The 286192-nt window shown below is 34.1% G+C and overlaps 30 protein-coding genes, 1 long non-coding RNA gene, 5 other non-coding genes and 5 pseudogenes across 42 annotated transcripts; 26 read left to right on the top strand and 15 right to left on the bottom strand.

Annotated features, from left to right (window-relative positions):
- Positions 1–35362: 35362 nt before the first annotated feature.
- On the top strand, positions 35363–36522 carry LOC120163920 (E3 ubiquitin-protein ligase ATL6-like). The gene has a single exon (XM_039173722.1). The coding sequence runs from the start codon at positions 35396–35398 to the stop codon at positions 36470–36472; it is 1077 nt and encodes a 358-aa protein (XP_039029653.1). The 5' UTR covers positions 35363–35395; the 3' UTR covers positions 36473–36522.
- Positions 36523–43181: 6659 nt separating this feature from the next.
- LOC120163919 (probable glucan endo-1,3-beta-glucosidase BG3) lies at positions 43182–44888 on the bottom strand. The gene is made up of 2 exons (XM_039173721.1): positions 44807–44888; positions 43182–44164 (listed from the first exon to the last, which is right to left on the bottom strand). Exons 1-2 carry the CDS (start codon positions 44880–44882, stop codon positions 43212–43214), a joined length of 1029 nt encoding a protein of 342 aa, XP_039029652.1. The 5' UTR covers positions 44883–44888; the 3' UTR covers positions 43182–43211.
- Positions 44889–48238: 3350 nt separating this feature from the next.
- LOC120163944 (receptor-like serine/threonine-protein kinase ALE2) lies at positions 48239–49611 on the bottom strand (the record flags this gene model as incomplete). Its single annotated transcript, XM_039173742.1, has 4 exons — positions 48239–48490; positions 48578–48710; positions 48784–49414; positions 49536–49611. Coding segments are annotated over 4 exons (1092 nt in total), but the record flags the coding sequence as incomplete, so codon positions are not given.
- A 13448-nt stretch (positions 49612–63059) lies between these two features.
- Positions 63060–64817, top strand: LOC120163931 (heavy metal-associated isoprenylated plant protein 34-like). Its single transcript, XM_039173736.1, has 3 exons — positions 63060–63257; positions 63358–63439; positions 63654–64817. Exons 1-3 carry the CDS (start codon positions 63228–63230, stop codon positions 64625–64627), a joined length of 1086 nt encoding a protein of 361 aa, XP_039029667.1. The 5' UTR covers positions 63060–63227; the 3' UTR covers positions 64628–64817.
- Positions 64626–65384, top strand: LOC120163932 (heavy metal-associated isoprenylated plant protein 34-like). Its single transcript, XM_039173737.1, has one exon. It carries the CDS (start codon positions 64761–64763, stop codon positions 65094–65096), a length of 336 nt encoding a protein of 111 aa, XP_039029668.1. The 5' UTR covers positions 64626–64760; the 3' UTR covers positions 65097–65384.
- Positions 65116–66517, top strand: LOC120163943 (annotated as a pseudogene).
- Positions 66518–67757: 1240 nt separating this feature from the next.
- LOC120163958 (cation/calcium exchanger 5-like) lies at positions 67758–70647 on the top strand. Its single transcript, XM_039173753.1, has 2 exons — positions 67758–68748; positions 69571–70647. The coding sequence occupies exons 1-2, from the start codon at positions 67921–67923 to the stop codon at positions 70333–70335; spliced, it is 1593 nt and encodes a 530-aa protein (XP_039029684.1). The 5' UTR covers positions 67758–67920; the 3' UTR covers positions 70336–70647.
- A 3131-nt stretch (positions 70648–73778) lies between these two features.
- LOC120163959 (nuclear transcription factor Y subunit C-9-like) lies at positions 73779–75646 on the top strand. Of its 2 annotated transcripts, XM_039173754.1 has the most exons (3): positions 73779–73809; positions 74030–74051; positions 74602–75646. In XM_039173754.1, exon 3 carries the CDS (start codon positions 74610–74612, stop codon positions 75324–75326), a length of 717 nt encoding a protein of 238 aa, XP_039029685.1. In that variant the 5' UTR covers positions 73779–73809; positions 74030–74051; positions 74602–74609; the 3' UTR covers positions 75327–75646. The 2 variants fall into 2 exon arrangements, with proteins under 2 accessions (XP_039029685.1, XP_039029686.1); XM_039173755.1 differs by lacking the exon at positions 73779–73809 and having other exon boundaries at positions 74030–74076; positions 74604–75646.
- A 3165-nt stretch (positions 75647–78811) lies between these two features.
- LOC120163962 lies at positions 78812–82818 on the top strand. The gene is made up of 9 exons (XM_039173757.1): positions 78812–78953; positions 79167–79452; positions 79538–79606; positions 79860–80351; positions 80445–80513; positions 80833–80994; positions 81427–81643; positions 81736–82077; positions 82571–82818. The coding sequence occupies exons 2-9, from the start codon at positions 79234–79236 to the stop codon at positions 82678–82680; spliced, it is 1680 nt and encodes a 559-aa protein (XP_039029688.1). The 5' UTR covers positions 78812–78953; positions 79167–79233; the 3' UTR covers positions 82681–82818.
- Positions 82819–89246: 6428 nt separating this feature from the next.
- LOC120163952 (peroxisomal adenine nucleotide carrier 1-like) lies at positions 89247–91798 on the bottom strand. Its single transcript, XM_039173747.1, has 5 exons — positions 91582–91798; positions 90447–90678; positions 89965–90111; positions 89710–89867; positions 89247–89618 (listed from the first exon to the last, which is right to left on the bottom strand). The coding sequence occupies exons 1-5, from the start codon at positions 91722–91724 to the stop codon at positions 89330–89332; spliced, it is 969 nt and encodes a 322-aa protein (XP_039029678.1). The 5' UTR covers positions 91725–91798; the 3' UTR covers positions 89247–89329.
- A 3792-nt stretch (positions 91799–95590) lies between these two features.
- On the top strand, positions 95591–98125 carry LOC120163938 (annotated as a pseudogene).
- A 579-nt stretch (positions 98126–98704) lies between these two features.
- Positions 98705–103071, top strand: LOC120163956 (mitogen-activated protein kinase kinase kinase ANP1-like). The gene is made up of 17 exons (XM_039173750.1): positions 98705–99180; positions 99393–99434; positions 99631–99696; positions 99798–99908; positions 99983–100063; positions 100177–100254; positions 100369–100451; positions 100799–100880; positions 100965–101065; positions 101165–101204; positions 101301–101360; positions 101432–101475; positions 101571–101775; positions 101863–102024; positions 102113–102450; positions 102543–102610; positions 102809–103071. The coding sequence occupies exons 1-17, from the start codon at positions 98890–98892 to the stop codon at positions 102910–102912; spliced, it is 1956 nt and encodes a 651-aa protein (XP_039029681.1). The 5' UTR covers positions 98705–98889; the 3' UTR covers positions 102913–103071.
- Positions 103072–143348: 40277 nt separating this feature from the next.
- Positions 143349–147537, top strand: LOC120163936 (kinesin-like protein KIN-14S). The gene is made up of 12 exons (XM_039173739.1): positions 143349–143521; positions 143617–143658; positions 144066–144196; positions 144288–144372; positions 144460–144723; positions 144820–145099; positions 145307–145468; positions 145602–145817; positions 145914–145951; positions 146061–146224; positions 146300–146413; positions 146518–147537. Exons 1-12 carry the CDS (start codon positions 143482–143484, stop codon positions 147460–147462), a joined length of 2481 nt encoding a protein of 826 aa, XP_039029670.1. The 5' UTR covers positions 143349–143481; the 3' UTR covers positions 147463–147537.
- A 3196-nt stretch (positions 147538–150733) lies between these two features.
- LOC120163941 lies at positions 150734–156112 on the bottom strand (annotated as a pseudogene).
- Positions 156113–158950: 2838 nt separating this feature from the next.
- LOC120163961 lies at positions 158951–160003 on the bottom strand. The gene is made up of 4 exons (XR_005519693.1): positions 159755–160003; positions 159448–159498; positions 159150–159222; positions 158951–159061 (listed from the first exon to the last, which is right to left on the bottom strand). It is a non-coding gene; the product is annotated as an uncharacterized LOC120163961 (long non-coding RNA).
- A 1432-nt stretch (positions 160004–161435) lies between these two features.
- Positions 161436–165299, top strand: LOC120163960. Its single transcript, XM_039173756.1, has 3 exons — positions 161436–161573; positions 162572–163414; positions 164045–165299. The coding sequence occupies exons 2-3, from the start codon at positions 162572–162574 to the stop codon at positions 165239–165241; spliced, it is 2040 nt and encodes a 679-aa protein (XP_039029687.1). The 5' UTR covers positions 161436–161573; the 3' UTR covers positions 165242–165299.
- Positions 165300–174220: 8921 nt separating this feature from the next.
- Positions 174221–177252, top strand: LOC120163957 (protein indeterminate-domain 4, chloroplastic-like). The gene is made up of 3 exons (XM_039173752.1): positions 174221–174698; positions 175508–175904; positions 176479–177252. Exons 1-3 carry the CDS (start codon positions 174530–174532, stop codon positions 177227–177229), a joined length of 1317 nt encoding a protein of 438 aa, XP_039029683.1. The 5' UTR covers positions 174221–174529; the 3' UTR covers positions 177230–177252.
- Positions 177253–179383: 2131 nt separating this feature from the next.
- Positions 179384–182130, bottom strand: LOC120163921 (formin-like protein 11). The gene is made up of 4 exons (XM_039173723.1): positions 180800–182130; positions 180535–180725; positions 180223–180458; positions 179384–180143 (listed from the first exon to the last, which is right to left on the bottom strand). The coding sequence occupies exons 1-4, from the start codon at positions 182113–182115 to the stop codon at positions 179412–179414; spliced, it is 2475 nt and encodes an 824-aa protein (XP_039029654.1). The 5' UTR covers positions 182116–182130; the 3' UTR covers positions 179384–179411.
- A 4988-nt stretch (positions 182131–187118) lies between these two features.
- On the top strand, positions 187119–190825 carry LOC120163940 (REF/SRPP-like protein At3g05500; the record flags this gene model as incomplete). Its single annotated transcript, XM_039173740.1, has 3 exons — positions 187119–187229; positions 187473–187954; positions 190792–190825. Coding segments are annotated over 2 exons (570 nt in total), but the record flags the coding sequence as incomplete, so codon positions are not given.
- LOC120163924 (REF/SRPP-like protein At3g05500) lies at positions 188946–190473 on the top strand. Its single transcript, XM_039173727.1, has 3 exons — positions 188946–189050; positions 189161–189388; positions 189966–190473. Exons 1-3 carry the CDS (start codon positions 189015–189017, stop codon positions 190425–190427), a joined length of 726 nt encoding a protein of 241 aa, XP_039029658.1. The 5' UTR covers positions 188946–189014; the 3' UTR covers positions 190428–190473.
- Positions 190826–191385: 560 nt separating the features above from the next.
- LOC120163923 (ATP-dependent Clp protease proteolytic subunit-related protein 3, chloroplastic-like) lies at positions 191386–193923 on the top strand. 2 transcript variants are annotated; one of them, XM_039173726.1, is made up of 10 exons: positions 191386–191676; positions 191814–191915; positions 192113–192235; positions 192570–192629; positions 192807–192903; positions 192974–193047; positions 193156–193209; positions 193302–193385; positions 193462–193583; positions 193716–193923. In XM_039173726.1, the coding sequence occupies exons 1-9, from the start codon at positions 191386–191388 to the stop codon at positions 193555–193557; spliced, it is 981 nt and encodes a 326-aa protein (XP_039029657.1). In that variant the 3' UTR covers positions 193558–193583; positions 193716–193923. The 2 variants fall into 2 exon arrangements, with proteins under 2 accessions (XP_039029657.1, XP_039029656.1); XM_039173725.1 differs by lacking the exon at positions 193716–193923 and having other exon boundaries at positions 193462–193670.
- Positions 193924–194903: 980 nt separating this feature from the next.
- Positions 194904–198577, top strand: LOC120163927 (F-actin-capping protein subunit alpha-like). The gene is made up of 10 exons (XM_039173730.1): positions 194904–195126; positions 195336–195451; positions 196073–196162; positions 196364–196428; positions 197103–197264; positions 197410–197488; positions 197694–197771; positions 198106–198183; positions 198261–198293; positions 198432–198577. The coding sequence occupies exons 1-10, from the start codon at positions 195024–195026 to the stop codon at positions 198537–198539; spliced, it is 912 nt and encodes a 303-aa protein (XP_039029661.1). The 5' UTR covers positions 194904–195023; the 3' UTR covers positions 198540–198577.
- Positions 198578–199861: 1284 nt separating this feature from the next.
- TRNAE-UUC lies at positions 199862–199933 on the bottom strand. The gene has a single exon. It is a non-coding gene; the product is annotated as a tRNA-Glu (tRNA).
- A 2599-nt stretch (positions 199934–202532) lies between these two features.
- On the top strand, positions 202533–202678 carry LOC120163970. Its single transcript, XR_005519696.1, has one exon. It is a non-coding gene; the product is annotated as a small nucleolar RNA snoR127 (small nucleolar RNA).
- Positions 202679–203374: 696 nt separating this feature from the next.
- Positions 203375–203446, bottom strand: TRNAE-UUC. Its single transcript has one exon. It is a non-coding gene; the product is annotated as a tRNA-Glu (tRNA).
- Positions 203447–204015: 569 nt separating this feature from the next.
- On the top strand, positions 204016–204161 carry LOC120163969. The gene has a single exon (XR_005519695.1). It is a non-coding gene; the product is annotated as a small nucleolar RNA snoR127 (small nucleolar RNA).
- Positions 204162–204871: 710 nt separating this feature from the next.
- Positions 204872–204943, bottom strand: TRNAE-UUC. The gene has a single exon. It is a non-coding gene; the product is annotated as a tRNA-Glu (tRNA).
- A 1497-nt stretch (positions 204944–206440) lies between these two features.
- On the top strand, positions 206441–209281 carry LOC120163922 (heparan-alpha-glucosaminide N-acetyltransferase-like). The gene is given in 13 exon segments (XM_039173724.1): positions 206441–206640; positions 206730–206867; positions 206979–207060; positions 207492–207568; positions 207640–207682; positions 207685–207754; positions 207839–207956; positions 208043–208159; positions 208243–208334; positions 208412–208478; positions 208560–208730; positions 208796–208939; positions 209033–209281. Coding segments are annotated over 13 exon segments (1398 nt in total). The 5' UTR covers positions 206441–206508; the 3' UTR covers positions 209180–209281.
- A 133-nt stretch (positions 209282–209414) lies between these two features.
- LOC120163926 (translationally-controlled tumor protein homolog) lies at positions 209415–210660 on the bottom strand. Of its 2 annotated transcripts, none has more exons than XM_039173728.1 (5): positions 210587–210660; positions 210276–210349; positions 210023–210151; positions 209785–209942; positions 209415–209691 (listed from the first exon to the last, which is right to left on the bottom strand). In XM_039173728.1, exons 1-5 carry the CDS (start codon positions 210612–210614, stop codon positions 209574–209576), a joined length of 507 nt encoding a protein of 168 aa, XP_039029659.1. In that variant the 5' UTR covers positions 210615–210660; the 3' UTR covers positions 209415–209573. The 2 variants fall into 2 exon arrangements, with proteins under 2 accessions (XP_039029659.1, XP_039029660.1); XM_039173729.1 differs by having other exon boundaries at positions 210276–210355; positions 210593–210649.
- Positions 210661–214105: 3445 nt separating this feature from the next.
- LOC120163930 (E3 ubiquitin-protein ligase RFI2-like) lies at positions 214106–217458 on the top strand. The gene is made up of 6 exons (XM_039173735.1): positions 214106–214507; positions 214948–215117; positions 215539–215594; positions 216208–216233; positions 216322–216706; positions 216786–217458. The coding sequence occupies exons 1-6, from the start codon at positions 214321–214323 to the stop codon at positions 217243–217245; spliced, it is 1284 nt and encodes a 427-aa protein (XP_039029666.1). The 5' UTR covers positions 214106–214320; the 3' UTR covers positions 217246–217458.
- Positions 217459–218730: 1272 nt separating this feature from the next.
- LOC120163929 lies at positions 218731–226606 on the top strand. Of its 2 annotated transcripts, XM_039173734.1 has the most exons (4): positions 218731–218950; positions 219057–219147; positions 220158–220308; positions 226593–226606. In XM_039173734.1, exons 1-3 carry the CDS (start codon positions 218881–218883, stop codon positions 220291–220293), a joined length of 297 nt encoding a protein of 98 aa, XP_039029665.1. In that variant the 5' UTR covers positions 218731–218880; the 3' UTR covers positions 220294–220308; positions 226593–226606. The 2 variants fall into 2 exon arrangements, with proteins under 2 accessions (XP_039029665.1, XP_039029664.1); XM_039173733.1 differs by lacking the exon at positions 226593–226606 and having other exon boundaries at positions 218732–218950; positions 220158–220367.
- Positions 222007–223269, top strand: LOC120163928 (60S ribosomal protein L22-2-like). The gene is made up of 3 exons (XM_039173732.1): positions 222007–222035; positions 222435–222676; positions 222991–223269. The coding sequence occupies exons 2-3, from the start codon at positions 222462–222464 to the stop codon at positions 223133–223135; spliced, it is 360 nt and encodes a 119-aa protein (XP_039029663.1). The 5' UTR covers positions 222007–222035; positions 222435–222461; the 3' UTR covers positions 223136–223269.
- Positions 226607–229479: 2873 nt separating the features above from the next.
- On the top strand, positions 229480–230921 carry LOC120163916 (dormancy-associated protein homolog 3-like). Of its 2 annotated transcripts, none has more exons than XM_039173717.1 (3): positions 229480–229700; positions 229951–230109; positions 230794–230921. In XM_039173717.1, the coding sequence occupies exons 1-3, from the start codon at positions 229586–229588 to the stop codon at positions 230895–230897; spliced, it is 378 nt and encodes a 125-aa protein (XP_039029648.1). In that variant the 5' UTR covers positions 229480–229585; the 3' UTR covers positions 230898–230921. The 2 variants fall into 2 exon arrangements, with proteins under 2 accessions (XP_039029648.1, XP_039029647.1); XM_039173716.1 differs by having other exon boundaries at positions 229482–229700; positions 230787–230921.
- Positions 230922–234059: 3138 nt separating this feature from the next.
- Positions 234060–251734, top strand: LOC120163913 (60S ribosomal protein L18-2-like). 2 transcript variants are annotated; one of them, XM_039173714.1, is made up of 6 exons: positions 234060–234064; positions 235567–235570; positions 250362–250451; positions 250539–250667; positions 250762–250944; positions 251441–251734. In XM_039173714.1, the coding sequence occupies exons 2-6, from the start codon at positions 235568–235570 to the stop codon at positions 251597–251599; spliced, it is 564 nt and encodes a 187-aa protein (XP_039029645.1). In that variant the 5' UTR covers positions 234060–234064; position 235567; the 3' UTR covers positions 251600–251734. The 2 variants fall into 2 exon arrangements, with proteins under 2 accessions (XP_039029645.1, XP_039029644.1); XM_039173713.1 differs by lacking the exons at positions 234060–234064; positions 235567–235570 and adding an exon at positions 250134–250217.
- Positions 239140–242376, bottom strand: LOC120163912 (bidirectional sugar transporter SWEET16-like). Its single transcript, XM_039173712.1, has 6 exons — positions 242254–242376; positions 242133–242169; positions 240598–240808; positions 240354–240515; positions 239843–239962; positions 239140–239635 (listed from the first exon to the last, which is right to left on the bottom strand). Exons 1-6 carry the CDS (start codon positions 242294–242296, stop codon positions 239306–239308), a joined length of 903 nt encoding a protein of 300 aa, XP_039029643.1. The 5' UTR covers positions 242297–242376; the 3' UTR covers positions 239140–239305.
- Positions 246909–249280, top strand: LOC120163914 (malignant T-cell-amplified sequence 1 homolog). Its single transcript, XM_039173715.1, has 8 exons — positions 246909–247046; positions 247594–247675; positions 247786–247853; positions 247927–248024; positions 248250–248386; positions 248468–248535; positions 248816–248879; positions 249052–249280. The coding sequence occupies exons 1-8, from the start codon at positions 247036–247038 to the stop codon at positions 249067–249069; spliced, it is 546 nt and encodes a 181-aa protein (XP_039029646.1). The 5' UTR covers positions 246909–247035; the 3' UTR covers positions 249070–249280.
- Positions 251735–252260: 526 nt separating the features above from the next.
- On the bottom strand, positions 252261–253503 carry LOC120163954 (epoxide hydrolase A-like). Its single transcript, XM_039173748.1, has 3 exons — positions 252961–253503; positions 252642–252883; positions 252261–252557 (listed from the first exon to the last, which is right to left on the bottom strand). The coding sequence occupies exons 1-3, from the start codon at positions 253420–253422 to the stop codon at positions 252311–252313; spliced, it is 951 nt and encodes a 316-aa protein (XP_039029679.1). The 5' UTR covers positions 253423–253503; the 3' UTR covers positions 252261–252310.
- A 1573-nt stretch (positions 253504–255076) lies between these two features.
- Positions 255077–257531, bottom strand: LOC120163917 (NF-kappa-B-activating protein-like). Its single transcript, XM_039173718.1, has 6 exons — positions 257249–257531; positions 256489–256564; positions 256341–256403; positions 255548–255592; positions 255406–255462; positions 255077–255278 (listed from the first exon to the last, which is right to left on the bottom strand). Exons 1-6 carry the CDS (start codon positions 257473–257475, stop codon positions 255186–255188), a joined length of 561 nt encoding a protein of 186 aa, XP_039029649.1. The 5' UTR covers positions 257476–257531; the 3' UTR covers positions 255077–255185.
- Positions 257532–258677: 1146 nt separating this feature from the next.
- Positions 258678–260732, bottom strand: LOC120163950 (putative pectinesterase/pectinesterase inhibitor 28). The gene is made up of 2 exons (XM_039173745.1): positions 259541–260732; positions 258678–259459 (listed from the first exon to the last, which is right to left on the bottom strand). Exons 1-2 carry the CDS (start codon positions 260559–260561, stop codon positions 258720–258722), a joined length of 1761 nt encoding a protein of 586 aa, XP_039029676.1. The 5' UTR covers positions 260562–260732; the 3' UTR covers positions 258678–258719.
- Positions 260733–262764: 2032 nt separating this feature from the next.
- LOC120163939 lies at positions 262765–275150 on the bottom strand (annotated as a pseudogene).
- Positions 275151–277166: 2016 nt separating this feature from the next.
- Positions 277167–285110, top strand: LOC120163963 (annotated as a pseudogene).
- Positions 285111–286192: the final 1082 nt, after the last annotated feature.

Genomic DNA, 286192 nt, shown 5'->3' with positions numbered 1-286192 from the left:
GCTGCTCGACCACAAACTATTAGAGATTATTTAGCTCCCACCTTAGATGACCTACAACCTGCTATTATACATCCCAAGATTCAGGCAACCCAATTCGAGCTCAAACCAGTTATGTTCGACATGTTGGACTTGATTGGAAAGTTTGGTGGTGCTCCTCATGAGGAAGCAAGGCAACATGTTCGAGAATTTTTGGAGGTCTGTGACTCCTTTTGACAAGAAGGTGTGCATGAAGATGTGCTGAAATTGAAGTTATTTCCATATTCTTTGAAAGATGATGCCAGGGCATAGTTCAATGGATTACCTTCCGGCTCTATAAGGTCTTGGACTGAATTGTGCAAAAAATTTTTGCTACGGCATAATCCTCCGAATATGAACAACCATCTTAGGAATGCCATAGCATCTTTTCACCAAGCTGATGACGAGTCAATGTATGAGTGTTGGGATCGCTACAAATAATTGCTTCGCAAATGTACCAACCATGGATTCCACGACTGGACTCAAGTCGTGATGTTCTACAATGGAGCCAATGCACCCACGAGGATGATGCTAGATGCCTGGACAAATGGCACTTTGCTTGACAAATCACCTGACGAGGCTTTTGGCATTCTTGATCGAATTGCTAACCATGATTACCAATTTCCCTCTTCAAGGTTTGAAACTCGAAGAAAGGCATCTGGGACATTCAAGTTGGAAGCTAAAGATTCAGTGTCGGCCCAACTCTCTACCATCACCAATATGTTGAAGAATTTGCAACATTCTAATGAGGTGAAAGAAGTGAAGGTTGATAGTTTGGCATGTCTGTTATGCCAAGGCAATCACCATGAATGTGAATTTCCGAACAATCAAAAGTCCATCAACTATGTGGGAAGCTTCAATGGATGGAGTCAGCATCCCAATTTCTCATGGGAAAATCAAGGAGATTTTAATGTCAGTCATCTCGCTCAGCAGCAGTATATGGATGAGCCCCCAGCCTTGCGAAGGAATATGCCATGGCATAATAAGGGGACAACATCTTCTCTTAATACAAGTTCTCTAGAGGCCACTATGAAAGACTTTATGGCAACTACAAAGGCTCTATTACAATATCACGATGCATCTATTAAGAGTCAAGAAGAATTATTACAAAGCCAAGGGGCAATGTTGCAAAGTCATAATTTGTCTTTGAGAGCTTTGGAAATGCAAGTGGGTCATATTTCCACGGCATTACAAGAATACCAACCAGACAGATTGCCTAGTAATACTGAAGTCACTAAGGCTAAAGGCAGTGAGCAATTTAGTACATTCACCTTAGGGAGTGGCACCCATATCTACAAAGATGCTAAGTTTGGGGGGGGAAACACTCGAAGAACCTAGCTATGAGATTATGCATGAAGAATCTCATTTGCAAGAGGACTTACATTCGTTGGAGAACAAAGCTGGAGGTTCAATAAGTAAACCCAATGATGACAGACAAAATAATGCCATGGCAAAAGAAAAACCCCCACTAGCAGGAGTTGATGACCAAAGGGAAGCTGCAGAATTTTACCAAGGCAATTTTTCAGGCACTGGTGATTACTTGAAGCTCGATAAAGAAGACAAAGATGAGCTTAAGGATATTTCAAAAGAGACGGGTCAGTCTAGCTTACTCATAGCTAGACCAGGTACGAAATCTAAACCTTTGGATTTCATTGAATTTCCTCATCCTAAACTCCAAGTAGCTGTCCATTTTTCTAGGCTAGAAAGTGTGAAAGAACTAAGGAATGAAATGGAGATTAAATTCCCTGATGAGAAATTATTATTTGCCACGGCATTGTCGTGGTATGCTGACATTATCAATTTTCTCGTTAGTGGTATTTTGCTTCCGTACTTGAATAGCCAGGGCAAGAACAAGTGGATGCAGGATGATGACCCCTACTTCTTCAAAGACTTTGCTGCCCAAGCAATTAAAATATGCCACGGCAACGGGGAGCGAAAAGAGATCCTATTTCACCACAAATTAGCTTTATGTGGAGAACACTCAAGAGGAGAGAGGACTACTGCAAAGGTCCTACAGATCGGGTTCTATCGACTTACACTGAAGGTGGCGCTGTTATATATATGGAGCATTTTAGTCTATACTGGTGCTCCAATCGAACGCGACAAAAATGCCATAGCAATTCATGATGTTTTGGAGTTTGCATCCCTTCAACTCTCTTTAATTTATGTTTTAGAAGTTTTGTTTTGTTTTTTTTTCATGAGTGTTTGTTTGTTTTTCTTTGTTTTATTTCTTTATTTTTATTTTTAATATTAGTTCTTTTTAGGACGAAGGGTGTTTTGGAGGAGGAATATGATGAAATCTCACGAGGGAACTTCACAAACCAATATGCCACGACAAATCTAGATGTAATTGAGGCTCTAACAAGACGCAGTCGTGGCACCTGTTCACAAGGAGATGCTCCCACGTTTGGCTTATAATCTTCTCGTCATCCTGGACGTGATCTTGCCATCATTTGAGGATGCCACGACATTTGCAAATGTCACTCAGCAAGACAGTACACCCAAGCCAGAGGATGCTAACCCAGGCAACATGGACTAGATGACGTCTGAAGTCATCTGTTGGACGTATGGAGACCTTAACATCTAAAGAGCACTAAAGGCCCTAGCACACCAGCTGCTGAACCCAGTTCTGATCCTGACAAAAGCCCTACATCACTGAGGAAGTGCACCAGACGCAATACTACTAGCACTACCAGCGCGACTCCACCACCATCTTAGGAAGACAAGGTACCTTATATTGCATCGCATCACATAGCATGTAGTCTAGTTTTAACTTAGTTTTTATTCAGCATTGAGGATAATGTTTCTCTCAAGTTTGGGGGATGTAGTGTTCTTTGTAGAACATGTGCATGATAATATTAGCATAATGTTATGCCATGGCATCAGTAAATGGTAGGACAGTTAGATGAAATGTTTTGATGATACCTGATGATGATGAACTTTTTAGGCTAGAAATTGAATGTAAATGACTGTTGAGAATGATAGAACTGACTCTAGGGCTTGATGCTTTGTGAATTATTCTTACACGATTTGTATGTTTTCTATACTTAAAGAACTTAGGAAGTTTTTATGAAAGAACTCTGGTTAGCCTTGGCATTAAAATATGGTATTATGCTTAAATGATAAATCACTGTTTAAGAACTCCCTTATCTCTGAATTTTGTTTAATCGTGAATAAATGTTTCGGCATAGCTGTAGAGGGACACTTCTCTTTGACGTGGCATTTCCTGGAACTCTCTTTAATAAATGGCAGCCACGCACATACGAGTGAATGAAAGTAGTCACGGGATGACTCTACCTGACTAGCTTGGGGGTGGAAGGTATGCTCCCTTTCGCCTAGAGTGTGGGATGGTAGGTGTGATGAGCTGACTCCCTTCGTAGTAGTGTAAAAAAAAGTGAAAAAAAAATAATAAGAAAAAAAAATGTGTAGTAAGTGAAAAGGGAGTCTAAATGTGCTTAATGAATGAGTTAATGCCGTGGAAAAACTAGGGAACTCAATTAGAAATTGCCTTGACCTAGGGAAAAGTACTTGAATTCTTGATATGTCTAGCATGTTGAAGCCAATTTTTCTGAGGGTTGAAATTCAAATTTTGTCTTGTTGTCCTACTGTTGAAAATTATCATGACATTTTGATTATGTTAATTGTTATCCATTGCTTGAGGACAAGCAATAGCTTAAGTTTGGGGGTGTGATAACTCCGTAAAAAGACTATTTTTAAGGCCCTTTTCACTTAAGTTATTGTTTGTTTAAGGGTACATATAGGCCATTTTAGATATATGTAGCTGCATATAATTGCATTTGTGGTGGTTGTGTTATTTTATTTTATTAAGGTGCTATATGAGGAGGAAGGTGTGGTTTTTAGTGATGTGCAGAAAATAACAAGCAAAATAGGCGAGCTGGGAAGTAATGTCGCGGCATCACACGTTGTTGAAGCAGATTGAAATGCCTTGGAATTTCTGGCACAGAAAACGACAAAAATATACAGCTGTACATGGACAGTTGGCTCTGCACGTGAAATGATGGCTGTAACAGCCTGCTAGGGGACCACTGACACCTGGAGGATAAGGTTCATGCACAACATGTGATTCTAGGGGTATGAGGGGTATTTTGCACCCAACAATATCCCAACAACATCATCATTACCCCTAGATATTTTTATTATATATTACACCTCACAAGAAAGAGTGTGTGTGGAAGAAATGATACGCATACTAGAGCAGAAAAATCAGATTTTTATTTTCCCTTTTCCTTTCTTTTTCCTTGGGTTTTCCTCCATTGATAAAGCTTCAAGGAGTGGCAAGCTAGGCGCCGAGAGGAGCTAGCGAGCTAAGGCGGTTCGTGGTGGCCGAGGAGACCTCCGGTGGCGCGCGTCGAAGGCTTTTTCCTCCATCCCTTTGCTGTTTTATTTTATTTATTTTAGTTGGGTTGTTTGGCAAGAATGATTTTCATGTTTTATTTCATGGAATATTCGAGCCCCACCATGAACTAACTTATTTGGTGGTGGTTGGTTTAATATATGTTTTAACTTTATTTTAATGATATATTTAAGTTTATTTTGGTTCTTTATTTGCTTTGCTTATGAATGTTTCACCATCTAGGCTTGTAAGAGGCATGGAAATGTCCATTTCTTAGATGAAGGTTAGGTGTTCGGAAGAATCCTAAGCTAAAAATACTTGTAATTATTCGGAAGAAACGCAAGACAAGATCCTCATAAGCAATGGGTTATAGTATTTTCAAGGGTCTTTGATCCGGCCTAGGAATATTATAACCTAATCCCTTAGATCTCGGAAGAGACTAGGATAGGATTTCAACGACTAAAAAGGGTGTCTTTATCAATAGGGTAGGCTGTCCAACATCGTTGAGTGAGAGCAGATGCCTTGGCATCCTATTCTGTTAGGTTCCTGTAGGAACGTTTTAGGAAAGCCCTGTCGAGTAAGTAAAGACCATATAGCTTAAATCTTCCTGAGAGATAAGTTTAGCATCCTTAGAGCAATCCCTACCATTCATTCCATTGGAAGCTTGTCACGTGAGGATTATCTTCTTTTTATTTTATTTTCTTTTTATTTATAGTTTTTACCATTTTTCATTGCCTTGACATTTCACCATTTTCAATATTAAACATCTGTTCTTGCCACTACATTTCCATTTACTACACCATCAGACCATTCGTTCATATCCACCATCATACATTTTGCATTTTGCCGTGACATTTGTATATATCAAGACTAACTATACTTAGATAGAATAGTGCATGAACTTTACTCAATATCCTTTCAATCCCTGTGGAGACGATACTCACTTACCACTTTATTACTTGAGCGATTGTGTATACTTGCACAACATTTGCGTATAATTTTATAGTACTCACAAAACGCGAACAATGCGCAGCTCCTCCCAAATCCTCCTCGTGTTGAGGTCATTGACTGTGCCAGCAAGCAGCTGTGAAACCTCAGGCCTCATTTTCAAAATTCTTTTAAAACACCAACTGGCATTTGTAGGAATGCTCATCTGCCAGAAATCAAAATCTTTAATCATATACAATCGAGTCCATGCCACCCAAAGGGAGCCATCATTAGCCAGAAGTTTCTTGATCAAAAGGCATATACAAGCCTTATTCCAGCCCCTAATGTCAATAATACCCAGTCCACCCTCAGATTTCAGAAGGCAAACTTGCCTCTAGCTTACTCGAGCACCACTAGTAGACAATTCAGTTCCTTTCCAGAAGAACCGAGAGCAAAGCTGCTCAATTTTCTTTATTATCGATTGAGGGAGAATTATCTACCTGCACCAATAGTTGGCTATACTAAAAAGGACAAAGCAGATAAGCTGCAATCTGCCAACAAAACTTAAATGTCTGTTAGCCCAAGCGTTCAGTTTAGCTCCAATCTTTTCAATCATACATTGACAGTCTTTTATTGCAATCTTTCTGGACACCAAAGGGACTCCAAGGTACCTTATTGGGAGAGTACCTGTTATGTGTCCCTTTTTTAAGAAAACTTATTAGCATTATTGTGTAGGGATAAATATAAAAAAAATATATAAAATTTTTGGTAGAACGTAGAACATAATATATAAAAACTTTGACTTTGATTTCATATATATATATATATATATATATATATATATATATTATATATATAATTTAGATTTAGATTAATTCTCACAAACTATTAATTTATTAACGAAATATCATTTTATATTTAATATATATATATATATATATATATATATATATATATATATAACTAAATATATTATATATTTAATAATTATATCATATCATATCATATCATAATATTATATATATATATATATATATCATTTTATATTTATTTCTATTATGTCTTAATCGAGTACCTCATTAATTAAAGGGATGATTGTTATCCCTTGAGATCTTATGTTTGAGCATAAAAATGGATCAGGGGTGGGGCAAGTTGGTTCTCCCTGAAAATTTAAAATTACTATGTGTTTTAGATTTGTTTCTATATATATTTTTATTTAAAATATATTTTCGTCTCCTAAAATTTTATAAATTTAAGTTCACCCCTAACATAAAATATTACTTCCATCCTTATTCGAGCGCCAACGATTCTAAGATTTTTTAACATTAATTATCTAATAATTGAAAATCTCTATAACATACTACAACCTAGAATCACCCTAAATTAATTTAAAAAAGTATTCCTATTATAGTATTCTGGACTAATACTTCCAAATGGGTCATCAAACTTGCGGGTTTACAACAACAGCGAAGAAGAGCCACAAAGTGGCCAAATTAGGTGGCGCGTGATATACACGTACGTAGAGAGATGCATGGAATTACAACGAAACGACCGGTTCCTCGTCATTTGGTAATAATACGGTCGGACGTACGAAATTACATCGAAACAGGTGAATAAATTAAAAAAGGCTGACATTTGCAGAGATTTTTGCTTTGCTATGAAAAAAAGAGGGTTAGGAAAACAACAAACAATGGCTCAGTTTTAGAAGAGTTTTTTTTCCCCCGAAATAATTTTTTATTTTATTTTTTTGGTTAAAGAGATGGAAAGTTAGACGACAGTGTATGTCAGGGATGACATGTGAATTTAATAAGTAAAAAATGATTTTTTTTTGTTAATTATTTCTCATAATACTTTGATTGGAATATCTTTTCTTAGGGTGATTTTAACGTTTATAGCTTATAGGTGATGCCTGTTTATTTTTTTAGAAAATGAATTGATAACCAAATAAATAAATTGACAACATAATGTATCCAACTGAGAAATGTAGAAAATGAGGTCTTTGTATTGATATTAGACCTTCAATTACGTGTAGCGGGCTTTGGTTGATAATGTGTTGCTTTATTTATATTATATGATTTATATTTCATTAAAAAGAAAATGAAATTGCTTTTGTCTTAAGCTTCCCCGTAGAATTTGCAACCCAAAAACTGACCATTTCATTTCATCATCTTCATCAATCTCCTAACTGAGAGAATGAGTTACATTACTGCTTATATTGCTAAAGAGTTGAGGTAATGTTCCTAAAACCCTAAGTTGCCGTGAATGTTTTTTATTATAATTTGGCAAAGGGTATGAGAATTGTGAATCCCTGTACTTAAAAAAAATTAATGTAGTCATCGTACTATTTTTTTCTTTCGATGTGGTCTCCCAACTTAAAAAAAGAATCTAATGTGATCATTTGATCAACATTTTTCATTGTTGACCAACAATAGTGTAAGTCCTTCGGCATTTGGATACTCTTAGTCAACCATAAGTTTCTACAAAAATCATCTCTATGATTATTTTCCTTCCCCTTCAACAATTTCCCATGCAACCGAAAGTTGACTATTTTCATCTCTACAATAACCACAAGCGTGTTCATTTCGTAATAATTGACAAAGCATCCACGCCAGCAAGAATTAACATAACCATTTGTCAATGACGAAAACATTGGTCAAAGTGTCAAATTGTATTTTTTTGAGTTGGAGGGTCATATTGAAAGAAAAAATAATACGAGAACCACATTAATTTTTTTAAAAGTATAACTACTTTGCGTACCGCTTATCAAAAAATAATTTTGAAAGAAAAGTGTACATTTTACGATTTGAATGTGTTTATATGTGTTTTTGAAGCTCAATATATTGTTGGACTTCAAATAAAATTAGCTAACCCTTATTTCCATATGTAATGGGGTAAGGGCAAGGTAGGATAGTAGGTTGCCCCCAACGCCAAGTTAAGAGCAGCTTCCGGAGGAGACCTCCGAATTATGAAATACCCTCCGTGGGACTCGAACCCACAACCTCAAAGTTTAGAGCCTTGTGCTCTACCAACCGAGCTGGATGGTCATTTCACTGTTGGGACTTCAATGCTAGAGGCAAAATCTAAAATGTTTAATAAGCTCGGATTTAATTGAGTATAATTGTAGTTGTTTCCGTATGTGTATATGCTTATTATGACATTGTGTGGGTACTTATCAACTTAAATGTGCTAAATATGATATTTGGATGTGTATCAAACTCATGGCTATCATATGATTCATATAAATTTTATTTTGTTGGTTTCCGTGGTGATTTAGTTTTGTATTATATATAAGGGTAAAGTATACAAATGGTCCCTGATTATAGGTGATTTTGTTAAGTCCATCGACTATTAAAATTACAAAATGGTCATTAAACTATTCATATATTTAAACTCATTATTTTTGTTAAAAAAATTATGGTCTTCTGAGCTTGATGTTAACCTGCTGACTGAGATATGATAAAATCAATCATATTTTAATGATGTATACTAGCATTTTCATTGCTTTCAAGCATTAACTCGACGTCATAATGTTTCAAGTACTAACTCGACATCAATAGCAAGAGTCGGTCCATAAAATAACTCAAACATTTATGAGATTATATTTGATCATATCTCAGTCAACATGTTAGCGTCTCGCTTACTTCGTCAATTTCTTTAATAGAAAATGATGAGTTGGAAACATATGAATAGTTGACTAATCATTTTATAATTTTTAATAGTCGAGAGACTCAATAAAACAACGCTCTATAGTCAAAAGACAATTTTATAATTTTTAAAAAGTTAGGGGAGTCAATAAAGCATGACACTATAGTCAGAGGACTATTTGTGTATTTTACCCTAGATAAAATTAGCGCGTCATGGTGTCTTTAACACTTCTTTATTTTGGTGAAGATGAATGTACATTCTATTGTGTATCTTGGTGAGGAGGTATTTTATGTACTAGGTTATTATAGGCTAAATTGTTTAACTTTAATTTCTATCATCTAATTTTAATTTAGATGTAATTCGATAAAATTAAAAAAAAAGTGTTGAACTTTTTAACACTAATTTTATAAGTACTAATGAATTTATATTAGAAAATTATTTAGTAAATTAACTACATTAAGTGTTTTATATAATTATTTTGTTTGATAGAAGTATTTTAAAAATGATTTATTTATTAATTTTAATATTATCAGTGTAATATTTAATGTTATTTTTGAATAGTTTAAGATAAAAATAAATATAATAAATTAATTAAAAAAGAATTATTCAAAAAATATATTTTTTTAAAAATAAACCTTACTTTTTTATATTAGACATGCCTAATTGTTTATACCAATAAACTTTTAATTTTGTCAATATAGCACTAAACTTTTATGTTGTTTCAATTATATCACTGAACCGTAAATCATTAAGTAACGATGATGTGGCTGACGGCTGCTGCTGAGTATACACCTCACAAAACGATGTTGTTTTGATCGGATATGACGATTTAACGGTTTATTGAATGCAAATCAAAGTTCAGTTCTATAATTTGGCAAAATTGAAAGTTTAGTGGTATATACAACCCTAAAATTCGGTGATATTTAATGTAGTTTAACCTAAAATCTAATATTTAAACCATTTTGTCGTGAATGCTAATGAATAATTAAAGCAAAATAAGTGATTAGATGCTAACTAGAAACCAAATTGTTTTAAATAACAACATATTGTGCCTTCGTGTATCCACTACAATGGACAATAAAGTATTACATTAAATTAATATTTTAATTAATGGACACCACTAGTTGATGCCTACCACCTCTCTCACTTGTATTGGATCTTTCCATAAAACAACCTAGATTCCTCCTCTTTATTTTTTCATTAATTCAATGTCTAATAATGATCATCTAACTAATTTACAATTCAAAAACCGCGTAATCTATTTATAAAAAGTAATCTATTTATAAAAAGTAATTATATACAATTTGATATTTGGGTTTGATTTGAGATTTTTTTCAAAAAAAATTATTAAAATAATTTAATATTGAGTTCGATTTAGTATATTAAAAAAATATATTTTTTTAATTAGAGTGAAATGAATAAGGTAGGAGGAAGATGCATGAAAGATATAATGTCTTTCTTTGACTTAATATTGTACGTCTCTCGTTGCTCTATATAATTTAATTCAGATGCCTTGCAACTCGATCAACTTCGTGAAGAATTATTTTAACTATAAAATATTATGTAAATTAAGATAATATCATTGCAATGCAATGACTACACTAACACGATTATTTTAACTGTGGATAAGAATAACTTTTTTATTTATTAAAATTAGGAGGTATTTTTATATATATTATGTAAGTTCTAGTTTAATGATCATGTTATTTTTGATGTCATGTCTTATTTAAAGTTTAAATTTTAAATTATAAGATTTAATTAGAAAACTATGTAAATTTTAGTTTATACACTCATGTATTAAAAAAAATGTACTGTTATTATTACTCTTTGGTTATAAAGATTAAAATAACTAAATAAATAAATTGCAACATGTTAATCTTTATTCTTCAACTCACGAAATTCTCCATTAAAGAGCCAATTGTATGGAACTTAATTTTAATTGTTTTTGTTATAATTATAGAACATATGTTTTTTCTAAATATGTAAAGGAAAAGATGAGAAGTGTAACCCACAGACCGATGCGGGTGACCCGATCCGATTCGATGTCACATTATAGCCACCGGAGCGACCCACAGTAAAAATCCCAAAAAAATTAAATTTTTTCTTAAAACGCCTAAAATCATAAAATAATTTATAAATACAAAAGTAAAATGTAACAATATTCAGAAATAAAATTGATCTCTTTAAAACATGAACAATTTAAAACATTTTTTAAAACCATAGTAGAACCCCCCCAATCGAACACCTTTATGCAGTTTCCCAGAACTGCATCCATAAGGTCTTACCCTAAGCACACAACAAATGAGTCACCCTAAAGAAATGCGTTGGGGCCTATGGGCCTACCCAAAGGTCACCTTAGGTCAGTAAGGATTTATCAGCTTGATCAGAGCTAAACCTCCATACTCCAGAATCCTACCCATACGGTGTCCAGTATAAATCAGATTTACATTAAACTGTAATATCAGGATCGTGATCTAGAAAAATCTTGTAAAAGTGACAATGAAATAAATCGCATAACCGCTCTCCACCTATACACCATATGTAATCCCATAATTAACCCAATGGAGTGCCTTGGGGCCTGAGAGCCTACCTAAGAAAATTTCTCGGGGCCTCGGAGCCTACCCAAGGGTCACCTAAGTCTGTAGGATTTATATCTTGATCAGAGCTGAACTTCCATACTCCAGACTACCCAGATAATGTCCATTAAGACAATTCAAGTAGTAACCAGTAAATTCCATGATCCATAAATCAGAATGATCATATTTTTTCAATGAAAACATGTAACCATATAACACATTTTAGGTAACCATAATTCATTAACCAGTAGATTCAATGATTCATAAATCATGAACGATCATATTTTATAGTGAAAACAGTAACCAGAGAACATATTTCAAGTAACCATAGTTCATAAATCAGTAAATAAGTGATTTCGTAAAATCATGTTTTAAAACAAGTAAAACATTTACATGTCACATAAGGAACACACTAGAGGATCCAGATATTATTTGGAGATACTTGGTATTTATCAGGTAGAGAACCATGAAACTTTAGTAATTTAATAGGATTTCAAAATCAATATCCCTATACAAGGGGGAGTTTGATAGCTAACTGATTCATCATTCATTTGGGAAGTGATTATCAAGATCATACAATATTCATATTTTTTAGAGGCAATTGAGTATCAGAGAGGCATTCAGAATCTTTTACATCAGAGTTATGGAAGATTTAGACATAATATAAGTGTTCCCATTATTCAGGCAAATATGAGTATTCCGAACATTTCAATTTCTGATGGATTCTTAGTAACTTAATTCAATAAGGGTAAAATGGTAGTTTGCAATATTTCGAATTTATATTGAATTATCATGATTTTGAGTCAAATCGCACTAACCGATCTCCACCCTGTAAACTTGTCAATATTCTGGACTGATATACTTCACGAATAATCACTTCTTTATATTGATTACACTTCTTGATCTTGTCACTTTCAGAATTACCACTGAACGGAACTAGAGGAGACGATCATGTATTTGATGGTATTATATATTTCTGGGATGTATCAGTATCAAGAATACTCAGCACACTTAATTTATGCTCTATAACCTTTAGGGTTGATACAACATAAGTTTGTTGGTGTTTCTAGAATTTATCCAAAGACATTCACTTATTTCAAGCCATTAGGATATTCAGGTCACTTCAACACTCGAGGTTACTTCAGTCATCTTGAAGTTCAAGGTATTTTAATCCTTTTAGGGTTTAGGGGTATTTAGTCATTTGAGTATCAGAGTTATTTTAATATTCCACAGCTCGATGATATTTCGATAAATTCATTTCAATCCAAACCATATGTAACTTTTGGGCAATTTGTCATATATATCCGTTCAGAGTTATTTAAGATTTCAGATTATATAAATATTGAATTATCAGGATTCCGAGTCCGATTGAACTACATATCCCAACTCTATTATACTTGTTGATCATTCATACTATGATACTTCACTATTATTCATTTCTTAACACTGACTACACTAGTTGAACAGATCAAATCAAGATCGTCATTGAATGGATCTTAAGGAGACGAGCATGTATTCCAATGATATTTATTTCATTTATGTGTTGCAACGGTATCACGAAATGTCGACGTGATGATTCGTAGTTCAAAACCCTTATGGACAGTACAACATATAAGTTCATCATCATTTCCAGACTTATCCAAGTTATTCACTTAATTCTAGGTCTTTGAGGGTACTTAGGTAATTGGTATTCAAGTTTACCCCGGTCACTTCGGAGTTCCCATAATTTAAATACATACGATATTTCCATTCAGTTCAACTTGGTCATTTTTACCTCATAAAGGGATTTTTGTAATTTCATAGTCACATATTCCCCGCATTTAACCTTTAAAATAAATAAATCATAATTTTGGGTTATGAGATCAATATATTATTACATAATTCATGGACTTAAAATTATTTCTGATCGGTCTACCAATTTCTTTTGCGAGCAGTCTGAGTCTTCTACAGTGTTTTACTGTTATTCCATATTCAGTTTAAGTCCAATGATAATTAAATACACCTCATGGACCAATTATTTCTATTCATGCATTTACCAATTATCAATGTGTTCCGAAAAACATACAAAAAGTAGTAAAGTATAACTCGATTTTCGTGCTCCACCGATCAAACATTTAAACTCTATTCGATCACCTTCGAACTTTAATTTCACGTCCCATAATGTCTCGGATACATAGCAAACGAATTTAGGTCAGAAACTGAACTTAATCGAAAAACCAACTTGAATCTGAAGATAAAACACTGAAAAACGGCTTACCATGTGTGAATTTGGCAAAACGAACTTCGGATTCAAACTTAGGACGTCGAAAAACATAAATATGACTTTTCAAAAATTTGACTTTTTCAATCAACGTTAAAGTCAACAATCAAAGTCAACGGGTCAAAGTTAATGGGTTGAATCAGATGAGTTGACTCAGACGAGTTAGCTCGGTCGGGTCAAATAGACCCGTTCAGATCAGGTTGACCGGTTCGGGCATGTCCAGACTGACTGGACCAGTTCTAGAATGTTTCCAAGGTAGAGGAGAAAGCCCACGCGCATGCGGAGGTGCATGGTGGCGGCGACGAGCTCGAGCTTTTCGGTTGATTACTCCACTAGAAATACACATCATTTCAGACCAAAATCAAACCAAAAACATCAACCAAACAGAGCCAAATTAACCAGAAACATTCGGGAGTTACCCACGCCGACGATGGAGGGAAATCGACGGCGATAGCCTCACCCACTGGTCAAGTTTTGATTACACGGGGCTAGGGAGTCTTCCTAGGGTGACAGTGAGGTGAGACGGCGATTGAGGCAGCCTAAAAACTCGAACAAAATTGAGACGACGATGGGGTATCTGACGCAGCTTCAATCTCTCACGCACGAGGAACGGCGGCCGATCTGGAGCCTTTGACGGTTGGGTTTTGGTCGGGGTGGATCGCCGGTTTTGTTGGGACGGGCGATGACCTGCACCACCGGTTGGAGGAGGAAGAATCGAGGGGGGGGGGGAGGGGCGCGACCTGCTAGGAGTTTAGGGGGAATTTGGGAATTAGGGATTTCACTGGGGTTATTTTTCACTAACAAATAAATGGTAAAATTCAAGGTTAAGTTTCTAAACTTTCCACATGTTCCAAAATTGATCTAAAAACTTTTAAAAATTTACAATTTGGTCCTCATGTTTTCCCTTGTTACGACTTTAATTTGATACTTTATATCAATAAAATCTAGCCCCTAAATCAGGGTGTGACAAGAAGAATATGATTGAAATAAAATGAAAGGAATATTAGTTATATGTTACGCATAATCTCATACAGAGACTTCTGTATACGTAAGATTTTATGTTAGGGATAAACTTTTAAAATTTTAAGAATGAATAAATTTATAAAATTTTAAGGGAACAAAAATATTTTTTTAATAAAAATATATAAATATATAATAATTTTAAATATTTAAGAGACAACAATCTTCATCTACTATCCCTTCGATCCATTCCTGGCCTTTATACACTATATAATATTAGTCCAGGCTGCAAAAACATGTCAAATATATACGTTTTTAACTTCATGAAAGGTATAAATTAAACTTAACTTGACAAGATGGATCTATTACGTTTAAGAAATATTTTAAGAGTTTATATTCATGTATTAATTTTTTAGTATTTATTTTATAAATTTGTTTCGGTGTTTATGATTTTCTTTCAAATATATCGTCATTTTGAAATTGAAATATTTATTTTTCTTTAAAGAATACTTAAGAATAAAATAGAAAAACTAAATTCATCTGATTTAATTTAACTTTATAAATTATAGAGATTGATATTTTTTTTACTATTAGATTTAAGTTAGGGCACACAAGTTTCATTTAAAATTTTCAGATTCTGGTTGGATGAACTCTAGATCAAATTTATTCCATCTTGCCCTAAACAAGTTAGCAAAGTTTCTTTTATTTTATTTTTTGATATAATAATTAAACCTTCTTAACTTAATTTTTTTGATTCATAATGTTACGATTTAAACTCCTGACTTGTTTGAGGGATCTAACACCTCATGACCTTAGATCAAATGTTATTTGGCATACCCTCCTTTAACTTTATGACTATTTTATATATTTTAATAGTTCTGATTTTTTGAGACAAATCTAGTTTGAGTCAATAATTTTTTTCATTTATCATAGTCAATTGCATATATCAAAATTTTAAACAAAAACAAATTTCGTACGTGAAATCAAGTCGAATCAATTGTCCAAGTTTGTTATCAACCCTAAATTGATCCTATATCATTAAAATTTTGATTCAATAGTAATCTATAGATTTACATCAAATTTTAAACCATGCATCAAATGCTAAAACTAATTAATTTGAGGGACAACTTTGATAAAAAGAATCCAGGATGGCAACAAAGACCCCCCCCCCCCACAAAACAATGTGGTACGTATATGACTCGGTCAGCCATGGAACAATATTATGACCCCTATCATATCCTAAATTTTTTTCCAAAGTCAAAATCACTTATCTGCGTCATCTACAACCTATATAGGCATATAGAAACTAAACGAGTTAGAACATCACACGACTACTCAAATTTCTTTTTTTTATTAGTATGAAATAACTGTGATGTAATATTTATTCGAAAGACTATCAACCATTTGATAACAAATAGTCAAAACATCACTGCAGACGATATTCTCAAACCCGAGATTTATAAGGATAACAATCATCCTTTTAACCACTAAGGTAACTTGATTCGTTTACTACTTATGTACTTTCCTTTATATATATATGTACATATTCATTTATGGTGTTAACAGTTTCCTTTTGAGTTAGGGTTTTGTGTGAGAGAGAGGGAAAGCTACAACATCAGATGCCACTCCATTGATTTGGTTCCATGAATACTTACAATATTTTATATATAATATATAGATGGTGATGAAGATACCGGCGGCGACTTTGTCAGTATCCGGTCAAAGTAAAGATTTTTCAAAGAGGGTAGATTTTACTGTTACCGACGTGCTGGAAACACTGAGCCCATCCCCCCTCCAACTCATCGGCTCTGGTTTTAGAGTTTGTCCCCTAATGAACTTGTTGCTGCGAGGGTTCCTTCTGTTTAACAGCTCATATCATTCTTTAATTAACCAAAACTATAATGTCAATCGCGTATACACGGTTTTACCTATTATATACATACAAAAATGGTTCCAACTATAAGGTATTGCTTTATTAAATTCATCGACTATTAAAAAGTTACAAAATAGTCTTCTGACTATAGAATGTTACTTTGTTAAGTCCTTTGACTATTAAAAGTTGCAAAATGGTCAACGGACTATTCATTATGTTCCAAACTCATCATTTTTCGTTAAAAATTTGACGGTTGTTTGAGCATGACGTTAACATGATGAGTGAAATATGATAGTAATTTGATATTCTGATATCAACTTTTATTATATTACTGTTAGCAGGTTAATATTCAACTTATAATACCGTCAATTTTTTAATGGAAAATGACGAGTTTGAAACATAATGAATTGTCGGATGATCATTTTGTAACTTTTAATAGTCAATGGACTTAATAAATCATCCTACAAGTCGGGGATCATTTGTGTATTTTACCTATGTATATATATTACATATATATATATATATATGGGGTAAATTACACTCGTGACCACTTAACAATGGGAATGACCTCAATGATTAAAGGGAGTGTTGCTCTCCCTTGAGGTCATAGGTTTGAGCAACTACGTCTTCAGGGGTATGTGTTGTCAATAGTTAAGAATGATTTTTATGAAAGGTGGGTTTGTGCAATTTTATTGAAGGTTAAGAAAGATTACGAACATATACTACCCTTGTAATCACTCCAGACCATTTCATTGTTTAATTAATGTCAATTAATAAAATTAGTACAATTATATATTTGGTCATCATTACTTACATATTTATCTATTTGGTACCATGTCACTAGTGACACATGACACCATTTGATTAAAATATTAAATTTATTGAAATAAATTAAAATTATGATCAAATTGATAAAATGTATAAGTAATGAAAATCAAACATATAATTAAATTAGTTTTATTAAATATCGTATCAGTTATCTGGTCAAATATTAATGACATACAATCATTTAATTAATATTATTTAAATAATTAAATGATCTAATTGATAAAATAAAATATCAATAATATGATTAAAATACTCTTATAATTAATTTATCCATATATACGTATAATACTAGGATGATTCTATAAAAAGCTGTCTACATTATTTAATTCCATGACCTCAAATTTTGCAATTTCTATAACAATATCAGTAACATGCATGTCATATGAATTATTAATATTTGCATGTATGAATGGTAGGTGAGATTTTAGAAAACAATGTATAGATAGGGGAGAACTTTTTAATGGTATGATCCCTATAAAGATGGGTCACTTTTTGCATTATTAGCAGTGACCGACACCACTGCACTTTATGTCAAATGAAATTTTGATTAAGGTGACCCCTTGAGAGGACTTCATATGGCATATATATAAAGAAAAAAAACCTATTATATATTCTTTACTTTTAAATCCTAGAGGTGGTCAATTTATGGTTTTGGTCCCTCTAGTATGTTTAAATATGTGATTTAGCCCACAAATAATTAACATGCTATCATTCTAACTTGAATTTTAACACAAGACCCAAGTCATTAAATTCAGGGATAGACTAAAAGGGGTATTGGTGGGAACAATTACCTCTTTAATATTTTAAATTATTATATATTTTACATATTTTTATATTTTTATTGATAATTAATTTTCATAATCGTATCTAATTAAATTTGTTCGTCTCCTCGGCATATCAAAATGGTGAGTTTTCCAATACAATGTTTCTTCCCCTAATCACAGTGTGTTTTTTTTTTCTTACAAGAACTTGTGGGAGCAGACCTAACTCAATGAAATGGCGAAACTTACAATTTTCAAACATGAAAAGGTTGTCTGATTAAATTCCAAAAGCAAACACATGGAGAGCTTTCATTGCGGTGGCTGCTCAATGTCCCCCTCACTTTCTCTCTCTTTATCCTTTATGGAACACCAATTTTTACACTTAAAATACTATGGCAAAACACAAGTTTCCAACAACAGATAATCATTACACAATGCATTACCCCCCAGCTGTCTTGTAATATTATTATATTTTGTGTGTGTTTTGTGGGGGAAGGCTAGGAGTATGAAGATATTGCTTTATCATGTGAAAAACAAAAGGATATCTAGAAGATGGGAGAGTGATGAAGACTCATTACTCTTAATCATTTCTTCATGTTGAAAAGCACCACTTCTACTTTGTGGGGTCTATGTGATTTGTAATTTATTCTCTCACTATTATTTAATTTCTTTCTTAAAATAATAATGTAATATAATATATATTACATCATTAATTGGATAAATATAAAATATTACGTTAATTATATGTTTTAATCATTAAAATATAAACAGTTTGACTAACTGATAAATATACTAACCAATAAATACTTAAAATAAAACAAAGAAAAGGAGTATATATCCCAAGAAAAGGTCCAAAAGAGCATTGTCGACTAAAAGCAAAAATCAAATCTATATAGGCATATTGCCCACAATCCTCACCCACCTACCCTGCGAAGATGTACTATTGCATTGATTCATTATTATCATGAAATTATCATATACCAAAAAAAGTTTCATTCACTTCCAATCAAATTCTTCTCGACGCTCTTTGGGTATTTTATATCTCAATTACACGAGGACCAATAACCTTTTTCTATGACATAATAATTAGTCTCTATAGTTTTCTCGATGCCTTTCAACCTTCAATTGCATCAAGTGCTTTTGCTATTGGAATGTGAGGACATGAGCCCACCATAAAAAGAATATTAAAGTAATTAACTATAGAGATTCATATCATTAAGGTGATCAAAATAACTTTCAACCACTCTTATAATCAAAACGTATGTATACAAAGTTAGATCCATTTATTCAAGTGTAATTTTTTTTTTAATTTTATATAGATTTGAGATCATTAGATGAACAACAATAGACGACTGAGATCAATTTCTTAGTCTTTTTAGTGAATATATTATTATTTTCTACTGTTAAACTCATCTATTTATTTTCACTCGTTCAACTATCTTAAATCTATGTAAAACTAAAAAGTTTGTACTTTTTTAGGATTATTGTTGAAGAAATTCAAACGATAAGAATAACAATAGGGAATGAGAATATATTCATTGGGGGAAACAAAGAGTTAATCTCAACATTTGATTTTCCCTCATCCAACGATCTTAAAAGGGTGTAAAACATTTAGTTTCACATTAGGTATAAGTGGATCTTAACCCTATGTGATATATATATATATATAATGTCGACCAACTATATATATATAATGTTGATCAAGACAGTTTGGTCAAGGAAAAGTAAAGAACAATACCAGTTGGATATGGCTTAATATTCAAGTCGTATAGGAGATGCAAATGAGGAATCAGAGGATGAATCAAGAATTCTATTTTCACATGTTTGGTTTTGATGTGACAAAAAGTAGGAAGTTTGGGAAATTTTATATTATTTTTCCCTTTTTTCCCCAAATGAATGTGAAGAAAAAATGATAGAATTTTTCAATTTTCGAGTTTAATTTAATTAATAATGATTGAGATTAAAAATAATGATAACAGTAAAAGTAGTTATCATAACAATTAAAATAAAATCAATAGTAAGATATGCATCTGAATTTAAATGTAAATGTAGTAATGTGATGAGAATAGTGAGTTTGTGATTTAAGATTTTTTTAATCTTATTTATGAGGGTATATATGTACTTAAAATAAGACAATAAAATGATCGATGTTAATCTATAATTAGATGATGATGTCAGATAATAAATTTAATCGATAATGAAATTGAGAAAAACTATTTTCTAATAGAAAAAATAATTGGACTGTCTCCAAGTGAGCTCTGAGATATCTTAGAAAAATTTAAAAGGTCTCAGGTTTTTTATACGATGGAGTGATAGCTAAAATATGCGAAAACACGAAAGATGTAATTTACGGAAGAGATAGAATAAATATATATTATCAAAGAATGTTAAGTGTAATAATAAGATAAATTATATTAGTAATTAAAAATTTTAAATTTTGAAAATACATTATTATGAACATGTATTTTAAATATAATATATAAAAAATATGGAAAATAAAAGTAATTATGCTCATGAGATTTCCTTCTCATCATGGAGAAAGAAATTCAAAGAAAATCCAAATTAGGTTTAACAAGTAAAATGGTATTTCTCTTCTTATAGGTTATCACAGCTCCCAATCATTCACGACAAATTAAGTTCATAAAAAAATAGGATAAATTGTCCATTTAGTGCCTAAACTATCAGTTTTGGTTTGTTTTGTTACTTAAACTTTTAGTTTTTTAAAAAACATATCTAATGTTTAATTTTTGTTTCATTTTAATACCCGTCGTTAAAAAAATTAACATGTTTAGTACCTAAATTATTAGTTTTATATGTTTTAGTATCTAAACTTTCAATTATTTCAAATCTTAACGGGATAATAAAATCAAGCAAAAACTAAACTTTAAGCATAATTTTAAAAAACTTACTAATTTATGTACTAAAACAGACTAATAGTTTAAATATTCCACGCGCAGTTTACCGTGAAAAAATCATCGACTTGAAGTTGCAGTGTTAAAGCTTCCACGCCCTTCGATTAATATACTATATACATATAGTCTTCCATAACATTCCAAACACAGTACTTTACGAATAATCTAATACAGCTTGTAAAAACCTTTGAACAAAGAACATAAACATCGCCATTTGCATGCATGCAGAATCTATAGTATCTGTCATTCACAAATCTTCAGATCTCACACTCTGTATAGCAACAAAAGATAGAAAAAAAGATGACACTAGTGATGGATTGATAAATATTTTTAAGAATAAATACATGTATGTTAATTATGTAAAATTTTTGAATGAGTTGAGTACAAATAAAACTTTATGGAAGACATTAAAAATAAAATAAATAATAAATCGAAGAAAATTCGGATTTCAAAGTGAGTACGTACCCGTACAGTGGATCCGCTATTGAGCACAATCTTTGCCCCGATTGCATAACTCATTTCCTCCCTATTGGATAGAAATGACATAAACATGACTTAGTTTGCCATCATGCATTTGGAAAGGGCACCTTCATGGACGATCCATAGCCATACAACATGGCATCCAAAGATTGTACCCCACCTATTATTTTGAAGAAACAACGGCGCATGATCTAAAAACCAGAGCGGTTTCAATCGACAAATATTGGCCTTTGTGTTTGGGGTTACCTTTAGTTTTTGGCTTTATATTTTGAAGGCGATGGACGTAGACGTACGTTGGGGCAGTAGTAGTGTAGTAGCCTAGGCAAACAAGGGCGCCTTTGGTCGTAACTCGTAGTAATGCAATTATAGCAGTTAAAACTGTTGTTCTTAGGCTCGTGTTCGGTCCTTTTGGTGCAGATGGAGCTTTTGTTTTAGGTACCTCTTGGCCATATCACTAGGGTCCCATGTCATTCTAAATGTGGCCAATCATGCATGCATGGGGGTCTTCATCATTCTCCAAGTTTTTTCATGCTATCAAACTGTGATTCGAGAAAGCAGCATTGCTTATTAATTTCTTGTTCTAATGATGGTTTAGAAATTATATGTTAAAATTTAAGCTAAAATCTTTTTGCTTTCTTTTAGATGTTAAGTATAGTTGTTGAAGGAGCCTATTGAGCGACGTTTTCTCTAGAAGCTTCGAGTTCGAACAACTACGTACGTAGGTGCGTGTGTATTGTCAATTTCAAGCAAGGACTTTGATCGTAGTAATGTTTATAATAGTTGAAATAGTTCTTCTTATGCTCGTGTCCGGTCCCTTATTTTTTTAATTGGTGCAGTTGGAGCTTTTGTGTTAGGCTCCATGACGATTTATATACATGTTTTAGAAGGGGCATACGTAAAATTTTGTGTTAAATGATAAATTTATAAAAATATTTGAAGGGGTGAAAAATATATTATAAATAAAAATAAAAAATCATATAAAATATACGAAAATTTAAAATTTTGAGAGAGACTACCCCACATGCTCCCCTGGGGTCCATCATGTGCTTTAGTGCTTTAGTGTTAGATTGACAGAGTAATCGTCATGATGATGATTTGTGTGATAATAATGGTTGCTTTGAACCTTGACAAAATTCCAAAATTAACAAAGGGCTAGATAGAGAGAGGCCTAGAGAGATCAAAATGGACCTCTAAATCAAGTTGACTCATTAATTGCAAAAGGGAAAAAAACTAAATTAAATGTTATAAATTTAACTTAACATGTTTGGTATTTAAAAATTTAATTCAGTTAAATATAAAACAAATGTCCAATTTATAGTGTTTTTTACGAATACGTGTCTAAATTATTTTTTGAATAATCTAGATGTTTACGTTACAAGTGTTATCACTTTAGGTGTTTGGACTGTCAATGACATTAATTTCCTCCATTAAGTGACATATGTCACAATCTGATGATTTTGAAATTTATTTTTGTAAAAAGTTAAAAATATTATTATATTTATAAAAACTTTAATTTCTTTTAAATTATAAAAAGCCACAAAATATTTAAAATTCTCAAATCCTAACCTTAACCCGTTGTCGCCATCCTTTTTCGGTCACGACCACTTTCGCCGACGTAGTCCATGCCATCTTCCTACTCATACGTCGTCGTAGTTACTGTCAATTGGTCGTCTGAATCATGTGGGATCGCGACTTTTATTATAGTGTTCGCTGGGTACAAAACGCTGATTCTCTGTCGATCGGTCATTATTTTATAGGGTTTTGGTCTCGGGAGAGGTGAGGTCAAGTGGAACTTCGTCGATGACAATGGGCGGCTGTCAGCGTGGGTTTAGGGGTTGAAATGAAGGTTTTCAAAGTTTTGAGGTGATTTCAAAATTTGTGTTTTTTTAAAATATATATAATTTTTATTTTTTTAAAATTTAAATAAAAAATTTTAAAATTATTAAATTGTGACACGTGTCACTTAATAGAGGAAATTAACAATGTTGACGGCTCGGGCACCTAAAGTAGTAACATTAGGCACAAGAATCATTCAAAAAATAATTTAGGCTCATATTCTTGAAAAACGCTATAATTTGAACACTTATTTTATATTTACGCCAATATATTTTTATATATTAAAATTTAAGATGTGTTACTTTTAATATAATCTAATTTATGAACTTATTAAACTATCTTAGTGATAAAAGAAAGTGATGTTCTCTCTGCATGTCCCAAGTTCGAGTAGCTGCATATGCGAGGTGTGTATACATTTATTATGAATTGACTAAGGAAATTATGAACAAATATTACCTTATAATTATATTTTAAAATTATTTAAAGACATTGACTTCATATCATCAATAATGAAATACATATGGACTGTGGTGCATGTTATTACATTAGTTTTATAGAAAAAGATTAACGATTTAATCATTTTTTATTAAAATCACATCAATCTAATAAATAAAATAAAATGATATTTACTTTAAAAATCATTTGATAAAAATTTTGAAAAAATAAATTTATTATTATACCATAACTGTATCATGCAATTCGTTTCATCTTGGGAGTTTTGTAAGAAGTTGCAAAATTTGACTATGATAATAGGAAAATTGCATAATTTATATTTCCTAAAGGCCCAAGCTTCTATGGGTATATGTTTTTGGGCTCTCCCACTTGCTTGCAATTCTCCTAACTCTAAAATCTTTATTCGTTTGAATTAAATTTAATTATCATGTTTTTCAAAAAAAAAACTAATCTTTCTTTTTATCGAAAATTCTTACTTAAATATTAAATTTTTAATGTTATGATATTATACATGATAATCTATATGTATTTTATCCTATTATTTTTAATAATTTGTTTAATTTTAAAATTTTTATTAACATCATACAAAAATAATATCATATTAGGATAAAATACACGTGAACTATTATGTAAATTCCTATGTAAAAACCATTAAATAGTATTTAATCAATATTTTCACCATTTAACTCTTTTTAAAAGCGTGAATGTTGATTTTAATTAAATTTAAGAATTAAATTAACAAAAATAATATCAACGTTGAAAACTGAATATATTATTATGCCTATGACACATTATTAAAAACTATTTCATTGTTAATATAATTTACTTTATAATTAAGGGTTAACTACATGATTAATCACTTTTGTTTATGTTTTATCTACTTTTCCTCACTGATTTCAAAAAGTATAATATATGATCACTTTTGTTTTTATTTAATTAAGATGTAGTCACTTAGATTTAGTTGTTAGATGGATTGTTGATGTGGCATATTAAATATATAAAATTAAAAAGAATAAATTACACAAATGATCATTAATATTTTAGTAAAAAAAATTTCTACAAAAGTTTTTAAATAAAAAATTGGTCAATGCCATTTTACGATATAATTCTAGGGATGAGCACAGGACCCGAACCCGATGGGTTCGACCCAACTCGACCCGTTCAAGTTAGATTTTTTTTAAAAAAATTAGGTTCAAGTCAGACTTTTTTAGAAAATATGTTTGGGTCGGGTTGGGTTCAGATTTAGGGTGAAAAATACCCTACCCAACCCAAAAAATAATGTAAATTTACTTTATATTTAAGGATAATTGCGATAATAACCCTCTATATATTATTTTTTTCAATTAGATCCCTATTTTTATTGAATAAAAATAATATCTTTATAAATATATTTATTTCGGGTCCAATCGAGTTTGGGTTTTATCTCAAAAATCGGGTAGGATTCGGGTCGGGTGAAGTCATCCCTAAACTTGAGTCGAGTCGGGTGGAGAGTGGAGTCCACAGGGTATATACTTTCGGGTCGGGTCGAGTTTTCGTTCCCTATATATGTCCCCCTAAACGGTTTCTTCATCCCCTTATTCGAAACCGTCCATTAATAGAAGATTCATAAGGGACTATTTGAAGTTTTAGTGACTAATTTGTTACTTTTAAAATTTCAGTGGGGAAAACAAAATTTTACTCAAACATTAGTGACCATTTGTGTAGTTTACCATTTTTAATTTTATATGTTTATTCTCACACATCAACAATCCATTAAAAATCAGACGGCAGTTAACCTTCAGTGCCCACATCTTAATTAAACAAAAACAAAAGTGACCAAATATTATATTTTTAAAATCAGTAAGGAAAAATGGACAAAAAATAAAAAAAATGATCAATCATGTAATTAACCCTATAATTAATCGTAAATAGACACTTTCTTTATAGTTATGTTTTCTTAAATTGCTGAGTGACTGAATTGGTCAACTTTTTCAAATCAGATTCCAAAGAATCCCAAGTTCTCTATATATAAAAAATGGCATAACTCCAGCAATTTCTCGCAGCCTTATTTAAAATCCAAGGGGAGACCAATTCGAAGATGCATTTCAAGCAACTGAAAACATTGAAAATGATTAACAGGTGAAAGGTGCAGTAGTAATTTTAAACACAGAATGAGCAACTTTTAGTGATAGAATTATGGGTACATTATGTATTTAGTCATCCATCTATTTCTGTGGTTCTATTTTGGCCATCCAACTACTTTTTTCTTTCAAAATCATATCGAACGTTACATAATGGCCACCTAACGTTTAAAAATTAACAGAACTGCTAATGTGGTAAAAATATTGTTCAATAATGATGTAGCATCATCTTATGCTGACAGGTCAACATTACCGTTCATTTTTTAACAGCGGATGATCAAAACAAAACTAAAACATAACATTAGGTATGGTTCTGGAAAAAAAAATTAAATGACTAAAATATAACCACAAAAATAAATAGATGACTAAATACATCGTTTACCCTAAAATTATTAAAGGAAACAATCACAAACTTTAAATATAAATCATAAAATATTCATAAAAGTGTTAATAAATATTAAAGATAAAAATATATTAATTGTCGAGATTATAAAATATAAAGCAAAACATAATCAAAATAATAATTAAAATATATTCAGAGAAGACCCACCATATAATAGGATTTAAATTTAAATAAAATATAAAGTAATTATCGCCATCGATGGTTGCTATGAATTGAAAAATGACACAAAGCTATCATCAAATAATATAAATACAATAAGAAGTCGAACAAGAATGTAGACTTTAGACCAAAGTAAATATCGTCATCGATGGTTGCTATGAATTGAAAAATGACACAAAGCTATCATCAATTGGTTCGAATTAATTTAAAAACAACATAAATTCAGCTTCTAGACAATTTGACTGGCCACGAAATAAATAATAATGGGAGAATATTTCGATGCTTGAATTGAACATTTTATTGAGTAAACTATGTATTTAGTACTTAAACTATCAGATTTGATCCGTTTTAATATCTAAATTTTTTATTTTTTTCAAAATCATACCTAGCGTTTAGTTTTTATTTCAGTTTAGTAACTCGTCGTTAAATTTTGAACGGGTGTACTAAAATGAAACAAAAACTAAACTTAAATATGGTTTTGATAGGACATTAAGGAAGCTATTCGGATTCGTCTGACCGGGAAGCCTATTAATAAAACTGATTTGAGGAATGCCACTCTCTGTGCCAGTTGGGGCATTTCTTAATCCGAGTCTTTTTCCCTTTGTTCACTGTTGCGTTTTTGTTTAGCTTGTTGGTTATTCTTATGACTTGCTGTCTTATGTACATTGTAATTTGTAGCAGGATTCCTGTTTTCTTGGACAATGAATTGGAATTATCCAAAAAAAATGGTATTGAGAAAATGAAAGTTTAGATATTAAAACATACAAAATTTGATAGTTTAGGTATTAAACACGTAATTTACCTTATTTTATTTTGTTTGGTATCTTCCGTTATAAAACCTATGCTCCCTTATCAACGTATATAAAGCTGGACTTAACCAGCCATATCCAGAGTGACCTTTCTTTTCATTGGGCTTTGTTTATAATAAACAAATAGATATATCATCTTGTTGATTTAAAGCTAAAATCATTGTATATTAAACTTTTTTATTATAAAATTTTGAGTTAATTATATCAAGTATTCCTAAATTATTATTTAGATTTTAATTTGGTCTCTAAACTTCAAAACATTCTGATTGAATCCTTAATCTATCAATATCATTTAAATCAAGTCTTCTCTTTTCTATAGTCGTCGGCCTAGGAGTTACATGGGAATTTATATTTGTTAATGTTCAAAGTGTGAAGTGATAGTTTAAGACAATCATGTTGAATGAGGACGATGGTGGGTTTGCAGGTCGGTCATGGTTCACCCTTTTTATGTGGGTGGAGGGATGTGTTCTAGGGGACGAGAGTATGGGATACGACGGGGAGAATCGAGTGTCTAAAGCCTAGTTATATACTCTAAGTTCTAGGTGTCACGCAATGGAGTGGTGTGAACGAGGATTGGTGCCTAATGACAGACGAAATTGGGTCATGAAAGGTTTATCTTCTTAGCTTATTAGTTGTCTATTCGAGAAATGGTTGCCTTTGTAACACATGGTTCAAATTTTAAAACCTTTCAAAGATCGAGTTTCATATGATTAACTCTATTTAAAACATTCACACTAAGTAGTATTAACAACATAGCTTAAATAGTTGTACAAAAATCATAGCTCTAAGTATGACATAGTATAAAATAAGATCAAAACATTAATAAAATTTACAGACCGACAAACTAGTAAGGTTCTATAAATACATAAGTCCGCTAAAGTAAATCAAAAAATGTACTTTGAAGAGCGGTGTTGGAAGTTCTTCGACGATAATGTTCCTCTAAAACGAACACAATACACAAACATGTTAATATAAACATTTGAAGGCTGAGCTTTACAAACTTAGTAACATTCTTCTACTCTATTATACTTCATACAATTCATAAATATAAACACATCAAGTAAGAATAAGCAAAGATGAAAGATCATAAACTTGTTATCTCTTTATGAGTATAACATACAAGGGTAACATCAATCACAAGTCTATAGAACCTTGATTGATAGCTTGCTTGATAATACTTAAATAATTAAATGGTCTGATTGATAAAATTAAAATATTGATGATCAAAACGAAAGATGCTCATAGTTAAGTGGCCATGATGTAATTTACCCAATTATTTAATATGCCACCTCATCAAAGTCTGATTTTGGTTGGTCTTTCCTTTTTCTTTGGGATAATTTCAACACTCAGCAGCCTTTGGGTGATTAATTTAATTTCAATTTCCGAAAATTAATAAATTAGATCCAAATATTCCAAACCCAAATACCTACCACCAACCACGTTTTTAATGTGTACTCAACAACTGTTTGTTATCCTTCTTTAAATTTATAATATCTAGATTGGATTCACATACATGGTATAAATTTAAAAAAATATATTGATTTTAAATTATTTAATAAAAGTAAATTAATAGTTGAAATTAATATTTTTTCTATAAATTTTTTTGGGTAAAGTAATGGTCCCCAACTATAGAGAATTGCTTTGTTGAGTTCCTCAACTATTAGAAGTTACAAAATGATCATCTGACTATTCATTATGGTCCAAATTCATCTTTTTCTGTTAAAAGATTAACGTAAATCTTATATGGATGCTAACCTACTGATTGAGATATAATAAAATATGATATCATAATCTCAAACGACTATTATAACTTAGTCCTCTTGTTAACGTTAAGCTCAGACGACCGTAAATTTTCAAACATAATGAATAATCAGGTGATAATTTTGTAACTTTTAATAGTGAAAGAACTCAACAAAGAAACTCTCTATAGTTGAGGGACCATTTTATAATAATATCATATAGTTAGGGACCATATGTGTACTTTACCTCAAAAAAATTCTATTTTTAATCTTAATTATCTATCTACATTCATCCAACTATCTTAAAATACAATAATTCTTTTTTATTTTATATAATTTGATCATTAATCAACCTATGATTAAGAATAAACTCAACAACCTCAGAGAACGAGTGTCATTAAGAAGATCCATAAGATGAGAGAAATACTATTATGCTTCTACAAAAAATAAAGATGACAATAGAATGATGAAAGATGATCTAATCAACTTTTGTCATGTCATAAAAGTTATAACTCTCAAAAGTGGATTAATGTCATGTAAAAAGAGTATAAGTTCTATACAATATAATAAAGTTTGTGGACTTATCTCATTGCCTTAAGGTGCAAAGTTGATTGGTTATAAATGGATATTTATAATCAAAATGGATACAAATGGTGATGTTGACAAGCATAGAGCATGTCTTGTATACAAAGGGTATACTGAGAAAGAAGACATTAATTTTGTAAAAAACTTTCTCTTTGGTTTCTTTGAAAGATTCTTTTAGGATAATCATTGTAACACCCCAACCCGTATCCGACCCGGATATGAGTTCGAGATGTCACATTGACTTTTTAAAATAATTTCCTTATAAAATAACTTAACTTTTGAACTTATATTAAGAAAATACAATAAATACTATTAAATTATGCTTCATTATAAAAATTTGAAAAAATACGTATAAATTCATAAAAAATTTAAATTTTCATTCATATAAAATTACCATTTACATATACACATTTAAAACATTACAAAACTCTATCATATGATTTTACAAACCGATTAGAACATATCAGATTTAAACCTTTATTTATATGCCAACCACTATCCTTATTACAAAATACATTCTATACATTTCTTTTCTGATCTGATCTTTGTAAAGGAGGAACTGACCTGTCTTGCATAACTTTTATCAATCTTCCTCTTCTCGGAACCTATGCGTGAAACAATCACATGCTAAGTCGTTGACTTAGTGAGGTATATAAAACATATAATAGAAATCATAGAACATTTCACATAACAGAATGCATACCTGTACATATACCATCATTATCATAATCTCTATTTATCATATGATTTTGTACTTATCATTTTTTGTATATCATATAATACACCTAACATCATGTAATTCCTATAATACATTTCATATCACCACAAGCATATACGTTACATATATGATATTTGTTATTGTCTCTTTATTAATCCATTTTCACATGTCCCTAATTATTTTTATCATATAAACATATACTAAACATTTCTATACACATCATGGATCACATATATCCTTTCACAACAGAACACACATAGTGTCATACCAATTAATTTTTTTACTCTCTTTAAAGCCCTTGTATTAGCCCATGTATACTTTTGAGAACTTAAGGTATGTGAGTACATTGAGGTTGTGCACCACTATGCTGTCACCACAGCTCGTATAAATGTCCTGAATGACCTATCCAGAGGTCATACAGAACCTCGAAACTGTCCATAGGTCCAGAAAAACCTAGGTAAACTGTCAATATGTTCCTTAGAAGAAATGATACTGTCCATATGTCCCGAAAGACATAGGTAATTATGTCCATATGTTCTGTAGAATATAGGTAAACCCTCGACTCTTGGCATGCCAACTATACCACTAGCTCTCATATCACATAATATGGGCATTATCATTTATAACATTTCATATCATTTGTTCTTTCTCTTCTGTCACATACTACATGTATGTGTAACCATATATTTCATAGCATATCACATGTATCACGTATTACATATTCATATGTCACATAGTTCATATCAATTTGCATAGAATCACGTAGGTTGTTTCATATGGCTTATATCATTTCTCTTTTGTTCATATACATATGTCATATCTTATTCACACATGCTCATATATACATCATATAACACATAGAATAACATATAAAGTAATACATAAATCATTTTCGTGTGATTCACATGTCACCCATCTCATTTCTTATATCTCTTATGCACTTAATCACTTGTCTCATAATTTCATATAATCACATATCACTTATCACATGGTTTATATCTTATGATCACGTAATCATACCAAACATATTCACACATACATGTATTCACATAAATCACATATAGAAATGCACTTACTCTATAGACATATGCATGTATTCATTTTATTGCTCTTATGATCGCATACAATAACATATACCTATTTTCATGTACTCATGCACATATAAGAATTCTATCAAGTATATAACATTTTAGGAGTCACTTATTACCATAGTAACTCCATCACTGGCTCATCGCAAGCCAATGTATGTTCAATAACATACATACAATTAAATTACACTCACCTTAGCCTTGCTTTGATTCGATCATAATTCTTTGATTGTTCCAGAACTTGTTTATGCTCAATATCTACATAAACATAATTTTCGAGACGATTATCAGAAGCCTAAACCTTATAACTTGATGTTAATAACTCATGCTAATTTAATAAACCAAATTTAAACTTTTCCTTTAGGAGTGTACCGATGCACTATGGGTGCATCGGTACCCAAAATAACTTCGAAATTTCCATGCATCGATGCACCCCTTAATGTATCGATACACCTTCAAAATTGTCTTAGTGCATCGGTACACACTCATAGTGCATCGATGCACCTGCCCAATATAGGTTATTTTATCCGAAAATCATCAACACTTCATCCAAATTTTCATGTATAAAATCCTGATTATGCTACTAAATTCATCTATAACAACTTTAACAATTTCTTATCATTCCAACACCTTATAATCTTCCATATTTCATCAAAATTCTTAAGGCTAAGAATCATACCAAATTTTCCATGTTAATCAATATTTGATTTAACACTTATAACTTCTTATTCACACCTATGACAAGTAAAATTTAGTTTCAAATTCAACTTATCAACTCTTTTCCACAAATTCACTTAAAACCCCATTTTCTTTAATCTTTCATAACTTCTTCATCTTTTGATTTTAAGATAACTTAAGCTTTCCTTAAGCTTATTTATCATCTAATGATCAAAACTCAAACTTTAAATCAACAAATAATCAACAAAATAGAAAACTCACCTTTGCAAGCTTGGATCTCTCTTTCTCTCGTACATGAAGAAGAAGAAGATGAAGTGGAGAAAATATCTCCTCATCCTTATCCCTACCTACATATATATCATTTTTTATCATTTCTAAGTCAAATGACCATTTTGCCCTTTCATTCTTTTAATAATTACTAACAACTTTCAGGAAATATCTCCACATAAATCATTAAACTATTCAACTTTTCTACTTTTGTCCCCAAATTCTAAAATTTTACAATTTGGTCACTCACCCGGTATTGAGGATGTTACAATCATGATACTTGTTTCTCATATTTGATTTTGAGTTACATAAATTGGATTTCAAAATTATGTTTCTCAATGGTAACATTGATGTAATATTTTATATAGTGCAATTAAAAATTGTGTCTTATGATACAAAACTAATGATATGCAACTCATTTATAAGTTCAAGTATTACTCCCGTTAATTGTATAAAAAAATTCACCAAGTGATTATATCATTTGGTTTTTAGATGAATTTGGTTGATAATTGTATATAATATAAGTTCAGTGGGAGTAAACAAAATAATACCATGTATTACTAAAGGAACCAAGTTTAGTCTTGATCAGTGCCCTAAGGATGATTTTGAAACTAAGGAAATGTAAAAGGTTCCTTATGCTTCAAAATAAATAAAGAATTTAATGAATACCCAAGTTTATACGCATTCAGGCATAGCGTACAATTTTAGGATATTAAGTAGATATTTAAGCAATTTGGGTATGGATCGTTGGATAGCAGCCAAATTGATTCATACAATATATTTAAGAGCAAAAATGTTACATGCTCACATATCAGAGGTCTAGTAAGTAAAAGATCATCAGGTTTATAGACTCCAACTTATTAGAATATGGATGCAAAATTTTGTCACGTGAACTGTTAATTATGGATTAATAAGAAATACCACTTGAGTTATTCTGTGACAACTAAGTTGTAGTCATTTATTCCATTTATAACAGAAACACCTTAAGTCTAAGCACATAGACATTATGTTTCTATTTGTTAAAGAAAATTTAGAGTGATAATGTGTTTATAGAACATGTTGGTACAAACTCATAACTCAACGCTTACTAAAGAACTGTCACCCAAGGTCTTATATAAGCATACTACTCATATGGGTGTAATATCATTTAAGGATATTTGGTTTTAGTGGGAGTTTGTAATTTTAATGATCGTTTTTTATAGACAAAATTTCAGTTAATTCAATTTTAAGGATATTTATGTTAAAGTTATTTTCTGCAAAAATAAAGTTTGTTTTGGTTTATCTACACTCTGTTTTTTGGTAAAATTTGATCTCATTAATGTTTAAAGAGAACCAGTTGGAAATAGACATGTGTGATTCATATTGCATGTAATTTTCATGCTACACTTCATGATTGATTTATGTCATTTGACTATGTTTGTATACGTGACCATTGACGGATCTAGTCATAATAGATATGGCAAAGGCCGCTTTGATCCTATATGGATTTAGTTGATAGATGATATTGTTATATAATATTTATTATATGATAGCAAATTTTAAGCTGTTAAGGTTGTACATTTGTCAGAAATATATATTGTCATAGTGGGAGATTAATGGATTAAAATCCATATTTATGGGCACATATGTATAATGTACAATGTTATCATAAAGTATGACACAAAATTAAGTGACTAGTTATGTTACATGTGTTATATGTATTAAAGTGTCATGAAATCAAATTATAGATACCATAAGTTGTATTTATAACTTGATGAGGGGCAGAATTATAAATACTTAAAAGATTGACCTAATATTCAATCTATATAAAAAGGTAGTGGTTCCCAAGAAATAGGTTAACTTGTATTACTCTTATTCTCGTCAGAGAGTTTTCACGGCAATAGTACACCTATTATCTAAGAAGATCACATTCAAATAAAAACTCAAAGATCTCAACCTATCAATTAATTCAAGTACGCTTTCGCAAATTTAGTATTATATTCTTTATGATTTGTCATGATTAGATCCTGATCTTGTATCATATTTATTTATGATTTAATTCTAATATAATATTTTCAATCCGAATATGATGAGCATCTAATTCCAATGTCATATAAACACCCTATAGAATTGCTTTAGCCTCTACCAAACTGATTTATATAAAGAGTTTAAACCATTTAACAATGAACGCTCAAATATCATGTAATAGTTAGTGTTCGAACCCATAATCCTTAAGAATAACAATTATCTTTTTAACCACTGAGGTAATTTAATTCGTGCAATAAAGTTCAGGATAAATTACACACTTAGTGCCTAAACTAACAGCTTTGGTCCATTTTAATACCTAAATTTTTAATTTTTTCAAGATCATACATAAAGTTTAGTTTTTGTTCAATTTTAGTTTCCCTGCTCAAAATTTAATGTTAATTTTTTTTAAAAAAAAATAAAAATTTAGGTACTAAAATGGATCAAAATGATAGTTTATGTACTAAATGCGTTAAGTTAGTTTATGTACTAAACGCGTTAAATTTTTAACGGTGAGATACTAAAATAAAATAAAAATTAAACTTTATGTATGATTTTGAAAAAAGATAAAAGATTTAGGTTTTAAACGGATGAAAATTTATAGTTTAAATATTAAATAAGTAGTTTATCTTAAATTTGAAATAATAAGAATAAAATATAAAATATGATATTTAAAGAACATATGATAAAATAAAATAATTTATAAAAAATAGAAAACCAGCTCATCAAAAATAATTATCCGTTTCATAATATAAATATGATTAAAATGTCACGCAAAACATAGAGTCAAACTTGATTAAAAAAATTGATAAATAAAAATTAAAAATAAAGAATGAAAATGATATACAAAGACTAAAATGTAAATTATGCAAATTTAGTCCTTTCCTTCTTCATATTTAAAACCCAACACCCTTCTTTCCACTCACAGATGCTCCTCCTCTCACCATGTTGTACACCGTCCGCCATGGAATCTTTTCTCTTTCCTTCTCACTCTTCTTCCTGCTCCTCCTCCTCTCTCCGCCGCGTTCCTCTGCCCAGGACTTGAACCAAAACGACGACCGTTACTCTTATGGCAGTTTAAACCCTTCCCTGGCCATAATAATCGTCGTTCTCGTTGCGGCCTTCTTCTTCGTCGGCCTTTTCGTGATTTACATCCGGAACTGTTCCGAAGCCGGAGGATCCCGTCGCGGCGTCCACCCCGTCAACGGAGGACCAGGGCATTCGATGCGTGGTCGCGGACTCGAAGCGTCGGTGATCGAGACTTTCCCGATCATGGTTTACTCCGAGGTCAAGGATCATAAGATCGGTAAAGGAGCTTTGGAGTGTGCTGTTTGTTTGAATGAATTCGAAGACGACGAAACGCTGCGTTTGATACCCAAATGCGATCACGTTTTCCACCCCGAATGTATCGACTCTTGGTTGGCTTCTCACACTACTTGCCCCGTCTGTAGAGCTAATCTCGTCCCTCAACCCGGTGATCCCGTGAGTCAAATCACGGCGCAGAGTAACACCGTCGCCGAGTCAGACCTCGAGGCTCAAAACGACGGCGGTAACTCGGAACCGGAAGAGGAAAGACAGATAAATAACAACGTGGTTAACAGTGAGTTAGAGGGACAAGTTAACTCGGAGGTTGAATTAAATAATTCAAACGCAACTTTAAATCGAAACCGTACACGTGGCTCAGGATCTGGCCGTCCACGTAAACTCTTCTTCGTACGATCTCAGTCTTTGGTCCAACCGGGAGAGAACACGGAACGGTTCACTCTACGATTACCTGTCGATGTTCGAAAGCAACTGATGAACCGAAAGTTGAACCGGACAACAAGCTTGGTGTTGCCAAGGGAAAGGAGTTCGCGTCGAGGGAAGCTGGACTGCGGAGCTAAGTCGGACCGGTGGGTGTTTAGTAACAAGCCACCATTTTTCGGTCGGGCCTCCTCCATAAAATCACCGAAGGTGGCAGGCGAAGGAACCTCAACTTTGCCGGTTGGAGCCGAGTCTGACCCCAGCCGTCCACCGGTTTAAGGGTTTAATATTCAAGTCAACTTAAAAGCCACGAGGTTTGTGTAGAAATGTACATTATGCTTAATTCACTTTTAAACAATTTTGGTTTATTTATTTATCTGCACAATGTACGACAAGTAGAGTAGTGGTAGACCATGTCAATAGGAGAATTAATGATATTTTATTTCTTTTTTTTTCTAATTTTATTAATAAGTATTGATTTTATTTTGAATGTAATCAGAAAATAATATTGACTGCCACCTTGTATTTTTAAGATAATTATTTATAACAAAAAAATGTTCAACATTTCTGGGTAGCCAAGCTTGAATGATTTGGTTGACTAGAATAAATATTGCAATATAATGGGTTTTGAGCTTGAAACATGGGAGCTAACGAGTTCTTTTATGCTTGATACCTTGCAAGTTGGTGAACTTGAAACGATAACTCCAACTTCCAGATCGATAGAGTAATATATTGCAATATTATCATACTTGAAAGCTTACAAGCTTAAAATTATCAAACTTGACTCAAACTTAAAATAAATAAATAAATTAAAGTTCGACTCGAGCTTAAAAAAACTTGAACTTGAAGACTTAGTTCGATTGAAACTCAAACTCGAGCTTAACAAAACTTGAACTCAAAATGTTCTCAGACTTAGTTCGATTAATACTCAAGCTCGAATTCAATTTAAACTTGAATATCTTAATCTGTCTCGTCTCATTTACAGCTTACTCTTGGATTTGCTTCACTACAACTAGCTAGTTAGGGTTTTTTATGTGGTTTAAGATGTGAAAAGAAACAACATTTAATTCTTAATTGCATTGTTCAACTTCCAGCAAATCTAAATCATGAACCTCGGAGGTTAGACTTTTAGATTGTTTGATCCTCGTTCAACATGCACTGAGTTCTGTCTTGTAGCCGACCAAGCCATTGCTGACGTTTGAACCAAGGAATTTCGTGGACCACGAGGAATCAAATATGATCTACGTTTCGTTGAATCGAAATTATGAAATTGCAAGAAATAAAAGCTTGACATGTTCCACTTATACATGTACGAATACTTCCAATTAGGTTTGACTAAGGCATTCGACAAAATACAAAATCGATTAGAAGTTTAATATTAAAATAATTTATAAGTTATATGTGATCTATATGTGGTGTATTCTCATAGTTGGTAAAGATGCAGTAGGTAATGCGTATAAGGTGTGGTGTTTTACATGTTAGAGACATAGTTTTGATATATATATATATATATATATATATATCCTAATGTAAAACTTTATAATTTTATATAGATTTAAGACCGTTGAATGAGTAAAAATATATTATTAAGATTGATTCATTTATTTTCAGTAAATATATTTTCATTTCTTACTGCTAATCTTAGTCATATATTTTCCTGATCTATTGGTCTTAAATTTGTGTAAAACTAAAAGATTTGTATATTGTATAACAAGATCCCTTAATGAGTGGTGTAGCTCGTGAGTTGTTTGAACTCGGCTCAATTAATGTTCAATTCGAATTTGAGTTAGACTCGAGACCTTAACGAGTTGAGTCGAGTAAAGATTAACTTGACTCGATAGGTTTGCGAGCATTTTATTAACTTTTTAATTTTTTTAGTAGTTATCATTAACACTATTGCATTGAAAGGTCTAACTAATAATTACTAATTAGCTAATAGATAATAAAAAATATGTTAAATTAACAATTAATAATTACTAATAATTTATTAATTTTCTAATAAACAACCAAAAAGATACTAAATTGTTAATTATGTTAACGATTATTAATTTGCTAATAGACTATTGTATTTCAAGGTTTTAGCTAAAGCTTGGCATAGAAGAGATCATGACAGTATGCTATAGGTTAGTATGTCCTTAAATTTCTCTCACTAGTTCTTGGAAGGATTCAACAATGGTTTAAGGTCATTGGAATAAGATGAAGAATTGGGAGGTTTCTCTTTTTCAATCGATTTTAAGCGAGAATTGAAGGGAAAATGATGTTTTCACTCTAAATTCTTATTTAGCTAATTTCCTAAGTATAAATTTTTTTTACACTAATCACCTAATTCATAATTGCTATAATATAAAAGTTTGACAACTAGAATATAATGTGGATCAAAATCCATTTTATGTTTATTTTGGAATATTTTCCAAGCAATTCTTCAACCTTTACTTCCTTTACAAGTTGATCCTTAAATTTTTAATTATTGTCTTTGAATTTTTAATTAATATCAGATTGAATCATCATTTAATTCAATAAACTCAATTGAATCTAACTGATAAAAATAAATACTTGATCCTCGAAGAGATTTTCCAATCACTTAAAAAAATAATCTAGTTCGAAATTGAAGATGTTACATATTTGTATTTAAATTTTAATAACACTTATGTTTAGAGTTTAATATCTAACATTTATTTTTATTCATTTATAAATAGAAAAATAAAATTATGATTTTTTTATTAGAAAATATGTAAAGTTTACTGTCTGTTAATCTCATTAGTGAATGACGGACTATGAGAGGATGGTGCCACCCTTATATAATTGTTCGAGTCATTGGTATATCCCAATTAAACATCATGGGTCATACAATTTAGACGGTGTCAGACCATTTCACTATTTAATTATGTTCAATCAGATTAATTGTCGTTAAAAATCAAACGGCGCATCTGATGTATATTTTTTACTATTTTCGTTATTCCATGTTGGATAAACTTTTTAACACATCAGAATGCCACGTAAAAAAATTGGTAAACCATAAAGCCACATTTTTTTTATATAAAGGAATATAAACTCATTTGGGAAAGGGTCTTCTTCTTCTTCTAAACCCCAAGCAAGCTACTACAAAAGAGAAAATATAAACAATCAAGTGAAGGAAGAAGAAGAGAAAGCTGAAATCAAAGAATGGATGCAGAAAACGCAAACCGATTGTGCTTCTGTGGAGTTCGTTCAACGATGACAACTGACTGGACTAACGAAATCCGAGAAGAAGATTTTTGGGATTGTGAAAATTATGGAAAAGACATTAGGGTTTGCAAGTTTTTTTGTTGTTGATATGATCCACCAGTAAGTTCGCGCTCAAAGGTTGCTATTTCTGGTTTTCTTAAAAGGATTGGAGCCATGGAGCAAGAAAGAAATAAACAAAAATTTGTTTGGATTTTTTTTTGTTCTTAGTGGGAGTGATATTAGAAATTTCCATCTCTTAATTTGAGAAAGAAAATGGTTGTGTTCTTAGTGGGACTGAAGATTGAGAAAGAAAATGGTTGTGTTCTTAGTGAAACTGAAAATTTAGGGTAATGTTTGTATTTTACTGTTTGTGTTTATCATTGTAATGTTTTGTGGTTGCTATGTTGTAATTGAAATATCAATGTATTATAATGTTTATTAATGTAATGCAGTGTTTATCATTACTAAATAAAATGTGTTATGAACAAAGAAGACATATGATTTGTAACATATTTGAGAAATATATGAGTAATGTTTGAAAGTATATATCAGCAATATATTCCATGCATAATATATCTAACACCATTCATTCATTTCATAATTTCAAATAAGTTTTCTTTGTATTTTATACATAACATGTTTAACCAATATACATAAGTAAAATAATACATTGCATGTCACATGTCTTAACAATGTTTGATCAAAAGATGTGAACCACTTAACTAAAGCTGACAAAAGGTTGTGCTATTTGTAACCATAGTGGATAACAAGTTCACAAGACGATTCACATTTGGTTAAATGTCATTACACAAAACATAAACAAAATATTTTTGGTGGAAACATAATCAAGTAGCACCTTTATGCATATTTAGAGATGATTAACTGCCAGAACTACCCTGACGTAAGGGTACTGTAACATCCTAATCCAATTCGAACCGAAGGTCATCAAATTTCGATTTTACATGCAACCACGTGAGTGACTAACCACTTTTAAAAAAAAAGTTTCATGAAGGTATCTTCCATAAAATTTAATTACCACAAAAATACAAAATATAAGTGTTTAATACGGGGAGCTCCCGACATAAGTCTCCAAAATATATCATTAATTTAAAATACATAATTTATGACTCAATATACAAATAAGGGTCTATGACAGTACATGCCCTCTAAAATTCTCGAAGCGTACTCTGAAGAAGTCGAGTCTGGAATCCAAGTTTGGCGAAGAGCTCCTCAGTTGGCACCTACTAACCTACGCACGGAAACACATACCTTTACCCTAAGCTCACAAGCTCTATGCCACCAAAAATAACCAAGCTATACTACATGCATCCAATATATAAGCATGATACAATATAGTCATGAGCAATGCAAAACTCAAGGAAACGGTAAGTATCATAGTGTAGTTCGAGGTCACATAGGATCACAGAACTCACAACACTCTTTACTTACAACACTTAAGGAAGACATGGGTCACGCAAAATCAGTGTCTCCTTAAAACTTGGGTCAAGTCCGGATCACGAAGCATCGACACTTGCCCGACTAGCCTACTCCTCAAGAGTACTTGGGATGTCCATATTGTACACACATAACGTTCATGTTGTTAAGTGACTCGAGTGTCCTCGTCGTCTCGTCGAGTATCAAACAATGCCAGTTTTATGTCACTTTATTTCGTAACTTTGTTAGTTGAGCTTGATCATTATCATTAGTTTTTGGATTTAGGGTTTAAGTAATTAGGTAAAACAATCAACGGACCAAACTGGACTCATTCAAACATGTTGAGGCCAAGACAACATTTCATAACACTTTATAGCTCTATTGAATGAAATTCTACCCTTTTCCGTCGGCAAAACAATGAAGGGATCAATCCTTTAATTAGAGGGATCGATCCTTTTCTCCGAGTGATCGATCCTTTTGAAAAGGGATCAATCCTAGGCAGAACAGAAAGTTTAGGAATGATCCTTTTGGTTGAGGGATCGATCATTCGATCCTTTTTCCTGAGGGATCGATCCATTGCTGGACATAAACTTTGGGATTGATCCCTTTGGTCGAGGGACCAATCCTTTTTTCTGAGAATGTTTTATTTAAGCTCATAAAACACCAAAAAATCAACTCAATAATTTCCTCTAAGGCTAGCAAACATGCTTAACATCTTATTTAGAGTCTTAGAGGTCAAAATGTACTTTCATGCTTGCAACACACAAATACTAATCTTGCCATGGAAATTACTCTAGCATGTTTCATGAATTAAACCATACTATTTATGCACATTTAATGAACTACACGTGGTATGGACAAGTTAGAATTGTGTTACCTTGAAGCTAGGTGACTGAAAAACGTCCTCAAATCACCCAAGGACTAGCTTTTCCTTGCCTTTAGCTTTTGACTCTCCTCTTGCTCTTGCACTAATCAAATCAAGCATAATGAGTTGTTAACTCATTTTGAACCTTAGGAAGAATCTAGAAATGTTTTCTTACAATTTAAACCTCATAAAACGAACCAGAACTTAGTATTCTATAAACCCCACTAAAATCCTTTTTGGTTAACTTACCCAAACCTTGCAAAAAGAGAGCTTAATTTGAAGCTTAAGAGGTGTAGTTCATGATTCTTACCTTATAATTCACAAGGGATGGTTGGTTTTCCTAAAGGTTCAACCTTTCTTTATTTTTTGAAGGAGAAGAAGGTGGCAAGGAAGAGAGGAAGAATACAAGGAAATGTGAGGAAAAAAAGAAGGGCTAACAGACGTGATATCATCCCAATTAAATGGGATTCGACCTTTGTTTGAAAATTTATGATAATTGTTCACCTAGTCCTTCCTCCCTTGGTCCATGATTAAAAGCATCCCCTTTAATAGCTAGCTAGGCTCATCCCAAGCCCAAATCAAATCCACTTGGATCCAAATGTTCATATACTAAGGTAAAATCATTCATAAGCTCAAACGAATAAATCCGAAACTCCTAATTCGTATTTTGGGCCGTTACAGGTACAGTAGGGTTGGACACCCATCTCACATTATAGACTCCTAAAACATGGTTGGGCATCCATCTAACAGTATGGACTAGTTTTGGACGTTGTGAGGGTGTTAATCCTTCCCCACGCGTAGCAGACTCTAAAACTCTTAAAAAAAAATCTGGTAACACACAGACCCATCTTATCTTTTTTAAAATGATTTTTCTTAAAAAAAATTAAAAGTCGTTTTTAGGTATTTGACCTACATCAAAGGTCGATGGCGACACTAATTTTTATTTTGTTAAAAAAATGGTGTTGACAAGTTAAAAAATATGTGTCTAACGTTTCCGACGTTATACTTTAAGGTGTTTGTCGTTAAATTTAGCCGTTAAGTGACATGTGTCAGACTTATTAAAATTTTAAAAAATATATTTTAAAAAATTTGAAATTTTAAAATTTGAAATTTTATATGCATGATGTGCATCACTTAACGATCGAATTTAATAGTGGTATCGGTCTAGACATCTAAAAGCGTAACATTAGAAACGTTAGACACTCATTTTTTTAAAAAAAAATCTTTTAACTACGTAAAGTTAACTTTAAATATAATTTAGATACTTATTTTTAAATTAATCCTTAACAAAACCTTTGCAAATTTCATGTTGACAATGTTGCCATAAAGGCCGAGTCCTTCAACCATTCAAAGCTAATTTGAAGACAAAGATGACTTCCAAGAAGACTTCGTATTCTTCTAGCTTTCATCATTTTATTTTCAATATTACTATGTAACAGACACATGCGTTTACAGGGAGAAGCGAAACGCTCTTATTATCCAAATACCTTGGTCTAATGATTTTCCGGCAGCTGTTTAGTTAAAATTGATAGCGTATTTAGGCTGCCGATTGGGAAGAAAAAGTCCCCAGTGCCTTTCGATCTCTTCCCCAGGTTTACCATTCTCATCAAACATGGCGAAAATGTAAGTTTCTATAGCCCTTCCAGGCTTCTTCGGCGTCCCATTTCTCACATGCTGTATCAAATTCTGATTATAAGTTCTCGCATTATCGATATTCGTTGCTCCCCTTTTCCGACCTCCAGCCGACGGCCATCCGCTCTCCGATACAACTATCTCCAAAGAACCGCCACCGGATTTTTCCAGGGCGGAGTAAACGGCGTCCAATATGGCGTCGAAAAGGTTACGGTACTGCAACGGAGGATCCGAGACGACTGGGTTTTGTGATCTGAAGAGAGCGTAATCTAAACTGATGACGGGGTTGTCGTCGTAGCTGAAAAACGGGTACAAGTTGACGAGCAACGGAGCTCGGTTGTTCACCAGGAAGCGGATGATGGGGTCCAGAATCTGTCTTGATTCGGGCTTGAAAGACCCTCTCGATGGAGGGGAAGACTCCGAGAGTGTGATGGTGTCGATGGCGGTGGAAACTTTGATTTTATTATCAAGTCCGGCGGAGACTATGGCGTTGTGAATGTTTTGCATCGCGGGGAGTAGAGAACGTGCAGCGGGATCCGAAGGTTGGACTTCGTTTCCGACGGCGATGTAGCGGAAGTTGACGTCGGCGTAGTTCCTGACGTTGTTCAGTACCCAGGTGTTGGCTTCGGCTTGGCTGCCGGCGATCCGCTGAAGGTTGTCGTTGGGAAGGCCTAACATTACCTCGATGTTGGAGCCTTTGAGAGCACGGAGAGCATCTTGGTCGGGATCATAGAGTCGCATTCTCCTTATGTTTCTCTGGTTGAAGAGGGCTACAACGTCGGCCTTTGACGGTAAGTTGTTGCCCATCATGCCGTAGCAAACACCTACTTGGCCACCTACGTTGAAATAATAATATTTTTTAGTTGAACTGAATTTTACTTGCCTCTCTATACACTATTTTACGCTAAATTATCTTCTATTTTAACATAAAACATCTATTTGATCATCTATTTATTATTTAGTTTTTATTTTGATGATTTAATTATTTTTTTAAATCATATCTAATGTTATATTTTTGTTGTCATTTGGTTATCTGTCGTTAAAAAATTAACAGTGATATTGATATAGTATTTTTTTAATACCTTATGATGACATGTTAACATTATTACTAATTTTAAACGAGTGATTAAAACAGAAAAGAGTAATATTAGCAATGATTTCTTAAAGAATAATAGTTGTGCGGCCAAAACAAAAACAAGTTATTGGTAGATGACCAAATAGATAGTTTACTCTATTTTTAAAGTAGACGCGCATATATTAACAACACAAAATTTTTATACGTGAGACACAAATAAAATCTCAAGTAAGTACAATCATTAATTTAAATGGATAATCAACCTAAAAATGAATTTCAAAGTAACTTATATGTGTGGTTAATTTAGTTTATTGGTGATACATAAAAGTATACATTATCGGTACAACAAATATTAATATTTTATTCGTAACTAATACATGTTAGAGAGAGAAAGAGAGATTACTTGTGGGATGGAAAGAAGCCATTAGCAGGCCAAAGAGCAGCAGCATTGCTGAAGCCGTAAAACCGAAGTTAGCCATGGAGAAACTGAGATAATGAGCAATGGGTTTAGAGGCTTAAGATGAAGTGCATTATATAGGGCACCTAAATTCTAAATGCACCGTCAATCACTCCATGGAAATACTATGTCATCCCATAGAAGTCAGCTTAGCATCACCATCAACTTAGTCTTTGTTTCAAGTAAATAAGGTGCATCATTTCAAGCAAGAGAAATTCCTTGCTAAATCTTCTAACAATCGGGACAAAATAACACCAATTCTAACACGGCATACTCTTGACTTGTATTGCTTTAATATGGATGATTCCACGTGGTAATTGGGGGAAGTAGCACTTAGGAATTGTACTATAAATCATACATATTACGAGTTATTTGAGATTGATTAATTCTTAAATTGAATTAATTCAATTTAAGGTTGAACTCGATTCAAATTTTTAACGAGCCGAAACGAGCAACTTGATACCCGAGTCGAAAAGCTCGCGAGCTACTCGGGAAAAAAATAATATATTAAATTTTAGATTTTTTAAATTAAATTATTAATAATATTAATATTTATATGTTATTAAAAAAAATACAATACAAGACTTTCATATTAAAATTTTCAAATCGAATTAAATCTAATTTTAAAATTTTTGAAATCGAGTCAAACTTAATAACTCGACTTATTTTCATCCCCAAATATAAATATCATTGCCCAAGGGTTATCATTTCAAAATAATAAAACTAAAATCTTATCCTTCGTCAAGTTTCTTGTTTTGAACGTCTCATTTCTAGAATTATGAATATCAAGAAGCATGCCTTAATTAATTTCAATGCATTATCTCGTTGTTTTTGTATATATATATATATATATATATATGTGTGTGTGTGAGAGACACTCTAAGAACATGCTTCGAGATACATAATAAATATTAAATTTATAAAAAAATATATAATTAAAATCTTTAAAATAAAAAAATCTCAATTTTTTTAAAATATATATTTTAAAAATCAATTTTTTGAAGTTTCTAGAAAAAGTATAATGTTTTTTTAAAAATAAATCAAAACTCATTTTTAAAATTTTATGATTTGTTTCATTCCATAAAATTGAAGTATCTAAATTAAATTTTAACAAAATACATTTAAACCTATAATTTAGTATAAGAAAACGAGGTTAATTAACAAACATTACTAGTAATCCACGAAACACTACAGGCCGTCGAGCGCGACTGCCTCGTCTATCGCTCTTACATCGCCGTCGGCACCTACTAGGTACAGCCTTCCTTTTTCTACTGAAATTTTATTTTATTCTTCTTCTAATACTTGCAGTCTCTGATACTCGTATTTGTTTCTCGAATCTTAGCTGGTAATCAATGAGATCGAGTCCTCCACCACCACTCCTCTCGAAGTCATTAAATTGCTGGCCCAATATCTCTCCAACCTTCATGATGAGATGAGCTTCGTTTTAGATCTGTTTGAATTTCGTTGTTATGTATACAGTTTTGCAAAAAGAATGGAGAAAATTTGTTTTGATTTGGGACTTACGGTTGGGTTTTACAGAACCGTCACATTTAAGAATCAAAATTGTGAGCTTGAAAGAGTGTATATTCCTCTAAGTCAATCTCTGTGCTACTTCCTTTGCAAAAAGCCTTTCTTTTGCTTTCATTCGAGCTTATGACGTGGATGCATGATGCCACCTCCCCACTTATTCTCATCGTACTGCACAAGCGGAAGATAGGGTTGGTCAGCAGTAGAAATGTTTGTGACGAGCCAAAAGGAAGGGACGGTCACCAGCAGCGGAGAAGATAAACAGTAATAGAGGTGTGTGGCGCAAACGGAAGATAAGTTTAGAGAGAACATCAATCAGGGGTGTATCTAAGCCATGCCCCCCTATGCCTAGAAAGGGTAAATTGCTTATTAAGTCATTATTATTCGATTTCTATTTTGGTCACTCAACTATTATTTATTTTAAATCACACTTAATGTTATATTTTAGTTATGTTTTGGTCTCTCATCTTTAAAAAAAAAATAGTGGTGATGTTGATGTATAATTATAAGATAATATCATGTCATGATAGAAAAAAATTAAAAAAAAACATGTTAACATCATTGTTATTTTTTAACGGTAGATGATCAAAATATATATATATATATATATATATATATATGAATTTTTTTAGATAAAATTTGTATTATGCTTATATTGGCCCAGTCTATAAATTTTTTTTGGATGGTGCTTAGTCTAATGTTCATTTTGTCGTCTATTATACAGAAACACTGTGTTTTGTTCCACTGTCCTTTTTGCTGCCGAAGGTCTTGTTGTTTTCGAATAGCAAATCACTTTGATTGAACGAAATTGCAGGTCTCTATCTTCTGCGATCGCCATTGCTCCACTAACCTCAACTTTTGTCTCTTCCCCATGAATCTTCTAGTTCTGTGATCATGTATCTACAATTCTTTTTTGAGAAAATACGGACTGTTTTCTAAAAAATTTAAAGATCAATGAGAACTCTTCTCTGATATTGTGCATGAACATTTCTATTGAAATTACGGAGCGTTTTAACTACTCTAAGGGGGTGTTTGGTTCAAGGATTGTGGGACATTTTCATGTTTGGTTGGCCGATAATCTCATTTCCGGTAATGTTTTATTACTAATAGTAGATTTTTTTGGGTATACTACCAGGAATATCATTACCTCCCTTCCCTTAGGTATTGTAACATTACCGGCGTTTTGACTGAAATGCCCTTAAATTTTTATTTTTTTTCAAAAATATCATTCTTCTGTTATTGAATAATAAAAATTCTACGAAGGTTAAATTAAAAATGTATCCTTAAATTATTTTAGATTTACAAAAAAATCTATAATTAAAATTTTATATGAAGTTCAGGGGTTAAAAAAAATTACCCTTTCATTAAACCTTTTTTATATTTTTAATTTTGTAAAAAAATATATATAAATATTATGAATTTAATTTTTTTAAAGAAAATATATAAATATTTTACAATTTATAATATTATAAAAATATATAATAAGGACAATTTAGTCAAATATACATTCCAATAATCTTACATTCCTGCTAAACCAACCAAACACAAAATACAATATTCCCAGTAATTCTATTCTCTGGTAATCTTTTATTCCCACCGATAATCTTACATTCTGTGAACCAAACGCACCCTAAAGATTATTCATTAATCGTAATTAATGCTGCATACAATTTGATGATAGAGAAAAGAGTTGTCGTTTTAAAAATTTGAATTTTGAACATACAAAATGCCGCATTTTTTAAGCATTTCGAACATAAAGTTGCATGCCACGCCGGGCAGTAGCCTTTATTTTTATGCAACCATAAGAACAGGAAAATAGTTATGTAGCTCTGCAATTTACATGGATGTGTACTAATACTTCAGACCGGTGCTTCGACGATTAAATCTAGAGAACCCGGCGGAATTAACGGAGCTGACGTTTTTAACTAAAGGGATCAGTGACTGTACAACGTAGACCATCAAAGGTCGATAATCGGCTTCCGGTTGCACACACATTGCAGCAATATCAGCCACCTGAATCAGATCCTTCTTGCAATACTGTCCTTGTATGGCTGGATCAACCATTTCTTCTACTTTGTCCCTGTTTGTTAGCCTTGGAAATGCCTGTCAAGTTATGAGAAGTTGGACCATTGGTCGAAAAATTTCCTTATAGGGTTAGAGGAATATGGCTTATGAGCTTTGGACACTAACCCATGAAACAAGGACATGTTCTCCTGGAGGCCTCGTGATATCGACCGGCTTCCGACCGGTTAAAAGCTGTAAAAGCACCACACCGTAGCTGTAGACATCGGATTTCGTGGTAAGTTTGCCTGTTGATGCATATCTGCATTGCCAGAATTTCGATTCATTAGTGTGGCGGTGATAATTCCGATGATGAAACATGATGAGGGACTCACTCTGGAGCTATATTTCCCGTGAACCGCGGGACGCGTGTTGAAATCTGACCGTTGATCATATCCGACCCCATTTTGGCCAATCCGAAATCAGACACCTTGGCAAGGAGGTGTTGGCTTAGTAATACATTTGTGCACTTGAAGTCACGGTGGATAACAGTAGGGGTAGCATGCTCATGGAGGAACTCGAGTGCTCTAGCACAATCAAGGGCTATCCTTAACCGGCTTCCCCAATTCAACGGCCAATATTCACCGCCGGGATGATGAAGATGCTGTTGCAGAGTACCATGAAGCATGAATTCAAATATCAGAAGCCTATGTTGCTGGTCTGCACAATAGCCTAATAGCTCCACCAAATAAGGAGACTTCAACCGGCTTAGCAGATCCACCTCCGTCCTTAAAGAGCGCTCCCCTCGCTTTCGATCACGGTGAAGCCTCTTAATGGCCACCACGGTGCCATCAACAAGAACCCCTTTATACACCACACTCGACCCTCCATTCTTGGTAACATTTGCTTCACTGAAGTTATCGGTGGCCAATTCGAGCTCCTTGTAAGTGAAAACTTGCACTCCTCTGTATCTACTTATAGCCGGTTTAGGCGTACTCCTTCCGTATAGACAATTCGCCTTCAAATCTGCTCCATTTCACATCCGTTAATGGTAATGTTCCAAATTACGCATTGCACGAGTTCCGAAAATGGGTACTTACCGGGACTAGAGTTGAAGTCTATAGTAGTATTATGAGCAGCAACGAACCTGCAGCCGGTGTTGTGGATGCCGCCACCACTTTCTTTGCAGCTGCAGCTTTTGCTGACGGATTTAAGCCGACGAAGCATTACGATAATTAGAAAGACAGAGACGATGGATACGACGATTATGACATCGGGTTCGAGGGAGGGATGTTGGTGGTGCTATGTTGATGGCTTGGAGATCAGACTAAGTGATATGTATGGTCAAAAACCAGCCCTCTCTCTTTCTCATCTCATTCCCTTGTGATAAAACAAGTGTGTTGATGTACTTAATTCGTCCATTCTCTTGTAATCTTATGAGGAATTGTCATCGTCATCTGTGGATGTTTTTTTGCACCATTTCACATCGGTTTACTCCTTATATCCAAATCATTTGCTAATATTCCATCCCAAACTCATTTCGTACATCATTCTCAAGTTAAAGACAGCTATGTGAATTTTTTAATTTATTACAAGTCTCCATGAATGTTACTAAAAAATAAGAAGAAAGCACCTATACCATGCTTGGGCCTTGGACACCAGATAAGAAATATTGCAATATACAATCTTCAGGTAAGGCCCATTGGGTTTATTCATGGAACATCAAAATGGCCACAACTGCAAAATTGGACCATAGAATACAGCATGAAGTTTTACCTAGATTTTACCTTCTTTTTTCGGATAGTGGGGAGAGGGCACCCCAATCCAAGGACAGACAGGGCATGCCATCGGCCTCGTAGAGGGCACCTTGGAGGTACACTTTCCATAGATTTCATTATACTATGAATGTAACAAGATCTATCAGTTGTTCATCTCTTGCTCACTGTCCATGTTCCCTCTTTTAATGCTTGTGGAACAGAAAAAGGCAGACAGAACATCTGCTGTACAAGCAAAAAAAAAAAAACAGAAGATGCTTGGAATTTATTAAAGTCTATGTTGAAGCTTTGTTTCATGTGTTGTGAGAAGATGAGGACAAAAGTGAAATCCGCTGTCTTTGAATAGCAATGTTAAAGTGAAAAAAGGAAATTGAATCATTGTTGGGATTCCTCTTTTTATTACACCAACAAATTTTGGTCTCCATTCCCATGTCAGTTGCTGCATTTAAATGACCTGAGAATCCCTTTCTCTCTCTCATAAACACAAAAGTAAATGTATCTAAAATATTTCTCACTAATTATATGTTTATATGGTGCTACTAAACTTTAGGTTACTTAAATAATATTATTTATACCTCTTATGTATCCTCCACAAACAAATTATGTTAGAAATAAAACTTTTCAGAGTAAGAAGAGATTTTCGAAGAGTCCTTTTATGTTAATCAAACTTCGATTTGGTGTACTTTTTAATCATCCATTCTCTCTTAATATGATTTTTGAAATGACTATCATTAAGATCACATTATGTGTGAGAATCAAATATATTGTCAGGTAGTATTAGAAATTTGAGGATAGAAATTCATAAAATTAGATATACATAAGATATGAGATTTAATTTGGTTATGCTTTGCTTATCTACACGGGCTAGTTGAACAATAATTCAGTATAGAATATGAAGAGTACATATACATGATATCACATATATCCCAAAATTTGATGTAGATATCAAAACTCGATATATACCAAATCACTCTTCCAACATCATTACAAAAGTATCTATGCAATGTAAACCTCAAAAGTTATATATATCCAAAAAAATGATTACATATTTCCAAAATAATTCTCTCTCTCACTATCCTAAACATTGAGACATAATCTCTATTTATATACTTAAATACCTAGTCACCAAAGATTATTTCATAAAAATTCTTACCCAAAATAAATATATTACTAAAATATCTTCAACTATTGGAATTATAATAAAATTTAAATTAATTATCAATTATAATTTAGGAGTCAAATATAACAGATAATCATATTCATTTAACATATCAATCTACAAGTAATTGTTGTGATCTTAAACCTAACATTAACACAAAAATTACAATAAAATTATTCTGTCAATATGGAAAATTATATTTCATCATCTTTTTCTACGTCTATTTCAAGAAAATAAGACAATATAAACTGCCTACAATCCTATTATGAAATATTAGTTGTAACTATCCATCTAAATTAGACTAAATAAATTGTTTATAACCGTGACAGTCTAAATATTACAATCAACATGTCCATAACTCGAGTGATAACACCGTGAATGAACAAATTTTATTGAAAGGAGACTTTTGCGTTATATACAGTAGTGTATTTCTATATTCCCATGCCTCCATTGTTTAAGTTTCGGTCCTTACTTTACTAGACTGGTAGCTACCACAATTCCACCTACAAACAGGGTAGTGATCTTTAGAGATGGTGAAAAAAATGGACCTAAAGCAAAAGAAGAATCCAGTCAACTACCAACTAGAGTTTGATATATATATATGGATAGGATTCAGATATATTATGTAAAATTCTTTTAATTTTACATAGATTTTATGATCATTGAAAGAGTAAAAGTAAATGGTTGAAATTAATAATAAAAATAAAAAGATATATACTGAAAAAATAAAATAAGAAGATAATTTTAACTATCTATTTTTATTTATCTAACCGTTTAAATTTATATAAAATTAATATATATTATATATACTTGATGACATCCAAAGTAGTTGAGTCAAACAAGTTAGTTGAATACAATCTTTAGCATATGATTTTTTTGCATTGCCTGCAGTGAAATTAGGTAACATGAGGGCATCGTAAAGCTTCTATTTTTTCCATTGTCAGTGGATGTACAGTCAATTTCAACAGTCTTAATTCTTAAATTCCGGGTTTATGCATACCCTAAACCCTGTCTTAATAAGTCTGAAAGCTGGATATATATGCAGATCTTGCAAGTAGTTTAAACATAAATATGAGAAAAAGTATGGTGGTGGAATTAGTTGAGGACTAATTAACAACAGTAACCGATCATTTTCACAAGGCTAGGCTAACTTGCTGTCTAACTATGGTTTGGCATGGTTCATGATCATGGGTCCAACACATGAGCTGAACCACAAATCTTATCTTTAAAAAAAACTTGAGGTGACTGTCCAACAGAAGGGTACTGACAGTCTAATAATGCCCCTTGTTTAGGGGGGAATTGGGGACCTTTCAGAGTTTTGTCTAAGCTTCATAAAGGGTCACTACCCTTGTGTCTGTGGGACCCCTACTTATTTGCCAACCTTCTGTGAGTACTGTCACTATCAGAATATATATATATATTAAGCAATTCTACTTTCACATGTTGAATAAAAAAATATCTTTGCTTTTTCTGTTTCTTGCTTGCTTTGCTCGATTCCCTCTCTTTCTTTTACCTTTTGCTTCAAAGAGAAGAAGGCAACTGGCCACTTATTTCTATCTTATAATTTCCAAACTTATTCAAATCAACACCATAATTTAATCATAACTAGTCCTAACATGGTTATGCTAAGATTACCTTTTGATTTTGACGTGATTAAGATTACATTTTAATCATTGAGAGATTTATTTATCAAAATAAAATGTACGACATAAAAATAGAAAGGATAATAAAAAAAATATGATCATAACCTTTTAAAGATTTCAAAATTTTATATAATATGAATATATATTTTTATTCATAATTCAATTTGTCATCTTCAAAATTTTATACTTAAGCATTTGTATATTTAACAATAAAATCATAAAAAAAATCAACTTTTGAAAAATATTTTCTTCAAATTCTAGCATTATTTTGAGATGGCCATGATCTCTATCATATATAAGATGATTCTTTTTTTTATTTGACTGATAAAATATTAATAATATGAAATTTTAATTAAAATATTTTAAAGTTTGTAAGCTAATTTAAGATTCAATAATAATTTAAAGATAATTGATATAATTAATTTAACTAAAAATAAAATTTTAATATTTAATCACATCTTGGGGAGAGAAAAAATATTGTGGCTATTGACATTTTCAGGGTACGTACCCTATAATGAAAGGATATTTTTGTCACCGTCCAAACATCTTTTACAGGGAGAAGGCAATAATATTTTTTTCCCCACAAGTTAGGCTTTTAAGGTGAACGACTAAAACAATTACGTTTTCCTTTTACGAGAGTTCAATTTGAATTTGGAACTTCACGTAATTAACGTAATACAAGGTTTTTGAAATATAAACTTTTCATAAATGTAGTGACCTTTGTTTAAATTTTTATTTACCAATTACATACTTTTTTTTTTTGGATAAGTAATTACATACTTTATATATATATATATATATATATATACATATACATATTCGCTTGTATTCTGTAAAATTCTTTAGTTTTACATCTTTTTAGGACTATCTTTCATCCAATGATCCCAAACAGGCGTAAAAGTAAAATAATTTTACACAGTGTGATTAGATCTGCACCATTATTTTAGTTTTACCTTGAGTTCTAAAACTTTAAATTTTTATATTCAAATTTTATTATATATAAAACGTGTCTAAATTTATTTTGATATATATATATATATATATATATATATAATTAAGTTAACGTGATTATAAAGTAATATCTTTTCTCAATATTCTCTCAATCATTTGACAATGAACATTTTATCACCCTTACTGCAGTCATTGGTGCTCGAACCCGAAATTTATAAAAATAATAATCATTCTTTTAACTACTGATGTGATTTGGTTCGTACAACAATATGATATAATAAGATATTCTTTGATGATAATTTATCTATACAACCAAAACTAATAGTGAAGTATTTTATAAATTTGATGAAATCTTTAAATTTTTTGGGGGAAAATAGCTTGGTTTGTACTCTTTGATGTTAAGTTTAAGCTTTAATTTCTCTCGATCATCATTTCTACCATAGTAGTTATACGTTTAGTTGCAAGATAAACCACAAATTTAATACAAGAGTTATTTTTTTGTTATATTCAGATTTTCATATTTTAATTTATTGTCTTATGAGTTTCTTGATAGCATTAATCTCCAAAATTCTCTTTTTCTATAATAAGATTAAATATTAAAAAATTAATTTATTATATTTAAAATGACATCATAACAAATATTGTTTATTATAGAGTTTTATTACTCGACTCTGTATCGTTCAATATTTAATTATTTATTTCAAAAGATGTCAAAACGTTGGTATTTCAAAATTATTTGTCAAATCGTTCCTTTGGGATCCTAAGAAACAATACTTTGATCATAAAACTTACACGTCTCGTAATTCATAATTAACTGGAAAAATACTTTGTTCGTTAAACTTACACGCCTCATAATTCATACTTAAATTACTAATCATTTAAAAAGAGAAAAACGAAATTAGCTTATGCAATTAACTAATAATTATGTCGATTAAATTAAGGTTCATATAAATTGTAACCAACCTAATTATATGATAGGGTGAAATTGGTCATTTTAAGATATATCTTTTATATTTTTCAAACCATTTCTTAAAAATGCTGATAACTATTTTATCGAGAGCCTCGACGGTCTCTTCCTGTAGAACATTTCTTTTTGATATATTATATTTCAAAGAATGGTCTTCGAAAATTACAAATTTTATACCAGTCAAGAACTCTAGGCAGGTCACCTCCAATAGCTTGGCTCCAATAAAATACCTAATGTATAGTTTAGGTTTCATTTTAGCCTAATGTTAAAATTTAATGGTGATGTTCGACATGTCACCATAAAACAACGTCATGTCGTCATTGAAAATAATAAAAATATCATATTAACAATTATATTAATACACTAAGTTAGAGAAACAATGGCATATTCTATAGTGAATACAGTCCCTTGGACGATGTAAAATGTGTAGCTTTGTATACACTAAATTAACGCTTATTAACATTATTTAGACAATCAATATAGTAAGATCATACTTTTTTTTAATAAACCTAGACTGAATATAACAATGTATGTTCAAAGATTCTCAACCATTTGACAATGAACACTCATACTTTTATATATGCAGTGCTCCAATTCGAAATCTCAAGAGATAACAATAATTTCTTAACCAATAAGATCGTTTATGATTACTTAACCGATTATGATTTTTTATTTTCGAAAACGTTGTGACTATGTGTGTCACACCCTAAAATTCTAGGAATAATTTTAGCATTTTCATTTTTATTGAGGGACTAAAGTGTAAGATTTTGAAATAATAGGTTAAATTTTCAAGTTTTCAAGGAAGTTAAGGGTCTTGAACCTAATTTTTCCCATCTCCTTTGAATTAAAAAAAGGAAGAAAAAAAAGAAACGAAAAGATGTGTCTACTATTAATTCAACCTTGGCCCTAAAGAATGGTTGTCTATGCATTAACCATTAGACTAAAGCACTATTTATGATTTAAAATAATAAAATTTGTTTTAAAACGTTTTATTTTAGATCTTAAAATTTCCTTCAGATACCTCTCCTAATTGGAACTCAAAAATTTGAAACCCATAAAATGTTAAGTTTTTTGCCGCTGTCGAGCTCCGATCGTTCACTGTCTGTTGTCCGTGGTGTGCATCACCACTACTACCCCGTTCCACGTCGTCCCCTGGTCAAAAGTTCTCTGTCAATTCACCGTAAAGCCACTTCCGATCGTCGTGAAAAACTCTGAGAATGTTCGAGCAAAAACCCAAACCCCCATTTATCTCTCTTCTCTATTTCGTTTACCACATACGACCGTGGGTTGTGTCACCATCGCCAAAATACTCGTCGTCCCAACCTGGGCAAAACCCGACGCATCCCGCACCGTTGGCCCCGTCGTTCGCTGGCAAGAGCAATTTGAAGTTTTGTTGGAGAACTTTAAATTTCACTTTTGTTTATGTATTTTTCTATCGATTTCGTCATCATATTGCCTCATTGCCTCTGCCACGAAGATCCTCATTCTGTTATGATCAAAACCCAATCCTTTTCGTTTAATTATTCCATGTTTTGACTAAATATTTAAATTGTATTTATGTTGAAACATCGACTGGAGGCTTAAGGAGTGATCGGTCGTCGTCTCCATCTCCGTCGCTCGTCGTAAATGTCGTGCCACGCGTCTTCGTTGCACATGGGGTTGTCATCCAGCCGAGTTAGCCGAGTCTTCTGGAAGTTGAGTCAACTCGAAATGGGTTAACCAAGTCAACTCAGACCGATTCAACCCGTTGACCTAGACCTGTTGATCGTTGACCAGACCCGTTGACCAATTGACTTTGACTAAGTTAACTTTGAATTTGACAAAAAAAAGTCATTTTATCAAAAAAAATCATATTTTATGTTTTTTTTACATCATGGGTCCGAATCCGAAGTCCATTTTATCAAATTCAAACACGTAGGCCTTTTCAATGTTTCATATTTAGATTCACTTTTGATTTTTCGATTAAGTTTCTTTTATGACGTAATTTCTTTCACTATAACTACGAGGTATTGTGGGACGTTGAATTGAAGGTCAAGGGCAATCAAATGGAGATTAAATGATTGATTGGTGTAGCTAAAAAACTAAGGTAATACACTACTACCTGTTGTATGCTTTTCGAAACTCGTTAATAATTAGTAAATGCATGAATGGAAATGATTGGTCAATTAGATGCATTTAATTATTGTTGGACTTGAACTGAATTTGGTATAAAAGCATAACACTTTATAAGACCCAGATGGCTCATATAAAAATTAAAAGACTGATCAAAAACCATTCTAAGTTCAGTAATTAATAAGTAAATAAATTGACCTTAGGATCCGTAAATTTTTGATTAAATTATTTAAAGGTTAAATGTCTGGAATACTTGGATAAGAAATTACAAAAATAGTTCTATGGAGAAAAATTAAGAAAATGTCATTGTACTGTGAGAAGACCAAGATTGCCCCTGAAAGTGAAAAATAACCTTGAAATAACATACCTTACCAAATTACCATAAAATGTACATGTGTTTAGGTTGGACAGAATAACCAAAATATCCCAGAGCTACAAAATAACTTTTGATTCACTTTTTATTTTTCGATTAAGTTTCGTTTATGACATAATTTCTTTCGCTATAACTACGAGGTATTGTGGGACGTTGAATTAAAGGTCAAGGGCGATCAAATGGAGATTAAATGATCGATTGGTGTAGCTAAAAAACTAAGGTAATACACTACTACCTGTTGTATGCTTTTCGAAACTCATTAATAATTAGTAAATGCATGAATGGAAATGATTGGTCAATTAGATGCATTTAATTATTGTTGGACTCGAATTGAATTTTTTATAAAAGCATAACACTTTATAAGACCCAGATGGCTCGTATAAAAATTAAAAGACTAATCAGAAACCATTCTAAGTTTAGTAATTAATTAGTAAATAAATTGACCTTAAGATCTGTAAATTTTTTATTAAATTCTTTAAAGGTTAAATGTCTGGAATACTTGGATAAGAAATTACAAAAGTAGTCCTATGGAGAAAAATTAAGAAAATGCCATTGTACTGTGAGAAGACCAAGATTGCCCCTGAAAGTGAAAAATAACCTTGAAATAACATACCTTACCAAATTACCATAAAATGTACATGTGTTTAGGTTGAATAGAATTACCAAAATGTACATGAGAGAGTTCCAGACTTCTCTTCTTCATTCTCTTCTTTTCTACCGTGAAGCCATAAGCAAAGGTAAGATCTCTTGTTAGTTGATATTTAGCTGAATTTAGGATTTGGTTATGATCATTGGATGATAGTTAAGCTTAAGGAAAGCTTAAATCATCTTAAAAACAAAGGATGATGGAATTAAGAGAGATTAAATATTAAGAGTTTTTGAATGAAATTTTGGAATAGAGTTCATTACTCAAATTGTAAGTTGAATTTGACTTGTCATCTATGAGAATAAGAAGCTAGAAGTGTTAGAATTAAGTTTGGGTAACATGGAAAAATTGGTATGATTCTTGAATGCTATGTGGAGGAGTGGATTTTTAAGTTAAAGAGATATTGAATGAAAAGTTATTAGTTTAAGTATGTATATTTGAGTTAAGAATATTAAAGGAAGTGAAATAGGAAGTGTGGAACTGAAAATGAAGTGATTTTCGAGCTCAAAATGTGATTTATGGGCTAGGGGAATCGGTACCCATTCAAGGGGAACCGATACCCCCTCAAACGAACCAGAATTTACAGAATGTCATGGGGGAACCGATACCCCCACAGGAGGGAACCGATTCCCCCCTAAAGGAAGAAATGAATATTAGTTTATTAAGTTCATTTAAGTTGTTAGTATCGAATTACAAGATGTAGGTATCTAATAATTGTCTTGAAAATGTATAATTATGTAGATTCAGAACCTGAATGAGTTCCAGAATCATTGTCAAGTAAGATCGATCAAAGGGAAAGATAAGAGATTGGAATTGACTAGTGAGGCTAGGTGAGTGCATATTCAATAGTATATGATGGGTGATGGGAAGAAGACTTGCGATGAGTCTATTTCCTGAAGAGTTACATATGAATTCATGATTAAAGGCATGAGTTGAATATGAGTGTATGTATGCTTGATTATATGAATTGATATGTTTTGTATGTGCTATGTGGTTTATGTACACACTATTAAGTGTTAATGAGAGAATATCAAATAAGTTATGAAATTATATGAATATAAAAGATAAGTCAAGAGATGTAGGGAAATGGAAATAGAGGTTTATGAAGAATCATATGAGAATAAATATAAGTAATAAGATAATGAAATATAAGACTATGTGAATACATGGTTATGAGAATTAGTAAAATAGAGTTATTTGATTTAATGAGAATTGAGGAAACTAAATAAGATTGAATTATAGAATGGAATGGGAATAATATATCAATTAGGGAACTTGAATATAAAGCGATGATATGCATATATATAGGATAAATTATATGCTAAAGATCTATGGAGTTATATGAAAAGGTTATAAGGAATATATGAAATTGAATTAATTAAATAGATTAAAGTAGTATATAAATAAAATACGATTAAGTGTAATATATATGTTAGATATACGACATAAGTTATATAATCTAAGAGAATACAAGGAAATAAAGCATAAAGTAGACGAAATGAGATAAGTTATTATATACCTATATGATATATGTTAGCAGGTAATATGAAAGGATTCATGAAACTTATATAAGCTATGTGAAAGTGATCTAGGTGTTTATATGTGAATTATTTGGTAATAAGTTATATGAAATAAGTGTAGTGATTACCAGATCATAAGAGATAAGTCAGAGAATGTGAATAATATGACTAGAAACTATGAGCATGTGTGATGAAATGAATATATGAAAACATGACTATGAGATATGTGATAAGAAATTGTGATTAAATGATCAAGAGATATAAGCTAATGGATATCTGTGAATTACATGAAAATGTGCTATGTGTAAGTGAATTACGTGATTATATGAATATGAAATTATATGCGAATTGATATGAACTACGTGATTTCATGTATGTGTGAATGAAGCTACGAGCTTATATGAATATGTGATATGTTACATGAATATGTGCAAGGATATAAAAGATAGTGCCCATGTTATGTGTCTTGAGAGCTTTGGGGTATAGTTGGCATGCCAAGAGTCGAGGGTCTACGCGGTCCTTCGGGACATATAGGTATATTATGGAACATCTATGAGGTCCTTTGCGACACATATTTGGTCATTAGCATATGTATATGATTCTTAAGGAATTTTCTACGTGGTCATTCGAGACGTATATGTATTCTTTGGAGCATGTATGAGGTCTTTTGAGACACTTACTTGATCCTTGGTATATGTATATGGTTCTTAAGGAATTTATATGTGGTCCTTATGGACAATCTTATATGGCACTACGGTGCAAATTCTACGTCGGTGCAATTATACGAGCTGTGGTGACAACATTAGTGCATAACCTTTATAGACTCACATACCTATAGTTCTCACATATGTCCATGGGCTAATCATGAGATAATAACAACAAATATATGTTTGTGATATGATAAATGTTGTAGAAATGATATGATGTTGTGTGTGTATATTGTTTGATTAAGGGGTTTAAGTATAAAAGTATGTGATTAAAAGTATGTGATTAAAATATAAACTGTTAATGATGCTTTATGTGTATGTAGGTATAATTTGTTAAGTAATCTGATATGATTTTGTATGCTATGATGAAATAAGGTGATTTAGTATAACAGGATATAATGAAACATGCATGCATTGTTAAATGTTATTAAGTGCATTATAAGTTTTATTTGCCTCACTAAGTCATCGACTTAGCGTGTGAGTGTTTCACACGTAGGTTCCGGAAAGCTAGAAGAAAAGCTAAGAGAGCAAGACAGGTCAGCATCTCCCTTATAAATTTCAGATCAGAAAATAGATGATTTAAATGATTTTGGTTATTTTGAATATAATTGGCATGTACTAAAGGATTGAGTTAATATGCTCTGATTAATTTTAGTTATTATGGTCAAGTTATGTAAATAAGCTGCTTTTACTTTAATTAAAGTTTAAATTTTCTTTGAATTTTGTCAAGAGTCAAAGTTTGAAAGTCAATGTGGCACCTCGAATTCGTATTCGGGTCGGGTACGGGTTGGGGGTGTTACAGATTGCCTAAATAATGAAATCACTCTGGTTATATTTGAATCTTAAATTATTCTGACGTAAGGTTCATGAATACCTTTATGATACACTTGAAATCCTAAATGGTCCTGAAGCATCAAACTATAAATGTCTGTTTAGATCCGTTAGCAATTAAACCATTTTAATAGGGATCTCGATCCTGAAATCCGATCAATTTTGAGTAAATTCATATTTTCTATTCCTGATAATTTCCAAGCACATTCGAAAAATATCTGGATCCTCTATTGTGTTCCCCATTGACAAAAATGTTTTATTTGATTTATATAAAGTAAGATTTCTAATATATGATTTCTGATTTCTGACACGATGTACAATTAGCTCATGATTTCTAATATTATTTTCTGCCATCTGATATATTTTATTGGGGCACTGTCTGGGTAGGTGTCTAGAGACTCTAAGATTCAACTAACTGGTAAATCCTTTTTGTTTTGATCTATTTAGGCAATCAGGGACATTTCAGACATTTAGATCCAATACAACTGTTGACCTCAGTATTGGGAGTTCATTCGGCTTTGCTTGCAGAGTATGACACAAGTATAAATAAGGGGCATGTAGGTCACATCTAATTTTTATACTGAGTCTGAAACTTGTATGATTTTAATTCTGTTTGTAATATATAAACAATTTTCTGAACTTGTATCTTATCTATAAATTGTTTTATCGTTTTACACATTTTAACAAAAATTTTAATTTTTCCTGGATTTTTACTGTGTGTTGCTCCAGTAACCTTAATGTGACACATCGGATCAAATCGGATCACCATACTCTAAGGGTGTTACAATATGAATAAAAGCAAGATTTTAAATATGCATATTTAAATGTCATTATGAAATGAATATAATATAGGAATCTTATCTGGATTTTATTTTTATATTTGTTCAAATATATTTCATTTCGTTGTCCATTATAATGAATGGTTCTACTTAATTTAATTTATTTAATTATTTAATTTTCTTTGCATGTTCCTAGATCCAAAGCCCAAACTATGTAAACTATTGAAATATATGCTTAACCATTCCAGTTCAATAATAATAATAATAATAAACACTAAAACAGCATGTGGAATTATATTCAAGTTGGCTCATGAGTCAAACCACCGAAGTCTTAACCTACTGTGATGCTAATAGGCCAAACAAGACCAGACCAGATTAGACCAGACCGACCAAAATCCAAACAAGTGTGAACTTGCAGAGCTTCACCTTGGTCTTCTTATGGCTTATCTTCACTATTAGAAAATATGATATCCACATAGTACAATTAAATGGGTTTAATTTTGGTTTTAATCCCTCAATTATGTTAGAATTACCTTTTTTCTGACAATTCGAAGAAACCTTGATTAAATTCACACTTCCACCCAGCAACTATTTTTTTATAGTTTGATCTCTATATTTTATGATGTTATTAATAGGTCTAAATCGATAGCACTATTAATTATCGCCTTTCCTCTAAAATTGCAAAAGTTGTCTTCTAATCCCTTAAAAAACAATAATATTTTAAATTAGTACCATTGTAAAATTATATTTTATCCACCCCTAAAAATTTGTAGTCAATTAAAGTAATAATGTACTTTTTTCCCTAGAATTAAAGCTACACGGAAATTTAGTAAATTAAAATTAATTAATAATAAGTTTAGATAATTAATCTAACATATAATTTAACAATTTATTTTATGTTTATATTTTAAAAATACCTAATATTGTAAATATATTAGAGACGAATTATTAACTTCAATACAACCATTTAAAAGTGTAAAACCCCAAGAGTTCCACACTAATTAAAAATATATATAATTTTAATTTAAAAAACAAAATTTGCTGTAAATCACTTGGAGGAAGCTTCAAATAGTATAAAGCCAAGGCAACTGATCTACGTTAGCTAACACTATCACAGTCCCTGGACCAAGCTAGCTGTTTTTCATTATTTATTCACTTATTTTTCTATATTTAAATCTTCATGATACTTTGCCTCTTCTGCGACTGTCTCCTCTCACTCCATTTCTTCTATGAAGGAAAGCTAAAAGAGCAGCATTTTAATGCCCCATCAACCGCTTTTAGCCACTCCTTGCTTTCTTAAAACCTTTTAGCGAAAGGGCTTTCCAAAAGTTTCAATTTTTATATCTTTTATTTTCACACCCTTTGTTGTTTAAGGGATGAATAAACAAGATGTCATGAAGATGCAGGTACTGTTAGCTTGAATTAGTTCACCTGTGCAACTTTCCCCCCCTCAAAGATGCCGTTTTGATTTGACTTTCAACTCTGTTTCTGTTGCTTTGTTTGCAGACATGGGTTCTCAAAGTGAATATACAGTGTACCTGTGATGGGTGTAAGCAGAAAATAAGGAAGCTTCAGCAGAAAATTGATGGTATTTATACATATATGCGCGTGTTCATATTTTAGCTAGATATTTTTGTGTGATTAGTCTGGGATGAATTATAATAGTAATATTTGTTCGACTCTAAATTATTTTACAATGAATACTTAAACATGTCGTCTTCGATCCCGAGACCTCTAAAAATAACATTATGCTTTTAACCATGAGGTCCTTTGGTTCATGCTAGAGTTTTTTTTTTGGTTAGGGGTGTATACCTGCAGCATAAATGTAGATCAAGGGAAGGTAACAGTGACTGGTAATGTCGATCCGGCTGTGCTCATCAAGAAGCTGAAGAAATCTGGGAAACATGCTCAGCTGTGGGGTGGGGCTCAAAAGGGAGGTTCTAATAATTTCCCAAACCAGTTCAACAACATGAATATGGATGCTGGCAAAGGTGGGAAGGACAACAAGTCTCAAAAGGGTGGTGGCGGCGGCGGCGGAGGAGGAAATAACCAGCAGAAAGGTGGGCAGCAATTTGTGCTACCACAACATATGCAGCAAATGATGAAAGGGTTTAACCCTCCCAAAGACCAGAAATCTGTCGAGTTTCACTTGCCTGACGATGATGGAAGTGATGGTGATTTCGATGATGAGTTTGACGATGAGTTCGATGATGAATTTGATGATGAGTTCGATGATGATGAGTTTGATGATGAGGAATTTGGTCACGGACATGGTCATGGGCAAATGCAAAACAAGATGGTGGCTATGATGGGAAAAGGCCATGGGGGGCCAAATGGTGTGATGAATAGCCATGCCATGAATGGTAAAAAAGGAGGTGGTGGTGGTGTTGTGGATAATGGAAGGAAAGGGGTAGCTACTGACATTCCTATGGTGATGAAAGGCATGGGGGAGAACAAAAAAGAAGGGAAGCATGGTAATGGAGGAAAGAAAGGAGGTGAAAAGAACAGCAAAGGAGGAGGGAAAGTAGATAAACATGGTGGTAAAAAAGGGGGTGAAGGAGGTTTACTTGGGTTTTTCAAGAAGGATAAAGGTGGAAAAGATTCAAGTGCTCATAGTAAAAAGGGTAAAATTGAATGGGATGATGATGATTATGTTAATAACAAAGGCTCTTCTCATAATGGAAAAGGAGGCCATGGTGGTGGTGGTGGGAACAATAATGGCAATGGAGCTAAAAAGGTGGGGGCAAAATGGTGGTGGTGGGGGTCCCCATATTGACATCATGAACAAAATCTAGAGTGGTGGGTTTCAAGACATTGATGTTTTTAATCATGTCAAAGGAGGTGGGGGTGGCGGTGGTGCTGCCAGTTTCGTACATGGAGGCGGCGGTAGAGGAAAGAATACGGGGCAAATGGGTTTTAACATGGGCCAAATGGGAAACTACCCAATGAACCAGATGGGTAATTTTGCAGCAGTACCAGGACTACCAGCACCAGCAGCAGCAGCAATGAATAATGGTGGTGGGTATTATCAAGGGATGGGGCCAGGGAATCCCTATAACCAGCATCAATATATGGCCATGATGATGAATCAACAGAGAGCAAATGGGGGGATGTATCAGCCAATGATGTATGCTCAACCATACCCCCAACCAAGCTATGGTACTCCCCCAATGCATCCACCACACTCTGAATCTTATGCTCATTACTTCAGTGATGAAAATGCAAACAGCTGCAGTGTCATGTGAAATTTTCCCCATACTAGCGATGGTTTTGGTATTTTACAAAAGTTTGCAAGGGAAATTTTTAGTTTTCCCTTTAGTCAAAGTCCCCCAAACTCTATTTGAAGCCATATGGAGTGAGGCCACTATGTAGTAGAAGAACAATGTACCTGAAGTTTGAGGGATATATGATGATTGATGAATATATATAGTTCTTTGGTTGCTTTTTCTCAAAAGGTGGACCCAAATGTATTTCTTTGTGAATTGTTGGTTTCAATTGTAAAAACATGTCTGGCATCAATCCCCATCAGGCTCCATTTTTCTCTTCTGCTTTATGACTAAAAAATTTTCTCCTATGATTGCAATATTTCAACTATTTGTTTACACACAACAAGGACATCTAATTCCAGGCAAAGGTAGGTTTAGCATGTGAACCTGCACTCATTTTCAGGCTGCTATTTGCAAATGAAGCCTAAACTTTCGCATGAACAGGAACAATGGTTTTTAGAACTAATTTGCCTAAAAATAACTGAATTTACGTTTGATCTCCTTGGCCCTGAGCATTTTTCTTTCATTAGTGGCTTCTTATCAGCTTTCTCTCGATCTTGTGTAACGCCATTCCATCAGAATATTGAACAACTTTGAAGGCCAAAGGGTTCGTTTTGCCAGTGCACAGATATATCAAGACCAGTCTCTATGTTGCCAACATTTTTTTAAAGCACTTTACTATTGCAAATCCCGTTTGTTGTGGTTATTATGGATTACTTGTGAAGAAAACTACCTTTCATCACTAGACCCCTCGATGCCGTTCGACTCGATGTGCTAGAGCCAATGCTCACTATTACCACAATCGCTCCTCCAAGGTCAGACCAGGGTGCCACAACAACACATGTGGGCTCATGTCGGTGAACCCTGTGATGGGCCTAACTGCCATGGGTGCGCTTGCACAAGATGTTCTGCAAATTCATTCAACTAGAGGGTCTAACCCCGGTCCCCTTGTTATGATACCTCGGTTCTGGTTCACTTGTGCTCCCAATGTTTTCTTTGGGAATAGATCTTATTATACGCATCCTGGTAGATACTTCACGCCTTTTAAGCTACACTCCACTGATCATTAGTCCACTAGGAGAGTAGTAGGATGTTTCGTAAAACGCAAAGCTGTTATTGATTGATAAACGAGGCATCGGAGGCACAAAGCTCAGTACAGTCAATCCTTACACCAGAACTCTCAGGCATCGCCCTGGTAACACCGGTGCGATAATTTGGGGTTTGTTTCAACTCAACAAGTAAACAAAAGAAGCAGGGTCGGACCGAGGGTCATTAATATCGATCTAGTGCTCCATGAGCGCCATGTCGTAGCGATTAGTAAAATATTGGGCCTTCTTGGTATACCAAAAGAAATTGGATTCAATCATCGTATATCAAAACCCTTTGAACCGTGGGTTTGAGCCTAGTTGTTAGGCTCCCCTTTAGCTTTGAGCCATCACTCAAAGGTCCAAAACCTTCCGAAAGAGCTTGAAAAATGTTATTTAGGGGTATAAATGAATCGAATTTGAATAAATAAAGTTGTGTTTGTATTCCTTAGTTTATTTTTGAAGATTCATGTTCGGTTTGTGTTTGTTTAAATTTTCAGTATCATACTCATGTTCGTTTATTTTTATTTGAAGGTGTTTGTAACGCTCATGTAGCGTTCATGAATGTGTTCGTTTAACATTCGCGAACATATTCGATTAATGTTGGACAACCAACTCAATTTATCCTTTTATTTGTAAGCTAAAAATGATACAATTACTCTATTAGTCCTCAAGTTCCTTAATATTTACAGTTTGAATTCCAAAATTCACTCCATATTCAATTTAGTCCATACATTCACCAATATTTAAAATATAAAAAATAAAAGAAAAATTAAATAAAAAAACTTATAAATGTGTCAATAAATGTGCCAATAAATAAATTTATAAACGAGTTTATAAACAATTTTGTTTGTTAATATTAACAACCGAACAAACATTTATTTGTGTTCATTTATTTATTATATAATAGGAAATGACCATCTTGCTAAATTGGTAGAGCACAAGGTTCTTAACTTTGAGGTCGTGGGATCGAGTCCCACGGAGGGCATTTCATATATGGATGTCTCCCACGGAAGCTGTTCTCAACCTGGCGTTGGGGGCATCCTACTATCTTACCCCCTCTTACCCCATTATATATGGGAATAAGGGTCAGCTAATTTTATTTATTTATTATATAAACATAAAAATTTTATTTTTATTTATTTATTTAATTTATTACACGAACATGATCAAACATTACGTAAACAATTTGCAAATAATTGATAGAATGTTACGTCTATTCACACCCCTAAGCATTTATATTCAATTCCGGTTTAGGGTGGCCGGTAAAATAAACAACGGAAAGCAAATATTGGCATGGCTCAGCAAAGAACACGCCTTGTTATGAATCTAATGATCTGATCTGGGTTTTGTTTTTTGTAAATAAAAGATATTATTAGAACCCTTTTATTCTAATCGTCACTAGGAATCAACTGGCAAGAAACGCGTTAAAGAAAGTGGAAGAACACTGGCTGTTAACTCGAAGGATACACGGTGAAAGATCCAAAAAGAAAGGATCTAAATGATCCATCATTTACACCCAAGAGAGAACCTGCTATTGAAAATCTTAAGATCTCCAAAGAATTACCCTTTCAGCTTCATTTCCATTGGTTCAACAACTTATACACTGCAAAGCAAAGCCATCAAATTCCCATCAATCAATTAAAAGTTGGGAACTTTTAACAAATCGGGTGTCCCAAAACACCCAAAGTTCCATTTTGTGTTTAGATCTTAATGGCATGGCCCTCTCATTCCCTTCTGTACTCAAATCCAGCCTTCTTTGCTTGATTCTCCTTTCGTCTCTCTCCTTCTTCTTATTCCTCCAAGCTCCACGAAAACCCCCATTAATCCCCAAAAGATCGCTTTTTTCGACTTCTTCTTGTTATACCCAACACTCTTCTGATTCCGACAGTGCCCTCATTGACTACCTTTACCTCCATTACTGTCTTTTCAATGCCAACTCTTTTCTGTCAATCCCTTTCCTTTCTCTCCTCCTCCTCCTCGACTTTTACATTCTCATCAAAACGGCACAATCCCATTTCTCCGTCGCCACCACGAAGCTCTCTTCTCTCCTCAACTTGTCCCCTTCCATGGCCGCCGTCACTCTTTTGGCCCTCGGAAATGGTGCCCCCGATGTGTTTGCCTCCCTCCACGCCGTTCGTACGGGTCATTACAGGACTGGGTTCGGCGCGATTCTGTCGGCCGGGACGTTTGTCTCCGCCTTCGTGGTGGGTTTCGTCGCTATCTATGCGGCCCCCTTTGGGGTAAAGCCGGCGCCTTTCATAAGGGATGTGTTGTTTTATCTCACTGGGGCACTGTTCTTGTTCTATGTGTACCTGAGTGGCGAGATTTTTGTGTGGCAAGCTGTTGGTTTCGTTGCGTTTTATGTGTTTTTTGTTGGGTTTGTGTTCTGGATGGATTTTGGGACCGGGAAAGAGGAGGAAAAGCCTGTTTTGGAGAAGGAAATTGTGACTGAAGATCACCATTTGCTTGATAAAAATTTCGATCTTGAGAGGGGTATGAATGTAGAGAAGAAGGCTTCAGAAATTGCAGGAGTATATGAAATGGTAAGTTTCAAGAATATAGTACCAGAAAACCTTTTATGTTATGATTCTTTTGTTTTAGTGTTGAGTATGAATATTTTGAATTTTTGATTGATAGATTGATTGAGTGGAAGAGCATTGGTAGATAGAAGTATTTGTTGAGGCTATTTTGACTGTAGGTGCTAAATTAAATTGCAGTTACGTATTTGTGTTATCTCTATTGTTGGTATAGCGGTTAGGCATCTTTACTGTTATATAATGGCCACTATTCTGATTGCAGACCGCCATTTACATCCTTGGTGATAAGTGTTGCTAGTGACTGAATCTTGATGCTGTTGGCTTCTAAATGCTTAAATGCTTATATGAAACTCATCTATTGCTCGAGATGGATGACTAGAAATGGGATTGGAATATTTAAGCTGAGCTAAATTTTCCAGGTTCATTTGTTGTAAATTGAAGAATGTGCTTGTTGGATGCTATGAAGTATGAACATGAAAGTTAAAAGTGGAGAAAGTATTGGTTGAGCCTTCCTTTTCAATATTTTCTAGTCTATGGAGAGTGTTAGATGAATCTTAAAGTATCCTGCAGTTTGCATGTTGTTGAAATTCATTCTTCCTTTGATGTAATTGCTTTTATCTGTAAGAATGAAACTAACCTGAGACACCCCGAAATACGAACCTATACACATTGCAGGAGCTAGAAAAAAGGATAGGCTCATGACATTTCTCGATTTAGGATACGTGTTACGGGAGTCTGTTGTTCACCTCAATTATGTTCTTTTGCTTAGTAAGTCATAAACTTCTACTAGCTTCGTGCCTAATGTTATGTATTATGTCTTCTATGCAGGTCTCAAAGGCATGGGAGGTTCCTATCTCTTTTCTTCTCAAGCTCACGATTCCGCAAACTTCCCCTTCGGAATGGAATAGATTCTACCTGTCGGCTAATATTGCCCTTTGCCCTCTAGCCCTATTATATGTTTGCAACTCGTACATGCCATTCGACCACCCCATCGTGTTCCTCCTTGCTAACACCCCTTTCCCTCTTTGGTTTGTTGTACTATTTTCAAGCTTCTCTCTTGCTGTCCTTCACTTCATATTGGAAAAAGAACCTCCGAAGAACGAGCAAATCCCTGTGGTGATTATAGCTTTCGTAATGAGCGTGTTCTGGATATCTACTGTTGCTGGGGAATTGCTGAACTGCTTGGCAGCCCTTGGATCACTTCTAGAATTGCCTCCGGCACTCCTCGGGCTCACAGTACTTGCATGGGGAAACTCTGTGGGAGATCTTGTAGCCGACGTTGCGGTTGCCAAAGCTGGCCATCCGGCAATGGCTATGGCTGGATGCTTCGCGGGACCAATGTTTAACATGCTCGTTGGGCTAGGATCGGCTCTGGTATTGCAAACGGCCGACGTTTATCCTGAAGCCTATAAGCTTAGTTTTCACATTGGTATTATCATTGCATTCGTCTTCTTGCTTTTGAGCTTGATGGGATCTCTACTGGTCATAACTTGGTCGAGATTCCGGGTACCGAGGTTTTGGGGATTATGCCTCGTCTGCCTTTATATTGTTTTCACACTAGTTAGCTTGATCATCGCTAAGTTTTCCGGGTGATCGGTTTGATCCTTTAAGCTCAAGGCATTCGATTCATATATGCGATGAACACAACCGATGAACTTCAAAGACGAGGTGTTGGATTAGTATATATATACATGCATGGTGTCAAAGGAGGATGGATACAAGGAATTGCCTGCAAATTTTAGATATAATTGTAGTCTTCATATCTGTTAGATCCTCAACTATTATAATCAACGTTTTGTTTAGAGCAAATTGGAATATTATACAAATCAGAATAATTTCTGTGTAAAAGGTAATTAGTCTGAGCATACAGTGATGTATTTGTACTCAGTAGATGCGTACTGGTTTCATTAATGAAAATCCCCACCTTCTGTTTTTCTTGCATGTTCTTGGTTGGATTTTTCGTCAGAATTCATGGTTTGGTTTACAGTTAGGAATGTCAACGGTCAGGTTAGGGTTGAGTTTTTAGTCGATCCGATCCGAAATCATATATTATCTATTTGATTTGATTTGAAAAAATATATATTTTTTAGAGAAAATAACTCCAGTGACCGAAAATGCCTTATAATATATGATTTTAACCAACTTTTTTTGGATTTAAGAAAATGACTAACAAATTCGCAACGCGAACTTCAATTTCGTAATACAGGTTCCAAAATCACAACTCGAATATGTAAATCGCAATGATAATATGTAAATCGCAACGCGAATATGTAAATTGCAACGCGAATTTGTAAATCGCAACACATAAGTCAAATTCGCAACACAGAAGTCAAATTCGCAAAAAACGTTTATTTTCACAACGCGAATTTTATTTTCGAATTCGAAACACAATATTAATTTCGCAACACAAATGTAAACAGTATAATCACAAATCATAACCTAAAACCCTAAATCACAACTTAGTCTCATCTTCATCTCTCACTCTTCCGTCCCCATCTCTCGCAAAATCCGTCCACATATCCGGCGACCCCCCTCTATCTCCATCTCTCAGAGCCACCCTCACAACCATTCACGGTCACAAATGAAAAATCAACCACCGAGGGTTAGTTTTTTTAATTATTTTTATTTTGAAATTTTTGTATTATTATTAAATTTTTCATATTTAAATTCGAGTTGCGATTTACATATTATCGTTGCGATTTATCTATTCGCGTTGCGATTTACCTATTCGCGTTGCGATTTTGGAAAATCGCGTTGTGATTTTGGAACTTGTATTGCGAAGTTGGAGTTCGCGTTGCGAATTTGTTGGTCATTTTCGCAAATCCAAAAAAAGTTGGTTAAAATCGTATATTATAAGGCATTTTCAGTCACTGAAGTTATTTTCTCTATTTTCTATTCAATTTTGACCCGATCTGAATTTTTAGAATATAAATCTAACTAGATCCAGTATAAAATAAAAATTAATTAAAGAAATAATAAATTTTTTAACGAAAATTCCTCTTAAAAAATCTGACCAACTTGACTCGAACTTACTTTTTTTTAAAATATTACCCAATTAAATCGGGATAAGTCAGAATCGTCAGTTTTATATTAAATTGTCATCCCTATCTATAGTAAAGTCTCATCTTGTTGGTTCTTCCTCTAAAAAATGGGTAAATTATATGGTTAGTCACTATTTTTTTGGTTAAATTAGAATAATTATAAAAATAATATCTATTTGAAAGACTCTCAATTATTTAATATTAAATGTTCATACACTTTTACAGATGTGTTACCTTAAAAGACAACAATAATTCTTTAACTAATAAAATCACTTGTTATTATTATCACTAAAGTTTAGACTTCGTATTAATTTGACAGTGAGGTTTAAAAGGCTTTAACTTTACCGTTAAAGTTTTGACAGACTTTTTTTTTTACTGAACTGCAGATTGGTGCTAAAATGAAAGTAAAAATAATTTATTTTATTTACTTTTTATTTTCAGTTAATTAGGGTTTATTTTATCCATTTTCAATTGTCGTTAATTTTTTTTTAGCTTTTATACGAGAAACAAATCACTCTACCATGAAGTTAAACTAGTTTTGAACGGTGATAATAGGGTGTTGATTCCCCAATTTGGTGGTGGGATGAACATCGGAAGTTCTCAGTTCGGAGTGCGTATTTTCATAATGAGGTGTGTAGAGCAGAACTTGTTTTAAACGTTAATTTTTGAAAATTGTTAACCGTATATTAAGGTTGTCGCACCTTAGAACTTCTCGCTACCTCGAGTGCGAAATCTGCTTTGGATCATTAGCCGAATTGTTAAGAAATGTGGAACGATACCCCAATATATGTCTGACAATGACGGATCTATAAATTCAAAAATAGAAGTTCAAAATAAATATTATAATATTTATTAATGAAAAAAGATACATAGTCCACAATACAAAATAACAACTCATTAAAAAGTACAAAAAAAAAAAATTACTATTACTGAAAACAATCACAATTGTTTTCGATGAGCTTTTATTTCTTGAAATCGTTTCATGAACGTATACTTATTATATCTTTTTATATAATTGACCAAACAATCATTTAAAAATTGGTCACCTATGTTATTTCGCAACCTATTCTTTTACCATATTCATCTTAAAAAATGCTCTTTCCACACTTACAGTTGCTACGGAAAAAATAACACTAACTTTATGAGCAAATATACTTGTTGGTATACTTGTTAGGCATTGATATTTTGGTGGCCAGTGATCAACGACACTCGAGCAATGAGTGAGGTGATTGCAATGAACGCTGCTCCTGCTGTCTAATTTCGCTGCTGTGTGAGTGCCCTGCTTGCATGCACGGATGCGTTGTTGCTTCTATTCTTTATTCCCTTTCATTCAAAAAAAATATTTTTTTACGATCACTTTAACACCAATAAAATTTATTATTTTGAGGGGAATTTGAAGGCTTTTTCAAATTAGAAGAGTTTGAGATATTTGTTTGATAATCTAAATGATTGAAAACTATTTTTTTAAAAAATATGAATTATATACCTCGAAACTAGCATTATCAATTTAGTGTGAGAAGAGATTAAAACATTAGAATATCAAACTTTTAAATAATTTTTAATTAAATTATAAGTGAATTTCGTAAAAAAATAATTCAAAGAAGAAAAAATATAAGTGAAATTCAAACATTTTAACATTAATCTTTTTGTAAAAGCCGATCAATAACGAACAATGATTAATTAATATTAATGATTAAATAAGTTGACATCCTTATGCACATAAACATAAAAGAACTATCGTGTTATTAATGATTTAACGGTTTGATACAATAAAAATTCTAATGATAAAATTAACATTTTTTAATATTTAATTACGAAATCAATATTTTCAAAAAAAAAACTAAATCAATATAAAAAAAATTCAGTTTAGTACTAAAGAAAAGGATAATTTCCAAAAATGGAAAAGAAAACACGAAAAAGAATGGGGAAGACCGTATAAGAAGTAGGTTTATGACATTATAAGGTCAAAGTCGAACAGTAAAAAGAAGTCTGTAAAAACACCAACACGAATTGTTTCCAATCTTAGGTTGGTTCTTGTACGACAAAGTCCAACACAAAACAAGTCTAAAAATACCAACTTTTTTCAATGCTCTTTCTCTCAACCCTAAAAATTTGTTTCCAAAATCGGATCTTTTCTCAGCCTACGGATAAAATTTCTTTGGGAACAGTTTTACCCAATTTTACCCTTTTGATCTTTGATGCTTCTCTGCTCTTTTTTGACATCTTTTCTTTTTAATTTGTCTCAGGCTGTTCTCAATCTTCACCTCAAAGGTTCAACCTTTTCCTCCACAAGGTATAAGCTTTTTGTATACCTTCTTTTTATACGTATTGATATACACAAGCGTATACGTATCTGGGTTGGTCTATGAGATGTTGCTTGAATGATCTTCACTCTTAATGGTTTTTCTTCTGTTCTTAATTGCTGTAAATGTATTGGCTTTGCTTGATTTGGCTAAAAATTATCAGCCTGTAGTTTCTGAATGCAAAATTGAATGAACAAATTTTGTGTTCGTGTTATGTTATTTATGGAAGAACTGGTAATTTATGTGCCAATTAGGTTAAGTAGGTGTTGATTTGAATCACTAATGGAACTTGATCTTTCATAGGAAGATACTAGAGGAATTTGTTTTTGGAAATAATGGATGATATATTTGTACATTCGAATGAAATTTGGTTCAAATTCGAGTAGAAATTACGAGTGTTCTTAACTTTCTGGTTTTCCTTGTTCACAATGAAACATGTAATGCCTAATCAGAGTTTCTTGCTGCGATTTTTTGTGTTTTATTTCGAGTAGATTTGTTTATGTTTTAGTGATTGCAGGTTAGAATGGATCACCAAGGGCATGGACAGCCCCCAGCGATGGGGATTGTTGGAAGCGGAGCTCAAATGGCGTATGGCGCTGCCCCCTATCAAAACCAAGTGACTGGTGCCCCGAATCCTGGGTCGGTCGGAGGCATTCAACCGACCAATCAGCCAACTGGAGCTCAACTTGCACAACAACAACTTGCTTATCAGCAAATCCATCAGCAGCAGCAACAGCAACTTCAGACATTTTGGGCGAACCAGTATCAAGAAGTCGAGAAAGTTACGGATTTCAAGAACCATAGTCTTCCCTTGGCCAGGATCAAGAAGATCATGAAAGCCGACGAAGACGTGAGGATGATATCGGCCGAGGCCCCTGTCATTTTCGCCAGGGCATGTGAAATGTTTATCTTGGAATTGACATTGCGTTCATGGAATCACACGGAAGAGAACAAAAGGAGGACGCTTCAGAAAAACGACATCGCGGCGGCGATTACCAGGACTGACATATTCGATTTCTTAGTCGACATAGTTCCCAGGGAGGATTTGAAAGACGAAGTTCTTGCATCAATTCCACGAGGAGCAATGCCCGTCGGAGCACCTGCCGATGCACTCCCATACTACATGCCTGCCCAGCATGCACCCCAAGTTGGGACTCCGGGGATGATAATGGGGAAACCGGTTGTCGACCCTGCTTTGTATGCCCAGCAACCTCACCCGTACATGACACAGCAGATGTGACAACCGCCGGGCCCCGACCAACAGCAGTCATCGTCCGATCATTACCGGCTGTAATAGCATAGAAGGTAAAGAAGGCAATTACAGTGTTGTAAATTGCTTTTTGTTGCAGTTTTCATTCCCTGGGGTATTCTTATATTTGCTTTGCTTTGGTAAATTTGTGGCAAGACATGTTCCTTTGGACATCTCTGAGAATGTTGTACGGAATAAGGACGCTTTTTATTTTCGTAGAAGTGATTAGTTTGGTTACTTAGAGATGTAAAAATAGAAATACAAACGTAGAGATTTTCGTAGTCGGACGGAATAAATAAGCAGTTTGAACCTCCATGTTATCTACCAGTTGGGGAGATCTTTTTACATTAGTCTCTAATCTCAACTTTGAACTGGATGATGAGTTTATACATAGCTGCAAGAGGCTCAAAAGTTCCTGATGCATTCTCCATCGGCCTGGACTTCGATTTGAATGCATCTTCAAAACCTCAAACATACTTTACAGGCATAACAGACAGGCTTATGTTCCTGATGCATTCTCCATTGGGAACTACGGCCGAACACACTCAAAAGGCACACAAAGACTCAAACTGAAGTATCTTGAAGGCCTCATTCATTGTTGCCCTAATCCGAGAACTCGATTGGTAGAGCTGGAAGAATCTATCATAGAGATCCGGCAGGAGGCTCTCGTGAATGTTATCGGGGTCAGGTTGAATTCAGCAACGAAGAATTCTTAAAGCTCCTGGTGCTTGATGGTTGTTTCATTATCGAGCTGTTTCGGAAAGATGCTAAATTGCTAATGAAGAAGAGATGAAGATGATCCCATTTTCACCATGTTATTATGTAATAAAAGATGTCTTAAATATGATTTTGATTCATGTATAAACTTAAGCATACAATACAACTAACTAGCTGCAACACTCTGGGACAATCCATCACCATATAAACAAAGACAATCAGATTTCTTTAGATTCCGAAGCTATCTATGGAAACACCGTCCAGCTTTCGTCCTGAAGCTATCCAACATCTCGAAATAGGCATATCTCCATGATTTCTTAAACAGCAAAGGCCCTGCAATACTCCAGAACGCAACAACAAATCTCAGGGCTGCACTAACATAAAACCAAAACCAATCTACTTCAAGTCCACCTTCCGATCCCTTGCGATTTCCGGCATCATCAGGTTTCACAGCGTTTATGCTGCTGTTATCACTGAGTGGAGGTCCGCAAAGGTCGTTACCGGCAAACTTTGATGCATCGAAACTTTGGATTTGAGTGCTTGTTGGAATTTTCCCATTAAATTGTTGTAAGCCACGTTCAAATAACTCAAGAATGTCAAGTTCGATATACTTGCAGGGATTGCACCATAGAGTTGGTTGAAAGAGACGTCGAACGATTCTAGTGTCCCCATATTGCCTATACTAGGGATCCTTCCCGACAAACGGTTCTGCGCAGATTGAGTGATCTCAAGCCTAAAAGATCGGTAATTCCGACAGGGATTTCGCTGGACAACTCGTTGTCCGAAAGGGCCATGCTTCTCAAAAGTCGAAGGGTGCTACTGTATTCAAGATATATCCCCCTTGATCACTTCAATTTAAAAATAAAATTAATTTTATATGAGTTCTATTTTTATAAAATAATATTAAAAATTATCAATTCAATTTATTTATTATTTGAATTTAATTAATTTAATTCAGATAATATTTTGATAGTTTATTTTATTTTTTTCTTTTATGACGTGATTTGATTCTTAAATTCGATAAAAATTTATATAACTATTTTTTAAATTATTATATTAGTATTGTGAATGTATTAACACCATAAATTGCTACATCAATTTCATAGTTAATCTCTGCTTTCGTTAATAAAAATATTTTTTTTAAATTTAAAAATTATATTAAATATTTACATTTTTTTGTTTTAATTTGAGTTAGGGGCTGTTTGTTTACTTCAGAATGATTAAACGCTAAATGATTCAAATACTGAATAATTCAGAGACTCCGTATGAATTAGCTCTGAATGCGACATGCTATTTGATAATGACTTTGAATCATTCAGAATGTACTTCTGTGCTGAATCATTCAACACTGTTTTACTGAATCAATCAACACTGAATCATTCAGATGTGAGATGAATCATTTAGACGTGAGAAACAAACAATCTAAATAATGAACCGGTTCAGCATTGCTAAATAATTCTACTCAACGTTGAATGGTTTCCTTCATAGTCAAACAAACAGCGGCGCACAATCTAATCCTACGCACCCTTGAAAATGATTCGAAATAAAAATCAGAGATTTTCAGACGGTCCGATAGATCGCGGGAAAAAAAGGGGAGAAAGGAAAGTGCCTTTGGAACCTTTGAAACTATGGCCGGAAACGACGACGATGTTGGATTCGGCGATTTCATGTTCTTCTCATCGTCACATTCGATCAACGGTCCTGGTTTCCACGCCAATAAGACCGCCATGGCCGCCGCCGCAGCCAACGACGACGATGATTTGGGAGATTTCATCAACTCCGGCAGTAATATCCCTCGTATCGGATTTCTTCCCATCAACGATCTTCAAGTTGACCCCTTTCCCAAATCGCCCCTTCCATCTCAGCCTGGCTGGGCTCCGAGCCGAGTCGAGTCGGTGAAAACACAATGGGATAAGATGACTGGAGCTTTACCCTTATCGATTTTCGGGGAAGAAGAAAAAGAAGATGAGGGATCTTATGCAGTGGTCGCGGGGCTTTACGGTATAAATAATTCGTTTTCGTCTCCTAAAACGGGTGGGAATTTGAAAGGAGAAGGATTGGATTTAAATGAGTTGATAGGGGATTTGTATAAACAGAATGAGAAGGCGAATGAGTCAAATGGGATTCGGTCGAGTGTGGACGTTAAGCCAGTAATTGATTTGAATCCGAAGGTGGAGACTTGGAATCGGAACGGGTTGAATTCCGGCATAAACGGATTGAGTCTGAAGATGGATACATTGGATTTGGGTGGAAATGGTGCTGCTTCGGTTAAAAAAGAAAAAAAATTGGGCTCAAATGGCTATGCATTTGGGATGGAAAGACAAGAGGCCAATTTGGGGTTAAGTGGGTTGAATTCGGGTTTAAATGGGTCGGGTTTGGGTGAGAAAGGATTGAATTTGGATTCGAATGTTGGGAATTCTGATTTGGTTGATGAGGAGGACGATGATGGTTGGGAATTCAAAGCTGCAGAACCAAAAGCAGAAATGGCCGTTGAAAATTTGAAGGTAAACTTTATATTACTTTTATTATTTTGATTGTCATGTCATTTCCAATGTTAATGTTTTGTTAAAAAGAAGTGAAGAAGGCATGGAAATTTGATACTTAGGCCTCTCGTAGATACATGACTGTTTTAGGAAGTAAGGTTTTTAACGGGTGTTTTATTGATTTTTTTTTTAGAGTAATCCAAATGTGCCGGTTTCTAATTTCAATATGCTCTCTTCGAGTTGGGATCCGTTGGGTACAAATGCCACTGCGCTGAGTTCAAATATTAATGGTGTAACTGCGAATGCAAGTAGTACGAACTCTAATGTAGTTGATGAGAATGACGAGTTTAGTGATGATGATAGATGGGAATTCAAGGCTGCGGAGCCTGAGACACGCTTTGGAACTGGTGATACTAAGGTAAAATTTAATTCTTTTTCAATTATGATAAGCCAGAAAATCCTTGTCGTTGTTACTGGTGCTATATAGGGTGAGATGTATAATTTTGTATTTGGATCTTGTTTATACATGAAGGCAATTCTTTTGTACTTTTAACTTTGATTAATATATGTATTGACAAGTTTTTCGGGGACTCTATTGTTTTTACTACTGCTGTCATTTACTACTTTGAAGGTTGAAGGCCAGGAACAGGAAAATCCTAAGGGACCTGAATTTGGTTTTGGATTTGGAAATAGTGTGAATGGTTCTAGTGAGTTTTTTTGGCACATCAGTTGGAATCTCTAATAAATCTGGTGAATGGAACTTAGGATTTAGTTTCTCCCCTAGTTTTGAATCTCAAAAGAAGCAGAACGATACCAAAAATGTTGAGATTTCTTCTTCAGTTGGTAAAACTATTGGTTCTGACGAAATATCCTGGGCTTTTAAGGATGCAACTTCTGGAAATGGATCGGAGACTAAGGTGATGAATTGATTGATACTTTGTTCTCTCTCCATTGAAAACAATCTACCTTATCAATCTCAATTTTTTGTACTTGTATCTGTAGGAAGAGCTAAAGGTTGCTGATGCTTCCTCTTCTGGGGTAGAAGTTTTTTCATTTGGCAATCATATCCAGGTATTTGTTCATTTTATTGCTCGAGTAAATTTTCATCCATAAAGAAATTGACAGGGCAGGGGCATCAGTGGATCAAATATGAGGTGCTAAACTTCTATAATTTGATCTCATGTTAAGAATTAAATTCCTGTTGCATGAAATATGCCTTTTCATTTGATAAATTGTATTTTGTTTATCATTGAGAGAAAGTTTACTCGTGGTACACATTGGAAAATTTTATTCTTCTCGTTTACTGTTCCTTTGATGTGCTCAGGGGAATGAGGATGCTTCAAAGAAATCCAAAGGAGCGTTTCCCTTGTCCATCTTTGGTGATGAAGAAGTTGAAACTGAGGATCCATTGAGATATGAAGATATTTCGATTAAACATGACAATCTAAGGGCTGACATTAAGGATACTCATCCAAATACATCTATCAATGATCTGATATCAAGTTTATATAGTCAAGCTGATAAAAAGGCTCCTTTAAATCAGATAAGCGAACCAAGTGAAAATGGACTTCTTTCCTCTCATATAGTGGTGGGTTCCGACTTAGCAAATGGCGATAATAATTTTGATGATGATTCATGGGAATTTAAAGATGCCGTTTCTGGAACCAGAGGAGAAAACCGAAATTCTTCATTTGGTTTTGGAGAGTCATACGAAACGTACTCTACCAAAACAAAGCTAAATGATTATGTGGATTTTTATTCTAAATTGACTTCAGAATTGTGCTTTGTTGCACTTAGCCATCTTGACATTATGAAGGTTGGTAGAGTCCTTAATTTTCTTCTCTTGCCTCCTTTTTGTTGATATTATGTTTTTAAAAGTATTTTGTTTCTGAAATATGTTTTTAATTAGAAAGATAAAAGTATTGCTGCTCTTTCGGGTGAAGATTGTGAAGTAAAAGCTATTGAGAAGGAAATCCAGGTATGCAGTTATTTATTATAATTCTTGCTATGTTCCTTCCCCTTGTCTGTTATTTCCACTCTCTTTTATTTAAAGGTTTTCGGCGAAAAGATCTGGAGAACGTCTATAACCCCCCTCAACCCCTTATGTTTATATTTCTTAAATTTGTGACCCTTTCTCACTTCATACCAAAAGCATAAATTTGGGCGTTGAAGCTTTCTGGAGCTCATTTCTCTTGGTACCGCTTTGTGTGGCATATATTATCCTCGGATGATAGTATAGTTGTTTATGTTCATTGAATATTTAATGCCCGAGTCTCGTCTGTTTCCTGTGGTTGTAGGATCTATGTAATGAACTGCAAAAAGATGACATAATATCAGAAGTGGCCAAGGAGAATCTCCGTTCAAGAAGTATTCACCTTGGTGAATATGCCAAGGTTCTACAAGAAGAAAAGTTTCAAGTGCTGGAATCAGAATATCAGTTATCAGAGAAATTATCACTGGTTTGTGTCTTTTGCTTTGATTCATGGAGCTATACGGCATACGCTCTTATTTTCAAGAAATTGATTTGATTTTATTCTTGAGAGATGCATTAACGGAATGTAAAAGTGTAATTCTTTTACATTGCGACTCCTAGGATTCTAGGACTCTCATTTGGTGGGACTATATCTGTGTATGGCCCTTTTTATTTTTCAGGAGATAAGACGTTTTTTCCAAACATCAAATTGCTCTACATAACTTCCCTTCCATTCATCTGTTTGTCATATACATTCATGTGCTTAAATTTATTATTTCTCGACATGAATGGTTATATCTGAGTTAACATCTCAGAATATGAAATGCTGTTTAGAGGGTTTCCATATGTTTGATGACTATTTTGCTGATTAATGGCTTCGAACATGACATGACACCGGCTTGTATTTTCAATTCAATAGGCAGAGAAATATGTGGCATCAGCAGTTGAACTCTTGGGACATGCTGCATCAACATTAAAGATTCTAAAATTGAGGTCAATTGAGGATCAATCCAATTATGTAGCAACGTGGTCGAGGATTTTGTCTGTTTGTGAACTAGAGCTGAAACAAGGTGCTATGATTTGGAAGCAGTCATTACAAAATAACATCCACGATGAATTATTATCTAAACATCAAGGTGCTTTACTTGAAAAGCGAACATATAAATTTTTTATGCACTCTTTGTTGTATTAATCTAAGTTTTTTACATGATATTTTGGTCATTTACAGGCAGGCAGTACATTCTAGCACTTGGAGAGATTTTCAGAGTTGTCAGAATTGTCGGATCTTTGTCCTCCAAACTCTACAAGCCTTGGATATTGTTCAGTTCTGAAAATCACACCAACTTCCTTGCCCTGGTGCGGGAGTGTTTTACTGTGTGGTCAAGTTCAGGACTTGAAGATGCCCTTCAAAGCCTGACTGATTCGACTGATTTAAAATACGATGTTGAAGGTTTACTTGGTTCCATTCGGATTATTCATGATCCTGATGCTCGTGAACTCTATAAACAAGTTTTCTACGGACAAGAACCCACATGCTGCTTATCAGGTTTAACTGCTGCAGCAGTGCCAGGTATGAATTTATTGGATTTAAGATAAGTGGACAAGTATAAAATTTTCTCTAGGATAAAGATGTAAAGGGAAAGAGAGAGAGAACCCATTTCATGTTGTCATGTGCTAGGGTAGGTAGGTCATCAAAGGTGCTTGCTCTATAGGGTCTTGAAGAGTGTAGATTTATGTATAATACACGTCGACCTCTCAAATAACACGGTCCTTAACGTTTTTGAACCTAAGTTCCATAATCTTTGAACTTACTAAAACATTGTTAATGTTCTTTGCTTTTAAGTTTCTTGTGGGGCCTATATATGGGTAAAGTTGTGATAATCATGCTTTTATGTTCCAACATGATAATCATGCTCAGTTAACATCTTTTGAAGTGTGATAACTGATTCTAAAAGATACCATTTTACTTTACCTTGGAATATATCCAAGCAAAACAATCTGGACCATCTTTTCTAGCTCCACTCGCACCAGTCTCTAAAATAATCTCGATTCTCTTGTATCAGGCTTGAAAATGGTGCTTTGGGATGGACGGCATTACTTTGTAACCATTGTCAACTTGTGGGCAAATTTAATAAGTCGTGATCCACCAAATTTGCCACAAATACATGCTTGAAAATGTTGATGGCATGAGAAGACGACAAAGGTACATTTTCCGAAAGTTTCACGGCATAAATCACATTAAATCATTTTTCTGTCCAGGACGAGGCTTCTGGATTGTAATCAGAGTTACTCTGGTACATGGATTTTACTCTTGGAAGAAAGATGTAGAAGTCTGAGTTTCCCGGAGTCCGATATAGTGCAAGGTTGTTAATCCGATCAAATCCGAATATCTATTAAATATTTATTTAGATTGATTGTCATTCTTTTTGAGAGAGCTGTTATATAGAAGCATGATGTAGAAATCCTGCCCTATTTTGGTGATATGCTTGTATTCTTATTCATTTGTTAACCGGGTGAAATCAAATAAGCACCCCATACATTTAGAGATAAAGAGTTGAGAGGCAAAATAGTTCATCAGTGCCTTTCTTTTCTCATGTACGTGCAACATCAATAATTTCAATGATACAAAATTTAGGTGCCATATTGTGCCACATATGTTGAAGTTCTGTTGTTCGTTTTACGGTTTATGTTCGAGGTTTCCGACTATCTTATAGAATAATGTTTTCAAGATTTGAAGCCGGATACAATGAGTATAATGTACTTTATCACCGTACCATATGTTTCTCCTTAATTTAAACTTTTAAAACTGATGAAAGATAACCTATTACATGAAAAAAATCATGAAGAACATTGAATATATAAATCCACATCAACATTTGTACAACAATTTCAACACCCACATTAAAAGTTTGATCAAGAATGTATGATAACAAATTCATATTCCTTTTTATGCATATAAAATCTCCTACAAACCAAAACGTCATTGATTATAAGAGTTCCTAAAAAAGAGCTTTGAATATATAAGTCCAAGAAAAATGAATAAGCCTTAAGGTTTTCTAACAACTTTGTAAAATATATACAGATTTCTCGAAGGTGTATGATGTATCAGTTGCTTGGCATTGCTACTTGTTGTGTAATGGATCAGGACAAGAAGGAACTTCTCTGTTAATTGTAGCAAAGAAGCCATCTGTCCCATTATCCACACTTTGCTGATTCTTCCAACTTCTCTGAGTTGTTGTTGTCTCCTCTTCATCTTCAACCTTTAGAAGAACCTTTTCTCCCAAGACACCATGGTTTAGAGCCGAAAAGCTCAGAAAGATCAACAAAAGGAAACCTACTAAAGGACCCTTTGAGACCATTGTGTGTGTTTCACAAGTTGCTGAAAAAGGGGAGATGGAAGACTATAAAGAAAGCACAAGAGAGAGAGAGAGAGAGAGAGATGGGATTGGGAGTTTTCAGTTGGTAGAAGTATTATAAAGGGATTAAAAGCTAAAAAAAAGTGAATATTTTATGGTCAAATTCTCTTGCATTGACAATGAGAGTGATGTGCAGACCTTGTTTTGCTTGTGCAGTCTCCATTGGAGGAGCCCCACTGCAGTTTTTCTTAATAATTTTGATTACCAAGTTGTACCCTATGTGAACATGGTGCATATGAAGTGTTTTCTTGGGAAGTTAACCAAGTTGCCAATACAACTTACTATGTCATAGACATGTTATGGTTCTTGTAAGAAAATAATACACGTAGGATTTATGTTAGGAACAAATTGATAAAATACTTGAATGGTTCAATGGTTTGAAGTCATCTATACTCACCTGGTTCATTCTAACCATAGATAGACCGAGGGGCTGACGGAGCGATTCCTTTGAAAATTTCATATTCTAATGTAATTAAAGCATTTTTCTTATATTTTTTTACTGATAATCTGTTTTCAACTCTAAAATTTTATAAACACCCTCTGTAATATAAAATTATGAACCCGTCCCTGATTACGATATAAATCTCATACTATGATATTTCCAGCCAAGCTTAGCTAATGTCACTCAGATTCCAACAAACTACACCTAACTCAAATATTTTGTCTAAAAAGAGCCTCATTTTGAGGATCTTATATTTGACTCTCACTTACCCTTTCTTCCTATCTCTCGTCTTCTAACTATTGGATTTGCTAATGTCCATATTAATGCAGTTTTCAAGGGCTACCAGCTCTGTATTTATATTAAAAAAACTGGGTTCTTCGCCTTTTGAAGAAGCCAATACATTTTACCTTATAAAAAGGCATCTTCATCTTTTCTGCTGTTAAGCCTGTGGGGTTTAGGTTTCAACTAATAATATTTTAATGTAGGTTTGATCTTCTCATGGATTTCCTTGTGGAGCTAAATAGCTGTTTTTTTTTTTATAATCTTGTTGAGATTTGTCTTTACTTTAGCCTACCTTTTTATCATTCATTTTTCGCATGATTATATTCATGGAGGGACAAAATAACTTTTACTCCTTGAATTTGGTGATTTTTTCAAATCTAATCCCTAAACTTTTATGTCCTTCTACTTGTCCACTTTTTTCATGTTATAGTCAGAATCTAATAGTGTCGCATTAACAAAATGATTAAAAAAGGAAATTTCGAGATCAATGTGAAGAAAAGGGTTTAGAGACCAAATTATAATAAGTTAATAAGTTTAAGGATTAAAAGTTATTTTATCCGATATTTATGAATCAAAAGTCTATGTATCCCTAACATGCTAATTATAACATTATTAGAACTGAGAATGATCACGTACGGCAGTCTTAATATACGGTTAAAAAAAGATGTTACCGGAAACATTATTAAACGCTAAAAAATAACCGGTTTTGTTATTATTGAGTGTTTTAATCAAATTTTCGAAAAAATGTCCAGAAACATTATTAAGTGTTAAAAAATGACCAGAAAAATTACTAGGCGCTAAATAATGACTGAAAATATTAAAAAAATGATGGTTTAGGTAAAAATAATAATATTACCGGTAATTTTTTTACTAGTTTTAATATTTAAACAATAACAAAATCGATAGCGTCTTATATTAAGATGCCGTACTGTACAACTACCGAGACCCCAAAATGAGAGAGGATAAGCCCACATGTTTTGACTCAAAGGGTGAGCATGGAAACAAAATTCATGAGAAAACATCATTTAAGGACACTTCCAAATTCCTTTTTTCCAATGGGGTCCAATGCATGAAATGATGTGCAGTTGACCATTGCTTGTGCTGCTCAATTAACTTGTCCACAAACAAACCTTTTAATCAGTGTTGAATTATTGGATTCAAAGCTGTTGAGTATTGAGGCACTTTTTACTATTATTAACCCTAAATACCCAAATGTTTACTCATGTTCCGCCTTCTTCAATCCGCCAATATGGTGGGTGAATCATCTTCTGCAGGGAATTCTACTCTAATTTGGTTTTAGTCCCTCTACTATGCTGAAATCTGAAATTTAATACCTCAGCTTAAATTAGGCATAAATCAGTTCATCAACTTTAATAATATTATCAGCATGTCCAAGTTGATGACACCATTCATCAACTTACAGCAAAAGATTTTGCGACTCCGAAAGATAAAATGAGAAACTGGCAGACAAACAAGCTTATCATTCACAGAACTTACCATTGCTGGAATAAAGATATTTAGGAGTATCCATATCTGCATAACGTCGAAAATTTTCAATCATGCATGAAAAGCAAAAGACGAGTTCTCAAGGGACAAAGTGAAAGATTTCCGGGAGATGAAAGTTAGACTAGCATCAGAAATCTTGTATTTATTTAAATACTCTGTGTGTAAGGTAACATGATATTTGAAAATATCATAAAATCTTTGAAAATACGGTATTTAGGACTCATCCACATCTTGAGTGTTTAAAATCGAAAGTTCTGATACCACCAAATGTAAAACCTTAGACCCGGCTTGGGAGTTACAATCGAATCGAGATGGTAACATGTCGTATCCAGAAGTTCTTATCATATTTAAAATTCAAACCAAATCTATTTCAATAAATAAGGACCATATAACATTAAAATATTGAAAATAACAATCATAAGAATTCATGCGGTAAATATACAGTGATAACGACATAGGGATACAAAATATCGGTAATAAAAATATGTAGGCAGTAATAAAGCACGTGTCACCCAAAATATAATAGAAGAGGCGTGTAGAAATATACAGAGATACAAAACTGGATAAATATCAGTCTAAGACGGTCACCTACTCTCGGGTCTGCCTATCACGGTCAGTAACAGTGCTAGATCCTATGAATCGAAATAATTGAAATCAAAATCCTAATAAAATAAGTAATAAACTTTAATCAAATAGTTTACAGAAATCTACAAGTAGCTCTCGTAGAACTTAGATCGGACGAATCTGCGCGGCTGGTAGTGTCATATCTAGACGGCTCTCGATTAGGGGTATCTCACGTACCTTTATAAAAAATATAGCTCTGATTAATTTCATAATCAAATATTGAATAAAAGTGTAGAAATGCTAAAAACACTAAGTATTTTGAAATTAATGGCCTCGATTCATGGCTTTCGGTTCAGAATTTGGTAAAATAGGCCGTAAAATCGGACTCAGGACATCGAAAAACGTTTGGAGGGAGATTTTATAAAAGTCAAAACCGATCAACGATCAAAGTCAATGTCGACGGTCAACAGTCAAAGTCAACAACTTGATGCGACACGACTCAGCTCAGCTCAACTCAATCAGGTTTGATTCGGTTCAAAAACGAACATGTTTGGTTGGGTTGGGTTTGAGCCAAACGGGTGTACGGGTGGGTCGGATACAGTTGCTGGTCGGGTCAGGTCAGCGGGCGGGATAACTCGCTTTAAGGCGGTTCACCAGGCGGTGGACGATCCCCACGCGCAGCAACGACGCGTGGGGTTGCGTGTGGTGGCGATGAGTGGCAAAACTTCTAAACATTTTTAAAAATTATTTTAAAGCGTTAAAAGACACTTACCTAGCTTGGTGTGGGCGATGTCGATAATGGAGCTTCGGTTGTCGAGGAAACGACAATTGAAAATTCTTTGCTAAAACTTTCCAAAAATGGAACGAGAGAAATAGAAAATCTAGTTTCCACAAATGGAATTTTTTTTGTGGGGTGTGGGGGGGGGGGAGAAAGGGGTTTTATGCCCAACAAAAGGAAAATAGTAATTACACCACAAGTCCTCTGAATTTTTGAAAACTTTCTAATTTGGATCTAAAATTATAATCAAATTTCAATTTAGTCTTTGAAATTAAAATTAAGAAAAAGTTAAGCGCTAATTAGGAGTGTGATATGAATCTTGGTCAATAACGGACACCGTTGGTCAAAGGGACACTTTGAGTTCTTTTTACGAGTTAGAGGGCCACATTGAACAAAAAAACCAATAAAGGGCCACATTGTTTTTTTTAAAGTTAGAGAGCCTTGGATGTATTTTTGCCTTTTATTTATTTATTGGTTAGAATATGATTCAAGGCCCTGTTCTTTTTCGTACACTTTTAATTTAGCCCCTGCTTTCATTTTTAGAAACTTATTTTATTTACTTTTAAAATTTTAGAATTTAAATCTAATTTTTATTTTTTAGGCTTATTACACTTTTTAGTTTTTAGTACTTAAACTATATTTCAAAATATGATTTGGTCTATAAATTTTTTTGTTAAAAATAGATATCTAATATTTTCTCCATTACATTTTTAGGTGTCTACTGTTATATTTTTAAACTTTTATGTGTCTATCCTTATATTTTTTAATTCTTTAATTTTTCAATAATAAAATTATTATTTAAAAAAAAACAAAAAATAAAACCACTGCGTCGTCCCTCTCCCTCCCATCCCCACTGCCAACGGTAAAGGGTCACCATCGGCTGGGTTTTATTCGGAGCAAGACGAGGAACTCAATGATGACAACAACATAACATACAAACAATTGTAGTCATTGAAATCGTCAAAAAACAACAACAACAACAAATTTTAGAAATCTGACGATCTTTATGGTATTTTTCAAGATGATCGGCGCAGGTTCACGATGACGGCTGCGAGACGGTTCTGATGGTATCACTACACCGACAATCACGGACCGACAGTGATTGATCGACAGCTGAAGATATAAAAGTTAGGGGTTTTTTTTTGGTTTTTTTAATTATAATACTAAGTTTTTTAGATAAAATAATTTTTAAAAAATTGTGTGCATGACACTTGTTAGATAATAACCAAATTTTAATAACCTTTACGGTCCAAACACCTAAAAGTATAACATTAAAAACGTTAGACACCTATTGTTAGCAAAAAGTTGTTTAAGCACTAAATTGTATTTTGAGATAGTTTAGACACTAAAAAAATATATCAAATATATATTTTTAATATATGTCTTGGTTTTAGTTAGTTAACTGGATTGCGTAGCTCTATTATTATTATATATATATTTTGATCGGTCTGATATAATTATAAGATAATATACGTTTAAAATATTTCTTAATTTATATCAACATGTACACACTACAGACACATTTGTTATGTTCGAAAAAGAAAAAAATTATATGTATTGCACAACAAATAACGTCAATAAAAAAGTTATAGTAAGTTCCAGTTTAAGATTGTTTGGAGTTTTGATTGTTTTGGTTTATCTATCGACTTTTTTCAGAATTGACACTCAGAAAAAAGAGATCAGCTCTGGTTGGTTTACCTGAAAGAGCATCGATGTTGCTGCAGCTACGTTTCAAAGAATCCGAACCTTAGTCCCATAAACTACAAACAGTTTGTATTCGAATGAAGCCAGATCATTAACTTGACTTTCAAGTAATAGCTGATATTTGTTCATGTCATGCATTTTTTAGTCTACCCCTTGTAAGAAATAGATATCTTTGGAGAGCAAGTATAAGAACCCAGGCTGTGGCTGAGATTTTCTCTTTGATCATCAGAAGCAAAGCGGAGCTTAACACGGTCTTCGTGATTTGAGCCTCTAATCCCTTGAAAAAGCCGGAAATCCCCTCCCTTTTCCAAATAGTACGAACAACATCCAACACTGTTTTCCGTGGTTTTTGTTGAGCTCTCTTGGTTTTATCATTGTCGTCGTCGTCTGGATCTGCGGCTTGGATCATTACCTTGCACCTGCATTGAGCAGATGAACACATTACTTCAGTAAAATTCAACTCTAGTGCATGCTTCTACGATGTCGCAATATGGGAGAGCGGCTATTTACCTGATTGCCGGATAAGTCAAAATAGTAGCGATACTCTTCGAAACCGCACCTAACAGGAAAGCTGTGAAGGCAGATAGAACTACCGGGGACGAACCATGCTCTGCTTCCTTCAATTTTTGCTTAAGTAGTCTTTGTTTCAGCTGATCAAAAACTGTAAACTGCAGTTTACCATAATTCTAGCTTTAGTTACGAGGGCAGGAACTAAACAATCGATATTTGATAGTAAGAACCGAAAATAGCAGTATATGCAAGCACCTGAATTGAAGGGTTGGAGGTAAGCAAAAGTGATATGCCAAGGCCATCGAATGCATCACTCAAGGTGCCCTCTGAGAGGGTCTTCCAGAGCCCTTTCGATTTTCCAAACGCACTGGTTTGCATCCTTGAGGAGGCTGTATCCAGGGGCTACAAAGTGATAAACTAGGTATTTAACATCAAACTCCATAATCAAAATCGACATTTTTAATTTCAGTATAGCATATTCTACTCATGTTTAATTTGTCATTGCAGCTAACGTCAAACACCTCCGAGAAAAAGCGTAAATCATAGATGATGGTAATTTCTAACTGAACATGGGGGGTTGAGTAATCCATATTGTTCCAAAGCATCCTACAGTTCAATCTCTATATACAATCCGATTAGGGATTTGAAGTAGAACTGCAGCCTTTTTTCTTGGAAAGATAAAAGCATTTAATATATTCAAACCAAAAACATAATTGACTTGCCAAACGATGTCTCACCTGAGTGACAATAGCAGTACAAGCCCCTGCCGCTGCAGCAAGAATCAAGTTTGCTTTCGTTCCAATCGACTTGCAATTGCTCTTTTCTAGATACAGTCTTTTGAAGTAGCTATATCCATAGAAATAGATAAACTGTGCAATGAATGACTGTAGGTTTTTTGTGCCTAAACCTTGGTATAAAGAAAGAACTCGGCCGGTAGATACCGCTTCCCAAAGTACGTCTGAAAGGCTCCTGTATGAGATAAGAAAATGAGGTCAAAAACAGAGAAGCTCAATGGAAGAACTTAGTGCATTGGCAACAGGGGCAGCACAACATCAATAAAAAGGGAACAAGTATCTTCCTTTTCCAAACATATGGTCTAAAAGGAAAACATATTACAAGAATGGGAAAGGGAAGTGAAGAAAATCTAGTTTATGCGCAAGCTCGTAGAAAAATCAAAATCTACAAGGTAAAAAGGCTGTTTGAAATTCATGGTAACTATTGATCAGATGATCTCAGATGATCTCAGATGACTTTGTATAGATTATTATACTGAAAGGTACTACGGTAATGTAATCACATATGTTACGAATACGGTAAAATCTACTATAGTTATGTAATCATGTACGATAAGGATACCGAAAGTTTATTCCTCTACTAACATCCTAACTCTCTCCTTCCTCACTCATCACTGACTAGCTCTGAAGAGTTCGATCAGAATAGAACTCCGTTATAATCCTATCAAGCTGCAGGCACTAATTTTCCACATCAACCCAAAAAAAGGGTAAGACGGGCATAACAAAACCCGAAAACGAAATTAACATTATAACTTACATGATCCAATTCAATTAACATGACTCGTTATGCTAGGACTACATTCACTTTAACAAATAAGCAAATCACAATTCTAGATCATCAATGGATAGTAAATTACTCTTTTACTCTATGCCTGTTCTCTTTCACAGAAGACTCATTCTTTTCAACCACCATAACCAATAAAAAAAAGCTGAAGGCATATTAAAAAAGAGACTCAATTCATAACAAATTCACACATAAAATAACAACCGGATCATGATCACAACAAAACAAAACAAACCCAGAATTTAGAAACAATAAAAAGAAGTATAACTTGAAAAAAAAAAGAATTGGGTTTACCTGTATTTTCGTTGACCATGGGTTTGAACTTCGGCTTGGTACTTGGTTTTACAGGTATCAAGAGGATACAAGATCGTGGTGCTTAACAATGACCCTAAAGCACCCGAAGTAGCCTCGGATAAAGACTCTAAATCAACAGCCATCTGAAAGAATAAAAAATTTCTTCTTTATTTAAACAACTTTTCCCGTAAATTGGAAAATCAATCTACGGAATCATCTGATCTGGTTTTTGAATTATATATAGGAAGAAGACGATAAGGGTAGCTGGAAAAAGTAAAAAAAACACGCGATGCGCTGTCGTTTTTTATTGGGATTTGAAAAAACGTGGGATTTCTCCGTCCATGTTAACGGCAACGATGACGTCATTTGTCTGGTTTTTAACGAATTAGCCGTCAAGTCGGATGTTCCTTGCAAATTTATTTTATTTTAAATTCTATTTTATATAAATCTTTAGAATTAATATATATATTATTTAAAATTATTTTCATCTAAAATATATATGATTTATACTTTATAATAATTAATTTTAACTATAGTTATCTAAATATTTTTTTTGTAATTTGTCAATCAGTATGACATTATTTTTTTTAAGAAAAATAAAAGTTAGATTAAGGGCGTATAACTTCAAATTTAATTATTATTTTACCAACATTTGATATTTAATTTTTTTATAATCATTAATATTTAATTTATTATTTGATTAATCTAGGTACTGAAAAATATTTCCTGAGATGATTTTTTAATCTAATTCAAACATAATATTATAATTTAAATCTTCAATATTATTTAGAAAATCAAACGCGTCATTCCGTATAATTTTATTAGTTATTATAATTAAAGTAATAAAATTAATATTTTTTTATCTTTTTATATAATCAAGATTATATAAAATATTAATTAATTATATTTAATTAATAATAAATTTATATGTAAAAATTATAAGTTAATGAAATGTTGAAAATTCAAGGAATAGAGCTGTAAATGAGACGAGATAGATCGTGAGCTATTCGAGATCGACTCGATCAAGGCTCGATAAATACTCGGATCGAATGGACTCGACTTGAGCTCGAGCACGACTCGAGTTCTTAACGAGCTGAAACGAGCTACTCGATTTTCGACTCAAAAAGCTCATGAGCAGTTCGAAAATATAATATATTAAGATTTTATTTAAAAAAATAAATTAATAATAATATTAATATTTATGTATTGATTTTTTTTAAAAAAATATATAGTAAGATTTCATGTATTTAAGGTTCATGTTCGAGTTTGAGGCTTCAATCGAGTTAAGTTTAAGATTTTTTTTTTTCATTTCGAGTCTTTTTCGAGCTGCTCACGAGCTTCAGTTCAGGATTTCAAGTTCGAGTCGAGCTCAATAATACTCGATCTCGACTCGGCTCGTTTACACCCTTACCAAGGAACCAAAATTGACCCCAATCTTGAGCCATTAATGAGAGAGAAAGTGATTGATTGTGAAAATTTTCATATAGATCAGAAAATTCTTAAAAATTATTTTCCGAGAAACAAGCAACCTTTTTTTCTTGGCCATTGGAAGTTTCCTTCCAAAACCACATGGTTTGCATCTAAAAAATATTTAAAACGTTTTCTTATTAGTAAACATCATATTAGGGGTTCGTACTAAGTCTAAATGCACTTTTAATCCAAAAATTATGCTTGAAAATAAAATTATTACCAAACCGATAAAATTAAAAGTAAAAATACATTTAGATTTTTTTAAAATTAACCGTAAAAATTGAATTTTCTAATTTTTTCAATTAAAATTTTCATTTAAAAACAAAGTTATACTTTTACCCTTACTGTGATGTATGGGTTCTACTCCTTTAACTAGAAAAAAATTAAAATTTAATTGCTTTTATAAAATATGTATTAATTATATATGTTTTCTGAAGAATTTTTTTATTATAATTATATTTGTGTTATAATGTTTAAAAAGAACATTTCATCTCATTAAAATATTTTAAAATTATAATATCAAACACTAAAATCTTAAACTTAACTTTTAGAAATTATTTTTAAAAATATTTTCTAACATCATTTTTCAAACCTATTTTTCAAAAACAATATCAAACTTACGGTTTGACCTTCAATTAATGGTAATAGTTTCACAAAAGTACTTATAGCAAGTGATGAATTTACATGCACAAATCAAAAAATTTTAGTGATTAAGAGACTTGTTATTTTTTGAGATCTCGGGTTCATTGTCAAAATATTAAAAATATTTAAACATATACAATCTTATATTGGCCCTAGATTTATTCAAAAAACGGTAAATTACATTTTGGTCTCTTTATTAAAAAAATGAGTAAAACAGCTCCTATATAATTCGTATCAAACAAATTGGTCGCTCCAGTTAAATTTCTGTTATTCCCGCAATTAAATCTTGACTTAGAAAAAAAAGTTTAATTACTAAATTGGTCCTCATATTTAACATTTTCTCCCAAGCTGACATTTTTTCTCAATTTGGGACTAGATTTTAATTTCATCAACTATTATGACACCTTTTTGTAACATTGATAAAAATACGCCTTGATAAAATTAAATTTTGAAACGTGAGAACATTCAATTTTGATAAAATTGGGTAAAATATAATTAGCATATTTTCATAACTAAATCTGTCCAAAATGCAATATCTTGCTGCTTGCCGGTTGCCATTACACAATTAACGGTTAGGTGAAGAAAATAAAAATAAAAATTTGAATAATAAAATTTAAAAAAAATTAAGATTGAATAATCAAACAGAAATAAAATTAAAATTGAGTGACTAAATAAATAGTTTATCCTATTTTTTCTATAGGAGTCGAGATCTATTCGATTCTCACGGTCCAAGCTGAAAATCTTAGATCAACTGGAAACTTTTTATAGCCATAAAAAAAAAGTACTCAAAATTCCCAAATCCATCTACCTTTTTATCTTATTTCGTAATTTCGGAAGTTTTATAATTTTATACCTCGTAAAACTTTAATATAATTTCTTAAGTTCGTACAACTGACAAAAATTCTTGCGTTCGTCCACGTTAAAGACCAAATCAAATAAAAATGTGATGGTGAAGGAGTTGCTTAGCATAATGTTCAACAATTAAACCCAACTCATCCCAACATCAGGAAAATAATAGACCTCTTAGCTTTGGGTATTAGGGTTTGAGGCAGAAGTGAATTTGCCCTATTATTAGCAATGAGGCAATACGAGCCAAAATTGTTTGTTCCGGTCGTAGGAGGGTTAGATCTTTGTGAGTTTACTAATCAAGTAGACGCCTACAAGACGAAATTATAATAAAATGTAGAATTTGAGGGTTAAATTTAGGGTAAATTATACATTTAGTATATAAACTATCAGTTTTGATCTATTTTAGTACTTAAACTTTCATTTTTTAAAATCATACTTAAAGTTTAATTTTTATTTCATTTTAGTACATTTGTTAAAAATTTAACATTAAGTTTTTTTAAAGTGAAAGTTAAAGGTACTAACATTGACCAAAACTGATAGTTTAAGTACTAAACACGTTAAATTTTTAACGACATGATACTAAAATGAAACAAAAACTAAACATTAGGTATGATTTTAAAAAAAATTAAAAATTTAGGTACTAAAACGTATCAAAACTAATAGTTTAGGTACTAAATGCATAGTTTATCCTTAAATTTATTATTACGTTAATTTTATTAACTGTCACATTATTTGCTGTCAAAATTTTAACAAAAACGGATCATTTCGTTAATTTTTTTAGGTCAAATACATAGATTCTACATCGATAATGTAAATATAGTTATTATACATCGATTTTTTAATACCTTAAAGTGAGTATAAGATAATATTTGTTAAAAATTATACATCAAATCTTAACACGTCATTAGTGCTCAAAAGTTAACAACTTACCACCCATGCACCCATGCACATCCATATAATTGCCTAATTCCTAAACACTACCAACCCTTTAAATATGTATTTACCTTATATATAATCCAGCGTGAAGAGCTTATCCCAAGTACCAAAAATGGCTGCCAAAACCCTCCATTCTAACCAAAAACTCTTCACTGTCTCCCTTATACTTCTCTCTTTATCACTTCTATTTCTCATTTCGTTGTTCGGATCGAAATATAATGTTATCGATTCCCTTAGACTCGAGACGGATCGAACCAATCATGTGTTTGAGAATCCGAGGTGGTTTGATCTTATTCAAGAAGAGATTAGTGGTAATCAGAAGATTAAGATTGGCTTTGTTAATTTCAATAAGGAAGAAGATAGTCAACTTAAAGTTCATGGACATGGTTTGATTGTTAGTATTGTTCACGTACATTTTGATCGTGTCTAAGGCAAGGAAATGGGAGGATTTTTCCCCAGTTTGGATCAATGAAGATCTCGACTCTCTCCCGCCAACGTGTCCGGAGATCCCCATGCCACGGCCGGCGGAGGAGAACCGAGACCTCGACGTCGTGGTGGCTAGGGTACCGTGTGAAGGGTGGACAATTAAGGCAGGTATGAGGGATGTGTTTAGGTTACAAGTGAACCTTGTGGTGGCCACTCTTTTGGAAAGGACCGGTAGGGCCATGAGATACGCGGTGTTCGTCGGCAATTGTGGGCCGATGCCGGAGATATTCAGATGCGATGACCTGTTGAGGAAAGAAGGGGATCATTGGGTGTACAAGCCTGAGTTGAGGAGGTTGAAACAAAAGGTGCTCATGCCTTTTGGAACATGCCATATTGCTTATCAATTTGGAAAAACAGGTTTGTTTTAGTTTCTATACATTTTGTGTGTGTTGCTTTCATGATTTACCAAGCATACATATTCCAAAAATTTATTTAATTTATAAAATCATTTTATTCACTTTTAATATAAAAAAAGTATATATACTTTTTATAAAAATCATCGACCGAACTTTTAATTATGACTTGATTACCATGCCAAAAAGAGAGAAGTCATATAAATTTATACAGCTTTTGGTAAGGTGGCATAAGTTAAGTTCTGATGTGATAATTTTTCCCATAACGGTCCTTGTTAATTTCTTTCATATTAGTCCCTAAATTTGGATTTTTGTTCATTTTGATGTCTTGGTACTCTAAGATTGTGTCATGTGATATAATCTTATAGTCTTACATCACTAAAGAGGTTAAATGTGGATTTTTGTTCATTTTGATGTCTTGGTACTCTAAGATTGTGTCATGTGATATAATCTTATACTCTTACATCACTAAATAGGTTAAATGTGGAAAATAAATATCAAATTCAGGGAGTAATATCAATCATAAAAAGTTTAGGGATCAAAGTGAAAGAAATTATCAATTTCATGATTAAAAGTCGGTTTATCTAAATTTGAATTTCTTTGAAGACTAAGTTACTCTAATATTGAACCTAAGTAGTATTTGATCTAGATTAATTATTTAATAAATCAAATATTGATAATTATATTTTAAATAAGATAAAATTTAAATCCTAATATTTAAGAATAAAATAAACTGAATTGAAATAACCGCATTATCAGAATTGAGTAGTAACAATTGATTAATATTCCGCAGATGATGCAAAGCAAAACAAGCTGAAAAGCAGCCATTTCAATCACAAGGAAGCCTACGTAACAGTTCTTCACTCATCGGAAGCTTATGTTTGCGGCGCAATAGCTTTGGCACAGAGCATTATCCGGACCAATTCGACGAGAGATTTACTGCTGCTTCATGATGAACACATCTCCCCAAAATCCCTAACAGGTCTAAGAGCCGCCTGTTGGAAAACCAGGCAAATCGAACGAATCCGAAGCACCTTCGCCGAGAAAGGTTCATACAACGAATGGAATTACAGCAAGCTCCGAATCTGGTTGCTCACATGGTACCACAAGGTCGTTTTCATCGATTCGGATCTCCTTGTTTTCAAAAACATGGATGGCCTCTTCTTCTACCCTCAGCTCTCGGCCGCCGGCAACGACGAAACGCGGTTCAATTCCGGGATCATGGTGATCGAGCCTTCGCTGTGTATGTTCGAAGATCTGATGGCGAAGCGTTTCAAAGTGGGTTCGTACAACGGAGGGGGACCAGGGGTTTCTCAACGAAGTGTTCACTTGGTGGCATAGGGTGCCTTCTCAGGTGAATTTCCTCAAATTCTTTGAGGGCAACCAAAGTTCCGATCGTAAAAACGTACCCGATGATGTTTATGCTATACATTATCTGGGTTTGAAGCCATGGATGTGTTACAGAGACTATGATTGTAATTGGGATCGAAAGGAAAGACATGTTTTTGCGAGTGATAAGGCTCATGAGAAATGGTGGCAACTGTATGATGAAATGCCTGAGTGACTCCAACAATACTGTAGGTTGACCCAAGACATGGATTGGAGGATAAAGAGTTGGAGAATGGTTGCCAAGAATCTAAGCCTGCCTGATGAACATTGGAAGATAAGTCTAACTGATCCCAGACAGTACAGTCTTGTTCAATAAAGAAAAGGGTGTCAAATTCTTGAGAAAAAATCATAAATTTTATGTCATTCTGTAATCTGAATTTAAGATTCAAGGTTTGAAGCTAGGGTTTATGGCTCATTCCTCCCCCTTCAAATTGTTCCAAAATATCAAATGTTAGAAAAATCATAAATTTTTGTTTCGTCTACTTGGAGGTTTCAGATTTGATTTTTTTTAGCTTTTGAACCTTAATGGTACTAAAAGTAAGATATACTTTTGTGAAGTTCAATAATTATCAGAGATAATCTGAAATTGGTATTCATAAGTATTATTTATTGGATTAAAAATTATTTAACTTTTATTGAATTTTAAAAATAATTTATATGTATATATATAGTTATAATATTTTAGAAATTCATATTTTTTTTCTAATATTCATATTCATTTTCTTATTTTAGAAATTCATTTTTTTTAGTTAATCTTATTTTCATATATAATGGGGTAAGGGGAGTTAGGATAGTAGGCTGCCCCTAACGATAGGTTGAGGGCAACTCCCGTGAGAGACATCCGGCAATTAGAATTATGAATTGTCTACGATGAGACTCGATTTCACGACATAAGATTAAGAGTATGAGCTGAACGGATAATTCAAGTACTTAATAATTAATTTTTTAAAAAAAGAAAATTATTGGTATTTTTGAAAAGTGGACCCAACCTACCTTTTCCCTCCTCTCTTTCTCTCTCTCTCCAACTCCAAAGTTTCATTTTTTATTTTAATTTCTTGCCGACCAGAAAATGAAGAATCAAAAGTAGGAAATTAAAGATGGAAACTTTGACGAGTTAACTCACTCTCCAATCTCGCTCTTTCCAGTTTGTCCATATTTTTTTTGGTTCCTCAACTGTTTGCAAATGCAAGACCTCTTCGGAGCAGTTCGCCGTTCACTGGTGTTCCATCCAACCCCAGAGAACAACAATAGCACCCCAGAAAATAGTCCTCCATTGGCAATCACAGCCAATGCCTTTGTCGAAAAGATAAATTATTGCATCCGCAAATCACGGGTTTTCTCCAAGACTTCCTCTCCGTTGCCTTCTCCTCCTCTGATCCGATGGCGCAAAGGAGAGTTGATTGGGTCCGGTGCATTTGGCAGGGTTTATATGGGCATGAATCTTGATTCTGGAGAGCTTCTTGCTGTAAAAGAGGTTTCTTTTCTTTTTTGTACTCTTTTTTGGATTCTTTTTGGAGTTTGTTTGATGGGTTGTAGTTTAATTGTGGTTCAAAATTGAAATTCTGAAGTGGATTTGCAGTTGGTTTCAAGTTAGAATTCTTTCTTTTGAATTTTTGGTTGGTTTCATGGATTTTGGTTTTTTGTTTAAGTGGATTAGATCTCATTTGTTGGCTTTTGTTGTTTCAGGTGCTAATTGCAGCAAGCAGTGCTTCAAAGGAAAAAACACAGGTTTGATCTTTGAACAATAGTTCTTTTTCATTTTCTCTGAATATGAAAGTTTCTGTTTGCTTCCAATGAAATGCCTATCGAGGTTTATATGATGAATGGAATTTTCCACTTATTATTATTGGTATTAATTTATCATCTCATTGTTAATTTAGTGAGTACATGATCAAATTTGATTTGAATATTGTTATGTGAGTAGGCTCATATTAGGGAGCTGGAGGAAGAAGTAAAGCTTCTCAAGAATCTCTCACATCCAAACATTGTTGTAAGTAATAGCTGTTCTGTTTTATTGTATCGGTTGAATTTAATCAATGAAGGCTATGGCTATCACGCTTTATTTATTGGGATATTACTTTCCATCTTCAGAGATATTTGGGAACAGTGAGAGAGGAGGAAACTTTAAATATCTTGCTCGAATTCGTGCCTGGTGGATCAATATCGTCCCTTTTGGGAAAATTTGGACCCTTCCCCGAAGCCGTAAGTCTTGGATTATAAAAGTTTTTTAATTTGGCTGTTTTAATGCTAAGCTTGTCTACCGATTTATCTAATAGGTGATAAGAAAATACACAAACCAGTTATTATTGGGCCTTGAGTATTTACACAGCAATGGCATTATGCACAGGGACATTAAGGTACATTTCCTTTTCCGGACATTAATATCATAAACAGAGAAGGGACCTTAGTTTTCTTTCTATCTTCTCCTTTTTCTGGTTAGTGATTAATTTGTTCATTTTTCCATTGAAAGGGGGCAAACATCTTGGTAGATAATAAGGGAAACATTAAACTTGCTGATTTTGGTGCTTCCAAACAGGTCGTTGAACTGGTAATTACACAACCGTTTAACCTTATCTTCACATTTTTATGATTTTTCTCCATTGTAGAATGTACTTTTCTTCAAATTAGTACTTTTATAATAAGGTACAGGGTGTTTTTACAGGCTACCATTACTGGTGCCAAGTCTATGAAGGGTACTCCATATTGGATGGCTCCTGAAGTCATTTTGCAGATCGGACATAGTTTGTAAGAATAAATTAACCTCTTCATAAGTCTAATTGTATTCATCTCTTCTAGTTTTCTTTGACATCTTTAGAAGTCAGAATTGGTTAGCTTTCTGTGAATTGGACTACAATAGTTTTCTAGGGGTCCTATTCTATATTTCTTGAAGCATTTAAATGATGCTAGAGCTGTTTGGCTAGCCTTTACTCTTTAGCATTTCACGTTCTGATCATATTTTATTACCTACATTTTCTGCATGCATAATGGTTCTCTGTAGATTATAATAACTGATACTTGATATGATTATTTATAGTCTACTGATGTACCGAAACTTACTGTTACTTTATGAATATACTGGACATAATTTCTAGTTCTGCTGATATATGGAGTGTTGGCTGTACGGTAATTGAGATGGCCACTGGAAAGCCTCCTTGGAGCCAGCAATACCAAGAGGTAGATCACTTGACATTTCAAATTCAAAGATATGTTCTATCAGGTGGTTCTTTAATCATTGCACTTAATGTGTTTTCTTTTCAGGCTGCTGCACTCTACCATGTCGGGACAACAAAGTCTCATCCACCTATTCCAGAGCATCTTTCTTCTGAAGCAAAAGATTTTCTGCTGAAATGCTTGCAAAAGTATATTTTTTAATTGATTCTGAGAGCAAATATCGTAAGATATATTTTCTGGCCATTTTTCCTCTTCAAATCTGTGATGTTTGAGTTATGTAATATCAGGGAACCAGAGTTGAGGCAAGTAGCATCCGAACTACTAAAGGTAATTGACTAAATTACCCTTTGTCGTTTGGGTTTTGGACATTATGTTCAGCAACTATTGTGGGTTTAATATTCTCCAATTTTGAAATAAATGCAGCATCCCTTTGTTACTGGAGAATCCCAGGACTCCAATCCTGTTTTGCATGCTCCAATAATGGTCAGTGCACTTGAACTGTATTGTTTGTCGTTCCCCCCCCAATTTACTTCTAAAAGATGTTTTTTCATCAGGATAATTCGGAAATCCCTTCACCATACACTAACAATGAAGAACTGTAAGTATTACAATATGGCTCGCTTGAACGTGTAAACTGAGTAACTCCATTGTCAACCTGGCAAGGTCTAACAATGACGTCAATTTTCTTTCCAGTCAAGTTTCAAGGTGCTATGACTCAGCTGATATCTGTAATCTGGGTAGTCTTAACTGCTCAAATGCATTCGTCGAGAAGTTTTCAGAAAGCAAAGATTTGAGATTGAACTGCAGTGAAGATGATATGTGTCTGATCGGCAAAGATGATTCTATTGTGAGCAAAGTCGCGGTTTGTTCTGCTTCAATGCTTGATAATGTTAACCAGGTATCTACTATGGATTTATCAAGGTTCAGATATTTTAGTTATTTGAGTGTTACAGCTACTAATTAACGAGTCATCCTTTTTGTTTAGAGTTCTGATCCCAGTCATAAAGATCCTGAAATGGTACCAGTCGGTTTCCCCACTACTTGTGGTGAAGAGGGAAATAATTTTTCATATACAGGTGAGCCATCTTTCTCTGAAGATGATGATGAACTCACGGAATCAAAAATTAGTGCTTTTCTGGATGTGAAGGTACTATTATTAGCCCTTGGGCTGTCAGTTCCTTCTAAATTTGGCCTCAAAGATTGTTGTGACACTGAAATGTTGACTAATACCTCAGGCTTTGGAACTAAAGAAGCTGCAAACACCATTATATGAAGAGTTCTACAACAGCTTAAATTTATCATCCTCCCCAAGTTTTGTTGAGAAACGTGATGAGACACCGCCGAATTACTTGAAATTACCTCCTAAAAGCAGATCCCCAAGTCGTGCTCCCGTTGGCACTCCATCTTCAGCAACAGATGCTATTAGTACAGGAAGTCCAGGGAGTACTAATAGCAGGCGCGTATCAAATGTTGGTAATGCTAGTGAACAAACTCCACAGGACAATTCATCACCTCAGCATGGTGATTGGAAAGGGCTTCTAGTTGATGGCCAGCCAGAACCGAACAGCCCAAGGTTAGTCCATAGTTGCTTGGTTTTTGTTGCCTCCCTCATATTGAATCTCTGTTATGGGGTAGCCCTGAAATGCAATTATTTGCTATTCACAGTTTAATATTCTCTGAGAGGCAAAGGAAGTGGAAAGAAGAGCTTGACCAAGAGCTTGAGAGAAAGCGAGGTAGATATGCTTGGTTCCTTTCTTCTTCCATGTTTGCTTAGTAAATAGTTGACTGACTCTAGTAATTTTTCAATTGAACTATCATAATATATTTATGCAAAACCAAACAATTGTATCAATTATCCAGAGAGCAACTTTGTCTTGAGATAGTATGTTGATTATCCATATAGTTTACAAATAACAATGAATTTTTTGCAGAGATGCTGCGCCAAGCTGGTTTGGGAGGGAAGACTTCTTCACCTAAGGATAGAGCTTTAAACAGGCAAAGAGATCGGACAAGGTTTGCATCTCCAAGCAAATGAGTGCATTTTAGAGTAAACAGCACCTCCTGTGAAGTACCAACACGAGTTCATCTTAACATTTACATTTAATTTTCAGTGAGCTTTGTTAGGGTCGCAGGAAAACAATTGCTTCCTATGCAAATTTGCCCTTTCGAAGGCGATAGCTGATGTTTGTTACTCAAACATAATATATATTACTTTTTGCTTTGTCCCTCGTGGTTTTACTGGCTTTGAGAGGTTTAGTATACTTTTCCATAAGTGTCTGGTGCATATATGTATTACCGATGTAGAATAATAATGATGAGATTTTGCTAACAGGATTGTAATCTTTGCCTATCTCTTCACGTTCATTCTTCTGTTCTTTCTTTAATTAACACAGCCCAAAGAGTGATAGAATCTGTCTACAAACTTTAACATCAATCAGTAAAATGGACATTGCAAAATACTTTATATCTCTTATTAACAGTTTACTTCAGTAGAATCTGTCTTCACGTTCATTCTTCTGGTTTTGGGGTAGTTGCCATTGTACTTACCAATTTTCTGCTTCATGTGACCAAATCTCAGTAGTAGTTATGTCAAAACCCTATGGATTTCTTGAATATTCTACTTTTCTTTTTCGGCTATACTATATGAATTTGGAATGATCAGTTGGGTAAATTAAGGAACAATTTCCAATTTTAGGAATACTCTCATCCGATGAGAAGGAAAAACAAGAATAATCTATAAATTAAGCAATGAAATTCATTCGCCGATTGTTTATAGTTGGCTGAAAAGGTTACTTTTGTTCTGGTAGTAAATTTAATTTATCAATTTCGTCTTTTTATCAATTTAGCATTTTAAGTTATTTAGGGTGTTTATCTTAGCCCTCGAAGTTTATTGACGTTTTGCCTAACAGAACCGCTAGTCTATTACATTTTCAACACCAGCGATTTTCATATAAATCAATATTATGGACATGACTTGATGATGACGTGACATTTATTAAAAATATAATAAAATATTTCAAATATTTACTAAATAAAACGGGAAAAAAATTCTCAAAAATAAAATTGACCTAATCCTTTAATCTCAGTGAAATAAATAATAAAATTTTGAACAATTATTTTAATCATTGTGTTTAATAAATATTTTAGTATAATCCCTTAATCCACAGACGCAGAAGATTCATAATTATGTTGGTCAAAACGGTCCATGGACTTCAAGGGTTAGAATGAACACGCTAAACAACTTCGAGGGTTAAATTGATAAAAAACGATAAGGACGAAAAAGATTAATTAGATTTACTATAGGGATAAAAGTGGCCATTAAACCTTTATAATTTTATATGTGTATAAACATGATACACAAACATGGTAAGCCAAGGCGAGAAAAAAAACTGATCATAATTCTGCACTTTCTTTTCTTCTAGTTGGGAGAAGAAGGTTAACAATTTATTAGGAAAGCTTCTTTTGTCATAATCTAATATTATCCATTCAAGTTATATGGGTAATCAATATATATTTTTTAAATAATATAGGCTATTATTTATTTTTTTATTTATTTAAATTATTAGTAATACACGACTTATAAATATAATTACTCGAACCTAAAATTTATATAAAAAACCATTATGAGATAATATTTTTTATAAATTAAAAAAAAAACGTTCAGAACGGATATATATATATATATATTTTCGTTCTCCATGACAGTAAATGTAATTAAATATGATTGCTTTAATGCTTGAGTTAGTTCGGGAATATTAATGGATGGGATATATTTTAAAACGTAGGGGGTTAAAATTAAATACTACTCACACTTTGTCCTACACAAATAATTATTTATTAAATATTTTTCAATTTTAACTCTTTTGTTAAATTTATTAATAAAATATTAAGAATTTCCCCTAATTATTTATTAAATTACATATTTAATCATCCACAACTGTCACTTTTATTCTGTTTTGGTCACTTAATTATTATTATTTTTTAAAATTACGTTTTGGTCACCAGGCCTTTAAAAAAATAACGATGATGTTAACGTGTCACCTTATGATAATGTCACGACGTGTGACCAAAACGTAACATTAGGTATGAATTTTAAAAAAAATAACTGAATGACCAAAATAGAATTAAAGTGATAATTGGATGACTAAAATGCAATGTATCCTAATAATTAATATAAATTTGAAAACAAACTTTTTTTCGTAAATAAAGAAAAAAAATCAAAGTGATTTTGAATATTCTCTGACTAGTCCTCTTCAATAACTTGTCCCCTCAACCACTTATAAATTCAAGAGAATTTGCATATTCATGTTATATTCATAGAGAAGAAAGTATGAAGAGTTTCAAGATGTCTGTTATATTCATGTTGGTTCTTCTTCTTGCAGCAGGTATTTTACTCCTATATATTTTCTTTTACTTATATTCTACACAAGTAACAGACGTATGATTTTATATTAATGGTGACAAATTTATAAATTTTTAAAGGAGAAATAAACTTATAAAATTTTAGGGGACAAAAACAAAATTTCAACATAAAATATATTTAAAATTTATAAAAAATTAAATTTTTTAGGGGTAAACCGCTCCCTCTGGGTCCATCCCGACTTCTGTCTACATATATATATACTTTCCTTTTAATATATTTATATGATGAATTTTTTTTTGTTAATCTGGGGTAAGTACAAGACAATATCTGTTTAAAGATAACTCTCAATTATTTGACATTGAATGTTCGATCTCGGGAACTCAAGAAATAACAATAATTCTTTTACTATCGAGATCAGTTGGTTCGTGCTATATGATGAAGAATTTGATTATGTTTATTATATATAATAAACATTTTTGGGATTTTAATGCACGTAGAAAAAGAAGCTGCAGCAGAGAAAATATGCAGATCAACTATGCCAATTGAAGGTTGCTATAATGAATTTTGCTTGGAACTGTGCATTTATGTGCATGGAAAAAAGGCTACCGGAGTTTGTACTTATCCTGTTTGGGCTAACTGCCAATGTACATACCCTTGTTGAATTTTCTTTTATTGTTTTTGAAATTCACTGCTTTATGTGCCCGAATCTCATTAATAATAATGTCAAAATCCTATGGATTTCTTGAACAATCTAATCTACTTTTCCTTTTCAATTACACTTTCTGAATTTTGAATCAGTTGTGTTAATTAAAGGAACAATTGCTAGTTTTGAAATTAAAGCAGAATAAGAATGGTCTATAAATTAATCAATGAATTTCACACTGTGTTTGTAGGTTACCAATCGAATTAAATCCCAACTCAAATTTCAACTATATTTACCTTTTAAAATCACCGTGAATCATTACCCCGCGTTTGTTCATCAACATGTGCGACGAGTATTGTTTAGTGTCTCGTATTAGGAATGGAGCTTCATCACTGTTTTGATTGCGTCCATTAAAGGTGTTTGATGTTTTTGATGTTCCCTTAATTGGAGTTAGGGATGTTTATTGAGCGAGTCGATCGCGGGTTGTCGGATCTTGTCAGATAAGAGGGCATTTGTGTATCTTACCTCAATGCCCCTCAGCCCTCCTCACGTTCTTGACTTATTTAGATGTTTTTGATGTTCCCGTAAGAAAGACAAGAGGACACTATTTTTTATTTTTCAAGGAGTTGAAGAATCAACTTTTGAAAACATATCTGATACAAAGACCGCAAAACAAGCATGGGAGATTTTGCAAAATTCTCTTCAAGGTGTCGAAAAGGCAAAAAAGGTACGATTACAATCTTTAAGAGCGAAGTTTGAAATATTGAAAATGAAAAATACATAATGCATAGATGATTATGTTAGTCGTGTCAAAGCGGTAGTAAACGAAATGAAAAGGAATGGAGAATCACTCGATGAAGTCAGAGTGATGGAAAAAAATTTATGGTCGCTGACACGAAAATTTGACTACGTGGTCGTGACAATCGAAGAATCGAAAAATTTGTCACATATATCAATTGATGAGCTTGTGGGCTCACTTCAAGCCCATGAGAAGAAGCTGAAGCAAAATGAAGATACTAATTTAGAGCAAGTCTTGCAAAGTAAGATGAATGTCAATGAAGGTGAAACTAGCAACAATTATATACGAGGTTGTGGTGGTTATCGTGACAGATTTAGAGGTGGATGAGAAACTCGTGGACGTGGTGGTCGTTCGTCTGACACCACTCAATCAAGTGAAAACAACTAAACATCAGGCCGTAGAAGAGGATTTAGAGGCAGAGGTCGAGGTCAATATCAATAAGGAAATAAATCACAGGTACAATGTTATAACTGCAAAAAGTTTGGCCATTTTAGTTATGGTGTCATTCAGCTCCTAAACAAGAAGAAATAAATAATATAGTAGCAATTGAAGAAGAAAACATTAAAAAATCTAATGTTTTCCTGACTCGTAAAGGAAATAAAGAATTCAAGAAAAATATTTTGATATCTAGACAACTGTGCAAGCAGCCACATGTGTGGTCGAAAGGAGTTATTTATGAAGTTAGATGAAACGATTCATGGCCGAGAAACTTTTGGAGATGACTCGCACGCATAAGTCAACGGCAAAGGTGAAGTCCTCATTATGCAAAAGAATGGAGAAAAGAAATACATCTCAAATGTATATTATGTACTAGCTTTGAAAAGCAACATTATTAGTCTTGGTTAACTTCTAGAAAAAGGATACGAAGTGGAGATGAGGAATCGCTCCCTCACCATTAAAAATAAAGAAAGAGAATTAATTGCTAAAGTCGACATGACTTGAAATCATCTCTTTACCATCGACATCGAGTTAGGAGAAATCAAGTGCATGAAGACGACAATCAAAGATAATTTGTGGTTATGACATTTAAGATATGGAAATCTAGGATTTTTGGGTTTGAAGTTGTTACCAAAAGCAAATATGGTGAAAGGACTGCCAGATATCAACCCTCAAATCAATTATGTGAGGCTTGCATTAAAGGAAAACAACATAAACAAAGTTTCGAAGTTGGTAGATCCTGGCGAGCCCGAAGGCTATTGGAGATTGTGCACACAGATATATTTGGTCTTTATGACATACCACCACTTGGAGGTAACATGCACTACCTATTTTTATTGATGATTTTAGTCGAAAGAGTTAGATTTATATTTTGAAATAAAAGTCTGAAGCACTGAAAAAATAAAAAGAACTCAAAGCAATGGTAGAAGAACAAAGTGGGCAATACTTGAAGATACTTAGATCTGATAAAGGAGGCGAGTATACATCAAATTTATTTGAAAATTTTTGCAAGAAGCTTGACAATATCCATCAACTGACAGTTAGATACACACCTCAACAAAATGGAGTATCTGAGAGAAAGAACTACACAATCCTTGACCTGACAAGGAGTATGATAAAAGCTAAGCACTTACCAAGAAATTTCTAGGCTGAAGTTGTTCATTGTGCAGTTTACCTGTTGAATCGATGTCCAACAAAGAGTGTGAAGTATATGACGCCAAATGAAGCATGGAGCGGTAAAAAACCAGGGTTGGACACCTAAAATTTTTTGGGTGCATCGCATACACCCACGTTCGTGAGAAGAAAAGAAAGAAGTTCAATGATAGAGGAGAGAATTGTATTTTCATTGGTTATGATGAAAGAAGAAAAGCTTACATACTATATAATCCTCTCATAAAGAAGGTAATGCTTTCAAGAGAGGTCGAGTTCGATGAAGCATAATACTGGAAATGGAACAAAAAAGAAAAAAAAAGGTTGAATGACTATTTTTTAATGATGATAAAGACGATAACAATCTTATCAATCAAGATGAACAAGGTACAACTGATCAATATCCTCAAAAAAATTCAACTGTTTCACCATCAACAAACAACAACAGTGGTAGAAACAGACAATTATGTCAAGAGGGTTTATTTGATTAAAAGAAAGTCAATTTTTGTTTTGTGTACAGAATTTAATTTTTTATAATTTCATTGTATCCAAAAGTAGGAAACAATTTTTCTTGTAAATAAGGAAGCAAATCATGGAGATTTTGAATATTGTCTGGCTAATTCTCTTATATGGTAGTAATAATTAATATAAAGTTGGAAACAATTCTGTCTAGTAAATAAGGAAACAATTCAAAGACATTTTGGATAATGTCTGGCCAATTCTCTCTGATAACCTGTCCCCTCAGCCACTTATAAATTTAATAGAATTTGCATGTTTTTTCTCGTCTGGGGCACAACGTTTAACCAAAGCAAAAGAAAGAAACAAAGAAAAGAAAAAGAATGAAGAGTTTCAAGGTGTGTGCCATATTCATGTTGGTTCTTCTTTTTGCAGCAGGTAATTTACTCCATTATATTCTCTTTTACTTTTCGTTTGCCTAAATGTATATAGGGTTTCATCTTTTAAAATATAGGCATCTGATGAAGAATTTGATTATGTTTATTATATATTGTTGGGATATGTATGCATATAGAAAAAGAGGCAGCAGCAGTGAAAATATGCAGATCGAGTATGACAATCGAAGGTTGCACCAATATATTTTGCTTGAAACAGTGCCGTTCTCTGTATGGAAGTAAAGCTACTGCGGTTTGTAATGGCCCGCTTGCCACTAATTGCGAATGCGCTTACCCTTGTTGATCTTTCTTTTTCTTTTTTGAAATTTTCTGCTTCATGTGACCAAATCTCATTAATAATAATGCCAAGATCCTATGGACCTATTGAATAATCTACTGGAGAACAATATTAGTGTATAAATTAATCAATGGAATTTACTTATATGTATAGTGTTTATCATGGTTTTCAGAACCGGACTGGTTAGCGAACCGGCCATGTTACCGGTTCACTGGTTCAACCGGTCCGACCGGTCGGAAGAACCGGACGACATCATAATTATTTAAAAAAAATTAAATAAAAATACCAAAAATGTTTAATAAAAAATAATTTTTTATATCACAAGTCATATTCAAAGCAAGTCATAACATATATAAATTAAAAACCATAAAATCAAGTGAAACAAAATGATTCAAATTAACTACAACATAATATTTAAGGTAAAACATATTAAATAATAAATATAATTATATAACTATAATTAAAAAATAAATTTGGGGTTAAAAAAATCATAACAAAATGATATTGTTTGGTTTAATTTTTTTTTAAAAAAAACAATCTCACATGGCTAAGAAACATAGAAGAGCATCCCAAAAGTCTAAAGAGTAAAAAATATGATAACAAAACAATCTCACGTTGCTAAGAAACATAGAAGAGCATCACAACTAACTTCTATAAATAATAGAGGTAATTTGGCATTCAAAATCATGGAGCCTTTTGATGAGCATTGAGTGAACTATTATTTCACTTCAATCAAGCTTGAATTTTAGACTTCAATTGAGCTTCTAAATTTTTTTAGTTCAAGCCTTTTTGAGTTCAAGTTTCAATATTATATTTCTAGTTCGAGTTGAACTTGATAATTTTTAACTTGTGAGTTTGAGTGGAGTTGAACTTACTTTTAAAGTTTTCAAGTTCGAGTCGAGCTCAACAATACTCGAGTTCGACTTGGCTCGTTTAACAAACGACGTTTGGTTTAAATTTTTTTAAAAAAAACAAAATTTCCGGTTTTTTCCGGTTTTCAGCCGGTCCGGTTCGAACAGTTCAGCGGTTTTGACTGGTTCACTAATAGTGGTTCAATCGGTTTAGATTGAACCGGACTAGGTAACGGTTTCCGGTTGAACCGGTTGAACCGACTGGTCCGGTCCGATTTTCAAATCAATGGTGTTTATAGTTACCAATCGAATCGAGACGAGTACATGTAACCCCACAATTTTTCCTCCTCCCAAAAAATTATCTTGAGTTCCATCTTCCTAAATTAGATATACGGATATAGAAACATCATGTTCACCTTGGAGGTAACGTCCATTTCATGTTTATAACGATCATGATAAAATTACTTTTAAGGCAGCGATTTTACCGTGACATAATAAATCGTTTTATAAGTTTATATTCTTTTAACTTCATTATCATTGCTAATATGTTTTTTTACAACAATGTATATTTTCCCAACAATAACAAGCATATATAGTTTATGAAAGAAAAAAAAAAGAATTTGAGTATAACCAATTCAACTCCCGGGTTATTCTCCATGAGCTAACGGACCAAGCAGCGTCATTTGTTTTGTAGTCTCAACAACTCTTTAGAATGTAATAATTCTAGATACTAAACACCCATATGAAGTGTATATTCTTCTCAAGTTGGATGGAACTTACCCAATTTGCGCTTGACTTATTGTAATTTTTAATCTTAGCAATCCCGTCTAATTTAACCTTCACTATATTTGTTGATAAATTGTAGTGAAAAACTCCTTTTTGTGGCCAGAATAGTAATATTTTCCCATCCTTAATGCTCACGAGTTTTACATGGTAATTATTCTGAACGCACCGGAGAAAATAACTCTCAAAACTTGAACTAAAATCAAGACGATAAATCCTAATCCAACGCACTGCCGCGGTATAATCGCCATGGCTGCCGCCGCAAACGTCAGCAGCCCATGCATGGACATCTTGTCCCGACAAACACCAACACATTAAGTATACATGAATCTGTTCAAATCAAAGTTTTGGAAGATCATAAATTTTTCGTACGGGATAGACATAAATAAAATTCCAAGTAGGCACCATGATTAAAATCAAGAACTAACATAAAAAATAATTCGGTTTCCAGAAGAAACACGTACCCACCTTGGCTTACACATGTATCCCCCGCTTGTGTCCTCTTTTAGAGAATATATGGTCAAGAATTCCATTATGTTTATTATTACAAAAAGAAGGAAGGGGTTAGCATGAATGATTTATAAAATGGCAATTAGGGATGGATTGATGGGATGAGCGGGGCAATTCCTTCTTTAGAAATTTTGATTTTTATTATATTTTAGATTTTTCTCTTTTAAGATTTTATAAGTTCGTCTAATGGCATAAAATCTTGGTTCCGTTTCTGACAGTAATTGTTTGTACTTTATTATTATTTTCCTGCTAATATTGCTCTATTTTATAAAACTTATCTCTGCTGCTAAGAAAACAGGTTTATTATTAGAGAAAATCGCCTCAGTGACCAAAAAAAAGTTATAATATACGATTTTAACCAACTTTTTTTGGATTTGCCAAAATGACCAACAAAATCGCAACGCGAAATAAAAATCGCAACGCGATCCCCAGAATCGCAAATCAGTTTCCAGAATCGCAAATCAGTTTCCAAAATCGCAACGCGATTCTTGAAAATCGCGATGCGATAGTACAAATTCGCATTGCGATTTTCAATAATCGCAACGCGAATATGAAAATCGCAACGCGAACACATAAATCGCAACGCGTATCCGTAAATCGCAACGTGTATCCGTAAATCGCAACGCGTATGGGTAAATCGCAATGCGTATCCGTATATCGCAACGCGTATCCGTAAATCGCAACGATAATACATAAAATCGCAACGCGTATCCGTAAATCGCAACGCGATATTTAAAGCGCCATTATAATCGCTACGCGTATTTTATTTTCAAATTACAAAAAGAATATTAAGACAAAATCCCGTAATCGCAACTCATAACCTAAAACCTAAAATCACAACTCAGTCCCATCTCCATCTCTCACTCTCTACGGCGAAGAAATCCGTCCCCATCTCCGAAGATTTCCGTCCCCATCTCCGGCGAAATCCCTCACAACCATTCACGGTCAGAAATCCCTCACAATATTCAGAAATGGAAAATCAACCTCCGAGGGTTAGTTTTTTTAATTATTTTATTTTGAAATGTTTGCATTATTGTAGGTTTTTCATATTGAAACTGATGATAAGTTTACTGGTCATTTCAATAATAGATTAACCATTTCACTTAGATTTCATTTCGCGTTACGATTCTGTCGTTGCGATTTCATTTCGCGTTGCTATTCTCTCGTTGCGATTTTCAAGTTAGTATTTGTCTTTGTCTTTGTTCTGTCTTTTGGTTGAAGTAATGCAATCCATTCAAGTTTCAATTTGCAGAAGAGTCGCAACGAGATAAATGAAAATCGCAACGAGAGAATGACTGTCGCAACGAGAGAATCGCAACGCGAAATGAAAATCGCAACGAGAGAATCGCAACGCGAAACCAAAATCGCATTGCGATTTTCATTTCGCGTTGCGATTCTCTCGTTGCGATTTTCATTTCGCGTTGCGATTCTCTCGTTGCGATTGTCATCTCGCGTTGCGATTCTCTCGTTGCGATTTTCATTTCAACCAAAAGACAAAACAGTGTTGCAAATTTTAGTTTCAAGAATAAACTACTACTTTTTATGTTTATTGTTTTTGGTATATCTTCACAGTGTAGTTTTTGGTATATCTAACTTGGTATGTTTATTGTTTTTGTAGAAATTTTTTTCGGCTCAATTGACCTTGAGAAATAAAGTCAGCCTGGCCACTACAATTGCAAAGAAGCTTTCACCTGCTCAAAGACAATTGTTTGAGGAAACCTGCTTCGGGCCATGGCTGAGAGTACAGCATCCGGGTGGAGATGCTAATTTGACCCATTTGTGGCTTCAGACCATGACATCAAATCTACCCGACAGTATACAACGTGGTGAGGAAGAGATATGGTTTCATTTTCCACCAGCGTATACTTGCTTTGGGCGGAAGGAGTTCTGCTTAATCACTGGTCTACGATTCGGACACGATGATGTAGGCCGGTACACTCGTCATATCGCCCGCCCATCATGGTTATCCCGGGTTTTTCCGGATGAGTCAATGGAGAAGCCGAACCTACATGTCGACGACCTGAAGAAATTATTTAATAAGAAAGCTGGTTTCACTCGGATGGAAGACGTCGATGTTGTCCGAGTATGCCTTCTACTACTTGTGTATGCCGGCTTTTTAGGCAGAGAGGCCAGACAACCTATTCATCGGGAGCTAATAATATTGGTAGAGGACCTGAATGCATGGAATCTGTTTCCGTGGGGTTCGTATATATGGAAAGCTACCTGGACTAAGTTGTCGTCTGCCTTTGATGACCGCAAAAGTTTGCGGGGCGATGGGTCCAAATACACTTTGTCAGGCTTTGTTTGGGCCTTTAAGGTAAGAATTTCTATATAATGTTTCTAAAATTATAATTAATTATTTAACAATTACTAATTTTGTTATTATATTGTTTGTAGATTTGGATATTCGAGGCTTTCCCCAGCATGCGTACATATGCAATAAAAACGTCAATGATATTCCCAGGGCTATTTCCTGGAAGAGGAAAACTCTGTTGGATTGGGAAGACTTAATACCATATGCCACAATAAATAATGTAAGTTAACACAAATACTTTCATATATATATAAACAAGTTATTAATAGTAGACGTTTAACTTTGTTTGAGTTTTTATATTTTAGGAGGCCAACATTCCATTACAAAGACTGACACCCACGGAGGAAGAGCTTGCCACTGATTGGTGGCAAGCTAGTCAGAATTTTTTTGATGGCACGGATGATGAGCAGCATCCACTTCCTCCAATTCGAGAGCCATCACCTCACCTAGAGCCATCACCCGATCGACCCGACTATACACCTCTAGAACGAGAGCCATCACCTATCCCGTCACATCATCGAGCCTCTTCTCCACCATCACCTCATGATAGGCGACCGGCAAAGATGCCACGACTCCTATCTCCCTGTTCTCCACCTCCACCTCAACGGGATGAGTCAAGGGAGTTACGTGATGAGGTCAATGCCTTGCGTGAGGAGATCGGTACTCTACGCGATAACGATGGTGCATGGCGTGTGGAGGTGTCAACTTTACGTGGTGAGGTTGCCGCTCTACGTGAGATGATAGTATCGTTGCAGAATGAGGTTCATACTCTACGCAACGAGGTAAGTTTAAGATTTTCCATATTTAACTTAATGATAAATTTACTCGTAATTTCACTTAGATTAGCCATTTCACTTAGATTGCTTAGTAAATTTATTCGGTTGCTGCCAATTCTGCTAAACTGTGTATTCTTTAACACTGTGAATAGTATTTGTCTTTGTTTGTCTTTTGGTTGAAAGTAAATTTGTTCGGTTGCTGCCAATTCTGCTAAACTGTGTATTCTTTAACACTGTGAAATATATTTGTCTTTGTTTTGTCTTTTGGTTGAAAGTAAATTTGTTCGGTTGCTGCCAATTCTGCTAAACTGTGTATTCTTTAACACTGTGAAATAGTATTTGTCTTTGTTTTGTCTTTTGGTTGAAAGTAAATTTGTTCGGTTGCTGCCAATTCTGCTAAACTGTGTATTCTTTAACACTGTGAAATAGTATTTGTCTTTGTTTTGTCTTTTGGTTGAAAGTAAATTTATCCATTCAAGTTTCAATTTGCAGAAGAAGAAATAGTTTTACTTTCGCAACACGAAACTTAAAATCGCAACGCGAAACCAAAATCGCAACGCGAAATGAAAATCGCAACGACAGAATCGCAACGCGAAACCAAAATCGCAACGACAAGATCGCAACGCGAAACCAAAATCGCATTGCGATTTTCATTTCGCGTTGCGATTCTTTCGTTGCGATTTTCATTTCGCATTGCGATTCTGTCGTTGCGATTTTCATTTCGCGTTGCGATTTTGGTTTCGCGTTGCGATTTTAAGTTTCGTGTTGCGAAAGTAAACTATTTCTTCTTCTGCAAATTGAAACTTGAATGGATTGCATTACTTCAACCAATAGACAAAACAAAGACAAATACTAACTTCAGGGTATTAGTTTGAAACATATTTTTCTTTGTTATCTGATGCATTTTGTGAACTATGATAGAATAATGACTTGGGTGAATACAATGCAACTTTATCCTGCATGGTGGGAGGTCGATAAGGTTAGTATTTATTTTAGATTGAGTTTAAAGGTTTTATGAAATAAGTGCGCAAATGAATGAATTATTACTTATGATTGCAGGTGTTTATCCCTGTTTTGGAACGTAAACATTGGATTCTCGTCGAGCTTCAGCTCCCATCCCTTAAGACAATAGTGTATGACAGCATGATAAATTACATATCATTGGCTGATTTAAGAGATGTTATTAAGGGATGGAGCTCTCATTTGGCTAAATTCTTGGATGCGATCAATTATTGGACTCGTTCTGGAAACAAGAAGCCAAAGAAGCTCAATATTACAGTTATTAGAGACGAGACCGCGCCACAACAAACGAGCGGAGCCAGAGGAGATTGTGGTCCTCTCGTATGCTTGGCGTTGGAGCGTTTGACGACGGGAAGCATCAAGTATCTACCTCCCACCGATAGAGATAAAGCTGCAGTAGGCTTGTGGTTTCGGCATTATATGGCTAAATCGATATATACGAGACGCTGCCTACCTGCATCCGCGTTAAAAATGTCCATAAACAATTGGTAAGTTTATATACTTTTGGTTTGAAAATGTTTGGTTAAGTAACTAGAATTCAATAATTTGCTGTTTGTAGGTTTTAGATGTGTAGAAAGTGTTGTTTGAACAAATGTTTGGTTTCTGCAGGTTAATCTCAGAAGTGAACTGCGTGAAAATGATGTCGAGCTGCAAAAGTTGATTCAATAGTTTAATTGATTGTTTTTTGATTGTTTAATTGATTTGTAAAAGTTGATTCAATAGTAGATGATCGGAAATAAGAATTATTGCTTATTTTTTGATTGTTTAATTGATTTGTAAAAGATGATTTGTAAAAGTTGATTTGTGTAATTGATGCGAACATAATTCTTATTTGTGCTTGTTTAATTGATTGAAATGTAATGGTTGCTTTTGTTGATTTCAATCTGCATTATGTTGAAGGCAAAAATGACTATCGCAATGCGAAATGAAAATCGCAATGCGAAATGAAAATCGCAACGAGAGAATCGCAATGCGAAATGAAAATCGCAATGCGGAAATGAAAATCGCAATGCGTTTATAATTTCGCATTGCGATTATCTCGTTGCGATTTTCATTTCGCATTGCGATTTTCATTTCGCATTGCGATTCTTTCGTTGCGATTTTCATTTCGCATTGCGATTTTCATTTCGCATTGCGATTTTCATTTCGCATTGCGATTTTAATTTCGCATTGCGATTCTGTCGTTGCGATTTTCATTTCGCATTGCGATTTTCATTTCGCATTGCGATTTTCTCGTTGCGATTTTCATTTCGCATTGCGATTTTCATTTCGCATTGCGATTCTCTCGTTGCGATTTTCATTTCCGCATTGCGATTTTCATGTTGGGATTTTCATTTCGCGTTGCGATTGTATTTTCCGTGTTGCGATAGTCAAATGCATGCCTAATAGTGATAACAACTGAATAACAAGAGTTGGTTAAGTCAAAATGGTTGGCCTGAGTCATTAATTCAACTGAAAATGTTAAAAGTTCACACATAAAATCCACATAATACAACGTTTGCATTTAAAAATCACCTAAGTTAACAGTCTCAAAAGGTGAAGCCAATCGTGATTGGGATTTTAAAGATGATTGCCTTTTGCTTGACACCATATGAGCTTTGGATTTTGATGAGGATCCATATTTTGGTAGAGGAAAAGATGATTTTGATGGCACTGGTGATCCACATGTCAACCTTGTATGACCACTTTCCTTGCACCGACTACATGTCGATCTCTTCTTCTCTTCACCCTTAGACGGTATACGATCGTGACTTTTTGGTCGGCCAGGTAGCCTTCTGTCCATGGCTGGTGGCAAACTGTTTGTAAGTCATCTGGTATGTCCCACTCAGAAGGATGTGGAATAGGGTAGACAATCTCGGCATAAGTCTGTCGATAAACTTCTGTAGTGTAGCAATCCATAGCGTATGCGCTTGAATCATCTTGGTTTAAATGAAGAGCAACTTTTATAACATGGCCACACGGATAACCAGATGTTTGCCATTTCATACAACTACACGTCTTTGCATTTAGATCGACTAGCCCATTTAAGTTATTATCCAGTACTTGAAACAAAGTGTTTGAACATGGTTCAACTCTCTATGACGTTGACTTCACAACACATTTCGTTATCTTTTTTTCAGTCCATGGTGTAACACGATGTTCCAATGTTCCTGTAAATTTAAATAAACAATACTTAGTAAAATATATAATATGATAAGTTACGAATTCAAAGAAATAATACCTGCATGGTTTCTTTTCTTGTAGTACCACTGTTGAATAGAGGCTCGAAAAAACTCCATTAACATAGTAATGGGTAATTTCCGGGAATGACGACTTAGAGCGTTGATTGATTCTGCACTATTAGACGTCATGAAACCATATCTTGCTCCAAGTTGATGTACTCTTGACCATCTTTCAAACCCGACATCTTCTAGTGTTTGAGCACACTGAGGCAAAACACGTCTTAAACAATTTATATGCTTATTGAAATCCACTTCCCGATAAGCTTTTACAGCCTTCCAGTATGTCCATTTGTGCTTTTTTATACCAGCAGACCTTGATTTTAGATTTCTATACAAATGAACACCACAAAGTCCATGAAAAGCATCTGGGAAACACCTTCTAACAGCGTTGTCAATTGAGTTTGCCCTATCGGATATGATTGTCAGATTGCTAATAGGACCTATGCAATCCCTAAGATGCCCCATAAACCATGTCCATGAATCAGAGGTTTCAGATTTGCCAACCCCGTAAGCTATTGGCAATATCCCATTGTTAGCATCCATGGCTACTGCTAATAAGTTTACTCCAAGGTATCGACCTTTCAAATGTGCTCCGTCAACTATAATAACTGGGCGCATGCAAGTAATAAACGAACGAATCTACAAAATAATATACACAAGAAATATAATCATTTAAATGTGAAATGCATGTAACTAACAAAAATGAGTCAACAAAATTATATTGATTTACTAACCGTAGCACCAATGGCGATAAACATCAACTCAAAGCGTCCATCTCTATCTGTTTTGATATGAGTTACCGACCCAGGATTTTTCAGCTTTAAATTGTGACAATAAGCCGGCAGTTGGGCAAACGATGCTTCTGGCGACCCCCTCAACATTCCAAGGCATAACATTTGGCTCTCCAAGCTTGAGAATATGATATACTAATCTTGAACCGAGCATTCATGTCAGTCATAATTTCATGTCCCCGATATACCCTGCCATTCAAAAACATTAACTCAGCCAGAAAACCACCCAACACCTTTTTGTTTGCCTGTCTATGGTGAGGAAAACTTGGGTTCTTGAACATGTATGTTTATCAATAAAAGTCCTAACTTGAAACATTTTGCAATCTTTTATTCTCTTTGCAATCATACGCCACGTACAGTTTTTGTCAATCATACACCTTGTTTCGAAACGATCTTTGCTTGATTTGTTAACTTTTAGTTGATAGCCATCTTCCACACATTTCGTATATAAAGCTATCTTCAAGTCTTCCTTTGTATCAAACAATCATCTTTCTTGATACGAATAACTTTTGTGTAACAATCAACTGCTTTCTTTATCAACTCTTCTTCCGGTATCTGAAGTAATTCTGGCATATTCCAGTTATACGCCCGTGGCATTTTCTTTTCTTCGGGGACTTTTTCTTCTTCTTTTTCTTCTTCAGGATTATATGAATTACAGAATGGATGTTCAACATGTTCATTCACAGTCGTAACTTCCTCCTCATTATCATCAACATTACATTCTTCGGCAACGGCTGTTTCATCATCAAAATTCGGGTATTGACCAATATCAATATCATTACACGCATGGTCTGTTTCTTCTTCTGAAACATCATCAAAATCTGTGTATTGACCAATATCAAAGTCCGGATATTGACCAAGACCAAATTTCGAATACTGACTAGTACTCACAATTTTTTCTGTTGGCTCATCATCGTCTAACTGGTCAATACGAAACCGGAATTTGGTGCTGAAAGTTGATTGGGATTTGGATTAGAGAAAGGTTGTGGGTTTTGAGAAAAACTTAGTTGATTACTACCCGCTACTGACCCAACAATACTACTTCTAGGTTCAACAACATACAATGTAACATCATCTTGTGAAACACTAATGTAAGCAATGAATCGTTCAACATCTTCATTGTCGGTTAACAAATAAACTTTACCATTTCTCTGATAAGATAGCCTAAATCCACTTAGGGGCTCTAAATTCAATTTATTTGAAACACGTAGCATTAGAGTTTCATAAGTTAACTTTTGTAAAGACAATTTTAGTTGAAGATTCATGGGTAAAGGCATATATTGTAAAACACCATGAACATTATCCCATGACCCTCCAAAACACAAATCTATCCAAACATGATCAACATTAGATGATTTCATGGTTGTAAATTAATTTACTAAACAGACGAGCTGCGAAACTAAAACCTGTTGCCGGATTGGGAAGGATGTCGTTGGATATAGGAACGGATGTCGCCGGAGAGAGTGATAGATGGAGATGGAATGAGTTGCGATTTAGGGATTTAGTTTATGATTTCAGTGTTATATACCCAAAATTTCAGTGTTGTGATTTACAGATTCTCGTTGCGATTTACGGATTATCGTTGCGATTTACAGATTCTCGTTGCGATTTACGGATTATCGTTGCGATTTACAGATTCTCGTTGCGATTTACGGATTATCGTTGCGATTTACGGATACGCGTTGCGATTTACGGATTATCGTTGCGATTTACGGATACGCGTTGCGATTTACGGATACGCATTGCGATTTACGGATACGCGTTGCGATTTACGGATACACGTTGCGGTTTACGGATACGCGTTGCGATTTACGGATACGCGTTGCGATATACGGATACGCATTGCGATTTACCCATACGCGTTGCGATTTACGGATACACGTTGCGATTTACGGATACGCGTTGCGATTTATGTGTTCGCGTTGCGATTTTCATATTCGCGTTGCGATTATGTAAAATCGCAATGCGAATTTGTACTATCGCATCGCGATTTTCAAGAATCGCGTTGCGATTTTGGAAACTGATTTGCGATTCTGGAAACTGATTTGCGATTCTGGGGATCGCGTTGCGATTTTTATTTCGCGTTGCGAATTTGTTGGTCATTTTGGCAAATCCAAAAAAAGTTGGTTAAAATCGTATATTATAACTTTTTGTTGGTCTCTTCACGGGTTCGCTCCCTCTTTCTCTAGGGAGTATGGAACTCGAACATCTTCAACTGGGTTCGCTCCCTCTTTCTTCAGGGAGTATAGAACTCAAAAATCTTCTTCTTACGGGTTCGCTCATTCTCTCTTTAAAGAGTATAGAACTCGAACATCTTCAAACGGGTTCGCTCCTTCTTTCATTAAGGAGTATGGAACTCGGATATCTTCAAACGGGTTCGCTCCTTCTTTCATTAAGGAGTATGGAACTCGGATATCTTCACACGGGTTCGCTCCCTCTTTCTCTAGGGAGTAGGGAACTCAGACATCTTCATACGGGTTCGCTCCCTCTTTCTCTAGGGAGTATGGAACTCAAATAATCTTCATTTGCTTCACCACTTTATTGTGAAGGCTTGAGTTTGATTTGCTTCAAAGGTCGAACCTGAAAATCAAACATTATCAATCATTAATGTATGCTTGAAGATTCGAAAAACATTATACTCAAAAATTTAGAATTTAAGAGAATCTTTTCGAAATCATTTCTCTTGTGAGAGCTTGTCTCGCCGCAATTGAATACGAGAGTCTTCCTTGACTTGACTGCCATTTGAACCTCTCCCTTTCTGAGACCTTGAATCAGTTAATGACTCCTCGCGCACGTTTCCTTTTAATCACTTGATCATCTTCTTTGTACTCGAAAACTTTTTCTTTTTCTCCTACATCTGATGGTCGGATGGTTTGTTCCAACACTCTTCTGAGAAGGCTTAAAAGGGATCTGCTTCACTACTTTTTGGTGAAGACTTAAGATGGTTTGCTTCACTACTCTCTGGTGAAGACTTATGATGGTTTGCTTCACTATTCTCCGGTGAAGGCTTCAGATTGATTGCTTCACTATTCTCCGGTGAAGGCTTCAGATGGTTTGCTTCACTATTCTCCGGTGAAGGCTTAGGATTGACTTTTCTCCAATCTCCTGTGTGCAAGTCTTTCTTCATACACGAAAATCTTCGTTTTTCTTCCACATCTGATGGTCTTCACTTCAAAGCAATGCTTCTTCTGTGGATTAGACCTCTCTGTTCTTCAGGGTATGCCTCTTTAAACACTTTGCATTTGAGGTTTAAAATCTTCCTTTCGATCATTGGGATTTTAACATTATGCATCTTCTCTTTGCGCCGGAAGATCTGTCAAAATCATGTATTTATGCAAGAAACACGAATGCAATTCAATGTATCAGTGTAATGCATTTTCTTTTATGCAAATGATGCTTTCATGAATGCATAAATGTCGATTTAATCTTCATTTGCCTTCAAAGTGGCGAACTCAGTCTTCTTCTTCTGGATCATTCTTTCTATGGTCTGCTTTATATACTCGTGGAGCAACTCATAGTTTTCAACTTGCATCTTTGAAGAGCCATCTGATCTTCTTTTATCTTCTTGTCATCTTTGTTTTCTGTATTCATTTTGGAGAAAGTGTTTCTCTCTCGACTTCTTGCTATGGTCAGAAGCATGATTGCGTTGCCCCATTTCTGCCATTGGCTCAATTATACTTTCAGAGTTGTTCTTCCAGGACTCTGCCATTGATCGATACTCAGTTGACTTGCTTTACAAGGTAAGCTCAGCTCAAATTCACGGTCTCCCCCTGACACTTCAAGTTGCGAGACTCATTCTCAATAATTTCTTGGTCTGAATCTTTTCATCTCAACATGACGTGGGTTTGGTCTCGCCCCAACATTATCTTACACTGGTAAGGGCCTTCAAAATGCCCCATCACCTCAAATTGTGAGGCTCATTCTTTATGCCTCCTTGGTCTGAATCTTTTCATCTCAACATGACGTGGGTTCAGTCATGCCCCAACATTATCTTATACTGGTACGGGCATCAAATGCCCCAACACCTCAAATTGTAAGGCTCATTCTTAATACCTCCTTGGTCTGAATCTTGTCTTCTCAACATGATGTGGGTTCAGTCGCGCCCCAACATATCACAACTTGAATGTTCTCATTCTGGTGTCACTACACAGTAGTGTTGTCAAATAGTTTGAGGGCATTTCTTCGTGCTACTTAAGAAGTGATCAACCCTTCTAACAACTGTCTTGCATTTTCATTCGGACTGAGATATGTGCCCCTTTCAAATATGGCGAGCATCTACTCCTTGATGGGTTATTGACAACGTCATCTGGAAATGCTAAAAGCTCTTATTCTTCATCCATTCTGATCTCTTTGACCTTCTACTTCAAGGTCGCGAAATGCTTCATGTTATGGCGCCGCTTATTCCTTTTCTCCAATAGAGGCACAATGAGCCTCACCCGCTTCAAGGACCTTTTACATTTGAATTGTCCTGTTTGAAAATGCTTTTCTCTTTCTCTTATTTTAGGGAGTAAAGAATGAAAGAACCTTATAAAACATTGTCCCTTAATTCAGACTCACAATCAAATCAAATCATTAACATGAATTCACAGAATATCAAAAGAATCAATAGCACTTTAATGTTTTCAGGGTTATAAATCTTTGACAAGTGTCAAAATTGAGGGGTTGGTTTTAGGTTGGCTTCCTATTTTCTAAGGCTTCGACCACCAAATACCATCTCTTTCTTGATCGTTGTGACCATCACAACATGCCCTTCTTTCTTGGCTTGGTATTTTAATCGGATGCGGACAAAATGACGCAAATAGTATACTCCATTACTAGACTTTCCAGAACACTTCCATTTCAGTTCTCTGAAATCTTCCATTTGTTCAAGCTTCGTAGACTCCTCTAACCAAGGTAGTGCAGAAATATCGATCTAAAAATGAAATTTCTGAGTGCTCGTGTGAAATTGACTATGACAGGTGTTCCTTAACTCCCTTAGTCCATTTTTATCGCAACTCCTTATTTAGATAAACTTGATTTAATTTGCCATTATCGGGCTAGCTGAAATCAGCTTTATTGTAATTTGCCTTTATCAGGCTAGCTGAAGGGTTCATCTCATCACAAAGTCTTTGACTTGACAATCACAGTGGAGCATACACCGAATTGCCAGGTACCCGATCAAGGTCATGGTTTGAGTATAATCTATTCATAAAGCCAGGGTTTTCGAGTTTCCTCTATAACCAATTGCCTTAGTGGAATAGCTCCGCTTTATTGTATACATGTATATTATATATTTTGATGAGTATGTGGATTCAATTTCTTAAGCTTGTCAAGAAGAACCTGTCATAGTCTAGGTGTTGTTGAATGTCAGAAAATCTCATCGTTAGAGTTCAATTTCCAAGCAACTGACCTAAACTAGATTCACCTACTCGACTATTTCATCCGTAAAGATCATAATCATCATCGAACGTCGTCAACAAAAATGGTCTAGTCAATTTGTAATGTCATACGCAAAAGATGCCCCATGTTGTCCGCTCCTATGCATACCTGAATACCAGGCCTATGGTTCATTCCCTTATGATAGGAGAAGGCTATATCGGTTCCTGCAAGAAAAGGGTATGGTGTTCGATTGTATCTTCTGGGGGTAAGGTCAAGGTCCTTGTTTTATCGGGTTTCAATCTTGTCATTTTGTCAAAGATTTATAACTCTAATCATTAAAGAGCTTTTAATTCAATTGATATTCAAAGAATTTCAAGTTGAAAATTCGATTCAGTACTCACCATCCTTAAAGTAACATGAATTCATTTAAAATATCCTTACAAACAGAAAGATGAGAAAGTACAAAAAAACATGTTCAAACAAGATGCCGCAAATGAAAAATGCGATTGTGGTGGAGCACAACCTTCACTTGTTCATCCAAAAGGCCCTACTTTCCCTAGAATAGCGGGTGCCCCATTGGATTAGGGTTTTTACCCTCACTTACTCCCCATTTCTCGATCACTTCTCTTGTCAGGACTCCTTTGTCAACGAGCCTTTCTATCTCTTCCATCAATGGTATACACTTATCAGTGTGATGGCCCAATGCCCCTAGATGAAAATCGCAAGCACTATTCGGGTCATAGCCATAAGCGGATGGGCTAGTCTTCATTCTTAATGGCCTTGGAGTGAGGTATTGATTCTTGATTAAAGGGGATAGCAAGCCAGAAATGGGCACTTGAAAAACCTTGAGGGTCGTATTTTCCCAAGACATCTTCTGCGGCCAGTCTCGGACTACCTCTCCTTTGACTTTTATCTTGTCACTTCCCACTTCTATCTTCTTTTTTAGTGTCAGAGAGGTCTCAAGAGTTGGGTAATTTATCTCTGCTTCACATATCTCGATTTCCTTGACTTTGCTCTTCTCTTTTTCAACACTCTCTTCCGTATGTACTTCACTTATTTTGACCCCGTCAACTCTATTCTGGGGATTGACTTTCAGCTGTTTAGCATCCACCTCTATAACTCCTTGAGCCAAAAGATCTCGGACTTGTCGTTTGAAGTTGCTACAATTATCGATGGAGTGTCCTCGGGCTCCCGCATGATATTCACAGGAAACTTTCTCATTATACCAACTCGGATAAGGGGGCAACAAAGGCTTGGCCAGACGTGGAGCAATCAGCTGGGCTTGGAGCAACTTGGGATATATCTGGCTATATGAAAGCTCTTTTGACCCTACTTTCTCCTTGCCGTTATTATGATCATATTGAAGACCCTGTGACTGACCACTGGAACGTTCACTTTGAAGGTTTAACGTTTGACCAACATCTTGGGAGAGACATTGATTTGCATATCTCCCTTCATTGACAAGTTTTGAGCTTCCGGGGAGCTTAGGTTTTCCATTTTCAAAGCATAACAACCCTTCCGTGATGAAGTTTTGAACTTTATATCTCAGGATCGTACAATCTTCTGTAGAGTGACTAAACTCTTGAGAATGATAACCGCATGATCTTTTGACACCTTGCCAGTCTGGACGCAAATAAGTATTATACCTCGGAGGAAAAGGCTTTAGGAGCCCACTTTCAAAAAGAAAGGGTAACAAGTCTGAATATGAGATCGGAATCGAAATCAGAGACATCCCCTTCTTCTTCTTTCTATTCTTTTTGGCCTTCTTCACTGGCATTTGAACATCCTCTATGCCTCTCTTCTTTGAGTCCGGCTCCACTTTCGTATTAGAAGTTTCACCCTTAACTTCTGCTTTTCCCAGTATGATCTCCGTAGCATCTTCTAGAATCTTACTTGATTTTTGGAGTTGACTTGAATTACCACATCCCCTAACAGGTTCTTGATCATTTGCTATCATCACATTGGCTGCAGCGCTAACCTTCAGATTCTCACCCGAAGTCTTCATCTTTTCTTGTGTAACAGGGTCATCTGATGATTTCTCCCCATATATCACTGTAATCATCATGCTCATCAACTTGGACATTTGTTCCCTAGATTCAACTTGGAACTTCTTTACTTCATCAATCATTTCTTGTTGGGTCTTTACGAGCCGTTCTTGAATTCTCTCGATCCTACTAACTCGTGCTAATATCTCATTCATTGCTCTCTATCTTTCCAGAAACACGTCTCGGGGTAACTTCAATTTGCTTTCAGAGCTTCTGCCGCATCATCATTCACGAGTTACTCTCATATTTTCATGATTGATGCATGTAAAAATGCTTAAATTAATACATGCAATGCGAAAATGCAAAATGCAAATGCACGAGGTGTTAATCCCAAAAGTGACCACTTAAGAACAACCGTTCACTTAGACAACAAGAATTTCGTAAGTACACCATGTAGTCAAAATACAACTGCGATTTTTCATCTCTTCATTTCCTTGAGTCGTACTCTTCATGGGATCTGGTATCGCACCTCCAAAGTTGTTGGCGTATTTCATCACCTTTGATGTCGTCGAATGTCTTTAAATTGAATCTTGAAATCTCCATTCTCACCTCCAATGTGAAGTGGTCTTCATGTCGTTATGAAGGGTCTTCTCGTCCTTGGTATGACTGTATCTATCCCTTGAGTCAACATCTTGGCCTTTGCAGCTTTAAAGGAATTCTTCAATCAGCTTCAGATCTCTTCGTTCATCGGGTGTCCTTCATGGATCGTTTGAACATCTCTGGATCTCCTGGTTTTGACTACATAGTGGAGAATTTCTTGCCTCAATATGGTCAGCCTTCTTGTTAGTCAATCACTTGTGAATTAACACCCCTCGATGACATGAGGATGCAAATGCAATAAAATCACAATAAAATAGACATAGAACGAAAACGGGTTAGTACACATAAGATAAACAACAAGATAGTGGATACCGTAAACATCACATAAAACCTACCCTCACATGCTGGCTACCCAATCATGCTTTAGTAGATCCTACCCGACATGATATCTACCCACATGTTTTGTCATTCATAAAAGATCCTAACCGCATGGTATCTAATTCACATGTTTTGTGCGAAAATATAAAACCTAACCGCATGCTTTTCTAGTTCTCATACTTATTGCAAAAATAAATTCGAGGAAAAGGTTAGAATGAGTTTCCCCTTCGTGTCTGCAGACAGAAATTCAACATAAGATGGGCAGAGTTTCAGTATTTCTAAAAGGGTCCTCGAATTGTCCTTTGCTGGTGCCCCTTGGGCTTGCCAAACCCTCGATCCTCGCCCATTATAGGCTTAAAACGGATCAAGTTCAATTTCGAGAGGATACATTTCCCTATGTCCATGCGAGGAAACTCAATGTTTCACTCGTAAACATAAGACATGTACCCCAGAGGTTACTTGCTAAAGCCCATGCGGAGAAAAGTAATTTTTCTCACGTAAGCGTAGCGTTCACCCCTACCTAACGGGACAGAGCACAGTTAGAAGGCTCTAAATATCAAAATGGTTGTTGCGACTGTAAAGGAGAAACCTATAATCCTTTCCCTCGATCCAAGAAACACAACAAACTAAAGTGAAGGTCAAAAAACTGAAACATGTAAATCACACGTTAGTACAACTATTTATTTGTTAATTAAAACGCAAATTAAAATGCAAACAACAATTTAAAACAAATCAGGGATCAAAAATCAAATTAAAGTGAACTTACAACTTTCGTTTGCAAAGACAATTAATTAATCGACTATAGGCCTGACTCTCTAAAAATCCCCAGCAGAGTCGCCAAGCTGTCGAAACGATTTTTAAATGCGGGGGGAGCGATTTTGAAAAACCACGTCATTTTTAATTATTCTCTTTTCAATTGAATTTTTAATTAAAAACAATGTGATTTTTAGAAAACCTCTCGTTTCGAAAATTTGGAAATCCCTTTACGATAAAAACATATGGTTCGAGGAGTCGCCACCAATCCTTGATTAGGGTGTGATTGGGCACCCAAAAATATTGTCATTTTAAATAAAAATTAATTTTAATTAAAACAACAAATTTGCGGTCTATGTTACCAAAATATGGGTTCGGGAGTCGGTTACGCGTGGAGAAGGATTAGCACCCCCACAGCGCCCTAAATCGGTACCTCGTCGATTAATTATTGTCTTTGCAACGAATTTTACAAGTTCGACTTTAATTTAATTTTTTTGATCCCTTAAAACAACAAAATGACGAATTTTATAGTATGAAAAAGAAACAAAGTAAGTTAAATTAAAATTACCAAGTCATTAGAAAGATAAAGAATATTCGATTATTTAAAAATATTGAGACCAGACCTTTAGGTCAGTTCTAACGACCTTTACTCCATAAATTTAAATAGCCGAACATTTCTTTTTCTTACACTCTCAAATTTTAAAGTGAATAAATCGAACTTTTTAATGTCACTGATGGGATACACTTGTAATTTAAAATCGTCAAAAACAACTTTCCTGTAAGTTAAGAAAAGCCATTCTGACAGTTTTAAATTAAAAGGATATTGCCCTTAATCCGGTTATGTGATTAGATCGAGTTATGCATATGAGGGTAACATGCAAAAATTAATTAAATATTATGATTAAGCTATCATGCAATGTGACATGTGAAAATTATCTACGTGTATATTTTAATTGAAAATTAGAACCATGCGCACTAACACATAATATACAAACATGACTGAAATACAAAGAAGAAAACTTAACATTTCAAACTATAAATTTTTAAAAAATAATTACAACTATTAAACAGAAGGACTAAATACTGAAACATAACTTTAATGACTTAATTACAAATAAAATAATTATTTAGGTAAAAACTAATATTATACTATGATAAACCAAAAAGTTGAAATAAAACAACTTAACATTACAAAGGACTAACATAGGAATAAAACCTAAGCAACTAGGATTAAAAAGGAACATGCAAAAATTAAAAGCCTTAATGTCTAAACAACAAGAAAAATAAATACAATTCTTGCGGGACTACAATTAAAAGATCACAAACTTACAAGACAAAATCAAAAAACACGGCAATATCAAATTGAGGACTGAAACATAACACACGAAAAATATGAAGACCAAATTTAAAAGCATAAAATATTCTATTTAGACTAAAATGGACTAAGCTGAATAAATGCATGACTACCTAGGAAATAAACCAACAATTACATGCTGGACCAAAATGTAAATTTCAACAACCGCATGGAAAATGTACAAACATATAATAATTCAAAATAACTATGTTCAAGGACTAAGATGAAACATGCAAAAACCTTAAAGTCTAATATCTAAAGAACAGAAATTAAACACATCAACAGTTTGGACTGAAATATAATAAACATAAAGCTAGAGAACCAAATTGGAAATTTACAGAATATTGAAGCAAGGGTTAAAACGAAATATCCGAGAACCAGAGGGGGCTGCGGCGTGGTTAAACCTCTCCTAGGCATGTGTTCTAAACGGCGCCGTTTTGGTCACCGAATATATGTGATATTAGGGTAAGTTTCTAACCCTAATTTCATTATCTTCTCAGCCTAAACGACCAAAGCCCCCCCCCAGCCGTCTTTTTTTCTCTCAACCCTTTCTTCTTTCTTCGTTTCCTTTCCCTCAACCCTAAATGCGACCGTGGCCTTCCCCACCTCCGCCGTAGCAGTCACCGCGGTTGCTGCCTCCAAAAGTCCCCGATGAAAGGCCAAAAAGCCCCGATGAAGAACCCCGACCTAAAACCTAACCAGAAGCCTCCTTAACCGAGCCTTAACACCTTGCTTTCAGACCACCAAATCAAAAACCTGCTAAATTAAACCCTAAACACCATGAACGGCCCCTAAGGCTCGTAAGTCTCCGACCCTTCATGTACTTCTATCTCCGGCGACCTACTACGGCGAGACTCCGACGACAGACTCCAAACCAACCAGGTAAACGACTCAACCTTTCTCCCTCTTAATATTGTATTTTGATTTTTCACGAAAACGAAGGGAAAAGTCCCTGCACACTGCTTGGTGAAATCGACTACTAATAAAAACTTTTCTTTATATTGATTCGAAATAAACAAAGGAAAGCAGACTTCATCGCTCGATTTCTCAGAAAATTAGGGAGAGAGCCCCGAACAGAAGGTAAATTAATCCTATTCCTATTCTGAGTTTCAATTTTTAATTTATTCAACAACATATATACTTGAAATGAAATTTCCAGTTGAAATGCAAATATAATACCTTGAAAATGTATAATTTTATTGATTTCTCTGCTTTTGAATTCAGAGATTACACCTCTCGTTTTTCTTTCGTATTGATTTCTTTGTAAAATTCCTTAGAAGCGTTCCTCTTTCTTTTGATTGCTGATCTCCTCTCTGTTCCTGAACCCTCCTTTGTTGGTGAATTTTCGGTTCTGTTCTTGATGGGTAATTTCTCGTTGTTCACTGCTGCCTCTTTTTTTTTTTTCATCCCCTCCCTAGACTCCCCTTTTTTATGTGTTTACTCGTGTTTTCTTTTGTTGATGCCCGTGCTTTTTTGCTTTCCAAGGTACCTCGGTTCTCTCTGCCTTGTTTGTGATGTTGCAGGCATGGGCACGGGCGTGTTGTAGGTCACGGGTGATGGGGAGCCGAGCTTGTCTGCTCGGGTATGGTCCTGGCAGGAGCTTCTGGGAGTCTCGTTCAGTGGAGCCTGGGCACAGGGTCTTCACGTGTGATGCTCGGTTGCAGTGCTTCACATGGGTGCACAAGTATGTGGGAGCCGAGGAATGCTCGGGCTTGGTGCTCGGATGGGCAGAGGAGCCTCACGTGGGGCTGCTGGTGACCTGTGCCAACAGATCCGGGTTGGGTGCTGCTTGTGGAAACCGAGCTATTGGGTGTTGTCGGGCGTGGTGCTCCACGCCAAGGCTCTGCTCACTTCTGATGCTTCACGTGGGCAACAGTTGCAACGTTTTAGAGCTGAAAATAGTGCAAAATGGGTCGAATTTGGTGATGTCCTCACCTGGGCTGCGCTAGTGTTGGAGTCCATAAATATTTGTAATCAATTTTGGACTTGTAAGATGTAAATGGACCCTTGGAACTTATTTCGGATTTGGATTGAATTTCAAATTTATATTTCGATCTCCAAAAGTAAACGTATACGATGTCAATCCAATTAAGCACCAAAGTTTCTCAATTTCCATAATTCGTCACTTGAATTAAATCTTCATCGAGCATCAACTCCTTCAAATTATTTCTTGGTCGTCTTTAAATGAATTTAAATGGCCCGGACAAAATTAGGGTATTACAGTATGAAGAGTTTCAAGATGTCTGTTATATTCATGTTGGTTCTTCTTCTTGCAGCAGATATTTTACTCCTATATATTTTCTTTTACTTATATTCTACACAAGGGACAGACGTATGATTTTATATTAATGGTGACGAATTTATAAATTTTTAAAGGAGAAATGAACTTATAAAATTTTAGGGGACAAAAACAAATTTTCAACATAAAATATATTTAAAATTTATAAAAAATTAAATTTTTTAGGGGTAAACCGCTCCCTCTGGGTCCATCCCGACTTCTGTCTACATATATATATATACTTTCCTTTTTTAATTTATATATATAATGAATTTTTTTTTTTTGTTAATCTGGGGTAAGTACAAGACAATATCTGTTTAAAGATAACTCTCAATTATTTGACATTGAATGTTCGATCTCGGGAACTCAAGAAATAACAATAATTCTTTTACTATCGAGATCAGTTGGTTCGTGCTATATGATGAAGAATTTGATTATGTTTATTATATATAATAAACATTTTTGGGATTTTAATGCACGTAGAAAAAGAAGCTGCAGCAGAGAAAATATGCAGATCAACTATGCCAATTGAAGGTTGCTATAATGAATTTTGCTTGGAACTGTGCATTTATGTGCATGGAAAAAAGGCTACCGGAGTTTGTACTTATCCTGTTTGGGCTAATTGCCAATGTACATACCCTTGTTGAATTTTCTTTTATTGTTTTTGAAATTCACTGCTTTATGTGCCCGAATCTCATTAATAATAATGTCAAAATCCTATGGATTTCTTGAACAATCTAATCTACTTTTCCTTTTCAATTACACTTTCTGAATTTTGAATCAGTTGTGTTAATTAAAGGAACAATTGCTAATTTTGAAATTAAAGCAGAATAAGAATGGTCTATAAATTGATCAATGAATTTCACACTGTGTTTGTAGGTTACCAATCGAATTAAATCCTAACTCAAATTTCAACTATATTTACCTTTTAAAATCACCGTGAATCATCACCCCGCGTTTGTTCATCAACATGTGCGACGAGTATTGTTTAGTGTCTCGTATTAGGAATGGAGCTTCATCACTGTTTTGATTGCGTCCATTAAAGGTGTTTGATGTTTTTGATGTTCCCTTAATTGGAGTTAGGGATGTTTATTGAGCGAGTCGATCGCGGGTTGTCGGATCTTGTCAGATAAGAGGGCATTTGTGTATCTTACCTCAATGCCCCTCAACCCTCCTCACGTTCTTGACTTATTTAGATGTTTTTGATGTTCCCGTAAGAAAGACAAGAGGGCACTATTTTTTATTTTTCAAGGAGTTGAAGAATCAACTTTTGAAAAAATATCTGATGCAAAGACCGCAAAACAAGCATGGGAGATTTTGCAAAATTCTCTTCAAGGTGTCGAAAAGGCAAAAAAGGTACGATTACAATCTTTAAGAGCGAAGTTTGAAATATTGAAAATGAAAAATACATAATGCATAGATGATTATGTTAGTCGTGTCAAAGCGGTAGTAAACGAAATGAAAAGGAATGGAGAATCACTCGATGAAGTCAGAGTGATGGAAAAAAATTTATGGTCGCTGACACGAAAATTTGACTACGTGGTCGTGACAATCGAAGAATCAAAAAATTTGTCACATATATCAATTGATGAGCTTGCGGGCTCACTTCAAGCCCATGAGAAGAAGCTGAAGCAAAATGAAGATACTAATTTAGAGCAAGTCTTGCAAAGTAAGATGAATGTCAATGAAGGTGAAACTAGCAACAATTATATACGAGGTTGTGGTGGTTATCGTGACAGATTTAGAGGTGGATGAGAAACTCGTGGACGTGGTGGTCGTTCGTCTGACACCACTCAATCAAGTGAAAACAACTAAACATCAGGCCGTAGAAGAGGATTTAGAGGCAGAGGTCGAGGTCAATATCAATAAGGAAATAAATCACAGGTACAATGTTATAACTGCAAAAAGTTTGGCCATTTTAGTTATGGTGTCATTCAGCTCCTAAACAAGAAGAAATAAATAATATAGTAGCAATTGAAGAAGAAAACATTAAAAAATCTAATGTTTTCCTGACTCGTAAAGGAAATAAAGAATTCAAGAAAAATATTTTGATATCTAGACAACTGTGCAAGCAGCCACATGTGTGGTCGAAAGGAGTTATTTATGAAGTTAGATGAAACGATTCATGGCCGAGAAACTTTTGGAGATGACTCGCACGCATAAGTCAACGGCAAAGGCGAAGTCCTCATTATGCAAAAGAATGGAGAAAAGAAATACATCTCAAATGTATATTATGTACTAGCTTTGAAAAGCAACATTATTAGTCTTGGTTAACTTCTAGAAAAAGGATACGAAGTGGAGATGAGGAATCGCTCCCTCACCATTAAAAATAAAGAAAGAGAATTAATTGCTAAAGTCGACATGACTTGAAATCATCTCTTTACCATCGACATCGAGTTAGGAGAAATCAAGTGCATGAAGACGACAATCAAAGATAATTTGTGGTTATGACATTTAAGATATGGAAATCTAGGATTTTTGGGTTTGAAGTTGTGACCAAAAGCAAATATGGTGAAAGGACTGCCAGATATCAACCCTCAAATCAATTATGTGAGGCTTGCATTAAAGGAAAACAACATAAACAAAGTTTCGAAGTTGGTAGATCCTGGCGAGCCCGAAGGCTATTGGAGATTGTGCACACAGATATATTTGGTCTTTATGACATACCACCACTTGGAGGTAACATGCACTACCTATTTTTATTGATGATTTTAGTCGAAAGAGTTAGATTTATATTTTGAAATAAAAGTCTGAAGCACTGAAAAAATAAAAAGAACTCAAAGCAATGGTAGAAGAACAAAGTGGGCAATACTTGAAGATACTTAGATCTGATAAAGGAGGCGAGTATACATCAAATTTATTTGAAAATTTTTGCAAGGAGCTTGACAATATCCATCAACTGACAGTTAGATACACACCTCAACAAAATGGAGTATCTGAGAGAAAGAACTGCACAATCCTTGACCTGACAAGGAGTATGATAAAAGCTAAGCACTTACCAAGAAATTTCTAGGCTGAAGTTGTTCATTGTGCAGTTTACCTGTTGAATCGATGTCCAACAAAGAGTGTGAAGTATATGACGCCAAATGAAGCATGGAGCGGTAAAAAACCAGGGTTGGACACCTAAAATTTTTTGGGTGCATCGCATACACCCACGTTCGTGAGAAGAAAAGAAAGAAGTTCAATGATAGAGGAGAGAATTGTATTTTCATTGGTTATGATGAAAGAAGAAAAGCTTACATACTATATAATCCTCTCATAAAGAAGGTAATGCTTTCAAGAGATGTCGAGTTCGATGAAGCATAATACTGGAAATGGAGCAAAAAAGAAAAAAAAAAGGTTAAATGACTATTTTTTAATGATGATAAAGACGATAACAATCTTATCAATCAAGATGAACAAGGTACAACTGATCAATATCCTCAAAAAAATTCAACTGTTTCACCATCAACAAACAACAACAGTGGTAGAAACAGACAATTATGTCAAGAGGGTTTATTTGATTAAAAGAAAGTCAATTTTTGTTTTGTGTACAGAATTTAATTTTTTATAATTTCATTGTATCCAAAAGTAGGAAACAATTTTTCTTGTAAATAAGGAAGCAAATCATGGAGATTTTGAATATTGTCTGGCTAATTCTCTTATATGGTAGTAATAATTAATATAAAGTTGGAAACAATTCTGTCTAGTAAATAAGGAAACAATTCAAAGACATTTTGGATAATGTCTGGCCAATTCTCTCTGATAACCTGTCCCCTCAGCCACTTATAAATTTAATAGAATTTGCATGTTTTTTCTCGTCTGGGGCACAACGTTTAACCAAAGCAAAAGAAAGAAACAAAGAAAAGAAAAAGAATGAAGAGTTTCAAGGTGTGTGCCATATTCATGTTGGTTCTTCTTTTTGCAGCAGGTAATTTACTCCATTATATTCTCTTTTACTTTTCGTTTGCCTAAATGTATATAGGGTTTCATCTTTTAAAATATAGGCATCTGATGAAGAATTTGATTATGTTTATTATATATTGTTGGGATATGTATGCATATAGAAAAAGAGGCAGCAGCAGTGAAAATATGCAGATCGAGTATGACAATCGAAGGTTGCACCAATATATTTTGCTTGAAACAGTGCCGTTCTCTGTATGGAAGTAAAGCTACTGCGGTTTGTAATGGCCCGCTTGCCACTAATTGCGAATGCGCTTACCCTTGTTGATCTTTCTTTTTCTTTTTTGAAATTTTCTGCTTCATGTGACCAAATCTCATTAATAATAATGCCAAGATCCTATGGACCTATTGAATAATCTACTGGAGAACAATATTAGTGTATAAATTAATCAATGGAATTTACTTATATGTATAGTGTTTATCATGGTTTTCAGAACCGGACTGGTTAGCGAACCGGCCATGTTATCGGTTCACTGGTTCAACCGGTCCGACCGGTCGGAAGAACCGGACGACATCATAATTATTTAAAAAAATTAAATAAAAATACCAAAAATGTTTAATAAAAAATAATTTTTTTATATCACAAGTCATATTCAAAGCAAGTCATAACATATATAAATTAAAAACCATAAAATCAAGTGAAACAAAATGATTCAAATTAACTACAACATAATATTTAAGGTAAAACATATTAAATAATAAATATAATTATATAACTATAATTAAAAAATAAATTTGGGGTTAAAAAAATCATAACAAAATGATATTGTTTGGTTTAATTTTTTTTTTAAAAAAAACAATCTCACATGGCTAAGAAACATAGAAGAGCATCCCAAAAGTCTAAAGAGTAAAAATATGATAACAAAACAATCTCACGTTGCTAAGAAACATAGAAGAGCATCACAACTAACTTCTATAAATAATAGAGGTAATTTGGCATTCAAAATCATGGAGCCTTTTGATGAGCATTGAGTGAACTATTATTTCACTTCAATCAAGCTTGAATTTTAGACTTCAATTGAGCTTCTAAATTTTTTTAGTTCAAGCCTTTTTGAGTTCAAGTTTCAATATTATATTTCTAGTTCGAGTTGAACTTGATAATTTTTAACTTGTGAGTTTGAGTGGAGTTGAACTTACTTTTAAAGTTTTCAAGTTCGAGTCGAGCTCAACAATACTCGAGTTCGACTTGGCTCGTTTAACAAACGACGTTTGGTTTAAATTTTTTTAAAAAAAACAAAATTTCCGGTTTTTTCCGGTTTTCAGCCGGTCCGGTTCGAACAGTTCAGCGGTTTTGACTGGTTCACTAATAGTGGTTCAATCGGTTTAGATTGAACCGGACTAGGTAACGGTTTCCGGTTGAACCGGTTGAACCGACTGGTCCGGTCCGATTTTCAAATCAATGGTGTTTATAGTTACCAATCGAATCGAGACGAGTACATGTAACCCCACAATTTTTCCTCCTCCCAAAAAATTATCTTGAGTTCCATCTTCCTAAATTAGATATACGGATATAGAAACATCATGTTCACCTTGGAGGTAACGTCCATTTCATGTTTATAACGATCATGATAAAATTACTTTTAAGGCAGCGATTTTACCGTGACATAATAAATCGTTTTATAAGTTTATATTCTTTTAACTTCATTATCATTGCTAATATGTTTTTTTACAACAATGTATATTTTCCCAACAATAACAAGCATATATAGTTTATGAAAGAAAAAAAAAAGAATTTGAGTATAACCAATTCAACTCCCGGGTTATTCTCCATGAGCTAACGGACCAAGCAGCGTCATTTGTTTTGTAGTCTCAACAACTCTTTAGAATGTAATAATTCTAGATACTAAACACCCATATGAAGTGTATATTCTTCTCAAGTTGGATGGAACTTACCCAATTTGCGCTTGACTTATTGTAATTTTTAATCTTAGCAATCCCGTCTAATTTAACCTTCACTATATTTGTTGATAAATTGTAGTGAAAAACTCCTTTTTGTGGCCAGAATAGTAATATTTTCCCATCCTTAATGCTCACGAGTTTTACATGGTAATTATTCTGAACGCACCGGAGAAAATAACTCTCAAAACTTGAACTAAAATCAAGACGATAAATCCTAATCCAACGCACTGCCGCGGTATAATCGCCATGGCTGCCGCCGCAAACGTCAGCAGCCCATGCATGGACATCTTGTCCCGACAAACACCAACACATTAAGTATACATGAATCTGTTCAAATCAAAGTTTTGGAAGATCATAAATTTTTCGTACGGGATAGACATAAATAAAATTCCAAGTAGGCACCATGATTAAAATCAAGAACTAACATAAAAATAATTCGGTTTCCAGAAGAAACACGTACCCACCTTGGCTTACACATGTATCCCCCGCTTGTGTCCTCTTTTAGAGAATATATGGTCAAGAATTCCATTATGTTTATTATTACAAAAGAAGGAAGGGGTTAGCATGAATGATTTATAAAATGGCAATTAGGGATGGATTGATGGGATGAGCGGGGCAATTCCTTCTTTAGAAATTTTGATTTTTATTATATTTTAGATTTTTCTCTTTTAAGATTTTATAAGTTCGTCTAATGGCATAAAATCTTGGTTCCGTTTCTGACAGTAATTGTTTGTACTTTATTATTATTTTCCTGCTAATATTGCTCTATTTTATAAAACTTATCTCTGCTGCTAAGAAAACAGGTTTATTATTATTGTTTTTGTTAGACTGTATTGGATAAATAATATATATTGAATATGGATTGGATTTTAATGCGTATAGAGAAAGAACCAGCAGCACAGAAAACATGCGAATCAAGTATAAGTAGGGATGGGCATGGGTCAGGTTTTTGGTCCACTCGATCCGACCCGAAATCAAGGAATCCTTCATTCGAGACCCGACCCGAAATCAAGGAATCCTTCATTCGAGACCCGACCAGAAATCAAGGAATCCTCCATTCGAGACCTAATCCGTCCAAAACAAGATTTCACCCGACCCGATATATAACTTAAAACCCGATCCGACCCGAAATAATAAAAAATATTATTTTTATTCAATAAAAACAGTGACTTAATTGAAAAAATATATATAGAGAGGTGTATTATTGTAATTATTCCTAAATATATAAGTAAAAATTATACTTTTTTTTTGGGTCGGGTCAAGTCGGGTATTTTGCACCCTAAACTCGAACCTGACCTGAACCCGAATTTTTTTAAAAATAACCTGACCCGATCGAGTCGAGTTCAAGTCCCATGCCCATCTTTCCTGTCGATAAGGAAAAAAATCCAGGAGATTTCGAATATTGTTTGGTTAGTTCTCTTACATGGTAATACTAATTAATACAAGGGTGAATTACAAATTTATACAACTTAATTTCATTATTTCTTCTATTTCACTCATTATATTTTAAAAGTGTTCAGTTCACTCATTGAACTTTATACACTGGGATTTTTCTGTCACTCGGTCATTAAATAATTTAACCAAAGCGGCGTCGTTTTGGTCTAGTCTAAATAAAAAATTATATTTCTTTTTTTCCTTTACTTTCTTCCTTTTCCCTTTTCTTTCTTCCCCTCATCCTCCCATTTTTTTACTATTGAGGACAGTAAAGTTCAGTTAGTGAATTTGTAACTTACCCTTGATATAAAGTTGGAAACAATTCTTCTAGTAAATAAGGAAACAAATCATGGAGATTTTAAGTTCTCTCCAAAAACATGTCCCCTCAGCCACCTATAAATTTAAGAGAATTTGAATGTTGTTTCTCATCTAGGTCACAACATTGAACCAAAGCAAAGGAGAAAAACAAATAAAAGAAAAAGAATGAAGAGTTATAAGTTGTGTGCCATATTCATGTTGGTTCTTCTTTTTGCAGCAGGTAATTTACTCTAATATATATTCTTTTACTTAGCTTCTCTTTACATTCTTATGGGCTTTACTTCTTAAAATATTAATATGATGAAGAATTTGATCATATATATTAAACATTTTTGGTATTTTAATGCATGTAGAGCACAAGGTTCTTAATCTTGAGGTCGTGAGATCGAGTCTCATGGAGGGTATTTCATAATTCGAAGGTCTCCTACAGAAGTTGCTCTCAACCTAGTGCCTACTATCTTACCTCCCCTTACCCCATTACATATGGAAACAAGGGATAGCCATTTTAATGCATGTAGAAAAAGAAGCAGCAGCAGAGAAAACATGCAAATCAATTATCGAAATTGAAGGCTGCGATAATGAAATTTGCTTGGAACAGTGCGTTGATATGCATGGAAATAAAGCTACAGGAGTTTGTGTAGTTCCTGTTGACGCTACTTGCCAATGTACTTACCCATGTTGATTATTTTCTTCTTCAAAATCTGTCTCATGTGACCAAATTTCAATAATAATAATGTCATAGTCCTATGAATTTATTGAATAAACTACTTTTCTTTTTCAGCGACACTTTCTAGTTTTCTATTGGAACAGTAATCTACGTTAAAAACCCTAATTCCCTCTTGATTTTATTCTTGTACTTGTTCCTATTCAAAATCTTCAACGCATGAACCATGAATACGTATTTGTACATGATAATATCATTAAAAAATCTCCAAAATTCTGATTTTTGAGTAACATTCTTAGCTATTAGCATGCTATGCAAAATGCAGTACCTTGAATCACAAGCAATGGAATAAAAAAGAACGTGTACAATAAAGGTAATGCCTCTATCAAAGATAGTATCTCTCTCTATTTTGATAGAGTAGAATGTTTTGGCGTGTTAATAAAATTTCGACTTGTCTCGAAAAATCAATTTTTTTTTTGGCTTGACTCATCTAAAAAAAACGCAACTCAAATTGTAATTTTATAAACTCCACTTAACTTCAAAAAAATTTAAATTTGAGTTTGTTTATAAAATATAACTCGAGTAACTTGAATAATAACTAAAAAAATTTAATAACTAGTGGATTGATTTTTAAATTTGAGTTGAGTCCCTCAATTCTTTATGATATACGTATATCACATATAAAAATATGAAGAAATATATATGTGTTGCATATGAAATAGGAAACCGTTTAAATTGGAATCAAATAACAGCATAATATTATAAATATTTATAATTAAATTTAAACATAAAATCGAATAACTCAACTCGAATTGAAACAAATATTCAATTAAGTTTTGAGTTATAAAATATGACTTGTCAACTAGAATAACTCAAAATCTTTAACTCGACTCTAACGAATGTACATCCCTACTACCAAGCATGGTTCAGTGGGGGTTTCGACTTACAAAATTCTTCAGCACTTTTCAAATCCATGTTTTAGGGGGGTCTTTAAGGAAAACCAGATAAAAAAGAACTATATTTTGTTTTTGGTTTTGAACAAATAACAAACAAGAAAAAAAGAGAGCAAATAATCTATGTTATTTTCGAATGTCGGTTCAATTAACAATTACATGTTTGAACTAATGTAGTATATGATCAGTATTACGCTATAGTATTAACTTTTTTCACTACAAAATCATAATTTGAGACTTAATAGGTTAGTATGAATTATATTCTAATAATATATAAGAAGCATATACTTGATTGTTGTTGTGAAATGAGACAAAATAATAATAAGAAATCGTAAATCAAAGGGGAAAAAACAGAATGAGCACACAAGTTTTATGTAGAAACCCTAGACGGAAAAAATTACGAATAGAGAAGAATTTTATTATCCTTCAAATTCAATACAAAGTAATATATGCTCGAAATATTATCAATTATTTGACAATGAACGTTTATTCATTCCTATAGACATCGTCCTTGAACTCATAACTTTAAAAAATAATAACAATCCCTTAACTATTGAGTTTGCTTGGTTCGTCCTCAAAGATCGTATTTTCATACACGTTATTGGGGAACTTTGATGTATGCATATGAGGCAATGATATAATCTTTCAATAATTACCCAAAATTCGCGGAAACCCATAATAAATTCAAGTAACATCTATAGCATACTATGCAAAATACACAACAATAGGTACCTTGAATCACAAGCAATGGGGTAAAAAGAGAAGAAGAAAAAGCTACCCTCTAGTTTAAGCTTATGAAAAAAAAAGTGATGCCTTTGTCAAAAGTCTCAAAAGCAATCCTATAATTTTTCACCTCATTTTATTTGGATGCCCCTCTAGCTTTGGCACCCTTGTCATATACACATATACCTTTTGTATCTTGTTTTATATTATATATTTTTTATTTTGTAAATTATTAAATTGAATGCATTATTCATTATTCACTTTATATTATTAAACTTAAAAAAATATATTGAAAATCTATCTTTAAAATAAAAACTTTATATGAAAATTTTATTTACATCAGTTATATTGAGAAAAATATAAAATATAATTATGTCAATAGGGTTTATTTGATTAAAAAAAGTCAATTTTTGTGTACCGAATTTAAACTTTCGTGTTACACTCATCTGTTGAGAAGGAAAATAAGAATAATATATAAATCAATGAATGCATCTTAACATACGATATTGCAATTCAAAATTGTAATTGCTATTAAATAAAAACAAAAGTGACCAAATATTATATTTTTTAAATTTTATGAAAAAAATGTACAAAACTTAAAAGAAGTGATTAATCATGTAGTTTACCCTAATAAATATGGTCCATTTACATTTATTTAACATACAAAAGTTTTGCACGAACCAAGTGACATCAGTGTTTAAGGGACTTGTTATTCTCCCTAGATGTCACAAGTTCGAGCACCGACAGGGGTGTGAGTGTTCATTGTCAATTAATTGAGATTCTTTGAACATATAATGCTTTGTATTCACCCATATATATACATATGGATGAATATAGAGTGACTAACACATGCAGATATGCACCTCTTCTGATATGCACCAATAATATAAAATATAATAAAATTTATAAATGATCAATAGATTTATTAGAAAGATTTAATTTATCATTGGATTTTTTAAAGTTATCAAATGTACATTGAACTTTAGATTTTATTTAAAAATAGACAATGATCGTGAAATGTTGTTAAAAGGGTGACGTGACATGTTAAATTAATAGAAAATATCACATATGTCCCCTCAATTATAACTAAAATTTCATTATGATTTTTTCATTATTTTCAACTAATAATTTCAAAAAGAAACTAAAAAATGGAATTTCTTTTAAAATATGAAAATAATTTAATTTTAAAATTAAAAATTATAATCTTTTGAAATCTATTCATTCATCAAATTATTTTATAACTAATTATTTATTAATTATGATTGTATTTGTAAAATTAAAAAATTATACTTTTTGAGATTCAAAAACTTGAATTATCAAACGATGTAATTATTTTTTATTAAACGATATGATTCAAGCATATGACTCTTGTTTAAAAAGTTTAAACACAATTTTAAAAAATACATCCAAACTTAAATAAAAATAATAGAAACAACCCTTAACTTTTGATAATGTATCAAGTAATTTATATGATATAAATTCAATATTTATAATATGGCACTAAAAAATAATTTTTAATATATTTATATCCATTTTGTTTTCAATTTAAGGAACATAATCAAAATTATTTTAACTTAAACTAATAGTAAAATAAAATTTTAGTTATAATTAAAAGGTTAAATGAGATATTTTTTTTATTAATTTAGCATTTCACGTCACCTCTTTACTGATAAATGATGATGTTGTGTACATTTTGTAACAAAATTTAAGATTTAATGTCTATTATATAATTTTGAAAAGTTTGATATCTAAAATGATCATTTTGATATAGTTTAATGTCCAGATAAATTCTATGAAACGGACTCTAACAAAGGGTCGGGTCCAAATCCGAACTCGTGAAATCGACGTTTTTTAGACTCGTTTACTTCGCCTGCGAAAGGCCTCCATATTAACCGGGCTAAAACGACCCGAATCCAAATTTTAATTCGAGAGAAGGAAGATGAAAGTAGCCGTTAGAATAACAGCTATAGCCTTGCATTCATTCGTTTGAATTCAAAATCTAATCCACCACCCACTTTCAATTTTCTCCCTTTAAACTCAACGCTCCAAGCTTTCCTTTTTCTCTTTCAATTTTTATTCGTTTTCTTGTAATCGAATTCTTGGATTTCTCTGTGTCAAATGTGCTCGGACAGTTGCGAACATATCGTTCTTGATAAAGGTTGGCGTTCGTTTACTTTGTTTTCCCCTCTTCAATTTGATTCATCAAATTCTCTGATTTCTGTTAAAAAAGCGTATTTTTTTCATATCAAACAGTGGAGAATCGCGAGTCAAAGCCTTCTCCGGACTCCGACAGAGGTAAAATTTTGAGATGTTCGATACGTTCGAAGCAGTTAATTTAGGCAAATTTTGAAGAAATGTTATCTAAATAGGAAATAAAATTTTAATAATTTGGGATATTTTTACATTTTAGAAACCCTAGAAAATGCTTACTGGGGTTCATTTCATGAAGATGATTGATGATTTTTGTGACTTGTTTAGTTTTAGAACTTAGAATATCTGGCCTATATTAAGTTGGTTTCAACCTTCTTTGCAATTAATCAAAACTCTTGATTAGGGTTTATGAACCGTTTGTATTGGCTAGCAAAGAAAATTTGTTGTGATTCTTTTGTTCTTAATTTATGGATGCATTTATATGCTTCAAATGCTAATATTTGGTGCATGTATTAAGTTGATGTTAAGTTTATTTTTCGCTGTTTCTTTAGAGGAATTTGGAGAGTGTACGGATTTCATGGATGAAGAATCTTTATGCAACATGAACCCAGAAACTTCTCCGGCTCAGGGGGCAACTCTTCCCATATTAAAGAAAGTTATTGATTTGAGTAACTGTATCCAGGTAAACAGAATAGGCTATTGATTTTCCTTATGTTCAAATTTCAATTAGTGGTTAAAGAATTTGACTTTGATGACTTCCTTAAATGCAATAGCATTTGAAGAAGGACCACGAGATCCTGTCTAGTCAAGTGAAGTCGTTTTCTGGCCATGACGTTGTAGGAACACTTCAGCTCCTCAGTAAGTACCCAATAGAATGAAGGAATCATTGTGTTGGATCCTTGTTTTTCTTTTGGTTTAACTGGCTTTTCACTTTTTTTGGTATAGATGATGAACATGAACTTTTGAAGAAGAAATACCTACATGAGTCGTCAGAGAGGAAGCGCCTTTACAATGAAGTGATTGCGGTTAAAGGAAACATCAGGGTTTTTTGTCGATGTAGACCACTAAATCAATCTGAAATTGCCAACGGGTACACTTCTGTAGTTGATTTTGACCCGTCCCATGACACTGAGCTACAGATAGTTTCTTCTGATTCTTCCAAGAAGCAATTCAAGTTTGACCATGTATTTAGGCCTGAGGATGGCCAAGGTAACCTGCGACCTCTTGACGGAGTTTATCCTCATTGTCTATGATTTCTTGACGAAGTTCACTATAAATATTTTTAATTATGTCTTTTTTATGCAGAGGCTGTGTTTGCACGAACTAAACCCATTGTCACTTCGGTATTGGATGGCTATAATGTCTGCATATTTGCTTATGGGCAAACTGGAACAGGGAAGACATTTACTATGGAGGGAACACCAGATAACAGGGGAGTTAACTACATGACATTGGAGGAGTTGTTTCAAGTTTCTGAAGAGAGAAGTGGTGTAATGAAATATGAGCTATTTGTCAGCATGATGGAGGTCTACAATGAAAAGATAAAGGACCTTCTAGGAGAAAACTCCAACCAGCCTGCCAAAAGGTTAGCTCCTAACGTCAAATTGTATATTGTTGGCTAATCATTGGTCGTAGAACACACATTTACCTAAAGCCATCTTGAACACCTTTTTACTTGTCATTTCCTGATGAAATAAACCTTGTAATACTGATCTCTGGTTCTTTCCTAAAGAGTGCTTTAAGAACCTCAGTTTTAGAGAGTTTGAATTGAAATCCTTTTTGTTGATAAAAGATTGGACATAAAGCAAGCAGCTGAAGGGACACAAGAAGTTCCAGGACTTGTTGAAGCTCGTGTTTACAATACAGAGGAAGTGTGGAAGCTTCTTAAGTTTGGAAGCCGGGTCAGAACAGTTGGAGCCACCAACGCCAATGAATTAAGCAGCCGTTCTCACTGGTAATTTTTTACTTTCTGAATTATGTAATCTTAATAATTGGAAACTTGTTATTCAACCACATTGGCTAAGGAACCATGGTGCACCAAAACATGTATGCTTTATTAATACTGACCAAACAACTGTTTCTTGTAGCTTGTTGCGTGTAACTGTAAAGGGAACGAATTTGATCAATGGCCAAAAGACTAGGAGTCACCTGTGGCTGGTAGATTTGGCCGGCAGTGAACGTGTGGGAAAGATTGAAGCTGAAGGTGAAAGGTTGAAAGAATCCCAGTTTATAAATAAATCTCTCTCAGCACTTGGAGATGTGATTTCTGCCCTCGCATCCAAATCTAGCCATATTCCTTACAGGTTTCTCCCTCCCTCCCTATCTCATCACACTCATGCACATCAAAAACTAAGTCTAACATTTACACTTCTACACTTTCTAATTTTCCATGAAACCAGGAACTCGAAGCTAACACATATTCTACAGAGCTCTCTAGGTATGCTTTTGTTTCACCATAGTATCACTATCATCCCCTTCTGGAAAGATTGCCATCGAAGGATCAATTCAAGTAGCCTAATGGTGGCAAACTGGATCATGAATTGCAGGAGGAGATTGCAAGACCGTGATGATTGTGCAGATCAGCCCAAGTAATGCAGATCTTGGGGAGACTCTATGTTCATTGAATTTTGCTAGCAGAGTTAGGGGGATTGAAAGTGGTCCTGCCCGCAAACAGGTGGACCTCACTGAGCTTTACAAGTATAAGCAAATGGTAGGTAAACTGATGAAATTTAACAAACAGATTTTTTTTTTGGTGGACTCAATTTGACCTCTGATTCGTTAACAGACAGAAAAGTTGAAACATGATGAGAAGGAAACAAAGAAGTTGCAAGATAATGTACAGTCCTTGCAGTTGAGACTGGCTGCCCGAGAACATATATGCAGAACACTCCAAGAAAAGGTAATCATCATTAAAAACAACCAAAGCAAGTTACTTTCTGAGATTAAACTATTGTCGGTGTCATCGCCATGTATCATCTTCATTTCTCTGGTATTTGACGACAGGTTCGTGACCTCGAAAATCAATTAGCCGAGGAACGGAAAACCAGAATAAAGCTGGAAACAAGAGCTTTTTCTGCTGCTGCTACAGCTTCTACTAGATCATCTCTTAAGCAAGAAGCGGAGAAGACCAGAACGGAGAAAAAACCACCACTGGCTCCATCAAAACTGAGGCTACCGTTGCGAAAAATCAATAATTTCATGCCTCTTTCGACTACACCAATGCCTACCAACAGAAAGACAACTAGAATGTCCATGGCAACAGTGCCAGAGGGAAAAGAAAACAAACTGAAAAATATAATGACACCAAGACGTAATTCCATTGCTGTAAGACCTCCAACGACCATGAAAGCAGTTTTCCAGCCTAAAAGGCGACTATCAATCTCCACCTTCCGGTCAGATTCACACATGACAACGACACTATGCAACTCTACTTCTGGTTTCAACCATGCCGGTACAATGGATAGGCCATCGTTAATGCGGGATGTGAGGAAGGCAAGGTATTCAAGGTTGTTTTCTCCATTGCCAAAGCTTAGGAACCCATCAGAGACAGCACCTGCGTCCATGATAACCATGACAACAGCTCGACAGACGAGAAGGCGAGTATCAATCGCCACGTTCCAGACAGACTCTCACATGACAACACCACTCCGCAGCTCTACTTCTGGTTTCAACTGTGCCAATAGACTATCATTAATGCGGGATCCAAAGAACACGAGGTATTCGAGATTGTTTTCTCCATCGGCATCAGAGACAACAACACCTGCAGCCGTGAGAAGCAGTAGCAAATTCATGGGAAGTCCTTCAATGCAAGCAGGTTCATGGAAGCCAACACACCCAACCGTCATCGCTTTGCAACGCAAATCGGTGGTTTGGAGTCCACTCAAGTTCAGACGCACGCAAAGGAAGCAATCATTCATGCCTTCACGGCCTTCAGCTGAGAGGCAGTGAATATAATATTCAGTTTCTATTATATGGTACATTGTTGTAAAACGATCATGACTGTAAAGTTCATGTAAAAACGATCATTTTGGTGATTTTGAACCATCTTAATTATTAGGGTTTGAAGTTTTACATAATACAATCTTATTCCATGTAACAGAGACCAATTTTGGATTGTGTTACTGTAAATCAAAACCTCTCATGGCACTGAACATGCAAAGCTAAGATAATAATATTAAAAATATGCAATAATTAAAGTGTTTAACCAAGACTTTTTTACTGTATTTTCACATACATTAACTGAAAGGCTGAGAGGAAAAAATACAGTGAATAAAGCAAGAGAGTATTTTACAAAAATATATTTAAACATTGAAAGTTTTCTTTTCATATACATTGAATGTTGAACATGATTACTTGTAAATAAAATTAGAGGTTATTCAAATAAAAAAATAGTAAATATTAGAAATTATCCATTTTCTTTTCTCGGCCGCAAAGCAGTCAGGTGACGTTTGATTCGCAGGAATCCCTTGGAATTAGGAGAATTGGAATCCAATTTCACCATTTTCTCATGTTTGGTTTAAGTTTTCAAAGGGAATTGGAATCTCTCATGACTTCAACTTTCTATCAAATGAGGGAAAGTGAATTCCATCAATTCTATGATGGAATTCAATTCTCTTGTTTGAGGGTCATACTACCCTCATCAATCTTTTGGTAACTTATTCATATATTGAATAAAAATATTTTTTTATTATTTCTGGTCGGGTCGGGTTTCTAATTCATATATTCGGGTCAGGTCGGGTGAAACTTTATTTTGGTCGGGTCAGGTCGGTTTTTTAAGTGTGATATTCAGGTCTGTCGAGTTTGGGTTTAGGGTGAAAAATACCCGACCCGACCCTAAAATATATATAATTTTACCTTATATATTTAGGAATAATTACAATAATATCCCTCTATATATAATTTTTTTCAATTAAGTCACTATTTTTATTGAATAATTTTTTTTATTATTTTGGGTCGGGTCGGGTTTCTAATTCATATATTCTGGTCGGGTCGGGTGAAACTTTATTTTGGTCGGGTCGGGTCGGGTTCGGGTTTAGGGTGAAAATACCCGACCCGACCCAAAAAATATATAATTTTACCTTATATATATAGGAATAATTACAATAATACCCCTCTATATATAATTTTTCAATTAAGTCATTGTTTTTATTGAATAAAAATAATTTTTTTATTATTTCGGGTCGGGTCGGATTTCTAATTCATATATTCGGGTCGGGTCGGATGAAACTTTATTTTGGTCGGGTTGGGCCTCGGATGGAGGTTCCCTTGTTCTCGGGTCGGGTCGGGTGGACCAAAAACCCGACCTATGGCCATCCCTAATTAGGATGATTTTAACTTATAATGTTTATTAGCATGATTTTTATAATTTATTGAAATTAATAATTAATCAATAAAATTAAAATTTAATATTTTTTAAATTTTTATAATATATTGCTATATGTAATTTATAAAACAAACTAAAACTAATTAAAAAAAATAAGAATGGCAATCTTGTCATTTTACATTACTGAAATCAAATTCATCATGTCTGCGAACCAAACAGAATATGAAATTGGATTCCAATTCAATTTCATGCCAACCAAACAGAATATGAAATTGAATTCCCATTCCTGACAGATTTCAATTCCCTCATAAACATTTCAGCGAACCAAAAATCACCTTAGAGTCAACTCCGAGGACGGTGTAAGCAGAGGAACTAGAGAGAACCGGAGAGGGAGGATCATCTCCGGTTCTACTTCTGGAATTAACTGGCAGGCGAGAGAAAGTAGACGGCCTGTGGATCTTACAGTAAAACTAATTTGGCTGCCGAGATCTGAACCAGCTGCAGGAACTGAAAGAATTGGAGGGACCGAACAGTAAAGACAATAGTTTCATTTCTTTCTTGGTCTAGATTTTGATTTTCAATTGGTGTTCGGTAGTTTTATCTCTGTTTTGAGTTTAATAATATAACTAACTCATTAGTCATTACCAAAAAGTATCACATCGTGTAATATTAGTGTTTAAAATTATCCGGTCTACTACCCCCGCCTCCATAGGTATGAGGAGGGGATGCCCATGGATCAACACTCTTTGCATTCGGACATCGCAACCACTTTCATACAATTTAAACAGAGGGGAGCTATAGCAAGCACACGAGACATTCAGCTCTATTCCTAAACCTCCATTGAAGCTTGTTCCCCAAATGTAACAGAACAACCAGAGTCCTCAAACAGTAAGAAGTGTTCAAACCCGAACATAGAGAACAAGGTCAAACAACAGTGTGCACTTCACAATTATAGTTCCAGCCTTGAAGAGCTACTCTTGGAGTGATGCCTTCAGGGGCCTCGAACGAGATCTTCACTGACATTTCCTCACCAGGAACTAGTGAAAAATAGTTATCTGAATAATGAACAGGGAGTATGCTAGTGTCTTCTCCTTCCTAATATTTTACGTGAAACACACGGACCCTTAGAATGTGTATCAATTCCAAAATCACTTCAGATATAGCGAGTTTGGTAACCATGTTGGAATTAAGGGCTTAAACACTGGGATTTGTAAGCTATTTGGTGCCCAACTCGAAAAAGAAAAATAGGATTTGATCCAGTAATAATCAAGTAATTGACTAAAATATGATAATTGAGCTCGAATTGCTCGATTAGATCTCGAGCCGGACTCAACACCATATTTTGATATTCGATCGAAGTCTAACCAAATATCGAGTTACGAATATTTAATCGAGCTCGAGCTTGCCACTATTCGAAGAACAGAGGCAACTCAAAACCATTCCTTGCGAGAAGAGATTAAAAAGAAAATCCACACACGATGATTCAAAACCATAAACAAAACAAGTTTTGAATCAAATCCTCAAAATAATCAAATATAAAGTGAATGCAGTTTTTACCACAATCTACATTAGTAGAATTATTGCTTGGACTTGGATAAAAACATAATACAATCTTTAAGGAATGCCAACTGAAATCTGTAATTTTTTTTAGGGAAAATACTGTAAAATGTATACAACTAATGAAACAGAGATCAAAAGCTTACAACATGGGGTATCAACCACCATACACTTCACCCCTTCTTTTTTCTCTTCTTTTTCAGTCCCATTTTTTCTTTTCTGTTAGCAATAGGTTCATATCATGACATGGTTGGGTTGACAACGATCAGGTTATAGAAATGAAGGGCGAATATCGAAAATACTCACAATTTACACATCATGTTTCTCTCTTTGATGATATTCCTATCCTAAAAATTGTTGGGGCTTTTAGAGTGCGAAGCCCAGGCAATCATACGACTCAAGATGAACACATAAGACCACTCAGCATGGGAGCACCAGACGGAGGAGATGGAGGAGCGAAGGGAAAAGACCGGAGCTCACTGAAATTAATGGATCTTACTCACCATGATAAAGCCCCCTTACAAGAATTACAGCTCGGTCTTTTTGAGCTAAACACCAAGCAAGAACTTAAACACGTCACTCAATGAAATGATTCCTTCTACTCGCTTGCTGCTGGCCTCCAGAATCACGAGTCTCCTAGCCCCTGTGCAAATACAAGCTCTAATGCATTATAGATGAGATCGTATTTAGAATACCATAAGAGCATAGGTGAAAAAGATACCGGCATTTGCCAACTGCTCCATCACTTTGTGCAAAGTATCGAATCGTAGACACATCTGACATCTTTGTCCGTTGAAAGAATTTGCATCTTGACACAGTTGCAAGGCCTGCAAGATCGTTTTCGTTAGTAAGGAGAGCTCTTTTTCTACTTGCAGTTTAACCAAACAGGCAGCAGTACATGCATAAACGACGTTTTCAATTACCTGATGAATGCTCATTTCATCAAGATTAATCTGTCCATAAGCTTTATCCTTTGCTAAAGCCATTATATCACTGTCAAGCAAACAAGCAGAGGACAACTTTTGTAAGGAACATAACTAATTAATTTGGCATCCAGCAGTTTTTTTTATAATTTTCATTCCCCATTTGAAAAAGAAACAGATTACCTCCGTGAATATATGTCAAGAAATGAGTCATTCTCATCCATTATCGGTATTGAACTCACATCGGCTGCAAAATGTATGATCTTGTAAGATGACTAACAGGAGATGAGGAAACGATAAAGAGAGGAGAAAGAACGGGACTAAAGAGACAATGACCAATGAGTACTGACAGTCACTAATAACTCTGGTGGCATTACGTCATTCCGTCGAAAAAGAACATAAAGGAAAGAGGAAGAAATAACTGTTCAACAATACCTATTCTTGATACCTACAATGAACTGACTTAATATTAGTAGTCAAATATATATAACATATAAGAATTAGCTCAAAATGCAATGAAAACATGTAGACGAAAAAAGTGACATTTCTAATTCAATATCATACGAATGCATGCTTAAAAATATATTCTTTTCCATTTGCCCACTGTGTTATAATTGATGTCCTATATACAAACTGCAGCAGCAGGTTAAACCATAAAGCTCAAAGGCTACAGGTTACCTTGAACTAAAATTGACAAGGCAGCACCAAGAGAGGCATTTGGTTGAAGCATTGCCAGTGGCCTACCATTTGATTCCCCAATATTTGGTACCCAAGTACCCAAGTGAATTGAACAAATTGGATGTTGAAGAACAGGCAAGGAACTAGAAGAATGTTTAAAATGTCTGCATATACCTGAAAATTAGGCTCCGATTAGAAATAATTCGTGCGCCCCAAACAAACAAGTTAAAGATCGGGTACCTTCAGCTTACATTTTAGAACTTCAGATAAAGTGGCAAGATTTAGCAGTTGCGGAAGTGAGCCATCCGGTGATGAAGAATGAATGATGGGAACCAAAGCCACCTTACTTTTCAAAATCCTCAGAGCAACATCCTTCAAAGAATCGTAAGGCCCAGCCTGATAAAATGATACTAAAATGTTGCGTACTGATACCAAAGCAGCTGAACCTTCTAAAAGTCAGCATTAACTTCACTGAAGTCCAGTTTCTATCAAAAGAAGTATACGATAAATAGAAGTACAATGGGGATTCATTAGAAACGTGGGCTATGAAAGGAAGGCTCCAGGAGCTTATAATAAATTTTTGGGAGAAACATCAAGATTAAGTAACCTCGGTTACATGAGAATCCAAATAACCATCATTCCAAAATCTGGAACTGCATACTAAGAAAGAAATCATCATCCCTTTTTCATGAATAGATTCCAGAATAATCTACTACAAAAGGCAATATGTAAATATTGGCAGATAAAAAAAGCCACCCTAATAATTTCAACAGTAAGACCTAATCTTTCTAACCAAAAGCAGTAGGTGTTTCATTTAACATACGAGCAGGGAATTAAGTACTAATGAGGACATTTTTCCACCTTCATGAATCATCCAAAAAAAGGAAACAAGTCAAAATAAATCAAAGGAGAACATGAATGATTTAGAGATGCTAGATTATCCTAGAAATGAAGCACTCACATGAACAAGATGTCTAGGTTATGATCTTGCATTGCCATCGATCTGTCTGCTAAGATGCACCTTTCCGTCTTTCCAAAATGATATCGTGTGTGTCTCTAATTCTTCCTCTGTCAAATTCGAGCCATGATTCCCCAACTGTCCTTCAAAGGGTTATACATGTTAAACACTCAGGCTACATCATTGCAACTGCATCTCAACTAGTATGTCTCGAAAAGCTTTAAAACACCTCATGAGTACTCCAAAAATATGTTAGCATAACTACTGATTTACAGTGACTCAAAATATATGGTCAGACACGGAAGAAAAAGAAAAAAAATACTGTCAGAAGCATGGCTTCATGGTTAAATAAACATTTAAAGTTCACCGTTATTTAAAAAATAAAAAATTTAATTGATTCTCAAACCATTATCTATCAGATTCGGTTAACATCCAGTCCATCATTCTGGGGTATTAAGTAAAGGGTTCATATGGTGATTTGTAACATTCAACCTCTTACTATAATATGAGAGGCTCCCAGCAGTTAGGTGGCTCTCCGGTTTTTCATTCCTATATGTGTCTGACTTTTCTTTCTCTTGACAATCATGGTCATCTGTTAAGTTCAGCATAATTAGAATGAAGCATGATTAATTTCATACCAGAGTTCCGTTAAAAGTAACAGTGACTCATCTATTTCAGGAAAGTACATTCCCTAATTCATACATCTCCATGTCTCTAAACTGGGCTCAATTAAGTTGCTAAATTATATTCCTATTGAACTAAAGTTCTGTCGGAATTTTATCACAGCTTGGGTTTGACATGTGAAGGAAAAACTCAAAACATGTTCTCCCGAACTCACCTCTCTTAGGATAAGAATAAAGTCCAATGCACTAAGAACTCCAACGAACTGGCCCTTGAGAGAATCCCAGAGAGGAGCCACAGGAATTCCCTAAACGTAGCATAGATAAGCAAAGATAATATCTGAGTTAATAATCAGCAGATTGAAAAGTAAAGCCTCAACAAATTGCATACGGTAGTGAAGGGTAAAAAATCTAAACAAATCCTTCCAAAAAAAACTAAAGGTACATTATATACAACAAAGAAACTAGTGAAGGAAATATCACATCAAAGAAGACGCGGAAAGTCAAAAGAAAGGAGGAGAGAAACGGGAACTAGAATAACAAAGAACAAGCACATGCACCACGAGGTTAATCTTCTCTCTGGACGAAAACCAGAAAACAGTAGGAAAACCTTTTGTATAGTGACTGTGCATGTCTTTTCATTTCTGCATGTTTATTGAGCGTATAAAAGAGATTCACCTCTTCGTGCAGAATATGGAATGCTTGCTTCACTGCTATATGAACATCCAAGGCAATAACCTGCAATAACGGATGCATTCAGATAGAATCAGCCTCAAGCCACCACCCACAATAAGTTACCACATAAACAGCTCCAAGAGAAAGGTAATTCATTTAAACCTTGCCCAAGTCTGGAAGCAACTCATATGCAGTATGTCTTGACAAGAAAGTGGCTAAGCGATGCCGAGAGACCTCTAAATCTGCATCTGATATGGTTGAAACTGGTTCCTACATGTGATCCCCATAAAAGGACATGAGTGCTTATGCTTCTGAAATCTAACATATAAAAGTAACTTCCAGCCTGATTCTTTTAGAAAAAGCAACTCAATACTTGAAAAAGGACTAACACAACAACTCAATAAAAGACTAATGTGAACACCCAAAAGAGATATAAGTGTTTAAGAAGCACACCGAATGAATAGAAACATCATCAAGGTCCATGTTGGATCTACTTGGGGCCTCAGAACTAAGACTTGGAGAAATCCCATCCATTTCCCTAGGTATGTAGACAGTGTTAACCACACCACAATTACCATTTACAAAGGGTTGCTGCTCATTATGTCGCCATTCACCATCAACAAAAAACTTAAACTGCCAGTAAACAAAAATAAAGCTTGAATATCAGTTTCAGAGTAAGGAACAGGTGCATTTCATAGTTAGGACTACAATGCATCTACATAACACCACAAACAAATGACCAAAGTTAGGAGGATCTCTGCTTCATGTATTCTCCTACTCCAGGGTTAGTACACAGCATACTTCAAAACAGAAAAAAAAATATTTACAAAGTCGTCATATCAGTATACCGACAAAATCTCAAGATGAATCATGAAGCAGCACATGAATATTTTGAAGTTATAGTTTCACGGGTTTAGTTTACCATTACCAAGATAATCTCCAGGATGCAGGAGTACTTGAGAACTCAATTAGGATCTTATAATAAAACATAGAGGTACTTGCAGCATTTACTTCCAATGATTTATCAGTGCCAATTCCACAATTACTCAATCTGAGAAGGAATAAAAACTATAGTGTAAAGTGCTCTTTACAGGAGAATAGGATTAAATGTTGCTTATACAGGTCCAACTCTTCTAATATAGAACAGGCTGGACAGAAGAATATCGTATAACCGTTGAGAGCATGCTGGGTGCTTTTCATGCTGCTTGCACTTAAATTATTGGCGACTTGGCAAGCAACTAAATTGGTAACATATTTGTGTACTATCTCTTCCCCACCTTCAAAGGCAGCAATGGGAAGAAATATGGTCTTTATATCTCTATTATTAACCAATTCAATAATATTTTGAGGCATCAGATAAAAGAATATAGGAAAATTGACCATGAATTTTATCTGAAAATCTACAAAAGCATTTAGCAAAATCAAGAAAACTACATTACAATGTAAATTAGAATTTCAGTTCCAAATATAACTTTTTTCATCCGCACTACAGATAATGATCATAAAAACTAATTAACCTGATGATATCCAGGACTCAAGCAACAAATTACTTGAAATACAGTGGGGCAACCCTCCATTGGAGACATCGGTATATGCTCTGACCACCTGCACACATAGAATACAGTCAACTGCCATTTCCAACCTAAATTCCTGAAAAATCCTTGAAATATGATGAACTTTAACAAATAGGTCTAGGAAAAACCGAATTTGATATTTTCAGCTCTCACCTAATAAAGGAGCCAGTTAGAAACACTCTACTTCCCCCATAAGGCCAGATGAAGCGCACTGGAACCAAAAGTGGCCTCGAAACTCCCCTGTTTTCATGGCCAGTTTCTGGACCAGAAGCAGACGTTTTCTCCACAATTTACACAAGAACCAAACTATGAATACTCGAAAACTATAATTCAACAAATTTTCACTTAAACTTTTTCACCACTAAAGCTCTAGTATTTCAAGCAATTAAAGACACTTACTAATCTTCACCGAGGCAATCAAGATTGGTAAATATCATAGAATTTTAAGTTTTTTCAATAGGGATCCTCTACGAAATAGAGCAGAGGACCCCGTGATGGTTACCCTTTCTTATAAATCACAACATAAAAATGAAACCCTAAGATCTCCAAATAAGAAACCCTCTAAAATTCAATCCCACCTTCAGTATTCCTCTACATGTAGCACCACCCAAAACCCAATCAAAACCCTCAGAAATCAACAAACTCAATCCCAAAAGTCAACAAATCAAACTGCTAGTAACAAAACCCCGAAATTTCCATCAATACCCAAAATTAAGGCTCTGATCCGACATTAAAAGCAAGAATTTGACACTAAATCAAGCCCAAAACACTAAATCAATGGAGCTTTGAGGAAGCTGACAGAGTGGGTTTTTCAGTAAACAATTTCGACAACCGCAGGGAGTAAAAGGAGAGCTTGAAAGAGATAAAAACCCAAACTTAGATAGAGAAAAATTAAAGCGTTGGCATTTGATTGGATCTTCAAGAGAATTTGTGACCTCTCAGTGAAGAATCTGACTACGAATTTTTAAAATATATTTCTTAAAAAATAAATAAATAAATAAAAAGTTCAGAGAAAGGACGAAAACGAACAATACAAATGTAATTAAAAATGTATGAATTGGCGTAAGAAACTTTATGAAAATACTTATTACATACGACCTTTTACTTTTTGGGTAAATTATGTATTTAATATTTAAACTATTAATTTTGATATATTTTAGTATGTATATTTTCAAAGTTTTTAAAATTATATATGATATTTAGTTTTTATTTCATTTTAGTAAAATCAAAGATATTGTTACAGCTTATACTTTTTATGGATAAATTACATCATTCATCCTTTAACTATTTTCTCTACTTATTTTGGTCATTGAAGTTTAATTTTTTTAATTTAATTACTTAACTTTCAATTTACTCCTAATTTAATCACTCTAGCTTTCAAATTTATTTTTTAATTTTAAATATATATTAATAAAAAAATATCATATAACTAAGTATTATTAATAAAATAAATTAGAGTGAGTAAAACATGAGCAATTTGAAAGTTGAGAATTTAAATTGAAAATTTTATACTTTAATAACCAAAATAGGAGTGAGGAGATAGTTAAGGGATGAATGGTGTAATTTTTAACGGCCGAATACTAACATGAAACAAAAATTAAAACATCAGGTATGGTTTTGATAACAATTAAAAGTTTAAATACTAAAACAAATCAAAACTGATAGTTTAGGTACTAAATGCAGAATTTACCCTTACTTTTATTTACAGAATATTAATTTATCTTAAATTATTTTATTTAATAATAAATATAACATGTATGAATCAAGTGATTTCAATAGTTGAAAATTTTTAACTAGAAATGCCTTAGATTAATAATAATAATAATAATAATAATAATAATAAATATGGAATTTGAACTAAAATACCAAATATAAATAAACTTGGATAAATGGCACATTAATAAAAATTAAGTGAATTTTTTTATAAAAATGACTTTTAATATTTATATTTTTTGAAACATATCATACTTTTAATGAAAGAAATTATATTCAAAACTTCAAACATACATGTGCAAACATATATAAGAGAGATCAAAAATTTTGAAATACTTTTTAAATTAATAAAATCGTGTATTATTGAATAGATAAAAAAATATAACAAATTATAATCTCAAATAAGAAATATTTATAAAAATTAAAATAGACTAATTATATGAACCAATCATTTTTTTAAATCATATAAAAGCATAAACTAATCATTAAATGATAAAACTAAAATCAAACAAGATGAATATTAAAGATATTCTACCAAATAACTTTAAAAAAACATCACTACGATAATGAAATATAAAATATTATCAACTAAAATAACATAAATACAACAAAAATAATCCTTAAAAATAAATAAACCCAATTTCTATTTAACTTCATTGAATATTTTAGTCATTATTGTATTAAATAATTATCATAAAAAATAAAATATGACATTATTTTGTTAAGTATAAATTTCTTTCTTTTGCTTGTGTGAGCTCTTTCTTCATGATAGAGTTGCAGAACAATTTGCCTTGCGTTCTCCTGTTCTATTATTGACTTGTAAGCTCTTATGGTGTTAAAACTGTTGATAAATATTTCATCTTCCGAGTTCTAAACTTCATATTCGGATATTTCTACCACCATATTATTGTTTACAAGCGAGGTAGTCGTGAAGCAAGAAGTGCAAGCGGCGGCGGCGGTGGGTGGACAGCCTTTGTCGACAACTTAAGTAAGAGGGACTCAAGGGGTGCCTTGAGAGAGGTGTTCAGACATCATGGAAGAGTGACGCAAGTCTTCATCCCTATCAACAGCAGGAATCCTAGGTATAAAATGTTTACCTTCGCTTTGGAGCGCTTCGCCACTCGGGCCGACACGGAGTATTGTATTGAAAGGATGAATAAAGCTAAAATCGACGGTAGGGTGATCAGTGATCACAGTCTCAAAAGTTAAGTTTTGGATACAGCATATTACATGCAGATATAACAAGCATTATAGCATATATCTGAAAGAGATGTAGAAGAATCATACATTGTATGTTTTGGATGAAGTTCCATGACCGACCACTGCAGGTAAAACCTTTTGAAAAAAATCAGAGCTGTTGCCTGCAAAATGCGAGCCAGAAGTAGAAGCACATCAATTGTGACCTTGTCTTGCCTGAATTTTATTAGGAAAGTAGAAAGCAGTACGAACTTCTCGAAGTTTGTTCTCATAAAACACCCGCATGAATTGTTCTTATTCAATGTTAAGGGGTTTTGGACGCTTGTCAGCTGACACGAAGAATCAAAATATCACATGGTAAACTCAGTGACCAAGCATTTCACTATAAAACCAGAAGGAAAAAGAAATGGATTTTACCATTTTCCCTTGCAGTAGGTTCAGGGTACGATATTGAACCTTCGGCATCTACTCCCATCTGAGTTGTTCCATACTTCAGAACAAACAAGCAAGTGAGGTTCAATCAAATCAACAATGGAATGTATCTGTAACAGACATCATTAAAATATGTTGCTAACGGAAAGTAAAGAAGGGAAATCAACACCAATTTCATCTAATTTACTAAATCAGTAACTCGTAGGTGTACTATAAAGACAAGCCCTCGAGACCGTGCAAAAACAAATACACGCACAATAGAAAAGCAAAGGCTCTGTCGTACCTTCTCCAGTGTTTGTATTGATCTTTGATTAGCAGCCTTGTGTTTCTCAACCTATATCAGCAAAACAAGAAAATAACAATAGTATTTCACCCAATAAAAACACAAACGAACCTAATTTTAACTTAACAAAGTTCTCAATTAATTGAAATTCCTATTGAACTTTGAGAAAACACTAAAATCTCTTACATCAATAAAGCATCAATGAAGAAATTTAAGCAAAGATACTAGCACGAGCAGCTTGAACCAATTAAACAGTGAAAAAGAAGAAGAAATGCACTGCTATGAGGAGTAATTGATTTTGCCTTACATTTAAGAAACAATGATAAATTCTCTTTCCTTTTTCATATTATTTACCAGTTCTTGAGGAGAGGAGATCCACTTAGCTCTGTGACTCGATGTGTGATAATCAGCCATGACGACTCGGCAACTCGGTGGCCCTGACTCAGAAATTTCGATCGTAACTATGCAAACAATTCCACCAGCCACTCAACACTCTGAAATCTCACAAATTTAAGGCGTCTTTCAAATTCAGATTCGGGTTGCCATGCTCGACCCAGAAACCCGATAATTTAACCCGCATCGGATCACACTTTGTGCCCATTTGAAGCACTGGCCCATGAACGTTCCTTGCAATTTAATTTGGGTTAATTCCATCGTATTTTAAATTGGCCACAATATTATAGGAAAATACTTAAAATATTTTTTTAATTAATCTGAGGTAAGCTAAAGTAGTATTTATTCAAAGATAAATATTAATTATTTAACATTGATAGTTCACAAGTCACAACCTGATATTTCTGATACTCGAATCCGAAAACTCAAATAATAATAATAATTTTTTTACTACCAATATAATTGATTTGTGCAAAAATATTATATCAATTCTGTCATTTTTATTATTAGTTTACAATATTAATATCAGCTAAATTCTGACGTGGTATATATTCAAAACACATTAGTCAATTATTTATATATATATAAACACTATCGTGACTATAAATGTAGTTTTCTCAAAAATGATTTTTAAAATAAAACCAGTTTAAATCTTAATAAATCAAAAAATTAAATAAAATAATTTTCAGAAATAAATTCAATCAGAATTAATTTTAACTCAATTGGCACGAATCAAATTATCTCAGTAGTTTTTAAAATAATTGTTATTCCTAGATATTTCGAATTCGAACTCCAACAATTACAACATAGATAATTGAACGTTCATTATTAAATGATTCAGAGTATTTAAAACATATATTATCTTTTAATCACCTTAACTTAATTAAAAAATACTTTAAACTCAATCGAATCACGTTGATTATTCACACCAAAGCCAAATGTGTTGGATAAAAAAAACAAGGGTTAATGTACATACATGGTCACCTGACTATAAGATGTTGTTTTATTAAGTTTTTTGGCGATTAAAAGTTACAAAATGATCATCCAATTATATTGAATATCTTTGTTGAGCCAATTGACTATTAAAAGTTACAAAATGGTCACTTGATTATTAATTACGTTCTAAAGTCGTCATTTTACATTAAAATTTGATGACAATATGAGTTGTATTTTAACATACTGATAGAGATATGATCAAATATGATCTCATAATCTTAAACAACTATCATATCTTAGTAAGTATATTAATCTCCAGCTCAAATGATCGTTAATTTTTTAATAGAAAATGACGAGTTTGGAACATAATAAATAGTTGAGTGATCATTTTATAACTTTTAATAGTCAAGAGACTCAACAAAGCAACTTCAATAATTAAAGACCATTTTATAACTTTTAATTGTAAAGAGACTGAATAAAATAATATTTTATAGTCGAAGAACTATTTATATACTTTACCCAGAAAATAATATTTTTAACCAATTTTAATCTGTCAATAAATTTTCACCCTTCTTCTCCCTCTTTTTAGCAACACTGTATATTCAACTTGTCAAATGTATATATATATATATACACGATATATATATACATATATCGAGAGAGAGTATATACACAAGTTTTAAATAAAAGCTACGAATCACTGCATAACATAATAACTACCCATACGCCCAAGTCCTTTCACGTTTACTTTCAACGTTTCAAAGCTTCTCTTCTCCCACCGGGGAAGAAAAACAAAGGTTAAGTTATAGCCACTAAGTTGCTTCTATTTACTTCGCATGTTATCTTTCTCACTGTGATTGTCGCCTTAGTTTAGATTTTTTATCGTTTTTGTTTTCCCTATGTAAAACATTATTCTGCATCACTTGTTGGGTTTCTTTGAATTGTCTTCCATTTGCTTTCTTTGTTTCCCAGTTTCGAATTTCGACTTCCAATGGTCCATAAATCAGCTTCCAATGGTAAACTGTTTCGTTTTTGTATACAAAAAAAGGGGATCTGGGGTTGCTGTTCTTTGATGCTATTTACATTTGTATGTGTGCCATTAATGTGGGTTTCTGTTTATGTTCCCACTATGTGCATCTTTGTGGAGGTGATCAGTTGATGTATGTTTTGTCGTGCTATGTATCAATGGAAGAAGAGAATTTGGGCATTTGGATAATGTAATTTATGGGTTTTAATTGAAAAGTTCTCCAGGTGTAATACTGGTGCTCTGCACTTTGAACATGATGTTTGAGGTTACTAGTAATGTATGAAATATTTCCTCTAATGTGTCTGGATAACTAGATTGGTATTTTAGGTTTTCTGTTTTAGAAAGCATGTTCCCATTTCCCCCAATATTTGAATCTTTATGCTGCTTGAATCTATAGGGATGTTTGATTGTTTTAACATCTCGTCTGCACATTTATCAGCTATGCATCCATTTGTTTGAACTATATCTTGGATATTATGACTGTTTGAGCTTTTGAATAGCACCCTTTAATGCTTTGATCAAATTCACTACATTTCACCTTCTTTGAGCGGTGTTCTTTCATTTCTATACCTTAGTACCAGTCTAAGTTTTCATTTTATACGTCTCATGGTCTAAAGCTCGTGGTGGTTTTCCAATGAGTCTGATATTTGGTGGTTTGTTCTTGAGCATGTAACAGATTCCTTGTTAATTTGGGCCCATATGTCATATCTTTAGCTGTTAGCTATTTGCAGTTGAGTTTATCTCATTCTTCTTTCCTACTTTTCACAGATGGAAACAGTCCAGGTGGATCCTAATTGCAACCTCGCCGAAGAAGCATCTCCCGAGTTGTTGCTTCCACCAGAATCTCCCGATATAACAGATATATTCGGTGATCCACAATTAAGTCCGAGAGTTGGTGATGAATACCAGGTGGAAATTCCTCCTATGATAACAGGATCTGAGCATCTACGGCTTTTGATGGACCCTCTTGACCCAGAAGGCATTCCTTATCTTGCCCATTCTTTTCTGTTAGGCTTACCTGTCCCTGTCACGTGGACCCATGAACAAGACACTGATTTCGAGGATGAAGGCAAGGGAGGTCCGAGGAAGCGCAATGATGGAAGTAAGGTGGATAAGTCTGTCAAATCGAGAAAGAGCAGGGGTCAGATTTCTAAGAGGAAGAAAAATTTAGAACTAAGTGCTGAACAGTCGGATGTTAGGTTGGTCGAAGAAAAAGAGTCAAATGCTGAGAACCTTGAATGTGGAATGTCAAGTAAATCTAGCTTATTTCGACCATGTGAAGGTAAAAGGTCTCATCTAATTCCAGGTTCATCAGGTTATTCCTGGAGTGATACAGATGTGGATGGTTTTCTTCTTTGTTTATATATATTTGGAAAGAATTTTAGGCTGATAAAACAATTCATTGAAGGCAAGGAGATGGGGGATATATTGTCATTTTACTATGGGGCATTTTATAGGTCTGACAGATACTGCAGATGGTCAGATGGCCAAAACAAACGAACTCGAAGAAATGTTTATGGACGGAAAATCTTTACAGGCTGGAGGCAGCAGGAACTGTTGTCTCGGTTGCTCACCCATGTCCCAGAAGAATTACAAAATGATTTTCAGGAGGTAAACCAGATTTCTCATATGTGCTTATTTATTACTCACATGGATTCAACCAAGTGTTTGTTAGCTTCATGTCGACGAATAAATTACTAGTTTAAGATATCCTAGTCGATGCTGTGTGTGCTTTGCTGATTATTAGTGTAGGAGATCAATTTTTCTATGGTTAACTTTTCAATGTGTTTTACTAGGAGTGTCGAATCCATTCTTCCAGGACTAGCCTCCGTTGCTTAAGCAAATCTGCTTTTGTTCCAATCTATTGTAGATTACGAAACACTTTCAAACGTATTTCACTCTTTCGGTGCTTTAATCCGGAGTAGGATGGTTCCATGGTTTCAATGCATGATTCATGTCCATTTTTTGAAATAATCAGTTATTGTTTCTCCTCTACTGGTAGCTGTTGTTTATCAAAATAGAAATTCTTACAAGTTTTCTAAAGTATTATCTTGCATGGCCCTTTGGTCAGTTTTGATAAATAATCAGAAGACATTAGTATAATCTTCTAGTTAGTCACTGTAAACTAATTGATCACATTTGTAAACTAAGGTTGTTCAATCATTACTCTTGTAGATGCCTTTATTGTGCTTGACCGAGTTTATATGTCCGTCACTCTTCTATTTCATCATCTATTGGCAGGTCTCTAAATCATTTGTGGAAGGGAGAACTTCACTTGAAAGTTATGTCTTTGATTTAAAGAATAGTGTTGGCATATGTGCTCTTGTAGATGCTGTAGGTCTTAATAAGGGGAAGGCAGATCTTACAGGCATGGCCATGGAACCTCTGAAGACCACTCAAGTTTCCTCCGAAATACCATCTGGGAAGGCTTGTTCATCTCTTACATCGGGAGACATCATCAGGTTTTTAACTGGAGGCTTTAGATTGAGCAAAGCTCGATGCAATGATATTTTCTGGGAAGCTGTTTGGCCACGCCTGCTTGCAAGAGGGTGGCACTCCGAGCAACCTAAGAATCAGTGCTCTGTCAGTTCCAACCATGACCTAGTCTTTCTTATGCCTGGAGTGAAGAAGTTCTCAAGAAGAAAACTCATCAAGGGAAATCACTACTTTGATTCTGTTAGTGATGTTTTGAGCAAAATTGCATCTGAACCGACGCTTATCGAGCTTGATGCTGAAGGAAACGGTATTGGGAGCTGCAATGAAGAAAATGGATGCCTTCCAGGAGAGTCATCGGATGAGGACGATTCTCCTAATCATAAGCCTTGTTATCTCAAGCCCCGAGTATCCATTTCGAGATCAAACCATATGAAGTTCACAGTCGTTGATTCCAGTTTGATACATGGAGGAAAAGCATCTAAGATGAGAGAACTGAAGTATGCACCAATTGATTTGATGTTTGCTTCCAAGCTAATGCAGAAGGATGCTCAAGATTCGCGGAAGGTAAATTCTAACTGCATGCTGTCAAAAGGTGACAAGTGTGCTACTAATGCTTGCCATCGTGAGGGGAAAATAGCTAGCTCTACTACAAGCCACAGTAAATTCACCATTGTAGATAGCAGTTTGCTCCATGAAGGAAAATCCTCCGGGGTAAGAGAACTCCGATGTTTACCCGTTGAGCTTGAAATTTCTTCCAAAGTTAGCAACTCTTTAGGAGGAGATGAAGACAATTCAAGTGATGATTCTTCCAATGAGCACGAGCAAAAGTTTACTGATAGACTATCGAGTCATGGTTCAGTTGCCATGGATACAAAGCCTGGTAACAAGCCATTTACTGCTAGTAATTTGTTGAAAGGCTATAAGAACAATGGTAAGGGTAATTATGACAATGACAGTTCAAAACGAGAGCCGAAGGTCTCGTGTATTGTAGACCGGGATTGATGATTCACCAGGAAAGAAGATCAATACATTAGAAGATACCAGGCCAAAGCAGATAATAAAGCACCAGTTCAGTCGAAGAGCAAAATCTAGTCATGCTGTTAATATAGTTCCACCGGCCAAAGGAAAGAAATTAACTGCTTTTTCTAATACGGAGACTAGTGAGAAATCTGCCACTTTGTCAATTGATTTAGCTTCTCCAATGAAACAACAAAAGTTAACTGCTTGTGCTAAGATGGATAGAAGTCACCTTACTGAGAATATCTCTGGTAATTCAATACATTTAATTTCTCCTATGAAGAAACGGCAATTAAATGTTTTTGCTAAGACAGATCGAAGTTGCCTCACAGAGAAATTTTCTGTTGACACTAGTGAACAAAGTGGGCTATGCAGCAATGGTGTTCCCGATACGAGTCATTTCTATGACAAAGTATCATCTGTTAGTTCTTCTGCCGAAGGCAATCCAGAATCTATGGAGATTCCTCGAGGGAGTAGTGAGAAGCTTCCATCTCTGTCATCGATTACTTCAAGCCCACCATTGCTTCTTCTGGAATCTCGGAATGGTGAACCAGGAGGGATGGAAGCCAATTGTAGGCAGTTCAACATTGTCAATAATCGTGTTGATTTGTTGATGAGTGCTAATAATCTTTGTGCTAAAGAGCAGCAACCTATTGTGAACGCCCAGAGGCAAAGCAAAAGAAGCAGACCATCAACCACTAGAGCGTTGGAAGCTCTTGAGAGTGGCTTCTTCAACATGAGTAGGCCGCAAAAAGTTAGAAACGTGCGAGCACAAGCAATCCAGTTTTCAACTCCTTCCCGAAAAGCACGCAGTCGAGTCAAAGCAACACCAAAGCACAGGAGCATTGGCTCTAAAACTGAGGATGCAAAGGAAGGAAAAGACACCGATGGTGCATTTATGTGTTCCAAAGATATTATGAACAATCCTCCTCAAGTGGATAGCTAGCAAATATCATCAAGTTATTTCATTTTCCGACATGCCGCTAGGTCCATTGGCTGATGGATATCCCAAAATCTCCAATAGAGAGGTATGAGCTTCCATTTTTTTTCTTTGCACATAGTATAGACCAGCATATGGTGATCCCTTTCAGAAAAAAAAAATGAAACATCAGCTTTTGGTCCGTTACTATCAGAAGCCATTTCTGGACTAGCAATTGCATACATCAAACATCTTTTCATGGTATTTTTGTCCTTGTCCACTCATTTATTGAGAAATCTGTTTCAGATGTTCACGTTTAATCAAAGTTTCTAGTTCAGTTATATTTTGTTCCTACAGCTAAAATAGCATTGCGATACAATTTCCTTCCATGAATGCTGAAGGTTTTATTTATTTGACCTGGATTACACGGATCCACCATTGTTTTCAATCTCATTCTTGCATCAATCCCCGGAGTTTTACTGATATATGAGCTAGTGTGCCTTTTGCCTGTTTTCCCCTGGAGATCAGTTTGCATATTCAAATGCCATATCTATGTGTCTAGGCATTGATTTGAGTCGAGTCAGTGAAGAGATTGAAGAGCATATATATGTATATATGCATATTTTTGTATCTTTCATGTCCGTTTTACGATCCATACTTGAAGTCTAGTATAAAACCAATGAACTTTAGGATCAAAAAGCAAGACCCCATTTCTATAGGATGGTTTAGGGCTATCCATATATTTATCCAACTAGGCAAACAAGGTTAAGAGCTTTGCGCTCTACCAACTGAGCTGGACGGGCGATTCATAATTCTGACTGCCGGAGGTATTCCACGGAAGCTGCTCTCAACCCGTTGGGGGCAGCCTACTACCTTACCTCTCCCTCATCCCATTACATATGGGAATAAGGTCAGCTAATTTTTATTTGCATTTGGATGAGGATAACTGATTTATGTTTTTTATCTAGCAGTTCTATATATATAAGGTAAATTACACACTTAGTATTGAAACATTCAGTTTTGGTCTATTTTAGTACCTTAATTTTCATTTTTTTTAAAACTATACCTAACGTGTAATTTTATTTTATTTTAGTACATCGTCGTTTAAAACTTAACGGACAAATTGACGTGACAATTTTTAATTTTTAAATTATCATTTATATTATTATTTAGTTAATCAACCCAATCCTAATACCCCTAAAACCATAACCAAACGTTGGTAAGCATAATAGAGAGGAGAAAAAGAAAGACTTCCCGGTGTTTTGCATATGTGGCATCCGACAATAGCTCGAGAACGACGATAGTGAAGAGTTGAAGAACAAAAGGAAACAAAAAACAGCAAAACAAAGGAAAAGAGAAAAAGGGGTGAACCTTTGGGTTCTCGACGGTGATAGCTCCGATGGATGAATGATCAATTCAAATGATGGACCATGAGAGAATGACGAGTCGACCAATATAGTACAGTTTCAAGATCATCGGACAGAGGACCATAGAGATCGGAGGATGAAGAAATCGAAGAGTCCATTGTCGATTTGGGAAGATTGAGGTGTTTCCTGGTGAAACAGAGGTCGGAATCGTGTTCACGGGTCGAAAATGTGTGAGCTGAAAAATTTAGGCTTCATCGACCAACAGATGTGGCAGTCAACGATTATAGACGTGACGATCTACGAAGCTTCTCACGGGTTTCTGAGTAAGATTAAATAATATAAATAATAATTTAAAAATTAAAAATATTATAAATTGCGACATTAGTCAGTCCGTTAAGTTTTTAACAGTGAGATACTAAAATGAAACAAAATTTAAAATGTTAGGTATGCTTTTAAAAAGAATGAAATTTTAAGTACTAAAATAGATCAAAATCGGTAATTTAGGTTATATATATATATTTACATCTAAGGCCATCATCCTTCAAATTATTGTTATTTTGAATTTGGTAGACATTTTAGATCTTTAGATTTCTTTTTGCAACTTTCTTTTAATCTTTATTGTCACCATTATTGAACCACATGTATTAATCCCCACCCCCTTTTTCTCCCATTGGTAAGTATGAAATTTCGAAGAAATTTCAAACAAAAAGAGGACTTACATATAATCTCAAAAGTGTTCTTCTTTAAATTGAAGAAAAAAATGTGCTTGTTTATCCAATGATTGACCTTATTTATATATATAGGCGTATGATCCAATTACACTGTATAAAATTCTTTTAAATTTACACTATTTTAGGATCATTGGATGAGAAAAATTAAAAGTTGAGGTTAACACTAGAAAATGAGAATATATTCACTGAAAAAAAAAATGAACTAATCTCATTATTTAATTTCCCTAAATTAAATGATTCTAAAAAGGTACAACACTAAACAGATTTTTATACAGTTAGATCATAACCCATATATATATATATAATTCTAAGGTCTTCTACGGAAACTGCTTTCAACCTGGTATTGAGGGCAGCCTATTACTATCTTACCTCCCCTTACCCCCCATTACATATGGGAACAAGGGACAACCATTTTTTATATATGAACTAATTTACGTATTTTTTTTGAAGTTTTTAATGTATATATAAACTCTAAAACAAACATAGTTAAAAAAAAGTTAATAATTTTATTCGCCAAAATGCATGTTTTTTTGTCTTCTTTCGGCTCCCAAAAGGAACGAGTTCATGCCAAATATCATTCGGCTTTGGTCCCCATCCCTCTTTTCTTTTTTGCATGATCAATTAGTGCTCAAAGAATCCAAGATGAATGTTTGCATTTGAAACGAAAAGCAATATCTATGTATGTATATATCATAGTAATTTTATCATTATAAATGAGAGAGATTGAGATTGTTAGAGTTTGTGATATGAATTTTGTTTGATCTTATTCGAAAAGTGTATGGTGTACTTATTAGGTTAAGAAATAAACTGATAGAAAAAATGCGGATATTCGGTGATACAGACATTCTTGAACCAATTTTATTCAACTATAATTATTGTATTTATATAAATAAATGGGATAAGATTTAGTTACAGTGTAATTTTTTTTTTTTGGTTTTAAACATATTTAAAAACATTGAATGAGTGGAAATAAACAATTAAGACTAACAGTAGGAAATGATATTAATCGGAGAAAAAAACAAGAAGTTAATCTCAGTCGTATGTTTTTTCTCATCCAACGGTCCTAAATCTATGTAAAACTAACAAATTTTACATTAATAAGTGGATCGTAGTCTTATAAAACTAAACAAGAGTTTTAGGGGTTTTTTTTTGTATTTTCATATAATTTTTTATAATTTGTAGTAGATTATAGTAAAATTCTTAGATTAAAAGAAAAATAAGAGATTTAGTAAGAGGCAATGGGTAGCAAATCATGAGAGACAAGAGTATCTTTGAGTTATGCTTGAAAGTAGCTTTTGCCTTAACTGCATTCATTTCCACTTTTCGCAAAAGAAAGGAAAATTGATGGCAAGCTCTTTATTTTTTAAAAAAGAAAAGAAAAAAGGTCAAGTGAAAGCTCATTGCCAACTTAATAAGGTCATTGAGATCTATCTGTTCTTACTCAGCCTATCTTTTTTTGTCAATGGCTCCAAAAAGAGAACTCATTTCACTTCTATTATTATAAGAAATGACCATCTAGCTCAGTTGGTAGAGCACAAGGTTCTTAACCTTGAGGTCGTGAGATCGAGTCCCATGGAGGGTATTTCATAATTCGGAGGTCTCCTACAGAAACTCCTCTCAATCTAATGTTGGGGGCAACGTACTATCTTACCTCCTCCTTACCCCATTACATATGGGAACAAGGGACAACCATTTCACTTTTATTATTATAAAGTTAATAGGTTAAAATATGCTGTAAGTTCATATACTATAGTTTATATTGTTGAGATATAAATTTTATACATTGGCGTCGAATTAAGATTAAATCCATTATTTTTTCGATAATAATAATTATCAAGATTCAAATATGTAGACCTTATCTATGAATAGTGAAAATCATACTTCTAACAAGAGATTAAATTTGTAGTGAATAGTAATGAATAAAATATAACTACAGACAAGTATGATTAACCGATCGTTTTAATATTGATGTATCATCAAAGATTTTAACTAACTATATGGTGGTTTAGCGGCATGAAAATTTAATTCTTTTAAATAAGGCAAGAGATTCAAATCGTTACGTTTTGAGAGAAGAAAAATGGGTTGATAGGGTTAACCCCAAATGAATCTTTAATCTAATCTAAATTAGTCGATTAATGAATCTGATATCAAATCAGGCCGAAAAATATTTTTATTAAAATGAGTATTTTTGTGTTACGCCAATAATTCAGTTTATATTACATGCACATACATACGTTTAGGGGTAGGGATTTGAGATCAAAGGAACTTGTCAAATTCTAAAACTTATAGTACTTCTTCAAATGGTCTATAAGAACCCTTTTGATAATAATTGCCTTTTTCTTTAGATTTAATTAGCCAAGAAGATGTTGTTTACCCGGAATATTAAGACCAGACAAAAGCAAACGAGTTAGATCGGCATGTCGTTAACATGCAATTAAAAATATATTTGACAAAACTGATGAGAATCAAGCTTTGGGTCCTTCAATTATACTAAATAATTATCTTCTTGCTGCCTCATTTTCTAGAACTTGATTATGTTCGAATATTGAGTTTAAATTAAAATTTCGTCGGTCCAAATATAATATATGATATGATAATTGAAAGCTTAGGCAGTGGGCATGTAGTTATTTTCATGATGGGGACCATTTTGGTTGGTGGATATATATATATAGTGTGTGTGTGTTTGCGTGTGCGATATGGTAAAAGCTTTTAGCCACTTCGATGTTTGATCCCAAGAGATTACAAGTGATTGAGAAGCTCATCGAACTAAACTAATAATAATTAATGGCTCTCCTCTCCTCTTCTTTTGAAGATTAACAACGACAACTAAAAGTTATAGTTATTACTCATGTCGGTCCATAATAATAAATGGATATCACTGTTAAACTTTATTGTTAAATCATTTATCTTAAAAATTAATAATTTAATGTTTTATATGCAATAAATTAGAGAAAAAAAACTTGTAAGCTTGTGAACTCACTAATTGATTTCGGTAGTAAAATAGAATGTTGTTCTCTATATAGATCTCGAATTCGAATAGTTACGTTTGTATGTTGTGCGTACATTGTTAATAACCAAAAAAAATTATGAACATATATTATATTGTAATCACCTTAAGTTATTAAAAAATATATATAAATTTGTGCATTCAATCATTTTTATTTTCTGATTTAACTAAGTGGGCAATGTCAATTGATATATTTTTTTGGTTGGTTTCAATGATGTCTTGGGTGATTTTTTTTTTTATATCTTGAAACTGTGTGAAGCTAACGTGGCAATAACAAAGCTTAAATTTAAGACACGTTAACCTTTTTAGACACTAGCTGTAGGGTACAGCACATATCCCTATGGGATTTTAAAAATAATTAAGAGATTAATCATAGATTAATGAAGAGAGATTAATTAACTGTCCATCTAAGTTTAAAATTCATTCTTTTAATGTGGGTACCTTTTAGATACGACTCCACTGGATCAACCTATTTTATTGAGGGGGTTTTAATATGTTGTTAAATTGAAATGTTCATGGGGGACTCATTAGATTGCTCATATGATTCAGACAAAAAAGGCTTTTCCCTTCATAAAATTTATTTATATCCCACTTTGAACTCATAGATTACAAGTTAATTATTTTTTAGGCCCAGAAAAAGTTTTCTAAACAAAATTTAGCCATCTGTCATATATATATATATATATATATATATATATTAGGATCCACTTATACTTAATATATTTAATATAAAAGTTTTAATTTTATATTCTCTTAAGATCATTGGATAAGAAAAAAATTAAAGTCTATGATTATTAAAAAAAAATAATTATATCTCTATTATACAACAAAATTTAAGAGAGATGTATCGTTAGTTTTGTGTAGGAAAGTGATTTAGGGGTTGTTTGTTTACTTCAGAATGATTAAGCGCTGAATGATTCAAATCCGGAATGATTCAGATGTTCTGAATGGTTTGACTCTGAATGTGACGCTCTGAATGGTTTGGCTTTGAATGATTCAGAATGTACTTCTGTGCTAAATCATTCAGCATTGTTTTGCTGAATCAGTCAGCACTGAATCATTCAGAGGTGCGAAACAAACGCGCTGAATGTTGAACCGATTCAGCACTGTTTTGCTGAATCAGTCAACACTGAATCATTCAGAGATACGAAATAAACACGTTGAATACTGAACGGTTCAACATTCAGCACTGAATGATTCTATTAAGAGGCAAACAAACAACCCTGAACTTACGTGTGTTCCAACTTTTGTTTTATTTTTTATACTACTTATATATGTGCGTATATATATATCCCGTATCAGTTAGATTCTTTGCATGTCCTGTCTTCAAAAGTACAATTCTACTCATGCTGTGTCATCGGATATTCCACTTTAAAAAAAAATACTATGATTAGTAATATGGGTTTTTAACTCCCCTACTTTTCAGCGAAATATGTGAAATACCCCTGAGAGATCTGGCACATCGGGAAGTACCCGCTAGGCCCTAGGTGCACGTGAAGGTGCACATCGGGAAGTACCCGCTAGGCCCGAGGCTATTCTCGTCACTTCGCTGCCTCACGGCGGCTGCGAGTTTTGGTGTCCGTCTCGTGGGTTCGGGTCAAATGCTGCAGGGGCTTTACGGGAATGAAATTGCTTTTTTAAAATTATAGCCGGAAAACGACAAAGTCGTCGACTTGAAACTCTCGTCCACAAGCAATGATTGAGATAAATTAGCTTGTGTTGGATCTTTGAAGTGTTAGAATGTCTGTAGTACCCTCAATGTCCCCTGAAATATTACTAATTTGGTAATAGGAGTAAATCCCTTATAACGAAGGGAGAAGCCATTCGTTAATCCAAATGGTGCATATAAAGTGCCTTCAAAATAGTTTTTATTTAATAAAAAAACTAACCTATATTATCTTATAAATTTCAAACCAAATACATATATTATCTTGTAAGTAAATTTTAAATTAATTATCTATGTTTTCTTTCTACCAATTATACTTTTATTGTCATTTTTCTACCTATTAAATTCATAGATTTCTGAAGTTCTTTGAAATCTTTGAAAATTTATACTAGTTACATTCCCTTGACATGACCAGTGATTTACCCATATGATTTATCAACTAAATTTTATTGTCTGACAAATAAATTTATTCACATGCTAACCTACACATAGTCATAATCACCTTAGGTCTTACGCCAACGATAGAGGTATATGTATAAATCACTATGTAAAGTTGGATGAGAAACACTCTCTCTCTCTACTATTTATCAACTTCTTCAATTCGTTTATTTTTTCTTACCCTTACATAGAATAATTGTAATTTTTCACCCAAATCACAAGAACGAACCGTTACATATCATCACTCTCTTTCTCTCACAATAACTATGAATAATTTATTTATTCAAATAAATAAATATTCATGTTCTGAATTTATTATTTATTATTTTTCTATAATTATTTTTCAATCAATTGATTTTTAAATATATATTTAACAAAATGTAATTATTTAGATATTTAAAATAATTATAACCAAAATTTTGAAAAAGTTGACCAACTTTAGTGGGAGGTAAGAGTACAAAATTATAATGATGATGAATGAAATTTCTATTTAAACTTGTAAACTCTAACTTTGATAAATTTCTATTTTACACCTTCAATACTTGGATTTTTTAGATCAAGTCCCTCTAAAAAGAGCACTAATATATGGTAGTAAATTTGACATGATAAGCTAATATAAGGGTAACTAACAACACAAATAATTGAAAAGTTTTTGGATTAAGGGCAATTATTACAAAAACCTAGGGCTATTTCTTATAGCATTTATCAAAAGTCTTATATATATATATATAAAGTTATAAACACACAACCTAGTGGTAATATTTATTTATGATTATTAGTCTAGCCAAAGAATACCAGATCGGGTTGGCTACATATATATGTAATATGTTCTTCACTTACCTACAGCCAGAAGAAAGCATAGAAAAAAAAAACTTTACCATCACCAGAAATAAAGGAGAATTTCCTGGTTCTTGTCTTCCTTTAGCTACAACAAAAATCCCAAGTTTTCTGTCTTTGTTTTTTGTTTTTTCCTTTGATTAATATAAACAAATAATCCTGCATTTGGTGTGTGTGATGAGCATCAAGAACTAGGAATAAGAGTAAGAAAGGAACAAGAGAGTCTCATTTGGAAGAAAGACAAAGTTTATTGTATTTTTTTATTAAAAGATCTCTCTTTGTTTTTGTTTTTCTTTTCCCCTTGTTCAATGTCAAATATCACAGGTGATGAAGGTAGCTTCTCTTCAGAAGCTCAACAACAAGAGAAAGAACAAGAAAGAAACTTCCATGGCTCAAGCTCTTTGCTTTCAACCAACAGCAATGGCTCCACTGCTCAACCTCCAGCCAAGAAGAAACGAAACCTTCCAGGAACTCCTGGTATAATATATATATATATATATATATAAACAAGTTTTCAAGTTGAATTATACAGAAAAGGGTGTCAAGATCTTGAAAATGGGGAGATAATTGTGGGATTTTTTTGGTAATTCCGTGTCTTCTTAGGTTTTCTTATTTGTTGCGGTCAACTGATAAGCTATCAGATTCAGAATATAAGCAGATGAGTTTTACTGCATATATTTGTTTGTGTGGTTGTGTATAATTCAACTTAGTTATTTTCTTTTAGTTTTACTTGCTGTATTTAGAAAGTTTCTTGAATGTTTTTTTTAAGCTGGTTTGGTTCAACTGTGGCTGCTATTATGAACAAGATCTTCTGAATTTCTTGGAGAACTTTTTTCTCGGGAAAAAGTTAACAGTTTTTGAGAGCAAATCTGGGTTGAATTATTGAAATTTGTTTACTTTAAGCTGTGCAAGGGAAAAGGGTTTCAATTATTGGTTGTTTATGACAATCATTGCAGTGCAAACTGTTGTTTCTCTCTTTTTCACTTTCTTTTCTTTTCTTTTGTTCTTCACTGTTTAAGTAAAAGGAATCAAAATTTCTGCCAATGGAATATCTGTACTTTTAATGATATTTCATTTTGATTTCATGGTATTTCAAACTTTAGTTTATTGCATAAATTAAATGATCTCAATAGTTAAAGATATAATTGTTATTATTAGAGATTTTCAATTCGAGTATAATATACATAAAAATATTTAAGCATTCATGATTAAATTATTAAGAAATTTTAAAAATATATAATCCAAAATGTGATATATCAGTATCTTGCATGGTTTTTTATGTGCAGATCCCAATGCAGAAGTGATTGCTTTATCGCCAAATACACTTTCGGCCACGAATCGTTTCGCGTGTGAAATCTGCAACAAAGGGTTCCAAAGGGACCAAAACCTTCAGCTCCACCGTCGAGGACATAATCTGCCGTGGAAGCTCAAGCAAAGAAGCACAACCGAGATCCGCAAAAGGGTTTATGTTTGCCCCGAGCCGTCATGCATCTACCATAACCCGGCTCGAGCCCTAGGCGACCTCACCGGGATCAAGAAGCATTTTTACCGTAAGCATGGCGAGAAGAAATGGAAATGCGATAAGTGCTCCAAGAAATATGCCGTGCAATCTGATTGGAAAGCTCATTCCAAGACCTGTGGCACCAAGGAATACAAATGCGACTGTGGCACCATTTTCTCAAGGTATACATATATATTGTTATTTTTTTTGTAAGTGACTTCCGAAAACTACCAACTCTCCGCCAATCAAAACTTCCATATCAACTTTTTCATTTATTAGACTTTTCAAAGAATTTATATCCTCTGGACATTCGAGTGTTATAACCTCCTAGCCAGCTATATTGCATAGATATGACCTCTACATACGAGTATTATAGCCTCAGAGCCAGCTATAGTGTATAGATAACACCTCTACCTACCTCTAAAAAGCTCACTTCTACGAGAGCGTAATTTAAGATCTAACAACTAGATCTATTTAACATATCCTATACTTTCTCATGCGGGATTGAGAGGGGTTCATCTCCACTTTTCTTCCCCTTCTTTTCTCTCATCTTTACCCTTATACTTTCATCTCTGGTATAGAGAAAATCAGCCGATGTTCGTTAATTAACCGGCTGAGACTCTTCACCTATTAAGAAGGAATGAATTGTCAATGCCCGAGGAGATCAAATTTTATATATATATATAGCCTGAAAAGTTTTTACTAATAATGCTATTTCAAAACAATTGAATAATGGACCCTTTTTTTTTGGTGCAGAAGAGACAGTTTTATAACGCATCGAGCTTTTTGTGATGCCCTAACTGAAGAAAACAACAAAGCAAGCCAAGGACTAGTAGTACCAAACGTGGGATCAACAAATCTACAAGGCCAAGTTGTTGTTGCTGCTGCTGCTGCTGATCAGCTCATCCCTGCAATTCCCATCAGTAACAACCCGAATCCATCCGCCACTAATATATCAGATCCATTCTGCAACAACGACACTAAAAGCTCTTTGCAGCAGCCGTTAAACATGGCCGGAACCATGTTTTCAAACGGCGTTTCGAATTCGTCGGCGACCATATTCGACGGAAATTGCGGTCACCTCTTTTCCGGCTCGGCCTCCATGTCCGCCACCGCCTTGCTGCAGAAAGCAGCTCAAATGGGTGCAACCAGTAGTACTTTCACCACAAGTACCATGGCACCACCGTCGTTTGTTTCAATACAAACTCATAACAACAACAACAACAACAACAATCAATTCATTGATCAAAGTTCAGCTGTCAACAACAATCTTGGGATGTTTTCAGGGATTTTCGAGCAAAACAATGTGTTGTTGAAGAGGGTTGATACAATGACTGTTGATTTCTTGGGTATTGGTGGATCGAGACCAGCAAGGAATCTACTTGAGAAGCATCAACATCATCATCAGCAACATCATGATTTTGATCAGTTTGCAGGAGCCAGACTGCAAGGGTTGAGTCCTTTTCAGCAACACGAAGCGTTGGAGAAACCAATGTGGAAAGTTTGAAAAAAATTAAAGTAGAGAGAGAGAGAGAGAGAGCTTAGCTATCTCCAACTAGAACTCCCCTTTGCCTGTAATTTGTTCCATCACTTTTCTTTTTGAAGTGTACTCTTGTAGCTGTGGATTAATGTTTAAGATAAATATAAATGTTCTTGCTCAAGAGCAAGATATTTAGCACTTCGGCTTGGTATGGCAAAAATCTAAATTGCTTGATGGATTCCCAATTAATTTATATATTTAATTGTCTTTAAACAAATTGAAAAATATAAAAAATAAAAACAAAAATTAAATAGACATGAATGAGGTGGACTAGATATGAATGTGTTAAATACTCACGGAACTTGTAGATTAATTATGGAGTGATTTTGAATTTAATATCCGTATTTATTTTATTATTATTTTAATTTAAATTAAAATTTAAACACTTTAAATGATTTTAAGTTCGAATCTTAATGTTGTAAATGAAGCAACATCGATTCCTATTTTGCTCTAGTATCTTACCGTCAATTGGATACTTTAAACAACATTTGACGTTTGACTCTTGATTATGTAAATGAAGTAAATAAAGGTTGTGATGAATACCTTCATAACGAACCTCTCTGTGTATAAAAAAAAATAACGAACCTCTGTAATATATGATCTAAATAAATTAAATACTCATGATTATGTAAAAATTAATATATAAATTTACATTTATCTAAAAAATAAACTTTTCACATTATAACCCTAATTAGTTACTGCGTGCACACGGTGGATCTCGAGAGTGAAAATTCATCATCATCGTGCATGATTCGCATTACTTTCCCTTGAGATATCGGCCCAAAAAGGAAAAAAAGATTAATCTTTTTTTCTTTACATTTTACCTTCATAAATTATAATCATTGTCGTAACTTTTTAACCGTTTTTAAGTGCACGAGCAAGCAAAGAGCAACCAAGCATGCCCGTATACTACCCATCAAGCCCATATCGCAACATATTAACCCTAAAACTAAAGGATCAAAAAGGAGGCCCAAAATTAAAACAGTGTGCCTTATTGTTGCACAAGGTTCTTAACCTTGAGGTCGTGTGATCGAGTCCCATGGAGGGCATTTCATAATTTGGAGGTTTCCTACGGAAGCTACTCTCGACCTAGTGTTGGGGGCAGCCTACTATCTTACCTCCCCTTATCCCATTACATATGGGAATAAGGGATAATCATTTTTGGTCATCCAACACCCCCAACGAGACTTTCAAACCGGTGACAATGAGGGTAGAAAAGTAGAGGTGGCAAACTGGTCATTCGGATCGAGTTTGGATCAGATCATTTTATGTCGGTTTATTTCGGGTCTAGATCATATTAAGTTTAATTTTGTTCGGGTTGCTTTTAAATGCTTACTTTTGGGTATATTTGAGTAAAAACTCGTAAATTTAACTAACCTAAAAAGGGTCGATTGGTTGGGCAATAATATTTTCTGAAATCACATATCCACGTTTAGTTTAAGAGCATTCTCTTCATGGGATAATGGAGCATTTCTTATAGTGTCGTTTTTTGGGTGTTTTCTCGAGAATGTCATTCCTTTTTCTTTCTCAGGTATTTAATAATTCCAATCAATTTGGACAAATAAACCCCTAAACAAAATAATAATTTCAAAATCTTTCTTATTCTTTAAACCGTAAATTATCAAAATTATGATAAATGATGTAGTTTCTCAAGGAATGATTGATTTCAGTCCACTGCTTCCTCAAGAAATGAAATTTTTGAATATGATTAGATAAAAAGAATAAAATCAAGGGCGAAACAAGCAAATGTGCCAAAGGAGATGAAAATAATAGGCTTCTTTGTTAGACCTATGATAGAGAGCATCACCTTTCTTGCACAAGCTTTAGAGTAAATGTTAGTAGTCCTTTTTTACCCCATTGCTTGTGATTCAAGGTACTGGCTGTGCATTTCTATAATATACAGTAAATGTTATTCGGGTTTAGAACGGCCTTCTATGAGTTTTGGAAAATTCTTAAAGGATTATGTCATCGTCTTCCTGTGTATAAATCGAAAATTTCCTTACAATATATATATATATATATATGATCTTTAAATTAAAATGGTCATTGTATACATGATTTATATGTTGAAATTTTTTAAACAGATTGAAAATTACTATGAAGACACGACAATTTTTTTTATTAACACACCAAGTAAACACATCAAACCCTATCGAAAAGGAGCCAAGGGGCTTGGACTAGTTGGTACTTTCAAGTTTCTAAACACTTTACAAACATGATCCAAAGTTCCCAGAAAATCTCTTACGATCACGAATATCCTAAGTGGATTTGCTTCGTCTACCTTGCTCACATCACCGTGAAAATATTCTGTGATTTCTCTCACATGTAAAAGGACTTTTTGTTCGTCTTCTTCCAGCTCCTTTAGATTCTTCTCTGCATGGTCCAGGAAGGAGTTCATCGATCGAATGAAACTCCCGCTTTTCTCGTCCATCGATAGCTCCACTCGAACTAGATGCTGTAGTTTAGCCTTGCCATCAGATAGGTTCGAGACGGAACTCGCGAGAACATCGATATCGACCTTCGCCGTCTTCTTGACGTGGTAAAGTTCGGTACTTAAGCCCGAAACCAGGTCTAGTCCCATCCTTCGGTAATCTTCTTCCTTCTCTTCGGGTGTTCTGTTATTGTTTCGTTGGTTGATCTTCCCCATAATGCTATCGGACACTCGTATTCCTTCGGAACGAACGATCTCTTGGACGACGAAATGGAGCAATGTAGTCTTCCCGTCGGTTCCTTTCACATCGGCAAGCTTGAGGAGGGTGTCGAGCTTAAACGCTCTCGCACCGCCTCGAATCGTGCCAACATTCATTCGGTTGCCGGTTTTGAGTACCGCCTCGAGTAGCTTTAAGAAGAGCCTGTTTGATCTGAGTTCCTTGCAGGCTTCCTAGTACAACAATGACATTTTTCACTAATGCTTTTTGTCTCACCAAAATGTATTATATGAATTATAGCTTGACGTTTACCTCTAGCATTGAGAATGAGCTTTTAAGATGAAGCACCTCGTCGTCGAACGTTTCGCGATAAAGCATCGCCTCAGCGCGTAAGAAGGCGAAAGGAACGCTTAGAAGCACTTTAACAAACTGCTCGGCCGACCCCAAATCGTTGATATCTCCTTTGAAGCCATAGAGCTTATCCTCTTCTTCCTTGGTGGGTACCATTTTCACTAATGCTTCTAGTTGTTGTAAAACCAATCCATTTCCTGCTTGTGTTCATCAAGAATGAATAGTGATTAATGGGAAATTTGTTCACAAATAAAGGAATTTTCACAGTTATACCTTTCATCAATGCATTGCAGGCTTGTTCAGATGTCACATTCAGTGCTTTCAAGAGAATGGTTATGTTCTGCAATCTCTTGGGCTCAAGTACATGCTTACTTGGAGAAGGGGTTTTGCTTTTCGCTTCATCGTTCTTCGTCGGATTTTGTATGTCGTATCTGAAAAGCGATTCGATCATTTCCTCATCCAATCTGTTTGATGATCATGTTAGTAGATCAGAATGGTATAAATTGTATGCAGAAATAGGTAATACGAAATGACTTACTCGAATGAGCTCGATCGCAGTTTGTCCCATGCCATAGACTGGTCCGGTGCAGCTCTCACTTTGTCCCAATGAAGTGGCTTCAATTTTGGCAATGGAGCACCATCTTTGCCTATTGATGAGTATTGTCCAGGTGGGGGAGGTGGACCTTTAAGAAACGGAGGCGGGCACAGCGGCGGAGGAATACTCGATGGACTTGGTAACGTACGAGAAAGTATTCGAGGAGAAAATGGGCTGTCAACTAGTCCTATTGAGGAATGTGAACTCCTTGAAGACGTTTCATTGAGCAATGTAGAAGGACTCGAATTTCTCGCTGTCGTCGTCGTCATTGCAGGCAAGGAAGAGTATAAAGGAGACACACGCACGACGGGAGGCAGAGGAGGTTGCGGTGGAGGTGGCGGAGGAGAGGGTGATATCTTTGTGTCATCATTAAGACTAACAGCTGAAGCATTGGAAAGCCTAGCATTTGGTGAATGTGAATCAACAAAGGAATGAAAAGATTCTTTATCAGATGAATGGCATTCAATGTGAGGTGAACATTGCCCACCATCAGAACCAAATCTTCCCGATTCGACGTCTTCGTGGACCGATTTTATCTCCCTCGTCGAATAACTGCAATCTTCACCGGATTCTCGCACACCGATGTCGTCGTTGCTTCGATTTGGTGACGATTTCTCGGTCTCACCACTTTGTTTCAAACAAGCTTGTTGCTGCTCCAAGCTCACTCCCATGGAATCAAGATAAAAGAGATCAAGGCTACGATCTTGAGAACTCAAACACTTGGATTTACCTTTGATTCTCCCTTTTCGCATTGATTTCATCTTGTACTTATTGATTTTGCCACAAAAACAAAGGACTCCAAGAACAGAAGCTAGAGAAACAGCCCCTGCAGATACAAGGACAGGCACCAGAATTCTTTTAACTCTTCCTTTATCAGCCCTTTTCTTAGGAATTTTAAAAGGCTGTGGCTTCATGTTCGACCGAGGCGGTCGAGCATGGAAACCAGCATGTTCCAACACAGCCGGAGACGGAGCCGTAGCTGGAACTGAAACCTCAGCTTCGAAGTCAGGTGATGGAGAAGGAGATGGTGAGGGACATTCACCAGCACCGTTTAGTGCTCTCATTTTGGCATTTTTGGGTTCAAGTAAAGCTCTAAACTTGAGCACAAATGAAGCTTCTTTAACTTCATTCTCATCCTGGCCTGAAACTTTCTCAACATTGTCCTCCATTAAAGCATCAAGAATCAACATGTTGGAGCTTTGCAATATGAAAATGATGATGAAAATCATGTGAACAATCCGAAAACCAAAACCCATCATTTTCCCCCTTTCTTCTCAACCACAAATCATCGAAGCACCAATCTAGCTTTTTTGCTTATAAATCTACTTCCCTTTTTTTCTCTCAATGAAAGAAGAAAGAAAACAACATTTATTTTGGTCCTGGATAAAGTCTTTAATGCTACTCCAAGGAACCTTTGATCCTGGCCGTTGCTGTTGAACTGAACCACCTTTGGCTCTCTCACCTTCTTAAATCCTCCATTGCCATGCAAAACACTTTTTAATGGTGTAGGTCATTTTGTTCCTTTTAGTAAAACCCTAAACCTTAAATGTCACTTTTATCCTCTTCTATTACCCTCATTAGACACAAATATCGAACTTTTTACCACTCGATCGAACCCCCCGAAATATGAGCCACAAAGGTATAGTCTATCAAATCTCAATCTACAAATTTAGACAAAGTTCATTTTTATCTAAAGTTCACTATAAAAGGGTCCTAAAATAAAACCTTAAAAAATGCCTGTAGGGTCCTATTCTGTTGGACTTGCCTAACACTTGAAAGCACAAGTTTTCTTCTCCAACCCCATCATTAAAAGAAGAGAGAGAGAGAAAGGTTCAAAAATGGTCCATTTCTTTCTCATGTGGTAATGTTTCAATTCTTTGAATTATGAAATTTAAAGCCATTACTAGTCCAAAAGTAGGGACTTGAATGCTGCATTATGAGAACCTAGTGGACTGTTTTTTTCTTCTTAGTACTTGTCTCTTTCTTAAGCTTTTTTCCTCATGGATCCACTTTTGGCTTTGTTTTTTGTTCTAGGGTTCGATGACTTGGTGTCAATGGTTTGGTGGTGTTTTGATGTTGATTTTTCAGTAATTATTCTTTGGAATTAAGCTTGTGTTGTCACTTTAAACCCAAATAAGGTTTTTAAGTTCAAGTGTTAGTTATGGTGTTCCCCTTTTCTTATGTCAAAGCAAATTGTATTGATGAGCAGTGAATCCAAAAATATATTAATAACATAATTTTTTGATATAATAAAAAATTAGCGCCCAATGTTTATAAAACGATCATTTTGCCCTCAAATTCCTTTTTTTAGAGTATTTGACCCTTAACATTTTATTTTAAAGGTAAAAAATCTTCTAACGTTTGATCGAATAGTAACATCGATCATTCTTTTGTTTTGGAGTATTTTTAGCCTACGATGATGTTTCATTTTAAGCCCATATTTTGGAGCATTAATAATTTATTGACTAAAAGTTTTCATTCATTAAAGGGTATTTTTGTCAAAAAATGTAACATTGAGAGCAAAATGATAAAAAAAATATGAGTCAAAATGACCATTTTGATAAACATCGAGAGCTATCTTTGGCATTATGCTTAAAAGTTTTGTATGAGATTGACATAAATAAATTTTCAAGTGAGAAACTGAGAACAATCAATAAGTAATTTCCTAAGAAAAATCAGATTTTATGGTAAGTATTAACCTACCCTAGGACTTGGTGGATCCGTCATTAGCCTTATGCCAGCCAAATCTTATTTGGTATGAATATATATATTCGAATCAAATTTATTAATTATGACCTGAACTTAAAAATCTGAATCGATTAATCCAAATTAAAACTCAATTCAACATGATTTAGTCATAAAATACCAACAATTAGAATGACTTGAACTCGAAACTATTCTGTTAAGATCCCCAAGTGCCTCACTAACAGAAGACATGCAAGTGAGGATTCATTTTCACAATCTGAGTTTACCGTATTAGACTAAAAAACTGCCCTTATCTGCACTGAGAGAATGAGACCAACAGGTTTTATTACATGCAATTTCACTAAAACCAGATTAAATTTTATGTAAAAATAAGATCCGCTAGTTGGCATTGTGCTGTCATAAATCTCACAGCACATGACATAACTGAAAGAGTGGAGCCCATCGTCAACAACAATAAGTTCCAAACAGGACCAAACTTTAATACCTTCCAATTCTTTTTCTTTTGGCAGTACTGCAATGGAGGATTGTGGGATGTACACATTTTACCTAAGAAAATATCATAACAAAAATGAGTCAACATTACTTTTGGTATATCTCATGTTTATTTTATAGTTTATATTTAGGATTTAAGGTTATTTATTCATAATGTCAAAAGGAGTTAAATTTTGAACCTGAATTATCTCGATCACAATTACGGTTGTAAACAAGTCGAGTAGAGTTCGAGTATTTTTTAGTCCGACTCGACTCAAAAACTTTAAAATGGAGTTTCAGTTGGCTCGAAAGATCAAAAGTTTAAAATTTTTAAACTCGAATCTAACTCGAAATCATGAATCAAAGCTTGAAATAAAGGAAATCTTAAATTAACTCGGCTGAAGCTCAAACTTGAATCTAACATCAAGTCATGAAAACCTTATACTACGTTTAAAAAAATCAATACATGAATGTTAAATAATGTTATTAATAATTTAATTTAGCATTTTGAGTCGAGTATCGAGTAGCTCATTTCAACTTATTAAGAACTCGAGTTGAGTTCGAGCTCGAGTCAAATATTTATCAAATTTTAACCGAATTGAGTTCAAGTATCTCACAATCCGTCTCCTCTAATTTACAGATCTACTTAAAATATAATGTGTTTTATGATATTTTTAAAAGAAAAAAAATAGATTTTTATTAAATAGGAAGACAAGGTACAACTAAACTAGCACAATCTTATTATGAAAACTTAAACGTGAAGAAAATAAAATCGAAACATTTTCTTGAATACATGTTCATCTTTTAAAAAACCTAACAACTACTAATAATATCACGATCTCTATTTGACATATTGTTCCGAGAACATTTTTATTGTAACAAGAAATTATCATAAAACTGAATCTAATTATACGATACGTACTATTAACTTTTTAAATCAATATATATATCGTGATGAATATAACATGAAACATTAAATTAGTATAACATTCATCCACAATAATATTTGATATTTTATACACGATGGATAGATCAAATGATAATATATATATTATTTTTTTTAATTCATTAATACTACATAAAAGTTATGCCCAATACAGGAGAATTGGAGTCATGTAAATGAATGTACATAAAACTAAAATACAAAAAACTATATAGAAAGATTAAAAGGAATCCTATGCTGCACTTGGTTTCAAGTTTAATTAGAGGTGGGTATACGGGTTACCCGTCCGTTTAGTCCGCGGGTTTTGACGGTGCGGGTTTAAACGGAGCGGGCTAAAAAGCCCGCATTCATAAACGGTTTTGAATTTTAAGGCCCACGACCTGTCCATTTAACCCGCGGGCTAAACGGGCTTACCCGCGGCCCGTTTAATAAAAATAATTTTAAATGCAATAAAAAATAATGTTTTAACTTACTACACCTTTAAAAATGATCGAGCAACTTGAAAAGGATAGTAGCACCGTCAAAATAATAAATAATATTTAATTTTTATTTTAAATAACCGTAAATGATTATAAAATAATATTTTTTTAAATTTTTTAATCATTAATATATATATATATATAATGATATAATTACTTAAACTCAAATTAAAAAAACAATATTCACTTATATCACCAAATTAAAAAACAAATAAAATAATAACCACATTACACTTTTATAAAACACAATTATTCAAGGCTATAATATGAAGACACAGAAGTGTCTGAATTCTAAAAGCAGAAATTCAAACATAAAAATTCAAAAAAGTCAAACATTATACAAATCTAACAAGAAAGTTGTTAAGTGGTCCTAATAATTGTATTTTATGGATACTTTAGAGAAAGACTAAAACATAATATGAAAATATAAAATAAAATCCTTACAGTATAAGAGTAAATTTGAAAGATACAGTTATACTAAAATTGATAAAATATAAGTCATTAATTTGTTAAAATATATTTATTTTGTAAAAGTCTTTAAAAGTTGAAAAGTATGTTTTCAATTTTTTCTTTTACTTTTCTTTCTTATTTTTAATCCAAATATTACGTGTCATGTGATATATTATTAGAATATCACGTGACTTTTTATAATTAAAGAACAAAATGGATAATATACTTCATGAAAAAAATAAATGTCAAAATTAAATTTAAAAAAATCTTTAAATACCAAAATGATAATGATGTATATTTAAATGAAAAAAATATAAAGTAGTGGTAAAATTATGAAAAACGCCCTAATAAATTTAAGAACTACAATAACTATAAGTAACATCATATTTATTGGTAATTTATTTTCTTTTTCTATAAAATTCTTTAAGTTTATTTTATCTAAAATTTTATGAATTTTAAATTAAGAGGGCTTTAGCGGGTAGGCCGCGGTTATACCCATTAAACCCGCGGGTTTAACGGTCCGAGCTAAAAAGCCTGCAATTTAAACGATCTTCAATTTTTTGAGGCCCGAAACCCGCACGGGTCGCGAGTTAAACAGGTAGCCCGCGGGCCTTAGCCCATATACCCAGCTCTAAGTTTAATCGAAGTTGGTGCTGATTTTTTACATGTATTTATTTCAAGATAAAAAAGCATCAAAGGTCTTTATATTTTTAAAAAAATCAATGTGGTCCTTAAATTAGTTTTTCTCTAAATGTGACCCTTCAACTCAAAAAACCAAACCTAATGTGACCCTTTGACCAACGTTTTCCCGTCGTTGGGCGTTACTAGGCCTGTAAACGAACCGATCGAACACGAATGTGGGTATGTTCATGTTCTTTCGTTTAAGTTTAACTGAATAAATGAACGAACACGAACATAAACGAACAAAAAATTTCTTGTTCGTTCGTTAAGAAATGTAGTTTATTCGTGTTCGTTCATGTTCGTTCATTTAAATGATAAACGAACATAATAAACGAACGCAAACGAACACAATAAATGAACATAAACGAAATAGATTTTATTTTCTTTCCTAACGATTTTAGGATTATATTTTATTTAATTGTTTTGGGTTTTTTATTTTTATTTAAAATTAATTAAATTTTTTCTTTCCTAACAATTAATTGCTTTGTCTTTCACCCATCTTTACCCCTACGCTAAGGAAAGATCGTGACCGTTGAAGCCCGGCGTCGAGACCTTCAAGGGAACCGTTAAGAGCGTGGTCCGACCGGTTTACGATCAATATCATGGTGTCCCCGTTGAGCTCCTTAAATTCGTTGATACCAAGGTAAATAATCCCTTTGTTTCATTCCAATCCCAAATAATTTGATCTTAAATATTAAATTTCAAATAATTCAATCTCTAACATTAAATACGGAAGGATTAGAATCTAAATTATTATTATGATTTACAACAATGTGTAAATGATTCAAATTTGAAATGTACAAATAATTTACTATTTTTGGTAAATTGTTCGATTGACAACTAAAATTAGTACCCAAAGACTGATTTGTTGTTGTTTATTGCACAGCTTGATGAATCTGTAACCAAGCTTGATCGTCGAGTCCAGCCGGTCATCAAACAGGTCTCCTCCGAAGCCATCTTGGCCGCCAAAAAGGCTCCCGAGGTGGCTCACAGCGTGGCTTCCGATGTCCGTCAGGCGCCATGCCGGGGTGGAAAACACGGCCTCAGGATATGCAAATCCGTGTACGCCGAGTACGAACCCACAACAAAAGAGCCTTATGCAAAGTGTGAATCCAAAGCCGAACAATGCGCGGTTTCAGCTTGGCGTAGACTCAGTGAACTCCCTCTCTTCCCTCATGTCGCGTCCGTTGTCGTCCCGACAGCGGCATATTGCACCGACAAGTATAACAGGATGGTGGTCGGCGGTGCAGAGAAAGGGTACAAGGTTGCCTCCTCGTATTTGCCCTTCCTACTGAGAAGATTGCCAAAGTTTTCAGTGAGCAGAGGAATGAAATGGAGCCATTGATTTCCGAGAGTTAATTTGCTATGTTATAATTTGGATTTGTTTTACGTTTTACTTGGTACTTATAAGTATTTATGGTTTATTTTATTGATTTCTTAATAAAATATATCATATATTTCCATAGATTTGGCACATTTGCTCAACACGATCAAGGATATAAAGAAGATTATAATATTAGATCCAAAAACGATTGCATTAGATGAAGATATAATTATTAGGGTGAGTAAAATTTGATTTAAAAATAATTTTTTTCAACTTGATTAGAGAAAACTTGAGTCGAATTGAATTAGAGTTGTAATTTTATGAACTAGACTCGAAAAAAATTAAGTTTAAATTGAGTTGTATTTCAAAACATTTGAATAGGAACTCAAATAACTCAAAAGTTTTAGTAATTAGTGGGTTGATTTTTAAGTTTGAGTTCCTCGATTATGTACGATATATTTATATCATATATAAAAAAATATGAAGAAATATATATGTATTGTATATGGTCTTAAAAAAACCACTTAAATTAGGATAAATAACATCATAATATTATAAATATTTAACAATTAAATTTAAACAAAAACTCAAAAATTTGATTCGAAATTTATAAACTTCACTCAACTCGAAAAAATTCAAATCAACTTCGAACAAAAACATCACTCGACTCGGAAAAATTAAATATTTATGTTGACGAACACATAATCAGTAACCTGTGTTAAATTCATCAACATAAATATTTAATTTTATAATATTAATAAAAATATAAAAAAGTACAGTTACATGAATACAAATGTTGTTTTTTAAATACATTAATATAAATGTTGGACGGTACTGCCAAAGATACGATAACTTACCCCGTAAGAACCCTTAAACGTTCAAACGCATCGGATTGTACCGCAAGGAAAACGCCCTATACTAGCTGACCGACACGTTTCATAACCGCTTCTTAATCTCCGCTGCTCATCTAAATCTGCCCTCTAACCCCCACCCCCCTTCACTATCTTTTCTCCCTCAATTCAACGCTGAACCAATCCCTTTGATTTCTTCTCCAATCACTCTTCGAAAGAAAAAGAAAGAAGAATATAGTCTCAAGTTCGTTTCATGGCTCAAGGAAACTCCGACTTCCAACAAGACATGGTATTTCCATTAAAGATCTATTATTCTTTTTGCTTGTGTCATCAAAATTTAATTCAATTTCGTTTTTATTGATCTTTTTTTCTTCTATTGTTTTGATTTGAATTTGAAAGGCTAAAGATGAACAAGAACAGAGGTTGAAATACTTGGAATTCGTGCAAGTAGCTGCTGTCCACGCCGCTTTGTGCTTCGCCAATCTTTACCTTTACGCTAAGGAAAGATCGGGACCTTTCAAACCTGGCGTCGAATCCGTGGAGGAGACGGTTAAGACCGTGGTCCGACCGGTTTACGACAAGTACCATGATGTCCCAATCGAGCTTCTTAAATTCGTCGATACCAAGGTAATCTATTTGCTTCGTCCTTGATTTTAATGACGATGAGTATATTGTGACTATGTAGCTTGAAATGCAAAATTGCAAATCGTTGATTGTCATATGGAAAATGCCATTCAAAATTTATGATGTCTTACAATTTGGAAGAAGTTTTGAATCAAATAATCTAACGATCATGGTAGATCTATAAATATTTTTGAGGATAGTCACACTTACATAAACATATAAAACTTCTATATTACACGGTATATATGCAAATAAAATTTCAGATGGATACAATTATTAAAATAAATAATTAATCGGAGAAAATTTAAATTTAAACATATTAGCTGAAAATGACTCCAATATGAAATGATTTGAATCTATTGATTGAGAGTTGTCAAATGTCTACAACTAAATAACCAAACTCGAAATGAATTAAATCTTAAACGATTCTAATCCGGAATTATTTGAAAATTTTATAATATAAACGGAAATGATTTGAACATTTGAAGCTGGGATTGATTTGATCCAAATCGACTCGATCCTAATGAAGCCTATTTGACAGCTCTAGTACCCAAATACTGATTCTTTGTTGTTATTGCAGGTTGGTGAATATATAACCGAACTAGATCGTCGAGTCCCGCCATGTGTCAAACAGGTCTCGTCCGAAGCCATTTCAGCTGCCCAAAAGGCTCCGAAAGTGGCTCGTTGCGTGGCTTCTGAAGTCCACCTTACTGGAGTGGTGAGCACTGCCTCAGTATATGCAAAATTCGTGTACACCAAGTATGAACCCACAGCAAAAGAGCTTTATGCAAAGTATGAACCCAAAGCTGAACAATGTGCTGTTTCGGCTTGGCGTAAACTCCACAAACTCCCTCTCTTCCCTCAAGTAGCCTCGGTCGTCATCCCTACAGCCACGTATTGCACGGGCAAGTATAACCAGACGGTGGTTAGCAGTGCCGAGAAAGGGTACAAGGTCGCCTCGTATTTGCCCTTGGTACCTACCGAAAAGATCGCCAAGGTGTTTGGAGAGCAGAAGATTGAAATGGAGCCATTGAGGAGTTGAATTGGCTTTGAATCTGTTTTGGGGGTTGATGACCTGTTTTCTGCTAACCTGTTAACCGGTTGTGAGATCGAGTCTCATGGAGAGTATTTTATAATTCGGAAGTCTCCTACGGAAGTTACTCTCAATCTAGTGTTGGGGACAACCTACTATCTTACCTCCCCTTATTCCATTACGTATGGGAACAAGGGAAAGCCATTTTTTATTGAAATCATTTGGTTTTGATTATACTTTTACCTTTTAAAAAATTAAAGTAAAACATTTTAAAAATATAAAATTAAATCATTAATAAAAAAACATAAAAAATTTAAAGGAAGAGTGATTTCCTCCAATATTTTATATATTTTTTAGACTTAAATTTTTCGAGTTTATGTTTTATTTTATTATAAATATTTATAATATTATAATATTATTAGATTTTTAATTTAAACAATATTTTATTATCATATATAATATTTATATTTTCTTATATGTGATATGTATATATATCACATCACATATAGAATTAAAGGACTCAATTTAAATAAAAAAATTATTTGAAAGAAGTAATCGATTAACTGTGTAATCATCTTTTTGTTAACAAAAAGAAAATTACTAAAAATTTGAATTATTCAATCAACCATTTAAATTATTTAGATTCTATTTTTTAACTTGATTTAATTTTTAAATTCTTTTGAGTCGAGAATATAAAATTATATGTTAAATTTTTTAAAATTAAATTGAGTTAGAAATATAATCGAATCTTACTAATCTCCGATTATTTTTCTTGGTCGGTAAATGAGAGACATAACTTAAGCCCAAACAATGGCCTAAATCCGTCCAAATTAGTGGATCTTCTCGGGTCATTTTCGACCCGACCTACTTTTCCACACTTCCACTTAACAGATTGAAGCTCGTTACAAGCATCTTTCGAACTCCACATCAGGGAACGGAGGCTGATTCAAACCTTACAAGAAAAATCATGTCGAGTTTCTTGCACGCACCAATGGCTTACTCAATCCCGCCTTCAGTTTCTTCCCAATCCGTTCGTAGGCCAAAGACCACGAAGCTCAGTTGTTGCCGCGCTTTCGTCGCCCAAAACGCTGCCAAATTGCCCATTCCTCCGATAAACCCTAAGGATCCGTTTCTTTCGAAGCTCGCTTCTGTTGTCGCTTCTTCCCCCGAGACGATTCTTAACCGTCCGGTTAATCCCGATACGCCGCCGTATTTGGATTTGTTTGACTCTCCTAAGCTCATGGCTACTCCTGCTCAAGTAAGTGTAATTAACGATAACGTGAGAAGTTTCGAATGCGATTAGATTATGATTTTAATTATTCGAGTGGTTTTTAAAGTTGAATTAGTCGGAATAATGCGAATCAATCACTTATTGGAAATTTGGAACTGGATTAGGTGGAAAGATCAGTGTCGTACAATGAACATAGGCCGAAAAGCCCTCCACCGGACTTACCTTCGTTGCTTCTTCACGGGAGAATTGTTTACATTGGCATGCCGGTAAGTGATTTTAGTTGAGGGGTTTAATTATTATTATTTTTATTTGGTGTTTTATTGCCTTTGCCTTGTGGAATTCAAAATTGAGGAACGAGATTGATTTTTTTTTGCGGTAGGCATTTTTAGTTACTAGTTTCAATGTTGCTGCATTTAGCTAGAGTTTTGAGATGACCATTGTTTTCGGTCTTTTTATCTTTCAGCTTGTGCCTGCGGTGACCGAGCTTGTAGTTGCGGAGGTAATGTATCTTCAATGGATGGATCCCAAGCAGCCAATATATCTTTACATAAACTCTACTGGAACAACTCGTGATGATGGTGAAACGGTGAGCTTTGAACAAAGAGATGCGATGCATTTGTATTATATAGCTTTTGGATTTGTTAGAATCATATGCTATATCATTTAAGACAAGAAGTAAGCCAAGTTGTGTTGAAAGTTGGATTTCGGTATTTCTTTCTGTAGATTAAATGAATCATAATTTTGAAAAAGGACAAGGCTATAATATGAACCCGAATGACCTTTAATCTTTTAACAATATCATTTTCTTCTTCCTTGTTGGAGCTTCTTCTGCTTGCTATTCACACTTGTATTATGTTCCTTGGTGCGTTTGTTTTCTTTAAGTTTGATATTCACATGATTTACAAGCGGTTCTGCTGCAGGTTGGGATGGAGACTGAGGGTTTTGCCATCTATGATGCACTTATGCAGTTACAAAATGAGGTAAATTTCTGTTCTTCAAAGATATCAAATTGTCTTGTTCTCCTTAGTTCAGTAAGAATATCTATGTACTTCCTCTACCTGTCTCATGAGCTTTTCCTTTTAAGAAGGAAAAGAGGTTCTAGGATGAGATGATCCTACTGGTTAACTTTTCTTGGGTCTTGGTAACCGATCATACAGGTACATACAGTTGCTGTGGGGGCAGCTGTAGGTCAGGCTTGTCTCTTACTTTCTGCTGGAACTAAAGGACATCGGTTCATGATGCCTCATGCCAAAGGTATGATTCGCTACTTGTCTGTGATTGTAAACTGACTATATCCTTAGTGTTTGCTCATATTCTGTTTCAGCTATGATCCAACAGCCTCGTGTCCCATCCTCTGGCTTGATGCCTGCAAGTGATGTTCTTATACGTGCCAAAGAGGTTTGGTCCTGAGCTCTGCTTTAAAGCTTTGATATCCTTTTTTATGAGGTTGCAATTATAAATCCAAGATGTATTGCGAATCTAGTAGACTGCATCTTTGTTTTGCAGGCAATAACAAACAGGGACGCACTTGTTGAACTTCTTGCTAAGCACACTGGAAATGTGAGTGCAATGGATCAATGTTTTTTATTGTTGTATACAAAATTTTGTAAAACAAAGGTACTCATTGTCATTGTATGACTATATTCCATTAGTCTGTGGAGACAGTAGCCAATGTGATGAGAAGACCATTTTATATGGATGCTAACAGAGCTAAAGAGTTTGGGGTCATTGACAAGGTAAGCGCACTTCCAAGTAACTTTTTGTTCATAATTCATCTTTCACATGTAAACGAGACGTCCGTTTTGGGTGCAGATCCTTTGGCGTGGTCAGGAAAAGGTGATGGCAGAAGTTGCTGCTCCAGAAGTGTGGGACAAGAATGCTGGCATCAAAGTCATGGATGGCTTCTAGTATCTGCCTGGTCAACCCTTGTCATTGTACGTAAGAATGATCCTTTTCTTAACTAATCATGGTAGAGGCACCTTATCATATTTTGAGGAGTCTTTAATATGAAAGAACACCATTATTTTCCTACACGGTTTGATAAGAATTTTGATGATATGTTTTAGCTGGAGTAGGTTGCAATAGAGCATACTCGATGGAGATGTGGAAAGCAGTGATGCACAGACAAATTTAAAAGGAAGATACCTAAAGATGGTCCTGAAGTTTTGTTGTCAATTGTTTCTCTATCTCACAGATTGTGCGATTGTTTTAGCAGAGTCATTTGATGCCATTGTTGAGCATTGTAAAAACCAGTTTTCTTCAATACTGATTGCATTTCCATTTGTTAGTACAAAGGCTCCCTTTTTTCATCACCATGATTGCCAGTTGTTGAATAGTTTGAAGTAATTAAAAGGTAATATTTGTTTACAATTTTTTTAATTTACTAACAACGTAAATACATCTTACAGACAATTATTCGAATTTGAATCTTCTAGGGAAATCAACATTCATTTTCATCATTGAGTATGAAAATTGAGACTACTGATGAACTATATTTTTTTTGTTAACTTGACATAATAGTTATTTTATTTATTGATAACTGTAGTACTTATAATGTCATTTTTTAAATTATAGTAACTAATATAAAAATGTGCTACAACTACCATAACTTACCTACGTTTTTATTCAAAACTTTAATCATCTCCAGATCTCTGAGATTAACAGATAACCCGGACTTGTACAAGTCTATGATAAGCTATTTCAATTTCAACCAACGAGACGGTGTCGTTTAGAATGACTGCAACTAAGGGTGAGAGTTCGATCGAGCCGAGTTGAGTTAGTTTAAAAAAATTCAAATTATTCGAGTTGACGAGTCTAATTTTATAATTCAAATTTTATTTAAAAAAAATTGTGTCGAATCAAGTTTATGTTTAAATTTAGTTGTAAATATTTATATTATTACGGTACCATTTGTATATAATTTAAACGGTTTTCTATAACTATATATAGTAAATATATGTATTTCATAAATTTTTATATGTAATATATATATATATATATATATATATATTATAATTGACTCAAATTTAAAAATTAATTATCTAATTGTTAAAAATTTTGAGATATTCAAATTTTATTTTATAAATCCTTTGATTTTTAATTTGCAATTTTAATCAATTTGAATTTTTTTCTGAATCAAATAAAATAGAAAAATCATTTTTTTTCAAGAGCTATAACCCCACAGGTTTTTTTTTCCTTTTATTTGACTGTTTCTTGAATAGTCACTGCTGGTTTCACAGACCAGTAATAGTAAGCTTTACAGATCTTAGTTCTCTTTTTCATTTTCCTCCCTCTGCTTTCCCTCCTCTCAACCACTTAATCTGCCTTTTTTTTTCCTTTTAAACTTTTCTTTTTAGATAGCAAGAAAGAAAGTTATGGCAGAACAAGAAACAGAGCTAAGCGACAAGCAAAAGAAAGAGATCGCCAAATGGTTCCTCCTCAACGCTCCGGCTGGCGAAATTCAATACGTCGCCAAAGGTCTCTCTCTCTCCATCTCTCCAATGTTGTTTTAAAGCGTTGCGTTTCCTGCTTCGCTTGCCGGTTTTGTGTTTTCTCTTTTCTGATTGATCGGTTTGATGAATTAGTTCTACTATCTTTCTTGTTTTCTGGATCCACGTTCGATTTATCGTTCTATTTGCATTTAGCTGCTTTCTTTTCGATTTTTAATTTGTTTATTCTTTTTCCAGATTTAAAATCGGTTTTGAATGATGACGATGTGTACGATGAAGCGGCATCGGAGGCATTTCCCGTTTACAACAAATCTCACAGGATTTGCCTCGAAATGCCTGGTAGATTTGGCGATGTAAGTCTTAGAAACCAGTATAATTTGTTTTAAGTGTTAAATATTTGTAGCTCAAAGTTATATTTCTAGTAAAATTAAGTCATTCCAGTTGCAAGTTGGTTAGTTTTCCAGCATTTTCAGCTGCTGAGGGTTCTTGATATAAGTAAGATTGCTAGAAAGTTGGAACAGCTTTTGTTTAGTTCATTTCGTTTATATTGTTTTTCCTAGAACTGTTGTTGCCTCTTCGTGTAGTTTAAGTTTGATTACGTGTGATAAATACAAACTCGAGCTTAATCGGTTAATTGTGGTAAGTCATTCTGAATGCTGGAGGTTTATATGACATTTTAGAGTGCCTTGATTGACTGCTAGTGCAGTGAGTATCCATCATTGTGTTTAATATGCTTCTTTTTTAATATTGTCTTTTTCACTTGGTTATGATCCATTGGTCATCACTTTTCAAAAAAAAAGGTCCATTAGTCATCCAATTAACTCTATTACTCATGTTTGCTTGTTATTCTTATCAAATATTCAAATATGAGGATAGTTTCAATATCGGTTCTGCTAGTTGAGACACTGATTCCTGTGAATTTGATTTTAAAACAAAGCTAATTGTTGCAATGTTTTTCTCCTATTGAATTTTAGGTTCTGGTTACACAATATGGGGAGCTTCGGGATAATGAGTATCTAGACCCCAAGACTGCCCAAGTTGCCATTGTTGATCATGTCAAACAGGTACCTTTTAGCCTTATACATATTGTTGATCATGTCTGTTTGATATCAGACAACCTTTCACTAATATCATTTCCTGAATTTGCATTTTTTTAATGGTAAGTGGATTATAGGATGGGGATGACCCTTTGTATGTGAAACTTACTGATTAATGTGTATGATTTAGTTTAAATGTTCATATCATGTTGTGCTAAATTGGATCAGGTTTGTACAGAGGTTAGACCTGCCACTGATGAGGAGCTTCCCACTCCATATATTGAGGAATACCGGTATGTTTTTACAACTGTGGTGGATGTATAGTATCTTTAATTGATTTCTGATGAACTAATAGAAGCATCTCTCTGAAATCTAATGTAGTTGATTAGCTTCTCCATAGGTCTAGTTTACCAGCTGTAGCTAGCTCAAATTTGCAAAATCCTATATCTCAAGTTCCTACTGAAATATAAATGATTTGGTTCGAAACCACTGCTTGTATGACACAGTGTCCTCTGTCCAGTTCCAAACGTGTAGCTTTTTGTTACCATTGGTCCTTGGCTTACTTGTTAGGATGGGAATAATGTCTCTTAAAGTCTTGGAGCCTAAGGTTTCAGGCTTTCATCTTTCTGCTTTAGATGGGTTTTGACTGACTCGCTGCCCGGATTGATACTCAGGATTCACCCAGGCACATGAACATGTATATTTTATTTCACTGCCATTGATATGTTCAAGAAGTTTGATTGATAAGGAAATAGTTATCTACCCATTAGGGTTTTCATCATTATTGCCGAAACCAGCACGCATCATGAAGAGAGAAATCCATACTTTTTATTTGTATCACCTGCTCTTGCTTTCTTTTAGAGCTCATAAAAAGAAAAAATGATAGTTTATTGCTGGAATTAGGGCACACTTCACCATGCACTACTTTAATTACTACTTGTAATTAATTCCTTTTTTTGGTGTACAGATGTGCACTGGAAGCAGAAATGCTGAAATATGTTGGGGAAGCTTATCCAAAAGGTTCTTATTCAGTTTACTGTGTTAATGGAAAAGATGTGGAGGGACCTGGATCTGATTTTGAGCTTGTTGTAGTGATTTCTGCCGCTAGACTCAGCCCACAAAATTTCTGGTGGGTAAGATTTGTTAGACCACAATGTAGTAGTAACTATTCTACTGCAGTTGCATGATCGTATGATTGACTACTATTTTTACTAGCTTCTAGTAATGATCATAGTTGTTTATCTTCTAAAAATGGTTTTTGGCTTTTTGTACAGTAATGGAAGTTGGCGGTCAGTATGGAACATTGAATTCATAGATGATGTTCAAGTTCTGGAATTAAAAGGCAAATTTCAGGTATTACAATATTTTTCATGTAGTGCATGGCATATTTGTGTTCTCATTTCTTTAGTTTCTTCAGTCGTTCCTCCTGTACTAGTCATTTTCCTTGGATTATTTACAAGTGAGAATCAAGCTTGTCCTCCTGTTCTTCCTGCTTTTCATATCTAAATTCACTTAAAGTTTCATAAACCTATAATAAGTCAGTTCTTTCTATTTCCAGGTGGGTGCACACTATTTTGAAGAGGGAAATGTGCAATTAGATGCAAAGCATGAATGTAGAGATTCTACAATGTTTCAGGTTACTTCCAAATGACGAGCTTTTTTTAATTTTATTTTTTCCTCCTGTTCACCTAGTGTTCTCCTTTGGTTCATTCTTTCTTCCAATAGAACTTGAAGTTCTTTCTTTTCCCTTTTGACAAATTTTATATCCCGGATAACCATTTTGGTATATCATATGAGGATGGTAATATTCTTGAGCAAAGATTCCAATGTGAGAGCATGTGAAAGGTAGTAGTTATTATTTACGGTGGAAGTTTGTGATTTGTTGGCTTAGTGGCTTCTGGCCTTTGCGCTAAAAAAACGATATTGGTTTTGGCTTCATACGGTTAATACTTTTTTTCTGTTTGTTTCAGGCCCCCGATGATAGTGCAATTGCCATAGAAAGCATAATTCGCCACCATGAGACAGAGTACCTGGCATCTCTTGAGGTTGTTTTCAATGACTGGTTATTTTCAGTTCCTCTAGTTTTCTAGAATTCAATACTGACAGTCTTGGCATAATGCAGAAGTCCTATTTGAATTTACCAGATACCACTTTCAAGGTATGTTTTAATATTCTTTCTGCCAAAAGTTGTGAGGAAGCCTTTTGAATTTATACCATTTGTTGATTCTTATTTCACCATTAGATCCCCTCCTGTTGTGTACCATTTAGCGTATTCTTCATGTTATATGCAATGCAGGATCTTCGGAGGAAACTTCCAGTTACTCGGACCTTATTTCCATGGCACGGCACTTCACAATTCAGCCTGACGAGAGAGATATCAAAAGAACTCGGGATCAGGAAGTAACTATACCATACCCAAAGGCCCCATTCATCGGCCTGTCTGTATGTTTTCACTCGGATTTGTGATGAGCCTTTTACAACTCTTTGCCCCTAATCACCTTGATTTACAGTTACCTGTTATTTGATGTGCAGTGTGCTATATCGCTTCATTATTTACAGGCCATGTCTAGCCATTCTTGTTGCATGATGCTTGTGCAAAATTTGAGTGTATATATATATATATATATGTATGTATGTTTGAAATTTATTATTAACCTGATAGAAGAAAACGTTTACGGAAATCACTAATTTATGTGTATGTTTATTAGTATTCTGCTGATTTATTTGAGCTCTGTTGTTCTATATTTTGAATTACTTATGCGGATGCATATTGAATGAGATATGATATGGTAAATTTTCCACGAGCAACCTTTTCCAGTTTTATATTTTTGTCTGAACAGATCACACATTGGGCCTCCCATTTTGTTAGAAAATCGATTCCTAATTTAATCAAGAAAAACATGTTTTGTATTCTCAAGCAAACTCTAACTCACATTTCGGTAATACTTTTTCTTTGAAATTACCTTTATTTTCCTTATGTTATCTTTTGATTACGAGATTAGAGATTTGCGGTTCACGGTAACTTTTTCTTAAATAGAGGGTAAATTAAGTGTTTAGTACTTAAACTATTAGTTTTAGTCTGTTTTAGTATTTAAACCTTCATTTTTTTAAAACCATATATAAAGTTTAGTTTTTATTTCATTTTAGTACCTCACCTTAAAAACTTTAGTTTTTGTTTCAATTTAGTACCTCTGTTCAAAATTAATGTTAAGTTTTGAAAATATTAAAAGTTTAGGTACTAAAACGGATCAAAATGATAGTTTAGGTATTAAATGCGTTAAGTTTTTGATGATGGTATACTAAAATGAAATAAAAATTAAATGTTAGGTATGATTTTAAAAAACTTGAAAGTTTATGTATTAAAACAGATAAAAACTTATAGTTTAGGTACTAAACGTGTTAAATTTTTAACGACGGATATATTTTTTACCCGAAAGAAACGATGGGTACTAAAATGAAATAAAAATTAAACTTTAGATATGGTTTTAAAAATTTAAAAGTTTATATATTAAAATAGATCAAAACTGATAGTTTAGATATTAACCGTATAGTTTATCCTTAAATAAAATAGATAACCTGTGAAGTTGAAGCCATTAGATTCAACATGGAGTTTCATCGGATGTGCATTAGGCTGGTAATAGTTTATTGGATGGAGTCTGTTGACTGACCCAAGACAGCAATTAGAAGTGGCATGGTACTGTCACATGGTAAAAGGTTTCCCAAAAGTTCCATTGCCGGGAATTGAACCCGGGTCTTCTGGGTGAAAGCCAGATATCCTAACCACTGGACGACAATGGATGGAATTATTGTTGGAAGTTTGCAATATGTTTTTATAATAGGTAAATACACAGAATGCTCAATTCTAAATGCAAATATAAGCTCAACTTCATCAAGCAATGGCAGTCCCAGAGAGACTATCTCTTGAACCAGCATTCGCCATAATAGCAGTCTCAATTTCAAATGGACGATCGTCCTCTCCATATCATCATTTCCCACACTCTTCGACCTTTCGGACCTTTCGGCACATAGGTGGTGTTTGTTTTTACTGTGCAACCTCTTCAAACCACTTATGTCTGCGTCACGCAGACCACGCGTTGACATTAGACTTCGCAAACTGTTTGTTTTTTAGAAGACATAAGCTCTTCAAACGTCTGCGCGAGTTCTTCTTGGTGCAGACTTGGTTTTATGTCTTCAAAGGTCTTCAAACATCTTCAAGAACAATTAAAAAATATAGTTATTTATTAAAATAATTTTAAATAATTTAATAAGGTTATTTATTTTAAAATAATTTATTTTAAAATAATTTATTATAAAATAATTTATTTTAAAATAATTTATTTTAAAATAATTTACTTTAAAATAAATTATTATAAAATATGGATTGATTTATTTTAAAATAATTTATTTTAAATAATTTATTAGTATGAATTGATTTATTTTAAAATATAGATTGATTTATTTTAAATAATTTATTAGTATGGATTGATTTATTTTAAAATATGGATTGATTTATTATTGTAGTTGTATGGATTGATTTATTTTAAATAATTTATTAGTATGGATTGATTTATTTTAAAATATGGATTGATTTATTATTGTAGTTGTATGGATTGATTTATTTTAAATAATTTATTAGTATGAATTGATTTATTTTAAAATATGAATTGATTTATTTTAAATAATTTATTAGTATGGATTGATTTATTTTAAAATATGGATTGATTTATTTTAATATTTTAAAATATGGATTGATTTATTTTAAATAATTTATTAGTATGGATTGATTTATTTTAAATAATTTATTTGTATAGATTGATTTATTTTAAAATATGGTTTGATTTATTATTGTAGTTGTATGGATTGATTTATTTTAAATAATTTATTAGTATGGATTGATTTATTTTAAAATATGAATTGATTTATTTTAAATAATTTATTAGTATGGATTGATTTATTTTAAAATATGAATTGATTTATTTTAAAATATAGATTGCTTTATTTTAAATAATTTATTAGTATAGATTAATTTATTTTAAATAATTTATTTGTATATATTGATTTATTTTAAAATATGGATTGATTTATTATTGTAGTTGTATGGATTGATTTATTTTAAATAATTTATGAGTATGAATTGATTTGTTTTAAAATATGGATTGATTTATTATTGTAGTTGTATGGATTGATTTATTTTAAATAATTTATTAGTATGGATTGATTTATTTTAAAATATGGATTGATTTATTTTAAATAATTTATTATTGTAGTTGTATGGATTATTTAAATTTCAGTATTGTAAAACTAAAATTATTTAAATCTCAGTATTGCAAAACTCTTTTAAGTTTAAAAAGTCAGTTTATTTATATTTCAGTTCATTTTAGCAGTCTGCAGACGTTAAAAAACAAACACTTTTCTTCTTGCAGACTGCAGACTTTTGGTCCACCTCTTCTGCTGCAGATGCCTGCAGATGTGGTCCGCAAACTGTAAACCTTTTACCTCTGTAAAAACAAACACCACCATAGTGTTCTACCCTCCAAAATTAGAGGTTTTTTGTTTGAAGAAAAAATAAATAAAGATTTAAGAGTTGATTGATTAAATTAGAAATTAACTTTTTTATCCACATCATCGGTCTAATAGTTCAAACATAATACAGCAACCAATAACGTAAATGATCAAAGTATTATTATTTAAAAAAAAATGTCAAAATAAAATCAACCGGAAAAAGGGACCATTCATATAATTTACCCTAAATATTTCAAATTCGCATCGAAGCTCAAACTTTACCCTATTTCAGCGCAGTCGCGGAGAGATATCCCTTGAACCCACATTTGCCGTAATGGCAAGTCCAAAGTCACTTGAACTAAATTTGAGCTTTTGTTTTCGGTTCCCATTATTCAATATTATTCAGCTTTTGTTTCAGTTTCAGCATCCTTTCCCGTTATTTCAGGCGCAAAATTTGCACCCCCTGAATTTGTAGTTAGTTTTCTCTAATCTTTTAACTGTTTATATATTTCTGCAATGATTTCTTTCTTATTAAAATACTAGTACTATTTTAAGGACTGCAGTAGTTATTGGAGCTTAAAAATGGGCAAACTTTGTAATCCTCGTTTGATTAATGGTGATACTTGGATGAACTTCCATCTTCGAGAAGTCATCCGCTCTTCGAAAGCAATTTTTGTTCATTAACTTGCATTTTTTTGGGGATATATATTATTTGTTGTAAATGTATATGGTCCATAGTGTGAGAGCTATGGGGATGAATTTTAATGTAGGATGGAGAGTTGGGTTTTAGAATTTGATGGATGCCCCAATGTTACTATCTTCGAGTCTCGGTGAAGAAGAGCTCGAAATTGCGTGTCCTCATAACAATTTGTGTGTCCATTTGATCTCTTTGCCTCTGGGATGATGCTTCATTAGCCAAATCAGACATTTTTTATGTGTTCCTTAAGGCATCCACCACAAAGCTATTTGTTGGATGGGATGCCTTTCGTTGAAGCGCATCCTCTGATGATACCCTCGGGATTGGTTTCATGTCTGACCAGAGTAGTTTTCCTTTATCTACCCTTTATTATGTGATTCGTTATATCTGTCTCTGTTCCCCAAAGGTTACTTGGGGACCGAAATCATCTATATCATAGAGATTATCTACCTTCGAGATTGACTGATGGTTCCTTATTCAACAAGTGGGAATTGTTCAGCACATAATGCTGTAAGTTAAATTTCTGCTGCTCGTTTAGTGTATGAATGGTTCCCTTGCTCTCCAAGAGTTGGCTAAATAGTGTTTGTTTATTGCTTTTTAATGTCAAGTGTGGGATAAAACTCGTACCGTTCTTTGTTGCAGCAGGTAAGGAACGAGACTGTACATGCTATTTTCAATAGTTCAGACATTTGATGGAAACAGCTCTGCAGGCTTGAAGAATTCCGTTACTCTTATGAACCGATCAAGTGGAAAGATCTTTTACTTATTTGGGCATTGTTTTCTTGATGGAAAGCCTTGGAATGGGAAGTGAATTACCTATGTTCATTTACCTGTAATGATGCATGTTCTACTTCCTGTAAAATATTAGCCAAGACAATGAAAATAGATCAGTGTGAAGAGGCTGTCTGAAGAAGAATCTGCAAAGTTCAAGGGTAATTCTTTTGCAGTTATGATATTTATGGTTATATAGTGTAAGATTCAAAAAGTATATAGTAGTATCTTTATAAGTATTGTGAAATCATATTTATACATGAATAAAATTCCATTGCCAAGAATTGAACCCGGGTCTCCTGGGTGAAAGCCAGATATCCTAACCACTGGACGACAATGGAGTTGTATTTTGTTTGAAATAATGCATTACTTAAAGTAGCAATGAAAGCAGCCTCAATTTCAAATGCACATCTGTAAGTTGGTCTCAGTTTCAGCTTCCTCTTCCGTTGTTCCACATGGAAAATTTTCACCCTATGCTAAAACCCCCTGAATTACGTACACCGTTTTTATATTTCTGCAATGATTTCTTTCTTATTAAATACGACTATTTTGAGAACTGTAGTAGTTTATTGGGGCTTAAAAATGGGCAAATTTTATCATTGCCATTTGATTAATGGTGATACTTGCATGAACTTCCATCTTCGAGAAGTCATCCGTACTGCAAAGGCAATTTTTGTTCATTAACTTGCATTTTTTGGGAAATATATATTATTTGTTGTAAATGGTTCATGGTGTGAGAGCTATAGGGATGAATGGTAATGTAGGATGGAGAGTTGGGTTTTAGAATTTGGTGGATGCCCCAATGTTACAGATCGTTGCCTACAATCAACTATCTTTGAGTCTCGGTTAAGAAGAGCTCGAAATTGAATTTGCTTGTAACGATTTGTGTGTCCATTTGATCTCTTTGCCTCTGGGATGATGCTTCATTAGCCAAATCAGACATTTTTGATGTACTCCTTAAGGCATCCACCTCAAAGCTATTTGTTGGATGGGATGCCTTTTGTTGAAGCGCATCCTCTGATGATACCCTCGGGATTGGTTTCTTGTCTGACCAGAGTAGTTTTCTTTTCATCTATATCATAGAGATTATCTACCTTTCGAGATCGACCGACGGTTCCTTATTCAGCAAGTGGGAATCGTTCGGCTTATCATGCTATAAGTTACACTTCTGCAGTTCATTCATATTGTATGAATGGTTCCCTTGCTCTCCAAGCGTTGGCTAAATAGTGTTCGTTTATTGCTTTGATGATACCCTTGGGATTGGTTTCTTGTCAAGTGTGGGATAAAAGATGCTAGTCAAAGTTGATCTGCATCAAACAAACTCTTGCCGCTCTTTGTTGCAGAAGGTAGGGAACGAGATTGTATACATTATTGTCAATAGTTCAAACATTTGATAGAAACAGCTTGGCAGACTCGAAGCATTCTGTTACGCTTACGAACTGATCAAGCGGAAAGACTTGTTACTTCTTTGGGCATTGTTTTCTTGATGGGAAGCTTTGGAGCAGGGAGTGAATTACCTATGTTCATTTATCTGTAATGATGCATGTTCTACTGCCTGTAAAATATTAGCCAAGACAATGAAAATAGATCAGTATGAAGTATGAACCTGCTGTCTGAAGAAGAATCTGCAAAGTTAAAGGGTAATTCTTTTTACAGTTATGATATTTATGCTTGTATAATGTAAAATGCCAAATATATATATATATATATTAGTTGTAGTATTTTTTTAGAAAAAGTTATGAGAATTCATTTGACAAAATGTAAATTTCCATTGCCGGGAATTGAACCCGGGTCTCCTGGGTGAAAGCCAGATATCCTAACCACTGGACGACAATGGAGTTGTGGTTAATTCCACCCTATGCTAAAGCCCCTGAATTATTAGTTAGCTTTTTCTAATCTTTACAGTTTTTATATATTTCTGCATTGATTTATTTCATATTAAATACCACTATTTTAAGGACTGCTAGTTCTTGGAGCTTAAAAATGGGCAAACTTTATAATTTTCATTTGATTAATTGTGATACTTGGACGAACTTTCGTTCTTTGGGAAGTCGTCTGTACTTCAAAGGCAAATTTTTTTTCATCAACTCACATTTTTGGGGATATATATAGATAAATGTTGTGTGCAAATGGTTTATAGTTTGAGGGCTAAGGGTTGGAATGTTAATGCATGAATTAGGATGGACATGGAGATGGAGAGTTGGGTTTTAGAGTGTAATAGATTGTTGTGTACAATCAAGTAGCGTCGAGTCCGGTGAAGAAGAGTTCGACATTGCTTGGTCACTAGACAGAAGTTCTTTGGAGCATCTTCGATTCACTGCTGTTTCGGGAATCATCTATATCGTAGAAGTTATATGCCTCTTGAATTCGACTGATGGTTCCTTATGCTGCAAGTAGCTCATTCATATTGTATGAACGGTTCCCTTGTCCCCAAGAGCTGGCTAAATAGTGTTCATTTATTGCTTTGTAATGTCAAGTGTGGATAAAAAGATGCTGTTCATGCTAGCTTTAATGTCATTTCCCGGTGACAAACTTTTCAACTTGTTTTTCAGACTGTTTGCGTCTCTCTGCATCTCTTCTCAATAATGGACTTGTGACACAGGATTTCCATTATGTTTCGACTACTTGCTTTTGCCTGAAAACTTCAGTTTTTATCTGATCTGAACAAACTCAAACTTCTCTTTATTGAAACAGGTAAGGCAATGGATTGTCGATGCTATTTTCAATAGTCGAGATATTCGACGGAAACAATTTGCTAAGCTTTTAATCGCTTCTTCTGAACCGATCTAGAGGAAAGATCCGTCGCGCTTCACTGCCGTCCAGACGATGTTAGAATGGGAGGTTGCTAATGAAGAATAAATTTTGTGTTTTCTTTCACTTATTCAGGCATTGTTTTCTGGATGTAAAACTTTAGGACAAAGTGAGCTTCCTTTGTTATGTTCATGCAGCACATGTATACGTGTTTAAAATTTGATTAACGTATTCTAACTATGCTCTACATTAAATCAAAGTTAATATTTAATATTCAAGCTAACAGAATGACCTAATTGAAATGGTGTTGATAATTTTAAGACACAAGTAAAATATTTTAAAATCCGGAGATAAATTTAAAATATAAGACAGTTTCAAAACTTCGATTTATATAAAACGATATAAGAACCAAAGATATATGATTATTTCATCTGTTAACTTTATCTTCATTCATGATGGAAACGAGTAACCTCCAAAAACTTATTATCCTCAAAAAATCGAAACTTTTTAAAAAATTCTCCAAAAACATCATAAACAATAGAAAATAAGTTGAAAAAAATGATACTATTCAATTACAATTATCACCCAAATCAGTCTTCTTCTTCCCTTCACTAGAGCAAACATCCTATCATCATCTCCAAACTAAAAAAATATGGCTGAGATCAAAGTAGACCCTTCTCTCCACCATCCCCTGGCCATCCCCGAGTACGAAATCTCAACTCAGAAGCCTAACAAAACTCAGCGGGTTGCCTCACTGGACATCTTCAGAGGCCTTACTGTGGCAGTACTCTTCGTTTTTCTTTCATCCAATCCATTGAAAGGGTTATTTCTCCAAGGCTTTTTTCCTTTGAACTAAACTGTGAACTTTTGTAGCTGATGATTCTAGTGGATGATGCTGGAGGAGAGTGGCCTGTGATTGGCCATGCACCATGGCATGGCTGCAACCTTGCTGATTTCGTTATGCCCTTCTTTCTTTTCATTGTTGGAATGGCCATTCCTCTTGCTCTTAAGGTTGGGTTTCTTCTTCAAGCTTATGAACTAACAATTTGGTCTTTGAGACACTTGAGTAATGATTGCAGTTTATATTTGCTTCAAATTGGTAACGGTTACATGTTTTTGTAGAGAATGCCAAGTAGGGGTAAAGCTGTGAAGAAGGTGGTTTTCAGAACCCTAAAGCTCCTCTTTTGGGGTTTGTTATTACAAGGTTTGGTTTTCCTTGTTGTACACATCAAGGGGGAAAAAGATAGACTTTGGGGGTTCGTTTCTATGTTTATTCGGATTTGGGTGTTATATATTCGACACGGGTACACATGTTCGAATACGAGTACTTAAAGAAAAATAAAGAGTTCGAGCAACATAGGTTCATTTCCCATATGTAGGGTATTCACATTCATGGTGTGTTATGAATCACATTTTTCTGGGAATAATCTAACTAGTGAAAGAAGATTTTTGGTGGTATGATTCATCAGACATTTTTAAAACTTTTAGGGGCTAACAAATTTTCCTTAAGCAAATAAGATTACATAAATCCTTATTTCAAATTGAGAAATTCTTCTATCTTAATACATTTATGCAAATTCGAACGATGATGGAAAAGCTTCAATGCTAACTTCTGTCAATCGTTACATTACGAAGGAGGGTTTTCGCATGCTCCCGACGAGTTAACATACGGTGTCGATATGAAGATGATAAGGTTCTGTGGCATTCTACAGGTACTAATTGCATAGTTAAGTTCTTCAATAATGGCTTCAGGAATAAGTAATTCATTTTACCTTCTTTGTAGAGAATTGCTTTTGCATATCTGGTAGTGGCACTTGCAGAGATTTTCTGAAAGATGCACAATCCAATGGTACTTCAGTTGGCCATTTCTCTGTTTTTAGGTTATATTGTTGGCATTGGTAAGTGATTAAGTTCCGATTGAACTTTTCGTATTTATGATCGTATCAAATGCTAACTAATTCTCGGTTTTTTACAATCTGCAGGCTGTTAGGTGCATGCATACTTATTTTGTATTTGGCTTTACTTTACGGAATATATGTACCGGACTGGCAGTTCACTGTCCGTGATAAGGATAGTGCTGATTATGGGAGAGTTTTCACTGTAAGCCTCGGTTACGATTAATATCGATTATCGCTTAACTGAACCATAACATTTGCTGTAGTTCCTTAAGATTTTGTTGATTTTAGGTAGCCTGCAATATGAGAGGAAAACTTGATCCTCCTTGTAATGCCGTCGGATATATCGACAGAGAAGTCTTGGGGATCAATCACATGTACCATAAACCTGCATGGAGAAGATATAAGGTGTAGTTTAAGATTGACATGACAGTAATTTACTTAGAGTGAATAACAGTTGCATATCTGAAATCTTTCCTACACTGCTGCAGGCTTGCACCCAGAATTCCCCCTACGAGGGACCGTTCAAAAACGATGCTCCGTCATGGTGTCATGCACCTTTCGAACCTGAAGGAATTTTAAGGTCTGTTGATGCAGTACAAGTTTTTGGTACTGGTTGTTTATCTTCAGAATCCTTGACATTGCGTGCACTAATTGCAGCTCGATATCTGCAATTCTTTCTACAATCATAGGAGTGCATTTCGGGCATGTGCTCGTACATTTGAAGGTAGAAATTTCGAAAACAGATCGATACATGGTACTTGGTTTTCTAATTCGAGGGGTCTTTGATGAATTCTTTTGATTCCAGGGTCATTCAGAAAGGCTGAAGCAATGGATCGTGATGGGGTTCGCTTTCCTCGTTCTAGGATTTGCCTTGCATTTTACACTAATTCCATTGAACAAACAACTATATACTTTCAGCTATGTTTGCGTTACATCTGGAGCAGCAGCACTTGTCTTCTCAACCATTTATATTCTGGTACGACTCTTAAAAGTCGATGTTTTTGCTTACGGCTTATGCTGATCGAAATTTCGGGTGGCCAGGTCGACATATGGGGTTTCAAGTACATGTTTCTGCCATTAAAATGGATCGGCATGAATTCAATGCTGGTTTATGTCATGGCTGCTGAAGGCATATTTGCAGGCTTCATAAACGGGTGGTATTACGAGGATCCAAATAATACATTGGTTGGTTTTCATTGACACTAGTAATCTCCTTTCCCTTTTACGATCTCCTTCGATTTTCCATTCTGTTTCCTAAAATGGCTATGACAATGACAGGTTTATTGGATTGAAGAACACATATTCATAAGGGTTTGGCATTCAAGAGGAGTAGGCATCCTACTATATGTTATATTTGCAGAGATCCTCTTCTGGGCTATCGTTGCCGGCATTTTGCATCGATACGGAGTTTATTGGAAGCTTTGATCCTTCCCTACACAACCTAGAGATAGTAATAGATAGTGCAGTTTCAGATATTTACAGGTATTCGACCTACTCTCGTTTTATATTCGAATTATATTTAAAATATTGTAAGTATCCGACCCGAGTCGACACAATTGATCCATAGAATAAAGTGAAGTCGAAAAGTCCCCAATAAAGAGGATTGCAACTTGGCCACAATAACAAACATGTATACACACACACCACTTGCCATGAGAAATCACAACCAAAACTTAGTTTCAAGCATATCCATATATCAAATGATCTAAATTAGCTAAGAAAACAATAGATATATAGTTTAGAACTACTTGTATCTAGAATTAAACTAAATTCAGCTATATATAGCAAAGCCGGTCCGATACCGGGTGTTGAGACTCGGTTAACACTTGACTTCCTTCAAGCCATGGGCAAAGTATAGGAAGGTGGGATCGGTGGCGCCTTCTTTGTAGTATGCAAAGACCAGGCTACCATCATCATGCATGCTCTCACCCACAAAGCTGCAACAACATCAACACAATGTTAAACTCAAATGAAAAGAAACGGCGATGGTTCGATTCGAGAGACGGTTAGAACAGACAGAGTTGGCTTACAATTGGAAATCTTTGATCTTGGAAAGCAAATATTTAGTAGCGCCTTCTATGTTCTTCTTGAATGTCTCTTGCTTTTCGGGCTCTAACTTGGGTGTCAAGTTCTTGATGTACCTCTTCACAAAGGTTACGAATTGCTTCTTGTCGAACGCGGGTTGCTCCTGCGAATCGAATTAACACGATTTTTTCAGATGAGAGTATTGGAAAACATGCCCTAAACTTCAAACTCTAACCTACTTACTTGAAGTCTGAAAGTGTCGACGATGTCGACAACTTTGACGGCTTGGTCATCGACACCTTCGTCTTCATCTCCGCCTTCGGCTGAAGGGTTAGCCCCAATATCGACATTGACAGCTCCTTGAACAACCCACTAAAAGAACCAGACAAGTAAAGACATCAAAAGATGTTAGAAAAACCCCGCATATTAACTGTGAGTTTCAGCCCAAAATTACAGAAAAACAAATAAAAGAAAATAAAGAACTAAGGAATCCAACCTTCCCTTCGACTTCCCAGAGAATTCCATTCTCGATTTCTTTGTACGGGAAAGAATCAGAGAGAAGCTCATCCCCTGTAAACCATCAATATTAAGCTTTTAACTAGAAAAAACAAAACAAAACAGGGAAAATAACAAAGCGCGTCAAATTATACTCCAAATTCAATATAATTTCTTCTGAATTCGAGGGAAAGTAACCCAGAAAAAGAATTGCAAAAAGAAAACAGTACAGAACTTGGAAACAATAAGAACATGAGCTAAAAATAAAAGAGAGGGATTGAAAACAAAAACAGAAAGAACAACAAATTTTACCAGTGAGAAGATCTTGGTAAACCAACATGTTGACTGAAAATTAATTACTTTGAGGGCTTAAATTTCGATTTTTGAAATCTATCGACGAGAGAAAGCTGGAGAGACATGCAATCATTAGCAAGCGCCAAAGAGCATTTATAGGGGGAGGGTTGAAATCCGGGGGAGTTCGAATTTACCAAAATAGCCAAGAAATTTTGTATAATTACAATCGAGTTCCCGCAATTGTAGTAGAGTTTTGACGTTAACGGTAAAGTTGAAAAAGGCAAAGAAAATTTTCATAAAAGAGAGTAAAAAGTAGATTTCTGTTACCCGAAAAATTACTTTTTATTAAAACTAAAGGAATTGGTTTTTAATTGAATGTTTATTTGTAACAAAAACATTAAATATTTTCATCCATTATTTATTGTCAAATCTTATTATAATAATAGATGGCAACAGGTCGGTTTTTTGTCCGTTCGATCCCACCCAAAAGTATGCATCCCAACTCGAATTCGTCCTAATTCAAAAATTTTATATCCTACATTTGACTTGATCAGACTCGAAAAATATATATCTTTCACCTAATTGTGACTCGACCCGACTCAATATAAATTAAAGATTTAATTAAATAATAATAATTTTTTAAGAAACTTATATTATTATAGTCAAGTCAGATTAGAGTTTTTTCACCCTTCATCCAATTCTAATCTAATTCGACTTCACCCCTTAAAATATCATATTCAATCGAATCCAAATCTAAAATTTAAAAAAAAAATCTGACCCGATCTTGTTAGGATAAGATACATGTGAAATTACTATCCCTAAATTAAAGACATTGGATCTAGTGCAACCAGTATAATATAGATATTTATCAAACGCGTAGAGTACAAGGTTATTAACCTTGAGGTCGTGGGATCGAGTCCCATGGAGGGCATTTCATAATTCGGAGGTCTCTTACGGAAGCTGCTCTCAATCTGGTGTTGGAGGTAGCTTACTATTTTACCTCCCCTAAAAAAGTGACAGACATTTTTTATTTTTTTGGTAAATTTTAATACATCATTTTAGTTCGCGCTTAGATTTGTACTGCAATTCCGACATCTGTTTGGAGTTCATTTGGGCCCACCATATTTAAGCTAGTTCACTACGCTTTTTGGCATTTAGGGTAAATTATAAATTTTGAATTTTATTATCTCTTATTTTTTTTATTTAACTTTAAAAATTTTTAATTTTTTCACTGAACTTAATATATCGATTTTTTTGTCATTTAACTTTTATTCTATCTCCTATTTTAATCATCACATCGTTAAATAGTTAACAACATTAAAAATGATACTGTTTAAAAATAATTTTTTTTACTAAAATAATATCGTTTTGCACTTATATAATAATTCATTTTAATGCCATTAACTATTTAATGGTCGAGTGATGGAAAATTCCGATATATGAAGTTGATATATAGAACTTCAAGGGATAGTAATAATTTTAAGCACTAAAACTATCTATTTCGTTATATTAAAATAATATTAAATAAATATTATAGTATTTCAAAAAAAAAATATCAATATTATATTATAAATAATATTATTTACTACATTTCTTATTTATAACGAATATATTTTAAAATTTTATTAAAATAACAGAAATAGTTTATATAATATCATTAAAATATTTAAAAAAAGTCAGATATTATTTTTTTTTAAATATATTTTTTTCTTCAAAAATTATTTTTTAAAAGTATTTATAGATATTGCAGATCAAATTTATAAGACTAATGTTGATGATGACCGTCACAAAATATGAACAATATAGAAGGAACATGGAAAAGAGAATATCCATTGAATAGGGACAATATATTCCATTATGAAAGCTTTAGTGATAAGGGTAGTATGGAACTTTTACTTTGTTTGAACACCAATTTTGACCCCTAGTCGGCCATCTCATAATTTCTTTGCCGAAATGAACGTAGATGTTATTGGATTTTGATTAAGGCTTATACGGAGGTTAATTCTTTTAGTTATAATTAGGTTGTGGATTAATTATTTTATTTATTAATTATTATAACTAGAATATTTAAATGTTATTAAAAATTAATATTGGGTAAACTACATTTTTAGTATTAATTTATCAATTTTATTATGTTTTGATTACTCAATTATTATTATTTTTTCAAAGTCTTATATATCATTATGTTTCGTTTTCGTTCAATCACTTGACGTTAAAAAATTAAAAGAATTATTAATGTAATATTTTTCTAATTTTTTTTAATGATGATGTGGTATTATCTTATGGTGACACATCAATATCACCGTTAACTTTTTGACGGCGAGTGATCAAAATGAAACCAAAACTTAATATTTGACATGATTTTGAAACCAAAACTTAATATTTGACATGATTTTGAAACCAAACATAATTAGATGACCAAAATAAAACAAAAGAAATAGTTAGAGTACTAATTGTAATGATTAACAGTCCACAGCCAACATGTATACATATGCCATAGGCACCGTGCAAGCAAAGCGTGACAGGATCCTTAGGGCCCACCAGCTGCACTCAAAACGCTGTACGATTCAATGCATTTTGTCTTAAAATACTCCATATTCCCTCATATGGACCACTTGGATTACGTACTTTGCAATTGGATCCCCACTTGCACAATTTGATCTTTAAGAATTTATAGTTTGTTATTGTATAACTTCCATATATTTTGTTATTTAACTTTTAATTTTTTAATATTACTTTAAGTTTTAGTAATTTTAAATTTTTTATATATTTTAAAATAAATTTAATGTATTACTTTTTCTTTAAATATTATATAAAAAATTAATTAAGCTACCATTTTTTTAAAAAAAAAATCAACTGCTCTTTTTACTACATTATTTACTTGTAAAATGTTATGTCAACCGTATATATTGTCGTGTTAATACTGTAAATTATTATTAACATAATAGATGAGTCACCATGTCAAAAATATTTTCGTGATGATAGCTAGAGGATTAAATACGAAAACAAGAATAAGGGGTTGTTTGTTTACTTTAGAATGATCAAGCGTTGAATGATTCAAATATTGAATGATTCAGAGGCTCTGAATGTGATATGTTGTTTGATAATGGTTCTGAATCATTGAGAATGTACTTTGATATTGAATCATTCAACATTGTTTTGCTGAATCGGTCAGCACTGAATCATTCAGAGATGTGAAACAAACATGCTGAAAGAGCCAAACAAACGGCTCCTAAGTCATAAAATTTTAAAATTATTTAAAATTTAAAATTAATTTTATTCTTTTTTATTTTTATTACATTTAAAAAGAATATACTTTTTAAATTATCATGAAAGAAAAAGGAAAACGTTTTTTCCCCTCTAATCCCAAATTTAGATTTGAGTAAACAAAATCAATTTAAGGGTGAGAATAAAACGTTTAATAATTATAAAAGGAATAAAGAAAGGAATATATCATTCGGACACGTTACTTCGTCACTTTAAATAGTAAAATACAAAGACAATGCTAGTCTGGTAGAAAGAAAGAAAAAAACATATTAACCCGTTTTCTCTGTCTTTTCTTTGGTCAATAACAAAGAATTTGAGACGACGAGTAGTTTTTGTTTTATATAATTTAACCCGATTGAAATCGGCGGTTGTGTTGGGAAAACGAAAGGAGGAGGGTGAATTTTATTTTTAGTAAAATTTAGGTTTTGAGATTTTGGTTGGGTGGGTTGATTTGAAGTTTTTAAGTTTGTAACTGTTTTAGAATTATGGGATTAGGGAGTAATTGTGGGACCGATGTTGTGGTGGACGACGGTGGTGGTGGTGGTGGTACTGGCGGCGGTGATGGAGAGGAGTCTCTCGGGTCGGTTTCTTGCTCGATTTGCCTCGAAACGGTTGCTGATAACGGAGATCGGGCGTGGGCTAAGCTTCAATGCGGTCATCGGTTTCATTTGGGTAAGTCATGTTTTTAAAGATTAGGAACTGATTTCCTCAAAGAACTTTTGAATTTTTTTTTATAAAAATTGAGATTATAAGATCTGGGCTCGAGTTTGCTCATTTGATTTCCTGGTTTCTTTATTGTTTATGCTTCTTTTTTAACTGGAAATGGAAACTCTTGTTTCCTGAAGAATGATGGAGCTTTAATGTTTCAATTCGTTGCTCCCTTTTCTGTGAATTGCTCTTAGATTCGCCTGTTAGTTCTGTTAATGAATTTGATGAGCTCTGCAGCTTTGGAGATGGCTACTAGTTGAATGTCAAGGATTTAAAACTAGATTGCCGTGTGATATATTTGTTGCCTTGGTTGGTGGTGGTATATATCTTTTGGAAATGATTTTTAGCCTCTATTTTCGACGTTTAAATTGATCATCACACATTTTGTAATTGATTTCCCTCAGATTGTATTGGTTCGGCATTCAATATAAAGGGTGCGATGCAATGCCCTAATTGTCGAAAAATAGAGAAAGGTCAATGGCTTTATGCCAATGGTGGCCGACCCTATCCAGAGTTTAATGTGGATGATTGGACACATGATGAGGACCTTTATGATCTAAGTTTATCTGAAATGGTAATGGGGCAATATTTCTTTGCAAGTTCTATTCTCTGCAGTTTCAACATTTGCGGCAAACCGAAATGGTTTTGATTGCCTAGCATTTTTGTATCTAGATATGCCTAGCATTTTCATCCTTGCCCTCCCATCCATTTCACTTTAAATGGCCATCTTTTATTGATTCGTTTAGCCTGGGAATTTTGATTTTTGAAGCTCGAGGCTAACAAACTGAGTTTCTTTTTACTAAACCTGTCAAGTTTGAAAATTTAACAGTTTATAGTTTAAATTTCACCACCATAGGTGGCTATGCAAACTTATACGATCATACTCCTTGTTAGTCTTTTGCTTTATGTATCTCTGTATATGCACACTTTCTGACAGATGATTTGAACTAGACTCCACTTTTGGCTTACTTATTTGGTTTTGACTGTATTTGTAGTCATTTGGAGTTAACTGGTGTCCGTTTGGCAGCTTAGCACAACTTCCTTCATTCGAGTAAGCATGAACTCACTTATTAGAGGCTAAATCTTAGTTTTCTGTTTCAATTTCTTTTCTGAAATGTACTTGTCAGTTGTCTCTTTTTCAACATGAAACACTTGCCTCGTTTTTTTGCGGGTTTTCTTGGATGAACAATTGTGATAGATAACGGCGACAGAGAGGGCAAGTTAATATATTCTTAGATAGAAAGGTTCAACATCTGATTAGTACCTGTGGTGGCCGAATGGCGATCAAATTCATGCTAGAAGTTTAGACAGCTTAAAGTCAAATCAGTTCTGTATGAGATGCATAAGATGAATTATGATTTTTTTAGAGGTATTAGCCACCAGGCTTGGTTTGGGGTGGAAATATTTCATTATATTAATGGAGGGCATTGCATCTCTGTAAGTAAATCATTTTCTGGCTAGGAAGTTACAGTATTCTAATTGTTCTAAGTTGGAAAAAATGTCGTAGTATTTTACTGTTCGGCTATCCTTAGGTAAATGTTCTCCTTTTATTTCTTCACGTGTATCGTTATAGTTTGGTTTGCTTAGTTCGTTTGCCTTGTTGATGTTCGATTATTTTCTTTCTTCAACATGTCTTACTATTTTTATTTTCTTTTGTTTCTCAGGGAAGGAGAGTTATCATCAACTACATGTAAGATTTTTCATTGTCTTTCAAGTAATGCTTCTCCTGTGGAGATTGTTTGGCCTAATATGCTTATATCAGTTATGTTGGAATGCAGATCATGAGTTACTGGGACAGAATGCGATATTTTCCGAACATTCGGCACCCACTGCTCATCCATGTCCGTATGTAGCTTACTTTGGGCCAACAGTCCATCCATCATCGTCGAATCCCAGTGGAAGCGTTTCCGACAGTTCGAGTTTCAACAATCACTGGAATGGTCCATCAGTGCTTGGTGATGTACCTTCATCTTACGCTTATCCTGCAGTGGATCTCCATTACCATAATTGGGAGCATCATTCTCCGCCATTTTCCACATCTAATGGTCGAATTGGTAATTCCAATCAACCTTCAAATCCTCCCGTCAGTCGAAGGTCAGCCAGGAGTAGCTCTGATATGCCAAGATCCGGATCTTTTATGCGTCCATTTGTTGTTGGGCACAGGTATTCCTCATCATTTTAGATTCGATCCAAATATTTTTCTTCCGCCGATATTTTATTATCAATTGCTGTGTTTCCGCAGTTCTGGCACTAGAGCAGGGAGTTCAGTGGCATCCTCATTGATACCTCCTTACCCTGGTAGCAATGCCCGGGCAGGGGATCGATTTCAAGCACTCCAGGCATACTATCAACCACAACTTCCAAACACTTCACAGCCGATGCAGACACCCATTATTTCCGGCTCCCGAAGGTCAAGCAGTCACCAAATTCATTCTCAAGTTGGGCCAGTGGCCTCATCACCTGACCAGATGGGTGGCTTCTATTTCGTTCCATCGGGTACTCCAGTCCGTAACATTCTAGATACTGGGAATCCTCATTCAACTCGGTTCCATGCTTGGGAAAGAGATCATTTGCCCTCATTTTCAATAAACCAGGTTGACCGGGATCCAGGTTGGGCCGCAGTCCATCATTCCGCTGTTGCATCCAGCAGCTTCCTCCAACGGCACGGTTTTGAGAGGACGCCTTCTCGAAACTATTCATAGTATTTCTTCCTTTCAAAAACTTTTTGGGTGAAGCAAACCATGTCTGCAATGAATGAAACCAAAGACTTCTGTATGCTTAAAGAGAAGATATGTGTTTGCTTGAGAGCCCGTCAATCCATTGCTCCAAAACAATATTTTTGGTGCTCACATGGCGGTGTCCTGGACTTGGCTTCCTTTTTTGTTCCTTTTGCTGAGGATATAAAATACTTCTTTTCTTATAAAAAAGAAAAGACAATGGTGGACGGGATACAATATGATAGGTTTAATATAATATATATATATATATATATATATATATATTTTATCACATGAATATAAATGAGTTAGTTTAATTACTAAATGTGTAATTTATTTGGGTAAAATACACGAATAGTCATTTAACTAGATATTATTTTATCGAGTCTCTTGATAATAGAAAGTTATTTTGTTGAGTTTCTCAACTATTAAAAGTTACAAAATGATCACTCTATTATTCATGTTAAAAAATCAATTGTCATCTAAGTTAGACATTAACATGATGATTGAAATATGTCACTTGAGATTATTAGGTCATATTTTATCGTATCACAGTCAGTAAGTTAACGTATAATTCAGACTACCATAAAATTTTTAACGGAAAAAGATGAATTTGGAACATAATAAATAGTTAGTTGACCATTTTGTAACTTTTAATAGTCAAGAGACTCGACAAAGTAACTCACTATAGTTAGAGGACTGTTTTATAACTTTTAAATGTCATGAGACTTCTTAATAAAACAATATCTTATAGATAAGTCGACCATTTATGTATTTTACCCTATTAATTTTATCTAGATAAGTGATTGGACTTAATGAGATACTCTGATGAATATGAAAAGGAAAATCGAAAAAATAGAAATTAAAATATTTTTTCATTTTAATTATTTTTTAACAGATCAAAATGGTAAGCAAATACGATAAACAAAAGTCAGTACTTTGAACATGAAATAAAAAAAAAAAACAGTGGGTTATTGCGTATGGCGCGGCCTTATACTAAACAAGAAAACTAGACGTGTGGTTTGGTCAATGATGCACATAGACTCGATAAATGAAAATGTTATTGAAATAAAAGGCTAAATTTGAATTTTAGTCCTTATACTCTTCTTGAAGTTTTAAATTTTATCCATATGCTTTAATTTTGCATAACGTAATCATTTACTTTTATATGGTTGTTCTTTTTTCTCATATGTATGGAGTAAGGGGGAGGTAAGATAGTATGCTACTCCCAACACCAAGTTGAGAGCAGCTTCCGTAAGAGACCTCCGAATTATGAAATGCCCTCCGTGGGACTCGATCCCACGACATCAAGGTTAAGAACCTTGGTTATTTCAATTAAAAATAGAGTGATCAAATCATGACATATTAAAGTGAATAGATTAAATATCAAATTTGAGTATATTAAAGGGACTACAATTAAATTTGACCGTAACAAATAAAAATATAATATTTTGATTCCCTTTCGCCCATGGTTTTCAATTTACATATAAACGTCGAAGACATTGTTTCCTCTTCATTCTTGTATATATAAAGAGAAGAATTTTAATTGTTTCTCACCGCAAAGTCGTTTCGTTTTGTTTTCTTTATTTCATCTCAAAGGAGGTTTAATTTCTGTGCAAAATGGTGGAACCTAAGAGCAAGGTTGAATCGATTAGGGAATGGGTCGTCGATCACAAGCTTAGAACTGTTGGTAATTATTTTTTTTTTACATTTTTTTCTGAGAAAAATATGTGTTTGATTTGTTGTGATTTTATTTATTTATTTGGAATTTAATTTTGGCTTGTCTTGAATGAAAGGGTGTTTGTGGCTTAGTGGTATTGCGGGTTCTATTGCTTACAATTGGTCTCAACCTGGCATGAAAACCAGCGTTAAGATCATCCACGCTAGGTAAATCTTTCGTTTTTCCTTTTTTTTTTGATTATTTCGTTTTGATTTTGATTTTGCTTTATTGAGTTTTTTTTTTTTTTGAAATTTTGATTCGTTCATGTTGGTTCAATGAATCTGTATTAGAGATTAACGAAATTCGCCCTTTGTTTGGTTGCTGGAAAATTGAAGAAAGGAAAATTTATTATCATTTTTAGAAAATTTGATTGTCTTGCGGGTTTGATAATTTTATAGGGCTGCAAAGCATCATTCTATCACTGCTGGTTCTGGGGTTTAAATGATACAAATTATGCTATATTTGACCTCAATTGATTGGGATTTCAGGAGTATATACATATATATATACTGTAAGCAAGATATGAGAAGGGTCTTTAAACTAATTGAAATTTGTTGATATTTTAACTTTGCCGTGTACCATTTTGTAATCGTTTAGGAAGCTTAACGATCATTTGTAACATTTGAAAGGTTGCTGACCCAAAAAGATCATTTTTACATAGTTCATCGACCTCTAGTGTACTTTACTCATTAGGGTTCAACGTTTTTCGATACAGTAGAGTCCGAGCAATGGCATTGTGATATTTTGCAGATGTTTATGATATCCAATCTTTAAGAACTATGCTTTCCAAACCATAGAAGAATTAGTAACCGTTAGAATTGTTTTAGTTGGTTTATCGTGAGTCGATTTTTCTAGTATATAAGTTGAAAATGCCCTGCCTTTTCGTCTTTGATTTTTCATCAACTTCGGTGCGATAGTATCAATTCGATGCTCTGATTGTACAAAGTTTAGTTTGAAGGTCATATGCCTAAGGAAGAATTAAGTTCGGTACATCTTTAAGCTCGTGCTCTTCTCGTTTATCGACTTCATGTTAACTTACATGATTATATAAAGCAATCTTTTGTGGTTGAATTGTTGAATTGGCTTACATTTTGTGAAACTGGCCTTGCAATAACATGATACATTTTACATATTATGCCTCGTCTGTTAACATCATTGCCAACTCCCTGCAATTCAGGTTGCATGCACAAGCCCTTACGTTGGCTGCATTAGCCGGTGCTGCAGCGGTTGAATACTACGATCACAGGAGCCGAACCAAACCTGATCCGTATGCGAAGTTCCTTCCGGTCGACGGATACTCGCGCAAGGAGTAGAAAACCCGGGATAGGGTTTCAAGTCTCTAACTTTATAGGGTTTAATAAAATATTTTATTTTTTTGTTGTTTAAAGAGAGGTATTACATTTGCCAGTTCTCATCAACTGTTTTCCTCATTAGCTTATGGTATACCAATGGTATAGTGGAATTTGAATCTGATATTTTACTGAAAAAGAAGAGCCTTCTTACTATCATTACGTTGTGGCTGGGGTATTAATATCTTACCTGAAAGGGTAAATACAAATTTCATCATTAAACTTTATAACTGTCTCTTATTTGTTCATTGAACTTTAAAATTTTTCAATTTTCTCATTGAATTTAATATATATCAGGTTTTTTTTTATCACTTCACTATTAAATAGTTAATGATGTTAAAACTAAAATTTCATCAAAACAATATCATTTTGTATCTATATAAAAGTTCATTTATAACATCGTTAGTGAAAAGCGGCTGAGTGATAAAAGAAAATTAATATATTAAATTTTGTAAGAAAATTGAAAAAATTAATATATCTAAAAATTTGTTAGTGAAAAGCGGCTGAGTGATAAAACAAAATTAATATGTTAAATTTTGTAAGAAAATTGAAAACATTAATATATCTAAAAATTTGTTAATAAACTCAGTGAAGAAATTAAAAAAAATAAAAAATACACAAAGATAGAGTAAAGTTCTATTATCAAATTTTTGTTTATGTATTTTTTATTTTTCTGATTGATTCATATTTTCTTCTGTTTCTTCTATTTTGGTCCTTGTTGCTGTTAATTTCTTTTTCCTTTTTTTAAACTTTTGGAAATAAAATCATCCTTTACTATTTTGATGAAATCAATAATAATGGTCGATAATTTTAAAATGTTACTATCTTTATCCTATAAACATGTTTTTATTGACTTTTAAAAAGTTAAAAGTTTAAAACTTTGACTATGATTATCTTAAATAATTAAAATTTATAAAATATATTATTTGAAAATCAATTAATTGAAAATTTTAAATAATAATTAGTTAAAATTAAAAATTTGATTAAAAATCCATAATAAACATTTTATGGGACTAATTTTATCTAATAAAACTATTAAAATCATCAACATCTAAATATGAATTTGAAAATTATTATTAAAAATATTTATTTCACTAATTAATTTGAAAAAATCTCTATTTTCTTATTATTTAGTTTTGTTATTATTATTAAAAAATATTTAATTTTGTTATTAATTTGACACGATCTCAACGGTTAATCGACGACAATTACGACGACGTATGACTAGGAAGATGACAGAGACTATGTCACGGCGGTGGTCGTGGCCAAAAAGGGTGATGATGGTGGATTAAGGATATGATTTGGGGATTGTAGGGATTTTGAGTTTTTTTTTATAAATTTAGGAGAAATCAAATTTTTATAAATAAATAAATAATATTTTAAAAAAATAAATTTCATAATCATCGGAGTGTGATACAATGGGAAAAATTAACTTCTTTAACGGTCTAGATACTTAAAATGATAATATTTGTAACGTTAGTCACTTAGATTGGTCAAAAAATAGTTTAGATATCTATTCAGGAAATGAGGTATAGTTTGGGCACTTATTTTGGTATTAAGCCTAGATTCTATGCAGCAACGGTGCACCGCTGTCGCACCGGATCATAAGCAGAGCACGCACAAATAAGTGCCTTACAAAGCCCTAATTTTGTTTTTCGTCATCTTGGTTGCCGCCTTTCTCAAGAGCTTCAACACATTCTTCACTGGTAACTCTCTTTTCCAATAAGTAATAAGATATGTCTAATATTACCTGTTGCTTTGTGAAAAATTAAGTAACTTTTAATAAATATCTGGAAAAAATCCATTTGCTACTAAAAAAAATTGTACCTTTTGTTTTTAGCTCTTTTTATTAGTGAAGCGATTCCCTGCTTTCTGGTGTAATTTGGTTCATGCGTTTATCAAAGATAGGATATTCAACTATTGCCGTCGAGGAGTTGATTTGAGGTTTTCATTTGGGCTGATTGGAAGAGGATACATTTATGTATGTGTGTTTGGTTGTCGAGAAAATGAGGGAAATTTAGCTTCCCTTTGTTGTGATGATTGGAGTTTAGTAAGTTTAACTGATTCTAATATGTTTTTTTTCATATATGGGGTTAATGCCGTAGGATAAACTGAGAATAAGTCGAGGTAGTATGTCGGGATCGAAAGGGAAGAAGAAGGGTGTTACCTTCACTATCGATTGTTCGAAGCCGGTGGAGGATAAAATCATGGACATTGCCTCACTGGAGAAGTTTCTTCAAGAGAGAATCAAGGTTGGAGGCAAGGCTGGTGCACTTGGTGAAACCGTAACAATCACCCGAGAGCAGAGCAAAATCACCGTCACTTCAGACGGCGAGTTCTCTAAGAGGTAAAATTATAAGAGATTGCTTAAGATAGGATTACAATTCAAACTGTTTAAGGCTCTCCTTTCTCTTATGGTGAAAGATTATTTGCTTCAAGTTCCGAGTAATATCTCTAGTGTTGGCATGCGTGGTTGATCTTGGTTTCGTGGTCAGTATTAGGCTTTTATTAACATTGAACGTTTCGATTTAGTTCTCTCAAGTGGTATCGACTGGTAGTTCTCGATGTTGTACTGCTCATAGTTTGCAGTATGAGTTGGATTGCCTAGCATTGTGCCTCGACATGTTCATGCACTCATTCTGTTTCTCCGTTTTCGTCCAGGTATCTGAAGTACTTAACCAAGAAATACTTGAAGAAACACAACGTACGGGACTGGCTCCGAGTGATTGCATCCAACAAAGACCGAACCGATTACGAATTAAGGTACTTCAACATTGCAGAGAACGAGGGGGAGGAAGAAGATTAATATCCGGGGGAACGACCGGTCGTAATGGTTGTTGCTTTGCCACTTTTTCTTTTTCCAGAATTTGATTGTTTGAGGATTTGAACATTCAGGTGTACAAAATCATTTTTTTATTTATTGAACACGAGATTTTGCAATGCCTTTTATGTTGTGATTTTGCCAGAAACTTGAGAGATTTGAAAATTTTACGTTTGTTTCATGTATGCTGCCACATTAACAGCTAACGATATTAGTTTCATGGGGGTACAATAGAACACGAAGTAAAATACATGGAGCAAATTAAATAATTAAAAACTATATGTACCACATTAGAAGATTTGGTAAAATACATGGAGCATTTGTGCCATTAACACTTGATATAATTAATAAGTACAACATTCCTACTATAATATTACATTATATAAAGGATGAGGATAATGACGTTATCTTTCGAATTCTCAAATGATATTTATTATTGGTAATCTTATATTACTCAAATAATCTAATGTGATTTTAAAATTTGACTATCCCTAAAAGATTATGTTTCAAAATCAAAACAATATATTATAATTTTAAAATCTTATATTACTATTCAAGTAATATAATGTTATCCGAATTGAATCTATACTCATATTTGAATTCATCAAGTGACGTCGGTAGTTTAGGAGAGTATTGTTCTTCTTAAAATAACTGGGTGTGTGTTGTTAATAGCTAAAGAGGTTAAGAATATATATTATAAACATAAGGAATGCGTTTGATTCACGGAATGTAAGATTACCGGCGGGAATAAGATTACTGGAAATATTGTATTTTTTGTTTGATTCGTTTGGCATGAATGTAAGATTACAGTGTTTGGTTAAAGGAATAAAAGATTATTGAATATATCAAATTGTCCTTATTATATATTTGTTTTTTTAACAAGTTGAATTCTACTCTAATATTACTAGAATTATATTTTAAATTCATAAAATTTATATTTTTTTTCAAAATTGAAAAGATAAATAAGTTTAATGAAAGGGTAAAATTTTATTTTAACCCCTGAACTTCATATAAAATTCTAATTATGGATTTTTTTTAAATCTAAAATAGTTTAAAGATAAATTTGTAATATAACATTCGTAGAATTTTTTTATTCAACGACAGAAGAATGATATTTTTTTGAAAAAAATAAGGGCATTTTAGTCCAAAATACCGGAAATGTAACAATACCTAAAGGAATGGGGTAATCACATTCCCGATAATATACCCCTAAAATACTACTGTTGGGAATAACTTATTACTAGGGGTTGAGAATGTTTGCCAACCAAATGAGGTAATAGAATTCTCCCGATAATATGAGATACCCTAAACTAAACACCCTAAGAATATTTTAAAAAAAAATGTCCACACTCGAATCTAAAATTCAAATAATGGAGAAAAAAAAGTGTATTATTACCAATCTTGAATATGGTGAAGGTGAAAAGTGAAAAGTAGCGTAAATAAAGGGGGGCTGAAGCAAGGAATTATGAATGGGGAATCATATCAACCTAGGAACTCCATGTTCTTCTCCCCCTAAAACCTTATTTTTTTTTTTGTTTCTTGAATAATACGCAACCCCCAACGTGCAATGTTCTTCCACCTGTTACTGTCTGCAATTTTTGTTTGCTTCCGCATTTCTTCAAATCCATAAATCCTTTGGTCAAACGTCAAGCACCGGCATTTTCCATATTGGATTTCTCTCAGAATCTAATAAAGATTAGCCCTCCATTTCATGCTCACCCATGTTTTTTGCTTGACTTACAAGGCAAATAATATCTACCCTTTTCACCTCCTCCTCCCATCCTTACACTCAATCCCCCTCTTTAAAAGACAGGTGTTTAATACTCGAACTTTTAAGTCTCCCCCTTTGTAAGGGTGGCAAATGACTTTGATTTGAGTTTGAGTATCGTTAACTTGAAAATTGAAAACTGAGTTTGATTCGATTCTTAGGTTTACGAGCTTAAAATTATCAAACTATTTAAAAAAAAAGAGTCATTTGAAAGCTCATGAGTTTAAGATTGTCAAGCTCGACTCGAATTTGAAATAGAAAATTGAAATTCAACTCGAGCTTGAAATCAAAATATTCTTAGAGTTGGCTCGATTGAAGCCCTCGACTATAGGCATTATTTTGCTGAGTCATTTGACTATTAAAAGTTATAAAATGGTCCCTCAACTATATGACATTGTTTTGTTAACTCCCCAACCATTAAAAATTATAAAATGATCACCCGACTATTTATATGTTATAAAGTTGACTATTATTTTTTCAAGTTACTTGCGAATTCTACGAGTCGGGTATCAAGTAGCTCATTTCAGCTCGTTAAGGAACCAAGTCAAATTCGATCTCAAATCAAATACATCCAATTCGAGCGTGGATCAAATTTTAACCGAATAAAACTTGAGTAATTCACGATATGTCTCGTTTCATTTACAACCTATTAGTATTATTGTTCATTTTATACAATTTTGCCCCATAATAATAGTTAGAAAAAAAAGGAGCATATTAATACCAAGTAGCTTTAATTCGAAACACGTTAAGTATCTGAACCGAGTTAATGCAAAGAGGATGACAGCAAAGGAATTAACAAACCATAAAGAACCACACCACTCTCACTGATCTTGCACTGTCTCCCTACCCATTGCCAAAAGCAGCAATTAAACTCGAGTCTTGACACTCGTTTAAGTAAAGAATGATGGGATTTTAAGAATTTTAAAGCTCCAATACAGATTTTTTCCCCTTGTGATGACATGATGACGATATAAACGCTTTATTAAAAAACCGGTGAAGAAGAAATAAGATTCACTGCAAAATCTATGTCAAAATCAAGGTCTTATCTATGGAGGGTGATAGCCATCAATGAATCAAATTCAAAGACTCCACAGCTTTGATTTTCTCGTTGCTTGAGCTAGTGGTGAATTGCATCATTTTTTCATATTGAAAATTTTTCATAGGGTATTGGCCTTTTAGGCCTATATGATATCTGCAATAACTTATATTGGGAAGTGTCTTAAAAGAATGCCCACTTCTAGACTCAATCTCTCAAGTGAACTCTTTTTCTTTCTCTCTCTAGTAAAAGTTTGTGTATAAATACAAGTGGGTTTCTTTTGCTTTCTCCATTCATCTGTAATTTACTGTAAAACAAAAACTTGGTTTTGTCGTGATGAATTGGTGATGGTGAGTAGCTCTTGTTGGAGAAGCAGGGCACGTGCAAGTTGCACTTGTATGTGGTGTTTGAACTCAGCTCTGCACGTGCTCCCCTTCTCCACCATGAGTTCCTCACCTTTGTTTCTGGTGAATTGCAGATGTGCTCAGAAAGGTAAAAAATTATACTTGTTATTCTTGGCATTTGTAATAATCTCTGAAAAAACAAGCTTCTTGTAACTTGTAAGAACAGTTTGCCGACAGAATTTCAATTTCAGTATAATACTACATACATGTTTAGTAACATCTTGTAAATGCAAGAGATGATGAGTGTTCATTATCATCTTAGCAAGTCAAGTTTCGCCGGTAATTTCATGCCAGTAATCCATAAATACCAAAACTGCTGTTCTTTCTTGATGCTTCACGATCCTTGTAATATTTCAATATTTAAAATTTAATTTCATTAGTCCTTGTATTATTGTGGATTCTAAAATCTTGATCTTTTCAGTCACTTTTTTTTATTTTAATAGAACTGTTAAGAGGTTAATTCGACTGCAGATAGCTAGAACAGAATTAACCTAACTTTGTTTTCTTTTACAATAAAGGACTGTGGATGAACAAGAAATGACTGGGGGGAAACAAAAAGGCAAAAGAGTGATGATTTGAACAAGAAAGGACTGTGGGGTTTGACCAATCTTAGCTTCTAACATGAAGCAATACAAATTGTACTTCGCATTGTTGACTTGTTGTCACCCTATGTCACTTTATCTTTATAACGTGGATGAGTGTAGGGGAGTGTATATATATATATATATATGCACGTATGCACACGCTTGGTTTGAAGTGTCCAGTTAATGACAGAAGGGAAAACAAAGACAGCGTAAGAGTTTATATAGAAATAGGCAATGGCAGTGAAGATCGATCGAGTTGTAAGCAAAGTGGCAGTGGCAGACGGGGCAGTAACCTACAAAATTTGCCTTAAAAACCGGTGGACTCTTTATCCAACTTTAGTTTACATAATCTTAAGGGTTAATTTTGATAGGGGAAATGGGTGTTGGAAATTGGAATAGGTTAGGGGAGCAACGAACCTTAAAATGCAAGCAATGGCGTATATATTTTGACCGTGATCAGTGAAAAAGAGGGGTTGGAGCGAGAAAATTTTAATACCCCAAATTTTGAAAATTTAGTGGTCAAAGTAGAAAGTTGGAAAGTTTATAGACCAAAAGGGTAATTTTTAAAAGTTATGTATTTTGACCCGTAAATGAATAGTTCAACCCCAAGAATGAAGTTTTCTTGGGAGTCGGATATTTGGATCGAACCGAAATTTCAATAAAATTGGAAGAATGATAGATAAAAGTTGGAAATATTATTTCAAAATTTTAGAACAATGAAATTTAATGTGGATCAGTAGAATTGAAGTCGATTTTACATATTTAGCTAAAATTATAAAATTTAATGACTAAATTACAACTTTCAAAAATTTGCAAGGGCAAAGATTGAAAATATATTTTTATTTGTTCATCTTTGACTTTAGAATATTAAAAGGGATGATAACGCAATGGTAAGTTGAATTTTTCATGTTTTATGAAGGGTAAAATGATAATTTCACATTAAATAAATTTTAAATTTATTTATATTAGATTAAGCTAAGTGTATTATGTTTTAATTAAAGAAAAATCAGAAATTTTCAGTTTATTCCAACCCCAAAATGTGCACCACTATAGCAACAAGGTAATAATTTTATTTTTTTTTATTTTTAAGTTTATTCGATTGATTTTGGATTAATCTATTAGATATAGAAATAATCCTCTTGAAATTCTCAATTATTTAGTATAAATATTATATGGAGATCATGCTTATATGATGAGTTTGTAAATTAGGGTTTATGTAGGATTTGTTGATTTTGAGGATTTGATGAAAGATTTTTATGTTTTTGATGTTGGATATTAATTCTAAAGCTTGTATGATGATTAAAACTACTTGAAATTAGGTGAAATTCTATTTTACCATGACCTAGGGTTTTGAGAAAATTGTGATACGGTTAAATTATGACCTAAGGGAAATGATTATTTTTCATAATAATATGATCTCCAAAATTGAACAAACTACTTTTCTCTAGTGTTCTTTCTTTTTTGCAATTTCCTCGAGTCCTAAAAAATCTCTCATCCCCTCCCTCACCCACCAATGACCAACCTCTAATAACATTGACCCAAGGCTTCTAGTGAAAAGCAGCTAAATTTGCAAATAAATTTATTATTTAGTATTAAAATAACTCGAAAGTGCTGAGGTTCTTCCGAGTTCCCGAAGCTTTGCTTTGGGTGCAATTGCTCCCTCGCCCACAACATGAGACTTGGTCAAGTCCTCACCCTTTCATATAAATAATTATTTTGGGCAATTTTGAAATTGGTATTGTCAACAAGTGGATAGTGAGCTTCTTAACTTTAGTAGTGAGATGTGCATTAATTTATATAGGCCGTCTTTGTCACATGACTCGTTAGTTCCATTCATTGTATCCAAAAATAAAATAAAATATGCATATCACACCTCTTTTACGCATTTGTATTTTCTATTAAAATAAATAGTTCACACAAATTCCAGGAACCCGACTAATTTCCAACATACAAATAAACTGATTGATAATTAAAATATATAATAATAAAAATAAATTTTAAATTAAACCCATAATGTTTATATATACTTTAGATGCTCAAAATTTCATACCTTCAAATTCGCAGAAGCTACATAGAATATTAAATACTAAACTAAAAGAAGGATTAATTATTAGTGTACACATTTTTTAAGGATAAATTATTTATATTATTACTAATTATTAGTGTACATTAAATATTAAAATAAAAGATGGATTAATTATTGTCCTGATAAATACAATATTATATCATAAGGCGGCTGAGAGTCTAATTAGGTCTGCCTCGTAATTTTCTCGAAAACCCCAGACTATTTATAATCCAACTGGATAAGTGAAGGGTATCTTCGACTTTTCCATATTTGTAAAAGACGACCTAGTCACGTGACGTGCCATGGGCGCCAATGATCTCCGAGTTTATTGGTCCTGCCTATCTTATCCGCAACTACGTGCTCCTCGATCCAGCTTCCACGTCACTATAATTTTTCAGATGTATATCAGCGATCTGGATTTATCTTAACTTGTTCGACATTTAACCTTCATTTCGTCGTTAAATATGTTCGTCACTCCATATGTTCTTCTCTCTATTCTGGCTATCGAGTTCTTTAATGATCATTAGGATACGCAGGATCCGTTAGAACACGACTATCTCCGTTCGTTTTCCGATCAGATGGGGCTTCTTGACCAGTTGTGGGACGATACCGTTGCCGGTCCCCCACCCGATAACGGCCTGGGCAAGCTCCGAAAGCACTCCACTTTCACTTTCCGGCCTAGCTCCGCCAAGGGTACGCTTAGGCCTCCCCTCCATCAATTGCGTTTTATGTTACGCCGATGGTGGTGGTGACACACTTCAACTATATATAAAACAATAATTCCTCACTTAAAGGAATCAATTGTCACTAAAAGTAATTCAAAGTGTTAAGTCGAAGCAAATATAATTTACAAACACAACGAATAACTGTTGCGAATGATTTTTTTTTCTGTATTATTATTATTCGTATAACTTTATTTGATTTGGTGCGGTCTAATGATCAGAATCTGATGGCGGGAGTGTGAGATCGTATGGCGATGAAACGCCGCATGAAGCGACAAGAGTGACGCGTAGTATCATGATCGTAAAGCCGCCTGGTTACCAGACCGGATCACCGCCGGTTTCGCCAGCTGGTTCAACTCCTCCGGTATCGCCTTTTTCCGGTAATATTTTTTTCTCTCTAACTTCCGACTTTGACCCTCATTTATTTCATATATCCGAAACTGTTCCCCGCCTTGAAAGGCGATTAAGTGTCTTGAAAAATCTTCATAAGTGGACTTTAGAAGGGTAGTTATGTCATTTAAGAGCTTTGCGGTAAGTGTGTTTCGTGAATTGGATGGAAGGGATGGAAGTGAGTATTTTATGTGTGGGATGTGAAATCACAAACTTGCCCTCAACATATTATAAAGCTTAGAGAAATATATGGGTTTGGTCCATTTAGGTTCCATATTCATTCATGGTGTATTTATTATTAATATGTTTTTGGCCTTTCATTTCCTTTGCGGGGTACAATGCACAATAATGCAATGTCACGTCAATATCATATATATTAATGATAAAATCATAGCCATGACGCGAGGTTTTATTTCGTGTAGCAGCCTCAACTCTGCCTTATTTATACGATGTTTAGATGTCATTTTTACATAATTGATAAAGCTTTGGATGCATGCGACTTAAACTTAGTGAATTTAGGGTTTCCATGATTCCGTGGATTACAAGGACGGTTAAGATTAAAGGTAGGAAGGTTAGCATAGATGATTCCTACTTTTTGTATTCGTTGTAATTGTACGCATGAATGGAGATTTACAGTTTTGTTAATGTGGATATGGGGTGTTGTTAGGAGGCAGAGAGTCATTTCGATTTCGGAGAAGGTCAATATCGGGGGCGTACGAGAAGGCTAACGAGGTTGGATCAAGGAGCCCTCGTCCTCCTTACGACGTGTGAGATATGAGCCGTCTCCTCATATTTGACAACACTAGTTTTGCTTGTGTACCTTTTGCATGCGTAGTCCTCTTGAACGTTATCTTACTGTACTATGTAGAGAACCATGGTAATGTACTGTAAGATCGAAGTTTGCTACTTGTGTATATAGAGCTTGTGGTCGTCTCCCACCGTCATCATCGTTCGGTTGTTGTCTTGAATCTCGTCGGAATAAGATTTCGGTGCCCCGGTTTCTCCTGCTCATGAATCTTCAAACTGTTTAGAGTGTCTGATTGTGCAGCCTCCATAATAATGGACTTGGATTCCGAATAGGATGGTGTTTGCTAAAGGTCAGAGCAAATAGGGTTCTCAAGTAGTGGTGGGGCTCTACCAAACGATGGTAGTTTAGCCCATGCTAGTTGCCAATTATTTAATATAAGCCCTTTTCAATCAGTTTATTTTACCTTTACCCTCCAAATTTTTTTAATTTGACCCTTCTAATACAATAAAAATTTATAATCATAATCTTAAATTAAACTTGTAATATATATTTTCTTATATATTAATATAAAAATTAGTTATTTAAAATTACACGATAATTATATAAAATATATTAAAAAATTTAAACTAAAAGTTCGAAAAAAATAAATATAGATAAATTTAGTTGTATTGACAAAGATATTATAAAATAGGATCAAATAATTAGAGATCGTTGATAAATCATAAATTAGAATCATAAGAGAGAAATAAATGATTCATAATTGTAAAATAGGCATCTAATTGTTCTACTTATTTTAAGATTTTAAACATTTTTAATTTTATTTTTAATATATATTAAAAAAAATTATATTTATATGTTAACAAAAATGAGTGTAGAAGGATAGATCATCCGTGAAACGTCGGAGGCCCAAAATTTTCTGTAAGCAAATATCCGAAAACCCAAACATTAACCGGAAACTACTTTTTGTTGATTAATTAACATCACATATGTTAATTATAAAAATAAGATTTTCAAGAGTATATATATATATATATATATATATCATTAATAAAATATAATAGAAAAATTATAATTATAATGCATCCAAAGAAAAAATTTAAGACAATAGTCATTAAAAAATTTACATATAAAATAAAAATATTAAAGGTAAACTACAAAATTGGTGATTATCGTCTGAGTTTTATAAATTTTTCTTTACTAAATTCAACATACATAAGATTTATCACTTTCGTTTTGTTTTAATAAAGATGTGGTCAATGAAGGTTAACGGACGTTAAGCCTTTAACGGTTTATTGTCGTGGCATGGTAAATATATAAAATTAAAATTACATCATTTCCATGTAGATAATATATGAATTAAATTTTGGCCACTTTCTCTTCATATTTGTACAATTTTTGTCACCTATGATATTGTTTTATTAAGTTTTTGTCACTTGAAAATAAAATATTCGGAGGGTGCAACATATCGTGTAGTTCGCACGGGTTAACGGTGATTCACAAGGATCTAAAATCAAAAAAATTCATGTTTTGAGCAAAAACAAAGATCCGACGTGATCATGGAATTTGGATTGAGTTCAGTGAATGATTTCACGGATCCACTTATTATGTTTCACCGGAGGAGTTTTTTCAAGGGAAAATCATTACGAAGAGTAATATTCGGTTATCAGATTATTTGGATCTATTGATTTGTCTTCTTGTTCCTTTTTTGATTTGACATTTTGTAGTCTCAATATGAAGAAACATGGAGAATATGAACAATAATGGGGTTGGGAAGAACACCTATTAAAAATGAATAAATTGAAATATTGTCCCTAAATTAAGTTGAATTTACAAAAAAAACCCATAATCAATATTTTTTTCTAAAGTGTAAGTATTGAAATAAAAATTAAACTATTTTACTAATAGGTCACGTGATCAGACTAACAACATTCAACATCCAAGTGACTATAATTTGGTAAAACAATAACTTAAGTGATTAAAACTTAATAAAATAATAATGTAAATGACTAAAAGTGTACAAATATGAAAGGAATGTGACCAAAATTTAATCCATGTTTTATCTACATGGAAATGATGTAATTTTAAGTTTATATATTTATTGTACCACATTAGCAAACCGTTAAAGGTTTAATGTCCGTTAACCTTCAGTGACAATGTCTTAATTAAAACTAAATGAAGATGACAAAATCTTATGTTTTTTTAATTCAATGAGGAAAAATTTATAAAACCCAAACAAAAGTGACCATTTTTTTAGTTTACCAAATATTAATTTCAAATATACGAAAAAAATGAATCATTTTATTAAGATTGATATCCAATATCAAAAGAATCAGCAACCTTCATAAAACTTATTGCCTCTTACGAACGAGACGTTTTACGAAGTGATAAAAGAGTGGTGAGCGAACTAAACGATTTGACAGAGCGTTTCGCTATACAATTCTAATTATATCGCCAAACAATCTTTTAATAAAGATGGAATCCAATAATATGTTATCACCGATAAATCAATCAGAAAACAAATATCGTGAGGATTTTTGTGCAAGCATTAACATAATCATAAAAGTATACATAAAATTTATAAAAAAATAGATATATTTGATTGGTTGATTAAAATAATATAAACAAAGAAGAAACTTATTCTAGTGTATCTATTTGGATTATTTTGTCTTTCATAAATTTGGAGACAAAAAGTAACTCTGGTCGCTTAAGCAAGGGGTCCCTGGTTCGAACCCTTGTGGATGCAGCAAACTTTCTTGGGGGAGGTCCTCACCTTTGTGCCCGACAATACCTCGGGGGATTAGTCTCAGGCAAAGCCTGGGGATACCTTTGGATATACCAAAAAAATAAAAATAAATTTAAATAATGGTTCATATAAAATAAATATTACATAATAAAGACAAATTTGCTTGTAGTACATTTCGGTACATAATAAAGAGAAATTTTTTCGTAGACAAATTTTATATTAGCGTACCACTAATTCATTCATTTTATTTTATATTTAAATAATAAAAACAAATTTTAATTAAATTATATTTTGAGTGTACAAATTTCTAAAAGGACGAACACATAATTTTGTGTTAAGAGTAACGAATTTAAACTTATAAAATTATAGGAGACGAAAATAAATTTTCAATAGAAAATACATAGAAAAAACTTAAAACTATTGCTTCCCTAAAATTGTCTAAGGAAGCTTCCCCGTTTTTGTTGTTAAAAAAAGCCAAGTTGGCCATGGCCAAAAACAACTTTCAGTGGTTTAAATTAATGCACCGATTTTTTTGGTTGAAATTTGGAAAATGGTAAAATCATTTTTAGTCATTATAATTTAGGGTATTTATAAATTAGCTCTTAAGTTTCAACTATAAATACCCTAGCTCATTTAGCTTCAAAACCATCCCAAATCATTTTAGCTTTCTTACAATACTAGAGAGAATTTAGAGAGTTTCTTGAGAGTTGTTTTCTCCTTTTTATCAAAAGAGAATTATCATTGTTTTCTCCTTGGTAGATCGAGAGAGGTTGTAATTCCTATTTTCTCATAGTGAAATTCTTCTACCGTTGCCCGTGGTTTTTACCCTATTTTATTTAGGGGTTTTCCATGTAAATTTTGTGTCTTCTTTATCTTCATTTTTATTTTCTCAAATTATCAGTTGCATTTTTAATCTATCCGATAGCCGTCTTCCGCAACGATTGGTATCCGAGCTAGATTAGAGTGTGTAATATCTGCTTATTGTCTTTGTGGTTGCCACCAAAAGGTGGATCCTCCAACATAAGAAAGTAAGAAGGTATTATCCATTCTTTGAAGGTTCTAGAGAACTATTCACGATAGTGAAATAGTGGGAGCTATCTGTAAAAGAAGCTATGGCAACGAAATTTAATATTGAAAAATTCAATGGGAGAAATTTCTCATTGTGGAAATTGAAGATGAAGGCCATCATGAGGAAAGACGAGTGTCTAGCAGCTATCAGTGAAAGGCCGGTAGATTTCACAGATGACAACAAATGGATCAAAATGGACGGGAATGCTATGGCAAACTTTCATCTAGCATTAGCAGATGAAGTATTGTCAAGCATCGAGGAGAAGAAGACAACTAAAGAGATATAGGATCATCTCACCAAATTGTACGAGGCCACATCGTTGCACAATAAAATTTTCCTTAAGAGGAAATTGTACACTCTCCGTATGCCAAAATCTATTTCAGTGACAGAGCACTTAAATACGCTGAACACTTTATTTTCTCAGCTTACATCCTTAAGCTGTAAAATATGTGAATAAGAACGTGCTGAACTTCTACTTCAAAGTATACAGGATTCGTATGATCAACTCATCATCAACTTGACAAACAGTAATGTCACCAGTCTAGTCTTCGATGATGTTGCAGCTGTTGTTCTACAAGAAGAAAATCGGTGCAAGAACAAGGAAGACAAAAAAGTAAATCTGCAACAAGCAGAAGCGCTGACAACGACGAGAGGGAGATCAACAGAACGTGGCCAAAGCAGCAGTCACAAACATGGTAGATCGAAGTCGAGGAGCAAGAATAATTTAAAGTGCTACAACTCCAATTCACAAGGCAATACCGCAAACACTTCAGATGATGGAGATGCTCTATGCTGTGAAGCCTCAACCACTGTGGAAGGCAGAAAAAGATTTGCAGATATATGGCTCATTGATTCGGGAGTGACATATCACATGACCTCAAGAAAAGAATGGTTCCATCATTATGAACCTATCTTAGGAGGATCTGTGTATAGTTGCGATGATCATGCCTTAGAGATCGTTTGTGTGGGAACCATCAAATTAAAGATGTATGATGGAACAATTAAAGTTGTTCCAGATTTGCGGCACGTGAAAGGCCTGAAGAAAAATTTATTATCCTACGGATTGTTGGATAATAATGCAAGCAAGATTGAAACACGGAAATGAATCATGAAGGTGTTCCGTGGAGCGCTTGTGGTGCTGAAAGGCGAAAAAATAGCAGCAAACTTGTACATGCTGAAGGGAGAGACTTTGCTAGAAGCATAAGCCTCTGTTGCCTCGTGTAGTTCAAATTCTGCAATGCTATGGCATCAGAAACTTGGACACATCTCAGAACAAGGAATGAAAGTCTTTGTGGAGCAAAACCTACTTCAAGGCTTAACAAAGGTAACACTTCCTTTGTGTGACAATTGCATAACAAGTAAGCAGTACCGGTTGAAATTCAACAAATCAAATTCTAGAGGCAAAGTGTTCTAGAATTGGTTCACTCTGATGTATGGCAAGCACCAGTTACATCCCTAGGTGGAGCAAAATACTTTGTCTCATTTATTGATGATTACTCCAGGAGATGTTGGGTGTACCTTATCAAGAAGAAGTCAGACGTGTTTTCAACTTTCAAAAACTTCAAGGCGCGGATGGAACTTGATTTTGGAAATAAGATCAAGTGTTTCAGAATAGATAATTGAGGAGAATACACAAGCGAAGAATTTGATGACTTTTGCAGGAAAGAAGGCATCAAAGACAGTTCACAGTGGCGAACACTCCTCAACAAAATGGAGTGGCAGAGCGGATGAACAGAACCTTGTTAGAAAGAACAAGAGCAATGTTAAGGGATGCAAGCCTAGAAAAATCATTCTGGGCAAAAGCAGTCAATACCGCATGTTATTTGGTGAATCGAGCTCCATCAACTGCAATAGAGCTGATGACACCAATGGAGATGTGGACTGGTAAACCAGCTTATTATTCAAACCTCCATATATTTGGAAGTATTGTGTACGTGATGTATAACTCCCAAGAAATCTCAAAGCTGGATCCAAAATCCAGGAAATTCAAATTCTTGGAGTATGCTGATGGAGTAAAGGGGTATCGCTTGTGGGATCCCACTGCCCGTAAAGTGATCATCAGCATGGATGTCATCTTTGTAGAAGATAAGCTACAAAGAAAAGAAGACGATGATAGCACTGAAAAGTCAGAGACTACACAGATACATGTGGAAAAAGAGGTTGAACAAGGAGATTCTTCTGAAGCAAAACCAGCACATGATGAACAAGAAACAGAGAGTTATGAAGCTCCAACAACTCGTCAATCAGATCGTGTGAAAAGACGTCCCAATTGGCACTCAGATTATGTTATAGAATGTAATATTGCATACTGCCTTTTAACAGAGGATGGTGAGCCATCAACATACCAGGAGGCAATAAACAACTCAGATGCTTCACTGTGGATGATGGCGATGCAAGAAGAAATTGAAGCCCTTCATAAAAGTAATACATGGGACCTTGTGCCACTACCACAAGGAAGTAAGCCAATTGGTAACAAACAGGTCTTCAAAATCAAGCAAAATGGTGACGATCAAGTTGAGAGGTATCGTGCAAGACTGGTGGTCAAAGGATATGCTCAAAAAGAAGGTATTGATTTCAATGAAATATTTTCTCCTTTGGTTCGACTAACAACATTTCGAGTAGTTCTGGAAATGTGTGCTACATTGGACTTACATCTAGAGCAGCTAGATGTTAAAACAGCTTTTCTTCATGGAAATCTTGAAGAAGAAATTTATATGCTCTAGCCTGAAGGTTTTGAAGAAAAAGAAAAGAAGAACTTGGTTTGTAGGTTGAACAAATCTTTGTACGGTCTAAAGCAGGCGCCGAGGTGTTGGTATAAGAGATTTGATTCCTTCATTATGTGCCTTGGATACAACAGACTTAATGCTGACCCTTGTGCTTATTTCAAGAGGTCTGGTGATAACGATTTTGTTATATTGTTGTTGTATGTGGATGACATGTTGGTTGCAGGACCCAACAAGGATCATATTGAAAAATTGAAGGCACAACTGGCTAGGGAATTTGAAATGAAGGACTTGGGATCGACAAACAAGATTCTAGGGATGCAAATTCACCGAGACAGAATTAATAGAAAGATTTGGCTTTCACAAAAGAATTATTTGAAGAAGATCTTATCACGATTCAACATGTAAGATTGTAAGCCAATTTCTACCCCTCTTCCTATTAACTCCAAATTATCCTCCAGTATGAGTCCTAGCAGTTAAGAAGAGAGGATGAAGATGTCTCGAGTACCGTATGCATCAGCAGTGGGAAGTTTAATGTTCGCTATGATATGCACAAGACCAGACATTGCACAAGCAGTGAGAGTGGTTAGTCGGTACATGGCGAATCCAGGCAAAGAGCATTGGAATATAGTAAAAAGGGTCTTGAGATACATTAGAAGGACCTCAAATGTTGCATTATGTTATGGAGGATCAAATTTACTAATCAATGAGTATGTAAATTCTGACTATGCAGGAGATTTGGATAAAAGCAAATCTACTACATGATATGTGTTTAAAGTTGCTGGTGGAGCTGTAAGCTGGGTTTCAAAATTGCAGTCAGTTGTGGCTACATCCACAACAGAAGTAGAATATGTAGCAGTTACACAAGCCAGTAAAGAAGCAATTTGGTTGAAGATGTTATTGGAGGAGCTTGGGCACAATCAAGAGTATGTCTCTATGTTTTGTGACAGTCAAAGTGCCTTGCATCTAGCAAGGAATCCAACATTTCATTCAAGGACAAAGAACATACTAGTTCAATACCATTTCATTCTTGAAAAGGTGGAAGAAGGGACGGTAGATATGCAGAAGATCCATACCAAGGACAACATAGCAGATTTCATGACGAAGGCAATCAACGCTGATAAATTTACCCGGTGTCGATCCTCCTGTGGCCTGTCAGAGACGTAAGCAATATGATGGTTCAAGGTAGAAAGAATGGTGTAAATATATGATTGTTCCAATCAAATCTTCAAGTGGGAGATTGTTGAAAAAAGCCAAGTTGGCCACATGGCCAAAAACAACTTTCGGTGGTTTAAATTAATGCACCGATTTTTTTGGTTGAAATTTGGAAAATGGTAAAATCATTTTTAGTTATTATAATTTAGGGTATTTATAAATTAGTCCTTAAGTTTCAACTATAAATACCCTAGCACATTTAGATTCAAAACCATCCCAAATCATTCTAGCTTTCTTGCAATACTAGAGAGAATTTAGAGAGTTTCTTGAGAGTTGTTTTTTCTTTTTTATCAAGAGAGAATTATTATTGTTTTCTCCTTGGTAGATCGAGAGAGGTTGTAATTCATATTTTCTCATAGTGAAATTCTTCTACAGTTGCCCGTGGTTTTTACCCTATTTTATTTAGGGGTTTTTCACGTAAATTTTGTGTCTTCTTTATCTTCATTTTTATTTTCTCAAATTATCAGTTGCATTTTTACTCTATCCGATAGCCGTCTTCCGAAACATTAGTAGGATGTATGAATATGTGAATTTGCATAAGATTCATCCATTTATAAGCTTCAACCATCTCCTCTTTGTTTCTCTTTTCATTTATACAACAAAAACCTGACCTCAATGCAAAAAAGAAAAAAACTAACAGAACCCTGAATTTTGAAGTTTCCCGTGCCTTGATCAATATCCTTCAGGATCATGGCTGATCAGGGTTTCCTTCTTCGACGACGCTCTCGTGAGGCGATCGACTCGATTGCAGTTCATGTGGACTCAGAGAAAGTGTCTTGATGATCTTCTGAAAACTGTATTGTCGATTAATGTCCGGTTTCGGGAGGCTCTTGCCCTTGTTTAGGCTCCGATTGTGTAGATTTTCCTCAAGCGAATGCATCTCGATGCTTCCTTTCATCAAATGAGCTGAACCTTCTTCCATGGCATCATCTGGTTTTGGTGCAACTGATCTGTTCTTGTACATAACATAGAGGATCAACTGAGCTGAACCCAAGACAAAACCAATAGCATTTGGCACCTGAAATTTTTTGGGAGGGAGTGTGACATATAAATATAGGGATATGATCTCTAAAGATCCTTTAAATATGTACAAAACTTCGAAAAATGTAACCGTACTTATGTAGGATATATATACACGTATATCTGACACTAGTACCTGAACCCGGTGTTGTATAGATGTTTCATGTTTGAGGAGATTAGAGGAAAAGGAAATTTATGAACTTACTCCAATGTAGATGTCCTTCACAAGCACTGCATAAGCAGACCAAACCCCAGCATTGAGGAACAAGAAAAATGAGAGTAAAAATGGCATGTACTCCACACTCTTAGTCTTTATCACTGTCCTCTGTTGGAACATAAAATATTATTCCTTGGAATGCAAGCCCAGATACAACAATGTTGTCCTTTCAAAAATGATGAAAATTCAACACAGATATAGTATCTAGTTATGTAAAACATTTTAGTTTTACATGTTTAAATTGTTGGATGAGTAAAAGTATAAGGTTGAGATTAACGGTAAAAAATTAGAAGATATTCACTGGAAAAATAACTAGAAGTTAATCTCAATCTACTATTTTCACTCATCAAACAATCTTAAATTTATGTAAAACAAAAAAGTTAATCAACCGACTTCAAGGAAAAATGCAGTAATCAAACCAACTGAAGTCGACAGGTTGGTCAACCTACTTAACCGAACAACAAGGAATGCTACTGGATTTTTAGGTGAAGAAACTCACCATGACTGATAAAGGAGCTGCATACATGCCGATGGTTAAAGCAGCACATAAAATTCCAACAAAGGTCATCCTCATGTTCCCATGAATTGCCAACAGAGTCACTGCAATTACTGCTCCAAGGAAACCAACGTCCAATACAGCCACCAACTTTGCTGTCTTAACCTGAAAAAAAGAGGCGTATGCCAGTTGAATTAAGCCTTACTGTTGCGTTAATCATTTTATCAAACGCCTTAAGGGCAAGCACCTTCTTATCTTTGGGAGCATATACGAGGAAGAGAATGACATAGGTAAGCTGAAAGATGGCACCGGCGCCATTGACTGTGATGACAAGTAAACCATCTGGGTTGATAAAGCCATAGAAAGTCCACAAGCTAGTGCTCAAAAGGGTTGTTATGTAGGGAACTCCTTTGTAGTTCTCGGTTGATTTCTTCTTTACCACCCACCAAAAGGTTTTTCTGGAAACGGAAACAAAAACCCAGATTTTATTTTGTCTAAAGTTGGCGGCTTTAGCATACCAGTGGTGAACACGATGGTGACGTCCAACATTGACTTGGTTAATAACATCCTATCGGCATTGATTTAATACACAGTGTTACGTTCACACCATTAAATTTTAAGAAACTTCAATATAGAGCATAACTTTTGCTTTAGATTTAATGAAAGCGTTGATTATTTAAACTGTTAATAGATGGATGATTTGACAGTTTGGTGCAGATATGAACTGCCGTAGAATTTTAGTTTTTTATCTTTTATCAAGTTTATCACTAAATTTTAAAATACGTTAATTTTATGCTTAAACTTTAATTTAAGTATCAATTTGGTTATTATTGGTCAATTTTTGTCATTGTCGATCAATCCTCGTCGTTATTAATTGTTATTGGCAAGAATATCAGTACCAAAGTACTTGCATTTCACTCCTCTATTTTATTTTTATGTGATTTTTTACAAAATTAACTCAAAATCGAGAAAAATATATTTAAACGTTTTAACCTTCTAATCCTCTAGTTTAAGAGTTTTCTCAAATTTGAGGGGTTTGAGTGTTCGTTCAAAAATATAAACGGTGATAAACATCCTTTTGAGAAGACTAACAACATATCACAAAACTAACCTCATCGGACTACCAGAGAAGGAAATCAGAGTATTCATATCATATATCGAACCATTAAATAGACTTTCGTCAATTTAGAGTGAGTTTCGTAAAAAAAAAACTAATTCAAGGATAATAACTAATAGTGGAATATAAACATTTTGACACTGATCTTATCGTCAATGATAATCGATGATGAAAAACAATTGACCGACAACAACAACAATTTGATCGAAAGTGACCAAATTAATATACAAACTAAAATTTATTAACAAAATTGATACATAAAGTAAAATTATATAAAAAAACAATCATGTCATCACATCATTAACGGCCTAATGCTTCCATTGAATGCTAAATTAAAGTTTAATTTTAAAATTAAAACAATTAAAAGTTTAATAGTATAAATAATAAACCATTAAAAGTCCAATATTATCAAACAACATAGCATTAACGACGGTTATAAAATAGACATCTAAAAGTATAACGGAAAAGATGTTAAATATATACTTTTAACAAAAATTCGTTAGACAGCTAAAGCTGACTTAGAGTATAATTTATACATTTATTTTTATATTAAACGTAAAATTAAACTTTAAACTTTTATAAGTTAATTATCCCTAAAATTAATTCAACATACTACACAGTTTCTCATGGGGCAAGAAAATTTTGTTGCAGCTGAGTTAACTTACATGGGAGAAGCAAAAACCAGTATCGAAATGATATTACCTGCAAAAAGATTTTTGAAAGAAAAAAGAATAAAAATCTGAGTTTGAAGAGAGAACAAAAAGATGTTAGAGAAAAGAAGTAAACCGATAATGCCAACGATGAAGCTCAAGCTCAAGCTAGCAGCCATTAAAGCAGAGGTTTAGTTGGCAGGAAATGAAGCAAAATAAATGAGAGTTGGGATATTATGTTCTTCTTCTCTGCGGTGGGTGAATAAGAAAGATGGGTGGTTATAACATCGATCCATCTTCTCTTGACACGTTTTGGTCTCAAATCCTTGTCTACTTTGTACTTTTGTCGGATCTTGTCGACCCTTTTTTTTTTCCTTCGGATTTTAAAGTTTTATCTTAATAATTCGAATCAATCTGTTGATAGTGTGTGGACCATATTTGATAGCGAGTGTTGACAAGCTTTTCATTTCTTCCATTTTTGGGACAGTTCTTCTTTCATTTCCCTTTGAACTAAGTTGATTTCAAACAGACAAAATATTGTGGCGTTCGGTCCAATTGTAAGGTAGGTGTGGGTTATATATCGAAGGTTCAATATCAATCACATATTTGGTTGTCTTAATCTTTTTCTCCTTCGTGGTCAAGGCCAAAGGGTGTCTTAATCTTCCCCACCCCCCTAATTACTCAAAGAATCAAAGTACCCGATTATGAACCCTTGTAATTATCATTATCACTGTCGTCTTCGTATTTGACTTGACACGAGACGTATCGACATTGATATATACATGTGGGGAATAGTTAAAGTGATAAGATCCTAACTTATTTAGATATTTTTTTATTTATAATTTTCGGGTAATGGTAAGGTTCGTTTCACCAAAACTGTCTTCATCACTATTATGCCGACGATGGGTTTTTGTTTATTTTTAAAAACAATGGCGTATTAACATCGCATGTTGTTAAACTATCGTTTCCGATCCATGCCTTTGGTATTTTAGTAGAGGGGAAGTCTATAATTAACATGTCTTTTATCTTCTCATAATTTGATATTATAGATATGAATCTAACCAGTCTTACTAAAATTTTTAAATTTTTAAGAACGTTCAAAATTAAATCATTAATGAAAATATAAAAATATATTTAAATTATATAAGAATTTATTTTTTTAAGATGTAATCATATTCCGAACATTTCCTCAATCCTTCTCTACCCCAAGACCACATGTGTCTAGGAGTAGGTAATCTTCACCGAGAAAGGTCCACCTACCAGCCAAGGCAGAAAGCTACTAGAGAAAAGAACTAAACCAGCAGGGACATAGATGAATAGAGTGAAGAATTTTTCGTTTAATAAATAATTCGGTTCGATTATGTTCACGAATAAATTTATCTATAAAATTATTTATAAATTCGTTTATTTAATTCTCTTTTTTTTTCTTTTACATTTTGAATATTAGTGAAGATATAGACAAAATTCAACACATCATGACTGATTGGAGTTTAAATTGTCAAACGAAAAGAGCTTAAAGATAAATGTCATAATTTCACCATTTTTTTAAATATATAAGCGAAAATAGATATCTTCGTGAGCATATAAACAAAATATGTTCGTGAGTATATAAACAAACATATTCATGAACGTTAAATGAATATATTTATAAACGTTAAACAAACTAAACATAAATATTTTCAAAAGTAATAAACAATCACGAACCGAATATGAATATATACACTTTCGAATAATAAACAAATAAACACGGTCTTATTTGTTTAGGTCCATAGACGGTTCAAAATCAACCCATGTTTCTAATGACACGTTTTGGTCTCAACTCGTTGCCTGCTTTGTACTTTTTTGTCGATTGTGTACACCACCTTCTAGTTAAATAAAAGAAAACATGATTTTTTTTATGTTACCATTCATCTCCCTTCGCGCATAAATAAATTTCAAACAGAAATTATGTGGGGGTTCTGTCCAATTGAATAGTAGGTTTGGGATGTAATAAAGATTCGATATTCGATATCCGTCACAAAATTTAATTATTTTTTAATAATTTAGGGTGATTATAAAATTATATCTGTTTAGAATTTCTTTTAAATTATCAACGACGTATAAACATTTACATACATAATCATTTGAACTTAAAATTTAAAGAAAAAATAATATTCACTTTAAAAACTGACATCACTTGATGAGTTTATCGTAAAAACGATACTAAACGAAGATTCTTTGAAAGCATTTTATTTAACTATAGTTTTCAATCGGGGCAATAATTATCACTATCACCGTTACAATCATGGAAAGAGGACCTTAACATTTTCATGTTCACGTTTTTTTTTCTTTTTTTTATATTCTTAATTTAAGATATAAAAAAGTACCATTTGATATATTGTCATAAAACCTTTTACAAATGATATATATTATGTATCAAACGATATCGTCTAAATATATATGAGATTAATATAAAATAATATTTATTTAAATATTCTCAACTATTAACGATAAATATATATATATATATATATATATATATATATATATATATATGACATTGTGATGTTTACCCGTGATATCAAAGGATAATAACAAGTCTTTTAACTATCGGTTTGTGCGAAATTTAAAAGCTTAACTAATAGAAAAACCAAACATTAAAACTGTCATTTATGTCTTTATTTACAGCTATATGATATGATTGTTTTATGATTCAATCTATAATTTTTATGTTTCTTTCATTCCTCTTTTATTTTAGGTATATTTTTAATTAAATGTAAACCATTGTTCCTCAACCACCATAGAAAGCATGTGTAACTTTAATTTCTCTCTTTTTACAATAATTTTTTTAAAAATTTAATCTCTTAATTTTATTCTTTATTTAATTTGATCTTTCAATTACAATTCTATGTGAATTCCTTATTCTCATCAATTATTTTACTCCTTTATATTAACACTTTGTCTTCAAAATTTATTATTTAAAAAATAAATTATAAATATATTACATAATTGGCATAATAACAAAATTACCCTTAACGGTTGTAGAAATGATCACTTTGTTCTTTATCTTTTTTTAGAGCATTTTACCCTCAATGTTTTATTTTAAAGTAAAATATCCCTGGTTGAATGAAAATAGTTACTTGACTAACAGATAGCGATTCATATTGATGTGACAGATCCTCATGTGATGTCACGTCATCAAAAAGTCATTTTTAAATTATTTAAAAATATATTTTTATAAGTGTATACGTAATTAATAACGATTTCAATTCACTTTAAAAATATTTTTTTCCTGACATGGCATGAACCTACCATGTCAACAGGAAGCATTGATCGTTAGTCAAGTAACGGTTTTCATCCAACTATGGGGTGTTTTATTCCAAAAGAAAAAACGTTAGGGTCCAAGAAAAAAGGGACAAAATGATCATTTGTGCAAACGTTGAGGTAATTTTGTTTTTGTGCCTATATAATTTTAGATGGTATTTAATTTATTAAAACATTACAAGTTTTATTTACACATTTAAAAAAATATATAATTCGTATACGATTAGGAAGAATAGTTTAAATTAAGAACAAATAAATATTATAATATTATAAATAATTACAATTAAATTTAAATATGAATTCAAACAAATATATAAACAAAACTACAAAATCGGTAATTTTTGAATTAATAAAAAAAGTAAAATTTAAATGATAAAATAGTATTCGTCAAATTCAACTAACATAATTAATTTTCACTCAACTCGAACTCGATTCGATTCAATTTAATCTAATATTTAGTCCTATATAGATAAACCAAAGTTCGGAAATAGTTTGAAGTGATAAGGTTGCTAGTTTCGGTTGAACAATATATATGTATGTGTGTCTTATCATCAATCACTCGATGAGTATGTTTTACAAGCCTATATCTAAATATTTTAAAAAACATATATACAAATAATGTGAGATTTGATAATATCATAACGAAAATTTATTGATTTTGAATCGTTAAAATTAATTTTTAATCTTAATCAGACTCGTATCAATATGAAAATGAAAGTGAATTACTTTTTTATAAAATACTCGAGATTCTGATATTCAAAACTGTCTAGTAAAATTTACTTTCAAGAGAATTCCTTAATATATTTTTATATATTCAGGCAATGTATTGAATTAGAGCTCATGTAGAGCTCTGATAAGAAAATATGGAGACTTAAGACTAGGGTAGTCGAGTAGTGTGGGTCACATCATTAGGGTGTATCAACTCTGTCTTCTTTTAATGTCTTTGTAGTAATTTCCATGACTTCTATTTTTTATACGTTTCTGTTATTGGTATTTATGAAGGCTTAGAGCTGTGCTTGTTATCGTTGACTTCTGTGTATCATTCTCTTCATGTTTCCTCTTTTAAATTTAGCCGGGTCTAACGTTACTGTCTATATGCAGAGATTTTTTCGCAGGGTTTTATTTGCAGGGATTACTTCCAATTAAAGACGCGCATAGGATATTAATGACTACATATGAATACTGTTCAACTATGTATTTATGTATTTATTTATACATGCATTGCATTTTTATTTATATTTTTATTTTCTGACTGTCGGAGGTCTTCCACGGAAGCTACTCTCAACCTGACTTTGGGGGCAACCTACTATCCTACCTGCCTTTACCCAATTGCATATGGGAATTGAATTTTGTTGTTATTGTTGTAGAGCAGATTCTCAAAGGCCGATGAAAGACCCATGTAGACGAAGCCCAGTACGAACCCAAGTGCCAATTATCCTCTTCTCTCTCGTTTTGGGTCGTCTTCCAATACCAAAGCCTGTGCGTTGCTGTGTGAATAGTTGTTGCCTTTTCAGATTCTCAACAACTGAAACGCTACACGCAGCGGCAGAGGTTTTTCATTTTTTCTGAGATCCCAAGCTCAGATCCTTCAAAGATCTTCACGCTTCTCATCAGTATGTTCAAAAAGTAAGCGATTTTTCTCTTGGGGGAATGGGTCCTTGGTTAGCTTTTCTTGGTGTTTCATTTTACAACTGCAAAGTTGCAAGTAATCACTGTTCGTTTGTCTGGTTTTTATTATTATTATTGTTTATATGTATATATCTGGGTCTTTGCATGACCATGGATTGGAATTCTTTTGGCTGGGGATTGAAGTAATCGAGAAGAATGGGATTAGTCTAACTGTTTTGTATGAAGGAAACTATTGTTTGATGTAATTTGGTTTTGGAATATATATTCTGGGTTTTGGATTAATGGGCTGCTTTGCAAGTATTTTGATTCTTTATAGGATACTTAGAGCATTGGGAAATAATGGTTGTCCATAGGTGAGTGATTGAGCTCATGTATTTCATGCAAGTATTTTTGTTTGTTAATGCACAAATTAATCAAGTTTTTAATCAATTGCAAGAAGTATAACCATTTCATGCTTAGGGTACTACCAATAGTTCAGTTTGATGTTTGAGTTACATTTTAGAATGCCATTTTCCATATTATGTAATCTCCCCTCTTTTTGCAGATTTTCATCTGAAGATGTGTCTTCACAAAACCAAGTCAAAGCATCTGTGCAGCGAAAAATTCGGCAGAGCATCGCTGAGGAGGTGTGAATCTAGGTTATTTGATTATTTTGTTTCACAAATTGTGATAATAGTTAAATTCTGAAATTAATTTTTTTTCTTGTTTTGGTTAATGTATTGGCGCTTTTGTGCAGTACCCGGGACTTGAGCCTGTCTTGGAGGATTTGCTTCCAAAGAAGGTCCCATTAATTGTTGTGAAATGGTTTGTTGATCTTTCACTATTGCTTTGGCTCTCCTACTTGAGACACTGTGCTAACAGTTTCATTCCTTTGCAGTCAAAACCATTTAAATTTGGTTTTGGTTAATAGTGTTCCACTATTCTTCAATATCCGTGATGGACCGTACATGCCTACTCTCAGACTCCTCCACCAGTGTAAGTATCTCATAATTGGGTTTTCTTCTATTTTGAACCTCATTTATTTGAGTGATGTTCATTTGATTTTATAATTGTTTACTTGGCTCTTGTCAACTACAAAGATATGTGGCTTTCTTAACCATGATAAGCTTTGTTCTCTTCTGTATTGCTTTGTGCTTTACTCTCATGTATCCTATTGTTATGAAAATCCAAATATGACCGTTTTGTATCTTGGTCTTTCAGATCCGAACATAATGAAAAAGTTCCAAGTAGATCGCGGTGCGATAAAATTCGTCCTTGCTGGTGCAAACATAATGTGCCCTGGTCTTACATCCCCTGGTGGTGCTTTGGATGATGAAGTGGAAGCAGAAACTCCTGTGGTATGATTCATCTTCTCTGTCACGGTTTATATGTTTGTTTTACATCTTCCCGATATCTGATTTGTCAACTAATCCTTTCAGGCAATAATGGCTGAAGGAAAACAACATGCTCTCGCTATTGGCTTTACCAAAATGTCAGCTAAAGACATGTGAGTTATTGTCCAGTTGTTTCTGCACAGTTTGATTTTACGGACTGCCAGACTTCAACTTGAAAAGCATAGTGTATTTCTTCCTCCTCCGTTGAAGGACAGTAATGTAGCTAGGAACATGGCATTACTAATTTACTATTCTGTCTGTTCCTTTTTGCCTCCTAGTTATAAAAAAAGGTCCTCTTTTTGTGGTCTAGTTCCGATGGTCCTACATACTTTCTATTTCCCAACTGACAAGCATTTTGGACTACAATGACTGTGTATTCATTTCCGTTTGCAGAAAGGCAATCAACAAGGGAATTGGGGTAGACAACATGCATTACCTTAATGATGGCCTATGGAAGGTATTTATACTTGATCATTTGGTGCTTTGGATGGCATAAAGCATTTTTAATCGTCCGTTTTTCGATTGACAACCATCATAGTTATTGCAAGCAGGCATCTATGATGAACATCCATAAGTCGAACTATTTGATACTTCCATTGAATCCGTCTTTGCATTGCGTTATTTCGCAGATGGAGCGACTAGAATGAACAAACTTGAGTGGGGAACAACTGCAATGCCTGGCATGAAAAAGTTGAGATACTTGAAGAAAGAAGAGGTATATAATTAATGGCTCTTCTTTGGCATTGAAGTGAGTCTAAAATGAGTTTTGAGATATTTGTAAGCAGCTGAAAGAATTGCATGATGAATCTGTTATGTTTGATATATACTCGTACTGTAGAGAAACCTTTTAACTTTCCATATTGTTTCATGCAATTCAAGTTCCCTACAGCAAAAATATCAAATGTATGTATTGGGAAGCAAAATGTGAGGACTTTTGCTTTCTTGCTTGACGAGAATGAGAAGAAAGAAGAGAAGATAAAGAAAAAATAAAGTTGTATACAAAACCCCAAAACTCAGGCCAATAGGTGAGTGATTGAGCTCATACCTTTGTTCAAAGATTTGCAATGATTTAATAACGAATGATCATACCTTTGTTCAAAAATCTCAGTTTAATATTCATTTAAACTAATTTTTAATCCAATTAAATTTAAATTCAACGCAAGGGTCAACGATCGAATGTTGACCAAAAAATTTAGGTCGCTACACGTATTTCTATTTAAATAAATTCGTAAAAATTTTCACTCATCGTTTTTACCTTTTTTTTTTCATTTTTTTTAATAAAATGTATCTTTTAGTAGAAAAACAGGTAAAGAAACTATTATTGTGATACGAAAAGATTTATAAAACACTTTTAGAGTTTTAATTATTTATCTAGTTTTGTATATATTTAGATCATTGGAAGAGATAAAATAAACAATTAAGATTTACTTTTTGTTTTTTTAATAAATATCTTCATACTTTTTACAGTTAATCTCATCGAACGATCTTAAATATGTGTAAAATTTCTATGTAATTGGATCTTATCACCAGCAATAGTTGTTTACAGTTTTATTAGTTTAAACTCGTTATTCAAATTATAGTATAATAGAGGGACTAAAACCATAATATTTCATTACTTATGACACACGTGTAGGGTTGATAAGAAAGAACTACGATCTAAATAATAAAACTCAACCGCACCTAAATAAACACAAACCTCATAAAAAATTCCTTCAAAATTGAAACCCTAACCCCTCGGTGTATCCTCTTGCATTCGCGGCTTAAAGCCAAAAAAAAAAAAAAAAAATCACAAATGGTCTCTCTACTCTCCTCCCAAATTGCCTAATTTTTTTTATTTTCTCTTAACACGAACAACAACAACAAAAGATCCATCTTTTTGCATTGTTCTTTTTTGTTTTTGCTTATGTCTGTTGGTTTTTTTTTGTCTTTGCTTAAACAGGGGATCGATTTAATCGCAGGAGGTAAGAGCAAGAAGACCAAGAGGACAGCTCCTAAATCCGATGATATTTACCTCAAACTCCTCGTCAAGGTCTCACCTTTATCCCCACATAAAAATCCCATCTTTTATTTTCCATTCTTTTAATAAATTTGCTGATGTTTTGTTTTGCGGTTATAGCTTTACCGTTTCCTTGTGAGAAGAACCGGGAGCAAATTCAATGCCGTGATATTGAAACGCTTGTTCATGAGCAAAGTGAACAAGCCTCCACTATCTTTGTCTAGACTAGTTCAGTTCATGAATGGAAAGGTATTTTTTTAACTTATGGGATTTTTAGGGTTTTTAAATTGCTGTTGAGTTTTGGGTTTAATTCATCGTTTTTGTATGTATAACTGACTTGTAGGAGGGCAAGATTGGTGTGGTAGTGGGCACAGTGACAGATGATATTAGGGTTTATGAGGTTCCCACTTTGAAGGTTACTGCTCTTAGGTTTACAGAGACTGCTAGAGCTAGGATCGAGAAGGCTGGTGGTGAATGCTTGACTTTTGATCAGCTTGCTTTGAGGGCTCCCTTGGGACAAAACACGGTATTTGATCTCTTCTTCCGTTTGTTTTTGTTGCTTCATGTTATTGGTTGGAGTCTCTTTTTGTTTCGAATGAATGTATGTTGATTTGTTTATTGGTTGGATTGGTGTTTTTAAGTCATGCTTTCGTTGAAATCTCATTTCTACTTTGTTCATCTTTTGTCGAAACTCGTTGAAATTGGTATGGGGATGTTTGTTTCATTCACTATTTGAATAAGGATTGTGATGTTTTATTTGGAACTAATGTGCTCAAACACCTGTTTACAATGCGAATTTATCAATGATTCTGTAATTCCGTATGTTTGAGATTGAGACCATAATGTTAATATCCCTCATTCTATTGCGACAAGAAACCTTTTCTTATGTAACCTTGTATAGGAAGCTAATCCAATCAGTGTCTTGCCTTAAGCCTGTTCTTTTGCGCTCTTCCGCTAATTCTTGTATTCTGAAAGAAGAAACTGTTGGTTGAATATCCTATTTACATTGGGCTGAATTGCAGGTTCTCCTCCGAGGTCCGAAAAATTCCCGTGAAGCGGTTAAACACTTTGGTCCCGCACCCGGGGTTCCTCACAGCCACACCAAACCATACGTGCGTGCAAAGGGAAGGAAGTTCGAGAGGGCTAGAGGAAGGAGGAACAGCAAGGGGTTCAGGGTTTAAGACTAGTTATCTTGAGGCTTTCTATCATTTAGGGATTCTATGGCAGATGATTTGCTTGCTTTATTCATGGATTGTTTAATAACTTGTTTGAGGATGAATCTTTCTTATATTACAAAGTGTTTCATTGTTTAAGCACTTTAATGTTTTCAACATGGAATTTCTTGTCTGAATATGATGCACTTTAACAATTGAAGACCAAACTTCATAGAATTTAGACATAATACCAATATTAGCACTCCAATCCTCCAATGTCTATCAAAATGGTCATTTTGGCCCGAATATTTTTGAAACATTTTGCCTCCAACATTTCATTTTAGAAGAAAAATGCCTCTTAACATTTGATTGAATATTTATTTTTGCCTTTTTTTAGCATTTTGATTAAAATGTTGCAGGAAAAAAAGCCAAAATATCATTTTAGTGAACGTCAGGTTGCATCATGAGTAGACTCTAATAGGTCGAATTCTTCTATTAGCCCCTTTAGTATGTGAAAGTTGTAGATTTAGTCATTCTACTTTGATTTGCACATTTTTAGTCCTTTTACTGTTGAAGTTGTAGTTTTGATCATTTAAAACCTCTGTAGTGTCATTATTCTTTCACTATTCATGCATGTACCATGGATTAATGATAAAATTCTTACAATTCTAATATCAATAAAACATCAAAGAGAGAACAAAGCATGCATTCTTCAGCTTACACATAAACAAAGCAGAATCAGATCTTTTTGATGAAATCAAGAATGTGAGAGTTAATCTCATCAGCCCTTTCTTGGTTGATGAAATGACCAACACCTTCCATGACCACAACTTCATCCAACAAGGGTACATCTCCTTTGAAGCCACCACTCTCTACATATTTCTTCATCCCTGGTGTGGTATAAACACAGTCAATATCCCCCACAATGAACTTCACTGGCACTTTCACTTGTGTACCACTCCATGCTGCTGTCAATTCCCAGTTTCTGCAATTTAACAGATAGAAATTAGGCCAAAGATCAGAAGACCATAATTCATTCAAAATCGAATTTCCAGGTAAAAGAACATACAAATCCAAAGCTCTGTAGTAGTTTAAAGCACCAGTGAAGCCCTTTTGATTGAACTTGTTGGTGTAGAAAGTAAGATCTTCTTGTGAGAACCATGGTGGTAAGGCAATTGGGGTATCTGGTTTGATACCAAAAGCATTGTCTCTAGGCAAGCAAGGTGGACCTGGTTTTCGACTAGAAATGATGCTCTTTAGCACGTTTGAAGTTCCATAATGAGCTATTTCTGCTTCGATCTTTCCAGGTTCCTACAATAAAGTTTCGATGAAATCATTTGGACCAAGTAATAATATTATAAGAGAAGAGGGACCAAAGAAAAAAAAACCTGAAATCTGCAAATATAGTAATCATCTCCAAAGAAAAGCCTCATGCTCTCAACAGGCTTCAATGATTTCCTCGGCATGAATGGGACGCTGAGGCTGACGAAAGCCTTTACTCGATCGGGACGGAACAAGCAAAGGTACCATCCAAAAAAGGCGCCCCAATCATGAGCCACCAAAAACACTCGTTCCACTCCGAGAGAGTCGACGAGTGCAACGAGGTCGCCGACAATGTGCATGCAAGAGTAGCTGGTAATCGACGGGGGAGCCTCGGTGTCGCCATAGCCACGGAGGTCCGGTGCGACGGTGCGGTAACCGAGTGAGCTTAGAGCAAGAATCTGATGCCTCCAAGTGTACCAGAGTTCGGGGAAGCCGTGAAGGAAGAGGATGACCGGACCTTTACCTTTCTCGGCTACGTGCATGGTTATGCCATTCACATTCACCAGTCTGTGATGTATTCCTTCCATTTTCTCTTGCTTTCTGCCCTCGTCTTCCCCTTGTGGTTCTTTATGTATGTGAAATTTGATGATGACGAGTGCTTTGATATAAAGGCAAAAGCAGTGGGTTTACATGCATGTAATTAAAAAACAAAAGGGTTTCAATTTTCAAAAGTAGTGTATTAACTGATACGAAATGTATACAGGAGCTTTGAATGTGGCACAAGAATCGAAACCCGTTGGTTTCATTTAAACAAACTTGCTTTGCGACACAGAAACAGGCAGCCATTAAGGGAATCAAACGCTTAAAACCCACCGCCCTTTGCATGACAGCCACCAGGAGTTATATCCATTATCCAGTAACCGGAGTAGAAAATTTCCGGTTTAAAGCTGCAAAAAGTATTTAATTTTAAAAAAATTATTTAAAGGTGTAAAAGTATCAATACTATAATTTATGTACTATACGGCAATCTACGATACTTACGTAAATGATAATTTGATAAAAAAAAAAGATTAACTAAAACTTTTACAAAGTTTAAGGCTTTAATTAAAAAATAATGATATAAATTTACAGCTAAATAGTAATAACTTCTATCTTGGATTTTAAATTTTAATTTTTTTATATCGATTACATTTTATAAATAGTAATGACTTGTGAAAAAATGATTGAAATATTTTTATTAAAAAAGAAAATATAATTTTGATAGATGAATCTTTCGACTGAATTTTTTACATATACAAGGACTCAAAATATTTATCACTTAAACCAACCATATCAATAAATAAGTTCAATTTTTAATACTTCATAATTTTCAAATTTTTCTTAGATAATTTCCTAAAAAAATTAAATAAAAATATTTTGAAAATACTTTTCAATAAACTTCTACCATTTTTTGAGTATTTTAATATTTTAAATAATTTATTAATTTACTCTTTCATTTAATTTTTATTTTAAAAGAAACAATTAGACTCCTCTATTTTATCTTCATTCATGTATATATTATTATATCAACACACTGGACTATGATATTAATATTATAATAATTAGATAATTTTTGTCAATAAAAAAATATATTTACTTTTTTTAATAAAAATATTTCAATCATTTTTCACAAGTCATTTTCAGGCTCAGTTAATCATTTCACATGAGAAATAATATTAATACTGAACAGCATCCCGCAACTAAAAGCTACCATTTCTTACTAAATTCTAAACAGTAAAAGCGCAATTAAACATATTTAACCTTTTTATTATTTTTACGATCAGAACCCATGAAATCTTGCTCGGGCCAAATAAAAGCACCCACACCCTCATTGTACACACAAACTTGAAATATAAACCCAGAAAACTCAAAATGTAATCCAATAACATCGGAGCAATTCTCCATTAAAAGCGGTGAGAAGGCTCAGCATCAAAAAATTGTCTAAATGAACAGATAAAAATCCTGGGAACCATTCACCGAGACAGTGGGTTCCAAGAACAACAACGTGCGAACCGGACCTAATTGAAATCATTGAGAAACCAAGAGTCCAAGACAGATAACACGAGTAAATATATATTGCCATGTCAAAATGATGTGATGACAAAGCATACCGGATACGATCACTTGAAGTCAATGTACAAAATAAAGCATCAAATCCATAAAACACAACACTGAAACTTGTGAAGTTACTAATATTCTACATTTCCCTTAGGATTGAAAACTTGACACATAGTGACTTCAAGCATGATTACCTTATCCTCAGCAAGATGACAAGACTTCTTAATACAGGTTGAACTTCAGCTCCACCTAGTCAATCAAAACTAGCATTTAGGAACTTCAACAATTCGTTTCTTTTACTCTCGGCCTCTTTGTCTTCCTTTGACTTGTCAAGTTTCAAGAGAATCTAAAAACAATGAGACGAGCAATAGCAAAGTAAGAACCATCACAAGTGCCTATTTCAGAACTTCTGAACCATAAATTGAGACCCTAAACCATTTTGTCTATCTCTAACATAAACAAGATAGACTAACCTTTTTACCAGACACAGCACTACGCGGTGCACCATCATCCTTGTTACGCCCAAGAAACTGTATAAAGGATTAGAAGTTAGCATGAGTGAGTGTAACCAAGTGAGGGGATAATATCATGAACCACTAGACGGCAATGAATTACCTTGGAAAGCTGCACAGGACCGCTACTTCCATCTTCTTTCTGTTTCTATATGTAGCTCCGATTGCCAGGACAAACCCGACCCAGAAAAACAATCCAAGTCAATTGCACCCAATTATCATGTCACGGGCCACAGCTCCAATTTCAAGAGCCAATCCATAGAACAAGCAAAAAGTATTATAAGCACCCCTCGGAAATGTCTAGTTAAAAGTATTTTAAAAATAATGAAAGTTGGAAAATTTGCTCGACATCCATAAGATGGAACTACTGAAACTAATATTAGAACTTCTGCCACTTTCCTGGCTGATGCTAATTGAAGAAAAGCAAACTTGGTTTAAGTATACATGTCTCATTTGTGCAAAGGCAAACAATGAACCATGAAAGATATTGAAAATAATAACAAAAACCAAGCTCCTGATGAACAGCCAGCAAATAAGGATAACCTAGCAACACTAAGCCACTAGACTCAAACTTGATACCATGTTAAACATAATACACATAAAATCATTGAGTCTCTTGGGTTATAATTTCATGATAGCAGGCACTCAATCTCAGGTTGTTTAAGCATCAACGCTACACATCTATGTTAGTTGGACTCTACTGGGGCTAAAGAATCCAGGGTATGAGCCAAACATAAAAATGATCAATTCTTTCTAAGTTTCCGTGTATATTTGAGGGGTCTGGGTCATATCCATTCCTATATATCTAGATTTGTATTGGAGATTTGCATCAGACATGATATTCTATGAGAAGATTTAAAACAACATAGGGACATGCATTGTAAATAGTGGAATACCTCTTTCAGTTTGTACTTTTGACGTTTATGCCGATGACTCTTGCTCTGCCCTTTTTCCTTTGACTAAAAGGCAAAAGGATAACAATAAAGTAAGCCATAGGGGTGACTGCATTAAAATGAGGAAGAAAATGTTGAACCAAAACTAAACCTTCTTTTGCCTGTCACTTTTCTTGTGCCTCTTTGAATGGCTGGACTCATGATCACTATCCGATGAACTGTCACCCCTGCAACAATTTAGCAGTCCTAAAATGTTAGACCAAGTCTACATGTCAGGGTTACTTGTCTGTAAAATACTAAATAACCAAATAGTTACACGTAATTTCTACACCTTCATTGTAACACATAAAAGTATTAGAACAAAAACTATAAAATGAAAAAAAATATTGATGAAGGCAAATTGCTCTTGCTCAGTTACCAGTCATTCAGTGTCGAAAAGCAAGAAATATGAACATGGATTTAAGCTTCAGACGACACAATTTTGCATTTCCTTATGTTTAATCGTTAGTGAACTACATACAACAAATTCCATTTAAATAAAATGTTTGATAAAACAAATCAACCCATTGTACCATAAAAACAAAAATTATCTAAGGCATAGGCAACGAGCTTGCTAGATATACATCATAAGCTATAATTTAGATTCATTTTAAGCTTTCATCCCCGGCTTATATCATTACAATCCAAATATTCAATCTTACTCAAACCGGCAAAAAAATACAAGTTAGAAATGGTATTAAAATATACATTACAATCGTAACATAGAAAACGAAAAATCCGTGATAACGTTTCACCGAAGAACAACTCCAACGAAATTTCCAGATTAAAGACTTAATAAAATCTTAATTAATTCGCCTAACAGGTAACCTTAAACACCAATTAGTTAACAAAAGAAATAATTTCTTTTTTACCTGGAGGAATCAGAGTCAGACGAAGAGTAAGAATCAGAAGAGTGACGGCGATGCTTCCTACGACGCCGTTTACCTATCGAACGGCTTTTCTTTCGGATTTTGAGAGAATCTCTGTCTCTATCGCGTCGGTGGGTGCGATGACGGCGTTTTTTGGCCCGTGAGGAAGACGAATCGGACAAGGAATCCGAGGAACTATAGGAAGTAGCCGAAGAAGACGATGCCGCCATATGCCAACCAAAAAGAGTTTTTCTTTACCCTCTTTTTGATCTGAGATTTGGGAGAGGTGGCGGCTGAGGGCGGCCTTTTATAACCTAATTCTACTTATGATTATATCAAATTTTTTTATTAATTTGGATAAATACAAGCATTGTATATTTAAAGATACTCTGGTAATTATTATTATTTTATCACGAATGTCACTTGGTTTGTACATTTATTTTTTCCATAGTTTTCTCTTATTAGTACGATGTTCATCTATTTTTCTTTTCATCTTTGTTAGTCAGTGATGACATCAATTTTAATGTTGATTGCATACCGTTGATATTCTTTATTGTCATCTTATTTTATTTTATCACATCTTTATTTATTTATTTTATAAGACTAGTAGTATGACACATTTTTATTTACCTTTATGGCATTTTTTCCTGTATTTTATCACGTTTTTCATTTATTTTGTTATTGTTTTCAGTTATTTTTTTTAAGAGTTAATTTGATATCGTTATGACTGATCAAGATGACGCTTGTCCGTTTTATTATTGATATTTTATGTTTTGGACCCTCAGATTGGATTTTGATACCCTTTATGCGTTCGTGAATAGTTTTTTATGTCGTTCGATTCTAATTTGCAAGGTATTTTAATAGTTTGACCCTCTTTTGTGGTTCATTTACGGATGCGATCAGATTTGTTCATATCTATTTTTTTTTCATATCTATTTTTGTTCGAATTTCTTAGTTGGTTTTAATATTTCTTTTTATGGTCCTTATGTGATCTTAAATTATTAAATTTGTTTCAATAATTATAAGAAACTATCTTAATTATGTGATTAATTTATTATTAGTATTATATCTCTTCATTATAATTAGAAATGGATCACTTGCAATGCTATTAAAAGGGAAGTTGAAAAGAGATGTCCCCAGGGCACTTCAATTCGGAAGTTGGAAAGAAATATTTACTAATATTTTTCTATTAATAGAAAATTTATGAACAATCCATTTTTTTCCTAGCTATAGATATAGTTATATTATAATGACTAAAAATAATCTTTTACATATTCACCTCATAAAATTATATTTTTAAATAGAAATAATATCTAATTATGTAATGTAAAATTAAAAATAATTTTATATTAAATTTAAAATAATTAAATGATTTAAAATAGACGGTTGAAAATAAGAAGATATTTAGTTATAGAGAACTGTTGTCTTTTTTGTCTAGATTATTGTAACAACAATTGTATCTATCGAGTTAATATTAAATCGGCCATCGTTCTTCTTGTTGCACGTCTACTGTATCGTTGTTAAAAAGTCCTGGGGCATACGGCACGCTTCTATCCTTTATCCATGAATCAACCCCATCAAAGAAGGCCCTCGGAGCGAATTCACGTGCACTCTCCGTCGTAATTTTCTTAATTCCGGGCCATTTAACACGAGCCGTCGTGCTCGAACCAGGGCCATTGTTGTTGAACTCCGAGTAGAAACAAGTGTTTATCCCCCATAGACCATCCCATACCGTCCACCCTTCCGGGGTAATCAAATCATCTAGGTAAGATTCCATGACGATCGTCCTCGCGAATTTCCCCCACGGACGGCCTAGGTACGTACGGTACCTGTTCTTCACACGGACTAGTTCTGGAGCAGCCGTGAATGTCGAGTTTTGGATGACGATAGCCGTTGGTTGTCGAGCGTCGTATCGAGCTTGCGCGGTAACGGTGGCTTGTTGTCCATCTAATGGCTTTCGGACGAGGAATGTGCAGTTTTGGAAAACCACGGCCGCGTCACCGATAACAAAATCGACTGTCCCGGTAACGGTGCAATCGCGGTAGAATTGGCGTTTGCTGTGGACGTAAAGTGTGTCCTGATAACCATCCATCGAGCAGTTGTAGAAGACGGCATAATCGGATGTCACCATCAACGCCACAGCTTGTAATTTGGCTGGCCCAGCCGAGTTCTCGAATCCGATGTTCTTGACAAAGAACTTATCCCCATTAACAGCTACATCAATTGGACTATCATTTTGTTAGAAACAAAACATATGTATGTATGTACATGTAAATGCATAATCTGAGACCGTACCTACTGTAGCAGTCCTGAAGGTGGGAATGCCAACCGCATTGTTCCGGCAACCGGTAATTCGTGTTTTCTCTTTACCGTCTCCAATTAACACCACATTTGTCATCCTATAACCGAATTCGATATTCTCTTTATAAATTCCTTCCTTGATATATATCACAAAAGGCTTAGGAGAATTAAGGGGTATGCGACTCATTGCACCTTTAATGGTATTGAAGGTTCCACTACCGTCCTTGGCCACAACAACGTCAGCTTTGTCCACTTCGAGTCGACGACGGCTGAAGACGTTCTCTAAAGTCGTACCCAAATCGGAATTGTTATGTCCGCCAGTAACGGGAACTTCATAATCGCCGAGTAGGCGTCGGCGTACGCCGCCTTGAAAGTCGGCTAGACCACTTATTATGGCAAGGCCATCTATGCTTAGTTCTATGGGAATAGTCAATGCCTTCTTCATTGTTTCCCCAGGGTCACCGGTTATATTCCTGAATCCTTCTAAGCAAGTAATTTGGTTGGTGATTGTAGCACTCAACCAAATCCTCAAGTCAGCCAGCATTTTATCGATCCTTGTAAGTCCGAACTTGTCGAATTTGTAGAACGATTTCTGTAGTTCGTATACCGAATACCTCGTTAGTTGTCTGCATATATCCAATGCTTGCTTCGACCTCGGATCTTTTTGAATGTCTCTCAACGTAGTCGAATTCTCAGAGGCTCGACGCAAGTACTTGATCGTGGCAGTGAACGCCGCCTGGACGAGTTCTTTGAAGTCCGTCGTATTGCCGGCCACGGCCAGGACTTCCTCTACGCACGTTCTCTTGAATTCCGTCGGTTGGCAGATGGCCCGAATCGCCTTCATTGAAGGATCCTTGTGATCATCTTTATCCCCTACGTTATTTTCATCATCGTCGCTACTACGGCTGATTCTAATGCAGACCAAAACCACGATCGCCATCGACACCAACATGACGAAACAAAGTTTGAGGACGCCGTTTCTCTTATTCTTCTCCGGATCATCCGACGACGACATTTCCGGAAGATGTTAATCTATGAAAAGCAATTGGAAAAGAGAAATAACATACAATTTTCCTATACAATCATGAAGTCCCCCAATTAGGCAGGCAACAAGAGCTGCCCTATGCAAAGAGAGGCAACAGATTTTGGATTAAAATGTGTTTTAAAAAGGAAACCCTAAATTGTATTATGAACGAAAGGAGGTTGAATTGTTTAGATTTTTGCTTCAAAAGATGATGTTTGGAAAGAAAATTGCTAAAATTTTTGCCTGAAATGAGAGGGTAAAGAGCAATGTAAATAACATGAGCACCTGTCAATTTTTAGTCGATCAACAACCTAAAAACAAGTACACTAACATATGTCCGGTTCATATAATAAAATTATTAATTAATTATACTATTTATATTAATGTATTATTAGTATTTTTGATTCCATTTTTTTAAATACATTATACTCTTTAAGCTTTTTTATGATTTTTTTTTTGGGTTACGAAAGGGGCCGCTATGTTAGCAGTGTCTTAATCTTCTTCTCAACGCAGCCATATCAGTGGTGCCAAGACTTTGGGTTTCATCTGGTGATTTCTGCAGAATCGAGAGTCCCATATTCTCATTATGTCCAAGGCGAGCCAAAGCATCAGTTACATCAATTGCTTTCCGGAATATACAAACAACCTTGATATTCCATTGAGTAGTTTTGGATCATTCAGATCGTATTGTGTTTATCGTGATTGTGAATATAACCGATACTATTGTGGTATCACAATCAAAATCTTTTTCTAAAGGAATTATATTTTGAAAAATAAAAAATAAAATAGTAGAACAATAGTAGAATAGTGGTTGGCTATTGTCACGGTTGGCCATTACGTTAAATTGCGGCCATGTCCATCATTATTGGTGTGATCCTGCTTCACACCGCTATTTTCCATAATAACAGTATTAGCTGCCGCCACAACTACTATATAACGGCTGTTATTTTACTATTTGACCGCTGTTTGAATCTCTACTTCGGATGATTGACGACTCATACAGTTGATCAGGAGAATTGAGAATCCTCACAATCTCGCCATTGTTCATATATGTAGCACCTGACTTCTTCAAGCTCTTCATTTTTGCCAACAAGCTCCTTGTTGTAGTTATCCTTGTCATTTAAGCATCTCCACTCCACTTTTCGTTTTAACGGTTAGAGACTCATTTTTCATTTTAACTATTGAAACTCATCATTACGGATGGTAAATGGACGGAGAGGATGCGGATACCTCTCATATTCATTTCCACCTAATATTTTCATATTCGCCATCTACACATCGCCTATGACGGGTAAATTTTTTAAATCCACCTACTCAATTGAATATTCTCCACTCATCCCGTGCCCTCCTATACCCATACATACCCAGTATTTTGAGATAAAAAAACGACTATATTCAATTCTAACAATGTTTATAGCTTAACATTTGATTAAATTATAAGTTATGTCTTATAAAATCTTAAGATTTAAAGACAACAAGTACGTCGGTTAACATTTCAACCACGTTAGATGTTTCAATCTATTTCTCAAAAAAATCAAATTCTTTGACCAACTTCCTGGTGAGTTATTCATTTCACCCTACTTTATTTTAGGATAAACTACAAGTTTAGTATCTTAACTATTAGTTATAGTCTATTTTAGTATTTTAATTTTTAATTTTTTTAAAATCATACCTAAAGTTTAGTTTTTGTTTCATTTTAGTATCCGTTCAAAATTTAACGTTAACTTTTGAATTTTTTTAAAGTTTAGGTACTAAAATTGATAGTTTAGGTACTAAACATGTTAAGTTTTTAACAACATTGTACTAAAATGAAATAAAAACTAAAAACTTTAGATATGGTTTTAAAATAATGAAAGTTTAGATATTGAAATGGACCAAAGTTGATAATTTATGTATTAAATGCATAGTTTACCCTTTTTCAATATCCCATCTAAACCATTACCATCCTAGCAATTTCGTCAATATTATCATCTAAAAAATACATTAAAATATATAATTAAAATATTTAAAAATTAAATCACAAATTAATATAGTTTAATAATCAATAAATAGAACATGCTTATGTCAAATCTGTTCCCAGATTAAAAAAATAGAAGAAACAAATTTAAGAACAAAGTTGAAAATTTAATTTAATTAAAGGGTCTACAAAAAAATCAAAACAAATCCCATTAAAAGGAACTCCAATTGCAGGCAATCAGCACTCACCATCTATGAACTTGGACACAGTGAATCCATCAGCCTCACTCTCACTTATATCCCTATGGTAACTACCCCATTGGACTCTGGAAGCCGTGTTCGAACCCGGACCCTTATTATCGTATTTGGCATAGTAAAGAGTGTCCAATGCAAAATTCCCGTCAGATTCACTCCAACCAGATGGTTCAATCAAACTATCCATGAAACTCTGCATGTAAACCGTCCTCGAATACTCTTCCACTGCCTCCCAAGGTACGTCTTCGTCTTGCCGATGCTCGAGGCGAGGTCGGAGGCGGGTTTAATGGCACATTTGTGGATTGAAATGCCTGTGTTTTGGTTGGGATCGGTTCTGCCTTGTGCTGTGATGGTGTTGAATTGGTTTGGCATAAGCAGCTGAGGGTATATGTTGCAGTTCTGGAGGACCATGGCCGCGTTACCGAATATGAAATCGATCGTGCCGTAAATGTCGCATCCTTTGTAGAATTGCCCGAGAGAGTGCGCGTATAATGTGTCTTTGTTAAAAGTTGGCAGCATTAGTCAACATAATGGGGGTGGCAATTTGACATCATTAATGGGCGGCTAAATTGGTCAAATATTGGCCACCAAATTGTTGAAAAAGTTAAATGGAATAATCACAATTTAGTCATTGAACTTATGGGTATTTATAAGATTAGTCCTTAAGCTTCAACTATAAATACCCTACCTCATTTAGCTTCAAAACCATCCCAAAGCATTTTAGCTTTCTTTCAATACTAGAGAGAATTTAGAGAGTTTCTTAAGAGTTGTTTTCTATTTTTTATCAAGAGAGAATTATCATTGTTTTCTCCTTGGTAGATCGAGAGAAGTTGTAATTCCTATTTTCTCATAGTGAAATTATTCTACCGTTGCCCGTGGTTTTTACCCTATATTATTTATGAGTTTTCCACGTAAATTTTGTGTCTCTTTTATCTTCATTTTTATTTTCTCAAATTATCAGTTGTGATTTTTGCTCTATCCGATAGCCGTCTTTCGCAACAATTGGTATTCGAGCTAGATTAAAGTGTGTAATATCTACTTATTGTCTTTGTGGTTGCCACCAAAAGGTGGATCATCCAACATAAGAAAGTAAGAAGTTATTACCCATTCTTTGAAGGTTCTAGAGAAATATTCACGTTAGTGAAATAGTGGGAGCTATCTGTAAAAGAAGCTATGGCAACGAAATTTGATATTGAAAAATTCAATGGGAGAAATTTCTCATTGTGGAAATTGAATATGAAAGCCATCCTGAGAAAAGACGGTTGTCTACCAGCTATCAGTGAAAGGCCGTTAGATTTCACAGATGACAACAAATGGATCGAAATAGACGGGAATGATATGACAAACTTTCATCTAGCATTAGCAGATGAAGTATTGTCAAGCATCGAGGAGAAGAAGACAACTAATGAGATATGGTATCATCTCACCAAATTGTACGAGGCCACATCGCTTCACAATAAAATTTTCCTTAAGAGAAAATTGTACACTCTCCGTATGCCAGAATCTACTTCAGTGACGGAGCAGTTAAATACACTGAACACTTTATTTTCTCAGCTTACATCCTTAAGCTGTAAAATAGGAGAACAAGAACGTGCTGAACTTCTACTTCAAAGTCTACCAGATTCGTATGATCAACTCATCATCAACTTGACAAACAGTAATGTCACTAGTCTAGTCTTCGATGACGTTGCAGCTGCTGTTCTACAAGAAGAAAATCGGTGCAAGAACAAGGAAAACAGACAAGTAAATCTGCAACAAGCAGAAGCATTGACAACGGTGACAACGATGAGAGGGAGATCAATAGAACGTGGCCAAAGCAGCAGTCACAAACATGGTAGATCGAAGTCGAGGAGCAAGAAGAATTTAAAATGCTACAACTGTGGAAAGAAGGGTCACTTGAAGAAGGATTGTTGGAGTCTAAATAAAAACTCCAATCCACAAGGCAATAACGCAAACACTTCAGATGATGGAGATGCTCTATGCTATGAAGCGTCAACCACCGTGGAAGGCAGAAAAAGATTTGTAGATATATGACTCATTGATTCAGGAGCAACATATCACATGACCTTAAGAAGAGAATGGTTCCATCATTATGAACCTGTCTCAGGAGGATCTGTGTATAGTTGCAATGATCATACCTTAGAGATCATTGGCGTGAGAACCATCAAATTGAAGATGTACGATTAAACAATTAAAGTTGTTCGAGATGTGTGGCACGTGAAAGGCCTAAAGAAAAATTTATTATCCTACGGATTGTTGGATAATAATACAAGCAAGATTGAAACACGAAAAGGAATCATGAAGGTGTTCCGTGGAGCGCTGGTGGTGTTGAAAGGCGAAAAGATAGTTGCAAACTTGTACATGCTGAAGGGAGAGACTTTGCTAGAAGTAGAAGCCTCTGTTGCCTCATGTAGTTCAGATTCTGCAATGCTATGTCATCAGAAACTTGGACACATGTCAAAACAAGGAATGAAAGTTATTGTGGAGCAAAAGCTACTTCCAGGCTTAACAAAGGTAATACTTCCTTTGTGTGAGCATTGCATAACAAGTAAGCAGCACCGATTGAAATTCAACACGTCAAATTCTAGAGGCAAAAGTGTTCTAGAATTGGTTCATTCTGACGTATGGCAAGCACCCGTTACATCCCTAGGTGGAGCAAAATATTTTGTCTCATTTATTGATGATTACTCCAGGAGATGTTGGGTGTACCCTATTAAAAAGAAGTCATATGTGTTTTCAACTTTCAAAAACTTCAAAGCGCGGGTGGAACTTGATTATGGAAATAAGATCAAGTGTTTCAGAATAGATAATGGAGGAGAATACACAAGAGAAGAATTTGATGACTTTTGCATGAAAGAAGGCATCAAAAGACATTTCACAGTGGCGAACACTCCTCAACAAAATGGAGTGGCAGAGCGGATGAACATAACCTTGTTAGAAAGAACAAGAGCAATGTTGAGGGATGCAGGCCTAGAAAAATCATTATGGGCAGAAGCAATCAATACTGCCTGTTATTTGGTGAATCGAGCTCCATCAACTGTAATAGAGCTGAAGACACCAATAGATATATGGACTGGTAAACCATCTGATTATTCAAACCTCCGTGTATTTGGAAGTATTGTGTACGTGATGTACAACTCCCAAGAAATTTCAAAGCTAGATCCAAAATCCAGGAAATGTAAATTCTTGGGGTATATTGATGGTGTAAAGGGGTATCGCTTGTGGGATCCCACTGCCAGCAAAGTGATCATTAGCAGGGATGTTATCTTTGTAGAAGATAAGCTACAAAGAAAAGAAGAAGATGGTAGCGCTGAAAAGTCAGAGACTACACAGATATATGTGGAAAAAGGAGTTTGAACAAGGAGATTCTTCTGAAGTAGAACCAACACATGATGAACAAGAACCAGAGAGTTCTGAAGCTCCAACAACTCGTCAATCAGATCGTGTGAGAAGACGTCCCAATTGGCACTCAGATTATGTTATAGAAGGTAATATTGCATACTGCCTTTTAACAGAGGATGGTGAGCCATCAACATACCAGGAGGCAATAAACAGCTCAGATGCTTCACTGTGGATGATGGCGATACAAGAAGAAATTGAAGCCCTTCATAAAAATAATACATGGGACCTTGTGCCACTACCACAAGGAAGGAAGCCAATTGGTAACAAATGGGTCTTCAAAATCAAGCGAAATGGTGATGATCAAGTTGAGAGGTATCGTGCAAGACTGGTGGTCAAATGATATGCTCAAAAAGAATGTATTGATTTCAATGAAATGTTTTCTCCTCTGGTTCGACTAACAACAGTTCGAGTAATTTTGGCAATGTGTGCTACATTGAACTTACATCTAGAGCAACTAGATGTTAAAACAACTTTTCTTCATGGAAATCTTGAAGAAGAGATTTATATGCTCCAGCCTGAAGGTTTTGAAGAAAAAGAAAAGAAGAACTTGGTTTGCAGCTTGAACAAATCTCTGTACGGTCTAAAGTAGGCGCCGAGGTATTGGTATAAGAGATTTGATTTCTTCATTATGTGCCTTGGATACAACAGACTTAATGCAGACCCTTGTGCTTATTTCAAGAGGTATTGATAGGGAAGCGGTGGCGGATTGATGAACGTTGCTCTTGTTGAAGAATCAAACCTAGAAAGCTCTAGACTCGATTAAGAACAAAGGGAACGAATAGGGGAAGGTGGCGGTAGCAAGTAGGGTTCTTTTATGTGCTGGAATCAAGACAACACGATAAGAATAAAATAAACAAAAGATAAATAAATGAAAGATGAAATAAGATAATAAAGAAATCAAAAGATCTCCCTTATGAAGGTGAACGGTAAAGATGATTGATGGCGTGGATGGATATGTGGATAATAGATGGATAAGTGTCCTATCGAGCCCTCCTAGTCACAATGAAAAGGCAAACACGATAAATGGCTCTAACCAACCCTCCTAGTCGCGATGAAAAGGCAAATTGGAGTGTGAAGATTAATCTCCCTCACAAGAACTTGAAAGAACTCCAGGAGAAGAAGCTTCGAAGGCACAAGGCAATCAGCACTTGCAAAAACGAACTCTCGTTGTATTATTAAGCAAAGAAATCTGATTTACAAAGTTGAATGAAACCTCCTTTATATAGGGGCTGAATTCTAAAGGTCCTAAATAACTAAAGAATAAAATATTAATAAACTAAACATGTTTTAACCCTAATTCCTAATAAAATAATAATAACTAAAAATATTGTTTTAACCCAACCTTAATTCCTAATAAAATAATAAATCTGATCCTAAAAGATAATTAATCATCCTATATTAAATTATATTACAAATAATCAATATAAATATTGAAAATTCGTAATATTTACAAAATAACGTATTAATCCCGTATAGGATTTCCTGCATGCACCGTCTTCAGTAAAATGACCATATCTTGAGTTCCCGATATCGGATTGATGCGATTCAAGAACCCTTAGAAAGATAAGAGACAGACGGTTGTATCTCCAGAAGACATGTCGACCAAATAATATCAGGATCCCATTCAAAAAGTCGTCTCAAGTGCGCTGCTGTTCTGATCTTCTTTTCCAAAGCTTGGACGAGTGGATCATTTGGAAGAGTTATTACTTCTTCCTTTGATGTGAACCTTGTGATGCATGTATCATCCTCCCTTTCTTCAAAAAGATTCGACCTCGAATCTGAAACATTAAAGGGAGCAACATTAGAATAGTTTAATAATTCATTCACATTATGCTTACCGAATAGATATGCTTTGAATCTTCGAGACTTTGTTCTTCTAATAGGTTCGAGTAGAAACATTAGTCCAAAGAAGCATGTATTATGGACTCTGGTGCATGTATCATTCCCCCACTCCTCAAAAGGATTCGTCCTCGAATCTGAAAATCCAAAAGGAAGAGAATTAGATGTGTTGAAATAAAAACTTGTGAAACATTTACCAGGATCAATGTGATGTGTCTTTATGCATTTTAGTCGAGGTTTCTTCTTTGTAGGAACTGATTTCTTGTAGTCTTGAAATCCTCTTTTGCATACAAGTCTTGTAATCTGATGTTTTGGTTGAATTTCAACATGGCGCCGGTCACTGTTGGCTTTCTGTATGATTATTTCAGATAATTTCTCCATGGTTTTATTCGTGTGTGGCGAGAATGAGTGTTTAAAAACCATGTCAACTGGTTTGTTAACGTAATCCCTTAAGTCTCCTAAGTGTGGTTCATGAATTAATGATTCCCATGAGGAGATTTGTGGACTGTATAACCTGTTTAGTTGGCAAGGAAACTCATATACAAGATAAAGCTCATTAAAAGCACTTTTAAATGTATGGGTAGAAATATCAGAAATATCCGAGTTATCGTGATATACATCTTTGATATGTTCAATTCTCGGAATAGAAGTATGATTTTGATAGGTAAGAGTATACCTTCGTGGTAGTGTATCGTCTACTGTGTTTTGCTTACCTCGGTATGTTACGCACTTAAAGGAGTTGTGTTTAGTATGGATGACAACTTCACGAGCCTTACCTTGTAAGAAGGAGAAGAAGTACGTTACAATGTCATTAAAATGAGTAATAAAATATTTACCTTTGGACTCTCGTAAATCGTGACTCTTCATTGGTATGGCATAGTGATTAGGGCTTTCAGGTGGTAACCCGTCAGGAGGGTCACCTAGCACTATTCGACAACTCTTGGCGATGGAAGATGGTGTGGTCCAGTCTCGTGTTGCTTTTACTTTCTCATCATTTACATGGATTCTCTGTGCATGAACTATAAAGCCTGAAGAGTTGTTCAAATCATATTTCGCCATTATGATGGCGTCACGACTAAGGCTTTCCTGGATGTAGCCTTTTTGTAACAAATCCAACTCTTTGGTTTCTTCGAGATTGTATGTTTGACGAGGTATGATGGAACCTTGAATTAGATTGATTTGGCATTGTTTTCCTCTTTTCAGTGGTAATTCGTTAGGTAGATCACCTAACACTTCTCGAAAATCCTGTAAAAGAGATGAAAACACACTAGGCAAATCCTTGTTAATGTTAGAAATCGAAACAATTGATTCCCTAAAGCGAACAAGGATGCAAGGTTGTTTGTAAATAAGGTTCTCTCTCAATTCTTTTGTGCTCACACATAGATTTTGAGTCACTCTTTTCTTCTCACATTTAGGTTCACTCACCTCCCATGGGTCATTATTCTTTGGCTTTTATAACTAGTGACCTCTTTTGCTTTTGCCTCTTTCTCAACTTTTTCTTTTTTTGCTTTCCCTACCTCCTCACAAATTATCATTTGATCTTTAGGGACTGGAAGTGTGTCATTCTTTGCTGGTCGTTCTTTCTCCTTGTCAGGTTTGTCATCTCTTGGCTTTTTTAGAGAAGATGGAGTAGAAGATGAGGAAGGATTTGAAGGATTACCTTGGTAAGAGGATGAAGTACCTAGGTAATGTTCACTGAATCTAGATCTCCTTTGGATTTGTGCTTCGATTGTTATTGCTTTCTTTAGTGCGTCTTCAAGGTTTTTGTACCCTTGTAGATCAAGAAGATCAATGATGTTTGAGTTTAAACCGACGATGAATCTTGACACGGTGACCTCTTCTTTTTCGGTTATGTTAGTCCTATTGAGTAAGGACTGCATCTCCTTGTAGTAATCTTCAACTGAACTTCTACCTTGTCGAAGTCGGTGTAGTCGTTGTTTAACTTCTCGTGTATAATGTGTCGGTAGGAATCGGTTCCTCATGGTTTGTTTGAGGTCGGTCCAAGAAGTGATTGTTGGAATTTGGAAGTTCTGGATCTTTTTCCTTGTTTGCATCCACCAAGTTCGAGCATATCCTTCAAATTGTATGGTGATCAGGTGAACTTGTTTAGCTTGGGGGCAGTCATGGTATGCGAATATGAGATCAACTTTTCCTTCCCATTCGATGTACCTGTCTGGATCGTTGTCTCCTTTGAAAGACGGGATCATGAACTTTGGTTTTGTAAAGAGTTTGGGTGCTTGGAAACGTGGTTGTTCTTTCTCGGGTACCAAAAGTTCAGCATTGTTTGGTCTTGGATTATAGTTTGGTAGATTCAGTTGTGGTTCTTGTCGTTCTCTCACGATTTCATCAAATCTTTCAACTTGAGTCGTGAGTCGGGCAAGTGTGGCTAAGATAGCCGTAAGTGTCTTGTTGTTAGTGTCGCCCATTCTGAAATCATAACACTCAAAAGAAAATTTTAAAGTAAAATAAAAATAAAATAAATTCAACAAAGCAAGAAACCTCACAAGTTACTCCAAGAAAGTAACACAACGAGAGGCAAGTAAGCCGATCTTGTACTCTTTAAAACTCACTTTACCAAGTAGTCTTTCACAGTTCGTATCGGAGTTTGATTACTAGCAAAGGCGATAAGAAAAACCTAAAAGCTCTAGGAGGCCAAACAAAGGTTAGACTCCAAACGAACGAGAATGCAAAGAAGGAAGAAGTATGCAAACTCTTTAGTCCTACTAACACAATGAAGATAATGTGTTAGATAATGTAAAAGAACAATAACAAGGAAAAACAAAAGAACTTAAAGCACTAAGAGTCAAAGAAAAAAAAGAACCAACCCAGAAACCTGGAAAACGCTGGATCAATTTGAGCAACGTTTTTGAGGGGGTTACCGGTGTCAAAAAATTCTGGAAAAATTCTTGAATGTCTTTTGATGCGTCAAGAAACCACCTGTAAAATTTCAGAACCAAATACCTTCAGTAGTATCCAGTAGACTCTGTTGAACGGTGAGTCCTCAAACAATCTGTTTTTCTTGATCGCTTTGTTCGAAGGTGTTGTTGATCTCCAAAAATTCTGATTTTTTGTTTGAATGATCTTCAATATATGAATTTTAAATCTGGAAATTTTCACCACGAAATTCCTCCTGTAAAATTTTCAAGAAATTCGACAAGATTCTAAACCGAATCTGCCGATGAAACTTGAATGATGTATTTGAAGGCTCCAATGAACTCCAATTGAGGTGAAATTTGGACTGGGGATTAATCTTAGAATGAATATGATATATGGATAAAATCAGCCCTAAATACCTTCGTTTGCAATTTTTTTGAAATTTTGGCTTTTTTTGGCTCTTTTTTTTGTTTTTTTTTGCCTTTTTTTTGCATTTTTTTTTTGAAAAAAAAATAGCAAACTAACAAGAAGGATTTAAATCTAAATTAAAATTAAATAAAAAGAACCTGAAACGCTGAATCTTTTGTGAACTAGCTCCGTTGGGGTACCTTGACGATTTTGTGTGCAAGAACAAGCAAGATTGCTTGTTTCTTTCCAAGAATCGGCCCAAATCTGATACCAATTTGATAGGGAAGCGGTGGCAGATTGATGAACGTTGCTCTTGTTGAAGAATCAAACCTAGAAAGCTCTAGACTCGATTAAGAACAAAGGGAACGAATAGGGGAAGGTGGCGGTAGCAAGTAGGGTTCTTTTATGTGCTGGAATCAAGACAACACGATAAGAATAAAATAAACAAAAGATAAATAAATGAAAGATGAAATAAGATAATAAAGAAATCAAAAGATCTCCCTTATGAAGGTGAACGGTAAAGATGATTGATGGCGTGGATGGATATGTGGATAATAGATGGATAAGTGTCCTATCGAGCCCTCCTAGTCGCAATGAAAAGGCAAACACGATAAATGGCTCTAACCAACCCTCCTAGTCGCGATGAAAAGGCAAATTGGAGTGTGAAGATTAATCTCCCTCACAAGAACTTGAAAGAACTCCAGGAGAAGAAGCTTCGAAGGCACAAGGCAATCAGCACTTGCAAAAACGAACTCTCGTTGTATTATTAAGCAAAGAAATCTGATTTACAAAGTTGAATGAAACCTCCTTTATATAGGGGCTGAATTCTAAAGGTCCTAAATAACTAAAGAATAAAATATTAATAAACTAAACATGTTTTAACCCTAATTCCTAATAAAATAATAATAACTAAAAATATTGTTTTAACCCAACCTTAATTCCTAATAAAATAATAAATCTGATCCTAAAAGATAATTAATCATCCTATATTAAGTTATATTACAAATAATCAATATAAATATTGAAAATTCGTAATATTTACAAAATAACGTATTAATCCCGTATAGGATTTCCTGCATGCACCGTCTTCAGTAAAATGACCATATCTTGAGTTCCCGATATCGGATTGATGCGATTCAAGAACCGTTAGAAAGATAAGAGACAGACGGTTGTATCTCCAGAAGACATGTCGACCAAATAATATCAGGATCCCATTCAAAAAGTCGTCTCAAGTGCGTTGCTGTTCTGATCTTCTTTTCCAAAGCTTGGACGAGTGGATCATTTGGAAGAGTTATTACTTCTTCCTTTGATGTGAACCTTGTGATGCATGTATCATCCTCCCTTTCTTCAAAAAGATTCGACCTCGAATCTGAAACATTAAAGGGAGCAACATTAGAATAGTTTAATAATTCATTCACATTATGCTTACCGAATAGATATGCTTTGAATCTTCGAGACTTTGTTCTTCTAATAGGTTCGAGTAGAAACATTAGTCCAAAGAAGCATGTATTATGGACTCTGGTGCATGTATCATCTGGTGATAATGATTTTGTTATATTGTTGTTGTATGTGGATGACATGCTGGTTGCAGGACCCAACAAAGATCATATTGAAGAATTGAAGGCACAACTGGCTAGGGAATTTCAAATGAAGGACTTGGGATCAGCAAACAAGATTCTAGGGATGCAAATTCACCGAGACAGAAGTAATAGGAAGATTTGGCTTTCACAAAAGAATTACTTGATGAAGATCTTGTCACGATTCAGTATGCAAGATTGTAAGCCAATTTCTACCCCTCTTCCTATTAACTTCAAATTATCCTCCAGTATGAGTCCTAGCAGTGAAAAAGAGAGGATGAAGATGTCTCGAGTACCGTATGCATCAGCAGTTGGAAGTTTAATGTTCGCTATGATATGCACAAGACCAGACATTGCACAAGCAGTGGGAGTGGTTAGTCGGTACATGGCGAATCCAAGCAAAGAGCATTGGAATACAGTAAAGAGGATCCTGAGATACATCAAAGGGATCTCAAATGTTGTATTATGTTACGGAGGATCAAATTTACTAATCAATGGGTATATAGATTCTGACTATGCAAGGGATTTGGATAAAAGCAAATCTACTACATGATATGTGTTCAAAGTTGCTAGTGGAGCTGTAAGCTGGGTTTCAAAATTACAGTCAGTTGTGGCTACATCCACAACAGAGGCATAATATGTAGCAGCTACACAAGCCAGTAAATAAGCAATTTGGTTGAAGATGCTATTGGAGGAGCTTGGGCACAATCAAGAGGATGTCTCTCTATTTGTGACAGTCAAAGCGCCTTGCATCTAGCAAGGAATTCAACATTTCATTCAAGGACAAAGAACATACGAGTTCAATACCATTTCATTCATGAAAAGGTGGAAGAAGGGACGGTAGATATGTAGAAGATCCATACCAAAGACAATATAGCAAATTTCATGACGAAGGCAATCAACGCTGATAAATTTAGCTGGTGTCGATCCTCTTGTGGCCTGACAAAAACGTAAGCAACATGATGGTACAAGGTAGAAAGAATGGTGTGAAGATATGATTGTTCCAATCAAATCTTCAAGTGAGAGATTGTTAAAAGTTGGCAGCATTAGTCAACATAATAGGGTGGCAATTTGGCATCATTAATGGGCGGCTAAATTGGTCAAATATTGGCCACCAAATTGTTGAAAAAGTTAAATGGAATTATCATAATTTAGTCATTGAACTTATGGTATTTATAATATTAGTCCTTATGCTTCAACTATAAATACCCTACCTCATTTAGCTTCAAAACCATCCCAAAGCATTATAGCTTTCTTCCAATACTAGAGAGAATTTAGAGAGTTTCTTGAGAGTTGTTTTCTAATTTTTATCAAGAGAGAGTTATCATTGTTTTCTCCTTGGTAGATCGAGAGAAGTTGTAATTCCTATTTTCTCATAGTGAAATTCTTCTACCGTTGCCCGTGGTTTTTACCTTATATTATTTAGGAGTTTTCCACGTATATTTTGTATCTCTTTTATCTTCATTTTTATTTTTTCAAATTATCAGTTTTGATTTTGCTCTATCCGATAGCCTTCTTTCGCAACAGTCTTGGTATCCTTCGAAGCTGCAGCGGTAAAACGTGGACATGTCGGCTCCGTTTCGGACCGCGACGGCTTGGTGTTTGCTAGGCCCTGCTGTGTTACGGAATGTGATGTCGACCCCGATGAATCCTTTCCCGACAACAGCTGCAGGGGAGTTGTTGAGCTCATTAAAAATGTACATTATGTAAATGTTGGAACATGATTCAAATGTAATTAAATAAAAATTCTTGTACATTACCAAATGTTACAGAGTTGAATGTGGTTGATCCATCGACGAAGTTTCGATTTTTGGTGATTATTGTCTTATTAATACCGGCACCGGTCATCATCAAATTCTGCTTTTTCTTAGGTATAGAAACGTACTCTTCGTAAATACCGGCAGCCACGTAAATCAGAAAGTTTGGTTGCTGTCGCCGGTATGATCTGGTGCAGCGGCCACTGCTTCATTGATGGTCGTGAAATTGCCATTTCCATCTGGGTTAACAACCACTACTCGACTCACCGAAACACATTCTCCTTTCCCGTCTGCTCAAACATCCTTCGTCGGCTTGCGGATTCGTAAACTTCTTGGTCTTGACCCGACATTATTAAAGGAAGAGGAGAATCTCTGCCATGTATCAAATTGAAAAACACCTGGTTTCTTCCTACCATTGAGTTGATAAATCCATGAACCCAACCGTGCATAAAAAGTACAAGTGACACACTTGAGGAAATTTGTTCCATTCGAGATAGACGGCAACAGGTCATGTTCAACTCTCGAAGCCGACGACATAGCTTCGAGCCCTTCGACACAAGTTTGCACGTTCGTCAAAACGGCACTCAGCAAGCAATGCAAATCATCGGCCAGGAAAGTGTCGAGACAGTCCGGATTTGATCCGTTCCAACGTGTACGATAAGAAATCCACGTTAGTCTCGGATAGAAACTGGCAATCCTGGAGGGCTCAAATCGTGCCGAGGTACGAAGTCGAGGTTAGTCTGAGAAAATACTTGATGGAACCGAGGAAACTATGAGCATTCAACAACGATTGGTGCATCGAATCCCTGCCGAAGTCGAGAATGGTGGCTAACTTATTGGAGGGTAAGATGGATCTGCAGAAATCCGCATGTGGGGTGAGCTTGCAAACGGATTCGGAGTCGAAAACCGAGGCGGGATCAGGAGAGGTATCGAAAGATGGAGAGGAGGAATAAGAGTGATAAGAGTTCTCACCGGTTAAAATGGTGTTGACAATGAACTGTGTGAGTTAGAAGAGAGATTGAGAGAATTCAAGGTCAAACTACATCTTTTTCTCTCAAATTTAGGAATTAAATTAGAAGTAAACTCTTTTTGTTATCGTGTCCAGTTAGTAATATAATTTAACTGTTTTAAATTTGATGTTTAAAAGAGGAAAGACTGAAAATTAAAATGACCTTCAATGTAATTTACTCATATTAATTCAATAAAATTACACAATTTTATTTTTTAATATTAATAATAATTATTGATGAAAAAGCAATATCTTATTTTATCAACAAAATTACTTAATAAATTCAAAGTACGTATTATAAACTCACGGATATACTTACCCATGGCAAACACGTGAATTAGGATAGTTTTTAATAATCTTTCTGAGGTTTTCGCCTCAATTTTTTTTTCTATTTTTCTTATGTTAATGTTATCTATGTTATCCGTGTTTAACGGTAACATCAACTTTCGTGTTCATCGTGGACCTTCGATATTCATTGATTTTCATTTATTTTATTATATCATAATTTTATTTATTTTTTTCATTTTTTTAATTTTTAATAATTTAATCTTTATGCATGTTTTTATGACACGTTTTTATCTATCTTTTGACACGTTTTCGATTATATGATCGTTATTTTCGTTTAATTTTCTCAAGATTAGATATACATCGCCACATTTGATTAAAATTATACTTATTTGTTACCATGCTGATCTTCCTTGTTTTGGACTATCAGATTTGATTTGCTTTTGATCATCAAATTAAATTTGGATACTCGATTCTGATTTACGATTTTTCGATTGTCTTTAAATAACTTAATTTTCTTTTGTGATTTGTTTACCGATATTGTTAGATTTGTTCATATATTCATTTCATTCGAACTTATTTGGTTAGATTTTTTAACATTTTTCTTGTATGGTCATTAAATGATTTTAATTGATTAATTTCTTGTGTTAACGATCATAAAAAATATTCTTGTTATGTGTTTAATTTACAGTTATGATTGTAAACCTTTATTATAATTTGAATATATATTTTTTAATTTTAATAAAACTAAAACTTTCTATCTTGTAAGAAAAATAAATTCAAATATTTATATATATTTATTAAAAAGTAAAGTAATAAAATTTTGAAGGAAATATAGTTAATTTTATTTTCAATCAAATATTTCAAATCTATTTATTTTATATAAAAATAATAAATTTTATATCGTATAAGTAAGCCTGTAGATGCTTGGAGTCTACAACTTGTCAAAAGCAAAATATCGCGAGAGATAAAGAGACACAAAAGACTCGTAATTACAGAAGGGACAGGGTAGGAGATGAGGGGACCCACTGGATGTGTCTACCGAATATTCGTTAGATTTGAATTAGAGGTTTGGAATCCGCTTTTCTTTCCCATCATCTCACTCCCACGCAATGGTAAGTTGATAACTGATTCAATCACACATAGTACTTATCACGATAAGCAGATGAACCTTTCACTGCTATGTCAGTAGAAAAAGAAAGACGTCAGTACAGCGCATAGAAGATAGCGAGACCACTTCTCTCTCCCTTCCTCTCTACTTTCTCTCTCTTCTTTATCTTTTTCTTCTTGTTCGTAGCATTTGGAACCCTAGAAAATCCTCCAAATTCGAGCTTCACATAAACATCAGAGAAAGAAACTGAAGGCGAATCTGCAAATCTCTCGAAATTAGTTGAGATTCGAAGTTAGAGCTGATTCAAATCGACCGTAATCGTTCCTTGACTCGGCTGGTTTCGACAGATCGACTTTCCTTTTTGCTTCCGGGAAGTGAAAATGTCGTCGTTGAGCAGAGAACTGGTGTTTCTCATACTTCAGTTTCTGGAGGAAGAGAAATTTAAGGAGTCGGTTCACAGGTAAGCCTTTTTTGGTTCAATTAAATAATTTCTCTGTATACGTTTACGTACAGTGTATGCGTATCTTTACTTTCTATTCTAGTCTTTTTCGTATGTATAAGTAGAAGGAAATGAAGGAAAATTTTGTGAATTTGAAGTTTTACCTTTTTGGGGGGTATTATGGTAAAATTTGTTTTAGTATTTTTAGTAGCTATGGTAATTTGAATTTTAGCAGTGGTGAATTGTGAAAATTAGAGGATTTTGGTTGTTGGGGGAAGTTTTTGATTATTGAATTACTTGCAAGTAATGGAAAGATGCAATGGAGTTTTAATTGTTGAATTACTATGTTACGCATAGAAGAAACGAATTAATTGAATGTATTTGTGGTTTTCTAGTTTTAAGTTGTTTTAATTTTTAATTATTATTAAGGGGAAAATTGGAAAGGAGAAGAAATGATAACTAACTATTAGTTGTAAGTAGAATTCTTTTTGGCGGGCTACGTGTTTCTCTATTCCTTAGTACCTCACTTTTGGCTTTGGGAAGTAGGGTGATTTGTTGTGCAAACTGTAATAGCATGTATATGATTGTGTATTTTTATTTGAAATAATGTCGTCTCCTGTAGGCTTGAGAAAGAATCAGGGTTTTTCTTCAACCTGAAGTACTTCGAAGAGAAAGTTCAGGCCGGAGAATGGGAGGAGGTCGAGAAGTATTTATCTGGTTTTACAAAAGTTGATGATAATCGGTATTCCATGAAGATATTCTTTGAGATAAGGAAGCAGAAGTATCTGGAAGCACTTGATCGGTATTGTTAATGCTTCAGTTGTTTCACTAATAGAAATTCTTAAAGTTGCTGATTAATGAATACTTCTTTTTCCTGCTTAATAACTCTGAATTTTACTATTATGTTGCAGGCAAGAAAGGCAAAGGCTCTTGAAATATTGACGACTGATTTAAAGGTGTTTTCCACATTTAATGACGAATTATACAAAGAAATCACTCAACTTTTGACACTCAACAATTTCAGGTAATTTCATGGTGGAAATAAACTGTGCTATGTAGTTTCTATTTCCCAAGGCATAACATTGATGGATGATTTCTATATATTAAGCAGTTTTTAAGTTTAGAGATTTGATTGGATAACAAGGATTTTTTTATAAGTAAACTTTTTTTCAGCCAAGCAACTACATCTTGATCCTTTTTAGAGAAAACTTTAATTTTAATGTAAAACCGAATCCTGATGAATGCCTGATATCTTCCTAGTTGTGTAATTGTATTTTTCTGTTCTGATGACAGGGAAAATGAGCAGCTTTCCATTTTAACGTAAACCAAACCCTGATGAATGCCTGAAATCTTCCTAGTTGTGTAATTGTATTTTTTCTGTATTGAATACAGGGAAAATGAGCAGCTTTCCAAATATGGGGATACAAAAACTGCTCGAGCTATAATGTTGGTAGAACTAAAGAAACTCATAGAAGCAAATCCACTTTTCCGTGATAAGCTTGCTTTCCCTACTTTGAGGTCCTCAAGACTAAGGACTTTGATCAACCAAAGGTGAAGTTGATTTGATACTTGCTACTATAGAGCCGGGATGCAAATATAATTTGTTTACAATTAAATATGTATGTATATTTTGATTTGCAAGTACGGACATACAGCTTGAACTGGCAACATCAGCTATGCAAGAACCCAAGGTCAAACCCAGACATCAAGACTTTATTCACAGATCACACATGTACGCCTCCAAATGGTCCTCTTGCACCTACACCTGTAAATCTTCCAGTTGCTGCAGTTGCAAAACCTGCTGTGTATACATCACTTGCAGCACACAGTGTATGCAATCATTTTGTTATTTCTGTGAACGGTGTTCTTCTATAATAATGTTTATAACATTGGTTGACACATGGCTTGTCCTACTTTTGGCATACAGCCCTTCCCTCCACCCGCTGCATCAGCGGCAGCTGCTGCTAATGCTGGTGCTTTAGCAGGCTGGATGGCAAATGCTTCTGCCTCATCATCTGTCCAAGCTGCTGTTGTCACTGCATCATCTATACCTGTTCCACAAAATCAAGGTCAGAACTTCAGTCTGACTCATTGGAATCAACTTTTCTAAAGACTGGAATAATTTGGGACATTTAATCTATTCTTCACAAGTTGATCAAAACTCATTTTCATGCCCCCCCTGAAATTGGGGTGTTGTTCCCGTCTTTTGTCTAATATCGGTTTAGAATGACATTTTCGTCATTTCTTTTAACTTGACTCTTGTGGAAACAATTCTCTTTTAACTTGAATTCTTATTTACCTTTTCTTGTTGGTATTGAAGACACTAGGGCATTTATTTATTATTTATTTTTAAACTATGCCTTTAAATGCAATACAAGATTGCCTAGGCGACCACTTTGTGTCATCATGTAAATCTCTTGTTATGTATGCATTTAATCTCATCTCCATTTGAACAGTTTCAGTCTTAAAGCGTCCGAGAACACCTCCAGCAGTGCCTGGGATGGTTGATTATCAGCGCCCTGCTCCTTCAGTCGAGGAGGTGATTTCTTCCCCCTTTTTTTTATCTTTCTTACTTGTTCTGGAACTTTACAAGTTGAATAATCTTAGTTTCCCTTGGTTTTGTATTAGTAAATATGTTTATGTTTTCCACTTTTAGGTTACATATCCCGCACCACGGCAGCAAGCTTGGTCATTGGATGACCTACCAAGAACAGTGGCTTTTACCATGCATCAAGGATCCATGGTCACAAGCATGGATTTTCATCCTTCACACCACACATTGTTACTCGGTATGGAAGTTTATTTTTATCTTTTTCATCAAGACGAGCTTGAAATTTATCTCCTTTTATGATGCAATGTAATTGGAGCAGTTGGTTCTTCTAATGGTGAAATCACACTTTGGGAACTTGGAATGAGGGAGAGGTTGGTTTCAAAGCCATTCAAGATATGGGAAATGTCAACATGTTCAGTGCAATTCCAGGTTTGTGTGTCATTATTTATTGAGGTTTCTCTCTCTGTGATACCTTTTCCAATGACAAACAAACTATTTGTGTCAAATGACTCATGTCTGTTTTAGCAATTTCTCTATGTTTCACTACCTATATTAATTCTGTTACTGGAATTACTGCAGGCTTTAATGGTCAATGATACACCAATATCTGTCAGCCGTGTCACGTGGAGTCCTGATGGAAGTTTCGTAGGTGTGTGCCTTTTGATGGATTACTATCGTTTTAGTTTGCATATGTTTGTGCTTATTGCCTTTCTTGTTGCAGGTGTTGCATTTTCCAAACACTTGGTTCACTTTTATTCTTATCCTGGATCAAATGATCTAATCCAGCGCTTGGAGGTTAGTTATTTTTTTCTACTTCTGCAACTAAAAGGATTCATAACTAGTGTTTGACTTTTTCTTCTTATTAACAGATTGATGCCCATGTTGGTGGTGTAAACGACTTAGCCTTTGCTAACCCAAACAAACAACTGTGCATTGTTACCTGTGGAGATGACAAGCTTATAAAGGTAAAGGCTATTAAGTTTATTAGAAGTATTTGATTAAACTGGATGTTTCTTGTTATCCTCATCATAGAAATGAAGCAGGTATGGGATTTGACGACGGGACAAAAACTGTTCAATTTTGAAGGTCATGATGCACCAGTTTATTCCATCTGCCCACGTCATAAAGAGAGCATTCAGGTACCAACAAAACATGTCATGGTTGTTGGTTATATATACCTTTTAGTCATAAGAATAGGAAACACGTGACAAAGCCTTAACTGTATAACTGATGCACCAGTTGTGTCTGTGCTGTCTTTACTGAGGTTATAACTAGTCTTTGCCTCCTAAAGTCGCTGTCACAATCAACTTCTTCAAACTTTAAAGCATGAAAGTACATTTATCAATCTGCTCTTGCCTTCTGTAATTTATGATTCCACTTTCAGTTGGTATCCATCACAGGGCTGCCTGATTTATCAAAACCATTTTCATAATCCTAGTTAGAACTTTCCCCTAATATGATCGATCTTATTCTTCCCCTTGTTGCTACACTGGTCCACTATATTTGATTCACTCCAATATTTTAGGTCAGTGTCGTATGGACATATAGTTTTTGTTGGTTCAGTTAAATTGCTTTTTGTTTTGGCTGAGAATTGAATGCTTATTTTTCTGTATGGATGCCAATTTATACCCATGTGGTAATCATCTATTCCGTTGCAGTTTATATATTCAACTGCTGTCGATGGGAAAATTAAGGCTTGGCTGTATGACATATGGGTTCCAGAGTTGACTATGATGCCCCTGGTCACTGGTGTACTACAATGCTTTACAGTGCTGATGGAAGTAGGTATGATCATGAATTTTAAGATAGAACTCCCGTTAAAAATTGAGTTTGTTGCAAAATTTCGTTTGCTCTTAACACCCTTAAAGTCTTTGGTGTCAAATTTTATATGTAATTCATTTCATTCCAGTTTTGAACTTTTGTTAGTTTCTGATTTTGTTTCAGATTGTTCTCTTGCGGAACTAGTAAAGATGGAGAATCTTTTCTGGTTGAGTGGAATGAAAGTGAAGGAGCAATAAAGAGGACTTATGTGGGATTCAGAAAGAAATCAGCAGGTGTGGAGTCGTTTGACATAACACGAAATCATTTTCTAGCTGCTGGAGAAGATAGCCAGATAAAGTTTTGGGACATGGATAATATCAATCTTCTCACTTTCACAGATGCCGAGGGTGGACTCCCTGTAAGTCAAATATTCGGATCTCATAGTTGTTTTGTGAAACATATTACATATATGCTACTAGGTTGAGTATCTAACCGATATTAATTGCTTCAGAGTCTTCCCCGTGTGAAATTCAATAAGGAAGGAAATCTCCTAGCGGTGACTACAGCTGACAATGGATTCAAAATACTTGCAAATGCTGTGGGTATTAGATCTTTAAGAGCAACTGAAACATCAACTTTTGATCCACTGAGAACACCCATTCTTTCTGCTGCGATTAAGGTAATGATTGTTTAGATTTGCTTAATATGTCCTTAGGAATATTCATGTCTAAATGCCAGCATCTTTTTATGTTTTCTCTGTTGGTTAGGCTTCTGGCTCTTCTGCAGTTGGTAATGTCGGTCCTGTTAGTTGTAAAGCGGAAAGGAGCTCTCCTGTCAGGCCTTCTCCTGTACTTGTATGTTAGCTGGATATACCTTGAGTCACCTTTTGAATTTTTTTCTTTCTTTCTGAATTCTGTTGTTGGAGCTTGCGGCAGTAATTATATTGTTCATTTTTGGAGAGGAACTTTTTGTTCTTGCTCTTGGTTACCGCTACAAGCACATTAGGAGTTTATATTTAAGGCCCAACTTCCTTTTTTAGCTTATGGGCGCTCCCGTCCATATCTCTTTTCATGCAATAAGGACCATTTTGTATTTCCACTGGAACCACTGTGTCTATCATACAAATAGACCTAGGTTTTTCAAGTGCTTTTCATGCTTTTGACGTTCTTGCAATTGCCTTTATTGTTTTGGATTGTCCCCCCCCGTCCCACACCAAAAGAGTGGAGTTGATCCATTGGGAAGAAATGTCGAAAAGCCTAGAGTTATGGATGATGCAATAGACAAGACTAAAGCCTGGCAATTAGCTGAAATCGCGGATTCTGCTCAATGTCGGTTGGTTACCTTACCCGAAAGCACGGATGCCTCCAGCAAGGTCTGTTGAACTTCTAATAATCAGTTCTGTGTCATTGTTTTTCTACCATAGCACTGAACCATTGCATCTCCTTAAAGGTTGTCCGGCTTCTGTATACAAATTCTGCTGTTGGTATTTTGGCACTTGGGTCAACGGCGTTCAGAAGCTATGGAAGTGGTCCCGCAGTGATCAGAATCCATCCGGGACGGTACAATAATTTCTCTAATAAGATTGTTTTACTTTTGACAGTTTCTTTCTAAATTCCTTCCTTTTCATTGACGACTAGAACTCTAAAGTCCTTTAAACTTTAAAGGCCACTGCCAATGTAGCTCCACAGCATTGGCAACCAAACAGTGGTCTTCTTATGACTAATGATATCACAGGTGTCAACCTGGAAGAAGCAGTACCATGCATAGCACTCTCGAAGAATGATTCGTATGTGATGTCAGCCACCGGTGGAAAAGTTTCTTTGTTTAACATGATGACTTTCAAGGTATGCCTTCATTTGCCTGTGTATTGAATGTATTTAATGATTGACATGCTAATAAAACACATGATTTGCAGGTAATGACAACATTTATGTCTCCTCCTCCAGCCTCAACCTTCCTGGCATTCCATCCTCAGGATAATAATATCATAGCAATTGGAATGGAGGATTCAACTATCCATATTTACAATGTTCGAGTAGACGAGGTTAGACTTCCTAACAGTTTCTGATGTGTTCTTATTTATTCTTACTTCCTGGCATTTCAAGTGGTTCTGATGCAATCTGCTTTCAACTTCTTTTAGGTGAAATCAAAATTGAAAGGCCACCAAAAACGAGTAACTGGTTTGGCTTTCTCGACCAACCTCGGTATCTTGGTTTCATCAGGTGCTGATGCTCATGTAAGTAGTATCCTAGCTTGTCATATTTACTTATTTTGTTTGCTTCTTCCCTATGGGTTCTGAAAGCTATAAAATTTTCGGTAATAACAAAAAAAAAAAAATAGAAAAGGTCAACCAATTTTTTCAGTTAGTTTTTTGAGTTAATTTCCTTGGTATTTTTCAGGTTCCAGCATCTCTGATATATATTACGAATTCTTTCATCAATTATTTTCAGGCTTTTTTTAGTTATATTATTACTTATTAACATCTTGCTTTTCTCCACAGCTGTGTGTGGAGCATTGATACATGGGAGAAAAGGAAATCGGTTCCAATCCAAATCCCAGCTGGAAAGGCACCTACAGGTGATACTCGAGTTCAATTTCACTCGGATCAAATTCGCATGCTGGTGGTTCATGAAACACAGCTAGCAATATATGATGCCTCCAAAATGGAGCGCATCCGACAGGTAGGAAACTCAAAAAATGGCACGGACTTTGATGATTTGCTCTTGCGTTTACACAGAGGGAACAGTGTCTAATGCCATTTTATTTGCTGCAGTGGATTCCACAAGATGGACTACCTGCGCCCATATCTTATGCAACATATTCTTGTAACAGCCGATCTGTTTATGCTACCTTTGTGACGGTAATATCGGGGTGTTTGATGCTGATAGCCTGAAACTTAGATGTCGTATCGCCTCGACGGTTTACTTGTCACCAGCAATCATGAAGGGGTAAGTTATCTGCAACTTTATTCCATCTTTGCATATATCATCTGGACTATCTATAACCGAACTGTTATTCTGCATTGTTTTACAGAAAAAGCTGTATACCCGCTTGTAGTCGCTGCACACCCAATGGAGCCAAACCAATTCGCAATAGGTTTGAGTGACGGATCTGTGAAAGTGATGGAGCCATCCGAATCCGAAGGAAAATGGGGAGTGAGTCCGCCAGCGGATAACGGTGTGGCAAATGGTAGAACAACATCGTCGTCTACCACAAGCAATCACACACCCGATCAGTTACAAAGATGAGATACGTCTTTTATGGTATTGGAAAAGTCTTACGTATTGTAACAAATGTATTAGGTTCTTATTTTAAGCCTGTCCATGTGTACCATTGCAGCCCTAGATTATTATGAATGAATGAATGCCCCAATTCTTGTATAATCCTCGTTACTTGATTGAGATAGCTTTCTTAGTTTTACTTATACGTAACCCCTTGAGTTTTTGGGAATTTATATTATTTTCCCTAACAAACTTAGTTTTATTTTGGCTTAATAGTTACGAGGCCCTTGAACTTTTGTAAAAATAATAATAATCTCTGAATTTTATTTTGCATCTAATGTGCTCTTTAAACTATGAAATAAATCAATGTGATCCTTTGACTAACAAAATCATCGTGTTGACATGATATTTCACGGTTGCTCTTGACATTTAATTGATTCTTTATTTTTAACTGATATTTTTAGAACAATATTTTCTGATTACAAGGTCACCATGAAGATGAAGATCATGGTTACTAAATTATGGCAGAAATCACTCAAGAGGCCTGCACTTTATTCCCATCAGTATCCTCTTCTTGCAAAGCTCTGGTTTCTTCTTTCTCCCCATCTTCTTCATCCACCATCCACTCTTAAGCATCCTCCCATGGCCGTTGCTCCTCGTTTTCAATCCAAAGCTACCCGGATAATTGAATTTCCCTGCAATTTTCTTGCAGGCAATCCCCTTTATTCCCACGGCAGTATTCCCACCTTTCTCACCCTTCACCACACCACAAGCAACGCCATCATCTACGTTGCTACCGAGCACGACATTCTCGGCCTTGTGCGAACCGAAGACTCTCGAAAACATCGAACCGACCTTCCCCCCGATACTCTTCCTAGACATACCCCAGTGTTTCTTCATGTTGTTGCTGCCATTTCATCCCGGTTCTGGTTGCTTCCATTCCGCATGGCCTTGACAAATACCCTTGGAACCTTGATTCTAATGGTTGGTTGAAGGAGGGTGATGGTGACAAATATGACAAGTGTGATTTTGGTGGCACAAAAACCCCCATTTTTTTCATTGATTTTTTCTGCCATGAAGAAGAAGAAAGCGCAAGAGAGAATGTACAGATGATTGAGTTTAAAAAGAGAGCTGCTGGGATTTGAGGATGAACATTCGGTCATTAGGTAAACGAAAA

Source organism: Hibiscus syriacus, unplaced genomic scaffold, assembly GCF_006381635.1.
Source record: "Hibiscus syriacus cultivar Baekdansim isolate YM2019G1 unplaced genomic scaffold, ASM638163v2 tig00111503_pilon, whole genome shotgun sequence".
NCBI classification, from domain to species: domain Eukaryota; kingdom Viridiplantae; phylum Streptophyta; class Magnoliopsida; order Malvales; family Malvaceae; genus Hibiscus; species Hibiscus syriacus.
This window is presented reverse-complemented; position numbering and strand designations above follow the sequence as displayed.

Bases quoted from the DNA above. Each gene is read 5' to 3' on its own strand.
- LOC120163960 (XM_039173756.1), top strand. From the start codon at position 162,572: ATGGAAACAGTCCAGGTGGATCCTAATTGCAACCTCGCCGAAGAAGCA. The intron at 163,415-164,044 runs GTAAACCAGATT...ATCTATTGGCAG, and splicing joins TACAAAATGATTTTCAGGAG to GTCTCTAAATCATTTGTGGA.
- LOC120163921 (XM_039173723.1), bottom strand. From the start codon at position 182,115: ATGATGGGTTTTGGTTTTCGGATTGTTCACATGATTTTCATCATCATT. The intron at 180,726-180,799 runs GTAAGTCATTTC...ATCATCAAACAG, and splicing joins CTGCGATCGAGCTCATTCGA to ATTGGATGAGGAAATGATCG. The intron at 180,144-180,222 runs GTAAACGTCAAG...TTGTTGTACTAG, and splicing joins GCTCATTCTCAATGCTAGAG to GAAGCCTGCAAGGAACTCAG.
- LOC120163931 (XM_039173736.1), top strand. From the start codon at position 63,228: ATGAATAAACAAGATGTCATGAAGATGCAG. The intron at 63,258-63,357 runs GTACTGTTAGCT...CTTTGTTTGCAG, and splicing joins AAGATGTCATGAAGATGCAG to ACATGGGTTCTCAAAGTGAA. The intron at 63,440-63,653 runs GTATTTATACAT...TTTTTTGGTTAG, and splicing joins GCTTCAGCAGAAAATTGATG to GGGTGTATACCTGCAGCATA.
- LOC120163930 (XM_039173735.1), top strand. From the start codon at position 214,321: ATGGGATTAGGGAGTAATTGTGGGACCGATGTTGTGGTGGACGACGGT. The intron at 215,595-216,207 runs GTAAGCATGAAC...TTTGTTTCTCAG, and splicing joins GCACAACTTCCTTCATTCGA to GGAAGGAGAGTTATCATCAA. The intron at 216,707-216,785 runs GTATTCCTCATC...GTGTTTCCGCAG, and splicing joins CCATTTGTTGTTGGGCACAG to TTCTGGCACTAGAGCAGGGA.
- LOC120163932 (XM_039173737.1), top strand. From the start codon at position 64,761: ATGGGTTTTAACATGGGCCAAATGGGAAACTACCCAATGAACCAGATG.
- LOC120163957 (XM_039173752.1), top strand. From the start codon at position 174,530: ATGTCAAATATCACAGGTGATGAAGGTAGCTTCTCTTCAGAAGCTCAA. The intron at 174,699-175,507 runs GTATAATATATA...TTTTATGTGCAG, and splicing joins AAACCTTCCAGGAACTCCTG to ATCCCAATGCAGAAGTGATT. The intron at 175,905-176,478 runs GTATACATATAT...TTTTTGGTGCAG, and splicing joins TGTGGCACCATTTTCTCAAG to AAGAGACAGTTTTATAACGC.
- LOC120163926 (XM_039173728.1), bottom strand. From the start codon at position 210,614: ATGTTGGTTTACCAAGATCTTCTCACTG. The intron at 210,152-210,275 runs GTTGGATTCCTT...TGGTTCTTTTAG, and splicing joins TCTGGGAAGTCGAAGGGAAG to TGGGTTGTTCAAGGAGCTGT. The intron at 209,692-209,784 runs GTAAGCCAACTC...ATGTTGTTGCAG, and splicing joins AAGATCAAAGATTTCCAATT to CTTTGTGGGTGAGAGCATGC.
- LOC120163954 (XM_039173748.1), bottom strand. From the start codon at position 253,422: ATGGAAGGAATACATCACAGACTGGTGAATGTGAATGGCATAACCATG. The intron at 252,884-252,960 runs GTTTTTTTTTCT...ACTTTATTGTAG, and splicing joins ACTATATTTGCAGATTTCAG to GAACCTGGAAAGATCGAAGC. The intron at 252,558-252,641 runs GTATGTTCTTTT...GTTAAATTGCAG, and splicing joins TACTACAGAGCTTTGGATTT to AAACTGGGAATTGACAGCAG.
- LOC120163929 (XM_039173734.1), top strand. From the start codon at position 218,881: ATGGTGGAACCTAAGAGCAAGGTTGAATCGATTAGGGAATGGGTCGTC. The intron at 218,951-219,056 runs GTAATTATTTTT...CTTGAATGAAAG, and splicing joins TCACAAGCTTAGAACTGTTG to GGTGTTTGTGGCTTAGTGGT. The intron at 219,148-220,157 runs GTAAATCTTTCG...CCTGCAATTCAG, and splicing joins GTTAAGATCATCCACGCTAG to GTTGCATGCACAAGCCCTTA.
- LOC120163917 (XM_039173718.1), bottom strand. From the start codon at position 257,475: ATGGCGGCATCGTCTTCTTCGGCTACTTCCTATAGTTCCTCGGATTCC. The intron at 256,565-257,248 runs GTAAAAAAGAAA...AAATTGTTGCAG, and splicing joins TCTGACTCTGATTCCTCCAG to GGGTGACAGTTCATCGGATA. The intron at 255,279-255,405 runs GTTAGTCTATCT...CATTGTTTTTAG, and splicing joins GTGCTGTGTCTGGTAAAAAG to ATTCTCTTGAAACTTGACAA.
- LOC120163959 (XM_039173754.1), top strand. From the start codon at position 74,610: ATGGATCACCAAGGGCATGGACAGCCCCCAGCGATGGGGATTGTTGGA.
- LOC120163916 (XM_039173717.1), top strand. From the start codon at position 229,586: ATGGGGCTTCTTGACCAGTTGTGGGACGATACCGTTGCCGGTCCCCCA. The intron at 229,701-229,950 runs GTACGCTTAGGC...TCTAATGATCAG, and splicing joins CCGGCCTAGCTCCGCCAAGG to AATCTGATGGCGGGAGTGTG. The intron at 230,110-230,793 runs GTAATATTTTTT...GTTAGGAGGCAG, and splicing joins TCCGGTATCGCCTTTTTCCG to AGAGTCATTTCGATTTCGGA.
- LOC120163962 (XM_039173757.1), top strand. From the start codon at position 79,234: ATGGTTCTAGTGAGTTTTTTTGGCACATCAGTTGGAATCTCTAATAAA. The intron at 80,352-80,444 runs GTTGGTAGAGTC...GTTTTTAATTAG, and splicing joins GCCATCTTGACATTATGAAG to AAAGATAAAAGTATTGCTGC. The intron at 80,995-81,426 runs GTTTGTGTCTTT...TCAATTCAATAG, and splicing joins TATCAGAGAAATTATCACTG to GCAGAGAAATATGTGGCATC.
- LOC120163936 (XM_039173739.1), top strand. From the start codon at position 143,482: ATGTGCTCGGACAGTTGCGAACATATCGTTCTTGATAAAG. The intron at 144,197-144,287 runs GTAAACAGAATA...TAAATGCAATAG, and splicing joins ATTTGAGTAACTGTATCCAG to CATTTGAAGAAGGACCACGA. The intron at 146,414-146,517 runs GTAATCATCATT...ATTTGACGACAG, and splicing joins GCAGAACACTCCAAGAAAAG to GTTCGTGACCTCGAAAATCA.
- LOC120163958 (XM_039173753.1), top strand. From the start codon at position 67,921: ATGGCCCTCTCATTCCCTTCTGTACTCAAATCCAGCCTTCTTTGCTTG. The intron at 68,749-69,570 runs GTAAGTTTCAAG...TCTTCTATGCAG, and splicing joins TTGCAGGAGTATATGAAATG to GTCTCAAAGGCATGGGAGGT.
- LOC120163912 (XM_039173712.1), bottom strand. From the start codon at position 242,296: ATGGCTGCTAGCTTGAGCTTGAGCTTCATCGTTGGCATTATCG. The intron at 242,170-242,253 runs GTTTACTTCTTT...ATCTTTTTGCAG, and splicing joins CTTCATCGTTGGCATTATCG to GTAATATCATTTCGATACTG. The intron at 239,636-239,842 runs GTAAGTTCATAA...AAAAAATTTCAG, and splicing joins TGAAGGACATCTACATTGGA to GTGCCAAATGCTATTGGTTT.
- LOC120163924 (XM_039173727.1), top strand. From the start codon at position 189,015: ATGGCTCAAGGAAACTCCGACTTCCAACAAGACATG. The intron at 189,051-189,160 runs GTATTTCCATTA...TGAATTTGAAAG, and splicing joins CCGACTTCCAACAAGACATG to GCTAAAGATGAACAAGAACA. The intron at 189,389-189,965 runs GTAATCTATTTG...TTGTTATTGCAG, and splicing joins TTAAATTCGTCGATACCAAG to GTTGGTGAATATATAACCGA.
- LOC120163919 (XM_039173721.1), bottom strand. From the start codon at position 44,882: ATGGCTAACTTCGGTTTTACGGCTTCAGCAATGCTGCTGCTCTTTGGC. The intron at 44,165-44,806 runs GTAATCTCTCTT...ATTTCAACGTAG, and splicing joins GGCTTCTTTCCATCCCACAA to GTGGCCAAGTAGGTGTTTGC.
- LOC120163950 (XM_039173745.1), bottom strand. From the start codon at position 260,561: ATGTCGTCGTCGGATGATCCGGAGAAGAATAAGAGAAACGGCGTCCTC. The intron at 259,460-259,540 runs GTACGGTCTCAG...CAATTGATGTAG, and splicing joins CTTCAGGACTGCTACAGTAG to CTGTTAATGGGGATAAGTTC.
- LOC120163927 (XM_039173730.1), top strand. From the start codon at position 195,024: ATGGCAGAACAAGAAACAGAGCTAAGCGACAAGCAAAAGAAAGAGATC. The intron at 197,265-197,409 runs GTGGGTAAGATT...CTTTTTGTACAG, and splicing joins CTCAGCCCACAAAATTTCTG to TAATGGAAGTTGGCGGTCAG. The intron at 198,184-198,260 runs GTTTTCAATGAC...ATAATGCAGAAG, and splicing joins ACCTGGCATCTCTTGAGGTT to TCCTATTTGAATTTACCAGA.
- LOC120163920 (XM_039173722.1), top strand. From the start codon at position 35,396: ATGTTGTACACCGTCCGCCATGGAATCTTTTCTCTTTCCTTCTCACTC.
- LOC120163956 (XM_039173750.1), top strand. From the start codon at position 98,890: ATGCAAGACCTCTTCGGAGCAGTTCGCCGTTCACTGGTGTTCCATCCA. The intron at 101,066-101,164 runs GTATATTTTTTA...ATGTAATATCAG, and splicing joins CTGCTGAAATGCTTGCAAAA to GGAACCAGAGTTGAGGCAAG. The intron at 102,451-102,542 runs GTTAGTCCATAG...TGCTATTCACAG, and splicing joins CCAGAACCGAACAGCCCAAG to TTTAATATTCTCTGAGAGGC.
- LOC120163923 (XM_039173726.1), top strand. From the start codon at position 191,386: ATGTCGAGTTTCTTGCACGCACCAATGGCTTACTCAATCCCGCCTTCA. The intron at 191,677-191,813 runs GTAAGTGTAATT...GAACTGGATTAG, and splicing joins TCATGGCTACTCCTGCTCAA to GTGGAAAGATCAGTGTCGTA. The intron at 193,048-193,155 runs GTTTGGTCCTGA...TTTGTTTTGCAG, and splicing joins TTCTTATACGTGCCAAAGAG to GCAATAACAAACAGGGACGC.
- LOC120163952 (XM_039173747.1), bottom strand. From the start codon at position 91,724: ATGGCTGTTGATTTAGAGTCTTTATCCGAGGCTACTTCGGGTGCTTTA. The intron at 90,679-91,581 runs GTAAACCCAATT...TATCTCATACAG, and splicing joins CATGGTCAACGAAAATACAG to GAGCCTTTCAGACGTACTTT. The intron at 89,619-89,709 runs GTAAATAGCCGC...TGCTCAATGCAG, and splicing joins TTGACTTATCCGGCAATCAG to GTGCAAGGTAATGATCCAAG.
- LOC120163928 (XM_039173732.1), top strand. From the start codon at position 222,462: ATGTCGGGATCGAAAGGGAAGAAGAAGGGTGTTACCTTCACTATCGAT. The intron at 222,677-222,990 runs GTAAAATTATAA...GTTTTCGTCCAG, and splicing joins GACGGCGAGTTCTCTAAGAG to GTATCTGAAGTACTTAACCA.
- LOC120163913 (XM_039173714.1), top strand. The intron at 250,452-250,538 runs GTCTCACCTTTA...TTGCGGTTATAG, and splicing joins ACCTCAAACTCCTCGTCAAG to CTTTACCGTTTCCTTGTGAG. The intron at 250,945-251,440 runs GTATTTGATCTC...GCTGAATTGCAG, and splicing joins CTCCCTTGGGACAAAACACG to GTTCTCCTCCGAGGTCCGAA.
- LOC120163914 (XM_039173715.1), top strand. The intron at 247,854-247,926 runs GTTTGTTGATCT...ATTCCTTTGCAG, and splicing joins CCATTAATTGTTGTGAAATG to TCAAAACCATTTAAATTTGG. The intron at 248,536-248,815 runs GTGAGTTATTGT...TTCCGTTTGCAG, and splicing joins AAAATGTCAGCTAAAGACAT to AAAGGCAATCAACAAGGGAA.